General features: G+C 43.4%; 1 protein-coding gene across 2 annotated transcripts; it reads right to left on the reverse strand.

The window, feature by feature from the left end:
* Positions 1-16,545: 16,545 nt before the first annotated feature.
* On the reverse strand, positions 16,546-142,048 carry RMDN2 (regulator of microtubule dynamics 2). Of its 2 annotated transcripts, none has more exons than XM_044291670.1 (11): positions 141,946-142,048; positions 131,961-132,666; positions 105,076-105,274; positions 88,991-89,093; positions 86,555-86,615; positions 69,412-69,487; positions 65,969-66,046; positions 52,382-52,480; positions 25,636-25,689; positions 25,229-25,309; positions 16,546-17,073 (listed from the first exon to the last, which is right to left on the reverse strand). In XM_044291670.1, the coding sequence occupies exons 2-11, from the start codon at positions 132,404-132,406 to the stop codon at positions 17,020-17,022; spliced, it is 1,251 nt and encodes a 416-aa protein (XP_044147605.1). In that variant the 5' UTR covers positions 132,407-132,666; positions 141,946-142,048; the 3' UTR covers positions 16,546-17,019. The 2 variants fall into 2 exon arrangements, with proteins under 2 accessions (XP_044147605.1, XP_044147604.1); XM_044291669.1 differs by lacking the exon at positions 141,946-142,048 and adding an exon at positions 135,363-135,534.
* Positions 142,049-288,358: the final 146,310 nt, after the last annotated feature.

A 288,358-nucleotide genomic window follows, 5' to 3' on the forward strand; every position in this document is an offset into this window, starting at 1 on the left:
ATGCCACAGAAGGCTTTAGAATATATATATTATTTGCTGTTCAGCGGTGCAGTTATATGTTCTAAAGCCTTTTGTGGCGTGTATTAGTGGCAAAAATATATATATTATTTGCTGTTCAGCGGTGCAGTTATATTTTTTTGCCAGTAATAAACGCCAAAAAGGGCTTTAGAACATATAACTGCACCACCACTGAACGGCAAATAATATATATTTTTCTGCCACTAATACATGCCAAAAATTGCTGCAATTTTCTCACTTCACCACACACCAGATAATAAGCCCTTTTTTCCACACTAATAGAAGCCAAAAAATGCTTTAGAACACATAACTGCACCGCACAAGGGCAAAAAATACTGTAAGAGTTAGGTAGCGGGGTGGTCGATGAGCACGGTCTCTTGGGCACAGATTCCAGGCAACCTCAGTTTTCCATCAACTGTTCAGATTTATTGCCAGCGGGTGGTACATAAAATAAACATAAACAAACAAAATTCGATGCCTGTCCGGCTCTAACTATACAATGAGGAACTCCTGACTAACCTGGTGCCAGCCTAACACTGGACACCAAAAATAACCGTATTGTTTGTACCACCTGCTATACTCACAGAGACTCCAAGCAGTTCTGTCCCCAGGCAGAGAGAGAGACGTGTCTCCATTCCCAGCCTTATATCAGGCTATCACACCTGAGTAGTGATTACCTGACAGCCCAAAACCCGGACTGTCCGGAAGGAGTGGGGGCCCAGCCTCCTCTCCCCACTCCAGCAACACAGGCCCTAAAAAAACATAAAAAAAATAATAATTTACAAACCCGAATTGCAGAGAGGTCTGCGTAGACCTCTGCTGAACCTTTCCCTGGTTGCTTTTTAAATGACAGAAGTGAGGAACCTTGGGCACACATAGACCCCGTCGACTACTTCTCCAGACACTCTGTCACATATTCTTCCCCCCTGTTTCAGACCCAAGGCTGGAACACATCCGGACATTAGACAATGTATCTGCGACAAAGCATCTGCTTTTCCCATTTGGGTCCCTGGCCTGTGCTTTACCGTAAACCGGTACTCTTGTAGGGCTAAGAACCATCTTGTTACCCTCCTATTTTTTTCCTTATTCTCACAGATCCATTTTAAGGGAGCATGATCCGTGACCAATTCAAAGTGACAGCCCAGCAAATAATTGCATACTTTTGCTCATGGTCATTAAGTTTCCTGCTCAGATATAGTACAGGGTGTTCCTCCCCATACCGTAACCTGTGACAGTACTGCCCCCAGTCCCAACTCAGATGCATCAGTCTGTAGGACAAACCCTTTCTTAAAGCCTGGGGTTATCAGGACCGGCTGGGCGCACAGGAGGGTTTTTAGAGTCTGAAATGATTTTTCAGCCTCTGGTGACCACTTGACCATGACAGAGTCTTTTCCTTTTGTCAGGTCGGTTAACGGGGCTGCAAGGGACGCAAAATTAGGTATAAATCAACGGTAATAGCCTGTAATCCCCAAGAAAGCACGGACTTGTATCTTGTTTACTGGTTGATGCCATCTTTGTATCGCTTCAATTGTGTTTAACTGGGGCTTTAAAAATGAAAAATTAGTTTTGGGGGTGACAGAAGCCCTTTAAATGACAGAAGTGAGGAACCTTGGGCACACATAGACCCCGTCCACTACTTCTCCAGACACTCTGTCACAATACGTATAAATATTTCCTTATAATAAACCCTGTTAATGGCTGTATCAAACAGCACCCCAATAACAAGAACGGTTTGCTGGAATTACAGAGCTGTATAATGGCAATTTGGATCTGCAGTCAGTGCAGCAAGGTGTAATAGGATTGTTCCTATTACCCAGAATGTAAACTCCCCTACTGAACCCTGTTCTGCTTCAATACTGTGGAATGATTCCTCCCTATCCTTTTTCCAGAACTTCTTTACAGCAAAATAAAAGTTTTAAATACTTTTGTACTACTGTCCCTAGCGCCTGCTGACGTCTCTACCTGCACTAAGTACATTGGAAAATGGCTGAATCTAAGATGGCTGAGGCTATTTATACGGCTGTGACATCACAAAGCTGGCTGGCTGCTGATTGGCTGCATGCATGGCATTGTGGGTGATCCCTCGTTCGCAGTGGTCCTTGCTCGATGTCCTAACACATGAAGCAGCCATTTTAGCAAAAAATTGGATTAGTTACCACGAAGTGTGAGGAATTTTGGATTTGGTGCAAATTAAATTTTTCCTGAAATTCGGATCGAATTCCACTTCGTCAACATCAATTCCCTCATCTCTAAAAGTGATTTAAAAAAAACTAAAGTGATATATGTAACCCAAAATAAAAACTACAGCTGGTCCTGCATTACACAAGTCCTTATAAGACTGAAAAGTATGGCTATATCCCCAAACAGCTTTTTATGACCTTATATGGGGTCTTGCCATACACAGGAGAAATTGAGTAACATTTTTTCTGCTCCTTTAAACCTGATTAACCCCTGTAAAATTAAAAAACAAAAATGAGCTAAAACTAAATGTTATTTAAAAAAAATGACATTTTTAAATTTCACAGCCCAATTCTAATAAATTCTATGAAACATCCATGGGATCAAAATGCTCACTAAAACCATAGATGAATTTCTTGTGAGTTGTAGGTTTCATAATGGTGGAAGTTTCTTTCAGAAGTTTGTTATGTTCAGGCACCTGAAGGCTTAAATATGGTGCCTGAAAAACATCCAAAGAAAATTAAAGCTTCAAAATCCACAACGTGCTCCTTTATTTATGAGGCTGGTTCAATCAAGTAGCATGCTAGGACATCAGATGTGTAGAAAACTGGGGAATATTGAGTTTTATCCCTCTGTTGACACCTGCTGTGTTCCAAAAAAATTGAAACATTTTACCTCTATTTTGTGTTAATTCCTGTAGTATACCTACAATAAATTGTTAAAACTGAATGCTGTTTTGAATACATAGAAGATGCAGTATTTAAAATGGGGTGAATTATTGGTTTTATTTTTAATATATAGGCCCTTCAATGGCACCTCAGAACTGAATGGATCCCTAATAAAATAGGTTTTGGAAATTTTCTGTTTAAAAAATGATGGCAACATAAAGTGGACATATGGTAAATGTTAATTATTATGGTAAATATTATGTGTACTATGACCATCTTTAATTAAAAACAGAGAAATTTAAATTGAGAAAATTGCAAATGTTTTATAAATGTGTCAGTAAATATAGAATACCCCCCCAAAAAAAAAAAAATATATATATTGACCAAAATGTATCACTAATGTACATGGTATCATAACGCAATCTCAGAATCTCTTGGATACATAGAAGTTATTACCAAATAAAGCGACACATTAAAGAGTAACTAAACTTTTAAACAACTTTAAATGTTGCAAATGTCCTAAAAATAATTTTCTAATATACTTTATTAATGGATTTTGCCCTTTTGCTAAAGAAATAGGCAGCTGAACTTTAGATCTCCTAAGCTCTTTAGAATCAGTATATCTGTACACCGTTGACATGTCAGCGGTGTACGTGTATATGGATTCCACTGTACTGTGGAATGGCGCCATAATGAGCATAGTACGGATCGCTCTGGCCTGTGCCCCCTGCTCTTGGCTAAATCCTAGTACAACACTTACCGATGCGCTATAACTGAATTTAGCTCAGTTGAAAGCACTGCATAGCACATCCTTACAGTAGAGCATTCAGCTGAGCGAAGCGGGTTAAGGCAGGAGCCCGCTCCGCTCAGCTATATCCTGGCAAGTGCTGAGCCAGGATTTAGCCAAGATCTGGGGGCACAGGCCGGAGCAATCAGTACTGTGCCTGCTGCGGCCCCATTCCATCAGTACAGTGGAATCCGTATACAGGTACATCTCTGACATGTCAGCAGTGTACAAATGTATTGATTCTAAAGCGCTTAGGAGAGCAGAAGTTCAGCGGCCTTTCTTTAGCAAAAAAGCTAAATCCTTTAATAAAGTATATTAGAAAAATTATTTTTAGGATATTTGCAAGTGCTTAGTAGAGTCAAAGTCAGCTATTTCTTTTGGAAAAAGGCAAAATTCATGAATAAAAATATTTTTGTGACAAATTATTTAGCAATATTTAAAAAAAAAGTTGTATAAAAGTTTAGTTAGGCTACTTTCACACTAGCGTTGTTTAAATCCGGCGTTCAATTCCAACACCGGAACTGCCCGCCGGATCCAGAAAAACACGTGAAAACAGATTACATTTGAATCCTGATCAGGATTTTGATCACAATGAAAAAATGCATTGGTAAAAATGGATCCGCCATTTATAGACTTTATAGAATTTTTCGGGTTTAACATGCAAAAGCCGGATCCGGTTTGACTGAACACACGGCGCCGGATCCGGTGTTAATGCAAGTCAATGGGAAAAAGTTCAGTCAAAGCGTTCAGTCAAAGCGTTCAGGATTTTTGGCCGGAGGTAAAAATACAACCTGCTACGGTTTTCTGAAAAGCCTGATCAGTCAAAAATACTGAACTGAAGACATCCTGATGCATCCTGAACAGATTAGGGCTCTTTCACATCTGCGTTCTTTTCTTCCGGCATAGAGTTCCGTCGTCGGGGCTCTATGCCGGAAGAATCCTGATCAGTTTTATCCTAATGCATTCTGAATGGAGTGAAAGCCATTTAGGATGCATCAGGATGTCTTCAGTTCCGGAACGGAACGTTTTTTTGCCGGAGAAAATACCGCAGCATGCTGCACTTTTTGCTCCGGCCAAAAATCCTGAAGATTTGCCGCAATGCCGGATCCGGAATTAATGCCCATTGAAAGGCATTGATCCGGATCCGGCCTTAAGCTAAACGTCGTTACGGCGCATTGCCGGATCCGACGTTTAGCTTTTTCTGAATGGTTACCATGGCTGCCGGGACGCTAAAGTCCTGGCAGCCATGGTAAAGTGTAGCGGGGGAGCAGCATACTTACCGTCCGTGCGGCTCCCGGGGCGCTCCAGAGTGACGTCAGGGCGCCCCAAGCGCATGGATCACGTGATCGCATGGCACGTCATCCATGCGCATGGGGCGCTCTGACGTCATTGTGGAGCGCCCCGGGAGCCGCGCGGACTGTAAGTATACCGCTCCCCGCTCCTACTATGGCAACCAGGACTTTAATAGCGTCCTGGCTACCATAGTAACACTGAAAGCATTTTGAAGACGGATCCGTCTTCAAATGCTTTCAGTACACTTGCGTTTTTCCAGATCCGGCGTGTAATTCCGGCAAGTGGAGTACACGCCGGATCCGGACAACGCAAGTGTGAAAGAGGCCTTACTCTCCATTCAGAATGCATTAGGATAAAACTGATCAGTTCTTTTCCGGATTTGAGCCCTTAGGGGCGGAACTCAGTGCCGGAAAAGAAAAACACTAGTGTGAAAGTACCCTAACTTAAGGAGTTGTCTCATTAAGACTATGTTTAATTCATCCACAGGATAGGGGATAAGAGTCTGATCATGAGTCGGAGATACTAAACTACAAGTACTTGGCAATCTTTGACAGCCCTTTGCAGCATGCATGCCTGCCCTTCACTCCATTCAAACGGAAGAAATGTCAGACCCCGCCAGTAAGTTTTCTTAATGTGACATGTAAAACTTTAAGTTCTCTGTTCACTTGTTACTTCTACTCCTTTCTAGGATAGGTTTTCCAAGAGGTACAGACAGAGGGGAAACTGGAGAGATAAGCGGTGTATGTATCAGTAGGATCCAGTTTCCTCTCACAACATCCTGCATGAATTATCTGCATGAGACTTGTTGCCAATCAGTGTCCTCCTAGTCCGTGACTAAACCTTGTACTGTTAGCAGATTGCAGATAAGAAGTTAATAAACATATTGCTTTTGAAGTTGCCACTGCACCTCTTACACAATCTATTATGAGAACAGTACATTGTGCAAAGCACATGTGGAGAAGACACGCTATGATTAACACTAAGAAGACACGCTATGATTAACACTTTCAGCTCCAATGTAATTATACACAGTAATCTAGACTAATGATTACATCAATGTAGGTCTGCCACACTTTCCTTTTTATTAAAGAAAACTTATTACACATTTGAGCATATTATTCATATGAATGTTGAACCCATCAAGGTACGACCACCATTTAAAAATATTTAGATTGACATGGTCAGGCCCCCCATGAGCTCCATCCTATTCTGTTCCATGTCTGCTGTACTCCATCACTTACTCCATGTTTTGGTGGACTTCTGATGGAGGGTTTTATGATAAAGATCAACCAGTCCCATGTTTGCAAATTATTAGCTACTAAATGGAGCCCAGTCATTTAAAGGGGTTGTCCCACAAAAGATATTCTACATTTTTCAAACCAGTGCCTGGATCTGAATACTTTTGTAACTGTAATAAAATATTTAGTATTAGTATTTTTTTCAATAGTGCCACCAGCTGTTAGTTTTTTTTACTCATCTCTCTGTCCACCTTGCTGCTTGATCCTTGGTTGCCCCAGTCCCGATGGCGAGTTACATACCATGTCCTTAAGCATTAAAGGGGTGGTCCGGGTTCAAAGCTGAACCCGGACATACCCCCATTTTCACCTAGACAGCCCCCTGACATGAGCATTGCAGAATGTCATGCTCCGATGCTCTTCTTTGCCCATTGCCATGATTATTGTACATTGCTCTAATGAGTTTGTGTGCACATCAGGTATGTTCTCCCACACATTTTCTAGTTTATTCATGCATCTACTGCACACTAGTAGAACCATAGTTATACGTGGTAGTATATTTTTTGCTTTATATAGCTATGTACTGTACATGAACCATTTGTGTAGTCATGGCATTAAAAAAACAACATCATTTATTGAAAAAGTATGATATTTTATGGTAGCAGCCACTGACTCAGAAGTGACATTTCCATTTTTAAGTGACCCTAAAATGTATTTCTATAAAAACTTAAATCAATTTTGGCAGTGAAGGTGTTGAGGTCTGGGACTGGGTGTGACAGCATATATTCAGAATTGTAATGAAACGTCATAGACTCATACATATTTTACTACTGATATAATTAGGGCTCATGCACACATCAGTTTTTGTTAGGATTGGTCAGCCAGAATAACAAATCTCTGCGCAGGTCCTGTTCTTGTCTTTATTTGTGGATGTGAAAAATTGAATGAATATGGAAGGTATCTGCTTTTCTCGGCCTTATAATGATGGTCTCCAGGAGTGAGTAGTGTACATAGAAGAGAGGAGTCTGATATCAAAGTTCAGACTGATTTCCCCTCCATTATTGGATTTGTGATGCAGAGCAGAAAAACCCTTGCTCTTTTCACCATAAATGTACTTTCTACAACCCTCGGGCCAATTTTTCACAGCCTTTATTTGCTACAGTATATTTCCTCTATGGAGAATAGTCTGGGATAGGTACGTATCATCCAGTACCAAAGAGAACTAGAACAACCAGGACAGGGCCTTCCTCTCACCGGCCCCTAGCTGCTTCTTTGGTAGACTTTTATGAGCGCCATATTACCACTATATACAACTTGTGGATTGTACAGTCCGGATCAAAAGTTTAAGACCACTTGAAAAATTGCTCACGACCGCCGTACGCAGGATTGCGTCTTCTCGGCGGTCGTGCTCTTCTGGGTGGACGCGCCGGTGCGTCCTCTCGCGAGACGCGAGATTTCCGGGGAAGCCGGCCCGCGCATGCGCATCGCGGGCCGGCAAAATTCAAAGAACAAGTTCGTCATCAACCTGCCAGCCACGATCATTGGCTGGCAGGTTGATGATTTTCAAAAAAACGAATCAGCAGCCAGATAACCCATCATATTAGTAAATATGATCTGTTATATGGCTGCCTGCTCCTCTGCTCCTTCTTTTGGTCGGTTGGTTCCAGCAGAGGAGCAGAGGAGCACACATCACTGTGAGTACCCACCAACACCACACTTAGCCCCCAGATCACCTCCCAGCACCCAATTAACCCTTTGATCACCCCTTCTTGCCCCTGTCAATCACTAGTGAAAAGGAAAAAAGTGATCAGTGCAAACTGTCACTTTTTTTTTCACTGGTATTGACCGTTAGGTTTTAGGTATAGTTTAGGCCCCTTGGTTAGGTAGTTTAGCGATCAGTTAGCGCCCAGCCCACCGCACCGCAGTCCGTTATTCGCTGATTAGCGTATCGCTAATCAGCATTTGTACTTTTATAGTATCTGAAAGTGATCAAAACTAATGACGGTCAGATCTATAATTGTATTAGTGTCACTTTAGTTCGCCCTCCACCCAAAACGCAGTGTTTGCCCGATCAGGCCTGATCGGTCGCTCACACGTGCGTTCGCCCACGCCCACCCCACCGCAGTGACAACAAAAATTATTATTTTTTGATCACTGCACATTCACTTTACACGCACTGCGGCGATAAAAAAAATCAGTTTTGATATTTTTTATCAACCGCAGTGGCCTCCGGTACTTCGCTAGCCTCCCCTTTGTAAGACAGGCTTGCTTTTTTTTCTTGGGTAGTCTCAGGGAATACCTCTAAATTTAGTTGCCCAAATGTCTAACAGGGGATATTCTTCTGAAGAGGCCTACAGGCTTCTGACCCAGTCGGATGAGGAATGGGAACCCTCATCTGACGAATCTAGCGGGTCAGAATACAAACCTGTAGAAAGCAGTGGCTCTCTGACCCAAAGTTCGGACGAGGAGGCTGAGGTCCCTGATAGCACCAGGCGTACCCGGCCCCGTGTCTCTAGACCGCAGGTTGCGCAGGATCCGCTTCAAGAGCAGCAGAGTGGGGCTGGTGCTGTCGGATTACGTGGTGAGGCATACACCAGCAGCCCAGCCCTTCCTGGACCTAGTACCAGCACTGCCGTACAACCTGGTGAAGTGGCGAGCACCAGAAGGGCAGTTGAAGCTGGTACGGTGGCACGAGCAGTAGTGACCCCGTTGCAGCCACTGCAAAGACGTGCCCGTAGAGCCCCTAGAATCCCTGAGGTGCTGGCAAACCCTGATTGGCAGTCCCCAACTTCAGCCGCACCTGTAGTTTTCCCTTTCACTGCCCAGTCTGGAGTTCGGGTTGAGACAGCTCAGATCGGTTCGGCCCTGGGATTTTTTGAGCTGTTCTTGACTGCGGAGCTCTTGGACTTAGTCGTGGCCGAAACAAATCGGTATGCCACACAATTTATATCCGCCAACCCGGGAAGCTCTTATGCCCAGTCTTTCCGGTCGAAACCAGTCCAAGTTTCCGAAATTAAAACTTTTCTGGGCCTCCTCCTCAACATGGGTCTAACTAAAAAGCATGAATTGCGGTCATATTGGTCCACGAACCCAATTCATCACATGCCCATGTTCTCTGCTGCTATGTCCAGGACACGATTTGAGACCATCCTGCGTTTCCTGCACTTTACTGATAACAGCACCTCCCGTCCCAGAGGCCACCCTGCTTTTGACCGGCTCCACAAAATTCGGCCCCTCACAGACCATTTCAACCTGAAATTTGCAGATTTGTATACCCCTGAGCAAAACATCTGCGTAGACGAGTCCCTGATACATTTTACCGGGCGCCTTGACTTCAAACAATACATCCCAAGCAAGCGCGCCCGGTATGGGGTCAAATTGTATAAGCTCTGTGAAAGGGCCACAGGCTATACCCACAAATTTCGGATCTATGAGGGAAAAGATCAGACCATGGAGCCGGTCGGTTGCCCTGACTACCTGGGGAGCAGTGGGAAGACAGTTTGGGACTTGGTGTCACCCTTATTCGGCAAGGGGTACCATCTTTATGTGGACAATTTTTACACAAGTGTGGCCCTCTTTAGGCATTTGTTTCTAGAATGGATTGGCGCCTGTGGCACCGCGCGAACTAGTCGCGCGGGCTTCCCCCAACGGCTCGTTACCACCCGTCATGCAAGGGGGCAGAGGGCCGCACTGTGTAACGAAGAACTGCTCGCGGTGAAATGGAGAGACAAGCGTGACGTTTACATGCTCTCCTCCATTCACGCAGACACGACAATCCAAATGGAGCGAGCAACCCGTGTCATTGAAAAGCCCCTCTCAGTCCACGACTATAACCTTCACATGGGAGGGGTGGACTTCAATGACCAGATGTTGGCTCCGTATTTAGTGTCCCGCAGAACCAGACGCTGGTATAAGAAGGTGTCTGTATATTTAATTCAATTGGCTCTGTATAATAGTTTTGTTCTCTACAGTAAGGCTGGGAGAACTGGATCCTTCCTCAAATTTCAGGAAGAGATCATCGCGAACCTCCTGTATCCAGGAGGTTCCGTGGCCCCATCCACCAGTGTAGTTAGCCGTCTACACGAGCGACATTTCCCCAGTGTCGTTCCTGGTACCTCAAACCGACCGCCACCCCGAAAAAAATGTCGTGTCTGTAGCAGGAGTGGACTAAGGCGTGACACCCGCTATTTCTGTCCTGACTGTCCTGACCACCCTGCCCTATGCTTTGGAGAGTGTTTCCGGAAGTACCACTCACAGGTACATTATTAGCATAGGGATCATCTCACCAGGACAGGCACACAGGGCTATTATGGCCCATTCACTCACACAGCTGCTGCAAACGTCTCCTTTCACCTGGGACAAAGTGCATAACGCACTTCGCCACATCTTTGGGCGATTTGCGCTTTGCACATTGACCCATGGGGAAGGAGAGGTTTGTTCTATAAAGGTAAAAAAAAAAAACACCAGTAAGCAAAAAAGTTAATGTTTAGTTCAAAAAGTTAAAGTTTATGTATTCTATTCCAAAGTTAATAAAATTATTGCGTTGTGGCCTGTTTTTTTTTTTTTTACCTTCCAGGTGGACCAACCGATCTACTCCTCTGCAGTAACAGATACGTTTGCCGATGCATACGAGCTGAGGAGGAGGCGGCGTTCCTATGCTTTGGCAAACACTTTGTATATATAAAAAAAATTATAATCCCGGCAATGATTTATTCATCCACATTGATTGATGTGAATGGAGAAATCTGGTTTGCCAGGGCATACGAGCTAAGTGGGTATGGATGTTGGGCGGAGCTCCTATGTCCTGGCAGACGCCTTTCCCCTCTTTTTTTTTTGCCAGAGATTTTTTCATCCACATTGATCGATGCAAATGAAGAAATCTGTGCCGTTCATTTTTTTCTTTCAGCCCAAAGAAAAAAAAAATCTCATTACCTGTATGCTCAATATAAGGAGAATAGCAGAAACTCCTAATGCTGGCCATACATGTAATGATTGCGGAGACCCTCAAATGCCAGGGCAGTACAAACACCCCACAACTGACCCCATTTTGGAAAGAAGACACCCCAAGGTATTCGCTGAGGGGCATATTGAGTCCATGAAAGATTTAAATTTTTGTCCTAAGTTAGCAGAAAGTGAGACTTTGTGAGAAAAATAAAAAATAAAAAATCAATTTCCGCTAACTTATGCCAAAAAAATACATTTCTATGAACTCGCCATGCCCCTCATTGAATACCTTGGGGTGTCTTCTTTCCAAAGTGGGGTCACATGTGGGGTATTTATACTGCCCTGGCTTTTTAGGGGCCCTAAAGCATGAGAAGAAGTCTGGGATCCAAATGTCTAAAAATGCCCTCCTAAAAGGAATTTGGGCACTTTTGAAGCCTAGATGCACAAAAGTGTCACACATCTGGTATCGCCGTACTCAGGAGAAGCTGGGGAATGTGTTTTGGGGTGTCATTTTACATATACCCATGCTGGGTGAGATAAATATCTTGGTCAAATGCCAACTTTGTATAAAAAAAATGGAAAAGTTGTCTTTTGCCAAGATATTTCTCTCACCCAGCATGGTTATATGTGAAATGACACCCCAAAACACATTGCCCAACTTCTCCTGAGTACGGCGATACCAGATGTGTGACACTTTTTTGCAGCCAAGGTGGGCAAAGGGGCACATATTCCAAAGTGCACCTTTCGGATTTCGCTGGTATTCCGTGAGGGGCATGGCGAGTTCCTAGAATTTTTTATTTTTTGTCGCAAGTTAGTGGAATATGAGACTTTGTAAGAAAAAAAATAAAAAATAAAAAAATCATCATTTTCCGCTAACTTGTGAGAAAAAATAAAAAATTCTAGGAACTCGCCATGCCCCTCACGGAATACCTTGGGGTGTCTTCTTTCCAAAATGGGGTCACTTGTGGCGTAGTTATACTGCCCTGGCAATTTAGGGGCCCAAATGTGTGAGAAGTACTTTGCAATCAAAATGTGTAAAAAATGGCCTGCGAAATCCGAAAGGTGCTCTTTGGAATATGTGCCCCTTTGCCCACCTTGGCTGCAAAAAAGTGTCACACATCTGGTATCGCCGTACTCAGGAGAAGTTGGGGAATGTGTTTTGGGGTGTCATTTTACATATACTCATTTTACTCATGCTGGGTGAGAAAAATATCTTGGTCAAATGCCAACTTTGTATAAAAAAAATTTGCAGCCTAGGTGGGCAAAGGGACCCACATTCCAAAGTGCACCTTTCGGATTTCGCAGGCCATTTTTTACAGATTTTGATTGCAAAGTACTTCTCACACATATGGGCCCCTAAATTGCCAGGGCAGTATAACTACGCCACAAGTGACCCCATTTTGGAAAGAAGACACCCCAAAGTATTCTGTGAGGGGCATGGCGAGTTCCTAGAATTTTTAATTTTTTGTCGCAAGTTAGTGGAATATGAGACTTTGTAAGGAAAAAAAAAAATCATAATTTTCCGCTAACTTGTGACAAAAAATAAAAAGTTCTATGAACTCACTATGCCCATCAGCGAATACCTTAGGGTGTCTACTTTCCGAAATGGGGTCATTTGTGGGGGTTTTCTACTGTCTGGGCATTGTAGAACCTCAGGAAACATGACAGGTGCTCAGAAAGTCAGAGCTGCTTCAAAAAGCGGAAATTCACAATTTTGTACCATAGTGTGTAAACGCTATAACGTTTACCCAAACCATTTTTTTTTTTTTGCCCAAACATTTTTTTTTTTATCAAAGACATGTAGAACAATAAATATGGCGAAAAATTTATATATGGATGTCGTTTTTTTTGCAAAATTTGACAGCTGAAAGTGAAAAATGTCATTTTTTTGCAAAAAAATCGTTACATTTTGATTAATAACAAAAAAAGTAAAAATGTCAGCAGCAATAAAATACCACCAAATGAAAGCTCTATTAGTGAGAAGAAAAGGAGGTAAAATTCATTTGGGTGGTAAGTTGCATGACCGAGCGATAAACGGTGAAAGTAGTGTAGTGCAGAAGTGTAAAAAGTGGCCTGGTCATGAAGGGGGTTTCAGCTAGCGGGGTTGAAGTGGTTAAAGGGCTTCTGTCAGCCCACTAAACCGTTTTTTTTATTTTTTTTTGGTTAATATTAATCCCTACACTGCAAGCTCCCTGTACATATGCTAAATATTCATTTTTGTTCAGTAGATTTTGTTAAAAATCAAGTTTTATAATATGTAAATTACCTTGCTACCAGCAAGTAGGGCGGCTACTTGCTGGTAGCAGCCGCATCCTCCTCTCATCATGACGCCCCCTCCGCTGTTTGATTGACAGGGCCAGGGAACGGGATCGTTCTCCGCTGGCCCTGTTTGAATTAAAAATATCGCGCCTGCGCCGTACTTGTCTTTAATCGGCGCAGGCACACAGAGGCGGCTGACAGAAGTCCTTTAACAAGGTTCCAAGTAGAGCTTCAACTTGCAACAGGAAGAAATGGGAGTAAGACAAAACTTTTTTGAGCATTCAATTTAATGAAAACAATGAATAAACTGAAACAGGCTGTTTTTCAGCTGATCAAAAGTTTAGGACCACACCTCCCAAAAAAAAAAAAAAATATAAACCCCCCCAAAACAGAAATCCAACTTCCAAACATGAACTCAGTAATGAGTATCTCCGCCGTTATTGTTTATCTTTTCAAAAATTAGTTTCGGCATGCTTCATGCAAGCGTTTCCATGAAGTGTTTGGGAACATTTCTCCAAGTGGTGAAGACGGCCGCACGAAGGCCATCTACTGTCTGGAACTGTTGTTCATTTTTGTAAACTTCCCTTGCCATCCATCCCCAAAGGTTCTCAATTGGATTTAGATCAGGGGAACATGCAGGATGGTCCAAAAGAGTGATGTTATTCTCATGGAAGAAGTCCCTTGTCCTACGGGCATTGCGTACTGTAGCGTTGTCCTGTTGAAAAACCCAGTAGTTACCACACAGACGAGGGCCCTCAGTCATGAGGAATGCTCTCTGCAACATCTGGACATAGCCAACGGCCGTTTGACGCTCCTGCACTTCCTGAAGCTCCATTGTTCCACTGAATGAAAAAGCACCCCAGACCAGTATGGCGCTCCCTCCACTGTGGCGAGTAGAAAACATCTCAGGTGGGATCTGCTTGTCATGCCAGTAACGTTGGAAACCATCAGGACCATCAAGGTTACATTTTTTCTCATCAGAGAATAAAACTTTCTTCCACCTTTGAATGTCCCTTGTTTGGTGCCCTCTTGCAAAGTCCAAACGAGAAGTTCGGTGGCATTCAAGGAGACGAGGTCTTTGAAGACGTTTTTTGTTTTTAAAGCCCTTTAGTCTCAGATGCCGTCTGATGGTTATGGGGCTGCAGTCAGCACCAGTAAGGGCCGTAATTTGGGTCGAGGATCGTCCAGTGTCTTGATGGACAGCCAATTGGATCCTCCGGCTCAGTGGTAAAGACTTTTTTTGTGTCTTCCACTTTACTTTTTTGTTCCATAACCCTCAGGATCATTTAAGAAATTGCAAATGACTGTCTTACTGAGTCCCACCTCAGCAGCGATGGCGCGCTGTGAGAGACCCTGCTTATGCAGTTCAACAACCCGACCACGTTAAAAAAGGGAGTGTTTTTTTGCCTTTGCCATCACAATGTGTGACTACCTGACACAAAATGACAATGAATCCACATCTTTGCACTGATTTGGCCTTTTAAAGGCATGTGGTCCTAAAATTTGGATCAGCTGAAAAACAGCCTGTTTCAGTTTAATCGTTATTTTAAATTAATTGAATGCTCAAAAAATGTTTTGTCTCACTCTTATTTCTTCTTGTTGCATGTTGAAGCTCTACATGGAACCTTGTTAAGATCCAACAATGTAAAATAAGATTTTTTTCCATTTTTCAAGTGGTCTTAAACTTTTGATCAGGACTGTATGACGATGTCATACGACCCTGTGCCTAAGCCCATAGGGGAAGCAGAGGTCACGCTCTTATGACCATAAAATATACGGTACGACCATGGTATAAATCATAATATGGGACCATGTTTCATCATCATATTCCCCCCAAGGTGGCCAGCCATCTATAATTTCACGTACAGTAGGGGACTTTTTTTCAAAGACAAAAAAAAGTCCTGTCGACAGGATTTTGTTTCCGTCCTGCATAACGGAAACCAGGAGGATTAGTTATGCTTGCCTATAGACTTCTATTATGAAGGATTAAAACGTAATGCCTCTTAAAGGCTTCCGTTTTGATTTCCGTCTTATGGATTCTGTTATTTTTCGTTACAACCATGGTATGACAGAAAGCAATAATGGAATGCATAACAGTGATGTGAACCCAACCTAATATGTCTGGGGTCATTTTTGCCTGGTCACATAACCCTCCATCAGCGTTTCCTTTGTGGACAGCACAAAAAATTTCCTCAACAAGGTGACATGACTTATGAAATATAGCAAATGGCAGAGAATATCAACAAAATCTATATTGTCAAGTGCCATATAGTCATCTTCCAGACACATTGATCAAAAATGTCCAGAAAAAGGCCAACCGCTTCAAGTTGTCTAGGACCAAAAAATATATAAATCAGAGCTCTGCTGAAAAAATATGTGTACAAAAAATGTAGGCCAATGTTATCCGTGGAACATCACTTAAAGGTATACTCAAGGCAAAATATACAAGGTGTCGTGTCTAAAGGTGCCCATGAACAGCACAGTGAAGTTGTCTGAAACTGCGGGACAAGCAGACTTATGTGTTGGGGATAGGAACAGTTGGGCATGTTGAATTACAACATGTCCAATCCTTTGGTCTCATGGGAAATAAGCTGGCCCCAGAGGAATCTGAAAGTGGTTTACTCCTTATTGAAAACACATGTAAGCTTGGCGTGTAGGGGAGTTGAGAGGAATAGCTGTTGTTTGGCCAACAGCTATTGAAAGTCTATGGCCACTTAAATGCAAGGCTTGAGATGTTTTTGCAATCTTTGTGCCATTTACCACCCCGGGCCCTACACCATGCATAACACAGGGTATCAGATTGCCTGGAGTGTTCCTTTAATCTACACAAACCATTTCCATATGCTTAGCTGACATCACAGAAGGGGCTCATATACAGTAGTACCACATTTAACACAAAATACTTTTATTAGTTTTTTTTAACATAAGTATTGCTTATATGCTTTACCAGTATATTCAGATTTAAACGTACAATCTTAGAGGCAATAAAGTATGCATGCGGGTTTCATCATATTAATTAGTCGTAAAATCTGAATATCAGCTATTTAGAAAATCATTTTAAAGGCTATGTGCACCATTGCAAAAAAATGTACCTAAAATTGAAAAATTAAGCAACTTTCAAATAACCTTGGTTTAAAATTGTGCTTTTTGTGTCTACAGTTCTTCTGCAGATCTATGCATTTCCATAGAAACAGACTGTGGAGTCTGATCTGGCAGTCATATTGCAATCCATCACCTAGTTTTTTGCTAATCTACTAAAAATATTTTAGTAAGAAGTAAGGGGGATGAAAGAGCACAAAGACTACACAGGGCTGGTTTATATTCTCTTATCTTAGAAACACATAGTAGCAGAGTAGCAGTAGACAAAATGGACCATTTGTAAAGTTGCCAACGTTTCAGTTTGCATAAAAATAAAATGTACAAACTGTTGAGAGGGCGGACATAATCTTTAAATCCCAATAATTGAAATATCTACCTCTGAATCAGTTTTTGTGTAACAGGTCAGGGTAGTCTATAAATCATAATCTAAAAGTAAACAATGATTCTGGATAGTATAATAAAAAAATTATTATTTGCATGATATAGTGGAGGTTTATTTTATTCAAAGTGATAACTAGTTATTTGGAATTTGATCTTTTCACTGCATCAGGGACACAGTCAAGGCTTCCAATTCTTTCTGGGCATCCATATCCTAAAACAAATGAAAATCTGAGTTAATAAGTGTTAATATATTAAATGATATTAAAAATCTGTCTAAATTAACTGTAGTTAAACTAATGACACATAAAACAGTGTAAAAAGTAGGTTCTTCCCTGGTGATCTTACACCAAAGACCCTTTCACATGCTCCGATGTAGCATAAATAGCCCCTAGGTACAATGAGGGTGGGGCCTTTTGTTGCACCCCTGTATCCTATGCTGTGCCCCCCACAATTAAGACTGATAGGCCAGGCAGTCAAAACATATTCACACCTGACCCTGAAGTCTTGTGGGAGAGTGTTCGACACATGGGCTGTACGGGGTTAGAGACTGCCGGCGCTCCATCCTTGCACAGCGAATGCGTTGAGGGGTTTGGTGGGGGGGGGCACGGAATAGGAGACAGTAAGCGGAGCCTCTGGGTTCAACAGCACTGCCGTCGCTGCACCCAGGAGATAATTAACCTGAAATAAAACCGCTCATTTCTTGGGACTGATAGCAGCTATGAAGATGGGACCAAGGGCTAGACATCTGTGGGAAAGTCGATCTGCTGCATTAGATTTTTATTTTTTTACTCTTGTTGTCATTTACAGTTGTTCACATTCATATAATAGATGCAAACCCCTACGCTGAATCCCAGTCAAGGTCAGGCCAGTTCGTAAAACAAGGCAGTGTGGAATAAGCTCGAGAAAATTTATGTCTCATACGGAATGCATTAGGAGTTGTAATTTGATAACAACCCCAGAGCCACAACGCAGAAGTCAGATTCATTTTCATACCAAAAACCGTAAAAGACTAGTTATACTGTTTTTAAGCAAACTGCAGTTTTTCTACCATTAGGAATACCTCTGAACCTATTTGCTTCCATGCGTCCCCCTTGTTAGTGCTGCTAATTTGTGCTGGGATTTGGGATGGGTTTTGGACAGAATCAGTCCCTTTCCCCCTCTGGCAGCAGATAATATAGTCCTATGGTCATACTGCCAGGCTAGTGCAGAGACTCTGGTCTTTCCTAACTGCAGGGATGAAATCTCCTCCTCCTGCTCTGCAGTGAACAGAGGATCACTATGCAGAGAGATGGAGGTACACATTGCTATACACTTTGAACATCAGGTAGCGCCATACATTGTAAACGTCATAACTCTTCACTGGATACATTTTATTGACCCCTTACAGCCATAGCCAGTTTGCAGCAGCATTTTTTTCTGTCTATGTAGCTGGATAAGGGCTTTTTTGTTTGGAACGAGTTGTATCTTCCAATGAGATATATACAATGTATTGAAAACATTTTATTAACTCTTTCCGGGAGAGTGGGAAAAAAGCTGAAAGTCTGCAATACTTTGGATACAATAATGCAGTAACAAATATTTAGTAGAGTTATTTTTTTTTGACTTTACACTTTTTTAAATAAAATTCATAAAAATCATTTGTTTTTGTTTCTAAATATAGTAGGTGCCATAACTTTTTTATTTTTTCAACAGATCTGTGTGAGAGCTTGCTTTTTGAAGTATGAATTGCCATTTTCATTGGTACCATTTTGGTGTACATACTGTAAGACATTTTTATCACTTTTTATTCCATTTTTGGGAAGGTGAGATGAACAAAAACAGCCGCTTGTATAATACTCTCTACAATATTTCTGTATTGCAGTGCATTAGAACCATCAGTTTTACAATGACTGGAGGCTGTATTCTAGAACTCAAATGCTTCTGGACATGGCAGGTCTCCAATTTTCTATGCAGCTGCAGCCATGGCGTCAGGTTATTAGCCACAGCAATAAGGGTACTTTCACACTAGCGTTTTTGTTTTCCGGTATTGAGTTCCGTCAGAGGCGCTCAATACCGGAAAAAACTGATCAGTTTTATCCTAATGCATTCTGAATGGAGAGCATTCCGTTCAGTATGAATTAGGATGCGTCAGTTCAGTCCCTCTTAAGTTTTTTGGATGGAGAAAATACCGCAGCATGCTGCAGTTTTCTCTCCGGCCAAAAATACTGAACACTTGCCTAAATGTCGGTTCTGGCATTACTTGTCATTGAAGTGTATTAGTGCCAGATCCGGCAATAAGCGTTCCAGCAAAACGGATCTGGGTTTCCGGTCTGCGTATTCAAAAATGCAAAAAATATATATTAATACAGGATCTGTTCTTCCGGATGACACCGGAGAGACGGATCTGATATTTCAATGCATTTGTCAGATGGATCCGCATCCGGAACTGCCAGCTGGAATCTTCTGCCGCAAGTGTGAAAGTACCCTAAGTCCCATATACTTTAAGTGACCACTGCAGCCAATCAATGGCCTCACTGTTATATGGCAGGAGACGGCTGATGCAATGATTGACTGCGGCAATAATGTCCAGTATATGGACACATTCCCCGCTGAAATTATGTAAGTAAAGACTGACCGGAAGATCAGAAAGGTGCTCCTGGGGTTGAAGGGGCACAGAATGATAAGTATAGCTTTTTTTTAATTATTATTGTATGTAACAACCTCCCTGCTTTTTATTGTAAGCTGGACAACCCCTTTAATGTTTTTATGATCTATACAATAAATATATTTGGTGGGCCAGCTCTTTTAAAACAGGTAGAAACGTGTTGCAAACCTTTATGCCTGCAAGCCTGGATTTAAAATCTAAACATTTTATACGTGCCACGTGGAAAATCCTCCACCACCCCAGAAGATTTGGCAAAGAGTACTAGAGATCATCATTATCACCTTTTGGCTAAGTAATGATTCTTAGAGTCTATTTATGAAAATTAGAAATGAGTTATTTGCATGATAGAGCTACTTCAGCTGCACACAGATCTGTATGCTATAGAGATAGGTTACAACAAATCACCTATAGAACTGAAGTTAACTGCACAACATGCTGCGAGGATGACTACTGGTAGAGTCAAACCCACTGTCGAAATACGTTACTGGAAAGGAAAACCTCTTCTCACATGTCAAAATACTTTCTATGAGTTAATCAGTACAGTGTCAGTGTGAAAGAATTCCCCAAGCAACATGTGTGCACTTTGGTAGGCATTGTGTCTGCAGTCCTGACTTCAATGACAACTTTCTGTATGACAACTTTCGACAACTTTTTGAATCCAGAGGGAAAACAAACCAGGCTGGTGTAGTGAGCTGCATTTATATTTATATAAGGAGATGTATAACGCGAGTTTGACCGCGACACGTGGTTGCGTAAGTGTGTGACTTAAGATTAAGTGACTTTAGATTCAGGGACTTCAGTGGGGGACTGCAATTAGCCAGTTTCTTAGTACTACATTATATTGTATTTTTTGCTTTAATCCCCATTTGGTATGTGTTGCACAATTGACAACGCAGTCCAGTGCACATCTTACATGATGTATGCAGTCCTGGAACAGCCGTTCAAGGGTGTATATCTTTGTTCAAGATGTGAGCAAATTGCCCGTTTGGAATCGCAAATCGAGTCTCTAAATGGGCAAGTTGCAACACTAAGAGGCATTGACAATTTGCAAAAGAGTTTGCTTCTCACCGAGCAAGCACTCTTTGGGGTAGATGAGGGGGAGGGTGACAGAGAGGAGGCTGAGGAAAGTGAGGTAGCTAGCTGGGTAACAGTTAGAAAGCGGGGAAGAGGGAAGAGTGCCAGGGAGGCTAGCCTTGATCTAACACACCCCAACAAGTTTGCACGTTTGGCAGATGAGGGGGATGTCAGTCCAGGGATGGCACTGCTGCAGCAGGACACTTCCTCTGCCAGTCAGGGGAATGTCACCTCCAGTAAGCAGGGAACCAGGAGAGAAGGGCAGGCCAGACAGGTGCTGGTAGTGGGAGACTCAATTATTAGGGAAATCTGTCACAAAGACCGTGATCGCCGAACAGTGTGCTGTCTTCCTGGCGCTAGAGTTCGACACATCGCGGATCGGGTGACACATCCACAGATTACTGGGAGGGGCTGGAGAAGAGCCAGCGGTCATGGTCGATATCGGAACCAATGACAAAGTTAGGGGTAGGTGGAGAGTCCTTTCAGGGATTTAGGTCAAAAGCTTAGGGCAAGGACCTCAAAAAGTAGTATTTTCCGAAATACTACCTGTACCACGGGCCACACAAGAAAGGCAGCGGGAGATTAGGGAGATTAACAAGTGGCTCAAGAACTGGTGTAGGAAGGAGGGGTTTGGGTTCCTGGAGAAATGGGCCGACTTCTCTATTGGCTACAGGCTCTATCGTAGGGACGGGCTGCACCTCAATGGGGAAGGGGCAGCTGTGTTGGGGAAGAAGATTGCTAGAAGGTTGGAGGAGTGTTTAAACTAGGGACTGGGGGAGGGTAATTATGTTATAGGAGGGGAAGATAGTGCAGATAGAGCCCGGGGGCAAGGTAGTGGGACTGCGGGAGGAATGGAAGGAGGGACTAGAACAGTTCAGACGGAAAGGTGTAGGGTAAAAAAATATACATAAACCTCTCAAATGTATGTATACTAATGCCAGAAGCCTGACTAATAAAACTGGTGAACTGGAATTAGTGATGTGTGAGGAGGACTATGACATAGTGGGAATAACTGAGACATGGCTGGATGATAGCTATGACTGGGCAGTTAATGTACAGGGTTACAGTCTGTTTAGAAAGGATCGTCAAAACCGGAGAGGGGGAGGGGTCTGCCTTTATGTAAAGTCCTGTCTAAAGCCCACACTCCGAGAAGATATAAGTGAGGGACATGAACACGTGGAGTCACTGTGGGTAGTGATACATGGAGCTAAAAACAATAATAAATTACTAATAGGAGTTTACTATAAACCATCTAATATACCAGAGTCCACAGAAAATCTACTACTAAATGAGATAGACAAGGCGGCAGATCATAATGAGGTGGTTATTATGGGGGACTTCAACTACCCAGATATAGACTGGCAAACAAACTTGTATATCTCATAAAGGAAACAAGTTCTTGGCAATAACCAAAGATATTTACCTCTCCCAACTGGTTCAGGACCCGACTAGAGGGACGACCATACTGGACTTAGTATTAACCAATAGGCCTGACAGAACAGACGTGCAGGTTGGGGGACACCAGGGAAATAGTGACCATAAAGTAATAACCTTCCAATTATCATTCAAAAAAGCGTTTCTACAGGGAGGAACAAAAATACCAAACTTCAAAAAAGCTAAATTTAGCCAACTAAGAGAGGCCATAGGCCTAACTAAATGGGATAAAGTCCTCACAAATAAAAATACAGCCACAAAATGAGATATCTTTAAAAGCATCCTAAAATCTCATTGTGAGAGGTACATACCGTATGGGAATAAAAGGTTAAGGAACAAAAAGAAACCAATGTGGATAAACAGAACTGTAATGAAAGCAATAAATGACAAAAAGAAAGCATATACAACACTAAAACAGGAGGGTAGCACGGAAGCACTGAAAAACTATAAGGAAAAAAATAAAACATGTAAAAAACTAATAAAAGCGGCCAAACTAGAGACCGAGAGATTAATTGCCAAAGAGAGTAAAAGGAACCCTAAAATGTTCTTTAATTATATAAATGTTAAAAAGTATCAATCTGAAGGTGTTGGCCCTTTAAAGAGTAATGAGGGGGGAGTCGCAGAGAGCGATGAGGAGAAAGCAAAGCTGTTAAATATTTTTTTCTCCAATGTATTCAATTAGGAAAATAAAATGTCAGATGAAATGCTGAATGTTGAAATAAATTCCCCATTAAAAGTGTCCTGTCTGACCCAGGAAGAAGTACAACAGCGACTTAAAAATATTAAAATAGACAAATCGCCCTTGACCGGATGGCATACATCCCTGTATCCTAAGGGAATTAAGTAATGTCATAGCCAAACCCTTATTTCTGATATTTGCAGATTCTATACTGACAGGGAATGTCCCACAGGATTGGCGCATGGCAAATGTGGTGCCAATATTCAAAAAGGGTCCAAAAACAGAGCCTGGAAACTATAGGCCGGTAAGTTTAACATCTGTTGTGGGTAAACGGTTTGAGGGTTTTCTGAGAGATGCTATGTTAGAGCATCTTAACTGAAAAAAGCAAATAACGCCATATCAGCATGGCTTCGTGAGCGATCGGTCACGCCAAACTAATTTAATCAGTTTCTATGAGTAGGTAAGTTCTAGACTTGACAGCGGCGAATCAATGGATGTCGTGTATCTGGACTTCTCCAAAGCATTTGACACTGTACCACATAAAAGGTTAGTATATAAAATGAGAATGCTCGGACTGGGAGAAAACGTCTGTAAGTGGGTAAGTAACTGGCTCAATGATAGAAAACAGAGGGTGGTTATTAACGGTACACACTCAGATTGGGTCACTGTCACTAGTGGGGTACCTCAGGAGTCAGTATTGGGCCCTATTCTCTTCAATATATTTATTAATGATCTTGTAGAAGGCTTGTATAGTAAAATATCAATTTTCGCAGATGACACTAAACTGTGTAAAGTAATTAACACTGAAGAGGACAGTATACTACTACAGAGGGATCTGGATAGATTGCAGGCTTGGGCAGATAAGTGGCAGATGAGGTTTAACACTGACAAATGTAAAGTTATGCACATGGGAAGGAATAATGCAAGTCACCCATACATACTAAATGGTAAAACACTCGGTAACACTGACATGGAAAAGGATCTAGGAACTTTAATAAACAGCAAACTAAGCTGCAAAACCCAGTGTCAGGCAGCTACTGCCAAGGCCAATAAGATAATGGGTTGCATCAAAAGGGGCATAGATGTCCGTGATGAGAACATAGTCCTACCACTTTACAAATCATTAGTCAGACCACACATGGAGTACTGTGTACAGTACTGGGCTCAAGTGAACAACGCAGACACAGCAGAGCTGGAGAGGGTCCAGAGAAGGGCAACTAAAGTAATAACTGGAATGGGGCAACTACAGTACCCTGAAAGATTATCAAAATTAGGGTTATTCACTTTAGAAAAAAGACGACTGAGGGGAGATCTAATTACTATGTATAAATATATCAGGGGTCAGTACAGAGATCTATACCATCATCTGTTTATCCCCAGGACTGTGACTGTGATGAGGGGACATCCTCTGTGACTGGAGGAAAGAAGGTTTGTACACAAACATAGAAAAGGATTCTTTACGGTAAGAGTAGTGAGACTATGGAACTCTCTGCCTGAGGTGGTGGTGATGGTGAGTACAATAAAGGAATTCAATAGGGGCCTGGATGTATTTCTGGAGTGTAATAATATTACAGGCTATAGCTACTAGAGAGGGGTCGTTGATCCAGGGTGTTATTCTGATTGCCTGATTGGAGTCGGGAAGGAATTTTTTTATTCCCCTAAAGTGAGGAAAATTGGCTTCTACCTCACAGTTTTTTTTTGCCTTCCTCTGGATCAACTTGCAGGATGACAGGCCTAACTGGATGGACAAATGTCTTTTTTCGGCCTTATGTACTGTTACTATGTTTCTCCGAAAGAATGTGATATTTTAGTAATTTCAGTATTTGTGAATGATTCACTTCAAAATCCAAACAATACTGTGGCAAAGGGAACACCCAAGTACCTGCAGAACAATCATCTGGAGTTTAAATGGGTTTTCCAGGACTGTAAGGGTCCATTCCCACATCCGTGTGTGTTTTGCAGATCCACGGATCCGCAAAACATGGACACCAGCAAAGTGCGTTCTGCATTTTGCGGACCGCACATTGCCGGCACTAATAGAACATGTCATAGAAATGAATGGGTCCGCAATTCCGTTCCGCAAAATGCGGAACGGAATTGTGGATGTGTGAATGGAGCCTAATATTGATGGCCTATCCTTATAACAATCGGTAAGGGTCTGACCCCAGCTACTTTTATCAATCAGCTAGTTTTATCAAGCTCCTGGGGTCAAATTAAGGCTGTTCAGAGGGTGACCCTCTCTTGTTTTAGCATTACAAAACAGTTGTGTACAAAGCAAAGTTTTATTTAAAAAAATATATAATTACTTGGATTTGTCGCATTAACACCAATAATGCCATTTACGGTGTTGTTATCACTGCCGGGGATGTATGCAATAGGGTATGACTTTAAAGAAAATCTGTCGCCATATACAAAATGCATACATAAGTCTGAAATCTCACAAAGGTCAGCAAAAACCATAGCTCGTCGGCCAGTGATTCAATCAATTTAATATCGATTGAACTGCATTAGCACCCTATTACTTATAGTCCTCACCTCTCTAGTTACGGATGGCATTGCGGATGCTTCATCACAGTATTTCAGTGCAACAGCTTTTTGTCCTAGGTCCTTGTAGCACTGGGATGAAATATAAAGAACAGTAAAGTAAAAACAGTAAAGCAATACAATCCACATACCTTAATGAGGGACAGTAAACTGTACAGGGACACAAAAAGTCCCTACTAGCTGTATTACAGATAAAAGCTGCTATATGGTGCCTTTGCTTTTAATGGTGAATACATCAATAATAAGCATCGTCATGGGCCATGGCATGATTTTTTTCCTCATGCAGTTTGTATGAATCCATATAAAATCTGAATCACGCTAAAGCACTGTAAAGGCATACAGAGGGCTAAGGAAGCTCTGAAACACAGATCTAGAATGGCAGTGTGTACGACGCCTACCTTTGCCATATACATGTAGTTGTATTTGGAGTAGCCAGGCTGCATTTCTTCAGCCTATAATTAAAAGAAAATATTAAAAAGAAATCTAAAAGCAAACAAAGATACAATAAATACCGGGGCAAAAGAAATAAAAGGAGAGACATTATTAATTTTCTCTTTGTAATCAAAATTGAATACTCTTGCTCTTATAACAAGTTTAACACAATATGCAGTGTATTAGAGTTAATTGCCCATTTAAAACAGAAATCTACAATCATTCATAAAAAATAGGTTCTTTATTGATACTTCAAGGGTTTTTCCAGGATACAACTTTGATGGCTTTAGTCTACTTTCACACTCACGTTTTGGCTTTCCGTTTGTGAGATCCATTCGGGGCTCTCACAAGCGGTTCAGTTTTGCCCTAATGCATTCTGAATTGAAAAGGATCCGCTCAGAATGCATCAGTTCAGTCTCCTTTCCGCTTTGGAGACGCACACCAAAATGCTGCTTGCAGCGTTTTGGTGTCCGTCTGATGAAACTGAGCCAAACAGATCCATGACACAATCTGGCACAATAGAAAACGGATTCGTCCTCCATTGACTTTCAATGGTGTTCAAGACAGATACATCATGGCTATGTTAAAGATAATACAAACGGATCCGTTCTGGACGGGTGCAGACAGTTGTATTATGTAGAAACATAGAATGTGTCGGCAGATAAGACCCTTTTGGCCCATCTAGTCTGCCCAATATACTAAGTACTATGGATAGCCCCTGGCCCTATCTTATATGAAGGATGGCCTTATGCCTATCCCATGCATGCTTACACTCCTTCACAGTATTTGCAGCTACCACATCTGCAGGAAGGCTATTCCATGCATCCACTACTCTCTCAGTAAAGTAATACTTCCTGATATTACTTTTAAACCTTTGCCCCTCTAATTTAAAACTATGTCCTCTTGTAGCAGTTTTTCTTCTTTTAAATATTCTCTCCTCTTTTACCTTGTTGATTCCCTTTATGTATTTAAAAGTTTCTATCATTTCCCCTCTGTCTCGTCTTTCTTCCAAGCTATATATGTTAAGGTCCTTTAATCTTTCCTGGTAAGTTTTATCCTGCAATCCATGTACCAGTTTAGTAGCTCTTCTCTGAACTCTCTCCAAAGTATCAATATCCTTCTGGAGATATGGTCTCCAGTACTGAGCACAATACTCCAAATGAGGTCTCACTAGTGCTCTGTAGATCGGCATGAGCACCTCCCTCTTTCTACTGGTAATGCCTCTCCCTATACACCCAAGCATTCTGCTAGCATTTCCTGCTGCTCTATGACATTGTCTTAATTTCCCCACTATTAATGTCAGGCTTACTGGCCTATAGTTGCCCGATTCCTCCCTACTACCTGTCTTGTGAATGGGCACAACATGATTGGTGATTGGTTAAAGGGATTCTGTCACCAGGTTTGGGGATATAGAGATATGAACATGCACGGCTAGATCGCCGCTAGCATGTCCGCAATATATGTGTCCTATAGGGCTGTGTGGTTTTAATTTCTTTAAAAAAGGATTTTATAGATATGTAAATGGGTGTTAAATGTGTCCAAGGGGATGTACGTAACTTACTTGTGCCCAGCCACGCCCGCCTGTGAAGGAGCCCAGCATCGCCTATGTCTCCTTCTTTCATCAACGATAGATAGCCGTAATCTCGAGGTGCGCGAGCTCGCGCATGCACAGTGCCGGTATAGTGTTCCTTCCCTGTGCTGGCATCAGCCTCAGGGAAAGAACTGCGCATGCGCAATCTCGCGCATCGCAAGATTACGGCTATCTATCGTTGATGAAAGGAGGAGAGTGGAGACATAGGCGGTGCTGGGCTCCTTCACAGGCGGGCACGGCTAGGCACAAGTAAGTTACGTACATACCCTTGGACACATTTAACACTCATTTACATATCTATAAAATCCTTTTTTAAAGAAATTAAAACCACACAGCCCTATAGGACACATATATTGCGGACATGCTAGCGGCGATCTAGCCGTGCATGTTCATATCTCTATATCCCCAAACCTGGTGACAGAATCCCTTTAACCAATCACCAATCATGTTGTGCCCATTCACAAGACAGGTAGTAGGGAGGAATCGGGCAACTATAGGCCAGTAAGCCTGACATTAATAGTGGGGAAATTAATGGAAACCATACTTAAGGAGAGGATTGTGGAACATCTAGAATCCCATGGATTGAAAGATTAAAAACAGCATGGGTTTACTTCAGGGAGATCGTGTCAAACTAGGAAGGAACACTATACCGGCACTGTGCATGCGCGAGCTCGCGCATCGCGAGATTACGGCTATCTATCGTTGATGAAAGAAGGAGACATAGGCGATGCTGGGCTCCTTCACAGGCGGGCGTGGCTGGGCACAAGTAAGTTACGTACATCCCCTTGGACACATTTAACACCCATTTACATATCTATAAAATCCTTTTTTAAAGAAATTAAAACCACACAGCCCTATAGGACACATATATTGTGGACATGCTAGCGGCGATCTAGCCGTGCATGTCCGTATTTCTATAGCCCCAAACCTGGTGACAGAATCCCTTTAAATAAATCTGTTAATGGTTTTGCTAGTTCAACGTTGAGCTCTTTTAATAGCTTTGGGTGTATCCCATCAGGCCCCTGTGACTTATTTGTATTAATTTTATACAGCTGATCTAGAACCTCTTCCTCTGTAAAGACACATGCATCAAAAGATTGATTAGTCTTCTTTCCTAACGGAGGTCCTTTTCCTTCATTTTCCTTTGTAAAAACTGAACAGAAGTATTCATTGAGGCAGTCAGCTAGTTCTTTATCTTCTTCTATATACCTTCCTTTTGTTTTTAATTTGGTAATTCCTTGTTTTAGTTTCCTTTTTTCATTTATGTATCTGAAGAATGCCTTATCGCCTTTTTTCCCTGATTGAGCTAATTTCTCTTATAACTTGTTTGGCCTCTCTCTGCCTAATCTTATAAATTTGCCTTTCATCCTCGTTTTGTTTTTTCTTATAATTCCTAAATGCTATCTTTTTGTTTTTAATGATTTTGGCCACTTCTGCTGAGAACCACAGTGGTCTCTTCCTTTTTTTGCTTTTCCTGACAAGCCTAATGCAATTTTCTGTTGCCTTCAATAGTGCCACTTTTAAGTAGTCCCATTTCTCCTGGACTCCAATGAAACTGTTCCAATCTGATAGGGACTCGTATACCACTAATCTAATTTTAGAAAAGTCTGTTTTTCAAAAATCTAAAACTTTTGTTTTTGTGTGGTGTGACTCAGTCACTGTACTTATCGTAAACCACACTGACTGGTGATCACTAGATCCCAAGCTTTCCCCTACAGTAATATCATATACCAAATTCCCATTTGTGAATACTAAATCTAAAATGGCCTCCTTCCGGGTTGGCTCCTCAGCAACTTGCTGTAGAGATAATCCCAGTAGGGAATTTAGAATATCTGCACTCCTGGCAGAACTAGCTATTTTGGTTTTCCAGTTTACATCTGGAAGATTGAAGTCTCCCATAATGATAACTTCCCCCTTCAATGTCATTGTAGCTATTTCCTCAACTAGTAGATCATCTAATTCTTTGACTTGGCTAGGTGGTCTATATATCACACCTACACAAATTACCTTATGATTATCAAGCTGCAAGGTACCCCAAACTGACTCTAAATTGTTCTTGCTAACTTGTATCAAATTAGATTTTATGCTATCTTTCACATAAAGGGCCACCTCTTCCCCCTTCTTCCCTTCTCTGTCTTTCCTGTATAGAGAGAACTCTGGTATTGATATATCCCAGTCATTACTCCCTTTGAACCACGTCTCAGTAACAGCCACTACATCTATATTCTCAGATGCAATTATAGCCTCAAGATCTGAACGGATCCATCCAGGACGGATCCGCACTAAACGTGAGTGTGAAAGTAGCATTCGTTTTAGGATAGACCATCAAATGTGTGATCCGTGGGGATCCGTTCCCTAGAATGAAAACAAAGAAAAAAGGGGGCGATTTGCTTGCTGGAGTGCCTCTTCCCTGCAGTATGTGACGCAGCAGCACTCAGGGCATGCAATCATGTATGGTCCTTCCTCCAGCTCAATACCAATTACATAACCGGAGCAGAACAGCAGCATCTAAGACAAGAGAATGGACCCAGATAGTGCTGTGTGAGTTATTGCAGGTATGCTCTGCTAATTAGTCTGAGTACTGGAGATCAGATTAAAAAGTATCTAGTTAGAAATGAGCGAACAGATTTTCACATTTGGAAATTCAACCCAAATTTTCCAGAACACAGACTATTTGCAGAGGGTCAAAGGGAGTTGAGCGATAAAGGCTATAAACAAGTCTGTAGCCAGTTTTTCTTTACTGATTATTTCATTATTATTCATTTGAAAGTGCCATTACTTCCATGGCATTGCACATCTAAGAAGGGGTATACATACATAATAAAATAAAATAATAAAAAGTAAAATAAGCATGAAACATATTAACCGACTAGTACAGAGGGGTAGAGGACCCTGCCTGCAAGATTTTACAAGATTAGTTTGATTACATAGTCAGCTGCAAAATGCTATCCTGTTATAAATCAGTCAAAGGCCATCTTCTCCTATACGGAATTCATAGCTGATGGCGGACAGGAGAAAGAGCCAAATAATTGCATTCTGCAACTGCTATATGCTATTACACTAATAAGCTATAGAAGCCAAACAACGCAAAATATCATTCATTAAAAAATTACACAAAACATGTTAGATGAAAACACATCTAAACTAATAACACATTTTCTCTGTCACCGTTTATAGCCCTCATATGACAATTTACAGGTTTGACTGTTGAACCCACTATTTGTTCTTCAGAATAACTGAAGGGCAGTTTGGACTTAACTAGGGAAATGATAGATAGATTTAAATTATATTGTATTTAAATTCTGCCACATGACAATGATGTATTTATTTTTTAAAGATTCTGGATAACAAAAAATTAAGGAAATATTGTGACTCAATGGAGAAATGAAGACCAAAGTGTCATGACTATGAGGAACAATAATGTCTGCAATTAGAACATGTGATTTCGGACTCATTTAAAAAAATGACACAGTACTACACACAGTTTGGTAATCATTGTGATGTCTCTTACAAAATACACCCTTGTCAGGAGACAGAAACATATGACAATAATTCAGCTTAAAGCCAATATCTGCAATTTTTAACAAAATGTCATGAATAATCCACTTTATACCAATACTGTATGTTCTAGCACAAACTCACTCATTTAAAACATTACAAACATAATCTAGAGAGAACTCTGAGGCACTGCTGAGGAAGAAGATAGTAAATTATTCCTGCTCGATCCACTGATAAAATATTCTTAGTCACCAAGCAGGAATCCCTTGACTTTACTAATACTACATATGACTACCTCAATATTTTTTAAACTATATAATATATTATACATATAGACCTTAGAGCTAATGTATTTTCATCCTTCACCTACTTATTGGGGCTCCTTTCACTCTAACAGGTCCGATTTTGAATAACAAATAGCTTCTCATATTTCTCTTTTTTTTTTTTTTACTGCTGTTAAAGGAAACCTGTCACCGGGATTTTGTGTATAGAGATGAGGACATAGGTTGCTAGATGGCCGCTAGCACATCCGCAATACCCAGTCCCCATAGCTCTGTGTGCTTTAATTGTGTAAAAAAAAAAAACGATTTGATACATATGCAAATTAACCTGAGATGAGTCCTGTCCCTGACTCATCTCAGGGACAGGACTCATCTCAGGTTAATTTGCATATGTATCAAATCAGTTTCTTTACACAATAAAAGCACACAGAGCTATGGGGACTGGGTTTTGCGGATGTGCTAGCGACCATCTAGCAACCCATGTCCTCAGCTTTATACCCAAAATCTCGTTGACAGGTTCCCTTTAACCTGTTACGGACACATGACGTACCGGTACGGCATGAGGTCCCGTTACTTAAGGACACATGACGTACCGGTAAGTCATGTGTAGTTCCTGCGGTTTGAGACTTTTCCAGGATGCGGCGGCTGGCGGCAGTGCCATCGTGTCTCTGTGCGGCTGTAGGGGGGACCTGATGGCATGGAAGGCAGCACAATGCCTTCCTTAGGCATCGCGCTGCCTTCTGGTGACAAGCCTGTGAGATCCAGCCCCCTGGATCTCACAGGCCGGAAGCTGTATGAGTAATACACACAGTATTACTCATACAGGCAATGCATTCCAATACAGAAGTATTGGAATGCATCGTAAAGGGAATAAGACCCCCTAAAGTTGAAGTCCCAAAGTGGGACAAAAAATAAAGTGAAAAAAAAAGATTTTCCCCCAAAAATTTAAAGTTTCAAGTAAAAATAAACAAAAAACGTCATTTTCCCCCCAAAAATAAAAATTGACATATTAGGTATCGCCGTGTCCGTATAGACCGGCTCTATAAACATATCACATGACCTAACCCCTCAGATGTAAAAAATAAAAACTGTGCTAAATAAACAATTTTTTTCTCACCTTACATCACAAAAAGTACAACAGCAAGCGATAAAAATGGCGTATGCCCACCAAAATAGTACCAATCTAACCGTTGCCTTATCCCGCAAAAAATTTGCCCCTACCTAAGATAATCGCCCAAAAAATAAAAAAAAACTATAGCTCAGAATATGGAGACACTAAAACATGATTTTTTTTGTTTTAAAAATGAAATAATTGTGTAAAACTTACATAAATAAAAAAATTGTATACATATTAGGTATCGCTGCGTCCGTAATAACCTGCTCTATAAAAATATCACAGGACCTAACCCCTCAGGTGAACACTGTAAAAAACTAAATAAATAAAACGGTGTAAAAAAAAAAGCCATTTTTTGTCACCTTACATCACAAAAAGTGTAATAGCAAGCGATCAAAAAGTCATAAGCACCCCAAAATAGTGCCAATAAAACAGTGTCATCTCATCACTCAAAAAATTAGACCCTACCTAACATAATCACCCAAAAAACTGAACAAACTATGGCTCTCAGAATATGGAGACACTAAAACTTACGTACATAAATAAAAAAAATAGTATACATGTTAGGTATCGCCGCGTCCGTGATAACCTGTTCTATAAAAATACCACATGATCTAACCTGTCAGATAAACGTTGTACATAACTTAATTTTTATTTCACAAATTTTTTATTAGAAAATCATAGCATACATCATCTTCCACAATGTCAAATTACCGTACAGTACAGTATAATTTGCTCATCACATTACAAGTATGCAGGATAAAAGACACTGGATGTAAAGTTTTCATTTATATTAAAGAAAAAAAAAAAAAAACAAGGCCGTAAAAGAACGACCAACAAACAAACAATAATAAACACTGCGCCACAAGATAAATGTTGTAAATAACAAAAAATAAAAACGGTGCCAAACGGTGTATTTCTTGTTACCTTGCCTCACAAAAAGTGTAATATATAGCAACCAAAAATCATATGTACCCTAAACTAGTACCAACAAAACTGCCACCCTATCCCGTAGTTTCTAAAATGGGGTCTTTTTTTGGAGTTTCTACTCTAGGGGTGCATCAGGGAGGCTTAAAATGGGACATGTTGTCAAAAAAACAGTCCAGCAAAATCTGCCTTCAAAAAACCATATGGCATTCCTTTCCTTCTGCGCCCTGCTGTGTGCCCGTACAGTGGTGTATGACCACATATGGGGTGTTTCTGTAAACTACAGAATCAGAGCCATAAATATTGAATTTTGTTTGGCTGTTAACCCTTGCTTTGTAACTGGAAAAAAATTATAAAAATGGAAAATCTGCCAAAAAAGTGAAATTCTGAAATTGTATATCTATTTTCCATTAATTCTTGTGTAACACCTAAAGGGTAAACAAAGTTTGTAAAATCAGGTTTTGAATACCTTGAGGGGTGTAGTTTCTAGAATGGGGTCATTTTTGGGTGGTTTCTATTATGTAAGCCTCACAAAGTGACTTCAGACCTGAACTGGTCCTTAAAAAGTGGGTTTTTAAACATTTCTGAAAAATTTCAAGATTTGCTTCAAAACTTCTAAGCCTTATAACATCCACAAAAAATAAAATGTCATTCCCAAAATGATCGAAACATGGAGTAGACATATGGGGAATGTAAAGTATTAACTATTTTTGTAGGTATTACTGTGTATTATAGAAGTAGAGAAATTGAAACTTGGAAATTTGGATTTTTTTTTATAAATACAATTGATTTTTTTTTTACTCCATTTTACCAGTGTCATGAAGTACAATATGTGACGAAAAAACAATCTCAGAAAGGCCTGGATAAGTCAAAGCGACTTGACACCGGTCAAATTTGCAAAAAATTGCCTGGTTCTTAAGGTGAAAATGAGCCCGGTCCCTAAGGGGTTAAATAGACTCTTAAAGTGCCTCTACCCTGAACACCATTTTTTCCATGGATCAGTTTCAATTTTTTGTACAGGGCGTCAAATACCATGGATAGATAGAATTCTCACTGACTACAGTCACCACTGGGTGGGAGCTCATAAGCTTACTGCATACAAGTTGTACATTCACCTCAAGTCATGAACTTGCCTTATGCTGGTCACTGCCGTTCTGGCAATGCTGATGTAAGGGTTGGCCAACATGTGTGTTAGTTGTACAATCATATTACTAAATGATCTTTTTGGCATATTCAACTTCACTGTTACTCCCTTGCTATCTGGACTCTGTTATGTTGCCACACCCAGCAGTTGATGTGATGTAAGTATTTCCTCCAGCTCTCTGAGGATAGTTGTTGAGTTTACTGTCTGGTTCAGTGTTTGATAGCTTACCGTGGATATCCTGTTACTCTGACCTCAGCTTTGCTCTTGATGGATTAACCCTTGTTTAAGTGAGAGTTGGTAAATGACTTCTGGACTGTTCATTGAACTTGATTCTGTTTTGCCCTTTGTACCTGCTGTGCTTCTCTGGTTTTAAACCCAGCTAACTGACCACTCTTCTTTTGGGTCACCTGCTACACTGTCAGTCCACAAGTACTCTGAAGACAAACCAAGGTTGTGCCAAGTCAATCTTGCTTCATGGCAGGCTCTTGTGAATGCCTGTATATCCCCTTAGACCAGGCATGCTCAACCTGCGGCCCTCCAGCTGTTGCAAAACTACAACTCCCAGCATGCCCTAACAGCCTACAGCAGGGCATTGTGGGAGTTGTAGTTTTACAACAGCTGGAGGGCCGCAGGTTGAGCATGCCTGCCTTAGACTATACTATTCAGAGCGGTCAGCACAATGTTTGGCTATAGAACCCGTTACAGCTATGTAAAGGCTACTAAACTGCTGACAGGACTAGGTAAAGGCTGGAGAGTAGTACAAACCTACCTTTTGTAGAGCTTTTGCCATCACAAGTAATGTTAATATTAATTTTTATATTGCCAGGTTCTGGTCCTGCAAGTGCCCAGGGTGTATAGCTTCCCTGTGAAATGTTTTTGCACCGAGTTGATTCACTACCCTTCCCCCTCTGCTCTGAGTAACAGCTGAAACATCCAACCAGGAGTGCACCACAGTTGTCACCCAGAGGAGAGGGGATGAGATGTAAAGCAGCACGATGCAGAGTGAACTTTACTGTGAACCACCAACTCCAGTACACTTGCAGGAGCAGAATTTGGAAGACTTAAAGACATAATCAGACTACTCCTGATAATAAAAGCTCCAGAAAAGGCATGTTTGTATTTTTTTTCTTCACTTTCTAAAGTCCCCCTATGAGACTTGAACATTAGATCATCTGACAACAGATGCTTAAGAAAAGGTATCTTTGACTTTTTTTTTTTCTTTTTAACATTTTACCGTGTCCTGTATAGTTTAGAATGGTCACAACTTCTGACAGACTCCCTTTAAAGAGAACCGGTCACTACTCCTGACCTGTCTGTTTCTGTAAAAAAAAAATATATAATTCCCTTACGTCCTACCAGCAGCACAGATGGGGTTAACTGCCCCCTGTGGACTGGTAGGACCGGCGGAATTTTTAATGAGCCCAAGAACCAATAAACGATCTTCAGCTCCCTGAAAGGGAGGATATCACCCCCCAGCCCACCGTGTTTTTTTCTGTCCTTTGGACAGGTGGATTGGCGGATCGCTCTCCTTCTGGGAGCTGAAGAGAGTTAGGGGCTCTTTTTTCCATCTTATAGGAAATTGCCCTTTTTTTTATTTTTTTGCCCTTATCGCCTTTATTTTAGGCGTCATTACGGATACAGGTTACCGTCAGGGGAGGGGGGTTTTCTCCCCCTCTCTTTTTCCGCTTGTTGCGGCGTCTTACGGTGTCTCCTCCTCTCCTCGCCGACAGGTGTGCGGCACCATGGGCGCCGCCATCTTCCGGAAGTGACGCGCACTTAGTGCGCTACGTCACTTCCGGTTTGTTCGTCCGATGCGGTGAGCTTTAGTTTAAGGCTCACCGCTCGTTTCTTTCTCTCCTTATCAGAACCCTGAAGGTTCAGGATACCTGGGGAGTCCCATAGGGTTAATTTGAGCCTGGTATAGGCCCTATTACTTCTCTGGGCTGGTTTCGAGGCTTCCTCTTTTTAAGCGCCCAGAGCCTGTCATTCAGTGCTCTGGTTGCGTCGCTTTCACAAGCTAGCTCCAGAGTTCCCTTGTGCTTGATATATATTCTAGTATATCACTTGGCTTGTTTTTTTTTCACAGCTCTAATTTCTTCAGTGCTGGTGGGCGCCCATATGGTCTCGTTTTCACCTCCACTTGATGTTTGTAGGTGTTATGACCTGTTTGTTCTTTTTCTTACAGTTATGGCTTCCCCTAAGAATCCTGATCAGCGGAAGTCCGCGGCCAAAAGGAAACATTTGGCCTGTTATGAGTGTAACACTCCTCTAGAGGACAACTACCCTTACTCTAGGTGCGAGAGTTGCCGCACACAGTCATCCACGGAACCCACGATGCAGGAGATGTTTCAATGGACAAAGACCTATGTGGATGATTCCATTAAGGGAGTAGTGCGCCTGCTGAATGAGAGGCTACCAGGATCCTCTCAGACTCCCATGGAAGTGGCTGCACCGGTCGAGAGACCTACTCCCTGTTCGTTGGGGTCTTCTTCCGAGGAAGAAGAATTAACTTCTTGCTTTTTTCCTCCAGAGAAAACGCAGAAGTTGCTGAAGTCCATCAGGTCGGGGGACCAGGATGTTGACATGGGGAAGTCCTCCGATTCCGCCGGACGGACACAGCGTGTCTTTAGAGCGGATGAGACCCTCCTCTCTGTGATGCATACAGAGTGGAGAAAGCCTGAGAAAGGCCCAGTCCTTACCAGGAAGTTTAAGCTCATGTATCCGATGGCTAAACCCTTGGTGGAAACGTGGGGTTCCGTTCCCAAGGTGGACATGGCAATAGCCAAGTTGTCCAGGCGCACTCTGGTCCCTGCAGACGATGGGTCTAGCCTGCAGGACCCTCTAGACCGGAGGGCAGAGTGCACCATTAGAAGGGGTTACACGGCGGCTGCTGCCTCCGCATCAATATCAATTGCAGCCACTGAGGTAGCCTCCTTTTAACGCTCCAAGCTCAACCAGATCCAGACGGACGTGGACCAGAGCGTTTCTAGAGATGACATCTTGGCAGCCTTTAAGTCAGCCAATCTGGCTATGGATTTCTTGGTCGATTCTACCCAAATGCAGCTGAAGCTGGCCGCCATCACCATGGCTCTGGTTTCAGCTGCCCGCAGACCGCTTTGGCTGAAGACATGGATCGCGGACAACGTGTCCAAGTTCAATCTTTGCGGGCTCCCCTTCGAACCGGATAGGCTGTTCGGGTCCGAATTGGACAGAATCATGGAGGGACTCTCCGACAAAAAAGGGAAGAGTCTCCCCCAGCAGCCCTTTCGGGGTCGCCCCAGGCAGGATAAGAAGGACGGAGGCCGTTCAGGGCAGCAGGCTAGGCGCAGAGATTGGGGGCGGGCCGTCGCGTAGATTCTCGAGACGCTCCCGCAAACCCACCAGGGAGGCAAAACCCTTCTGACTATGGGCCTCTCCGAGGCTCTTGGATAAGCCCTGCTGCCCCAGCAGTATCTCCTCTAGATTTTCCCGTACCCCTCCCCCAAATTCCCGTGGGGGGCCGTCTCTCCCACTTCAAGGACGTTTGGGCCCAGCAAATTGCGGATCCCTGGGTTCAGGATATAATTTCTGCCGGTTACCGGGTAGATCTCATCTCCCCCCCTCCGGAGAGATTCATCACAACACGAAACTTCGGCCCTGTCAAACAAAGGATCCTAGAATCCTATATTCTGGACTATATCTCCAAGGGAGCCCTGGAGGAGGTGCCGGCAGGGGAGAGAGGCCTAGGGATTTATTCTCCAGTGTTCCTGGTTCCCAAGAAGACGGGAGATCTCCGGATGATCATCGACTTGAGATTCCTCAATCGATTTACAGTATAAGGAAAACCAGGTTTCGCATGGAAACCATAAGGTCAGTCAGCCATATCCTCAACTCTGGGGACGTCATGGCCACTCTGGACCTCATGGATGCGTATCTTCACATCCCGATCCATTCCACTTCCCGGAAGTTCCTCAGGATCGCGGTCCAGATTTTGGGGGTTCGCAGGCACTTTCAGTTCGCTGCGCTTCCCTTCGGAATCTCTTCTGCCCCCCTTATCTTCACCAAGGTGGTGGTGTCGGTGGTGGCAGCTTTGAGACTTCAAGGACTGACTATTATTCCCTATCTGGGCGATTGGCTTTTCATAGCCTCTTCAGTTCCGATCCTTACCCACCATCTTCAGATCGCAATCTCCTTTCTCTTCCGCCTAGGCTGGATCATCAACTGGCAGAAGTCGAATGTGAGCCCATCGACTTCAATCCATTATTTAGGATTCGTGGTCGACTCTGTGGAGATGTCCCTCCAGTTGACTCCAGAAAGGAGAGCGCGAATTCAGGACCTGGCAAGGGTCCTTTATGTCCCTCGTCGAGTCTCTATCCGGACTCTCATGAAGATTCTGGGGCTCATGTCAGCGGCTGCGGACGCAGTCCCTTGGGCACTATGGCACCTCCGTCCTCTTCAGTCGGAGGTCCTACGCTTATGGAACGGCAGCCCTGCGGGGCTAGATTCTCTGTGCTCCCTGTCCGGTCAAACCCGGAATTCCCTCAGATGGTGGTTCCATCTGCCAGCAGAGAAGTCTATAACCCAACCAACTTGGGTCATATTGACTACAGACGCGTCCCTTGTAGGCTGGGGCGCTCACCTGGACGGATCCCCAGTACAGGGATCTTGGTCTCCTCTGGAGCGGCATCTTTCTTCCAATCTTCGCGAGATGCGAGCTATCCGGCTAGCCCTCCTTCACTTCGCCCCTCAGATTCGGGGCAAGGCAGTGAAAGTCCAGTCAGACAATATGACTGCGGTTCTCTATATAAACAAGCAGGGAGGCACAAGATCATTGCCCCTTCTATCAGAGATCGGGGGAATTCTTCGGTGGGCAGAGATGAACCTTTCCCATCTATCTGCCACTCATATTCGAGGCTCCCTCAATATGATAGCGGACCGCTTAAGTCGAGGATTACCGACCATGGAGTGGTGTCTGCATCCGGAGATCTTCAGGCAGTTCGTTCACAGGTGGGGTATGCCAGAGGTGGATCTCATGGCAACCAAGTTCAACGCCAAGGTGCTGAGGTTCTGTTCCCTCTACAGGGAAGACAACCCCCTGGCGATAGATGCTCTGTCGATACCGTGGAGGTTCAGGCTGGCTTACATCTTCCCTCCGTTTTCCATGATACCGAGGGTATTGATGAAAATCCGTAAGGATCAGGCCTCGGTAATAGCCATCATACCGTTCTGGCCCAGGAGATCCTGGTTTACCCAGCTCATTCAGATGAGTCGGGGACAATACTGGAGACTCCCCCCGGAGCAGACCCTGGTGTCGTGGGACACTCATCTCTGCCCAGATCTGCACAGGTTCAACCTGACAGCCTGGAGGTTGATCAGTCCCTTCCCAACATAGAAGGGCTTGCCGAGTCGGTCCTGAGAACTTTGTCGCATTCCCGAGCAGAGTCTACGAAGAAGGCCTACTCCAGGATCATGAGAATCTTCATGTCATGGTGTGATTCCAAACGGGTGGCGTCTGCAGATCCGCCCCTTCCTGCGATATTACAATTTCTTCAAGATGGATTTGATAAAGGGTTTTTCTCCAGCTACCTTGAAGGTACAGATTTGTGCCATCTCGGCCTGTCTCAACAGGCCGCATTCTCGGGACCCACTCATTAAACGCTTCCTGAAGGGAGCTGAAAGACTAAAGCCTACTATACTGAAACCCATTCCCCAGTGGGATCTTTCAGTAGTGCTCAGGGGGCTAGCATCTCCCCCCTTCGAGCCTTTGGAGGAGGTCGATTTCAGATTTCTAACTTTAAAGATGGTTTTTCTTCTGGCTGTAGCTTCAGCCAAAAGGATTTCTGAATTGCAGGCGTTCTCTGCGATTCACCCCAATATTATCTTCCTACAGGACAGAGTACTCCTGAAGTTCTTACCCTACTTCAGGCCTAAGGTGCCTACCTTCCAAAATATCAACCAGGTAATCTCCTTACCAGTTTTGTTTTTAGCCTCCTCCTCTGATACTCCAGCAAGAGACCCGCTGGATATTTCAAGGTGCCTCCAGGTCTATGTGGATAGATCCAGAGAATTCAGGATAGATGATAATCTCCTTATCCTGTTTGCCGGTAAGTCTAAAGGCCATAAAGCGTCTAAAGCCACCATTAGTCGCTGGATCAAGGAGGCCATTAGGGAGGCCTTCGTCTCCCAATCCCTAGATCCTCCGGAGTTTGTGAGAGCCCATTCTACTAGGGCTGATTCCACCTCTGTTGCGGAAAGAAGACTTCTTCCCTTAGAGTTGATCTGGAGCTCGGAGTCAACCTTCATCTCCCATTATAGGATAGATGCTAGGATGGCAGAGTTTTCGGCCTTTGGGCAGACAGTTCTTAGTTCTGCCAGGCATGAGGACCCTCCCTAGGGGATTCTTCTTGCTATCTCCCCATCTGTGCTGCTGGTAGGACGTAAGGGAATCGTTAATTTCTAATGATAATTTGTTTTCCCTTAGTCCTAACAGCAGCACACAAATATCCCACCCTAAATACATTATGCTTGTTAAAAACACGGTGGGCTGGGGGGTGATCTCCTCCCTTTCAGGGAGCTGAAGATCGTTTATTGGTTCTTGGGCTCATTAAAAATTCCGCCGGTCCTACCAGTCCACAGGGGGCAGTTAACACCATCTGTGCTGCTGTTAGGACTAAGGGAAAACAAATTATCGTTAGAAATTAACGATTTAACATGAAATGATAATTCTGGAAAATGTATTCTTAGGACTCGATGTTTCCATGGTGATGCCAGTTGGCGGTGGGTCCCTGCAGAGTCTGACATTGTCCAATTAGTGCTGCCAGTGGCCGACTCTGCAGGAACATATGAGGCTTACTTAATAGAAACCACCCATTCTATAAACTACACCCCTCAAGGTATTAAAAACTGATTTTACAAACGTTGTTAATCCTTTAGGTGTTCCACAAGAATTAATGGGAGATGGAGATAAAATTTGAGAATTTAACTTTTTGGGGCAGATTTTCCATTTTAATCTTTTTTTTTCTGCTAACAAAGCAAAGTTTAACAGCCAAACAAAACTCAATATTTATTGCCCCGATTCTGTAGTTTACAGAAACATATGTGGTCGTAAATTGCTGTATGTCGAGACGGCAGGGCGCAAAAGGAAAGGAATGCCATATGGTTTTAGGAAGGCAGATTTTGATGGACTGGTTTTTTGACACCATGTCCCATTTAAAGTCCCCCTGATGCACCCCTAGAGTAGAAACTCAAAAAAAGTGACCCCATTTTGGAAACTACGGGATAAGGTGGCAGTTTTGTTGGTACTATTTTAGGGTATATATATATATATATATATATATATATATATACACACACACACAGTGGGATGCGAAAGTTTGGGCAACCTTGTTAATCATCATGATTTTCCTGTATAAATCGTTGGTTGTTACGATAAAAAATGTCAGTTAAATATATCATATAGGAGACACACACACAGTGATATTTGAGAAGTGAAATGAAGTTTATTGGATTTACAGAAAGTGTGCTATAATTGTTTAAACAAAATTAGGCAGGTGCATAAATTTGGGCACCACAAAAAATAAATGAAATCAATATTTAGTAGATCCTCCTTTTGCAGAAATTTCAGCCTCTAAACGCTTCCTGTAGGTTCCAATGAGAGTCTGGATTCTGGTTGAAGGTATTTTGGACCATTCCTCTTTACAAAACATCTTTAGTTCCTTCAGGTTTGATGGCTTCCGAGCATGGACAGCTCTCTTTAAGTCACACCACAGATTTTCAATTATATTCAGGTCTGGGGACTGAGATGGCCATTCCAGAACGTTGTACTTGTTCCTCTGCATAAATGCCATAGTGGATTTTGAGTAGTGTTTAGGGTCGTCGTCTTGTTGAAAGATCCAGCCCCGGCGCAGCTTCAGCTTTGTCACTGATTCCTGGACATTGGTCTCCAGAATCTGCTGATACTGAGTGGAATCCATGCGTCCCTCAACTTTGACAAGATTCCCAGTCCCTGCACTGGCCACACAGCCCCACAGCATGATGGAAACACCACCATATTTTACTGTAGGTAGCAGGTGTTTTTCTTGTAATGCTGTGTTCTTTTTCCTCCATGCATAACGCCCCTTGTTATGGCCAAATAACTCAATTTTAGTTTCATCAGTGCACATCACCTTATTCCAAAATGAAGCTGGCTTGTCCAAATGTGCTTTAGCCCACCTCAAGCGGCACTTTTTGTGCTGTGGGCGGAGAAAAGGCTTCCTCTGCATCACTCTCGCATACAGCATCTCCTTGTGTGAAGTGCGCCGAATGGTTGAACGATGCACAGTGACTCCATCTGCAGCAAGATGATGTTGTAGGTCTTTGGTGCTGGTCTGTGGGTTGACTCTGACTGTTCTCACCATTCGTCGCTTCTGTCTATCTGAGATTTTTCTTGGTCTGCCACTTCGAGCCTTAACTTGAACTGAGCCTGCGGTCTTCCATTTCCTCAATATGTTCCTAACTGTGGAAACAGACAGCTGAAATCTCTGAGACAGCTTTCTGTATCCTTCCCCTAAACCATGATGGTGAACAATCTTTGTCTTCAGGTCATTTGAGAGTTGTTTTGAGACCCCCATGTTGCTACTCTTCAGAGAAAATTAAAAGAGGAGGGATACTAACAATTGACCCCCTTAAATACTCTTTCTCATAATTGGATTCACCTGTGTATGTAGGTCAGGGGTCACTGAGCTTACCAAGCCAATTTGAGTTCCAATAATTAGTTCTAAAGGTTTTGGAATCAATAAAATGACAACAGTGCCCAAACTTATGCACCTGCCTAATTTTGTTTAAACAATTATAGCACACTTTCTGTAAATCCGATAAACTTCATTTCACTTCTCAAATATCACTGTGTGTGTCTCCTATATGATATATTTAACTGACATTTTTTATCGTAACAACCAACGATTTATACAGGAAAATCATGACAATTAACAAGGTTGCCCAAACTTTCGCATCCCACTGTATATATATATATATATATATGGAGATCCAATTTACGTTAACGGCATCGGTTGACCGGGTGCAGTATCTGGATACTCAGGTGTATATTGAGGAGGACCAGATACACATGGATTTAAATATTAAACCTACGGATAAGAACACATTGTTGCATTTTTCTAGTGGACATCCGAGAAGGATGGTTGATTCGCTTCCTTTCAGTCAAATGCTCAGAGTACGGAGAATAGTTGATAAAGATGAAAATATGAAGGTTGCATTGCGCAATATGGAACAATCATTCATTGATTACCCTAAAAGGCTAGTAAAAAAACATGCAGATAAAGCAGGAGGAATCCCTAGAGAAGATTTGTAGACCCCAAAAGTTAGACAGACTAGTGATAGACTGCCTTTTGTGTCTTCTTATAGTGAGTTGAGTCCAGATATAGAAAAGATAGTGAGGCGACACTGGGGATTGCTCAGTAGTGGCCATCCTAATATAGCTGCCTTCAAGCATCCGCCCATGATGGCTTATAAGAGAGCAGGGAATATCAGGGACAAGGTTGTGCACTCCAGATTGCCTGAAAAGGGTCAATTTAGACAGACATTTCTCAAGACAAAGCGTACAGGTTCTTTTCCGTGTCTGGGATGTGTGAACTGTAAACTGATGAGCAGGGGATCAGTGTTCTCACATCCAGACACGGAAGAGACCTTTAACATAAGACATTATCTCACCTGTGACTCGTCATGGGTGATATATGTATTGTGGTGCCCCTGCAAAAAGCTCTATGTGGGTGAAACCACATGTGATATGAAGACCAGGTTGAATAACCATAGACAATCTATTAGGAACAAGAGAAGGGACCTGCCTGTGTCAAAGCATTTTTTTGAAAAAAATCATAAAATGATCTAAGATTTATGATCTTGGATCATGTTAAACCTTTGGATAGAGGGGGGGATCGACTTAATATTTTAAAGAAAGCAGAGCTCAGATGGATTTTTCGACTGGATACTCTGAAGCCGAAAGGGTTAAATGTCGAATTCAGGGTAACAGGGGGAATGGTCAGTTAACATCTGTCCTTAAACAATCATGGTTTATTGTGTGTCTATAATGCTGTATGGGGTGAACCCTGTGGAAAGGTCTTGTGTTGATCTATATTATTATGTCATTAATTTTGTTACGAATTGAATTGTATAGTAGCATTGTTATCTATCCTTGCTGGGGTGGTAATTGCGGTTATAGTATGTGTTGCCATTAATATTGCCCTGCTGTAAGATGGCGGTAAGGAGAAGTGCAGTGACGCTGGCTGATGTGTTCACGAAGGTCCGGCACGTAATGTGTTGGCGCGTGAGTGACGCAGCATGCCAGAGGAGACGGCGCTTGAACTCCGCCTATCAGTGACGCATATAGCGTGTGTGCGGCCGAACAGCTGGTGAGTGATTGGCACATGCGCAGTAGCGAGGACGAGACGCGCAGAGGTACCGCGGACCTACACGTGAGAAGACGCCAGTCATATATTCAGCTATACCCCCAGCAAGGTATAGAAATTAGGATTTTTTAATGCACTGAACACTTTTGTATTGGTCACATTGTGATATGGATTATGGGGATGCAACACTGTTACAATCTGATGGCACATGTAACATCAGTCTGGTAGTCTGTCGACACGGATAATTGAGACAGATGAGTGAAGCGTTATTCGTCCACAAGAGGGGAGTGTACCATGTTTTTATTGGTTGATGAAGTGATTGGGAACAATTTTACTATGTACAGACGTGGACAAAATTGTTGGTACCCTTTGGTCAATGAAAGAAAAAGTCACAATGGTCACAGAAATAACTTTAATCTGACAAAAGTAATAATAAATTAAAATTCTATAAATGTTAACCAATGAAAGTCAGACATTGTTTTTCAACCATGCTTCAACAGAATTATGTAAAAAAATAAACTCATGAAACAGGCATGGACAAAAATGATGGTACCCCTAACTTAATATTTTGTTGCGCAACCTTTTGAGGCAATCACTGCAATCAAACGCTTCCTGTAACTGTCAATGAGACATCTGCACCTCTCAGCAGGTATTTTGGCCCACTCCTCATGAGCAAACTGCTCCAGTTGTGTCCGGTTTGAAGGGTGCCTTTTCCAGACTGCATGTTTCAGCTCCTTCCAAAGATGCTCAATAGGATTGAGGTCAGGGCTCATAGAAGGCCACTTTAGAATAGTCCAATTTTTTCCTCTTAGCCATTCTTGGGTGTTTTTAGCGGTGTGTTTTGGGTCATTGTCCTGTTGCAAGACCCATGACCTGCGACTGAGACCAAGCTTTCTGACACTGGCTAGTACATTTCTCTCTAGAATTCCTTGATAGTCTTGAGATTTCATTGTACCCTGCACAGATTCAAGACACCCTGTGCCAGACGCAGCAAAGCAGCCCCAGAACATAACAGAGCCTCCTCCATGTTTCACAGTAGGGACAGTGTTCTTTTCTTGATATGCTTCATTTTTTCGTCTGTGAACATACAGCTGATGTGCCTTGGCAAAAACTTCGATTTTTGTCTCATCTGTCCACAGGACATTCTCCCAGAAGCTTTGTGGCTTGTCAACATGTAGTTTGGCATATTCCAGTCTTGCTTTTTTATGATTCGTTTTCAACAATGGTGTCCTCCTTGGTCGTCTCCCATGTAGTCCACTTTGGCTCAAACAACGACGGATGGTGCGATCTGACACTGATGTTCCTTGAGCATGAAGTTCACCTTGAATCTCTTTAGAAGTCTTTCTAGGCTCTTTTGTTACCATTCGGATTATCCGTCTCTTAGATTTGTCATCAATTTTCCTCCTGCGGCCACGTCCAGGGAGGTTGGCTACAGTCCCATGGATCTTAAACTTATGAATAATATGTGCAACTGTACTCACAGGAACATCTAGTTGCTTGGAGATGGTCTTATAGCCTTTACCTTTAACATGCTTGTCTATAATTTTCTTTCTGATCTCTTGAGACAGCTCTTTCCTTTGCTTCCTCTGGTCCATGTCGAGTGTGGTACACACCATATCACCAAACAACACAGTGATTACCTGGAGCCATATATATAGGCCCAATGGCTGATTACAAGGTTGTAGACACCTGTGATGCTAATTAGTGGACACACCTTGAATTAACATGTCCCTTTGGTCACATTATGTTCTGTGTTTTCTAGGGGTACCATCATTTTTGTCCATGCCTGTTTCATGAGTTTATTTTTTTACATAATTCTGTTGAAGCATGGTTGAAAAACAATGTCTGACTTTCATTGGTTAACATTTATAGAATTTTAATTTATTATTACTTTTGTCAGATTAAAGTTATTTCTGTGACCATTGTGACTTTTTCTTTCATTGACCAAAGGGTACCAACAATTTTGTCCACGTCTGTATTTATACTGGCACTATTGCACTTTATGTTTCACCTGACTTGAGAAAGGTTCTGTGAGAGAACCGAAACGTTGTCTATTTTTTGACATGTGTGAATAAACTGCACATTTTTTACTTTAAGGAGTGCTGTGGATTTTCTTTATTATATATATATATATATATATATATATAGCAAACCAATAAAGTAGCAGCACACCACTAAGTGCACTGAGACTGAGTATACAGGTGAATGTGTGAACAGGGTCAAATACATGACGCCAATATTTACTGCAAACGCAGTGAAGAAGCTCTTAGCGCATATTATTGATCAAAAATATGTCGGGCCCACCTACCAGATGACACGGTAGCTTCTTATCAGGTGGGACCTACTCTAACATGGAGGGTCCAGCTCCATTTTCACTCTGATTTAAAAACAAGGGCTGGGGGATGGGCTGGGGGGTGTGCTGCTACTTTATTTGTTTGCTGTATTATTGCCGGGTAGCTTGCACCTGCGATTTGTCTCAGGAGGTGCTGTTCCGTTTTTTTGCTTATATGTATATTATAGAGGACTAGGCATCCTCTTTGGAACTTAGCACTCCCCGCCCATCCCCCAGCCCTTGGTGTTTTTAAATCAGAGTGAAAATGGAGCTGGACCCTCCATGTTAGAGTAGGTCCCACCTGATAAGAAGCTACCTTGTCGTCTGGTAGGTGGGCCCGACATATTTTTGATCAATAATATGCGCCAAGAGCTTCTTCACTGCATTTGCAGTAAATATTGGCGTCATGTATTTGACCCTGTTCACACATTCACCTGTTCACTCAGTCTGAGTGCACTTAGTGGTGTGCTGCTACTTTATTTATTTGCTGTATTATTGCCGGGTAGCTTGCACCTGCGATTTGTCTCAGGAGGTGCCGTTCCGTTTTTTTGCTTTTATATATATATATATATATATATATATATATATATATATATATATTACACTTTTTGTGAGGCAAGGTAACCAAAAAATAGCTGTTTTGGCACTGTTTTTTATTTTATTTACAATGTTCATCTAACAGCTTAGATCATGAGCTATTGTTATAGAGCAGGTTGTTACGGTCACAACAATACCAAATATGACAACTTTTTGGGGTTATTTGTTTCAGTTTTACATAATAAAGTCGATTTTTTTTTTTATGTCTCCATATTCTGAAAGCCATAGTTTATTTTTTTTTGGGCAACTGTCTTATGTAGGGGCTCATTTTTTCAGTATAGGATGACTGTTTGATTGGTACCATTTTGGGGGTGTGTATGACTATTTGATCGCTTGCTATTACACTTTTTGTGATGCAAGTTGACAAAATGGCTTTTTGACACCGTTTTTATAAAAAAATATTACGGTGTTAACCTGAGGGGTTAGGTCATGTAATATCATCTTTATAGAGCAGGTCGTTACGGATGTGGCAATACCCAATATGTATACTTTCTTTTATTTATTTAGGTTTCACACAATAACAGCATTTTTTAAACCCCAAAAAAATATTATGGTGTTCACCTGAGGGGTTAAATCATGTGATATTTTTATAGAGAAGGTTGTTACATGCGCAGCGATACCTAATATGTATACTTTTTTTTATTTAGGTTTTATACAGTAATATTTTTGAAACAAACAAAAAAAATCATGTTTTAGTATTTAGTGTCTCCATAGTCTGAGAGCCATAGTTTTTTTATTTTTTGGGTGATTCTCTTCGGTAGGGTAACATTTTTGCGTGATGAGATGACAGTTTGATTGGTACAATTTTGGGGTGCGTATGACTTTTTGATTACTTGCTATTACACTTAGCTTATTTGCCACTTTTTTTTTTTTGTTTGTTTTTTAACGGTGTTCATCTGAGGGGTTAGGTCATGTGGTATTCTTATAGAGCAGGTTGTTACGGACGTAGCGATATCTAATATGTATACTTTTTTATATTTAACAGAATAAAAGCATTTTTGAAACCAAAAAAATCATGTTTTAGTGTCTCCATAGTCTGAGAGCCATATATTATTTTTTGGGGGGGCGATTGTCCTATGTAGGGGCTCATTTTTTGCGGTACTCTTTTTGGGGGCATACGTCTTTTTGATCGCTTGGTGTTGCGATTTTAGTGATGTAAGGTGACAAAAATGGCTTTTTTACACAGTTTCTCTTATTATTTTTTGATGGTGTCTATCGGACGGGGTGGATCATGTGATATATTTATAGAGCTGGTCATTATGGACGCGGCGATACCTAATATGTGTGTTTTTTTAGAATTTTTTCAACTTTTTGATAAAATCAGGGGAAAGGAGCGTTTTTTTCTTTGTTGCACTTTTAGTGATGTAAGGTGACAAAAATTTTTTTTTGTTTTTTAGCACAGTTTTTATTTTCTTTTTTTGACGGTGTTCATCTGAGGGGTTAGGTAATGTGATATTTGAATAGAGCTGGTCAAGATAGACACAGCGATACCTAATATGTCTACCTATTTTTTACAAAATCCTTGTAACTTTATTTTGGGAAAAGGACGCTGTTTTTTTTTTTTTACTTTTTTCACTTTCTTTTTTGTCCCACTATGGGACTTCAACATTACAGGGTCTGATCACTGTTTCAATGCAGCACAATACATTTGTATTGTACTGCATTGACTAATACACTCATAGTTTACCTATGAGACTAAGCCTGGGAGCTGGGCTTCAGAGGCCTCTGTACATGCCGGGTCCTAAGGCCTTGCAATGGCTTGGGGCTGCCATGGCAACCAACGGGTCCCCCGATGGCTAAGGTGAGGGAGTGCAAGCCTTCAATATGCTGCAGTCAGCGCTGACCGCGGCATACGAGGGGTTAATCCACTGGCATCGGCAATATCACTGATGCTGGTGGACAGCCAGATCCGTGCTGCTGATCGCGGCACCATACGTGGGGGAAGAGAAGGACCGCAGGACGAGACTGCTCGTCCTGGGGGGCAAAGTACCAGCCTGGGCCCTAAAGGGGGAAAAGCAATATCAGTGTATTATTTTGGTTTTGTACAATGTTATAGCATAAGAAGTAAAGGAGTACCTTGCAAAAGTATGCAAACCCAAGAAGATTTGAGTGCTGAGATAATTTTGATCAAGGTGTCAGACCTTAAATAGCCTGTGTAAGACACTCTCCTGTTTCGCGGTCCACTGGGGCCCCCAGGAACTCTCGTGGGGCTCGGATTGCGGGGGACCCCATTGGAGTAGCGGGACAGGTCACGCATGTGCCTGCGGAATCTTCGGTTCCGACTCCTTTGCGGGCGGACGCGGTTCCAGCGTCCGTGCCAACGCGATCACGTATCCATGCTGGGCCGCTTGAGCATCCGCGTGCACGCTTGAAAGGAGGTTCGCAAAGGGTTACGCGGCCGATTGTACGCGCATCTTATTCGCTACGCCGGCTGCTGACAGGAAATATACTTGTACATGAACTCTAGTAGATTACAGGGCAGGCATGGGTTAAGTGATCATGACCAGCCAAGGCAGCACAAGTGTCAGGGATTAGGATAATCATATGGCCTATGAGGAATAGACACATGGCACTCTGTGATTGGTTAGCAGGTGTTGAGGTGATCTCCCTGGCTGGTCAGTGCCCACTGTTGTTTTGACAACCCAGGTGTATGTTGCTGTTTACATTCTTCCAGACTACCTGTGCATGACCTCTGACTTCCTCAATCCATCTCTAGAGACTGCCTGTGGGAAACTTCTATGCAGAACAGTTTGTCTCGTGTTGGACCTCGGATCGGACCCTGGAAATGTCTCCTCCCTAGGTACTACGTTACACGGACTATTTCTGTGCATATGAACTTTGGCCTGGTCTGACTGTCCCTTGTGAGTTTTCCTGCAAAAATTATCTGGATTGATTACCCGCATATGATTTCTGGTCTGGACTGTACTGCCGTCATTTAATAAATCCACCATTGTTTAAACTCTGTTTGGTTGTTTGGGGTTCTGCACCATTACAGCCTGTTAGAGTCAAGGCTTGTTCAGAATTCTTCTTAAGAAAGGTCATATGATGCAAATTTCAAAGGTTTATAAATACCAAGACTCCTTGAACCTTGTCCCAAAAAACAGCGGCCATGTGTTATTTTAAGCAGCTGCCTAAGGCCTCTTTCACACGAGTGTGACGGATTGGCTCCAGATGCGTTCAGTGAAAGTCTACTTTCAAACTCGCGTGTTGGCTTTCCGTTTGTGAGATCCGTTCAGGGCTCTCACAAGCGCTCCAAAACGGATCAGTTTGCATTCAAATGCATTCTGAATGGAAAAGGATCCGCTCAGAATGCATCAGTTTGCATTAGTTCAGTCTCAATTCCATTTTGGAGACAGACAACAAAACGGTACTTGCAGTCTGATGAAACTGAGCCAAACGGATCCATCCTGGCACACAATGTAAGTCGATGGGGACTCGCACCATTTTGCAAGCAAGTTTAGTCAGTTTTGTCTGCGATTGCGTTCAGTATTTTCCGCGCGGGTGCAATGCGTTTTAATGCATTTTTCACGCGCGTGATAAAAAACTGAAGGTTTACAAACAACATTTCTTAGCAACGTCAGTGCAAAACCTATTGCATACTCACTTGCTTGCGGATGCAATGCGTTTTTTCACTGAAGCCCTATTCACTTCTATGGGGTCAGGGCTGTGTGAAAAACACAGAATATAGAACATGCTGCGTTCTGTGTCCTCACCATAAAATTCTGCTTCAGCAAAAGAACATCCAAACAAGCCTGATGCATTTTGGATATAGAACTCTTTAACCACAATGGGAAAAGGTATGTTTGGAGAAAAAAGGAAAGAACACCTCTCCAACCATTAAGCACGGGGGTGGATCAATCATGCTTTGGGGTTGTGTTGCAGCCAATAGCACGGGAAACATTTTACAGGCAGAGGGAAGAATGGATTCAATAATATTCCAGCAGATTCTAGAAGCAAACATAACACTAACTGTAAAAAAAGATGAAGATGAAAAGAGGATGACTTCTACAAATGGATAATGATCCTAAACACACCTCAAAATCAACATTATACTACCTCAAAAGGCACAAGCTGAAGGTTTTACCAAGGTCCTCACAGTCCTCTGATCTGAACATCATTGAAAGTCTGAAGATAGACCTCAAAAGAGCAGTGAATGCCCAGGAATTTCACAGTACTGGAAGACTTTTGCAAGGAAGAATTAATGAAAATCCCTCAAACAATAATTGAAAGACTCTAGGCTGGCTACAAAAAGTGTTTACATGCTGTGTTACTTGCCAAAGGAGATGCTACTAGGTACTAACCATGTAGGGTGTCCAAACTTTTTCTTTGGGTTCTTTTTCTTTTTGAAAATGTAAAAGATTCAAATAAAAAATGTTTTGCTTAAAATCCAAGGGAATGTGTCATCTTTAACTGTATGCCTTTTGGAGATCATTTCATCTTAAACTTTCTTAACTGTTAACAGTAACAGTAATTTTGACTAGGGGTGCCCAAACCTATGCATGCCACTGTATGTGAATGGAAAAATAAGAAAGTTATGGCTCCGGGAAGGCAGGGAGTAAAAAAACAAACGGAAAATTACTCAGTCTTTAACAGGATAAACTTGAGAATACTGAATGGAAACCAACTTGTCAGAGTTTAGAGCGTGTTCTAGAGATGTACAAACATTAAGAAATGGTGTCACAATTTTCACATTGCTTTCTCAACATCCTGTTAATGTCTCATGTCACAGACACCAAATAAAGTGGTATGCCTTCTTCTAATACTTCTTTTAATGCTATCATTCATTTACAAGATATCACAAGTAAACTGATGCTATGATCCCATTTTTGTGGAAACTTTAAATATTTACCCTAAGAAAGTTCTGCAGTGCCTCTTGGACTGTCGAGGTGGGGGGATTTCCAAAAAGTGTGGCAGCAACTTTTCTCTCAATCCAGGACAACTGAGAAACCTGAAGAAACAGAAATCATTTATTAGGTCCAACCAAGACATTTCCTTCAGATCAGGCATTTTTCCTTAAGCAGCATTTCTAGAAATGTATAAAATCACATCTATTTGCTTTCTTTCTTTTTTTCTCTTCTTTACAAGGTAGGTCACATGAGTCATGTCTGCATGATTTTCCACTTGCTCTAGTCTTAGAAATCTTACAGAGTTCACAGGGGTTAAAATTCCATCTGATCTCCATTTTTGTCCGATTAGTCAGTGGGAGGGGTTTAGTCAGGGGTGGAGTTTAGCAGTCCTGTTCTTCTCTTGTATACAAAGCAGTGGAGAAAGGTCCCTTCTGCAGCTAGTTATCTTACAGCCAGATACAGGTATGCGAGAAGGAGGAGAAAAATTACAGATCCCCTGGGACTCATATGCAAGAATTATTTCTCATTTTTTCTCAGTCTTCAGAGAACCTTTTACCAAGAAGCCGCAGTGCAACCTGCATGCAGCATGGTGTAGAGCAAAGAAAGCCTTAGTAGCCAGATGGCCATCCTATCAATGACTGGTACCCTTCCCTGTATAAGGCCTCATGCACACGACCGTTGTTTTTGCATTTTTTGCGGCTCAGGTGCGGACCCTTTTACTTCAATGGGGCCGCAAATGCGGACAGCACTCTGCGTGCTGTCCACATCCGTTGCTCCGTTCCGTGGCCCCGCAAAAAAAAATATAGCATGTACTATTCTAGTCCGTTTTGCGGACAAGAATAGGCATTTCTAAAATGGGCCGTCCGTTCCATTCCGCAAATTGCGGAAGGCACACGAACGCCTTCCATTTTCTGCGGATCCGCGGTTTGCGTACCGCAAAAAAAATGGAACGGTCGTGTGCATGTAGCCTAAGTATATATACAAAGATAATTATCAATTAATGATGAGACCACTCATATAGCTACTGAGCTACCACAAAATGATATCAATCTGCTTGGCCTTTTGCACTATAACCTGCTGCCTGCAAAAACCACAGAATGTTCATGGTGATAGGTAAATAGTTTAGCATTAAGATGTTTATCTGACTACATTAGTTTATAAAACTTTCCAGTTAATATGATTTACTTATTCAAAGCCAAGTTAGCCAACATAAAACAACTCAAAGCCACCATCCAGTCTCATGTCTGAAAGTCATTCCGTTATCACCTGTACTACATTGCAAAATCAAAGAAAATATAAAAAGCATTGGGTAAAAAATAAAAATAAATCAACCTCTACACTGTAAATTAGTTGCTGTTGACTCAAATTGTTCGTGCAGATTTTTCGGATTGCAGAGAGGCTCAGTAGTTAGTACTGGTGCCCTGCAGCGCTGGAGTTCTAGGTTTGAATCCGACCAAGCGCAAAATCTGCATGGAGTTTGTGTGTTCTCCTTGTGTTTGCGTGGGTTTCGTCTCACACTCCAAAGATATATTATAGGGAACTTATATTGTGAGCCCCATTGGAGACAGCAAGTGATGATGGTGTTCTGTACAGGTGAGTAAAGTCAATAGCATTCTAAGAGTAAAGGGGAACTTCAGCTAAATAAAAAGGTTTTCAGCAGGGTACAAATGCCTATACTCATGTTGCTGATTTATTCTGACAGTGCTGGGTTTCCACTGTACTTTCTCATGTCCTGACATGGCAGGAAATGGCTATGAATGATGCTCAGGTGGGTCAATGCTGCTGCCACTGATTGACTAAATGACATACACAACATCCATTTCATGCTATGTCGGACACGCGCAGAAAGTGGCGTGCAGTGGGGATCCAGGCACCACTGGAACAGCAGCAGCAGGAGATCGAGGATATGCTTAATTATTGGCTTACAGTTGCATGAAAAAGTATGTGAACCCTTCGGAATGATATGGATTTTTGTACAAATTGGTCATAAAATGTGATCTGATCTTCATTTAAGTCAGAACAATAGACAATCACAGTCTGCTTAAACTAATAACACACAAAGAATTAAATGTTACCATGTTTTTATTGAACACACCATGTAAACATTCACAGTGCAGGTGGAGAAAGTATGTGAACCCTTGGATTTAATAACTGGTTAAACCTCCTTTGGCAGCAATAAATTCAACCAAACGTTTCCTGTAGTTGCAGATCAGACATGCACAATGGTCAGGAGTAATTCTTGACCATTCCTCTTTACAGAACTGTTTCAGTTCAGCAATATTCTTGGAAAGTCTGGTGTGAATCGCTTTCTTGAGTTCATGCCACAGCATCTCAATCGGGTTGAGGTCAGGACTCTGACTGGGCCACTCCAGAAGGCGTATTTTATAGTCTTGTGTACACACAGTCTTACCCTTAGGGCCTCGATGCGCTTAGCTGGCTGATTCAAGAAGAAGGCATGACACTTTGCCATGGGCCGCAAAGGCCTAGAGAATAAAGGCACCTATTCCAGAGACCAATTTCCTAGCACTTATCAAATGGAGAATCAAGAAAAAGGGAGGGAAGGTAGGGGGATCTCAAGGGTTCGAACGAGAAATAGAAAATGTGAAGAGAACAAAATTAAAAACGTGAGGAAAAAGTATCTTTAAAATAGAAGGGACATTACCAACCGTGAATTTATAGACTAGAATTTAGGAAAAACCCCAAAATTATATGAACCAAAAATAAGTGTTATATAGTAAGATCAAACACCTGTTTGAAAAGTAAGGTTTTCAGTGCACGTCTGAATGAGAGAAGACTGGGAATCATTTTCAGGGCCAGAGGTAGGTGGTTCCAAAATCTGGCCCCTTGAGCCGAAAAGGATCTACCTCCACGTCTGATCTTGTTAACTTGCAGGATGTTAAAATTCGCAGAGTTACTAGATCTCAATGTACCTGGTGAATTTACGTCGCAGGTACAGGGGCCCCACACCATGGAATACCCTATGCATGAAGCATCCAATGTTGAACATTACCCGTTGTTGGACGGCGAGACAGTGCAAGGCATTAAGAGAGGGAGTGATATGCTCTCGACGGGCAACACCCGTTAGTAGCCTTGCAGCGGCATTCTGCACAAGTTGAAGTCTATGCAAGTTCTTCTTAGGGAGTCCCATGTACAAGGCATTACAATAGTCCAACTGACTGCTGATCGCTGCTCCGACCAAGGAGTTCCTGAGAGGGGATTCAATGTATTTTAAGATCCTCCTCAGAAGTTTCAGCTGGTAGTAGCAGGTACTAACCACCTGATTTATCTGGGGAGCCAGGGTTAATCTGTTGATTTACTTCTATGCTTTGGGTCGTTGTCCTATTGCAACACCCATCTTCTGTTGAGCTTCAGTTGGTGGACAGATGGCCTTAAGTTCTCCTGCAAAATGTCTTGATAAACTTGGGAATTCATTTTTCCTTCGATGATAGCAATCCGTCCAGGCCCTGACGCAGCAAAGCAGCCCCAAACCATGATGCCCCCACCACCATACTTCACAGTTGGGGTGAGGTTTTGATGTTGGTGTGCTGTGCCTCTTTTTCTCCACACATAGTATTGTGTGTTTCTTCCAAACAACTCAACCTTGGTTTCATCTCTCCACAGAATATTTTGCCAGTACTGCTGTGGAACATCCAGGTGCTCTTGTGCAAACTATAAACGTGCAGAAATGTTTTTTTTTGGACAGCAGTGGCTTCCTCTGTATCCTCCCATGTAATCAATTTTTGTTCAGTGTTTTACGTATCGTAGATTCGCTAACAGGGATGTTAGCATATGCCAGAGACTTTTTTAAGTCTTTAGCTGACACTCTAGCTGAGTCATCTTCACCTCATTGAGCAGTCTGCGTTGTGCCCTTGCAGTCATATGTACAGGACGGCCACTCCTAGGGAGAGTAGCAGCAGTGCTGAACTTTCTCCATTTATAGACAATTTGTCTTACCGTGGACTGATGAACAGCAAGGCTTTTGGAGATGCTTTCATAACCCTTTCCAGCTTTATGCAAGTCAACAATTCTTAATCGTAGGTCTTCTGAGAGCTCTATTGTGCGAGGCATCATTTACATCAGGCAATGCTTCTTGTGAAAAGCAAACCCAGAACTGGTGTGTGTTTTTTATAGGGCAGGGCAGCTGTAACCAACACCTCCAATCTCATCTCATTGATTGGACTCCAGTTGGCTGACACCTCAATCCAATTATCTCTTGGAGATGTCATTAGTCTAGGGGGTTCACATACTTTTTCCACCTCCACTGTGAATGTTTACATGGTTTGTTCAATAAAAACATGGTAACATTTAATTCTTTGTGTGCTATTAGTTTAATCAGACTGTGACTGTCTATTGTTGTGACTTAGATGAAGATTAGATCACATTTTATGACCAATTTGTGCAGAAATCCATATCATTTCAAAGGGTTCACATACTTTTTCTTGCAACTGTATGTATTTGTACCATACTTTGTAACATACAGACCTACCTTATTTAGCTGGAATACACCTTTAAGCAGTCAACTAATTGTAAAGAAATTCTCACCAGCAGTCTTATTTTAATGATGCGCCATTAAAGGGAACCTGTCACATTGAACATGGTGTTTGAGCTGTAGTCAGCATGTTATAGAGAATGATGAGTTGAACAGATTGATATATAATTTTATAACTTAAAGGGGTTTTCCCATCTCAGACAACGGGGGGCATATCACTAGGATATTCCCCCATTGTCTGATAGGTGTGGGTCGGGACCCGCATCTATACTAAGAACGGAGCTATGGAGGGCGCACTGCGCATGTGCAGCTGCCCTCCAATCATTTCTATGGGGCTGGCTAAAATAGCTGACTATTTCCATTGGCCCCATAGAATGAATGAGAGCAGTGGCAGCGCAAGTACTGTGGGTAGAGGGCTTGGTGGTGGCCGGACCCAGGAAAACACGGGGTCCTCCGGCCACCACCCCACCCCCCGCTCTGTTCTTGGTGTAGGTGTGGGTCCCAGAGGTGGGACACGCACCTATCAGACAATGAGGGCATATCCTAGTGATTTGCCCCCATTGTCTCAGATGGGAATACCCCTTCAAATTCATACATTTACATTCTGGGATTTATATACTAGGGGGCGGTCTTATCAGTGATGAACTGCCTTCCCTATATGACTGTGTATACACAGGCAGCTGTCAATCACTGATAGGACCGCCTCCTTGACTTCAAAGCACAGAATGAGGTTTAACACTGATAAATGTAAAGTTATGCACATGGGAAGGAAAAATGCAAGTCACCAGTACATACTAAATGGTAAAACACTCAGTAACACTGACATGGAAAAGGGTCTAGGAATTTTAATAAACAGCAAACTAAGCTGCAAAAACCAGTGTCAGGCAGCTGCTGCCAAGGCCAATAAGATAATGGGTTGCATCAGAAGGGGCATAGATTCCCGTGATAAGAACATAGTCCTATCACTTTACAAATCGCTAGTCAGACCACACATGGAGTACTGTGTACAGTTCTGGGCTCCTGTAAACAAGGCAGACATAGCAGAGCTGGAGAAGGTCCAGAGGAGGGCATCTAAAGTAATAACTGGAATGGGGCAACTACAGTACCCTGAAAGATTATCAAAATTAGAGCTATTCACTTTAGAAAAAAGACGACTGAGGTGAGATCTATTTAATATGTATAAATATATCAGGGGTCAGTACAGAGATCTATCCCATCATCTATTTATCTCCAGGACTGTGACTGTGACGAGGGGACATCCTCTGTGTCTGGAGGAAAGAAGGTTTGTACATAAACATAGAAAAGGATTCTTTACGGTAAGAGCAGTGAGACTATGGAACTCTCTGCCTGAGGAGGTGGTGATGGTGAGTACAATAACGGAATTCAAGAGGGGCCTGGATGTATTTCTGGAGCGTAATAATATTACAGGCTATAGCTACTATAGAGGGGTCGTTGATCCAGGGAGTTATTCTGATTGCCTGATTGGAGTCGGGAAGGAATTGTTTATTCCCCTAAAGTGGGGAAAATTGGCTTCTACCTCACAGGGTTTTTTTTTTCTCTGGATCAACTTGCAGGATAAACAGGCCGAACTGGATGGACAGATGTCTTTTTTTGGCCTTATGTACTATGTTACTATGTAGAATGAGCAGAATTTGATTTTATAAATTACAGTACACTGTATATCAATCTGCTCAGCTCCTCCTGCTCTATAACATGCTGCAAGCAGCTCAAACACTATGTTCAATGTGACAGGTTCCCTTTAACCTTGAGTTGTCTACTGCATCATTGTCTGATACAGTGACCTTAGGATCTCTTTTTTTAACAATCTCTTAATCTTAAAAATGTTAATACAGATTTAATTTTCAAAATAGCCGGTAGTTATTACATTGCATTGTTGTGACAATTTTACAAGTGAAACTAACTCAATAAACCAGACTTGCATTAATTATTTCTGCTTATATTTGATATAGATCAGTTTCTTCAAGTCTGTTGTAGACATAATGTACCGATAACTCCCAATAAGAGAATAATGGTCCATTCACACGTCCGTAGTGTATGGGTGTATGGTGGATCTGAAAATTGCGGATCCGCAATATACCCGGCCATCACCCCCATAGAACTGACTATTCTTGTCCGAAATTGCGGACAAGAATAGGACATGTTCTATTTTTTCCGGAGCCGCAGGCCGGAAGATCAGTGGCGCGCTCTGGAAATGCGGATGCAGACAGCACACTGTGTGCTGTCAGCATCCATTCCTGCCCCATAGAAAATAATTGGGTCCGCAACCATTCCGCAATTCGCGGAACGGATACGGACCCATTCTGCGGACGTGTGAATGAACCCTAAAGGAAAGATGGGAAGGAGAAGGTGAAAGGGGAGAAAAAGTAGGTAGGGGCTAGCTTAAACTAATCGCAAGTTTTTATCCGATCATACGATACCATTGACTGTGGGGGATATTTATCATAGCAGTGCTTTACGAGGCACATGCCTTGTTAGAAATTATGCATGTCCCCGGCACATAAAAAGAAATCTACGGCAGCAGATTTTGGTCTTCATTTATGCCCGAAAACTGGTGTAAATAAATAAAAACCTTTTTGGAGACGTAGCGAGGGTAGCAGAGAAATGCTAGTTGTGACAAAATTTGTCAAAAGTGGCTTTTAAAAAGTTGCAAACATGGGGTTTGTGACTTTTTTATTCCAGAAAAGTGGCATAGGGGGGAATAATGAATTCCCCTTGTGTGTATTTAGCAGCATTAGTTTAGTAAAAAAAAAATATATATATATATTTCACCCAAGGGAGCCAACATGTGATTAGCGCCATATTCTAAGAGACTGTTAGCATAAAGGAACAAAAATCAATTACCAAAGTTATTCAACTAAGTCACACATGACTTCACGAATACCTAACTCCAGATCATCGGAGTCCATACATTTTAATACTGTACGGAGACAGATCTCCGTACAGTAATAATCTGGAATTTTGAATGAAGCAACTTCAGATGTAGCATCCGAAGCTCGCTTTGCTCATCACTAGTCGTGTGCATGAGGCCTGGATGAATAACACAGGAGAATATAAAAAACTTTACAATATATTTTATCAGAGAAGGATGCCTCCTGCTCTTTTCAGGCACCTTTCCTGCCCCCTTCTCTAACTGTTGATTCACTGCTGAGATCAGTCTTCAGTAAAGAAGGGCTGCCCACTTGTTGAAGGATCAGATTACAAAGAAGTCTATGGATAAGGGAGGGGGAAAAGGAGGAGAAGGTTGCTGCAGACAGGCCGCGAAAGAGACTGGCACAAGAACTGGTGCCTGCCAGTGGTTTCTAGCCACTAGCTCATAAAAAAAAATGAGTTATACATAATGCAAAAGGAAAACTGCTAAAGAATTACCAGATATAAGTCATACAACGGCCAGAAAAAGTTTTATTCCTTAGATGCCACCAAATGGTGGCTTACTCTGTAAAACTACCTGAAACAACAGTTAAACTATAACAATATTTTTATCCTACTGCAGACAGAGCATGAGAGGTAGGCTCCTGCTTCAGCAAGTTGCCTTACAACCAGACACAGTAAGTGAGGAGGAAGGGGACATCGCTGAGCTAATGGGATATGTAGAGAAGATCTCTTTATATATTTTCTCAGTTTTGATTGTTGAATGCGACAAAAAAAATGTACATAGGCAAAGCAAATGAGGAGATGGAAGAAAGGTGCAAAATCCAAAATAAAAAAATTGGATTTCCAGGTGAAGGTGCAAAATCTAACATAAAAAAATAAAAACTTCATCTTCAAGCCATTCAGGGACCATTTTACTCGTACATTGAATGCCTGTTGAGACATATAGGGGAAATGTATCATGATTAAATTTATATTGCTGGGGGAATCTGTGGGTAAATTCATAAGATTCAGTGGCATACTTAGAACAAAAGAACAAAAGAACAAAAGGGGGTCCCCTTGTCAAAGATCAAAATGGGCCCCTGATTTTATAGTGTAGGGTTTTGTGACTCAAGACAGAGGGCCTTTCTTGTTTGCCCCCCACCCCCATGCTACCTTTTGGACCAATCAGGGATAGTTCCTCATGGTTACCTTGATTACTTGGTTCCCATTCAAATGTCATGAAGTCTGCCAAAGTGGGAGCCACTCTATTGGTGGCTCTTCTCTCTAAATTAATAGATGGGAACTACAACTTCCATCATGTCTAAACAGCCTACAGCTATCAGGGCATGCTGGGAGTAGATTTGCAAAAGCTGAAGGGACACAAGTTTCACATCCCTGGCTTATGGCTGCAAACAGAATTATAAGCCACTTAATAAAATTCATAATACGATTAACCTTATTATTAGCTGACCAGCTCTGATGTGTTGTTCTGAGAAGCACTGTCCCCTTGTTTAGCACAGACAGCATAATGCTCCGGGCCTAAACATGGCTGCTGTTGGAGGGACATGTGTACTGACATGTCCATCAGCAGCCCCAATTAGAAAACACTGACACGGAAAACTAGCTGCTGATGGATTTGTCGGGCTAACATGCCCCTCCACCAGCAGTGATGTTTAGGACAGGAGCTCGGTGCAGTCAGTGAACAAGACAGTACTGAACAGGATGCTCCTCAGAATGCTGGTGCTGGTCCTCACAAGTTATTCTTTATTTTCGGTACAACATCTACATCATTAGAAAAGCACAAAACAAAAAGACCTCCACAGACTAGGAGAAAACTATACATGTTTTATAAGATTTATAACAGAATTATGATGTAACAAGAGGAGTTTCTCCAAAGACAGAGATCATCAGGCCGAGAAGTAGTACGTGTTAGAAACCACAAAGGTTCCAATTTCCATTTCAGTGAACAAAAGCATGGGCAGCAGTACACGATTAGAGTAATGCTTAGCAAACGACTGCAATTTTACAAACGAGTCAAAGACAGCAGTTTGTACTCAGGTTATACTAAATAATATCTTGGCGTCCCTCCTTTCAAAAAGTACATTTTCTTGACAAAACATTCATTTCTTCTGTCACCTTTGTGCAAATACAGCAACCTAAAACATTTGTATATTTTAGGTAGTGTAAACATAATAAATCATATATAGTGCTGCTTTAGAGAAAAGTAAGAAAAAAATGTGCTTCAAAGTAGATACAGAACTCAAAAATAGGAAACGCTGCTACAACCTGGAATATAGAAAAGATTATATCATCTAGACCTAAATCTTGCGTTTTTACATGAATAACACTAAATAAACAGGACAGAAATTCTCAGGATGAAGTTTGGGTGTAACTTTGATGTTTTAATGATTCCTGCCTAAGAAAATCTAGACATGATGGGGGGAGAGGGGGATTGAATTCTGGCTTTAAAAACGTTGCTGAATTTTTGGCATTGTTTCACCCCAGATTTATCACTGTTGCAAGTTGCAAAAACCATTCCAGTAGTGGGGTGATGTAAAAAAAAAAAAATGGAGTAGCCCCATGGGGGTCATATCCTAAAGTAATGTGTATAAGAAAAGACTTGAAAATTACAGTGAGGTGGGTGAAGGAGAGCCATTGCCAATACATCCTAAAGGCTGAATTACACTGCCCGGTGGAAGGGCATTGCGAGGGCTAAAGGATGAGAACACAGCCATCAGAACTCGTTAGCACTGGCCTGTTTACACAAGCTGATGTGGTCCTCCCTCATTCACTTCTATTCATCATTCTCTAGATGTACTGCCAATAATCAGCATCTTTCATCCTGATGAAAGATACCCATCACTCGATGGGCGATTGGCTGCTTGACTGTACTAGCCAATTCAATATCAGCCCAAGGGTTTGGGGACTTAACTTTTTCCAAAGCTTATGCAAGTATCCTGTCCTCTTGTGTCTGTCTTACTCCGACTCAAGCATACCCTATGGCTTTTGATTGGGTCGCTTCCCTAGAATTAGCAACCATGTCTCAGTCTCAGTCTATATCACTCCTTTCATTTTTCAGAGGCCAATGAGCAATCTAGACAAATGCTCCCAGTTTCCTTTGCACCAATTATGATCATACGTTTTCCAATGTGGTTCATCACATATAGCATGTTATGTCATTATAAGTTTTCTTATACACCAGCTGTTGTAAAATCTGCAGATCTGATCTAATCCTGTGCACTTCTAGGAAAAATATTTCTTTGCATGTGGTTTTACTCCATCACTAATACAGCTCTCAGCTAACCAACCACAAAACAAAGTACTTTCTGAGTACAGAATTACAGATGGCAAGTCTTAAGACTTTGACAGAAGTGTAATAATAATTAGATCATAGGTTTATAGCACGACACTTGAACATGGTATGACAGCAAGTCTCATTTTACTCTGCAGAGATACTAACAGCATAACAGTAAAATAGTGTTCAGAGTAAGGACCGTGTTAGCAGAATGAATCACAGTCAAAGAGGAAATCCAATAAGTTCAAGTACCATACGTGTGAGTCAACTATCTAGTAGGTGTCAGGGTGTGAGGCATCTTTTTCCTCTTCACATAAAATGCCGACATTTATTTTTGATACCTTGCATATGCACTTTGTAGGCTACAAATTGACTGTATTAGTCATGGCAAGACAACCTACTACACTAAATGTATTTACAACCTTAACTTAGAATCTGGGTGCATTACTAAGCCAGAAATGTTATATAAAAAAATAGAAAAATCTTTATTCACCCAGACAGGACATGTCCTGTCTGGGTGAATAAAGTTTTTTATTTATTTTATTATATGGAATGCTGCCCGTTTTTTGACTTATACATATATATATATATATATATATATATATATATATATATATACATACATACATACACACACACACATAACACACTTGCGTTGTTGTTTTCCTGTATTGAGATCCAGCAGAAAATCTCAATATTGGAAAAAAACATGTCCGTTTAGTTCTCATGCATTCTGAATGGAAAGAGATCTGTTCAGGATGCATCAGGATGTCTTCCGGTCCGGCAGCATTCAGTTTTGTGACCGGACGCAAATCCGCTGCAAGCTGTGTTTTTTTGTCGGGTCATAAAAATGGAGAAAAATTGTTACAGCACTGAAAACAACACAAGTCAATGGTGACAGATCCGTGGATTTAGAAGCCTAAAAAACCAGATCCGTCACTCAGTGACTTTCAATGTATTTAGTGACCGATCCGTTTTGATTTCACACAACCGCATCCTAACGGAACGGATGCATCCTGATGTGCAAAATCAAAACGGATTCATTTAATTCCGATATTGAGATCCCCCGCCGGATATCAATACCAAAACTAACAACGCAAGTGTAAAAGTAACCTAAGCAAAGCTAAATTCCTTGACGCATGCCTTTCATAGGTTATTAAATAATAAAGTCAGTAGCTCATATCTGCTAATCCTACAAATGGTGTAACCTTAGACAGTCCAGACCTGCATCACATTTATCACACTGACTCATGCCGATGTTATATTTGTTGCAGACACCTTTTTCTAGCTCTAGTTAGATTTTTTACGCCAGAATTGTGTCGTCATTAGGCCACTTTAGGCCACTCGTCATTAGGCCACTTTAGGCCATTCGTCATTAGGCGCTTTAGGCCACTCCCCCTTTCCCTTGAAGCTCCATACTTTCTAGTTAAGCCTGCTGCTTTGGAGCAAGTCAGCAAAAAAGCGTAGAAACACTAGCTGTGCCAAATTGCACCAAAATTGCAACTATTTGAGCCAATTTTTAGACAGATTCCTGATGAGTCACAGGAATGCTACAAAAATATTGTAGGGAAGTCATTTCACCACTCAAGTGAATTTTTGCCAGCAAGATATTGTTTGTCAAATACGCTAATTTATCATCTGCCAACTTGAGGCTGCAGTGTGTTGACCTTGCAGGGAGATAGTCTGATTACATGATGGCAAGTGTAGTTCCTTTAATGGCTTGCCTTGTGTGACCATTGATAACATTCAGCTTTATTCCATTGCTGCTACTTGATGAAGGGCTCGGCCTCCAGCAGATCTCCTATCATCTCCTGGTCTTCACCTGATTGTCCTATATAGAACTGGCTGGGGATTTAGATGGAATTAATCAGTTCCCCTGACGGAGTACAGTGCATGTCTATCTCTGGCAGTCCCATGGAGCGGCAACGCAAATACTTGACCACCACTCCATTCATACGGTTGCACAGAACCCAGATCTCATTACTGGTAGAGGTCCGAGTGGTTGGACCCCACTGATCATATAATTGTCTCCTATCCTGGCATAACTCCCTTTTAACATCTCAGCACAGAGACTACAGAATCTTCCTAACAGGGAAAACACTAGTAAGCCTCGTCAGAGAATTTCTGCTGGACTGAAGGGGACAGCTCTGAGTCTTGAGGAGGCCAACATCTTGATCAGTAGTAGCTTTTACTGTTGCTAATTACAATTTTGGGTCGGGATTTTGTCTAGATAGATAAGGCTCTCCCTGACATGGGGGCATTTGGAAGTATTCAACCTTCTACAGACCCAGTTTTTCACTTTTATGCCTATAATACTAAGTAGATATGTCAACTAAGCTACAAAAGTGGACAGGTATTGCTCCAGTGTTCCTGATCTGTCTGCCTCTAGCAAACTGCCCAGACAGATGGTAACACAGGCATTCTTAAAAGAAAAGCCGAGGTTCAGAATAGGAGCCACATCAGTATTCTGCAGCTGGAGTTTTCCCACTTTTGGATTGATTTTATGTTCACCTCTCATGAGGTCAGGCAATTTGGTTTTCTGGGAGAAAACTGCCAATTATAGGAGGGCGAGCGGAGAGAGAGAGAGCTTCTCTGGCAATGTGTGCCGTCTTCTCTGCAACACACTGCCAGTATGAAACTATGTTCTCAGCAGTGGTGTTACTTCAGCAAGTAAATGACAGACCGCTGATTTCAGCATGTCTGTAGCTACCTGACGCTGCCACTTTTTGCAAAGTAATGCCCTAAAATAGGTCATAGTACATCCAAACATGATATACAGCAACATAAATAGAAATATTGGAGATATCAGCCATTTTATTTGTACTGTATCAAGCAGAGTGTAGCAAACTTGTCCATTGGTCAACGTCACTGGAGCGTGACAAAGGTAGAAGCTGTATTGCTGGTTATTGCAGAAATGGAAGAAAGACTACTTACAGTATAGCACCATCTGCCTAAGAGGTAGTATTGAAGAGGGTCTTCTGGATGGAGTTCTATAGCTTTATCCAAATGCTCCTGAAATGTGAACATCATTTCATTGATTGAATTCATAAGTTATTACCATGTTTTACCAAAGGTGTTTTGAACATCTGAAGACTTTGGGTACGACCACTGACAAGTACATTTACAATGCGGATTTCTTTCAATGTGTTCATGACATTTTGTAAAATCTTATCCACTTTATTGGTAACGTAAAATGCTGCGGATTAGCCACACTCAAATCTCCAGTGTGGATGTACCCTTTAGCTCTAAATACATAACAATAACTGTTCTTTTACAGCACCACTGGTTTTCCCTGTTTGGGTGACATTTACTGGTAATCAGCACATTGGAGTAGATTTTGCCAAGTAAAAAAGCGATGCTAGTGATTTGCTAGCAACACTAAGCCCCCTTTCACACGGCCGAGTATACCGCGCGGATGCGATACATGAAAATCGCAGCATGCTCTATTTTGTGCGTTTTTCACGTAACGCAGGCCCCATAGAAATGAATGGGGTTGCATGAAAATCGCAAGCATCCGCAAGCAAGTGCGGATGCGGTGCAATTTTCACGCACGGTTGCTAGGAGACGATCGGGATGGAGATCCGATCATTATTATTTTCCCTTATAATATGGTTATAAGGGAAAATAATAGCATTCTGAATACAGAATGCATAGTACAATAGCGCTGAAGGGGTTAAAAAAAATAATAATTTAACTCACCTTAGTCCACTTAGCCGGCATCTCTTCTGTCTTCATCTTAGCTGTGTGGAGGAACAGGACCTGTGGTGACGTCACTCCGATCATCACATGATCCATCACCATGGTAAAAGATCATGTGATAGATCGAGTGACGTCACCACATGTCCTGTTCCTTCACACAGCTAAGATCAAGACAGAAGGAGATACCGGCTTCGCGATCAAGTGGGCTAAGGTGAGTAAAATTATTATTATTTTTTTTTTTTAACCCCTCCAGCGCATAAGGGAAAATAATACAATCTACAGAACATCAATCCCAAGCCCGAACTTCTGTAAAGAAGTTCGGGTTTGGGTACCAAACATGCGCGATTTTTCTCACGCGAGTGCAAAACGCATTAAATGTTTTGCACTCACGCGGAAAAATCGCGCATGTTCCCGCAACGCACCCGCACATTTTCCCACAACGTCCGTGTGAAAGAGGCCTAAGAGTTTGTCCACACAGGACAGGTTTTCTGTGGATTTTCCACAATAAATATGCCAGAATGAAAAATGCACTCTGAATGGTGAGGACTTCGTTCCAGAATTCAGAGTGTAAACACTACAGGTTTTCCGCAGATTTCACCATCTGCATTGCAACGGTTGAAATCAGCAGTGGAAATCCACAAAAATCAATTGACAAGTTACATGCAATTTCTGTGGATGAGATGTTCTAAAATCTCCACCATTTCCTGGTGCAGTAATACGTTGTGGAGAATCTGCAGTGTATCGCCATGGCCCTCAAAGGTGTTGTCCAATCAAGTGGGGGGGGGGGGGGGGCGTCGTCCCATGGTAGAGCATGGTATTGCCACTTCATCCAATCTCTATTGGAGTGCCATATATACATAAATTATATTATATATATATTATTTTTTTTTTTTTTTATTCAAAGCTTGATATCATGACTTTCTTCACCAAATTGCTATGAAAAGTGCACCATGCACCATAAGTGGACTTCCCCCACCCCTCCGAGCTGAAAGGTTTTGCATGTTTTCTGATTAATAGCTTCTCTTAGGATGAGCCCATCTTGCTTCTGGCTTCCCCCTTGGCTGCTACCCATTGTCCACCAGGAGCCAAAGTTTACGTCTGGCTCAATCCGCACCCAAAATGGTCCTAGTGACAAACAAATGCAGAAAAATAAATTAAATGTGTGTTGTGTAATGGCTTGGACATCTGTCTGGAATGATAAAAATTCCTTATATTGTGCCTAGCCGGCTTGTGAATAAGCAGAAGGGAGCGTGCTCAAATGTGAGAGAGTGAAGTGCGTGGAAGTTTACCGTCACTCCCTGGGATCCTACTCCCAGTGAGTCCAGGCAACTTAGGACACCACTCAATTCTGGACCTTGGGCTTGCATACAACCCAACCTCATGACTTTGCTCATGAGCTGCAACTAGGCCACGTGACATATATATATGGTGACGTCACATGGCCTAGGAAGAGTGCTGGCCCTTTTTTTTTATATCTGATCGTAGGGTCCCCTGCGTGACGGACCCATGCCGATCTGATATTGATGACCCATCCTGAGGCTAGGTAACCAATATTAATTAACAGATAACTCATTTAATCTTAGACAAAAGGCAGAGACGTAATATCCTGCATTTCCAGAGAAAGTGAACGGAGTGGCTGTGAGCATACTCATCTGCTACTCCATTCAAATGGGGGGCAATGAACTCACAGGGTTCATTGCCAGGGGGGAGCCTCAGAGGTTGGACCATAACCGATCAGACATTTATCACTTCGACTAGCACTGCACATTTATCACTTAATAGGTGATTATTCTGGGACAACCCTTTCAGGGCCAGATTTTGTGTTCGGGTGCAAAATATAGCATCATCAAAGCTGCCTATTTACACAGTACATGTGGTTTTCTTGCCATTAGTGGACTGGGCCACGTGTGCATGTTTATGGGAAGGTCAAGAAAGATGGCTGTTGGTCACCAACTACATGTATATTACGTTTATTGAAATCTCAACAGGTATTTACGACCTTGCAGATTTCTAATTAAACATACATGATGGTTGAAAAAAAATATCACTTATGTAATTTAAAGCTGCAAATAATACTTCACTATCAACTGTGTATCTTGACTGACAGCAATCTCTATGTACAGTCATACACAAAAGCCTGTCCATCACTGAGTGGGACCGCCCACTGGACTCCTGAACACAGAAAGAGTAGGGCTATGTAGGGATACAATTTACAGTGATTTTTTCCACAAAATTATAAATCAATCTACTCAGTTCTTCCTGCTCTGTAACATACGGCCTGCATTTTCCATGTGACAAGTTTGCTTTAAGGCCTCATGCAATTTGCAAAACGGAAGTCGGCAATATAAATGCCTATTCTTGTCCGCAAATCGCGGACAAGAATAGGACATGTTATATTGGGGCTGCGGAACGGAGCCACGGATGCGGACAGCACATGGAGTGCTGTCCGCATCTTTTGTGGCTCCATTGAAATGAATGGGTCCGCATCCGAGCCACCAAAACAGGGGCTCGGATGCGGACCCAAACAATGGCCGTGTGCACGAGGCCTTAATCATAAGTTGAAAAAAACTGATCTAATGGTTGAAGGGTGACCCTAAGCTTCAAATGCCTCCTCTCCTCCCGAAGGTGACTAAGCTTCACATATCTCCTCTCCAATCCACCATAGGTTTTTAACAAACCTTAAAGAGATAGCCGTTCTTGATTTTATTCTGGACATTGTCAAATTCAGACACGTATCCGCACATAACTGCATACCTAGAAAAACAGAATTGAAAATGGCATGATCAGTGATATATTAACTGATAATCGTCCATTCACAATAAATCATTTTTTTAGGTTTTTGAGGCTTAGTTTCTATGTTAGATACCTTAAAGATTTCTGATTCTTATTTTTTTAATCACATTTCAGTTTTTTTTTCTTTGATTCTATTATTAAGCTTACTTATCTATTAGAAACATGTAATTAGCCCAATAACTGGGATTTTGAAAATAAACCTCCAGTAAGTCTCCATCTGCAGGGATTTGTTCTGGGGTCAGGTTACTTTTAATTAATGCTCAGGAAAGTGCACTGTTGTGCTGGAGCCCCATAGCGACCATTCAGATGTCAGCTTTTAGAACCTTAATGAAGTCATTCTGTTTGAGCCTCCAGGAGTTATATTTCCTGACATTTTCCTCAAACAGAAGCCATCAACAAATGCTTAAACATGATTAAAATCAGAAATTTTGGTTAGGGTCCATTCACACATTCGTGTGTGTTTTGCGGATACACGGATCCGCAAAACACGGACACCGGCAATGTGCATTCCACATTTTGCAGACCGCACATTGCCGACACAAATAGAATATGCCTATTCTTGTCTGCAATTGCGGACAAGAATAGGGCATGTTCTATTTTTTTCGGGAACGGAAATGCGGACCCGGAAGTGAGGGTCCGAATTTCCGGATCGCCTGGCCCCATAGAAATGAATGGGTCCACAATTCCGTTCCGCTAAATGGATGTGTGGATGTGTGAATGGAGCCTTATCCTCACACACATTAGATTGCCAAGGAGACCGGTTTCACAAACCGTGTTTTGTTGACATGGCATTTTTACATGCATTTTTCTCCCCCAAAAACGAAAGTTATTTTAAAAAAGCTTTTGGATTGTGGTATTCTGGTGGCGTTTTTATTTTTTCTCTTAAATGCAGCATTCTCTAGTATGGCATTTTCCAATACAGGAATTGAAAAGGGCTAGAAATAAAGAGTTATAACTGTAAAAATGGGAAAAAAAAAACACCATAAAATACACATGCACTATGGAAAACGTGAAATTCATAGCATTTTTTTTTTACAAGTATTTACAAACACTAAAAAAAAAATGCGGGATAAGGAGCCCTTAGGCTACTTTCACACTTGCGTTTGATCGGATCCGTTCCGAACGGATCCGATCATATTAATGCAGACGGAGGCTCCGTTCAGTACGGATCCGTCTGCATTAATAACTTAGAAAAATTTCTAAGTGTGAAAGTAGCCTGAGCGGATCCGTTCAGACTTTCAATGTAAAGTAAATGGGGGACGGATTCGCTTGAAGATTGAGCCATATGGTGTCATCTTCAAGCGGATCCGTTCCCATTGACTTACATTGTAAGTCTGGACGGATCCGCAGGCCTCCGCATGGCCAGGCGGACAGCTGAACGCTGCAAGCAGCGTTCAGCTGTCCGCCTGGCCGTGCGGAGGCTGAACGCCGCCAGACTGATGCAGTCTGAGCGGATCCGCATCCATTCAGACTGCATCAGGGCTGGACGGAAGCGTTCTGCTCCGCTCGTGAGCTCCTTCAAACGGAGCTCACGAGCGGACAGCAGAACGCTAGTGTGAAAGTAGCCTAATTTTTAAACAAATATACTATAGTAAGTGCCGACGTAGTGGTCATGATTGGACCAGGTGCCTTATGGAGTCCAATGGCCCTATACAACAGAGGAAGATGCAAGTATTAGGCTAGGGCTGCACGTGACATATGTTGCACAACATTCATGTCGCATCAGTGTCGTGCAACATTTATTTAATGATAGTCTATAGTGTCAGACTGCACCATGCTGCGACTGCGACACGGCAGGTGCAAAAAATTCATCAAAGTTGGATTTTTGCGTGACTGTCACGTTGCAGTGTGATACCATAGGCTATCATTACAATAAATGTTGTGCTACATGAAACCAAAACCAGTGGTGAAGCCTACTTAGAGATCAGGTGTAATGATTTGATTTGCACCTATTTTGTGTTTTTGACCTGAATCTGGTTTTGGCAAAAAAAATAAAATAATGATCAGTTATTTGGTCAGTTATTTCGAAGTGTGAAATCAACCTAAATTAAAAGAAGTCTGCAAGTAGTTTTTACCAGGCAAAACTGCTGACAACACTAGGTAGGGGCCAGGGAGAGAATAACAAACCAACAGGAGTAGTATTAATATATATATATGTTTATTCTGCCAGATTCTACTCTCTCAAGTGCCCAGGAGGCGGTGCTTCACTATGAAGTGCCCTCTGCACTGAGCTGCTTCACGGTCTCTCCCATCTGCCTGGCTGCAGTGGTCTCCTGGTTGGACGCTAAAGCTGTCACTCAGAGTAGAGAGAAGGGGCTGTGAAGCAGTTTAATGCAGAAAACACTTCAGTTAAGCATCGCTCCTGAGCACTAGCAGGAGCAGTGCCTGGCAGAATAAAAGTTCATATTCTTACTACTCCTAATAATAAAAACTCAGCAAAAGGTATATATTTTTTTTCTTTCTTTGGCCCCTGCCTAGTGCTTTAAGCAGTTTTGCATGATCAAAATTGCTGACAGACTCCCTTTAATGCAAAACGCATACTTTGTTTGTTTTTGTACAAAATGCTATCTAGAAACCAGTGTTGTAAAACAGTGGTACAAATACCAGTGAGTAATCCTAGGTCATCGTTCTACATGAGAGTGACATTGGCATGTAAATCAATGCCTTGACCATTGACTTCAGTTACTTGAAAGACAGTGTCCTGAAAGGCACATTCCTCCTCCTAGACAGAGGCTGTCTGTTCCTGTGTCTATTCACCCTGCACCCTTTGAACAAAGTGGCTCACACATGCTGATTTACCCACTGGGAACCATGCACAGGTCATTCTCTCATATCACAAAACCAACCAAACACTTTTCAGATGTTCATGCTTCCTGGCAGCGCTGCCAATTCATACACCATGGCAAAAAAAAGAACTGCTGTAAATTCAGCATGCCAAATAAGAGCACTGAGCCAGCAGGGGATAAACTGTGCATAGGAAAGAAGACCAATCTCCCCCAAAACATCCAGGAACACAACTAATTATATGGCTGCAATTAATCTGCCAGTGAAAGGCAATCCCACAGTTCCTCGGAAAGTAAACACAGTAGTTGGCCTTGCGTGAGTCCTGGCGAGATTGTCAAACATTGTGGGGAAGGATGCAGACTGTGATCAAAGAACCCTGAAAGGAATCTGGCTAATCTTGCTGGTGCTCCTGTCAGCTGCAGCGGTAGCGTGCAAGAACTTCTCACAAGGAGGAGGGGGTGTAGTAGCAGAAGGGTCAATAGGGTTCATTCATTAAAGAGACAGCTCTTTAAACTACCAAGTGAAATAATACAAGGAAAAGAGTATCTATTTCCCATTCCAAATGCCTAAAGTTCCTGATTGTTTTGCAAAGGTTCCCTTTACCTTAATTTAGAATTTAAAGTAGAACTGTACTACACATATCATCTACCATCTTAGCTATATCATAGTTCATTGCATAAGTTTAATTTATAAAATAATTCCTTATATCCTTATAGTCTGCGATAATATGTTTAACGAATACTAACCTAGAACAGAGTGTAGTATATCGTGAAAGCAGATTTCTGAGAGCAGAACATTTTTAGCAGGGACTGTTAAAACAAGTAAAAGAAGAGAACTTACCTACCTGCTCCCCCTTTCGTTCCAGCGCCACCGCATCACTGCAGCCCGCCAGTTTTTCTTTCCGATGATGCAGTGGTGATGTCTCCAACTAACCCACATGACTCCACTGACAGGTAGTCAGGGACATCATGGTTGAGACTGACATTGCCACGTACCTCACGTGACTGCTGAGGCCAGGGACTAGCTGCAACAATCCCATGGGATAGTCAGGGACATCACTGCTGCTATGAGCAGAGCATGCATACTGTACACTTGGGAGGATCGGGAGAGATAGCTGACAGCAGACAGATGTGTAATGTGTATGACCATGTGTATGGAAATGGACTTTACAACTATGTTAGAGTAGCAGTTCTTTGGACATTAATATTCTTGCCATTAATGGGTTCAGGGCCATTTATTTGGTCCCTCTTTTTTAACTGAATCTGCGGTGGACACCCTTAAGATCCCTAGGTTGCTTGCAGACAATGTGGATTAAGTGGGGTGTAATACAGTACCAGCAAAGTGAGAGAGATTTGAAATATTTCATTTACGCTTTTCTTAGGTGCGGAAATTGAACTGAATTTTAAAATCCGCATCGTGTGCACGAGATTTTCAAATTCTCATAGAATACAATGTACGGTACATGACCTGCGGTGAGGATTTTCCATTTTGAACATAGTTGACATGACTTTTGCAGCAGTTTTTTTCTGTGACCAATGTAAAATTCATTATTTATTTACATTTTTTTACAAATACTAGGTTTGTAAAATAGTAACGTAGGGCTGTCGATAATTTCATCGATTAATCGGGAAAAACACCAAAATGACAAAAAAGGGGTTTATATAATTTTACTTGAAAAATTATGTTCAAAGGCCATATTAAAACAATATGTGGGTGGCACTGTTATGAGAAATCTGTGGATGGCACTGTTATGGGGGGGATCTGTGGATTGCACTGTTATGGGGGGGATCTGTGGATGGCACTGTTATGGGGGGATCTTTGGATGACACTGTTATGGGGAGGGGGACCTGTGGATGACCATGCTATGGGGGGATCTATGGATGACACTATATAGCATCTTATGCTACATGTCTCATCCACAGATCCCCTTCCCATAGCAGTGTCATCCACAGATCCCCTTCCCATAGCAGTGTCATCCACAGATCCCCTTCCCATAGCAGTGTCATCCACAGATCCCCTTCCCATAACAGTGTCATCCACAGATCCCCTTCCCATAGCAGTGTCATCCACAGATCCCCTTCCCATAGCAGTGTCATCCACAGATCCCCTTCCCATAGCAGTGTCAGCCACAGATCCCCTTCCCATAACAGTGTCATCCACAGATCCCCCTCCCCATAACAGTGCACAGAGCCCCCTCCCCATAACAGTGCCATCCACAGATCCCCCTCCCCATAACAGCCCCGGCCCCGCCGCTCACAGCAGTATTCCTTAATCGGCAGTAACTTTTACTTTAAATCACTGCATCTTTATTACCTTACAATGAAGCTCCAGTAACAGGCAGAGCGGGTGGCGTAACGTCACTTACTCACGTGACGCGCCTGCTCTGCCCACTTTATGATTGAAACAGGCGGAGCATGCGTGTCACATGAGTAAGTGACGTTACACCACCGCCCGCTCTACCTGTTACTGGAGCTTCATTGTAAGGTAATAAAGATGCGGGATGCGGTGATTTAAAGATCAAGCACCCGCAGGCATAGTGCCTGACCGCCGGCTCCCACCTGCATAGCAACGAATCATCTGATTATTCAATAACGGTATTTGTTGACAACGAATCCTGTTATCGAATATTATCGATAATGACGATTAATCGTTGCAGCCCCATAGTAAAGTAAGTATATTTTTTAATTCTAGCATTTAATTTAATTCTAGAATTACATTAAAATTCATTTTAGAGTTACAGGGGAGATCAGCCCCGTTTCAGTGACAGCTGCCTCTGTGCACCAGGATCCTGGCATCCACTGGGTCCAATAGAAGCAGTTCACGTGTATACAAATGAATCTATCTAATATCACAGATGTGTCAATTTTATATATTGTTTATATAGAGGTAAAACTTGAAAAATTAGAATATCGTGCAAAAGTTTTTTTATTTCAGTAATGCAACTTAAAATTTGAATATTGTGAAAAGGTTCAATATTCTAGGCTCAAAGTGTCACACTCTAGTCAGCTAATTAATCCATACCCCCTGAGCAAAGGGTACCTGGGATTGTGACTTTGGGGTTTTCATAAGCGGTAAGCCATAATCATCCAAATTATAACAAATAAAGGCTTGAAATATCTCGCTTTGCATGTAATGAGTCTCATATATTAGTTTACCCTTTTAAGTTGCATTACTGAAATAAATGAACTTTGCACAATATTCAAATTTTTTGAGTTTCACCTGTATATGATAATGCTATTAAACTAAGTACCAGGTAATAGTAGTAATAAAATAGTAATAAAGACTAAAAGCCTGATATTTGGACATAATCTAGGGAATCTCACAATGCCATATCTGTCTGTTGAATGAACACTCTCCATCTGATTCCCTAACCCGGCAGGAGCTAATCATATAAACTCAACATACCATAACTAAACGGATTGCAAAAAGAAAAGAAGAAAAAAAAGCGAACAGGATTATCCAACACCTCTTAGACTTTGTTTCTCTTTGCGTGACAAGGAGATAAAATGGGGCTAGTTAAAACTGGTTAAGGCCGAGGGGTTTAAAAGTAATTACAATGTGTGGTCTGAAGAGATTGTCATGTATTCCACCAACAAACACGCATGGTCACTTATCTGCTATTACAGAGAGCCGGCGCTCCTAATCCAGAGCACAAATCTAAGACCTGGAGTGTACACCAGACAAAGTGGCTAACTTCATAGATACAACTATAACTAAGCAAAGCTTGAACCAAAACTCCTGCTTCATCAGATTGCCAGGCTTCGGTAGATTTATGGAGAGTCCATAGAAATAATGTCCACATACATAACCATGCCATGACTAAGGTGCTGTCACACGCTGTCTGAAATGCAAGCTGTTTTTAATTAGTTTGCAGTAAAAAAACTATATATTTTTTTTATGGCGAGCTGGAGAAGAAACTCTTAATTGCAGTCATAGAAATAGTGGACTTTTTGGACAGTGTCTTGTTATGGGCTGCAAATGGGAAACTTATAGACATCAGATGCATCAGGTCAGGGGTAATGGAATGAAATACAAGTATATTCATAAAAGTTAGATTGATTGCATACACTTCTACAACAGAAAATCAGTTTCATCAATCTGGATGTTTTTTTTTTTGCGGCATGTGCATAGATTTTTGTAAATTCAGAAGTATGGAAGAGATGCAGAAATGTCTACAACATGTGAACATACAGTACCCCTAGAGTCTGTATGCCATGAAGCAGTTCCTGCAGACCATGTATAAAAAATAAATAAAAATCATTGTAAGGGTATATTCACACACCAAAGATCAATACATGTGAATAGTGCGTGAATATACCGTACTCTAATGGGATATGATGTGAAACACAGAAAGGTAGCACCAGGACTAACCCCCAAAAAGCAAAGAATTACATTTTTACATGAAGAATAATATAGAAATTTAAATGATCACCGTTAGCCAGAACTAGCACGAACAGTATATCATGGACATCCCTATTATTCTCTCATTCTCCTTCACCTGACTTATGCAGCGACAGAGCCCTCTGCTGGTCACTGCTCACCACACATCACCATTTCTAGCATCTGGTTAATAAAAATGCTCTTTCTATATCCGAGCTACAAATGGAATTTCAGGAAACTCGGGCAATACAAGAGCATAGGCTCTGCTACCGCTGCCAAAGCAGCGCAGATGCCAACTGTGCATGCCCTGCTACACTACCAGGTACCTCTGTCTTGGCCATAACGCTTTGCACATGTCCATAGAGATCTGTGCTCTTCCCTTTCTATACAGAACCTTTATGGATGAGACGTATGTAACAAACACCCTCCTCCCCCTAAATGTTGACAGAACATATATTAGAAATTTAGATTACACTAAGGTTTATAATATTGGTGTGCAATTGATCTGTCAATTCCATCCAAGGGGAGCGAGAGATCAAACCATCAGACAGCTCATTTGAAAATTTTCACTGAAGGGCATCAGGCTGCTTGCGTTGTATTGTAATGCAGGCTGCAGAAGCCATACAGAATTTTAAGCTGTATGGCTTCTGCAGCCTGTGTTACAATACAACGCAAGCAGCCTGATGCCATTCAGTGAAAATGTTACAAGTTTTGACCAAGTTCAACAATTGCTAAAAACAAAAATACTAATATTTTATGGTTAGAGGGGCTCTCCTGAAGCTAACAATTGATGACCTATTCCTAGGCTAGGTCATCATTATAAGATTATTGGCTGTCTGACACCCCCCACCCCGGCCAATTAGCTGTTCGGGACTAGTTCCAACATGAGAATTACACAACTCTGTCCATTGTGTAGTGGATGGAGCTGGTTACTGCAGGACTGCAATCACTTAAAGGGGTTGTCCAAGTTATTTTTATTGATGACCTATCCTCAAAATAAGTCATCAATATCAGAAAGGAGGTGGTCTGACACCCCTGCCGATTGGCTGTTTGAGGGAAAGGTGCTTGCCGGGCCAGACCTGCCTCCTCTTTATTGTTTACCTGCTCACTGTCGCATCCGAAAGCAGTGAGCAGGTGTAATTACACCTAAGCTGCCCCTGCTGGGTTAAGGCCTAACACTGCTGGCACCACCACTTCATGGACTGTCCAATTTGGATCTAATGGTAGTGCTGCTTAATATTACTAGTATTACGGCTTGGATATTACCAGAATTAAGGCTCTGTAGTATACACTTGTATAGGAACGTGGCTTCCTATTGAAATGAATTGGACGGCTTAGGTGTAACTACACCTGCACACCGCTACGGATGCAAGGCGAGCAGGTAAACAATGAGGAGGAGGTAGCGCTGGCACGGCACGCGCTTTTTCTTCAAACATCTGATAGGCGGGGATGCCGGGTGTCACTCCCCCCAGCCGATCTGATGTTGATTACCTATCCTGAGGATAGGCCATCAATAAAAATAACTTTGACAACCCCTTTAAGTGAATTATAGCAGTGTGTAGTAACCATGTCCAAAAAGGATGGAGCTGTGTAGTCCTGGTGCCAGATCTACTCCCACATAGGTAAAATCTACAGGGATGAGGTGTGTTGGACCCTAGTTGATCTGATATTGATGACCTACTAATTGTTACATTGTGGCAAACCCCTATAAAGAGATTGTGCCAAGTATGAAAATTATACACAGGATAGAGATAATTAACTGGCTGGTGGGGGGTATAGCTACTGAGACCCCCACTGATTCCGAGAAAGGGGGTCCCACGTTCCTATCCTGATGAAGCGGCAGGCCGAACATGTGCCATGTTGCTCAATTCATTTGCTATAGGACTGTGGAAATAGCTGAGTGCTGTACTTGGCCATCTACGGCAGTCCCATAAATTAACAATGGAGGGGTAGGGCGCACGTTCGTACTGTCGCTCCATCAGAATGGCAACATGGAATCCCTATTTTTGTGATCAGTGGTGTTCAGTTATCCCCTATCCACTTGCATATTAAGCCCGAACCCTTTAATGGATTTTCTTTTGGAACATGGTTTACAAATTTGGATGTTACATACTATTGCATGTGCAGTACAAGTGAAGATGGAAATATATCAGAACATTTAGTGAGTCATTCATTAAAATGTGGCAACTATAGCAAATATCAGATAAAGGAAATACAAGTAAACTTTCGATAGCTGTAATCGTGTATTTCCACTGTAAATTAAGAAAAGGGACCTGCTTTCCAAACTTTAAGAAAGAAGTCGATTTCCCATAGCTCACCCTAAACACGCTGCGCCGCCTTTGCAGACATTCCTCAGCCCTCAAAGAACACTGGCCCCCAGCCACTAGCTGTGGTTACATTATCAATCTTCTCTCACATTGCAGACCTCGGCCAAGTTTATTTATCCCTATGGAATGCCGGTAAAAACGGCAACGTGTACAAGGCATAACCTTTTCTCTACAAATGGGTCACTAATGTTTGAAAAGAAACATGTCTTCTAAAAGAAAGTGAATAGTTGCATGAAAGGCTCCAATGACGGCTGCACTTTCCAAGGAAAAATGTACATTTCACTGAAATTTAATACAGTGTAGCCATTGCAGCTGTACATGATAGACACAGAACATACAGTTCTAAGAGAAGTCATCTCTTCGCAAGCCAATAATGTACTTTGATGAGATATGATACGACCACAGAGTGCGAAGAAGAAACAATCTGAACTTTCAGAGAAGGATCTCTGGAGGACTGGGTTGTCTTTCTGCAGAAATTATTAAGTGTTCTTAAGTTATGTCAGCATGTAAGCAAACATGTCTGTGGTTCACTGACTTTTCTGACTTTTTGATTTTGGTATGAACCTTTATCGTTTGTTGCTCTCTATGGCATAAGCGTAAGCCCACAAGGGATGAAAATGCGGTAGATTTCTTAGGTGGCAGAAAATCAGCAATGCTTTACAGAAGCAGCAAAGAGGATGAGGTGTTAAGAAATCTCGTCCACACATTGCAGAAAATTTCCGTGCACAAAGTGATGTGCTGTGCAGATTTTTAAAACCCCAGAATGTCAATGTTGCATATTAGTCACCGATTTGTTGCAAAATCTGAACCTATCAGCAGCGGAAAATCTTTTGGTAAAAAAATTAATAAAAAAAAATAAGAAAATATACTCATCTTGCGGTGCTTCTGTGGGGATATTGGTAGGTGAGTAAGCTGTTTTTTTTTTATTTCTTAGCACAACAGAAATTTGCAGCAAACTTTTAACGATTTGGTTGCAGATTTACCTCTGTGAATGCCACAACTAGGGATGAGCGAATCGACTTTGGATGAAACATCCGAAGTTGATTTGCATAAAACTTTGTTTGAATACTGTACAGAGTGAGTGTTCCCTACAGTAGGGTCCATTCACACGTCCGTTTTTTCTTTCCTGATCTGTTCCGTTTTTTCAGGAACAGATCAGGACCAGATCTGGACCCATTCATTTTCAATGGGTCCTGGAAAAAATCGGACAGCACAATGTGTGCTGTCCGTTTCCGTTGTTCCGTTCCGCATGTCCGTTTAAATATAAAACATGTCCTATTCTTGTCCTGAAAAATCGGATCCTGGTACAATACAAAGTCAATGGATCCGCAAAAAACGGATGACATTCGGATGTCATTCCGTATGTCATCCGTTTTTTGCGGATTCCGTTCCTGGAAACACATAACAAATTATTATTATTATTTTTTTTTTTCAATTTTTTTTCAAAGAAATCCAAACAACTTTATTTGATTATTGAAATGTATACATGTTTCCGTTTTTTGCGGATCCGCAAAAAACGGATGACATACGGATGACATACAGAAACATTTTCAGGAACAACGGATCCGCAAAAAACGGACCGTTTTTCAGGATGAAAAAAAACAGGACGTGTGAATGGACCCTTAGAATGTATTGGCTCAGATGAGCTGAAGTTATTACTTTGCGAAGTCTCACAAGACTTTGGGTAATAACTTCATAAATTGATTTCTACTATAAAAATGTTTTTCCTGAACTCGTGTTGTGGTACCTTGGAACCAAACCGGAGTTCAGGAAAAGGTTTTTAACAGTAAAAATCAAATTATGAAGTTATTACCCAAAGTCTTGCGAGACTTCGCAAAGTAATAACTTTGGCATATAGGAGCCAATACATTACTGTATGGAGCTCCGTACAGTATTCAAACAAAGTTTTATGCAAATCGACTTTGGATGTTTCATCCAAAGTCAATTCGCTCATCCCTAGTCGCAATGTTCTCCTTGGCCAGTGACGTCATGCACAGCTCAGTCCTATTCAAGTGAATGGGGTGAGCTGCAATACCAAGCACTGTTGCTATATAATGTATGGCATTGTACATGGTAAGCTGTGAGGAGCAGGTAGCACTCACTAGAGCGCCGCAGCCTCCTCAAACAGCTGATCGGCGGGGGTCTCGGGAGTAAGACTCCTACTGATCAGATGTTGACGACTTATCCTGAAAATAGGGCATCAGTATCAAAATGTCAGACAACCCCTTTAACTGCATAACAACATGGGCTGAGTCTTCCATCAGCAATAAGCTGGACATATCAACACATGAAATAGCTGTTGGTTTGTTGAAATGATGGATATTCCACTCCCCCACTATGACTTCACCATACACATGCACCCTTGACTGGGCATGCATTTTGCAATGGGGCGAAGGGAATAAATTGCTGTCAGAAATCTCAGCAGCACCTCAGCTCTGGCAAGAATAAAGCATTGTGAAAATTAACGAGGGCCTTTCACCGGTCCTGACATTATCATAGAACGAGCTGGCTGTGTAGACCATACTGAAGGTATGTTATTGCGCTTACTAGTTTACATACCATTGGTACAGAGAGGAGGAGAAAACAGCTTTTCTCAGGGGGCGTCTCCTTCTCTCTGGCTGTGCGCTGGGCAATGTGTTATAGCCAGGGAGAAGGCTAGCTTTTTTTAGAAACAGTGCTGTCCCATCCTCCCTGTACCGTATGAATTTAAATACCAGGTGGGAAACCAAAATGGGGGCACAGCGGGTGAACGTAGCAGAGTCTTAGGAAACATAAGCGCAATAACATACCTTCAGTATGCCCTACACTGCGATCTAGTTATATGCTAATGTCAGGGCCGGTGGACGGTCCTCTTTAAAGTCTAATGTGTATGATCTTTCTTCCCCTAACACAGGAGCTCCCAATACATATCACATTATCAGCCAATCCCGCTGAAATCAGTGGATCGCGCTTTCATTTTTCTAATGTGTATACCCAATTTAAAGCAGTCTATACACCTAAAGCCTCTCAAAATCACTAACAAACAGAATAGTTACCTGGTGACCTCGGTTTAATCTTTTCAGCTGCAGAGCAGATCAACCAATTTTCAGGCTACTCTTTTATCATCCAAGATGGAGGCACAGAGTCTCAGACTGTGAGATGCATACAATGAATTTGAATTTATTAGTCCAAGACACTTCTGACTGCCCTTTGATTGGCCAGCCCTGTTAACATGAACAGTGCTGGCAAATCCAAGAGCAGGGCTGGACAAGCAGGAAGTGTCTTGTCTGCCAATGCACAGTATGCAGCAGTCAGTCGAAGAAGTGGTGTGGCCATCTTGGATGACATAAAGCTTGGAAATTGGTGGATCTGCAGATGAGAAGATGAAAAGGAGGTAACAGGTAAGTGTTCGGTTTGTTCCTTAGGTACTGTGATTTTTTTTGTTCTTCAACCAGAGGGTCCCTTTAAGGTAAATGTTGGTAGGAGCTGGCTGTCCAGTGACCTCTAACATTTGGGGAAACAAGGATTGGGCATATTGGATTTCAACATATCCAATCATTTGTTCCCATGGGAAATAGACCAGAGGTGTCTCCATCACTTTTCTGTAACAGAAATACCCACATTCAGCACCTTTCCTACCTATAGCTATTATGTCTAGCAACTGTGACGTCAGTTCCCAGATAGAATATCCTGATACAGGCCAGCAGACTGCAATTTTACTTTAATTATTGCTATTTCCCATGTTAATGTAAATCTCGCTAAGGGATTAACAGTCCCATGACGTATATATTTGTATCTTTTACTCATTGTGCTGTATACAATAGGCAATTATAACTAGAGTACATCAGACATTAAAGATTGTACCTTCTACATTTCCAGTATCTCATTCACTAATAACTATATGCTTGAGAAACCTTGAGGAGATCTATGCTAGTTATATTCCTCTGCAATTCAACTGGATATCTGGACGTGTATGATTATCTGTGGATTCCACCCACAACCAGTATATTGCATTATTTTAATCAAGCACAAGTCTATGAGTTCATTCCCAAAGTAATAAAGCGACTGTGAGAAGTTAACTTGGAAATCTATTAGCCTGACATCAACAGCATTTTATCGGCTCCAGAAAGTGATCTAGCAATCCGACATTCTGTCTATGCAATTTCTTTACTATGAAAACTATAAAACTTTCAGCTATACATAAAAAAAAAATCTGTCTTCTGCAAATCCTACAGCAGTCTGGAGTATAGACTTGAGGGTTTAGTTTACCCTAGTCTCCCATGTTCACAGATACGGTTCAGGTCCTCCTCTGACTTGAACTAGATTAGGAGGTTCCTTGGGAGTTGGGTTTCTTGAGGCCTTGCTCCCTAATCTATATTTTCACTGTGCCGCTATTTAGATCCGGTATTTGGAAATGAGGAGGATTACTTAATGTTTACTGATTCCGAGCCATTTTACACTGGTTGACGACTAAATGAACCAGCACTCATTTGTAAGCTCATTCCTGATCATTGTCCCATTTAAACAGAGCAGCTAGTTTTATTTTTGTATGATCATATCTTTTATGCGGTAAAGAAAAACTGATCACATCTGTGTAAACAGTAGATGTGCTACCGACGTAATGTACAGTGTATGAAAAGAGGGGGTACGACATAATGTATAGTGTATAAGGGGAGGGGGGTACAACATTGTATGGGGTGAGAAGTGGGGGGGGTACGACAATGTATGGGGTATGAGAAAAGGGGGTAGGAGGACAATGCACAGGGTATGAGAAGAAGGGGTAACACAATTTATATAAGTTTATTTGGATTTCTATAGGGAGATGTGCCCTTCGGGGACAGTCTGTCGAGTTCTGGCTGTCTATCAGCATCTCGACGGCCTCTCCCCGTCGGGCCCCTCTCCCCATCCACACATATATTTACATTCAAAATCAACATATACATATGACTAGGTCTAGACCAGCAAGAAGAAGATTGTCCTCAATCAACCATGCTCTATTAAATTTCTGTCAAATTTTATGATTTTTATATTGATATTTATATTGTTATATCTTTTAATACTTATGATGTTGAATATTTTTGTTAGCAATGTACCCCTATTATTATAAACCTATTATCGTTCTATATATTATATATTCTATTAACTGTTTTATGGTACTAGTAGCTTTAAGATTATTTATACAGATTGAAATCCATTACATATACCACTTTATGACCTCATAATTGGTTGAATATGTTCGAATTCCACTCCATGGTTTTGATTCAACTCAGACACCTTGATGATCCCTCCCCTATAAAAGGAAGGAGATTAGTAGTACTATTCACCACTGATGAAGGTGCAAGAGCGAACCGAAACGCGTTTGCTTTTACCCAGAATAGTACATGGACTTTGAACTAAAAAAGCCTTTTTTATAAAAGAAAAACTAAAGGTGAACATTTACCATATAGTTCGCTGACAAAATCGGTCAGCTGATCGGAGTAATAGACCGTCACTTCCGGTCATAGAAACGTCACTTCCTGTATTGCGGAGAACATCGTAGCGATCCAGGAAGCCGGAGCAGAAGAAGACGCCGAAGACACCGAAGACGCCGAGGACCACGTGCGCACCAACGCCATACGCCACATAGGATCGGACTACCTTAACAAAGATACCCTTCCTTCCATTTTAGGATTTCGCTTTAGGACCTTTATTATTGATACAACTTGATGTATTGAGAGGGATCATATTATCCTTGATATATTATACCACTGTATGGTGCAATTTTATTGATTTACTATATCATATTATCCCTGATATATTATACCATTGATAAATTGAATGGTGCAATTTTATTGATTTAATGATACACTGAAAGGTATAATTTTATAAACAATAAAGAAATAGGTTATACCCTATATGCAATCAGATTTTTCTATATACCCAGTCATTTGAGTGCCCTCCATCCCGTGAAATTTTATACTATATCCAACATTTTGGCAATTGGTACTGCCATATTGGAGAGAGCACCACTCCGTGTTGTGCTGTCAGTAGAGCCTCTGTAATCTTTTCACAATTTATAGTGTATGAAAGGAGGGGATACGACAATGTATGGGGTATGAGAAGAGGGGGGTGACAATGTATAGCCTATGAGAAGAAGGGGGTACGACATTGTATAGTGTATGAGAGAGGGGGGGTACGACAATCTATAGCGTATGGGAAAATGAGGGTACAATATAATGTATAGTGTATGAGAGGAGGGGGTACGACGTGATGTATCATGTATGAGAAGAGTGGGATGACAATGTATAGTGTATGAGAAGAAGGGAGTACGACATTGTCTAGTGTATGAGAGGAGGGGGGTACAACAATATATATATAGTCTAAGAGAGGAGAGGGGTATGAAAACGCACAGTGTATGAGAAGAAGGGGTACGACAATTTATAGTGTATGAGAGGAGGGGGTACGACATGCTGTATGGTGTATGAGAAGAGTAGGATGACAGAGATCCTCAGCTCAGGTGGGAGAATCTGCCCACAAGACAACTATTAGTCATGTACTCCACAAATCTGGCCTTTATGGAAGAGTGGCAGGAAGAAAGGCATTTTTAAAAGCAAGCCATAAGAAGCCCAGTTTGTAGTTCGCCACAAGCCATGTAGGAGACAGAGCAAACATGTGGAAGAAGGCTGCTTTGATCAGATAAGACCAAAGTTGAACTTTTTGAGCTAAATGCAAAACTCTGTGTAGCAGAAAACTAACATTGCATATCACCCTGAACACACAATCCCCACCGTGACGCATGGTGGTGGCAGTATCATGCTGCCAGGATGCTTTTCTTTACCAAGAACAGGGAAGCTGGTCAGTTTATGGGAAGATGGATGGAGCTAAAAACAGGGTAATACTGGAGGAAAACCTACTACAGGCTGCAAAAGACTTAAGACTGGGGCGGAGGTTCACCTTCCAGCAGGACAACAACCCTAAACATACAGCCAGAGCCACAATGAAATCGTTCAGATCAAAGCATATTCATGTGTTAGAATGGCCCAGTTAAAGTCCAGACCTAAATCCCATTGAGAATCTGTAGCAAGACTTGAAAATTGCTGTTCGCTGATGCCCTCCTCCCAATCAGACTGAGCTTGAGCTATTTTGCAATGAAGAATGGGGAAAGATTTCAGCCCCTACATGTGCAAAACTGGTAGAGACATACCCCAAAAGACTGTCAGCTGTAATTGCAGCGAAAGGTGGTCCTACAAAGTATTGTCTCGGGGGGATGGGGAACTGGGCTGAATACAAATGCACACCACATTTACCAGATACATTTCCATTTTCCTCTGTAGGTGTAACAATGCTTTGCAGGGAACCCATTAGACAAGTCCATTTCCTACAACAGTCAAGAGTTGTACATAGCGGAACCCTATTCACTCAAAACTCCATAAAAAAAAAAAAGAGAAAAGTGTATGTCTGAATCAGATGTAAAATCATTAAGAAATATAGTATATTGTTTGAAGAGGATACAATATGTACAGATGAGAAAAGCATTAGTATAAATTAGATACAACTGAAATTGCAACATTTCACCCACCATCTGTGACTGCCAGCATTCTTATCATCTAATTCAACAGCTTTCCCAGCAGCGGTTTTCCCTGTGAAAAATATAAGCATTAGAAACGTTAATGTTATAGTGACTGTAAATGACTTACTAGCAATTACTATTGGTTGGCAGCAGATGGCGCTGTACTTCTTCCTTGAATTCTGATGCAAGCCTTGATTGGTTTTTATCCAGGACCCGAATACAGGGAGGGGTGACTGAACAATTCATTTTCATTCCATCAATAAAAGGGAAGGTGCCCCCACAACATAGCCACTTGCTGAAACTTTTTAATCTGGGTATCTCCCTCAATCAGCACTGCTCCTGAGTAATCCGCCCCTACCCCCATTTCCGAAATATCGTGGACGGTAGTTATGGCGCCTGAAATTCAAATAAGCCATATACATCAAGGGTGGCAGTCCCCGGTACTCAGTGCTCAAGGTGGAGGGAACTTCAATGCCGTCTTATCAGGGTGGACAGCACCAAAGTATCCAGTGCGAGATATCCCAGTACCTTATCCTGCCACACCACGCTGTGTTGTCACAGCAGCCTGCGTTCACAGCACTGGGGAGCTGAGAGCCACACAACCGGCAGCAGAGTTTGGCTTTGATGTTGGGAGGTTGACAGAGGTGGGCAGATGAAAAATTTTAGCAAGTGACAGGCCATTGGCTTCTGTCATTTTATGGCCTAAACAAGCCTAAAAAACAAAGTGCAGGGACAGTTGTGTGGTTGGGGCGACTCCATGGAAAGTCAGGGGCTGCCATACTGGCGCTTGATCCCAACACACAATGCAAATTTTGTAGAAATTTTGTCAATACACTAATAGGGTCAATTTCGTAGGAAGCCAATTTGCCGGTTTGTCTGTTTTTGGAGTGTTGGAGGAAACCGTAGTACCCATAGGAAACTCACACAAACACAGGGAGAACATAAAAGCTCCATGCAGATGATGTCCCTGCTCGGATTTGAACTCCGTACTAACCCAGTGCTAACCACTTAGCCACCATGCTGCCCACGGTTTACAAAAACCCAACACACATTGAACAATGTTTTGAAGCTACAAAAAAATATACAGATTTATGCCCCCCACAAGGGATTTAGGAAAAAGTGCCCAATCCAGAGCATGCCCTCAAGGAAATAAACACTTGAAATAGATCACTCTATGTATAATGAATCTATAGAATATATCACTTTTTAAATTGAAATACTGAAATAAATTAACTTTTCAGTGATATTCTAATTTATTGAGGTGCACCTGTATTGTAATGTCATATTATGTATCTGCTGTATAATTAAGTAATGATAAGGTATGGTTGGCATAATGGAATGGAACTTACCATTCCATCCTTCCCCCTCTTGGTGGGAGTGGGCTGGTCCTACTTCTTGCCAGGAGGGGGAGCTCTAGAAAGTTCTAGGGAGAGTTAGCTGAGCAAGCCTGGAGTGAGGGAGCACATCTATCTGTTCCCCCTCCATGGGCCTTGGCACAGAAGTTACAACTCCTCTGTGAGGAACACTACTCCAGGGAGAGTGCAAGGTCCCAGGGTACCAGAAGAGCTGGAGGCACCAGTGTACAAAGACAGCAGAGAGATCAGCACTACAGCTATACACATTCCGCTGCAGGTGAGGTGATAAGTTAAGACACCCATGACCACAGTTCAGGACAAGCAAATTCAAAAGCCTGCAAATCAAAAGTGGACACCTATAGCCACAAGTGCTCACTTATTCCTGATAGCGAAGGGAACAGAATAGAGAGAAGGACTACTCTAGAGTGCTATTGTCTGTCATCTTGCCTGCCACTACCTCATCAACTGGAGATGGAGACATTGCACCTTACACAGAGGACAGTTGGATATACTGTAATTCATCCTTTGCACTCAGTAAAGAAAAACATGTGTTGTTCGACATCTGCCTGATCCTATCATATCATTTCACTGCACCAAACCCCAGGGAGCAAAGACCTGAGGGAGTACACCACGACTAAAGATCTCATTAGGGCCACTACCACTCCCATCCTCTTCACTGTCCGCTCAGGTGTTTGCTGCAGAAGCAATGGGGCATTGCACAACGTCGATTCAGGGGATGGGTGGGGTCTCTATGACTGTACCCCGACCAAGCTTATAAAATTACCAATAAGTCATAACCATCTTTCATGGGAAGAACCCTTTAAAACAGTTTTCCCATCATGACATTTACAGCATATCCAAAGGATATGGAATAAATATCCAATAGGTGCAGGTCCCACCTCTGGGACGTCCACTTATAACCAGAATGGGGTCTTGTCCCACTGCCGCAGTGAATTGGGAGTTGGCAACACATGTGGTCCTTTATTCCTTCCGTTCTGGAAATAGCAGAGCAAGCACATAAACATGCAAAATCTAAAAAGCGATAGAAGACTTAGATGTCAGACGCGCTGTTTTGGAAAGAGCCTCTTACCTTCAATTGCATAACTTTTCTTTTCTTCTGCATCGTTGGTGAGATAAAACATGTTGCTGTACGCCCGCGCCAGCCTCCAAAGGAATTCAACTTTATTTCCATACTAAAGAGAAACAAACAAAACTTCTTATAAAATGAACTGAAATGTCAGAGCCATTCAAAACTGGGGTAATCACAGTACACAAACTGAAGGCCAATTCATATAAGAAGGGGCAGTCAGTAAATACTATCACATCAGGAATTAACACATTTATTCAATTCTTTATTTGGAGAAAACTTAAAAATAAACAAAATAAAAGGTCATATCACACTGCCACCAATTCCATCTTTAAAGAAGCTGTTCAACCCGTTACAAGTGATAGCATATCCTCGGGTTAGGCCATCACTATATATTTGGCACACCCATGATCAACTATTGTACAGTAACTCCAGTGCCAGAAATACAAAGCTCCATCCATTGTGCAGTAGACGAAGATGGTTACTGTAACGTTGCTCCCATTCAGGGCAATGGGAACAGTGCTGCAGTAACCAGCAACAGCCACTTCACAATGGATGGAGGTGTGTATTTCCTGCGCAGGAGTTACTTTTGAACAGATGATTGGCAGAGGTGCAGGTGTCAGACCAACGCCACTTAGAGATGGTCTAAGCTCAGGAAAGGCCATATCTCTACTAAATTGGTTGGACTGTTCCTTTAATGGTCTTTTTAAATGGTCAGCCATTTATTGTAGTGGCCCGCATGTAATGCTACCTTGCAGAAAAAAAAATAAAAAAATGTATATACACACACATACATACATACACTCACACACACACAGTGCCTTGCAAAAGTATTCACCCCCTTGACTTTTTTTGTATTTTGGTGCTTCACAACCTGGAATTAACATGGATTGTTTGAGGATTTGCATCAATTTATACAACATGCCCACAACTTTGAAGTTTTTTTATTTATTTATTGTGAAGCAATAAACAAATAGGACAAAATACCAGAAATAGTCAATGTGCATAACTATTCACCCCCCCCCCCCCTCAATACTTTGTAGAACCACCTTTTGCGCAAATCACAGCTACAAGTCGCTTTGGATAAGTCTCTATGAGCTTGCCACATCTTACGACTGGGATTTGTGCCCATTCCTCATTGCAAAACTGCTCCAGCTCCTTCAAGTTGGATGGTTTGCGCTTGTGATCAGCAATCTTTAAGTCTGACCACAGATTTTCTGTTGGATTGAGATCTGGGCTGTGACTAGGCCATTCCAACACATTTATATGTTTCCCCTTAAACCAAACAAGTGTTGCTTTAGCAGTGTGTTTGGGGTCATTGTCCTGCTGGAAGATGAACCTCCGTCCTAGCCTCAAATCACGCACATAGAGTGGTACAGGTTTTGCTCAAGAATATCCCTGTATTTAGCACCATCTTTCCCTCAACTCTGACTAGTTTCCCAGTCCCGGCTGCTGAAAAACATCCCCACAGCATGATGCTGCCACCACCATGTTTAACTGTGGGGATGGTGTTCTTTGGATGATGTGATGTGTTGGGTTTGCACCAGACATAGCATTTTTTTTCTTTAGTGGCCGAAAAGTTGATTTTTTGTTTCATCAAAGCAGAGCACCTTCCTCTATACATTTTGAGAGTCTCCCACACTCCTTTTCGCAAACTCACAACGTGCCTTTTTGTTTTTAGCTGAAAGTAATGGCTTTCTTCTGGAAACTCTGCCATAAAGCCCAACTCTATGGAGCGTACGGCTTATTGTGGTCCTATGTACAGATACTCCAGTCTCTGCTGTGGAACTCTGCAGCACCTCCAGGGTCACCTTAGGTCTTTGTGCTTCCTCTCTGATTAATGCCCTATTTGCCCGGTCCGTGAGTTTTGGTGGGCGGCAGTCTCTAGGCAGGTTTGCTGTTGTGCAATGTTCTTTCCATTTCGTTATGATAGTTTTGATGGTGCTCCGAGGAATCATCAAAGATTTGGATTTTTTTTTTATAACCTAACCCTGACTTGTACTTGTCAACAACATTGTCCCTTGCTTGTTTGGAGATTTCCTTGGTCTTCATGGCAGTGTTTGGTTAGTTAGGCCTCTTGCTTAGGTGTTGCAACCTCTGGGGCCTTTCAAAAAAGGCGTGTATATGTAATAACAGATGATGTGACACTTAGATTGCACACAGGTGGACATCATTTCACAAATTACAGTCAGGTCCATAAATATTGGGACATCAACACAATTCTAACATTTTTGGCTTTATACACCACAATGGATTTGAAATTAAACGAACAAGATGTGCTTTAACTGCAGACTGTCAGCTTTAATTTGAGAGTATTTACATCCAAATCAGGTGAACAATGTAGGAATTAAAACAGTTTGCATATGTGCCTCCCACTTATTAAGGGACCAAAAGTAATGGGACAGAATAATAATCATAAATCAAACTTTCACATTTTAATACTTTGTTGCAAATCCTTTGCAGTCAATTACAGCCTGAAGTCTGGAACGCATAGACATCACCAGACGCTGGGTTTTATCCCTGGTGATGCTCTGCCAGGCCTCTACTGCAACTGTCTTCAGTTCCTGCTTGTTCTTGGGGCATTTTCCCTTCAGTTTTGTCTTCAGCAAGTGAAATGCATGCTCAATGGGATTCAGATCAGGTGATTGACTTGGCCATTGCATAGCATTCCACTTCTTTCCTTTAAAAAACAGTTTGGTTGTTTTTGCAGTATGTTTTGGGTCATTGTCCATCTGCACTGTGAAGTGCCGTCCAATAAGTTCTGAAGCATTTGGCTAAATATGAGCAGATAATATTGCCCGAAACACTTCAGAATTCATCCTGCTGCTTTTGTCAGCAGTCACATCATCAATAAATACAAGAGAACCAGTTCCGTTGGCAGCTATACATGCCCACGCCATGACACTACCATCACCATGCTTCACTGATGAGGTGGTATGCTTAGGATCATGAGCAGTTCCTTTCCTTCTCCATACTCTTCTCTTTCCATCACTCTGGTACAAGTTGATATTGGTCTCATCTGTCCATAGGATGTTGTTCCAGAACTGTGAAGGCTTTTTTGATGTTGTTTGGCAAACTCTAATCTGGCCTTCCTGTTTTTGAGGCTCACCACTGGTTTACATCTTGTGGTGAACCCTCTGTATTCACTCTGGTGAAGTCTTCTCTTGATTGTTGACTTTGACACACATACACCTACCTCCTGGAGAGTGTTCTTGATCTGGCCAACTGTTGTGAAGGGTGTTTTCTTCACTAGGGAAAGAATTCTTCGGTCATCCACCACAGTTGTTTTCCGTGGTCTTCAGGGTCTTTTGGTGTTGCTGAGCTCACCACGCCTAATGTTTTTGCCATCTCTCTGATGGGTTTGTTTTGTTTTTTCAGCCTAATGATGGCTTGCTTCACTGATAGTGACAGCTCTTTGGATCTCATCTTGAGAGTTGACGGCAACAGATTCCAAATGCAAATAGCACACTTGAAATGAACTCTGGACCTTTTATCTGCTCATTGTATTTGGGATAATGAGGGAATAAACACACACCTGGCCATGGAACTGCTGAAAAGCCAATTGTCCCATTACTTTTGGTCCCTTAACAAGTGGGAGGCACATATGCAAACTGTTGTAATTCCTACATAGTTCACCTGATTTGGATGTAAATACCCTCAAAAATTAAAGCTGACAGTCTGCAGTTAAAGCACATCTTGTTCGTTTCATTTAAAATACATTGTGGTGGTGTATAGAGCCATAAATTTTTGAATTGTGTTGATGTCCCAATATTTATGGACCTGACTGTATGTGACTTCTGAAGGTAATTAGTTGCACCAGAGCTTTTTATGGGCTGCCTAACAAAGGGGGTGAATACATACACACATGACAATTTTTAGTTTTCTATTTCTAAACAATAGTTTTATTTATACATTTTTCTCATTTCACTTCACCAACTTAGACGATTGTGTTCTGATCCATCACATAAAATTCAGAGTAACAAAACATTAAACTTAAGGCTGTAATGTACCAAAAGACGAAAAAAGTCAAGGGGGTGAATACTTTTACAAGGCACTGTATATATATTTTCCTTTTATGTTTGGCATGCACAGGTAGCAACAAACAATGTGCTCAATATGCTATGTTCTTTTTATTTTTTGGAAAAGGCTCTGTATGGTGTAAAATGATAAAACAAGTCATACTTCACAGATTTCCCACCACTCCTGTTCGGGTGCTTCACAGATTCTACAGTACGGATGTAGTAGAGTTAACACATATGCTTTATGAGACGCGTTATCTAAACAAAATGCGTTAAGCAAACACCTTCAATTGCTTTTCAATGGCTTTTGTTTCAAGATAACGCGATGAGTTAAGAAATTTGAATTAAGAGTTTGTGTGTTAACCCTGCTACATGTACCTCCTCTCTGCTCCCAAGTCCCTCTTGATGGGCAGGAAATGATCATTAAGCCAATCACTGGCTGCAGCAACAACCCACCTTAACCTGTGATTGCCTAATCGCTCATTTCCTGCATGTCCAGAGGTACATGGAAGCACGGGTGCACCTAGCCTTTCTGCTGCCTGAGACGAAAACTGAAACTGCCCCCCGCCCTCCCATCCCCATGCCAAATTCTCAACCTAACTTCTTCCTCCCTAACATTATATAGGGCTCTACAAAACATACAAGGTAATACAGCGGAACATACGTACGTCTTACATCCAGCGACGTCTCCTTTGATGTAGAATCGTGTAGACATTCTCTTTCCTCTTCTTCTTCTTTCAGACAAGACCGCCATGATGATTTCTTTCAGCAGCGTCTCGTCAGAGTTTGACATCATCCTCCCACCTTCTCAACACTCCATTCTGCCAGCCCCAATACTGTGCCAGCTATGCTCCCCAATATAATACTGCAGAAACAGCCCCCCTGAAAATACTAGTACCATGCAGATAGTGCCCCCTTTAACAATTATTGGCACACAAGCAAATAGTGTCCTTGACACTAATACTGTAAACATAATGTCTCCCAAAAATAATTGGGGTAAACTGATACTGTGCCAGGGTTCCCCCACAGTAACAGTGCTCCCAAAATTCCCACCAATAGTAATAATTCTCTGCCAGAGTGAACTTAATAGTAATAGTGGCCCCAACAGTACTAATGTCCCCACTGTGCCCCAGAAGTAATAATGCTCCAATAGTACCCATACTAGTAAATCATGTTTCCCATAGTCCTCCATCATTAATAAAGCTCACCAACAAATGCGTCCATAATCTATGCCACTACAAAAAAATGCCCTAGTTGTGTGCCAGTACACTACGTGCAGAATTATTAGGCAAATGAGTATTTTGACCACATCATCCTCTTTATGCATGTTGTCTTACTCCAAGCTGTATAGGCTCGAAAGCCTACTACCAATTAAGCATATTAGGTGATGTGCATCTCTGTAATGAGGAGGGGTGTGGTCTAATGACATCAACACCCTATATCAGGTGTGCATAATTATTAGGCAACTTCCTTTCCTTTGGCAAAATGGGTCAAAAGAAGTACTGGACAGGCTCAGAAAAGTCAAAAATAGTGAGATATCTTGCAGAGGGATGCAGCACTCTTAAAATTGCAAAGCTTCTGAAGCGTGATCATCGAACAATCAAGCGTTTCATTCAAAATAGTCAACAGGGTCGCAAGAAGCGTGTGGAAAAACCAAGGTGCAAAATAACTGCCCATGAACTGAGAAAAGTCAAGCGTGCAGCTGCCAAGATGCCACTTGCCACCAGTTTGGCCATATTTCAGAGCTGCAACATCACTGGAGTGCCCAAAAGCACAAGGTGTGCAATACTCAGAGACATGGCCAAGGTAAGAAAGGCTGAAAGACGACTACCACTGAACAAGACACACAAGCTGAAACGTCAAGACTGGGCCAAGAAATATCTCAAGACTGATTTTTCTAAGGTTTTATGGACTGATGAAATGAGAGTGAGTCTTGATGGGCCAGATGGCTGGATTGGTAAAGGGCAGAGAGCTCCAGTCCGACTCAGACGCCAGCAAGGTTGAGGTGGAGTACTGGTTTGGGCTGGTATCATCAAAGATGAGCTTGTGGGGCCTTTTTGGGTTGAGGATGGAGTCAAGCTCAACTCCCAGTCCTACTGCCAGTTTCTGGAAGACACCTTCTTTAAGCAGTGGTACAGGAAGAAGTCTGCAAGGTAAGAAAAACATGATTTTCATGCAGGACAATGCTCCATCACACGCGTCCAAGTACTCCACCACGTGGCTGGCAAGAAAGGGTATAAAAGAAGAAAATCTAATGACATGGCCTCCTTGTTCACCTGATCTGAACCCCATTGAGAACCTGTGGTCCATCATCAAATGTGAGATTTACAAGGAGGGAAACAGTACACCTCTCTGAACAGTGTCTGGGAGGCTGTGGTTGCTGCTGCACGCAATGTTGATGGTGAACAGATCAAAACACTGACAGAATCCATGGATGGCAGGCTTTTGAGTGTCCTTGCAAAGAAAGGTGGCTATATTGGTCACTGATTTGTTTTTGTTTTGTTTTTGAATGTCAGAAATGTATATTTGTGAATGTTGAGATGTTATATTGGTTTCACTGGTAAAAATAAATAATTGAAATGGGTATATATTTGTTTTTTGTTAAGTTGCCTAATAATTATGTACAGTAATAGTCACCTGCACACACAGATATCCCCCTAAAATAGCTAAAACTAAAAACAAACTAAAAACTACTTCCAAAAATATTCAGCTTTGATATTAATGAGTTTTTTGGGTTCATTGAGAACATGGTTGTTGTTCAATAATAAAATTAATCCTCAAAAATACAACTTGCCTAATAATTCTGCACTCCCTGTATACAAAATACTTCCGCTTAGAGCCCCAGTAGAGCAAATGTCCCCATAGTGCCCCCATGTGTGCCAATGTCCCGTATCGTGTACCAGTACAAAACAATACCCCTTTTAGTGCCCCAGTAGAGCCAATGTCCCCATAGTGCCCCCATGTGTGCCAGTACAAAAAATACATCCTCTTAGAGCCGCCATAATGTGTGGCGGTATAAAATACTGCTATATAGTGCCCCCAGTGGATAACCTCATCGTGCTCCCCCAAAATGTGTGCCAGTATAAAATCCCCCATAGTGCTCCTCTCACCCCTTCCCCATATTGGCAAAACAGCATGGTGTGCAATGAAAAAGAAGCAGGGACTGGTGAGGGACTGAGAAATAATGGTGAATGATGGTGAAAAGAGCCTTTTTTTTTTTATAAAGGCAACCCTTGGAAATTTTTCTGATGAGAGGTGGCGACAGAATTCACAGGGGTAGCAGGAAGGAGTAATAGTATGGGAGCAGCTACATGGCTGCTTACATAGAGTTCTATGGACAAACCTACAATTGCTATTACATCTCCTTAAAACACTCAAGTGTGGTTAAAGGGCTATTCAAATTTTAGAAAATAAACGTCATACTAGGCTATATAATTTGCCATAGGAACATTCATTGTTTATTTCTACTGAGAAAAAATATCTGTCCTGGTAATGTGATGAACACACTGTGTTAGTGAAGATGAGGAAAGTCACGGCACTCCAAAAGCTTGTTCAGTGTTCTTTAATTCACCAAAGGTTCAGCAGCAACGTTTCGACAACAGTCTTTATCAAGCTACAATGTAGCTTGATAAAGACTGTTGTCGAAACGTTGCTGCTGAACCTTTGGTGAATTAAAGAACACTGAACAAGCTTTTGGAGTGCCGTGACTTTCCTCATCTTCACTGGTAATTTTGGGGTCTCTGAGGCAGAGACCTGTCGTCACGAGCACCGCCGCAAAGCCCCTTGAATGCATTCAAGTAAGTGGTGCTGTCCTACCATCCATTTTTGTTTGGAACACACTGTGTTGCCAGCCATACACTAGAGATCACTGAAGGCCAAAAGTTCTGATTAGACCATTTTCTACCAACCATTTGCACTTTTTAGTGAGACAAACAAGCACGACAGATGCTCATGATGGCAGATATGTGTTGAAAAGTTAATCTGCTGTGTTGTGGAATGCTGTAGTTGAAATGTTGTTCATGCATTCCTTCAATAGAAGTCCTGACTAGGCCAATTTTCTCCAGCCACTAGTCAGGCGCACACCGGGGTTCCTCAAGGATACAGGGGACGTCCTGCGAGCCATGTTCAGTTTTAAATGGGACATTAATTTTAAATGGATTGCGGCAGACGTCATTGCTCTGTATCCTTCTATCCCCCATGGGGTTGCCCTGCTGGCCATGGAGTATCATCTCCATAGGCACACGGGATTTAGTTCCAGCTATATAGATTATGCCTGTGAAGTCACTGCTTATCTACTGACTCACAATTATTTTATGTTCGACGATGTGCATTACCTGCAGACCCGTGGAGTGTCAATGGGGGCCAAATTCTCGCCTTCATTGGCGAATTTGACCATGGCCTACTGGGAAGAGAAATACATTTACAGTCTGGATAATCCATTTGGGCCTGGATTGGTCTGGTACGGCAAATACATCGATGACCTGCTCATGGTTTGGGCGGGCGATGTGTCTGCCGTCCCGGACCTCCAGGCCTATCTCAATAACAATGATTACAACTTCCGTTTTACGTGTACTGTGAATGAATCCCATATTAATTTTCTTGACTTGATACTCCACGGTAGTCCAGGGGAGGTGGTGCACACACGAACTTATCGAAAAGATATAGCTGGGAACTCAATCCTGAATGCTAGAAGCCATCATCCCTTACACACCATCAGGGCAATTCCCGTGGGGGAGTATATTCGGACTGCAAGGAATTGTAGTTCACCAGAGTTACTAGTAGAGGAATTCAGCAGGGTAGATAAAAGGCTCAAAGCTAGAAACTATCCTGACTGGATGTTACAAAGAGGCCGAAGCATTGCACTATGTAAAAATAGATGGGAAATGCTTTTTGGAAAGGCGAAAAATTGTAAAGAATCCAACATATCTGTGGGGAGTGTGAGGGCACATGGAGACAGGGACCAGGACGACACCCCTACTTTATCTCTGACATATAGTAGAGAATTTAATAAAATCAGTTCTATAATTAAGCAATGCCTCCCCATCTTATATGATGATGAGATTCTGTATAATGCTCTAAAATCAGGCTGCAGAATTGTTCCTAGGAGGGCCACCACGTTGTCCTGCTCACTGTCTCCATCCCTCTTTACTTCCAACAGAAAGGGAGCCAACATTAAATCTAGCTGGCTGAATTACAGGGGTTTCTCCAGATGTAAAAGCTGCAACTATGTGATCCCTTTGCAGTCATTTGACAAGTCTGACCATTTCCTCAGTTTTCCTATCCAAAGTTACATTAATTGTAATACTGAGGGAGTGGTGTACATCATACGGTGCACTGACTGTGATCTGATGTATGTCGGGAGCACGATCCGTAAATTTAAGAACCGACTCCTGGAACATCTTAATTACATCCACAACCCGAATGCTCTGAATATCTCAAATGCAGCAAGACACTTTATACAAATGCATGCTCGCCAGGTTAAAACATTCAAAGCCTTTGCAATAGAGAGGGACTTTGCACCCAGGAGGGGGGGGGGGGGGGGGACCATCGCAAAAAACTTTGCCTACGAGAAGCCTTCTGGATTTTCAGACTCAACACCAGAGTTCCAAATGGTTTGAATCTGAAAAAAGAAATAATGTATGTATATCAGTGATTAAAGCAGATGCCAGGACCGGAATGACCATTGTTAATATTGCAGTAATACTCTGCCATTTAATATATGCAATCCCTCTAATATGCGGTACACTGGGAAGTGATGTGATCGCTCTGGTTCTGCTGTCTTTAAGTTTCTTGCTGAGTACATCTATTTATATATGTTTCCAGTGTTAATGCTCAGCGCTTTGTTCACACGGTGCGGTTATTTTGCTCTTCATGTATTAGTCTGGGAGGCTGGGATCGCGGTTCCCAGGGATGTAATCTAGGCGGAGGTCCCGCACGATGTTTAACACACCAGACATGCAATTAACTGATGCACTATCACCTACTATTTAAAATTAATTATCAATACTGATTCTTTTTATTTCTTGCATAAGTATTAACGAAATAAACTGTATACATATGTAATCTTCTGGATCTGCATCCCACGGCAGCGTATGGTGCCATATTGGTTTTGTTATTCATGTTTTTACAAGTTGTCATATGGAGTATGCTGTTCACACTGTGCGGTTTTTTGTCCTTTCCCTATATGGGTTTGGAACATGGGATTTGGCTCTATCAGGGTTAATTTAGAGTGAACACTCCCGCACAGTGTGTAACACATTTAATGTGTGATTAGCAGGTTGTAAGAAGGGTGTGACGCATAGTGGGACAACCAATGGAGTTGGTGCCCTATCCCTCAGAATTTTGGAGGGTTGGTCATCATACTCCTTTAAATTGGGGGGGTCACACTATGAAGCACCGTTACGACTAAGGGTCCAGTACCCGAAACGCGTCAACGTTTTGAATTCCGTGTACCAAGTGGCTGTGTCTGCTGTTTGTATGATTAATAAAAGAAGAAGCTTTTAAGAGGATTTCAAATGTTTCCAAGACCTTTCCTTCTAAATTACTTAGGCCAATATGACGACACAGGCTGATCATTGGTTCTGTCTATTTTAATTTATGGCACTGTCATCCAAGCTGAAAACCTTGACAGATCTATCATGATTGAGAAGTTGTTCAGAAAATGGCCACCTGAAATCCCTAACCGATAGCAGGATATAGATACATTTTCACTGGTGGCAGATCTATTGCAAAAATTCCCATGTACAATTCAATCTGAAAGTCTTCAGACCCTTTCACCATTTGTTATGGTGCAGTCTCGTGCTAAAATTAAAAAGTTCAAATTTTTTCATTAATTCTACACTCAAAACCCCATAATGACAAAGTGAGAACAGAATGTTCAAAATATTTGCTAATTTATTGAAAAATAAAAAATAAAATCTTGCACTGGCATAAGTATTCAGACCCCCTAATCATTACTTAGTTGAAGCACCTTTGGGAGCGATTACATGGGTATCATATATACCGTTAGGTTTGCAAACTTGGATTTGGGTATAGTCTTCCATTCTTCTCTGAAGACAGCCATTGTCACATCTCTCCAGAGATGTTCGATTGTGTTCAAGTCACTCAAAGACTTGAGGTGCCCCTAAGCCACTTCTGTGTTGTCTTTGCTGTGTACTTAGGGTCATTGTCTTGTTGGAAGGTGAACCTTTGGCCCAATCTGAGGTTCAGAGCACTCTGGATCAGGTTTTCATTGGGAATATATCTGACCAGTCTGCCTGTCTCAGCAGCTGAAAAACACCTCTACAGCAAGATGCTGCCACCACCATTCTTCCCTGTAGGGATGGTACTGGGCAGGAGATGAGTGGTGCCTGGTTTACTCCAGACATGAAACTTAGAAATGAGGCCAAAAGATTAATCTTGTTTTCATCAGACTAGAAATCTTGTTTCTCATGGTCTGACAGGCAGGCTTTTGTCTTTTACTGAGGGGCAACTTTGCAGTAAAGCCCAGATTGGTGAAGTGCTGCAATGATGGTTGAACTTCTGGAAGTTTCTTCCATCTGCACACAAGTTCTTTGGATTGCAGCCAGAGTGACCATTGGGTTGTTGGCCACCTCTCTTACCAAGACCTGCCCTTCTCCCCTCGATTACTTAGTTTGGCAGGGCAGCCAGCTCTAGAATGGGGCCTGCTTGCTCTTCCATACTTACGAAGTTTCAAGTATGGCAGAAATTGTTTTTGCACTCTTCTACAGATCTGTGTCTCCACACAATTCTGTCTCTGATCTCTACAAGCAGTTGCTTCCTTCTTATCACTCCAATATACACATGTGGACAAAATTGTTAGTACAATTCTGTTAAAGAAAGAAAGACCCGCAATGCTCACTGAAATAACTTTAAAATGACAGAATAATAAATAAAATAAATACTGAAAATCAGCTAATGAAAATCAGACATTGTTTTATAAATTGCTCTGTTGAACCACAATTCAAACGCAAACTAATGAAACTGTCTTGGACAAAAATGTTGGTACCTTTAAAAAAAATTCTGTAACTCTCAATGAGACTTCTGCACCTGTCCACATGTGTTTTGGCCCACTCCTCGTAAGCAAACTACTCCAGGTGTCTCGGGTTTAAAGGGTGCCTTCTCCAGACTGCACGTTTCAGCTTCTTCCACAGAATTTCAATAAGATTTAGATCAGGGCTCATATAAGGTCACTTTAGAATAGTCTAATGCTTTGCTCTTAGCCAAACTTGGATGTTTTTAGCTGTGTGTTTTGGGTCATTGTCCTGTTGGAGGACCCATGACCTGTTACTGAGCTTTGACACTGGGCAGCACATTTTGCCTCAGAATGCCTTGATAGTCTTGAGATTTCATTGTACCATGCACAGGTTCAAGACACCCTGTGCCAGATGCAGAAAACAGCCTCAAAACATAACCAGGCCTCCTCCATGTTTCACAGTAGGTACAATGTTCTTTTCTTTGTATTTTTCATTTTTGCATCTGTGAACATAGTGCTGATGTGACTTGCCAAAAAGCTCCAGTTTTATCTCACCTGTCCAAAGGACATTCTTCCACCAGAAGCTTTGTGGCTTGTCAATATGCTTTCTAGCAAATTCAAGGCTCGCTTTTTTATGATTCACTTTCAACAGTGGTTTCCTCCTTGTTCGTCTTCCAATAAATCCACTTTGGCTAAGACAGCAACAGATGGTGCGATCTGACACTGATGTACCTTGATCTTGGAGTTCACCCCTAATCTCTTTGGAAGTTGCTCTGGGCTCTTTGGTTAATATTTGTATTATCCGTCTCTTCAATTTGACATCGATTTTTCTCACGCGGCCACGTCTACGAAGATTGGCTACTGTCCCATAGACCTTAAACTTCTGAATAATATGTGCAACTGTAGTAACAGGATCATCAAGCTGTTTGGAGATGATCTTATAGACTTTACCTTTAACATGTTTGTCCAGGGCCAGATTAACGTAGGGGCTGATGGAGCTGCAGCTCCAGGCCCCTATCATAAAATAGGCCCATCCGCCAGCCAAAAGGCCGTCGGGAGCGGCCGGCGCTAAAAGTCCTCTGTTAGTTTGTACACAGCGCAGCATGCAGGAGGGATAACCGCGGGCGCACTGAGTTCATATCCGGCGAGCCGCGGCATTACAGGAACAGTACCAGCTGCCGATATACGTCACAGGATATCCGGCGGCAGGACGTCAGAGCAGCTGGTGCGGTTCCTGTAATGCCGGTCCGCCAGATATGAACTGAGTGCGCCCGCGGTTATCCCTCCTGCACCACAGATGTTTTGACCAGGCCAGCACACGGACGGTGACGGCCCACAGCGCTCGGCCACACGGAGACAGGCAGCAGCAGGAGCTTCTGGAGGCTGCAGGTATCAGATAAACTCATCTAGTTGGAAGGGAGGGCAATCATAGTGCTGTTATGATTTATGGACACAGCTCTCAGCATGCTTAGCCAGCCTTCTATCTGGCTTTGCATCTTGAGAGTCACAGTCCACAGGCTGTTTCTGAGCCTGTGGACTGTGACTCTCAAGAAGCACAGCCAGATAGAAGGCTGGCTAAGCATGCTGAGAGCTGTATCCATAAATCATAACAGCACTATGACAATTACTGACTGGCTAAGCATGCTAAGTGCTCAGTCTAAATAACATAACACATAAAGAAATTACTGTTTCTAGCTGCTAGTCCACAGCAGCTAGAAACAGTAATTTCTTTAAAGGGATTCTGTCACCAGGTTTCACCCCTCAGCTAAAAATATGCTCAGGGCGTCTTCACGATTCCTAATGTGGGCTTATAAATGTCATCTGTGGGCTTATTTAGCTAAAAAAAACAGCTTTTACTAACCTGTCAATCAAACAAATAAGGTGCCCAAGGGGATGTTAATGGATGCAAGGTGCCGTCTGCACCCGCCGCCGTTCGTGCCCAGTGCTGCCTTTCCGGACTTCTGCGCCGCCTCCTAATCCTCTGTGCCGCCTCTCGCCCTCCCTCCCTCCCCCCTCCTTCTGCTGTAAGATTTGGCGCACAGGGCTCTGCCTGATGCGCCGTGCGGACTTCTCCATTTGGCTTCTTACAGTGAAGTGCTCATGCTCCGGCACTTCGCTCAACCCCTGTATGCGCGAGATCTTACAGCAGGAGGAGGGGGGAGAGAGGGAGGGCGAGAGGCGGCACAGATGGTTAGGAGGCTGCGCAGAAGTCTGGTAAGGCGGCGCTGGGCACGAACGGCGGTGGGTGCAGACGGCACCTTGCATCCATTAACATCCCCTTGGGCACCTTATTTGTTTGACTGACAGGTTAGTAAAAGCTGTTTTTTAGCTAAATAAGCCCACAGATGACATTTATAAGCCCACATTAGGAATCGTGAAGACGCCCTGAACATCAGCATATTTTTAGCTGACAGGGGTGAAACCTGGTGACAGAATCCCTTTAATGTGTTATGTTATTTAGACACAGCTCTCAGCCTTCTATCTGACTGGCTAAGCATGCTGAGTGCTGTGTCCATAAATCATAACACAGCTCTATGAAAATTACTGTTTCTAGCTGCTGTTGTCCACAGCAGCTAGAAAACAGTAATCTTCATAGTCATGTTACATGATCACTATAGTGTCAGGAAAACAAAGCGGTTTTCCTGACACTATAGTGCCCTGAGGGTGCCCCCACCCTCAGGGTCCCCCTCCCGTGGTCTCCCTCCATGTTGCTAAGATAGACGTCAAATGAAGGGGTAGTTGCAGGAACAAAATACTTTAATGGTATCGATAAAATATATATGTAATTAAGACACTGAGTGCAGTTCCATAAAAAGGCCCAGCAAAATCCTCAGCACCAGGCCCATGATGCTCTTAATCCGGCCCTGTGTTTGTCTATAATTCTCTTTCTAATCTCCTGAGTCAACTCTCTCAAAGCTTTCTTTGGTCGAAGTTCAGTGTGGTACACACATGATACCAAACAGCACAGTCACTACTTTTCAGCCTTAAGGTCCCTTTCACACAAGCGAGTTTTCCACATGGGTGCAATGCGTGAAGTGAACACATAGCACCCGCACTGAATCCTATCCCATTCATTTCAATGGGTCTGTGTACATGAGCATTGTTTTTATGCATCATTTCTGCGCTGCGTGAGAATTGCAGTATGTTCTATATTCTCGCCCCGTAGAAGAGCAGAGCTTCATTAATCAGTGTTGACTGCATGGGTACTATTGTATTGTATATATATTGTAAGACTGTTGCTAAGGGGACACTTTACAGGATGTTTTCTAATTAAAACTACACATAATGGCATAAAGTATATTACAACAAAGACTACAATTGCTATCCCTACACAATATAAAAAAATCATTGAAATGACAGTTACACTTATATGCTGCCCGATGTAAGGGTGGAATTTTATAGATACAGGTCTGTACTGCTAGTAGCCAAAATGACACAAATAAATGCACTGCCATTTATCTACTATGACACCGGCGGGCACAGTTACCAGTCTGATGTATTCATGTGCAATGTTCCCACCGCCCTCTTTCTGCAGTGACTGACAGGCACCTGTTTAAATGTGCATACACAGCAGCCTGTCAACCACTGTCCTGCAAAGCAGGCGGGAGTGCTCTACTCATAAATACACTGGACCGATAACCATGTCCCCAGGGAATTCTCTAGGGGCTCAAACAAGTCAAATGGCACAAAATACTTTTTGCTTTAAAAGGTTTTTCTGAGATTTAAACACTGATGACTTATCCTCTGGATGGGTCATCAGTATCTGATTGATGGGGTCCGACACTCAGGACCCCTGCTGATCAGCTGTTTGAGAAGGCACCAGCGCTCCTGTGAGCACCAAGGCTTTCTCCGTGCTTGCCTAGCACAGCGCCATACATAAATAATATAGCGGCTGTGCTTGTTATCGCAGCTCAGCCCTATTCACTTCTATGGGGCTGAGCTGCACATAGGCCATGTTACCGATGAAGTGCCGTCACTCCCGGGTGTCGAACCCCACCAATCAGATACTGATGACATATCCAGAGGATAGGACATCAGTATTTAAACCTTGGAAAACCCCTTTAAGTCTACAGTTAGTGAGGTCGTTCAAATACCTTTTCCTGCTTGTTCAGCAACATCCTGAATCCGTCTTGCTTCTCTGACTCTGAGCCATTGTAGCTGCTATCTGCTTGCTGGAGAAGAGACTGTAGTTCAGCTTCTTCTTCAGTGATTTTAGCCTTCTCTGCTTTGATAATTCCCACTCTGTGCTCATCCTCTGATTCTACTTCAGTGTCAGTATGGGCAGTGATATACCTGTAAGAAGATCACAGTATGGTCTTTAAAGGAAATAGAAACTTATAATACAGAAGTCATAATCTCCTTTAAGTTAGTTTTCACATTTTTTTAATTTATTATTGCTAATGGTTACCATGAAGATAAGTGACAGCTGCACTACTGCATCTATAGTGTGACCACAACTGAGGGACACAAAACAGAAAGCAGACATCAAATAACCTATAAAAAGGATGTGATCTGGAGCAACAGGGAAAGAAAGCATAGTCTCTTCACGTGGAGGTGATGCATAATGGAAACGAAGTACAGTTGCAGGTACTGGTACATGAATTTGTATTTGTTACTACGAGGTTCATTTATTAAACTAGTTGCGCCGCAATCTGCGACTTCTCCCCGCTCACGCCAGGTCTAAAAAAAAGTGGGCGGGAAAGGGGATGAGACAGCAGGCCCATCTCATTTACCATTTCAAAGGTCTAATTGTAGGACAGCTAGAAAGCTGTCTTACATGTAGGGTTGTTTCGGGTATCAAACTTTCGATACCCAATCGATACTTTTAGGCCGGTATCGATACGATACCGGAATTTGTCTTTTATCGATACTAGGCCGTTCTACTGCACAGCCCAGTATCAGAGAATATGGATCGCGCTGCTCTCAGCATCTGCCATGTTCCCTCAGCAGCACAGGGAAGAAGGAAGCAGTCTCTCCCTCCCCCCTGTGCTGCTGCTGCCGCTGCCTCCAATGAAAGCGCAGGAGGGTGGAGGAGGGGAGGAGCTGTGGCCACTGCGCCACCAATGATAACTAACGTGTAATACATTACAAATGCATGCGGCTGCAGAAACACAGGGCGCTGCGATCCGCGGCAATTAACCCCTCAGGTGCCACACCTGAGGGGTCAACTGCTGTTGTTTGCAGCTCCCTGTCAGGGGTCGGGTACTGACAATGTGTTTCTGCCCTCCCCCCCCCCCTTTCCTCCTCAGTATTAAAATCATTTGTGGCAGTGGCCACAGAGTCCCCTCACCTCCTCTCATTGGTGGCAGTGGCAGCATATGATCGGAGCCTCAGAAGTGTAATTGCTGATCGGTTACCATGGCAGCCAGGACGCTACTGAAGCCCTGGCTGCCATGGTAATCTCCCTGCTGCTGTGTGTACTATGCACAGGGCAGCAGGGAGAGTGTGAGATCCTATACACCTTAATAGAGCTCTAGTAGGGTGAATAAGACGAGGGATTAAAAGATCCCAGGTTCTAGCCCCTAAGGGGGGGAAATAGTTCTTAAATAAACTGTAAGAAAAAAAACAAAAAACATACCAAAATATTAAGTATAACTCACCCCCTTTCCCAATTTTACATATTGAAAATATAAACAATAAATAAATAAAATATTTTATATCGCCATGTCCAAAAAGTCCAAACTATTAAAATATAAAAAAATATCTCCTATGCGGTGAATGCCGTAAAAGAAAAAAAATGTAAGAAAAACTGTGCGATTCGGCATTTTTTTTTTTTTGTCACCTTGTCCCCCCAAAAAATAGGATGGGACTGTTTGATTGTGGGCCAGACATTCCACAAAATGCGGAATGCATGTGGCTTTTTGGGGGGGTTTTATTTTTTTGCGTGGTATTGAATGGGTTCGAGTATCGCAATACTTTTTTACGGTATCGAAACCGAATCAAAATTTTGGTATCGAAACCTTACTTACATGTAGAAGCAGCGGAGGATAAAACGCCAATCTTAATCAATGTGCCCCCATGTCTTAAGATCTGGAGGAGTTGTACAGGGTTAGAAAAAAGGATTAGATGTTACAGAAACAGTATCACTCTTGTATGCTTGTCAGGGGTCCACAAATTGGACAGTATCCCACAGAGCTGAACTCTGATTTGGACATAAATAGCTTAGAAGATCGTTCAGGAGAGCTCAGAGAGGTACAGGAGTATAGCCAGCCTTATGTATTAATCACAGAATAGCTTTCTGCAGCTGTTATACACTGTAAAATATGGAAGCTGTAGAAGCCAAACAGTGAAAATGTTTTATTAAAAGGTTTTATTACAAAAACGACATAGTGTTTAGGATGTCTCATTATTCTGAATTTAAAAGTTGGCATGTACGCAAAGAACCTTGAGGTCTGTTCAATGTCTCTTTGGCAATAACTGAACATCCTATGCTTCCCACAATCATTATATGCAGAGATCAACCTGCATAATGCATACAGGTTGGACAGAAATACCCATGACCTGCACAACCTCCATCCTTACCATACATTCCCAATCTGCTTTGTTTTCAGTGTCACTTAATCATTTTAAAGGGCTCTTGTGAGTGTTTAACACTGATAATGTATACTCAGGATAGGTAATGGTCCAATTCCCAGAACCCCCAACAATCAGCTGTTTGAAGAGGCTGCAGTGCTCCAGTGAGCACCATGGTCTTCTTGCGGCTTACCAAGCACAGCGCCGTCCATTAGATAATGACTGTGCTTAGTATTGCAGCTTATTCCCGTTCACTTGAATGGGACTGAGATGCCCGTAAGCCATGTGACCAATTAACATGACGTCACTGGCCTAGGAAGAGGCCACCGAGCTCACCAGAGTGCTATGGCCTCTTTAAGCAGCTGATCATCTGGGGTGCTGGAAATCAGACCTCTAACGATCAGATACAGATGACCTATCCTGAAGGTAGGTCCTCAGTATTAAACACTTGGACAACTAATTTACTGTAACTGGGGTCGGCTTCAACATAGACTTTACAACTTCACTCATTTCTCCCTTTACACTTTGTATGTTTTACCACATTAAAGGGAACCTGTCACCTCCAACAAACATCCCAAGCTGGCAGCAGTACCTGAGAGTAGCCAGCAGCGTGTTTGTAACGATCATTTTATTCCTACAGCAGATGATGCAAAAGCTGTAAAAACGATCTTTAATCCCCTGCCGATGTGCTTCTCTAGTCAGGCTTGAAGTCACGGGGGCAGCGGCCTCCTTGCTTCAAGTCACGGTAACCGCGCCCCCTTCCCTGCCCCTTCTCTGTGACTGACAGCCGGCAGTTCAGCAAAGCCAGCCGCTGTCAATCACAACGAAGGGGCAGGGAAGGGGGCGCAGTTACCATGACTTGAAGTAAGGAGGCCGCTGCCCGCGTGACTTCAAGCATGTGTGAAGAAGCGCGCCGGACAGGGGATTAAAGAACGTTTTTACAGCTTCTGCTTCTATGCCTGCAGGGAGATGATCGTTACAAACACGCTGCTGGCTACTCTCAGGTACTGCTGCCGGCTTGGGATGCTTGTTGGAGGTGACAGGTTCCCTTTAAACATACAGTACTTGTCTTTACATTACAGCCCCATGATCAAACTATGACCCAGTAAGTATTGCATATTCATCTTGGTGCCAGAGGTGAAAGAATCCCTTCTTGATGCAATGTGTTACAGGCACTGGAAAAACTTTGCTACAAAAAACATTGATAAAACCTTTGCAGTAAACTTTGTTCTAAGAAGCACTTTAATTCTACAGGTCGATAAAACACAAGCCTTAAAGTATAACTGTCGTATTTTTTTTTATTTTTTGGGGGAGTATTGGATTGTCACCTTGGTGGCCCTATTTCAACTTTTCACTGTGTATTCAATTACCCCTTAATTCCACAGTTTTGTTCCCTGTACTGCCTACTTTTACCTCTGCTTAAAGGGAACCTGTCACCGGGATTTTGTGTATAGAGCAGAGGACATGGGTTGCTAGATGGCCGCTAGCACATCCGCAATACCCAGTCCCCATAGCTCTGTGTGCTTTTATTGTGTCAAAAAAACTATTTGATACATATGCAGATTAACCTAAGATGAGTCCTGTACGTGAGATGAGTCAGGGACAGGACTCATCTCAAGTTAATTTGCATATGTATCAAATTGTTTTTTTGACACAATAAAAGCACACAGAGCTATGGGGAATGTATATTGCGGATGTGCTAGCGGCCATCTAGCAACCCATGTCCTCAGCTCTATACACAAAATCCCGGTGACAGGTTCCCTTTAAAATCAGGTTGCTAGGCATGGTCCGTCTATGTGTTGAAGGACGGAGGACGCAAAAGCCGGCTGCGTGCAAGGTCAGATTACTGACAGCCAGGGACTGTAAGTAAATGATTAAAGCCAGGTCCTCCCCAGCAGCTGATAACAGTGCCTGGGCTGTGTGCACTTCTCCCTGTCCCTGCGCTTGGCAGACGCTCCCTCACTCAGCAAAGCTGGAGAATGCAGAGTTGAAGCAGCGCAGACCAGGGAAGGGAGATCTGCCATCTGCTCAGTGTATAAATGAAAGCAACATGTGGTAAGAGGAACCCTTTGTGCTGCAGGAGATTAACCCTTTAGGGGGAGGGCTCTGGTTACTGACACTTTTGGGGGGCTATTGTTACTGGCTAGTGAGGGCAGGTGGGATTAGCCTCAGAGTGAGGGCAGTGGCGGCCATCTTAACTGAATAGTGAGATTGCAGTTTTATGCAGACTGGTTGCTAAGGGCTGAATCTTATTAAATATGTGGTAAGTCCGTCTAATAGTAACTGATTCTGGAATATCATGTTATTAGTAACAATATATATGAAAATTGAAATTAGGGTCTAAATGTGACAGTTATCCTTTAAGGGAGTCTGTCAGCCAGAAAAATCGGTTGTAAACCAGGCCCCATGCCTAGTCGAGCTTGCTCACCATACTATAACAGTACCTTTAATGCTCTGATCCATTGCTGGATTGCTGAGAAACCTATTTTAACCCATATGTAAATGAGCTGTTATGTGCACCACACCTAATCATGTACCTGCGCTATTCATTACAAGTTTAGCGCATGCACAGAGGTATAACAGTTCAGGGCCAGACGAGATGTAGCTACAGTAACTGGCCTTGTCAATCATCCATGAAAGGGAGGAGCTGACAGAGCAAAGCTAGGGTGCACAGAGGGACTCAGGCTTTCTGAAACTGGACAGTCCCTTTAAGAGTCTGTGGCCAAAGAAATTCCTTCTAGATTACTAATTTCAATAGTTAAAGGGGTTGTGCAGTGGAGTACTTCTGCTAACCTACCCTTAGGATAGACCATCAATATCAGATCAGAAGTGTTCCGATTCCGGGCTGCCCTTGCCGATTAGCTTTTTAACCTCTTAAGGACATAGGGCGTACAGGTACGCCCTTGTGCCCTGGTACTTAAGGACACAGGGCGTACATGTACGCCCTGTGTATTTCTGATCACTGCCGTGCGGCTGGCAGTGATCGGAACCCGGCGCCTGCTCAAATCATTGAGCAGGCACCTAGGCTAAATGCGCCGGGGGGTCCCGTGACCCCCCCATGTCGGCGATCGCGGCAAACCGCAGGTCAATTCAGACCTGCGGTTTGCTGCGATTTCTGCAGTTTCTGATCCCCGCGGTCCCTGACCGCGGGGATCAGAAACTTTAGTATTCCTAAAATGCATCTGTATCCCTCCCCCCTGCACCCCTTAGTGATTTTTGCCGGGTGGGAGGTGCAGGGGGAGGGTTGCGGGCGGTGCGGGAGGCGGGCGGTGCTGCAGGCGGGATCGCGATCCCCCGCCCGCCTCCCATTGCGTAATCGTTGGCGTCTAGTGGGTATACCAGGGTGCCAGCACATTGCTGGCACCCTGGTATAAACGGCTGACATCGGTGATGCGATGTCAGGCGTTTAACCCTTTTCATACAGCGGTCCGTACGGACCGCTGTATGGAAAAGGTTAACAGCGCAGGGAGCTCCCTCCCTCTCCCATCGGGGGGCTGCTGTGCCTTTGCAGCCCCTCCGAATGGAGAGTGAGAGAGCTCCCAGGCAGCCCCCCAAGCCCCGTCCTTACCCTTCCCCGTCTGCGCAGTTCTGACCATAACTGAGCAGACGGGGAAGGTTCCCATGGCAACAGGACGCCTTCTCAGGCGTCCTGCTGTCCATGGTGCTGAACAGATCTGTGCTGAAAGGCATAGATCTGTTCAGACAAAGTGTAAAATACAGTACAGTACTATATATTGTACTGTACTGTATTATACAGACATCAGACCCACTGGATCTTCAAGAACCAAGTGGGTCTGGGTCAAAAAGAAAGTGAAAAAAAGTGAAAATAAAGTAAAAATCAAAAAACACATTTATCACTGATTAAAAAATAAATAAATGAAATTCCCTACACATGTTTGGTATCGCCGCGTCCGTAACGACCTGATCTATAAAACGGTCATGTTACTTTACCCAAACGGTGAACGCCATAAAAATAAAAAATTAAAAACTATGATGAAATTGAAATTTTGCCCACCTTACTTCCCCAAAAAGTTAATAAAAGTGATCAAAAAAGTTGTATGTACTCCAAAATTGTAACAATCAAACCGTCATCTCATCCCGCAAAAATCATACCCTACCCAAGATAATCGCCCCAAAACTGAAAAAACTATGGCTCTTAGACTATGGAAACACTAAAACATGATTTTTTTTGTTTCAAAAATGAAATCATTGTGTAAAACTTACATAAATAAAAAAAAGTATACATATTGGGTATCGCCGCGTCCGTATCGACCGGCTCTATAAAAATATCACATGACCTAACCCCTCAGATGACCACCGTAAAAAAAAAAAAAAAAACGGTGTAAAAAAAGCTATTTTTTTCATCTTACTTCACAAAAAGTGTAACAGCAAGCGATCAAAAAGTCATATGCACCCCAAAATAGTGCCAATAAAACCGTAATCTCATCCCGCAAAAAATGAGACCCTACTTGAGATAATCGCCCAAAAACTAAAAAAAACTATGGCTCTTAGACTATGGAGACACTAAAACTTTTTTTTGTTTTAAAAATTAATTCATTGTGTAAAACTTACATAAATAAAAAAAATTGTATACATATTAGGTATCGCCGCGTCCGTGACAACCTGCTCTATAAAATTACCACATGATCTAACCTGTCAGATGAATGTTGTAAATAACAAAAAAAAAACGGTGCCAAAAAAGCTATTTCTTGTTACCTTGCCGCACAAAAAGTGTAATATAGAGCAACCAAAAATCATATGTACCCTAAACTAGTACCAACAAAACTGCCACCTTATCCCGTAGTTTCTAAAATGGGGTCACTTTTTTGGAGTTTCTACTCTAGGGGTGCATCAGGGGGGCTTCAAATGGGACATGGTGTCAATAAAACCAGTCCAGCAAAATCTGCCTTTCAAAAACCGTATGGCATTCCTTTCCTTCTGCGCCCTGTCGTGTGCCCGTACAGCAGTTTACGACCACATATGGGGTGTTTCTGTAAACTACAGAATCAGGGCCATAAATAATGAGTTTTGTTTGGCTGTTAACCCTTGCTTTGTAACTGGAAAAAAAATATTAAAATGGAAAATCTGCCAAAAAAGTGAAATTTTGAAATTGTATCTCTATTTTCCATTAAATCTTGTGCAACACCTAAAGGGTTAACAAACTTTGTAAAATCAGTTTTGAATACCTTGAGGGGTGTAGTTTCTTAGATGGGGTCACTTTTTTGGAGTTTCTACTCTAGGGGTGCATCAGGGGGGCTTCAAATGGGACATGGTGTCAAAAAAACTGTCCAGCAAAACCTGCCTTCCAAAAACCATACGGCGCACCTTTCACTCTACGCCCCGCTGTGTGCCCGTACAGTAGTTTACGGCCACATATGGGGTGTTTCTGTAAACGGCAGAGTCAGGGCAATAAAGATACAGTCTTGTTTGGCTGTTAACCCTTGCTTTGTTAGTGGAAAAAATGGGTTAAAATGGAAAATTAGGCAAAAAAATGAAATTCTCAAATTTCATCCCCATTTGCCAATAACTCTTGTGCAACACCTAAAGGGTTAGTGAAGTTAGTAAAATCAGTTTTGAATACCTTGAGGGGTGTAGTTTCTTAGATGGGGTCACTTTTATGGAGTTTCTACTCTAGGGGTGCATCAGGGGGCTTCAAATGGGACATGGAGTCAAAAAAACAGTCCAGCAAAACCTGTCTTCCAAAAACCATATGGCGCACCTTTCACTCTACGCCCCGCTGTGTGGCCGTACAGTAGTTTACGGCCACATATGGGGTGTTTCTGTAAACGGCAGAGTCAGGGCAATAAAGATACAGTCTTGTTTGGCTGTTAACCCTTGCTTTGTTAGTGGAAAAAATGGGTTAAAATGGAAAATTAGCCAAAAAAATGAAATTCTCAAATTTCATCCCCATTTGCCAATAACTCTTGTGCAACACCTAAAGGGTTAACAAAGCTTGTAAAATCAGTTTTGAATACCTTGAGGGGTGTAGTTTATAGAATGGGGTCATTTTTGGGTGGTTTCTATTATGTAAGCCTCGCAAAGTGACTTCAGAGCTGTAGTGGTCCCTAAAAATTGGGTTTTTGTAAATTTCTGAAAAATTTCAAGATTTGCTTCTAAACTTCTAAGCCTTGTAACATCCCCAAAAAATAAAATATCATTCCCAAAATAATTCAAACATGAAGTAGACATATGGGGAATGTAAAGGCATCACAATTTTTAGGGGTATTACTATGTATTACAGAAGTAGAGAAACTGAAACTTTGAAATTTGCAAATTTTTCCAAATTGTTGTTAAATTAGGTATTTTTTGGTGCAAAAAAAAATTTTTTTTTAACTTCATTTTACCAGTGTCATGAAGTACAATATGTGACGAAAAAACAATCTCAGAACGGCCTGGATAAGTCAAAGAGTTTTAAAGTTATCAGCACTTATAGTGACACTGGTCAGATTTGCAAAAAATGGCCTGGTCCTAAGGTGTAAAAAGGCTGTGTCCTTAAGGGGTTAAAGGAGTTGTGGCGCTTGTGCGAACGCTTCTTCCTCTTCAAAGTTCGTCCGTGCATCATACAACTGCTCACTCCCAATCAACGGGGCAAGCAAGTGCGAGGAGCAAGTGTAATTACCCAGCACTGCCGCTACAAAGGAGACGAGCACGTGCGAATTTTGAAAAGGAAGCAGCACTCGCACATGTGCCGCAACCTGTTTAAAAACATCTGATCGTGGGGGTGCCAGAAGGTGGACCCCAGCCAATCTGATATTGATGACCTATCTAGAGGACATGTCATCAATAATATTCCACAGCAAAATCCCTTTAATCACTTAATATATGTTATGATTTTTCAAACTAAACCCCCTTACCATCAAAAAAAAACTGAGATAACTGGTCAGTTTTGGGTGGCTGGAGTCGGAGTATGAAAAATAAAAAAGTCTGAGTTTGGCTTAACAACTCCACAGTCCTACCTTGAACTGACCAAGCAGTATCAAATATTACATAGTTCAGCAATCAATATTATATGCAAATAAACAAGCACAATAATCCACCTAGCATTGAGACTTCCCACTAAGTAGCTGCATTTCCAGTGGACCAAGTTACACATCCATTGGCATGTTGTCGATGTCCAGACTAGAGTGACCACCACAATTTAATGCTATGCTAACTATACTTAGAACAGTCATTTTATTCTCAAACAATCCATTGCTAGATGAGCTCAATGCTGACATTACATAGAAAGTTGCATTGGCTTAAACCATTAAACCAGGGGTGCACAACCTTTTCTGGTCGGGGGCCACATTATCAGACTGAAGGAATCCCAAGGGCCGAAATTAAAAGTTAAAGGGGTACTACCAACTGAAATACTGTATTTATGGCGTATTGTACATACAGTATATACTATAAATATCTGGTTACACCTACAGGATTCCCATTTAATGGGAAAATACAAGAAAAATGCATGTGAGCAGCCACAAGACATAGACATACATGTCTGTCACCAGATGGTTGGGGGCCGCATAGAATGATATCAAGGGCCGCATGTGGCCCCCGGGCCGCAGGTTGTGCACCCCTGCATTAAACCATATATGCACAGAAGGGACCATCCAAGATAATCCAGATAAAGCCCCGACTTTTATAGTAAATTCATAGAAATGATTAACAATTCCGAATGAAACATGTTTCCGTCATGTGGACGTTAAATTCTTTGGAACTGTTGCATGTTTTAATTGTGAATTTAATAATTGAATATTTTAATAATTAATTCTGGGTTTTATTTGTCGCTTATAAATTGATCCAATGTTTGAACTCTTTCAGCTCCTCTTTGTACACAGCTTATATACTAGTGCATCTCAAATTAGAATATCATCAAAAATGTATGTAATTCAATTAAAAAATATGAAACTCATATTTATAGATTCATTACACACAGGAGCGATCTATGTATTTTAATGTTGATGATTATGGCTTAGAGATAATGAAAACCCAAAAGTCAGTATCTCAGAAAATTAATAGTGTAAGACCAATTAAAAAAATTATTTTTAAAACAGAAATGTTGGCCTACTGAGGAATCTGTACAGTATATGCACTCAATACTTGGTTGGGGCTTCTTTAGCAGGAATTACTGCATCAATGCGGCATGGCCTGGAGGCGATCAGCCTGTGGCACTGCTGAGGCGTTATGGAAATCCAAGTTGCTTTGATGGTGGCCTTCAGCTTGTCTGAATTGTTGGGTCTGGTGTCTCTCAACTTCCTCTTGACAATACCCCAAAGATTCTCTGTGGGGGTTTAAGTCAGGCGAGTTTGCTGCCAATCAAGCACAGTAATCCTGTGGTCATTAAACCAGGTATTGGTACTGTTGGCAGAGTTGGGAGGTGCCAAGTCCTGTCAGAAAATGAAGTCAGCATCTCCATAAAGCTTGACAGCAGAGGGAAGCATGAAGTGCTCTAAAATTTCCTGGTAGATGACTGTGCCAACTTTGGACTTGAAATAACACAGTGGACCAGGGTTGTCACGATACCAAAATTTTGATTCGATTTCGATACCATAAAAAAAAGTATTGCGATACTCAATACCATTCGAAAAAAATAGAACACCAAAAAAGCTGTGTGCATTCCGCATTTTATGGAACGTCTGGCCCATAATCGAACAGTCCGATCCTATTTTTTGGGGGGACAAGAGGGCAAAAAAAAAAAAAAAGGCAAATCGCACATTTTTTTTTTGTTTTTTTCTGTTACGGCGAGATTTTTTTTATATTTTAATAGTGGACTTTTGGGATTTTATATGTAAAATTGCGAAAGGGGTGATTTATACTTAATATTTGTTGTTTTTTTTTTACTTTTTATTTAATAACTATTTCCCCCCTTCAGGGACTAGAACATGGGATCTTTTAATCCCTTGTCCTATTCACCCTAATAGAGATCTATTAGGGTGAATAGGACTTCACCAACTCCCTGCTGCCCTCTACACACAGCAGCAGGGAGCTTACCATTGCAGCCAGGGCTTCAGTAGCGTCCTGGCTGCCATGGTAACCGATCGGAGCCCCAGGATTACACTGCTGGGGCTCCGATCGGAACTGCCACTGCACCACCAATGAAAAGGGCAGAGGGGACCCTGTGGCCACTGCCACCAATGATTATAATACTGGGGGGGGGGAAGCGCACTGCGCCACCAATGACTTAAATACTGGGATGTGGGGGGGGGGGGGGGGGCGCACTGCACCCCAATGTTTTTAATGGTGTGGGGTACCCAATGAATATCGTTAACGTTTAATACAGATATAGGAGGTGTCACCCGGCCTCTATGACAGGGAGATGCGATCAGCAGCAGTTAGCCCCTCAGGTGCCTCAGCTGATCGCAGCTCCCAGTCATAGAGGTCGGGTGCCGGCTATGTGATTCTGCCGTCGGCACCCGCCTCCTGTATCTGTATTAAACGTTAATTATCTTCATTGGTGGCTCAGTGGCCACAGCCCCGCCCCTCTTTCGCCCCTCTCTCCTCTCATTGGTGGCAGCAGTGGCACAGAGGGGAGGGAGGGGCTGCTTCCTTCTTCCCTGTGCTGCTGAGGGAACAAGGCGCGCGCTGAGAGCAGCACATACCATGTTCTGTGATACTTGGCTGCGCTACTGCAAAAGGGAAATCCCGGTATAGAATCAATACCGGTACAAAAGAATCGGTTGGGTATCGACAATTCAGTACCCGGCGCAACCCTACAGTGGACTAACACCAACAGATGACATGGCTCCACAAAGCATCACTGACTGTGGAAACTTCAAACTGGACCTCAATCAACTTGGATTGCGTGCCTCTCCACTCTTCTGATTTCCAAATGAAAAGCAAAATCTGAAAACAGGACTTTGGACCTCTGAGTTACAGTCCAGTCCCTTTTCTCCTTAGCCCAGGTAAGACGCTTCTGATGTTGTCTTTGGGTCAAGAGTGTTTTGACACAAGGAATGCTACAGTTGTAGCCCATGTTCTAGATACGTCTGTGTGTGGTGGCTCTTGAAGCACTGACTCCAGCCGTAGTCCAATCCTTGTGAATCTCCCCCAAATTCTTGAATGGCCTTTTCTTGACAATCCTTTCAAAGTTGTGGTTATCCCTGTTTGTGCACCTTTTTCTACCACACTACTTCCTTCCCCTCAACTTTCCATTAATATGCTTGTATACAGCAATCTGAACAGCCAGCTACTTCAGCAGTGACTTTTGTGGCTTACCCTCCTTGTGGAGGGTGTCAAAGACTGTCTTCTGGACAACTCAACAGTCTTCCTCACGATCGTGTAGCCTACTGAACTGAAGCTGATTTGGGGAACCAGCTGGGCAAATCGGAGTGGCAACTGATTTGTGGACAGACCAGATAAACCTCTTACACCTTACTCATGCTCTTTGCCTACTTAGTCCATGGATGCCCTTCCATCTGCCTCTCTTACCCCTCTCCTAGAGATGTTTTGCATCGGGTGGGACTGCCCAAGGGCCTGACAACTGCAGATAAGGTCCATCGTTTCAAGATTCATTATGTATCAGAAGCTTAAAGGGAACCCGTCACCGGGATTTTGGGTATAGAACTAAGGACATAGGTTGCTAGATGGCCACTAACACATCCGCAATATCCAGTCCCCATAGCTCTGTGTGCTTTTATTGTGTGAAAAAAACGATTTGATACATATGCAAATTAACATTAAAGAGTCATATCTTACTTGTGTGACCAGAGAAGAGTCATATTTTCAAGCTCTGACTCATCTTAGGTTAATATGCATATGTATCAAATCTGTTTTTATACACACACAGAGCTATGGGGACTGGATATTGCAGATGTGCTAGAGGCCATCTAGCAACCCATGTTCTCAGCTCTGTACCCAAAATCCAGGTGACAGGTTCCCTTTAACCACCTCCCGACCGCCTAACGCAGATATGCGTCCGGGAGGTGGTTGCTTTACTCCTCCTGGACGCATATACGCGTCATCTCGCGAGACGCGAGATTTCCTGTGAACAGGCGCGCACGCTCACAGGAACGGAAGGTAAGCGAGTGGATCTCCAGCCTGCCAGCGGCGATCGCTCGCTGGCAGGCTGGAGATCCGAATTTTTTAACCCCTAACAGGTATATTAGACGCTGTTTTCATAACAGCGTCTAATATACCTCCTACCTGGTCCTCTGGTGGTCCCTTTTGTTAGGATCGAACACCAGAGGACACAGGTAGGTCAGTAAAGTCGCACCAAACACTACACTACACTACACCCCCCCCCGTCACTTATTAACCCTTTATGAACCCCTGATCACCCATGATCACCCCATATAAACTCCCTGATCACCCCCCTGTCATTGATCACCCCCCTGTAAGGCTCCGTTCAGACGTCTGTATGATTTTTACGGATCCACGGATACATGGATCGGATCCGCGAAACGCATACGGACGTCTGAATGGAGCCTTACAGGGGGGTGATCAATGACAGGCGGGTGATCACCCATATACACTCCCTGATCACCCCCTGTCATTGATCACCCCCCTGTCATTGATCACCCCCCTGTCATTGATCACCCCCCTGTAAGGCTCCATTCAGACGTCCGCATGATTTTTACGGATCCATGGATACATGGATCGGATCCGCAAAACACATGCGGACGTCTGAATGGAGCCTTACAGGGGGGTGATCAATGACAGGCGGGTGATCACCCATATACACTCCCTGATCACCCCCCTGTCATTGATCACCCCCCTGTAAGGCTCCAGTCAGACGTCCGCATGTGTTTTGTGGATCCGATCCATGGATCCGTAAAAATCATGCGGACATCTGAATGGAGCCTTACAGGGGGGGTGATCAGTGACAGGGGGGTGATCACCCTGATCACCCCCTGTCATTGATCACCCCCCTGTAAGGCTCCATTCAGACGTCCGCATGTGTTTTGTGGATCCGATCCATGTATCCATGCATCCGTAAAAATCATGCAGACGTCTGAATGGAGCCTTACAGGGGGGGTGATCAGTGACAGGGGGGTGATCAGGGAGTCTATATGGGTGATCACCCCCCTGTCATTGATCACCCCCCTGTAAGGCTCCATTCAGACGTCCGCATGTGTTTTGTGGATCCGATCCATGGATCCGTAAAAATCATGCGGACGTCTGAATGGAGCCTTACAGGGGGGGGTGATCAGTGACAGGGGGGTGATCAGGGAGTCTATATGGGTGATCACCCCCCTGTCATTGATCACCCCCCTGTAAGGCTCCATTCAGACGTCCGCATGTGTTTTGCGGATCCGATCCATGGATCCGTAAAAATTATACGGACGTCTGAATGGAGCCTTACCAGGGGGGTGATCAATGACAGGGGGGTGATCAGGGAGTCTATATGGGTGATCGCCCCTGTCATTGATCACCCCCCTGTCATTGATCACCCCCCCTGTAAGGCTCCATTCAGACATTTTTTTGGCCCAAGTTAGCGGAAATTTTTTGTTTGTTTTTGTTTTTTCTTACTAAGTCTCATATTCCACTAACTTGTGTCAAAAAATAAAATTTCACATGAACTCACCATACCCCTCACGGAATCCAAATGCGTAAACATTTTTAGACATTTATATTCCAGACTTCTTCTCACGCTTTAGGGCCCCTAAAAAGCCAGGGCAGTATAAATACCCCACATGTGACCCCATTTCGGAAAGAAGACACCCCAAGGTATTCCGTGAGGGGCATATTGAGTCCATGAAAGATTGAAATTTTTGTCCTAAGTTAGCGGAAAGTGAGACTTTGTGAGAAAAAAACTAAAAAAATCAATATCCGCTAACTTATGCAAAAAAAAAAAAAAAATGTCTAGGAACTCGCCAGGCCCCTCATTGAATACCTTGGGGTGTCTTCTTTCCAAAGTGGTGTCACATGTGGGGTATTTATACTGCCCTGGCTTTTTAGGGGCACGAAAGTGTGAGAAGAAGTCTGGGATCCAAATGTCTAAAAATGCCCTCCTAAAAGGAATTTGGGCCCCTTTGCGCATCTAGGCTGCAAAAAAGTGTCACACATGTGGTATCGCCGTACTCAGGAGAAGTTGGGGAATGTGTTTTGGGGTGTCATGTTACATATACCCATGCTGGGTGAGAGAAATATCTTGGCAAAAGACAACTTTTCCAATTTTTTTATACAAAGTTGGCATTTGACCAAGATATTTTTCTCACCCAGCATGGGTATATGTAAAATGACACCCCAAAACACATTCCCCAACTTCTCCTGAGTACGGCGATACCAGATGTGTGACACTTTTTTGCAGCCAAGGTGGGCAAAGGGGCACATATTCCAAAGTGCACCTTTCGGATTTCACCGGTCATTTTTTACACATTTTGATTGCAAAGTTCTTCTCACACATTTGGGCCCCTAAATTGCCAGGGCAGTATAACTACCCCACAAGTGACCCCATTTTGGAAAGAAGACAACCCAAGGTATTCCGTGAGGGGAATGGCGAGTTCCTAGAATATTTTATTTTTTGTCGCAAGTTAGTGGAATATGAGACTTTGTAAGAAAAAAATAAAAATAAAAAATCATCATCATTTTCCGCTAACTTGTGACAAAAAATAAAAAGTTCTATGAACTCACTATGCCCATCAGCGAATACATTAGGGTGTCTACTTTCCGAAATGGGGTCATTTGTGGGGTTTTTCTACTGTTTGGGCATTGTAGAACCTCAGGAATCATGACAGGTGCTCAGAAAGTCAGAGCTGCTTCAAAAAGCGGAAATTCACATTTTTGTACCATAGTTTGTAAACGCTATAACTTTTACCCAAACCATTTTTTTTTGCCCAAACATTTTTTTTTTTTATCAAAGACATGTAGAACTATAAAGTTAGCGAAAAATTTATATATGGATGTCGTTTTTTTTGCAAAATTTTACAGCTGAAAGTGAAAAATGTCATTTTTTTGCAAAAAAATCGTTACATTTCGATTAATAACAAAAAAAGTAAAAATGTCAGCAGCAATAAAATACCACCCAATGAAAGCTCTATTAGTGAGAAGAAAAGGAGGTAAAATTCATTTGGGTGGTAAGTTGCATGACCGAGCGATAAACGGTGAAAGTAGTGTAGTGCCGAAGTGTAAAAAGTGCTCTGGTCATGAAGGGGGTTTCAGCTAGCGGGGCTGAAGTGGTTAAAGACCAGTGTTGTAGTATAATAGGGCATACCTTTTATTATTGTGGTTTGCATTTTCTTCTTGCTTTGTAACTTGTTCTTAAAGGAAACGTGCCACCAAAAAGTTTATCTGCCAGTTAAAACCAGAAACCATCTCTTTATTTTCTGATTACAGATTTTGTAGATATATTTCCTGAACATTATTATGGGGGCGCCCATCTTGCCTGAGCTGTTCTTAACAGCATTTAGAAAGCATTTAAAATTGCTTTATGGCGGCCCATGGGCCATAGCCACAATGGTCAGGAGGGGACCTAATTGACTTCTATGGAAGAGTTTTCTGGGTATGCTCTGTGACCTGGGCAGAGGTCATTGTTAAAGTCTATCTATTCTTTCCTTGTACAATCACCATTCAATTGTGAACGGTCGATCCTGTCTTATCTGCCATTCTAATTCTGCCTGTAATGATATCACTAGGGGTGAGTGAATGGTGTTCGGATTGCTGTATCCAAACCTGATTCTTCTAAAAACTTTGTTAAGAATATCAGCTCTGTCCTACTGTAAAATGTATTGCCTCCGCGGAGGTCTTTCTAAAGTGTCAGCAAATATTGCAAGACTTACTTTGTCTCACCTCTATTACGTCACTTTGTTTATCTGCATAAATTACTGCACCAAAATACTAAGCCAAACTCTGCTTCTTATGACACATTTCCTTTAAAAACTTTTATAAAAATTAAGTTGGTTACATAAACGGGTACACAGACACATGCCTCTCTGAGTGAAAGCTCCTGCTTTTCTCTTTATTAGAATTGTGATTAAATTTAAAGGGGTTTCCTACAAGTAAACGGGAGCCATCCTCATGTGTGACCACCAATCCAAGCCACCCTCATGTGTGACCACCAATCCATTCACTTCTATGGGACTGTCAGATATAAAGCTGGGAGCCATCTCCATCAGTCCCAAAGAAGTGAATGGAGTGGAGGGCACGCAAGCATACCACTGCTCCTTACCCACTGGGACCACTGGCAGCTCCGTTCTTGGGGATCCCAGTGGGGTGGACCCCTGTCGATTAGAAACTTCCTCTTCCCTTATTTTTGGTTCTTCGTTTGTCCTTTTTCTTCATCGATTTCCCTTCCACTTCTCTGTGCGTCTCACATTTCATCTTGATCTCTCTTTTTCTTAGGATTTTCTTTTTGACAATTACTCTTAGTTCAGGGTCACACTGGCCACCAAGATACCAGGGAATCCCCCTGTGGGCCATGAATCTAACACACTAATGGGCCTCAATGGTCCAAACACCATTAGGAGCTGAGTTTGGAGTAATCTATTTGTCACTAGTCATATATAATGTCTATTAAATCTTACGGGTGATATGCCCATGTGCATCATGATGGCATTCAATTAAGGCTCCATTCACACGTCCGCAATTTTGTTCCGCATTTTGCGGAACGGAATTGCGGACCCATTCATTTCTATGGGGCAGCACATTGCGGGCAAGAACAGGCATATTCCATTAGTGCCGGCAATGTGCGGTCCGCAAAATGCGGAACGCACATTGCCGCTGTCTGTGTTTTGCGGATCCGCGAAACATATTGCGGAAGTGTGAATGGAGCCTAATTGTGGACATGACATCTTCTGTGTAGGTGGCTGGGAACTCTCAGAACTGTCTCTACTGGTGGTCCCAAGGAACTCCAATTCAACCCAAGTCAGGAACTACATTGAGTAGAACTGGAACAATATAATGAGACATCCATGAGGTCACAGGCAAGCAATTTGGCTCGAGTACCATAATGTTACACAGGAAGGAAAATGCAGCACAGCCAGCAAAGAAGTCTGTTTGAAAAGCATGCCACAAGTGTGAATGTGCACAATGATGTCATCACTATCATTTGCCAGGGCAGGGAGCATGGAGGCTGAGGGGCAGCGGGATTTGCGGAGACGACTCATATCAGGCACCAGATGTGATACATGCAATCCCTCAGTGGTTACTGAAGTTATTTGGTTAAGTTCTCCTGCTGCCTTCTACTTGCTTTTAAACTCAAAACTTTCAATATATATACACACATACATACACACACCGTCAGGTCCATAAATATTGGGACATCGACACAATTCTAACATTTTTGGCCACCACAATGGATTTGAAATGAAACGAACAAGATGTGCCTTAACTGCAGACCGTCAGCTTTAATTTGAGGGTATTTACATCCAAATCAGGTGAACGGTGTAGGAATTACAACAGTTTGCATATGTGCCTCCTCTCCATGGGGATGGGCAGAATTTTTTTGAAATCTGGAAAACACTTTAAGCTGCATAACTTTCCATTACATATGATTTACATAAACTGTACTCCAGGACTAGACACAATGCTCTTATTTGTTTTATTTTATTCATTTATATAGCACTTCCATATTCCACAGCACCGTACAAAGAGTGCCATCATGCACATAATACACCTCCATGCAATGGTGATGACTGTAGGTGCCCTGATTGTCAGAAGACAGCTCCGGTAACCACACTGTAACCAGCCATGATCAGGGCAGATTTTGATCTACCGGAATTAAATGGCAAAGGTCCCTATTGATTGACAGCAAGCAGAGATCCTGAAGACCACAAGGAATACATACAGAAAAGTGAAAAAATGTAACATAGCAGGCACACCCAGATCTGGATACAATTCTCAGAGTCACAAATGTTAAAATAATAAGACGATCGGCAGAGCAACATATTTTAACTGATATACAGTATATTTAAGTACATTTCATGATTGAATGTAATATGAACTTAGTAGTAACTGATATATATGAAAGAGTTAGATATTCGGACTGCCTAACAACTAATTATTGATCTGCTACCAATATTGGATGAACCTCTTGGTATATCTACTATGAGTTACTATAAAGGATCACAGAACTTGTATCTACTGTATCGGCTTCATCTATATCATTTAATGTTTTTGTGTCGTTAAAAGATAAATCGACAGTATCCCCCATAACAGTGACCTCTACAGCACCCTGCCCCTTTAACAGTGAACTCCACAGTACCCCACCCCTTAAGGCCTCTTGCACACAAACGTATTTTCATTCCGTGTCCGTTCCGTTTCATTCTCAGTGTGCATTCCGTTTCGCTAAAAGACAGAACTTGTCCTATTCTTGTCCGCATTACGGACAAGGATAGTACTGTTCTATTAGGGGCCAGCTGTAAAATACGGAATGCACACGGATGTCATCTGTATTTTTTGTGGACTGCAAAATACATACGGTCGTGTGCAAGGGGCCTAACACTGCCGCCCCCCCCCCCCACAGTGCCCCACCACTTTAAAATGGGACCTCCACAGTAGGCCATCCCTTTAACTTTGACCTTCACAGCAGCCCGCCCCTTTAACAGCGAGTTTCACAGTACCCCACTCCCTTGACAGTGACCTCCTCAGGGGCTGCCCCCTTTACAGTGACCTCCTCAGGGGCTGCCCCCTTTACAGTGACCTAACAGTACCCTGCTGGCTTAACAGTGACCTCCACAGCAGTTGCCCCTTTAATAGTGGCCCCTGCCCACTTAACAGTAACATCCACAGTGAACGACTCTTTAACAGTGACCGCCACAGTGCCCTGCCCCTTTAATGCTAGGGCTAACAATTTTTATAATGATGGGCTATGGTGGAGACTAAGGACCTTCTATTGGCTGATAATGGACATGTGACCGTGTGTATGGCAGTTGGGCTATATATATATAGATAGATAGATAGATAGATAGATAAGAGAGAGAGAGAGAGAGAGAGAGAACACAGCGTATTTTATAATAGCAAGGGCCCTGCTGTGATATTAGTGTATTGTTTAGTAAATAATTTATTCTGAGGATTTTATCCAGATTTGGGTGTGCCTACTATGTTCCATTTTTTTTCTTTTGCATTCGTTAGACCTGGAACAAGTCTATTAGCAGTGCACCCCTATCAGCATATCACATATCAGCAATAAACGGCGAGCCACTGACTCTTTTTTTCCCCAAAATTCAAACGTGCTTTTTGATACGAGGCTGAGCTGGAAGTCCCTGGGTCACAGGTCAAGTCCCCAAGATAAGAATGCAGAATCAGTACATTTGTCGCCTCTAAATAAATAAGATCAGATAGTGAAGTGAAATGGAAGAGTGCTCCTCATGTGCCCGTTCTTCTGTACCGGGGCCCGCAGATGCCCTCCAACTCTATTCCTGTATGTAGACAGCTTCAGAGTACCTATGACGACAGAAACAGATCTGTAGACACACGCTTCAAAGCTAGTTTTTACTGTACACGTGGCACTAGGAGGGGTGAGGATGAGCTCCGCTCCTTGTGCGTTTTATAGAACATGACTGAATCCTCCTAATCTTTTTTGGTGTAGCCACTGGTACTCTGAAACTATACTCCAATCATGGCGCAAAAGAACAGGCTCACTTTCATTTCTGATCTTAGTGGGCTCTTTGAGGGAGAATGTTACACTGGTGGTCCCTTTTCTAAGGCACGGGGAGCCCGGGCCTATCCTCAGGATACTTTGTCAATATTAGATCGATGGGGTTTACCACCCTCCACCCCCACTGTCAGCTGCAGCACCAGACCTTACGCTATCCTTGTCCGTAATGTGGACAATAATAACATGTTCTATTTTTTTGCAGAACACCAGTATTAGGGAACAGAACGGGTTCTGCACAGGACCTTCATCTATTATCCAGAATGGAGAGCCTCTAAAAAGTGTGCCCTTTGTTCTGGACAGTCTTTTTTTTTTATCCAGACATCCCATTCATTTCACATGGCACTGTCTACTTGTCTCCTAGAATGTCAATGCTGATGCTTTCCCCCACAGATTACAGTTGATCATTGAGGGTCCCAGATTAACTCTCATCATCACTGAGGAACTCTCCCAACAAATGTGGGTTGTCCTAAGGGTATTCCCAACATTTATGGAATATACATTATAGGGGACATTCACAGGGCTTGATTTACCCTGTGCAGCCGGAGAATGCGCCTAATTTATGCCAAGGCCCAGGCCTCGTCATAGATTTTGCCCACCCACATGTGCCAGGCTAAAATCTGCAGGAGCCTCCTAGCTGTTATACAGGTCTTCATTTAGATCAGACAATTAGTGCGATTGAAGATAAATGTGCGGGGCTCGCTTGCCCCAGTCCCTCCTCATCGTTTTCGGAAAGTGGCGAGGACTGTGTAAAAACGACACTTGCAAAAAAGATTGTCGCAGTGGCGGTTCGAAAGACAGGGTTTGCGATTTTTTTTTTGTGCCAGAAAATGAGTGTGTGTGTGTGTGGGGAATGATAAATTACCCTCTATGTGACACCAACACTGGGACGTGTGCCTACCCGGTGAGGCAGGTGAAGAATGAACAGATTGGAGGCTGTGCACCTGCAAAGCTGTCTTCACTCACTTCTATGGGAATTAGGGCCCATTCACACGTCCGCAGTTCTGGGTCCGCATCAGTTCAGCAATTTTGCTGAATGGTTGTGGAGTCAATTTTTCAACAGTGCAGCCAAAGACAGCACACTGTGCATGTAGTTCTGTTCCACGGCCCCGCAAAAAAGATAGAGCATGTCATATTATTGCGGACAAGAATATGCATTTCTATCATAGGGCCAGCCATGTGCTGTCCGCAAAATGAGGAACACACACGGCCGGTATCCGCGTTTTGCGGATCCACAATTTGCCGACCACAAAACACTTACAGACGTGTTATTGGACCCTTACAGAAACAGTCATGTATGTGTGTTCTACTGTTTCCATGTCTCCCATAGATCTGAATGAAGAAATCCACAGCCATGCATGGCCACCTCTCCATGCACTCTGCACCCTGATTCAGTGGCAACCTCACCTGGAGGGACGGGGGACCCCTGTTCTTCAAATAGGTATGTACTGAGATATCTCCCTTTAAATAGTTCTGACTTTAGTTCTTGGTTTCTTGGAGAAAGTATGAATTAAAAACAGCTTAAAGCAGGCATCTTAAATCAAAGACTTCAGCAGAATAATGCTGGCAGGTAGAATAAGCTCTTTATGGCTAATCTCAGCTCAGGAAATAAGGAGATTACACGTGAGGCATTGTACACATAGCATATGTCTAGGGAACCACTGCATGTTCAGCTTCCATATATTGCTTTTTAATATTAGTAATAGGAGGCTAAGGCTACTTTCACACTGGCGTTTTGGCTTTCCAGTGCTCCAGACTAAAAAAAAAACCTAGTAGCCATTGGCTCCTGAACTGAAAAATTTAGGAGCCAAATCAAATTTTTAGTCGCCAAATCTAAACCGAATCAAAATTTTGGTATCGTGACAACGCTACGCCGATCAGATCGGCGTAGGGTTGTTTTGATACCAGAATTTTGATTCGCTTTCGTCACCATAAAAGAGTATTGTGATACTCAATACCGTGCAAAAAAAAAAAAAAGGCGCGTGCAGTTCGCATTTTATGAAACTTTCGGCCCATAATAGAACAGTCCTATCCTATTTTTTGGGGTGACAAGGTGACAAGAAAATGGCGAATGCTCACCGCATAGGAGATAATTTTTAATAATTTAATAGTTCGGACAGCGCTATGTAATATGTTTATTTATTTATTGTTTATATATTTTATATGTAAAATTGGGAAAGGGGGGATTTAAAACTTAATATTTTAGGGTATTTTCACACTAGCATTTTTCTTTTCCAGCATAGAGTTCTGTCCTAGGGGCTCTATACCAGAAAAGAACCGATCAGGTATATCACCATGCATTCTGAATGGAGAGCAATCCGTTCAGGATGCATCAGGATGTCTTCAGTTCAGTCTTTTTGACTGATCAGGCAAAAGATAAAACCGCAGCATGCTACGGTTTTATCTCCAACGAAAAAAAACTGAAGATTTGCCTGAATGCCGGATCCAGCATTTTTCCCCATAGGAATGTATTAGTGCCAGATCTGGCATTCAAAATACCGGAATGCACCCGCACTAAATCCGGACCCATTCACACATCACTTGTGCGTTGCATGAAAATCGCAGCATGCTCTATGTTGTGCGTTTTTCACGCAACGCAGGCCCCATAGAAGTTAATGGGGCTGCGTGAAAATTGCAAGCAAGTGCAGATGCGGTGTGATTTTCACGCATAGTTGCTAGGATGAAAGTCTATTCACTGTATTATTTTCCCTTATAACATGGTTATAAGGGAAAATAATAACATTCTTTATTACAGAATGCATAGTAGAAGGTCAATATAATAAACATTGGTGGCGCAATGCACCCCCCCCCAACACCCCAGTATAAGGCTACTTTCACACCTGCGTACGATCGGATCCGTTCTGAACGGATCCGCTCATATTAATGCAGACGGTGGCTCCGTTCAGAACGGATCTGTCTGCATTATAACTTAGAAACATTTTCTAAGTCTGAAAGTAGCCTGAGCGGATCCGTTCAGACTTTACATTGAAAGTCAATGGGGGACGGATCCGCTTGAAGATTGAGCCATATGGTGTCATCTTCAAGCGGATCCGTCCCCATCGTCTTACATTGTAAGTCGGAACGGATCCGCTCGCCTCCGCTCGCCTCACTGAGCGGAGCGGAAGCTGAGCGCTGGCAGGCGGATGCATTCTCAGTGGATCCGCCTCCACTGAGAATGCATTAGGGCCAGACGGCTGCGTTCAGGGCCACTCGTGAGCCCCTTCAAACGGAGCTCACGAGCGGACACCTGAACGCAGGTGTGAACGGAGCCTAATAAACATTGGTGGCACAGTGCGCCCCCCCAACACCCCAGTATAATAAACATTGGTGGCACAGTGCGCCCCCCCCCCAACACCCCAGTATAATAAACATTGGTGGCGCAGTGTGTCCCCCCTCAATATAATAAACATTGGTGGCGCAGTGGGCAGTGCCAATGAGGGTTAAAAAAAAATATATATATATATATATATATATATATATATATATATATATATATATATATATATATATATATATATATTAACTCACCTCCTCCAATTGATAGTCTCCTGTTCTTTCTTCAGGACCTGTCAAAGGACCTGTGGTGACATCACTGTGCTCATCACATGATCCATCACCATGGTAATGGACCATGTGATGAGCTCAGTGACGTCACCACAGGTCCTGAAGAAAGAACAGGAGACCGGCAGCTACGCGATCAACTGGAGGAGGCGAGTTCATTTTTTTAATTATTTTTTAACCCTCATTGGCACTTCCCACTGAGCCACCAATGTTTCTTATACTGGGGCGTTAGGGGGGGGGGGGGGGGGCCGCACTGTGCCACCAATGTTTCTTATACAAATACAGGAGGCGGGTGCTGGAATCAAATAGCCGGCACCCGACCTTTGTGACAGGGAGCTGCAATTAGCAGCAGTTATCCCCTCAGGTATCACACCTGAAGGGTTAACTCAACTGCAGCTGATCGCAGCTCCCTGTCACAAAGGTCGGGTGCTGGCTATTTGATTCCGGCACCCGCCTCCTGTATTTGTATTACAGGTCAGTTATCTTCATTGGTGGCGCAGTGGCCACAGCCCCTCCCCTCCTCTCTTCTGTTCTTATTGGCGGAGGCGGCGGCAGCAGCACAGGGGGGAGGGAGAGACTCCTTCTCCACTGCGCTGCTGAGAAGAACATCGGCGGCGGCAGGGCAGAAAACTATCATCTCCTGTGCCCCGTTGCTGTATTCAACGGCAGAGCTGCGGCGGCAAATGGCGACAAAACTAAAAAAGACTTGTCGCCATTTGTAAATTCTAAGTCGCATTGGTCCCATTTTGGTCGCCATCTGGAGCCCTGCTTTCCGTTTCTGAGATCCATTATGGGCTCTCACAAGCAGTCCAAAACAGATCAGTTTTGCCCTAATGCATTCTGAATGGAAAAGTATCCGCTCAGGATGCCTCAGTTTGCCTCCGTTCAGTCACTATTCCGCTCTTGAGGCGGACACCAAAATGCTGCCTGCTGCGTTTTTCTGTCCGCCATGTGGTGTAGAGCAAGACGGGTCCATACAATGTAAGTCAATAGGGACGGATCCGATTTCTCTGACACAATAGAAAACGGATCCGTCCCCCATTGACTTCCAATGGTATTCATGACAGATCCGCAAAAAACGCTAGTGTGAAAGTGAAAATATCATTATATTGTAGTAAGTAAAGCTATGTTTGGGCGATTACTTAGCAATGAGTTACAGTGCCAGGGGGTACACTGGCTGAGGCAGCATACAGATATCCACCCCCAGAACGGTCATTATGTCAGCTCCTGTGACATACCGTATTTCCATAATGAGCTATATGGTATTAAAGAGGTATGTAACAAATGTATGATGCCCTGGAACCTGCACCCATCTCCAAAATGTGTGTCTGCCAACCTGCAACCCACCTTGTTGGGGCAGCCTCAGGCCCCCGCATCCAGTATTTGGAATAAACTGTATATCCAGATTTTATGGTTCCCATACGAGTTAACCCGGACTGTTAAAATGTTCTAGATATTGTGCTGCACATAGTAACTGGCCAGCCCTGTTTTAATCTGTATATGCACATTGTATGGACAGGGCAGACTGGGAACCTAAAGCGGCCCTGGAAAAAATACTAAAAGTGGCCCCATTTTGTAGTCGGGTCCAAATTGATGGGAGGCAGGGCCAGCAATAGTATATTGTGACACATTATAACCACCCCGACAGAGCCAAATACCACAATTAATCACAAAATACTGCAGCCAGCAGCACAAAACACATACCCAAAAACTTCCACTGGCCGGCTGTAAAGAGGGCCCAGGCGGCCCCCTGGGCATCAGCCCACCAAAAAATTTCGCTGTAAGGTCTATGGCCAATCTGCCCCTGGTAACTGACCAGCACTGCTTTAATCTATATATCCAGATTGTATGGATTTTACAGTAACCACCAGCACTGCTCTAATCTGTATATCCAGATTGTATGGATCACATAGTGAGGCCTCATGCACATGACCGTATGTATTTTGCGGTCCGCAAAAAATATGGATGATGTCCGTGTGCATTCTGTATTTTGTGGAACAGAGCAGCTGGCCCCTGATAGAACAGTGCTATCCTTGTCCATAATGCAGACAATAATAGGACATGTTCTATTTTTTGGTGGAACGGAAATACGGACATACGGAAGCAGAATGCACACGGAGTAACTTCCTTTTTTTTTTTGGGCGGACCTATTGAAATGAATGGTTCCATATATGGTCCACAAAAGAAACGCATCGGACACAGAAAGAATATACGTTCGTGTGCATGAGCCCTAGCTGACCAGCACTGCTGTAATCTGTATATCCAGATTGAACGAACCTCATAGACCTGGCCAGTACTTCCATAATCTGTATACACTGATATGCCAGTATGAACAGTAGAAAAGGACATGTTGTTTGTGGTCATGTTTGATTTGGGGTCTTCCACACTTACCCTCCTTCACTTTCTGCTTCCTCAGAACTAGGGTATTCACCTGACGTCTTTGTGGTCTCGCTTTTCTTTCTTTTAAGGCTCCTGTGCTGGGGGCTGACTTTCCTCCCATCATTCTTGCCTCTTAGCTCATCCTTAATTTGCTCTTCTAATTTAGGAATGGTTTCTTTTAAAAATTTAACTTCCTCCTTGAGTTCCTCAACACTTTTCAACAGGCTCCCAAGTTTCTCCAGTATTTGCAGTTGACGACCCTGAAGAACCACGACAGCACCTTGGCCTTGGTTGTCCTGAACTTGGTTCTCCGTAGCAGATGACCAGTTCTCAGGCAAGCCGAGAAAGTAGCCATGTTTTCCATATCTTCTCCAGCACAGCAAGGCGATGCTAACTCCAGCAGCTCCTGTAAGGACTCCTAGAAGCAAGCTCCTGTTCTCCGAGTGAACGTTCCTCATATTAACACAGCACGAGCTGAACCAACACTGCTGATATTCTGTAATGACTGATCGGCAGGCAGCTGAGGATGACAAAGTTCAAATTGGAAGGCTACATTCTTCCTTTGCTAGATTATTTACCCAGATTTCTACGATAACGTTCTCCTGGTGAAGGCTGCCATCAAGAACGCAATGGTCGTAGAATGACCATGAGTCCCAGTTTTACTAAACACATCTCACTCTTCAAAGGTTCAAAGTCACCGTCAATGATTTCTGTAAGCCTGCCAAAGAGAAGAGTTGTTGAGTAACAAGGGAAAGATTATCAAGCAGACACAGAAGGCAATGACAAATATACAACATATGTATATCGTAAACCCGTTATTTGTGGAATATAGCGGAAAATGTCCTGTGGCTAATTACTAAGCATGGAGAATCTGATGCCATTCAGAAAGTTAGGTCACTATCAGGCGTCCAGGTTCTACACATTCACGAAAATGGGGGCTGCACTAAGTAACCAGCTCTGTCCACATGTCAATTTCTGGCACTGAAGCTATTCAGGAACAAGCTGGTCAGTGGGAATGTTTGGTATCTGACCTCTGCCCAACAAATACTGTCATTTTAATTTTTTTTCTAATCTAATGTGTAGGGGAAGTGATAAGGAATATTTTTATAATATTCTTTATTAGGTAAATTTGTACTATAAAAAAAAAAAAAAAAACACAACCTGGCTCTGAAGTGGTCCTTAGAATACATACATACATACTATATGGTAACACTGATTTAGAGAGCACTGCTAAGGCCACTTTCAGACAAGTGTGTTCACTGCGTGCTCCTTTGACTGGACCACGGAGCATTACAATGATTTATAATTCTGTGTGTCTCTGCCCAACCTCTACTGTAAGGCTGGGTTCACACCTGAGCGTTTTACAGCGCGTTCCTACGCGCTGTAAAACGCACAACAGGCAAGAACCAATGATTCCCTATGGGAATGGTTCTCACCTGGGCGTTTTACAGCGCGTACGATCGCACTGTAAAACGCCCGACGCTCAAACAAGTGCTTGAGCTTTTTTTGGGGTGTTTGTCGCGCGTTCCCGCACATAGAAATTCGGGAACGCGCGACAATGTGTGAACGCCAATCTCTGTATGCGCGATTGTAAACGCCCGTACAATCACGCATACAGAGCGCTCGTTTCCGAACGCTCAGGTCTGAACCCAGCGTAATGGTTTGTACTAACATAATGCCTTCAGTACAACTCATTACAGTTGAGGTCTGGCAGAGACGCACAGCATCATTAATGGCTCATGTACACAACCATATTCTTGGTGCACATCCAATCCGCATTTTTGGCGGATCGGATGCGGACCCATTCATTTTAATAGGGATGCAAAAGATGCAAAGATGCAGACAGCACACACATCCGTATATCCTTTCCATGGCCCCGAAAAAAGGATAGAACATGTCCTATTCTTTTCAGGTGTGTGTACAAGGATAGGACCCTTCTATTGAAGTGAACACGTGTTTTACGGATCCACGATTTACACACCACAAAACTCATACGGTCATGTGCACGAGCCCTTATTACATGCGGTACAGTAAAAAGAAGCAGCGTTCACTATGGGAACTCAAACTCCCACCCGCTCGTCTGAAACTGGCCTAAGGGACAACTTCAGAGCCAAACAAATTCAATAATAAAGTATATTACAAAAAACATTCCTCATCACTTCCACTATACATTAGAAAAAAAAAAAAAATTGTCATTATCTACTGGATAGGCAATAAATGTTAAGTTGGAGTGGGTCTGAATGACATAAACCCTGCCCATGGGCAGGAGGACCCAGTTCCCGCAAAAATGGATCTAGGATGAGTTTGAATAGAGCAGCAGTCAAGCATGTGTCCTGCCACCCTGTTCAGTGTCAGAGAAAGGTGGCCGGAATACCCTTTACTATAAAAACAAGGGATTGTATGTATTCTGTGAAACTGTTAGGTCCCTTTCACACGAGCGTGATTTCCGCGCGGGTGCCATGCGTGACGTGAACGCATAGCACCCGCACTGAATCCGGCACCATTTATTTCAATGGGGCTGTGTACATGAGCGTTTTTTTTCACGCATCACTTCTACAATGCTTTGAAATCGCAGCATGCTCTATATTCTGCGTTTGTAACACAGGACAGGCCCCATAGAAGTGAATGGGGCTGCGTGAAAAACTCATTGCATCCGCAAGCAAGTGCGGGTGTGATGCGTTTTTCACTGATGGTTGCTAAGAGACGTTGTTTGTAAACATTCAGTTTTTTTATCACGCGCGTGAAAAACGCATCAAAACGCATTGCACCCGCGCGGAAAAAACTGAACAACTAAACGCAATCGCAGACAAAACTGACTTATTTTAGTGCCAAAATCGCAGCATTTTCACTGAACGCACCCTGAACGCATCCGGATCAAATCCGTCACGCCCGTGTGAAACCAGCCTTAGCGAATACCATTTCCATACAGTCTAATAGGCCTTCACAGAGGCCGGGAGCCGTGCAATTCGACGGCAGTGGAAATGTCTATGCTTAAAGGGACCTAGTGCTCACAGTACATAATCTATAGTAACTTGAAGAGAACATGTCACCTCTCCTGATGTGTACAATTCTGGAGCATCTTTTCATACAACTCTATCTAGTGCCAGTCCTCTAGTATTACCCCTAGAAGTTTATAATTGTATTGCCAGGACACCTAGCTGGGTGTTAAAACTTGGGGGGGGTCCCTGCACAGTCTGCCACTAGCCGCACTGATCGGACAGATTCAGACTGTGGAGACCCAACTGGTAACGCCCATACAGACCTTCATTATGATAAAGTAACGGCACAACAGAATCATAAGAATAGATGCTCCAGAATTGATACTTCATATACATGTCAGGAGAGGAGGACAGGTCCTAAGTGTCCTTAATATATTCCATGAAGTGGTGGGAGACCAACCTGTTGGGTACTCACCGATCACACGAGGGACAGGTGCTCAGTTCTTTCCATAACCCCCATACAAGTCTAAAATACGATGCTTTGTATTACGGTCATTTTTGGGCATGTTGCTTGCTGTGCATCAGACTGTGTTCCTCACAAATTTGTTCTACTGTACTAGGTCAAAGTCCTAAAGGTGTGTACAGAATTACAGATACTGGTTTCTTAAGCGTATCTGTCAGCAGGTTTATGTATTTTAACACATGAGGCACCTCTAGGGCATGTTCACACGACTTAGGTCACGCTGGTAAAATACTGCTGGCTCATCAACCTAGACATTAAGCGCATTTAGGGTATATTCAAACAGCTCAGATGTCACGTAGATTCATTGCGTATTCCGGGATGAGATCCGCATCACATTGCAAAAAAAAAAAAAAAAAAGCTAGTCAGCACATCCTAGAGAATGAAACCAATGTGCTGGTGAAAATCCACGCCACCCTATTGCTTTCATGGGCGCAAAACTCAAGCCCATATTAAGAAAGGATATGCAAAAAAAAAAAACATGGCAGATGCTCACTCCACATGCGGATTAGCCACAGTAAATGGGGATATCCACGGCACGGCAAAATACTAATCCGTGTCACACATGCTGGTTTGTTTCAAGGGATTGCTCCCAGCTGCTCTGTTCCAGCTCCCTTGAGGTCCCTGTCCTGTAAACCTCTGGACGGACTGGGTCAAGTGCACACTAAAGCCAATGACTGGGGTCAGAGGTGATCTGTGCCCAAGCGGGTCAAGTGCTGCTCGGAAAACTTAACAGCAGACACCAGTCATTGGCTGCAGCGGCGCACATTATCCCAGAAGTTTAAAGGATGGGACCTAGAACGGAGAGGTGGGAGCAGAGGAAAAGGAGTTTGCAAGCTGGACAGCCACAATACGTTCTACCCTTTTATGATCCACACCCAATTTTGGCTTGAAAGCCTGCACTTGTGACAGCAACCTAAGGGTACGGCCATAGGGGCAGACTTTCCTCTGCAGATATACTATAGCTGCAGTTGTGTATTTTGCTGCGGATTTCACTCTGCATTACAAATGAGTGAAATTGGCAAACGGTAGCCACAGCATAAGCTGACATGCTGCATATTTCAAAAGGTCAACTAAGGCCTCATGGACACGACAGTCTCTGTATAGCCGTCCACACACCACGGACCTGCAAAATATGGACACCTTCCACGTGCAATGCACATTTTTCTCACTCCCATTACTAGAACTCACAATTCTTGTCTGCAATACAGACAAGAATAGGACATGTTGTATAATTTGGGGAACGGACACATGGATGCAGACAGCGCATGGATGACATCCCTGTCCTGTTTTTTTTGTCAACCCACAAAGATGAATGAGTCTGTGTGCAACTGCTAAAAATGAGAATGGACACGAATGCAAAATACGGATGTGTGCACAAGGCCTTATGGTGGGGCTTCTTTGGCATCATGTTGATGACATTCATTAAAATCTCATCCTCTTTGCTTGTACTGTAAATCCGCCGTGTATCCACCTCTTGTCAGTATGTCCAACAGATTCACTGCAGATTTGCTGGTCCTGAATCAGTGTTTTACAGTACCGGCAAATTGGATTTTAAAAGATTTGATCCACACGCTGCAAACAATATCATGTGGCTTATAAAACCACAGCATATCAACTTTAGGGCTCATGCACACGAACGTGTTTTTTTTTCGTCCGCATCCATTTTTTGCGGATTAGATGCAACTAGGCTTGAGCAAATGGAGATTCAGATCATAGATCCGAAGTCAATTTGCTAATAATCTTTGTTTGTAATGCTATTTCCGTACAGCATTTAACTGTATGGGCTCCGTGTAGCAAAACTTCATCTCAGCCAAAGTTGTGCGAGACTTTGGTGAATGGCTTCGGTATTCCTATCTGCGTATTTAAAAACGTTTTAAAATAGGAATCCAAAGTCGGGTTTGGTACCAAGGTACCAGCCAGTATCGAAGCAGACTTCGGATTCCTATTTCAAAATGTTTTTAAATACGCAATTCAGGGAGTGCAATTTGCGGCAAACCCCGTAGAATTTGTTACATGTAATTATAAAAGTATTCAGATTCAGGGGGTAGTTTGATAACTGCAGACTATTTTTTGTGGGGCCACCCCTTTAAAAATACTGGGTGTACAAACTAATCAAAGAAATGTAAGCAAAGACATCCCTCCCTACGGGACTGTAAAATGCCGACACCGCAGATCACTTTTACCTGATAGGTCAGGGAGACAAATTACAGTGCAAAGAACCTACCGTACTGGAATTATTAAACTGAAAGTACTACAAATCCATCATGCTCTGAGTGCAATCACTTACCTCACTATATTAATTTTACATGTAATACATAAGTACGGAAGAACTTGCACGGTATGGCAGCAGGCAATATACCAGGTCACGCCGTTATGCCTCACTTCCGTATACACGTGGACGGTCTCCAAGTATCATTCTGTCTCCATTCCTTTCTGTATAACCACTGTCGCAGCACTGCCCAGTGTGACAGCCGCACAGTCCTGGCAGTGACAATACCAGGGAAAGCAGGGTACGCTCACATGAACATACGCTGGATTCCAAAATCCTGTGTACGTGAATGGGGTTTTCACAACCCTGCTGAAACACATAGGAAAATTTGCACATGGATAGTAGTGTAGGTTGTGGAAATAAATGGTATGTCACTTATTTGGGGTGGAATAAAGTAAAGATTTGCCCCACCGTCATTAATACAAATACAGGAGGCGGGTGCCGGAATTAAATAGCCGGCATTCGACCTCTGACAGGGAGCTGTGATCAGCGGCAGTTGAGTTAACCCTTCAGGTGCGGTACCTGAGGGGTTAACTGCCGCTGATCGCAGCTCCCTGTCAGAGGTTGGGTGCCAGCTATTTGATTCCGGCACCCGCCTCCTGTATTTGTATTAACAGGACAGTTATCTTGATTGCTGGCGCGGTGCCCCCCCCCCCGTATAAGAAACGTTGGTGGCACAGTGCTCCCCCCCCCCCAGTATAAGAAACGTTGGTGGCACAGTGCGCCCCCCCAGTATAAGAAACGTTGGAGGCACAGTGCGCCCCCCCCCAGTATAAGAAACGTTGGTGGCACAGTGCGCCCCCCCCCCAGTATAAGAAACGTTGGTGGCACAGTGCGCCCCCCCCCCAGTATAAGAAACGTTGGTGGCACAGTGCGCCCCCCCCAGTATAAGAAACGTTGATGGCACAGTGCGCTCCCCCCCCAGTATAAGAAACGTTGGTGGCACAGTGGGAAGTGCCAATGAGGGTTAAAAAAATAAAAATAAAAATTAACTTACCTTCTCCAATTGATCGCATAGCTGCTGGTCTCCTGTTCTTTCTTCAGGACCTGTGGTGATGTCACTGAGCTCATCACATATTCCATTAACATAGTGATGGATCATGTGATGAGCACAGTGATGTCATCACAGGTCCTTTGACAGGTTCTGAAGAAAGAATAGGAGACGATCAATTGGTGGAGGTGAGTTAATTATTTTTTTTATTTTTTAACCCTCATTGGCACTGCCCACTGCGCCACCAATGTTTATTATATTGAGGGGGGGCAAACTGCGCCACCAATGTTTATTATAATGGCGTGTTGGGGGGGCGCACTGCGCCACCAATGTTTATTATATTGAGGGGGGGCAAACTGCGCCACCAATGTTTATTATACTGGCGTGTTGGGGGGGCGCACTGCGCCACCAATGTTTATTATATTGGGGGGGGCGCTCTGCGCCACCAATGTTTATTATACTGTGGTGTTAGGGGGGCGCACTGCGCCACCAATGTTTATTATATTGGGGGGGCGCTCTGCGCCACCAATGTTTATTATATTGAGGGGGGTGCACTGCGCCACCAATGTTTATTATACTGGCATGTTGGGGGGGCGCACTGCGCCACCAATGTTTATTATATTGGGGGGGGGGCGCTCTGCGCCACCAATGTTTATTATATTGAGGGGGGGCGCACTGTGCCACCAATGTTTATTGTATTGGGGGGGCGCACTGCGCCACCAATGTTTATTATACTGGGGTGTTTATTATACTGGGGTGTATATAACTTCTATGGGGCCTGCGTTGCGTGAAAAACGCACAACATAGAGCATGCTGCAATTTTCACGTAACGCACAAGTGATGAGTGAAAATCACCGCTCATGTGCACAGCCCCATAGAAGTGAATGGGTCCGGATTTAGTGCGGGTGCATTCCGGTATTTTGAATGCCGGATCTGGCACTAATACATTCCTATGGGGAAAAATGCCGGATCCGGCATTCAGGCAAATCTTCAGGTTTTTTTCGCCGGAGATAAAACCGTAGCATGCTGCGGTTTTATCTTTTGCCTGATCAGTCAAAAAGACTGAACTGAAGACATCCTGAACAGATTGCTCTCCATTCAGAATGCATGGGGATATAACTGATCGGTTCTTTTCTGGTATAGAGCCCCTAGGACGGAACAATGCCGGAAAAGAAAAAAGCTAGTGTGAAAGTACCCTAAAATATTAAGTTTAAATCCCCCCTTTCCCAATTTTACATATAAAATATATAAACAATAAATAAATAAACATATTAAATAGCGCTGTCCAAACTATTAAATTATAAAAAAAAAAAAAAATCTCCTATGCGGTGAGCATTTGCCATTTTTTAGTCACCTTGTCACGCCAAAAATAGGATAGGACTGTTCTATTATGGGCCGAATGTTTCATAAAATGCGAACTGCACGCAGCTTTTTTTGGTGTTGAAAGCAAATCAAACTTTTGTTATCAAAACAACCCTACGCCGACCTGATCGGCGTAGCGTTGTCACGATACCAAAATTTTGATTTGGTTTTGATTTGGCGACTAAAAATTTGATTTGGCTCCTAAATTTTTCAGTTCAGGAGCCAATGGCTACTAGGTATTTTTTTTTAGTCTGGAGCACTGGACCCATTGAATTGAATGGAGCCACGGAACGGGCAATAATAGGACATGATCTAACTTTCAACGGATTGGAAAAACGGAAATACGGAAAAGGAATGCATACGGACTACATTCAGTTTTCTTTTGCAGAACCATTAAAATGAATGGTTCCGTATACGGAATGCAAAAAACGGCTTGTAAACTGGAAAAAAAACAAACGGTTGCGTGCAGGAGGCCTTACGCAAAAGATAGAACATGTCCTATACTAGGACAGTATGCTGTTGAAGTAAAAAAATAAATAAAAAGATACCACATGGACGTCTCACGGATACCAACGGTATTTTGCATATCCGGGTTTTGCAAAACACATATAGTCAGGTGGAATGTGAGGCAATTCAACATTTAAATGGGTTTTCTGAGATTTTCTTACCGATGAGCTATCCTCAGGATAGGTCAACAATATCTGACTATTGGGGGTCCAAGTCCCGAGACCACCGACGATCACATGTTCGAGAGCTGTTAGTGGAAGGAGCTTGTTAATATAGTGCTGCCCTCATTGAAATCAATGGGAGCAGCGCTGCAGTGACAAGCTCTGCCCTCTACACAGCTGGTGGGTCTGTCGCTGATCTCCACTAACAAAGCCACACCTAAACAGCTGATTGGTGGGGATGTGGGGCGTCAGACCCCCGCTGATAAGCTAGTGCTGGCCTATAGTGAGGATAGACGGACAACCCCTTTAATTTTAGGTGAACTATAAAATACAATTACAATTCATTACAGTCAAAGTCGGGCAGGGACACACAGCATTATAAATCATTATAATGCTGTGAGGTCCCATTACAGGAGCAGAGTTCAGGCCAGGAAATCACAGTCCCACAAGGATTGTTTCCTGCAGGCAACTCGCTCGTATGAAACTGGCCTATGGCAGATGTCAGGTATAAGATGGATTGGCCATGTTGGATTTCCATATGCCCTGTGATTTGCTCCCATAGGATATAAGCTGCTGCCAGAGGAGATTATGGATAATAAAGGGTTACACCTCTCTCTCCTTTATTAAAAAAAATAAAAAAATAAAATAAAACAGGCAGCAGAGTCAGGAGAGATGGCGGGGAACTGAACATTTTATGAGGTACAGTAACTCCACAGGTGACGCAAAAGCGGAAAAGTCAGCTGCGGATTTTACCGCGTCTAGGTCTAAAACCATGACAAAAAACATTAAGTATATATGGGGTTTTTTTGGCCAAGGAAATGGATAGATTGCAAAAGTGAAATCCGCAGTAGAGATTTTAAATCTGCAGCGCACGTCAATTTAAATGACAGTTTCTTACACAGAAGATGGATGACACTTTGGTGGTTCTGTAGAACGCTGCAGACTAGTCACATGAAAATGGCAAATCCGAGTGAATATATATATATATACATATATATCTACAGTATCTAATATATAGATATACTAGGAGATTCTATATATCTACAATGTCTCCATATATACTGTATCTGGTAGTATATCCACATTACATCATTTCTCTGTGTACCTCAGCCTACCCATATCCCACCTCTGATATCTGCAGTATTCCTGTATATATACAGCACGTCTAGCTCTGTGGACAGGGGCACAGTTGCCACCCGCACACAGGTCGGAGGAGCCATACCGACAAGACAGCCCCGTACTCACCACTGTTACGTCCCACAGCTGTGCTGGTATTTGACACTTCTGTGTGTGCCAGCTGCCCGGTCTCGGTCGCTACAGTGGATACAAAATACTAGTTCCGGAAGATAAAAGGTCCCGCCCCCTCATTACACATTGTGGGCGGAGCCAGTGATGTGTATTGTAGAAGAGACTTTACAAGCATGTAAGACAGAGGAAGTGAGCAGGTTGTGCTGGAGAATAAGGGTTATAGGGATATTCCTGTATTACATGGCGGCCACCTCAGTCATAGTGTGTCTCATAGCAGAGGCGTTTTTTCTACACTGAGCCACACATACTCTGTCCTATCTATACCTGCCCAATCCTACCTAGTCCCCTTAGTGCCCTCGCACAGTACTTATGTCCCCTTAGTGCCCCCACATAGTAATGTCCCCTTAGTGACCTCACACAGTAGTTATGTCCCCTTAGCGCCCTCACACAGTAATGTCCCCTTAGTGCCCCCACACAGTAGTTAAGTCCCCTTAGTGCCCTCACACAGTAGTTATGTCCCTTTATTACCTCCACACAGTAGTTATGTCCCTTAATGCCATCACACAGTAGTTATGTCCCCTTAGCGCCCTCACACAGTAATGTCCCCTTAGTGCCCTCACACAGTAGTAATGTCCCTTAATGCCCTCACACAGTAGTTATGTCCTTTTAGTGCCCTCACACAGTAGTTATGACCCCTTAGTGTCCTCACATAGTAATTATGTCCCCTTAGTGCCCTCACACAGTAGTTATCTCCCCTTAGTGCCCCCACACAGTAGTTATTTCCCTTAATGCCCTCACACAGTAGTTATGTCCCTTTAGTGCCCCCAAGAAATAGTTATGTCCCCTTAGTGCCCTCACACAGTATTTATGTCCGTTTAGTGTCCACACACAGTAGTTATTTCCCTTTAGTGCCCCCACACAGTATTGTCCCCTTAGTGCCCCCACACAGTAGTTATGTCCCCTTAGTGCCCCACACAGTAGTTATGTCCCCTTAGTGCCCCCACACAGTAGTTATGTCCCCTTAGTGCCCCCACACAGTAGTAATGTCCCTTTAGTGCCCTCACACAGTAGTTATGTCCCTTTAGTGCCCTCACACAGTAGTTATGTCCCCTTAGTGCCCTCACACAGTAGTTACGTTCCTTTAGTGTCCTCACATAGTAGTTATGTCCCTTTAGTGTCCTCACACAGTAGTTATGTCCCCTTAGTGCCCCCACACAGTAGTTACGTCCCTTTAGTGTCCTTACACAGTAGTTATGTCCCCATAGTGCCCCCACACAGTAGTTATGTCCACTTAGAGCCCTCACACACTAGTTATGTCCCCATAGTGCCCCCACACAGTAGTTATGTGCCCTCACACAGTATTTATGTCCCTTTAGTGTCCTCACACAGTAGTTATTTCCCTTTAGTGCCCCCACACAGTAATGTCCCCTTAGTGCCCCCACACAGTAGTTATGTCCCCTTAGTGCCCCCACACAGTAGTAATGTCCCTTTAGTGCCCTCACACAGTAGTTATGTCCCCTTAGTGCCCTCACACAGTAGTTACGTTCCTTTAGTGTCCTCACATAGTAGTTATGTCCCTTTAGTGTCCTCACACAGTAGTTATGTCCCCTTAGTGCCCCCACACAGTAGTTACGTCCCTTTAGTGTCCTTACACAGTAGTTATGTCCCCATAGTGCCCCCACACAGTAGTTATGTCCACTTAGAGCCCTCACACAGTAGTTATGTTCCTTTAGTGTCCTCACACACTAGTTATGTCCCCATAGTGCCCCCACACAGTAGTTATGTCCCCTTAGTGCCCTCACACAGTATTTATGTCCCTTTAGTGTCCTCACACAGTAGTTATTTCCCTTTAGTGCCCCCACACAGTAATGTCCCCTTAGTGCCCCCACACAGTAGTTATGTCCCCTTAGTGCCCCCACACAGTAGTAATGTCCCTTTAGTGCCTCACACAGTAGTTATGTCCCCTTAGTGCCCTCACACAGTAGTTATGTTCCTTTAGTGTCCTCACATAGTAGTTATGTCCCTTTAGTGTCCTCACACACTAGTTATGTCCCCATAGTGCCCCCACACAGTAGTTATGTCCCCTTAGTGTCCTCACACAGTAGTTATGTCCCCTTAGTGCCCTCACACAGTAGTTATGTCCCCTTAGTGCCCTCACACAGTAGTTATATCCCTTTAGTGCCCCCACACAATAATGTCCCCTTAGTGCCCTCACACAGTAGTTATGTCCCCTTAGTGCCCTCACACAGTAGTTATGTCCCCTTAGTGCCCTCACACAGTAGTTATGTCCCTTTAGTGCCCTCACACAGTATTTATGTCCCTCTAGTGCCCTCACACAGTAGTTATGTCCCCTTAGTGCCCTCACACAGTAGTTATGTCCCTTTAGTGCCCTCACACAGTATTTATGTCCCTCTAGTGCCCTCACACAATAGTTATGTCCCCTTAGTGCCCCCACACAGTAGTTATCTCCCCTTAGTGCCCCCACACAGTAGTTATCTCCCCTTAGTGCCCCCACACAGTAGTTATGTCCCTTAATGCCCTCACACAGTAGTTATGTCCCCTTAGCGCCCTCACACAGTAATGTCCCCTTAGCGCCCTCACACAGTAATGTCCCCTTAGTGCCCTCACACAGTAGTAATGTCCCTTAATGCCCTCACACAGTAGTTATGTCCTTTTAGTGCCCTCACACAGTAGTTATGTCCCCTTAGTGTCCTCACATAGTAATTATGTCCCCTTAGTGCCCTCACACAGTAGTTATCTCCCCTTAGTGCCCCCACACAGTAGTTATTTCCCTTAATGCCCTCTCACAGTAGTTATGTCCCTTTAGTGCCCCCAAGAAATAGTTATGTCCCCTTAGTGTCCTCACACAGTAGTTATGTCCCTTTAGTACCCTCACACAGTAGTTATGTCCCCTTAGTGCCCCCACACAGTAGTTATCTCCCCTTAGTGCCCCCACACAGTAGTTATCTCCCCTTAGTGCCCCCACACAGTAGTTATGTCCCTTAATGCCCTCACACAGTAGTTATGTCCCTTTAGTGCCCTCACACAGTAGTTATGTCCCCTTAGTGCCCCCACACAGTAGTTACGTCCCTTTAGTGTCCTTACACAGTAGTTATGTCCCTATAGTGCCCCCACACAGTAGTTATGTCCACTTAGTGCCCTCACACAGTAGTTATGTCCCCTTAGTGTCCTCACACAGTAGTTATGTCCCCTTAGTGCCCTCACACAGTAGTTATGTCCCTTTAGTGCCCCCACACAATAATGTCCCTTTAGTGTCCTCACATAGTAGTTATGTCCCTCTAGTGCCCTCACACAGTAGTTATGTCCCCTTAGTGCCCCCACACAGTAATGTCCCCTTAGTGCCCTCACACAGTAGTTATGTCCCCTTAGTGCCCCCACACAGTAATGTCCCCTTAGTGCCCTCACACAGTAGTTATGTCCCTTTAGTGCCCTCACACAGTATTTATGTCCCTCTAGTGCCGTCACACAGTAGTTATGTCCCTTTAGTGCCCTCACACAGTAATGTCCCTTTAGTGCCCTCACACAGTAGTTATGTCCCCTTAGTGCCCCCACACAGTAGTTATCTCCCCTTAGTGCCCCCACACAGTAGTTATCTCCCCTTAGTGCCCCCACACAGTAGTTATGTCCCTTAATGCCCTCACACGGTAGTTATGTCCCTTTAGTGCCCTCACACAGTAGTTATGTCCCCTTAGTGCCCTCACACAGTAGTTATTTCCCCTTAGTGCCCTCACACAGTAGTTATGTTTCTTTAGTGCCACCATAAGTAGTTATGCCCCCTTGGTGCCCTCACACAGTAGTTATGCCCTCTTAGGGTCCACACACAGTAGAATGCCTCAGTCCTGCCCCACATAGGAGTTATGTCCACAGTAATTTTTACCTAGAGCCGATGCCCTGATAATCAGAGCACATCATGCTCTCCTACATAGCAGTAGTGATGCAGTGATATCATTGTGTCTGCTGAGCTTGGAAGGAGGACACACAGGTAGGTATGCACATGTATGCAGAGCTTTTAACATTTGAAAATCTTTTTGGCTTTAACAGGGCGTGACTTATTGGGGTGTGGCTTGTCATTGGGTATGGTTTGACAGAATAATCTTTGGGGGTCATCTGGTGTAGAAAAGCGCCATTTTAAGCAGTTAATTTATTTTGCTCTACTTTAATGACATTGATATTTTAATATGAGATTTTTCTAACCTGTGTTTTCACAAAACCCAAGAAGCATACCCAGTTTAGTGAGCAGCACCCCCATTTGCTCCATAAAATTTGTAAAACCTTCATAAAATCTACAGTCTGCTTTAACCCTTTTTTGTTTTTGTTTCTTTTCTCCTGGCCTTCCAAGAGCCATAACTTTTTTACTTTTCTATTCTCATAGTTGTATCAGGCCTTGTTTTCTGCTGGACAAGTTGTATGTTTTATTAATTTTTTGGGGGAGCAGCCATTCAGAATTTTTTTTTTCCTTACGGCTTTCACTGTTCAAGATACTTAATTTTATATTTTATTATTTTAAATATTTAAATTCTTTATTTTTAAAAGCTTTTTTAATTTATTTTTTACTTCATTTTTAGTCCCCTTAGGGGACTTCAACATGTCATCATTGGATTGCTTATGCCATGCACTGCTGGCATAAAAAAATGTGGGCTGAGTGTGGGTGGAAGGAGGTAGGCTGTGGAGAAATTTAATGTATGTTGTACCAAAAATCTACTCCAGCTCCTGGCACTAGATTGCAGTTCTGGCACCTGGGTGGCATGACGTGTCACAATTATTTAGAGGCACCTTTTAATAATTGCCAAATGAAGAGAATCGGCCAGATACTCGCTAACAAGCTTTCGCAGGAACGCTCATTAGCGATTATTTGCCGTTGTAAAGACGTAGCCAATTATTTGGGCGAGTGAGCGACACACTTGTTCATGGGGTAATATAGTTGTTTGTGCGGACAGCAAAATCATTGTTTGCTAACAGCAGATCGTGTAGTGTAAACATGCCTTGCTGCTGGCAAACAATGACTGTAATGCAGGGATGTCAAACTCGTGGCCCTCCAGCTGTTGCAAAACTACAACTCCCATCATGCCTGGGCATACTACAGCTATCAGGGAATGATGGGAGTTGTAGTTTTGCAACATCTGGAGGGCCATGAGTTTGACATCCATGCTCTAATGCCATCGCTCGTCCCCGACTCCCCATACTGTGGAGGAGATCGCTGCATGTAAATGCAGAGGTCTCCTTCACTAACGAGCAGGCGGTTGCCTGGATGGAACGCTTCCTTCACGACAAAACGCCTGCTAAATTGTTCAGTGTAAAGATTCCTTAAGACCGGTGTACACAACACTGGTCTTAAAGAAGTTTTCCGGAGTAACTGATCACCCGAATCCCCCACTGATCAGCTTTCTGAGAAGGCACTGTGCTCGCAGTAATGCCACCGCCTTCTCACAGATTTCCCTAGGTCATGTTATGTCACTTTCATCAGTCATATGGTCTAGGCATAGCTCAGCACCATTGAAGTTAATTGGGGTTGAGCTGTGATACCAAGCACAGCTGCTATACAATGTACGCCACTGTGCTTGGGAGCTGTGAGAAGGCTGTGGCACTACTGTGAGCACAGGTGCCTTCTCCTACAACTGATCGGTGGGGGTCCTGGGTGTCAGACCCCCACGATCAGATACTGATGACCTATCCAGAGAACAGATCATCACTATAAGGCCTCTTTCACACGGGCGAGATTTCCGTGCAGGTGCAATGCGTAAGGTGAGTGCATTGCACCTGCACTAAATCCGGACCCATTCATTTCTATGGGGCTGTGCACATGAGTGGTGATTTTCTTGCATCACTTGTGCGTTGTGTGAAAATCGTAGCATGCTCTATTTTGTTTGTTTTTCACGCAACGCAGGCCCCATTGAAGTGAATGAGGCTGCGTGAAAATCGCAAGCTTCCGCAAGCAAGTGCGGATGCAGTGCGATTTTCACGCATGGTTGCTAGGTGACGATCGGGATGGGGACCCGATCTTTATTATTTTCCCTTATAACATTGTTATAAGAGAAAATAATAGCATTCTCAATTAGGGTTGTTGCGGGTATCGAAATTTCGATACCCAATCAATACTTTTGTCCCGGTATCAATACGATACCGGGATTTCAATTTTTTTTATAATGGCCTGCACTTCTACGCAGTGTAGTATCTCTGAACATGAGCGTGCTGCTGTGAGCGCTCTCATGTTCCCTCAGCAGCACAGGGGAGAAGGAAGCAGTCTCTCCCTCCCCCCTGTGCCGCTGCTGCCGCTGCCACCAATTGGGAGAGAGGGGGCGGAGGAGGGGAGGGCGCACTGCGCCACCAATTACTACTATCAGAGCGATAGGGAGGAGACATCAGCTTCTCTTCTGGGCGTTCCTTTAGGAAAGTAGCTGATGTCTCCTCCCCATCACTTCGATAGTAGTAATTAGCATAAAGAGCAGGAGACTGTAACTGGGGCACAGCGGGCGAACGGAGACACAAAATTTATTTATTTTTTAAATGCTTGATTATGTAAAACTGAAACAAACAACTATATTTGGTATTGCCGCGTCCGTAACAACCTGCTCTATAAAAATGCCACATGATCTAACCTCACAGGCGTCCCATCAATCCAAAAACAAAGAAGACCGGCACTCGCTGTATTGGATGCAGCTTTTATCCTTTTATTCGCACATGGAGGAACAAAATTGACGGGTTTTGACTCAAACGTGAGTCTTTGTCAAGCACTGATGATGATCTAACCTGTCAGATGAACATTGTAAGTAACAAGAAATAAAACCGGTGCCAGAACAGCTATTGTTTGTTACCTTGCCTCACAAAAAGTGTAATATACTCTAGGGGTGCATCAGGGGGTCTTCAAATGTGACATGGCAACTTAAAATTAACCCAGTGAAATCTGGCCTCCAAAAACCATATGGAGTTCCTTTCCTTCTGCGTCCTGCCGTGTGCATGTACAGCAGTTTACGACCACATATGGGGTGTTTCTGTAAACTACAGAATCAGGGCAATAAATATTGAGTTTTGTTTGGCTGTTAACCCTTGCTTTGTTACTGGAAAAAATAGATTCAAATGGAAAATCTGCCCAATTCTGAAATTTCATCTACATTTTCCTTTAATTTTTGTGGAACCTGTTGAGGAAGGGTTGAGACGTATGCATATATATCCATGCATGCCTGCAAACACGTGCGTGCATGTATGGTATATATGCATACATTACCACCGCATCATGGGATGATGTGCGCAGATGTGCCCAACATCTGCGCACGTCTGCCCATGGTGATCCCCAGGGGCTCATAATGGCCCCTGTGGGATATACAGTTGCAAGAAAAAGTATGTGAACCGTTTGGAATTATATGGATTTCTGCACAAATTGGTCATAAAATGTGATCTGATCTTCATCTAAGTCACAACAATAGACAATCACAGTCTGCTTAAACTAATAACACACAAATAATTAAATGTTACCATGTTTTTGTTGAACACACTATGTAAACATTCACAGTGCACGTGGAAAAAGTATGTGAACCCCTAGACTAATGACATCTCCAAGAGCTAATTGGAGTGAGGTGTCAGCCAACTGGAGGCCAGTCAATGAGATGAGATAGGAGGTGTTGGTTACAGCTGCCCTGCCCTATAAAAAACACACACCAGTTCTGGGTTTGCTTTTCACAAGAAGCATTGTCTGATGTGATTGATGCCTCGCACAAAAGAGCTCTCAGAAGACCTACGATTAAGAATTGTTGACTTGCATAAAGCTGGAAAGGGTTGTAAAAGTATTTCCAAAAGCCTTGCTGTTTGTCAGTCCACGATAAGACAAATTGTCTATAAATGGAGAAAGTTCAGCACTGCTACTCTCCCTAGGAGTGGCCTTCCTGTAAAGATGACTGCAAGAGTACATCACAGACTGCTCAGTGAGGAGAAGAAGAATCCTAGAGTGTCAGCTAAAGACTTACAAAAGTCTCTGGCATATGCTAACATCCCTGTTAGCGAATCTACGATACATAAAACACTAAACAAGAATGGATTTCATGGGAGGATACCACAGAGGAAGCCACTGCTCTCCAAAAAAAACATTGCTGCACGTTTACAGTTTGCACAAGAGCACCTGGATGTTCCACAGCAGTACTGGCAAAATATTCTGTGGACAGATGAAACCAAAGTTGAGTTGTTTGGAAGAAACACACAACACTATGTGTGGAGAAAAAGAGCCACAGCACACCAACATCAAAACCTCATCCCAACTGTGAAGTATGGTGGTGGGGGCATCATGATTTGGGGCTGCTTTGCTGCGTCAGGGCCTGGACGGATTGCTATCATTGAAGGAAAAATGAATTCCCAAGTTTATCAAGACATTTTGCAGGAGAACTTAAGGCCATCTGTCCACCAGCTGAAGCTCAACAGAAGATGGGTGTTGCAACAGGACAACAACCCAAAGCATAGAAGTAAATCAACAACAGAATGGCTTAAACAGAAGAAAATACACTTTCTGGAGTGGCCCAGTCAGAGTCCTGACCTCAACCTGATTGAGATGCTGTTTACACCAGATATCCCAAGAATATTGCTGAACTGAAACAGTTCTGTAAAGAGGAATGGTCAAGAATTACTCCTGACCGTTGTGCACGTCTGATCTGCAACTACAGGAAACGTTTGGTTGAAGTTATTGCTGCCAAAGGAGGTTCAACCAGTTATTAAATCCAAGGGTTCACATACTTTTTCCACCTGCACTGTGAATGTTTACATGGTGTGTTCAATAAAAACATGGTAACATTTAATTCTTTGTGTGTTAGTTTAAGCAGACTGTGATTGTCTATTGTTGTGACTTAGATGAAGATCAGATCACATTTTATGACCAATTTGTGCAGCAATCCATATCATTCTAAAGGGTTCACATACTTTTTCTTGCAACTGTATGTGCTGTGCCCCCTTTGTAATGTAGGGGCTTGTGCCTCCTTATAATGTAGGGGCTCGTGCCTCCTTATCATATGTGCCCCCTTTAGATCCATGTCCCTAATATTAATGTATACATGTGTATGGATGTGCCCCAAGCATCCATACGCATGTATATTATATATATTCCCCCCTCCTACACCTGAAACCAGGTGCATCGGTGTGAATGTGCCCCAAGCATTCACACCAATGCAATCTGGCTAATTACATCAGAATGACTGGACAAGGGTCCGGTCATCCTGATGGATACAAAGAGCTCAGATTCAACAGAATCTGAGCCCTTTGTTGTAATTATCTTCAGCGCCGCTGGAGATAATTACGCATGATAGAAGAAGGGGAGAAGCCTCCCCTCCTCCCATTATGCGCATTCCAACAGTGCGATTACTATCGCACTGTCCGGAATGCTAGGTGCAGCAGGCGGGAGATCTAAGGCGTCTGACGCCTGTCTGCAGCGCTTCCCCGATGTGCTGGCCGGCGCAGTGACGTCATATCACTGCGCCGGCCCACGTGGATGATGGGGGCGCGCGCCCCCTGGTGGGCGGCGCAGGAGTGCGGGCCGCCGGGGTTAAATATCCATCGGCCCGGCACTCAAGTTAGTTAGGGTCTGGGCCCCCACATGGAGGAGAGCGCGTCCTGCGCTCAGAGCAGAGCGCCCGACCAGACCCCCAACTGCTAGGAGAGCGCATCCTGCACTCAGGAGAAGACCCCTACCGGACCCCTGCCGCCCCCCCCCCAGAGGAGAGCGCAATCAGCGCTCTGTACAGAGCGGCCCCCTGGCTGGCGAGGATCACCCTAGAAGAACGAGCAGAACCCTAAGTATCTCCCCCTATTAACCTCTATCCCACCAACGATTCCCCCTCACCTAACCCTTCTCCTACACCCCTGATCCCCTGGTTAACCCTTGTGACCCCCTACTGCTCCCTGACCCCATAAACCTTATAACCCCTTCCTTGCCATTACCCTACTGCAACAACCAATAACCCCTGGTTTCCCTGCTGTGTCCCTGATCCCTGCTGTACCCCTGGTTAACCCTTGAGATCCCTGACCCCCTACCATTTAACCCCCCTGGTTAACCCCTGCATCCCCTGGTTCTGTAGAGCATGCCTCTGCTCTGCAAACAATCCTTATAACCCTGTTTTTCATGGCCTGCAGGTATTAACCCCTGCAGAGCCATTGTTGTGTTTAACCCTCGTCGTACCCCATAGGGATAGTATAGAGCCAGGCGGGTGGGCTGTTATACTTGTATGTGTGAATTGTATAGATAGTTGATGGGTGGAATTGGGAACGTGTAGTGTAGTTTAGGATTGTATATTTAGTGTTGTGTTGTTAGTATATTGCGTGCGTAGTGTATTGTAAGCAATAAATACTGTGTTACTTGTAACTATCTGTGTAACGATAGTTCAGTAAGGCGCATGCAGCTAGCGTAGCGATTAGTGTAAAGCATAGCGAAAGTATTGTGTTAATTTATTATATAAAGGCATAAATAGGCGGAGTCATCACTAGACGGTTCCTCCTATTTAGGAATATTAATTATCGATATTCGCATAATATTGGTGAGTAATATTCCCCCTTTACAGAACCCCTGAAGGGTTACCAAAGTTTGTAAAATCAGTTTTGAATACCTTAAGGGGTGTATTTTCCAAAATGGAGTCTACTCTAGGAGTGCATCAGGGGTAGGGCTTCAGTAAATGATTATTTTAGAAATCAAGTATTCTATCGATTATTGTTCACAATTAATCGAGTAATCTAATAAGAAAAAATGAATTAATACACTGTTTTCCTTTATACAAACTCATCAGACCCCCTGCCATCAGTCCCCAACACCTTTTGTTCCTTCCTGTGCGATCAGCCCAAGTGCATCAGTTCCCCCCAGTGCCATCAGCTCCGTTCCCCCCGTGCCATCAGCTCCACTATTCCCCAGTGCCATTAGCTCCCCTCCATGCCATCAGCTCCGTTCCCCCTAGTGCCATCAGCTGCCGCCTCAGTGCTATCAGCTGCTCCCCAGTGCCACCAGCTACCACTGCAATGCCACCAGCTGCCGCCCCAGTGACATCAGCTGCAACCCCAGTGCCATCAGCTGCCCCCTCAGTGCTATCAGCTGCCCCCTCAGTGCTATCAAATGGATAAAAATGGAAAATCTGCCAAAAAAGTGAAATTCAGAAATGTAATCTACATTTTCCTTTAATTTTCGTGGAACACCTAAAGGGTTACCAAAGTTTGCAAAATCAGTTTTGAATACCTTGATCCCTTTTCCTGTTTATCCGAGGGTTTCCCAGCGATGATTCATTTCTTTCCTATGGAGAGAAAATAAAATGTTACACTCTTTAACTACAGTATAAAATTATACACCTTTTAAATATAATACAAACAATGATACAAGTAATGCAAATGGTTCAAAAAGAGAAAATAGGGCAATGTGATTTTTCCATTTTTGCATTTTCGTTTTACTCTTCCTGTATTTCCAAAGCCATAACTTTTTATTTTTCAGTTCACATAGCCATATGAAGGCTTATTTTTTGCAGGACAAGTTGTACTTTTTAATGCCACCATTTAATGTTGCATAGGATGTAATGGAAAGTGGGCAAAAAATTCCAAATGGGGTGGAAATGCAAAAAAATGCATATTTTTTTTACAGGCGTTCACTATTCGGTAAACATGAAAAAAATACATTTTCTGACCCCTATAACTTTGTAGATTTGTATGCGGAGCTGTGTTAGGGCTCATTTTCTGGATGAGCTGTACTTTTCATTGATACCATTCTGGGGTGTGTTCAACTTTTTGATCAGTTTTTATAAAATTTTCTTTTTTGGAGGAGAAACGACCCAAAAACTGTGAATCAGCAATTTTGACACTTTTTCTGTATGGGATAAGTATTTTTATATTTTGATAGTATAAGCATGTTCACACGTGTCAATACCCATTATGTGTATTTTGTTTAATTTTTTTATTTTCATTTTGGGTAAATTCTTATATATTTTTATTTTTAAAAACCTTTTTTTTTTTGCACATTATTATAGTTCCCACAGGGAACTATAACAAGCAATCATTGTATTGCTTCTCTCTTAGATTCCAATGCATTAGCATTGGAGTGGATGATTTTACTATGCAGCAGCCTCCTGTAATTCTGAATACACACTTCGGCTCCTCCAATCGCCACATATCAGGTTTGACCACGCCATCTTCCAGTCGCGGATATTATCTGTGGGTGCCTGCTGTATGGAACAACAGGCACCCGGTTGCTTTGGCACCTGCTCCGTTCCAGAGCGGGGGCCATCTTTAAAGACCCGACATGTGACATACTATTATGTCACATGTCGGGAAGGGGTTAATATATGGTAAACAAATGTGAAACAAGGATTGATAGGAAAGTCAATGATAAATTGTCACATAAAAAAATCATAAAATTTGGATGTGGTCCATGTACCGTCTGCACTTTTTTTGCGGACCCATTGACTTCAATGGGTCTGTGGTCCACATTTTGCGGACATATTTTATCTTTTTTGTGGAATGGACATACAGATGCAGAAAGCATCCGTATGTCCATCCGCAAACAAAGCATGCCCTATAATTAGCTGCAAAGTGCAGACCACAGATCAATCGAAGTCAACGGGTCCACAAAAAATGTGGATGCAACATGGACAGTATCCGTATTTTGTGGATCCGCAATTTGCGGGCTACAAAATACGGTTGTGTGATTTTGGGATTGGGAAATAACATTTAGGGCTCATGCACACAAACTTTTTTTGCGTTCAGTATACTGCCCGTTTTTTTAGTTCAGTATGCGTTACTTTTACTGAACCATTCATTTCAATGGGTCAGCAAAAAAAAATGAAGTGTCTCCGAGTGCATTCCATTTCCGTATTTTCTTTTTTTCATTTCCATTCAAAGATAGAGCATGTCCTATAATTGCCCGCAAATCACGTTCCATGGCTCCATTCAAGTCAATGGGTCTGCAAAAAAAACTGAACACATATGGAATGTACTCCGTATGTCTTCTGTATCCGTTCCGTTTTTGCGGAACAATTAGCCCAATTTTTTCTATGTAATTGCTGTATACTGTATATGCCATACGATAAAACGGAATGGAAAAAACGGAACGGAATTGGAAAAATAGATCCATTAAAAACGGCCCGCAAAACACTTAAAAAGCCATACGGTCGTTTGCATGAGCCCTTATTTCTCTGCAGGGGCTCAGAGCTGACTGTGTTGACCTTGGTTAAAGCCAGCATTTTATCTGTAAAATAATGGTACTTCCAGTTCCAGCTATGCTGACTAGTAACTCATATAATGAACCATGTCAGGGCGTGAAGGACATATTAATTTTTGCTTTAGATGTGGCCTTCAACCTTTAAGCTTGTCCTTCAAGGCAAATGTATTCAGTGCAGATGCTAACAGTTTTATGTAAGTTGTTCCATAGATGCAGACGGCTGATGAAAATGTATCTTACAAATACTAGCCTACTGGTTTCCAGTTAATAAATTACATTTACATCATATCAAAACATAATAAATAATTCTGTTTAGGCCCTCACTCAGTGGGACACATTTTCTAAAGCGTCTGTTTTTATGAGTAAAAAGACTGTTTACTACTGTCTTATTTTTTTCCAACAGTTTTTGTGCCTGCTTGGAGGCATTTATGCCTGTTACGCCTATTTAGAATTTTAGGCCAAATATTTATGTCCTTTTTATGTAGGTGCACCTTATTTGGCGCTCTTTCCAGTCTCTGTTTTGAGTAGTGAGTTTGACAATTTGCCTAGTTTCATGAAGATGTGCTACAAAATTCTGCTCACTTGCGCCACATTTTCATGCGCATATTATTTAGACCAGTTTAGTGAATTTGAATATGTATTACAAGAAAAGTCCCTCAGTATTGCCCTATGTACATTTAATGCCCACCAGTAGTGCCCTCTTTACATATAATTCCCCCAGTAGTGCCCTCCATATATAATGCCCACCATTAGTGCCCTCTTCACATATAATTCCTCCAGTAGTCCCCTCTTCATATATAATGCCCCCCAGTAGTGCCCTCTTTACATATAATGCCCCCCTCAGTAGTGGCCTCTTAACATAAAGTACCCACCAGTTGTGGCCTCTTTAAATATAGTGCTTCTCCATTAGTGGCCTCTTTAAACATAGTGCCCCCCAGTAGTGGTCTATTTAACTGTAGCCCCCTCAGTAGTCTCTCTTTACATATAGTGCCTCCCCAATAAACAATGCACCAACCCCTCCCCTGTAGTGCCTTCAGTAGTGTTCACAAAAAAAAAGAACAAAATACTCACCTACCTCTCTCTGTCTGCAGTGTAGGCCTCTTCCAGCCTGCTGTTCACCAAAAAAATAAAAAATACTCACCTCACTCCCCCTATCTGCAATGTAGTCCTCTTCCAGCCTGCTATCTCGGCTGCCTGTGTTACAGTACAGGCAGTTGTGAATGTTATTGTTACAGTATCTCCTGACAGAGTCTGTGGTGATGGCTTTCAGCCTGAGGCTAAACGGTGGGGCAGAGGAGCCAGTAGTTCCCATCCTCGCTGTTCAACTCCGGCGTTTCCCACAGACCAGTACCAGGTCCGCAGCCCTGTGGTTGGGGACCTCTGCTAAATGGAATGGAAGGGCACATGCTCCGCCTGCCGCTCCATCAGGACAGGAACATGGAATCCCCGTTCTTGAGATCGGTGGTGGTCTGACTGCTCGGACTCCTGTGGATAGAGATAACTTTCATACTTGGCACAACCCCTTTTAATACTAAAGAATCATCGCCTTTGACCTGTGCATGCATAGGACTACTGTGCAGTGAATATAGGATATTTGCATTTAGACCTACCAAAGAAGTCAGCAGAAACTGTGTATTGTAGGCCATAATTAGAGACCAAATTGTGTCCATGCTTTGGCCCTAAAACCAGCCTTAGCCCATGTCACACATCTTTTTTCTTTTTTTTTTTTGCATTCTGACCACTAATAGTACAACCACAACTTCAGGGTTTTTTAAGGAACTTTGAAGCCAAAACTAGAAGTGAATTAAAAAAGAGAAGTAGTGCGTGCCTTTAAAGGGCTTTCCAATACTGATGCCCTGCCCCTTGGGAGATTTTAAAGAAAAAGGTGCAAAGAAATACAAGTGTACCAACCAATCAGATTGAGCCTTTCATTTCCCAAAGGAGCTCTGAAAAATGAAAGGTGGAATCTTAATAGTTGCTATGGACAACTAAGGCTACTTTCACACTTGCGTTAAGAGCGGAGGTAACTTCTATATATCGAAGACGAAGAAGCCTACAAACAAGCTTGGGAAAAATTGAATGCAAGATATGGTCATCCTTTCTTAGTACAAAGAACCTTTAGAGAGAAACTGAATAACTGGCCTAAAATAGGTCCTAAAGAACACTTTAGACTCCAAAAGTATGGTGACTTCCTGCAAGCATGCAGCAATGCCTTCCCACATGTTCAAGGACTGGAAGTACTGAACGACTATCTAGAAAACCACAGGATGCTAACTAAGCTATCTGAAGATGTGGCTTCTAGATGGAATTGCTATGTGACTAAGCAGTTAGATCTGGGTAAAAACTTCATAAGTTTTAAAGAGTTCTCTACGTCAATGAGGAAGCACGGATTGCATGCAATCCAGTAACATCATCTTACATCTTAAAATCCTTAGAAGAAAAGCCTGCACGAGAGATAAGACATACAAGAGCAACTAGCTTTGCAACCAACGCAGCAGCTAAAGGTCCAGATACCTACAAGAGCAAGTCCAAAGTCACTACTGAGATCAGTATAGAGACAGAACCGACAAATCTTCAGACTACCTTCAAGTGTATGTTCTGTGGAGAGAACCACTCCATACATAAGTACCAACAATTGAAGAGAAAGGTCCCAAGAAGAAAATAATTTGTGCTGGATAATCAACTGTGTTTCGGATGCCTAAGAAAAGGCCATGTTACTAAGGAGTGTAAGAAAAAGGCCACATGCAGCGTTTGCAAAGGACACCATTCTACACCACTACATAAAGCACGTCCAAAGAAAGATAAATCCTCAATACCGAAAGATACTGAGGAAGGAAAGAAAGTATCAGTATTCTCTTGCAGAGTGAGGGAAGGAGAAAGCAATGGCCATCAATGGTTGTACCAGTGTGCATATTAAATCCTAAAACGAGAACAAGAAGGTATACGCCTATTCTCTACTGCCCAGAGTGATTTCACCTTCATTGATCAAGAAATCTGCAAGAAATTACAAGTGGCTACAGAACCAGTGAAGCTCAAACTCACCACAATGACAGGGAGAGACACATTAGTTAACAGTCAAAGGACTGAGAGTTAGAGGACTCCATTCAAACTGCACATTAGATCTACCTCCAGCTTATACAAAAGACGATATACCTCTAGATCGAGATCGCATAACTACCTGTGAAAAAGCCAATGAATGGGAGCACATATCTGTCATATCTCATGAAATGTCCCCGCTGAAGGAGTTTGGTGTTCGACTGTTGATAGGTTACAATTGTCCCAAAGCCTTGGTACCACGAAAGGTAATCACAGGAGGAAAGGGTGAACCCTGTGCTGTTCAAACTGATCTAGGATGGGGTGTTGTTGGAGGAAAACAGCAGATCACAAACTCAAGACAGGTGACAGGATTGTGTCATCGAATATCTTTCCAAGAGTTACCAACTTTGAATTGACTTTGCAGACATAAGTTCTAAAGAAAAGAGTGTATCTCAAGAATACATAACGTTTGTACACACTCTAGAAGAAAATATTCAGCAGAATCAACAAGGTCATCTTGAAATGCCCTTACCTTTTAGAGAATGACCTCGTCTCCCAAATAACAGAAATCTTGACCTAGCAAGATTGAAATGTTGGAAGAAAAATATTGGAAGAGATCCAAAATTCAAGCAGGATTATTTGAAATTCATGGAAGTCATCCTTGAAGAACAAGCGGTGTTATAATCACGGAGATTTTATTCAGTTTTATGCCTAGTGATCTTATACCTTTGTGAGTATAATAAAAGCTATTACCATTGGAAACATTGGTGGACCTTCACTATGTGCCTGCACTTTTATATCCACAGAAGGGGGGTTTTGTGACCGAGATTATCCTCCTGTGGAACCTCATTGTTTGGCATCATCTAAAAGCTGTCGTATTGTATCCTGATCAAGTCCTTTGAATCACAGCCAAGTGAGGCAGCGCAACACCTTCCTTTGAACTGTTTGTTGAATGTGAATAAGCCCACTTCACACGGTAGTCTGCGACACCAAAAAAAAAGAAAGACGAAAACACAGTGGTGAACTCTATCTTTTTTATTTTTCTGTTGTGTTTTTTGTTATTTTATTGAAGAATCCTTTAAGAAGGACATGAAGAGAAAGATAATAACAAACCTAAAGAAGAAGTGTGCTACATACCACATCAAGGTGTTTACCACTCAAATAAACCAGATAAGATTAGAGTAGTATTTGATTGCTCAGCAAAGTACAATGGTGTTGCATTGAATAATCATCTACTAAAAGGACCAGATCTTACAAACGCTCTGCCTGGAGTACTCTGTAGATTCAGAAAGTATCCCGTAGCGGTTATGTGTGATGTTGAAAAGATGTTCCACCAGTTTTATGTAAAAAATGAAGATAGAGACTTACTGAGGTTTTTATGGTGGGAGGATGAAGATACAGTTACAGAGCCAGCAGAATACAGAATGAAAGTACACTTGTTTGGAGCAGCATCATCTCCAGGTTGTGCCATTTATGGTATGAAGTACCTGGCTAATCAGAATGAAAAGGATTGCCCATCAGCAGCAAATTGTATGAAGAAAAACTTTTATGTAGATGATGGTCTTATAAGTCTAGAGTCCACAGAATCTGCAATCAAACTAGTGAAAGAAAGCCAAGAGTTATGCGCAAGAGGAAACCTGCGCCTTCTCAAATTAATCTCAAACAACAGAAAGGTACTGGAACCCATCAGTGACTCTGAACGTGCAGCAACAATGAAGAATGTAGATCTCAATTATGATCATCTTCCAGTTCAGAACGTACTTGGATTGAGATGGAATGTAGAGAACGACAAGTTCTTCTTTAAAGTATCTATTGAAAAGAAAGTTGCAACTAGACGAACCATTCTTTCCGCAGTGGCTTCTATATTTGATCCATTGGGATTCTTGGTCCCAGTAATCCTCAGAGCAAAAGAAATACTGAAAGAATTATACAGACAGAAGTTGGGATGGGACAAGCCCATGCCTAAAAATTTTAAGCCAAGGTGGGAGAGTTGGATAAGAGACTTGCAAAACTTGAGAGAAGTTCAAATACCCAGATGTTTTGTACCTCATGATATCAGAAAGTGCAAGAAAATAGAACTTAATCATTTTTCTAATGCCAGTAGTTATGGTTATGGTCAGTGCTCCTACATAAGAGTAATAGGAGAAGAAAAGATACACTGTGCCCTGGTTATGGGGAAGGCCAGAGTTGCTCCTAACAGTAATCAGACAATACCAAGACTTGAACTGACAGCAGCTGTAGTTTCAGCATCAGTAAGCAAGTTTCTGAGAGAAGAATTGGAATTGAAAATAGATGAATAATATTTTTAGACAGACTCACAAGTTGTCCTAGGATACATAAACAACAAAGCTCGAAGATTCCATATCTTTGTCGCCAACAGAGTTGAGAAAATTTGGGAAATAACAAATCCAGAACATTGGCATCACATTGACACAAAGCATAACCCAGCAGACCCTGCTTCAAGAGGCCTGAATGTAACTGAATTGAAAAATTCTAATAGGTTCACAGGTCCAGAGTTCCTTTGGGAAATGGAAATCACGCCTAGTAAAGGTTACACAGAATTGTGTGGGTGATCCAGAAGTAAAAGTTGTACAAACATTGAGCACTGCTGCCAAGTGTCAAGATGACATACTTGAAAGACTAGCCAGATGTTCAAAATGGAATACAGTCATAAACATAGTAGCTCAAATTCAAAGTTTGGCAAAGGGAATCAGAAAGAAAGAATCATTGAATGTAGAAGAAAAACTGAAAGCTGAAGAAGCTGAAAAGTCATAAGAGTCATTCAACAGAGATTCTACAGTGAAGAGTTGAAGAGACTTAGTCAAGAACCTAAAAGGCTTCCAAACAACTACCCATTGTACAAGTTTAATCTTGTGCTGCAGGATGGTATACTGAAGGTGGGAGGAAGACTGGAAAATGCATCATTATCTAGCAGAGTGAAGCTTCCAGCAATTCTACCCAAAAACTCTACCTTCACAAGATTGAGTATTGATCACTACCACAACATATCCTTGCATCAAGGAAAAAGCTTTACCCAAAACTGTTTAAGAGAAGGTGGTTACTGGATTGTGAAAGGAAGGAAAGTCATAGCAAAGTATATAAGTAAATGTGTAGTCTGCAGAAAGGCACGTCTACAGAAGAACAAAGAATGGCATATTTACTGGCAGATCGTGTAAACCCATCACCACCATTTCTTTATAGCGGAATGGATTGTTTTGACCCATTGATCACCAAACAGAACCGCTAGGAGTACAAGAGATATGGAATAATATTTACTTGTCTAAGCTCCAGAGCAATTCACCTGGAAATGTTAGAAGAGATGTCAACTGACGCATTTATCAACACCTTAAGATGTTTCATAGCTATTAGAGGTACCGTCAGAGAGCTTAGATCTGACCAAGGATCTAATTTTGTCGGAACAAAGAATGAATTGAAGAAAGCTATAAAAGAAATTGATAAAGATTTTCACATGAATGCTCCACATGCAAGCCATACAGGAGGAGTTTGGGAAAGACAAATCAGAACTTTAAGAAATATGTTAAGGCCAGTGTTTAAAAAAAATGCAAGAAGAATGGATGATGCTTCACTTAGGACCCTGTTCTAGTAAGTAATCTCTATTGTTAGCAGTCGTCCACTTACAGTTGATAACATCAACGATACAATAAGTTTGGACCCTTTAACTCCCAACCATCTACTTCACCTTAAGTCGGATTACATACAGCCACCGCCTGGAAAGTTCACCAAAGAGGATTTATATGCCAGAAGGAGATGGTGAAGAGTTCAATATCTATCAGAACAGTTTTGGAATAGATGGAGGAAAGAGTACTTAGCCAATCTGATGCTAAGAAGTAAATGGCAAACACCCAGAAGAAATGTCCAAGTTGGTGACATAGTCTTAGTAAAATAAGAAGATTTACCTATAAGTCAATGGAAATTGGCCAAACTTCTAGACGTTCAAAAGGATAAGGACAAACTAGTAAGAAGAGTGTTGTTACAAATAGGAGACTCAAAACTTGACAAAAAAGGAAAACGGTTCACTACTCCACTCAAGTTGGAACGTCCTATACAGAAGTTAGTTGTTCTACTTGAGAGTAATAAAATACACTTAGAAGTTAAGAACCTGAAAATTTATGTTCAAGTCCTACCACTAAGAACATGGAATTATAGGTAATTTTGGTGGGTGTGTAGCTGGCCAGCTAAGACATGTCCTAGGTTGCTAATATAGCTTATATATGTATAAAGCCAGACCTGCCAATAACCTAAATACAGTTCTTATGTTTAAGTGTTAAAGACAAAAGCAGAGTTATTTACTGTGACATCATGTTTTGGATGTCATATAACTGTTAAATTTTGTGTTCACAGAAGCAGAACAAGATAATATGCCTTTAAGATTCATTTTGTAATGTAAGGTAAGCTCAGTGACACAGCAGAAACAATGGAATGTATAGTGTTAATCTGTTGTTACTGGGCAGAAGTCTAGACCAATTACAGCCAGCTTCTCACACAGCAATAGTTTTCACCAATCACAGCCAGCCTCACACACAGCCTGCCTGTGAATTCCCCTAGCAGTAGCTGCTAGAATCATTATTCACCAGAGACAGGAGCTGAAGAGACATTCACTCCATTAAGAGCTGTGTTTTTATGGGAACAAGAGGCCAAAATAGGTATTTAGAACAGTTATCAAAAAGGCGTATGCCCCCCAAAATAGTACCAATCTAACCGTCACCTCATCCCACAAAAATTGAGCCCCTATCCAAGACAATCACCCAAAAAATAAAAATAAAGATTTCTCAGGCTACGGAGACACTAAAACATGATATTATTTTTTTTGTTTAAAAAATGCTTTTATAATTTTTTTTATAAAAATTAGATATATTAATTATCTTCCCATCCGTAACAACCGGCTCTATAAAAAATACAACATGACCTAACCTCTCTGGTGAACACCGTAAAAAAATAAAAAGGGTGTCAAAAAAGCCATTTTACCTTACATCACAAAAAGTGTAATAGCAAGCAATCAAAAAGTCATATGCAACCCAAAATAGTGCCAATGTCACGGATGGTGTTGCAGAAAACTAGAAGACACAAATGAAGATCCGACTGACTTGATCCAAAACTAAGGAACAAGAGGGTAAGCCCTGTAACAGCCCTTGCACTCTCCCTTACTGCTCCTCCTATGCAAAAATCTCTATGGTAGATAATTGCATACCCTCGTTCCTCGACTGTATGACACCTGAACACCCTATAATAGTGAGGGGACACGACCACCGGCTCCCTACACTAAATACGGAGGGAGTCAGGGTCACCTAGGATCAAGACCACAGGAAAACAGAAATAAAGGAACACACGTCTCTTATCCGCCACATGCTTATATCTCTCACTCATGCTCTTTAGATTATCCTGAATCTTTTGCCAAATAGATGACAAAGACGAGGAGAATCTCTCCTCATCAGGTAAACCAGAAGCCCCCTCTCCAGAGAATGTCCCAAACTGCGAATAAAACCCGTATGCACCAAAAAATGGTGACTTATCAGAGGACTCCTGACGATGGTTATTTAAAGCAAACTCAGCAAGGGAGAGAAAAGAACACCAATCCTCCTGAATCTCCGCCACAAAACAACGCAGATATGTCTCCAGATTCTGATTGACGCGCTCTGTCTGGCCATTCGACTGCGGGTGGAAAGCAGAAGAGAATGACAACCGAACCCCCCAGCGAGAACAGAAGGCCTTCCAGAATCTGGAAACAAACTGTGTGCCCCTATCAGAGACTATGTCTGAAGGGATACCATGCAGTTTGACAATCTGATCAATAAATGCCTGCGCCAGCGTTTTAGCATTGGGCAAGCCAGGAAAAGGAACAAAATGCGCCATTTTGCTAAAACTGTCCACCACCACCAGAATCACAGTCTTCCCCGAGGAACGAGGCAGGTCCGTGATGAAATCCATGGACAGATGTGTCCAAGGAGAGGACCCGATGACTGTGAATGAGGGACTTTGGCGCGAGCGCAGGTCTCCCAGACTGCCACAAAACCCTCAACCGACTTACGAAGAGCTGGCCACCAGAATCTCCGAGCGATAAGATCCACTGTGGCTCTACCCCCCGGGTGCCCAGCAAGGACAGTATCGTGGTACTCCTTAAAAACCTTGTGTCGCAAAGCGAGAGGCACAAACAACCTCCGAGGAGGACAAAGATCAGGAGCCTCTGCCTGGGCTGCCAGAACCTCTGCCTCCAATTCAGGATAAAGAGCAGACACAACCACCCCTTCAGCCAAAATGGGACCCGGTGTCATGGTCTTACCTCCTTGCTGTTCTCCTTCGTTTGACATGTGCTGGCGGCCATCTTGGTTTCTGGGTTTCTTTTAGACTCCCACGCTGCGGCTCCTCCTTCCCACTGGGAGGAGCTGGATGCCTAGCTCATATATATAGGAGGTCTGTGGCTTCAGTTCCCTGCTTGGTCCTCCTGTGCTCACATGCTTCTAAGACTGCTGCTGCTTCTGGTTCCTGATCCTGGCTTCGTCTGACTACCCTGCTGATTCCTGATCCTGGCTTCGTCTGACTACCCTGTTGGTTCCTGATCCTGGCTTCATCTGACTACCCTTCTGGTTCCTGATCTCTGGTTTCGCAAGACCCTTCTTCGGTTTAGCCATCCGTTTGGACTTTTGCCTTACAGCTTTATTTTCAATAAAGCCTTCTTATTTCCACTCATCTCTTGTTGTACGTCTGGTTCATGGTTCCATGACATTAGGACCAAGCCATGAATTCTGACGGTACAGGGCCATCCTCGCTACCTACGCTGGTTGCCAGACTTGATCAGCAGGATCACCTGTTGGGTCGGTTCGCTGTGGCGTTGCAAACCCTGCTTGAACGCACGGCTCATTTAGCTTCCGTTGCCGATGGGTCGGTTGTCGCTCCTGGGCCCGCTCCTACTGCCGCTCCGGTTGTTGCGCCAGAGTCTACCCCAACACCTGTTGCTGCGCCTGCGGTGTTTCGGGGTATGACCGATTCTGCCCCCCTTCCACAGCGCTTTGGGGGAGAGCCAACTCAGTGCCGAGGTTTCCTTAACCAGGTGGGCATTTACTTCGAGTTGCTGCCACATGCCTTTCCTACTGAGAGATCAAAGGTGGGCTTCTTGATCTCGCTGCTCTCGGACAAGGCCTTGGCCTGGGCCAGCCCTTTATGGGAGAACAACAATCCGGTGGTTGCCGAGTTTTCCGGTTTTGTTGCTTCTCTTCGGAAGGTATTCGATGTGCCGGCTCGTGCTGCCTCTGCTGCGAAGCTCCTTATGTCCATCAGACAGGGTTCACGATCCGTAGCTGAATACGCCATTGAGTTTCGTACCCTGGCAGCAGAGGTGGGCTGGAATAATGAGGCTTTGGTCGCTGCTTTCTCTCATGGTCTCTCGGATGCCTTGAAGGATGAGGTTGCAGCTAAGGACCTACCTGTGGAGCTCGAGTCTCTTATTTCTTTCCTGATTTTGATTGACACCAGACTCAGGGAGAGACCTTCCTTTCAGGAGAGCCTGCGGAGGCCTTCTAACAGATTGGCGCCTACGTTTGCTGTCCCACCCGTGCCTCCCTCTCCTCCCACGCCTCCTGGGGATGACTTGTCTGGGGGTGAACCCATGCAGCTGGGGTTTGCTCGCCTGTCCGAGGGGGAGAGGGTACTCCGGAGACGCGAGGGCCGATGCATGTACTGTGGTCTCGGTGGGCATTTTCGGTTGGCATGCCCGAACCGTCAGGGAAACGCTCGCACCTGAGATCCTGTCGGGGGCAGATCTTGGGTGGAGTCTCCTCGTCCCCGGTTTCCCGTGTTGACAAACCACTGATTACTGTTGTCCTCTCCTGGGTCGGGGGCTCGGTGACGACCCAGGCGTTGGTGGACTCTGGTGCTGGTGGTTTGTTCATTGATAGTGTGTTCGCTGCCGCCAATTCCATTCCTCTGCAGCCTCGAGGTTCCCCACTGGCTCTTGAGGCGATAGACGGCAGACCCCTTCTGCCGCCACACGTGACTCATGAGACCCTTCCAGTGGGGATGGCCATTGGTGCCGTTCACAGAGAGTCGGTCTGTCTCCAGGTTATTTCTTCTCCACACTACTCGGTGGTCTTGGGGTACCCCTGGCTCCAGAAGCATAATCCGACTTTCGATTGGAAATCGGCCGAGATCCTCTCGTGGTCACCGCAGTGTGGGGCTAGTTGCATCCATGGGCCTGTCAAGTTGCTGTGTACTTCCTCGGACTCTCTGTTGCCTCCTGAATACGAGGAGTACCGGGATGTATTCGATAAGGTGCGTGCGGTTGCCCTACCTCCGCATCGCCCATACGATTGTGCCATAGAGTTACAATCTGGTGCCGTTCCTCCTCGTGGCAAAGTCTATCCACTGTCGGTAGCGGAGAATGAGGCCATGGAGGAGTACGTGAGGGAGGCGCTTTCACGCGGACACATTCGCAAATCCTCGTCCCCGGCAGGGGCTGGATTTTTCTTTGTGAAAAAGAAGGGCGGTGAGTTGAGGCCTTGCATCGATTACAGGGGTCTCAATCGCATCACGATCAAGAACGCTTACCCGATACCCTTGATTTCCGAGCTGTTCGATCGCCTCAAAGGGGCCACGGTCTTTACCAAACTCGACCTGAGGGCGGCATATAACCTGGTAAGGATCAAGGCGGGCGATGAGTGGAAGACCGCGTTTAACACCAGGACCGGTCATTATGAATCCTTGGTTATGCCCTTTGGGTTGTGCAATGCGCCCGCAGTCTTCCAGGAATTCATCAACGATGTTTTCCGTGACCTGTTGCAGCAGTGTGTGGTGGTCTATTTGGATGACATCTTGGTATATTCTGAATCCATGGAGGCCCACATTCTGGATGTCAGACGAGTGTTGCAACGGTTACGAGAGAACAAGCTGTTCGGTAAGCTTGAGAAATGCGAATTTCACCGATCCCAGGTAACCTTCTTAGGTTACATCATTTCCGCTGAGGGGTTCTCCATGGATCCTGAGAAGGTTTCGGCTGTCTTACAGTGGCCCCAGCCCAGTGGTCTTCGTGCCCTGCAGCGCTTTTTGGGCTTCGCCAATTATTATCGGAAGTTCATCAGGGACTTTTCCATGCTAGCCAAGCCTCTCACGGATCTGACCAGGAAGGGCAGTAATCCCCAGGTCTGGCCGCCCGAGGCCATCCGAGCTTTTGAGGCTCTAAAGTCCGCCTTTGTGTCGGCTCCGATTCTGTCGCATCCCAACCCTGGGTTGCCGTTTCTCCTCGAGGTGGACGCGTCTGAGACGGGAGTAGGCGCCCTCCTGTCTCAGCGTAGAACACCAGAGGGTCCTCTGCTTCCTTGTGGGTTTTACTCCCGGAAACTGTCTTCCGCGGAGTGCAACTATCAGATTGGTGACAGGGAGTTATTGGCCATCGTGCAGGCCCTTAAAGAATGGAGGCACTTGCTCGAGGGCTCGGTGGTTCCGGTTCTCATCCTGACGGACCACAAGAATCTGACCTACCTCTCTGAGGCCAAGAGATTGACACCACGTCAGGCCAGATGGGCTCTGTTCTTGTCACGTTTTAATTACGTGGTCTCCTACCTACCCGGTTCCAAGAACATCAGAGCGGATGCCTTATCACGGCAGTACTCCGAGCTGTCCGGGGAGGAGTCGATTCCGACTTCGGTCATACCTCCGAATCAGATCCTGGCCGCCATTCGCACCAGCCTGACCTCTCCCCTGGGTGAACAGATTTTGGCGGCTCAATCTGGTGCTCCCTCTGGGAGACCCAACGGCAGGTGTTTTGTGCCTGAGGAGTTGCGCACTCGGTTGTTGCGAACCTACCATAACTCCAAGGCCGCGGGGCATCCTGGAAAGAATCAGCTGTCCTGGGCTGTTTCACGTCTGTTCTGGTGGCCTTCTCTACGTTCCGACATCGCCGCATATGTAGCGGCATGCTCCGTTTGTGCCCAGAGTAAGTCCCCTCGGCACCTTCCGTTGGGCCTTTTGCAACCCATAGCCACCGGGGAGCGTCCATGGTCACACCTGGGGATGGATTTCATTGTGGACCTCCCTGCATCCCGAGGCCATATGGTCATTCTCATGATAGTGGATCGGTTTTCCAAAATGTGCCACTGTGTACCTCTCAAGAAGTTACCCTCTGCACAAGAGTTGGCCTCGATTTTTGCCAGGGAGGTCTTCCGGTTGCACGGTTTGCCCAAGGAGATTGTGTCGGATCGGGGGAGTCAGTTTGTGTCCAGGTTCTGGCGCGCCTTTTGCTCCCAGTTGGGGATTCATCTCTCTTTCTCATCGGCCTACCACCCTCAGTCCAATGGGGCCGCAGAACGATCCAATCAGGCCTTGGAGCAATTCCTTCGTTGCTATGTCTCCGATCACCAAGACAATTGGGTTGACCTCCTGCCTTGGGCTGAGTTTGCCAGGAACACGGCGGTGAACTCTTCCTCTGGGACGTCTCCCTTCATGGCCAATTATGGGTTCCAACCTGCCGTGTTACCGGAGGTATTCTCTCCCCAGGATATTCCGGCTGTGCAGGATCACCTTTCCGTCCTACGTGCTTCTTGGGTACAGATCCAGAGGTCCCTTGAGGTCTCTGCGCAGCGCCAGAGACTCCAGGCTGATCGCAGACGAGCGCCCGCTCCTTCCTACCAGGTCGGAGACCGCGTATGGTTGTCCACCCGCAACCTCAACCTTCGAGTGCCCACTCCCAAGGTGGCGCCTCGCTTTGTTGGTCCCTTCCGAGTGCTTCGCAGGGTAAACCCGGTAGCCTATGCCCTTGCGCTTCCTTCTGGCATGCGGATCTCCAAAGTGTTTCATGTCTCCCTCTTGAAGCCACTGGTGTGTAATCGTTTCACTTCCTCGATTCCTCGGCCTCGTCCGGTCCAAGTGGGCAATCGTGAGGAGTATGAGGTGAGCAATATCCTGGACTCACGCCTGGTCCGCGGCCGGGTGCAGTTTTTGGTCCATTGGCGTGGTTATGGTCCAGAGGAGCGTTCCTGGGTTCCCTCCGCAGATGTCCAGGCTCCTGCCTTGCTCCGAGCCTTCCACGCACGCTTCCCTCAGAAACCGTTCCTTACTCCGTGGAGGAGGGGCCCTTGAGGGGGAGGGACTTTCATGGTCTTACCTCCTTGCTGTTCTCCTTCGTTTGACATGTGCTGGCGGCCATCTTGGTTTCTGGGTTTCTTGTAGCCTCCCACCCTGCGGCTCCTCCTTCCCACTGGGAGGAGCTGGATGCCTAGCTCATATATATAGGAGGTCTGTGGCTTCAGTTCCCTGCTTGGTCCTCCTGTGCTCACATGCTTCTAAGACTGCTGCTGCTTCTGGTTCCTGATCCTGGCTTCGTCTGACTACCCTGCTGATTCCTGATCCTGGCTTCGTCTGACTACCCTGTTGGTTCCTGATCCTGGCTTCATCTGACTACCCTTCTGGTTCCTGATCTCTGGTTTCGCAAGACCCTTCTTCGGTTTAGCCATCCGTTTGGACTTTTGCCTTACAGCTTTATTTTCAATAAAGCCTTCTTATTTCCACTCATCTCTTGTTGTACGTCTGGTTCATGGTTCCATGACACCCGGGTCTTCAAAGTTCCCCCCTCCCGGAAAACAACGTGACAAGGCATCCGCCTTCACATTCTTAACCCCAGGGCGGAACTTGACAACAAAATTAAACCTTGAAAAGAACAAAGACCATCTGGCCTGTCTCGGGTTCAGACGCTTGGCTGACTCCAAGTAGGCCAGATTCTTATGGTTGGTAAACACAGTAATAGGGTGTCTGGCTCCCTCTAGCCAATGGAGCCATTCCTCAAAAGCTAACTTGATGGCCAACAACTCCCTATCTCCCACATCATAATTTCTCTCTGCGGAGGAGAGTTTCTTCGAGAAAAAGGCGCATGGTCGCCATTTGGCTGGAGATGGACCCTGAGACAAGACCGCCCCCACACCCACCTCAGAAACGTCAACCTCAATTATGAAGGGTAGAGAGACATCAGGTTGTACCAAGATGGGAGCGGAAGCAAAACTCTCCTTGATCCCAGAAAAGGCATTACACGCCTCTACCGGCCAGACCCCCCTCCCTCCCCAGTTTTAAATTCATTGGAGGCCAGTGCGGCCCCGCCTCCCTCCCCAGTATTAAATTCATTGGTGGCCAGTGCGGACCCCCTTCCCTCCCTCCCTCCCCAGTATTAAATTCATTGGTGGCCAGTGCGCCCCCCCTCCCTCCTCTGTATTAAATTCATTGGTGGCCAGTGCGGCACCCCCCTCCCTCACTCCCCTGTATTAAATTCTTTGGTGGCCAGTGCGGCATCCCCTCTACCTCCCCTAATTAAAATCACCCCCCCCCCCCCATCATTGGTGGCAGCGGAGAGTTCCGATCGGGAGTCCCAGTTTAATCACTGGGGCTCCGATCGGTTACCATGGCCTCCCCACCCCCCCATCATTGGTGGCAGCGGAGAGTTCCGATCGGGAGTCCCAGTTTAATCGCTGGGGCTCCGATCGGTTACCATGGCAGCCAGGACGCTACTGCAGTTCTGGCTGCCATGGTTACTTAGCAATTTTAGAAGCATTATGCTTACCTGCGCTGTCTGTGGCCGGCAGGGCGCTCCTCCTACTGGTAAGTGACAGGTCTTTGCTATAAGCAATGTGCTCCACAGACCTTTCACATCACCATGGGAACGCCTCTGTTAGAATATACTGTCGGATCTGAGTTTTCACAATGTGAAAAACTCAGATCTGAAAAAGCTGTTATGCAGACAGATCAGTTCTGAACGGATGCAAGTGTTTGCATTATAGGTGCTGATCCCTCTGTGCAGATACCAGACGGATCCGCACCGAACGCAAGTGTGAACGTAGCCTAAGAAAGTTGCCCAAAAAAATAAATAAATGTATGGCTCTCAGATTATGGTGACACTAAAACATAATTTTTGCTTGTTTAATTTTTTTTATTATTGTGTAAAACTTAAATAAATAAAATAAATCATATATATTAGGTATTGCCACGTCCGTAAAAACCTGCTCTATAAAAATATCACATGACATAACCCCTCAGATGAACACCGTAAAAAAAAAAAAATGTAAAAAAAAAATTTTTTGGGTCACCTTACATTACAATAAGTGTAAAAAAAAAATTTGGGTCACCTTACATCACAAAAAGTGTAATAGCAAGTAATCAAAAAGTCATACGCACCCCAACATTGTACCAATCAAACCATCATCTCATGCTGCAAAAAAAAAGAGAGATCCTACCTAAAACAATCGCTTTAAAAAACTAAAAAAAAATAGGGCTCTCAGAATATGGAGACACTAAAACATGATTTTTTTAAATTATAAAATGCTGTTATTGTGTAAAACATAAATAAATAAAAAAATATACATATTAGGTATCACCGCGTCCATAAGAACCTGCTGTATAAAAATATAACATGAACTAACCCCTCAGCTGATTATCATAAAAAAATTATATATATATATATATTTGTGCTCGGAATTTAATATGAGCTGGATAGTGCCAGAGAAATAAGTTGGTTGTGGTGTGCCGAAACCAACGTCCGAGTGGGCCTGTAAATAAAAAAGGGCCCACCAAGGAGGATTGTATGCGCCAAGGGTGCTGGTGGGTGGGGACACTTGGACTGGACGGCAGAGGTGAGTAGGGGCTGGGCGTTTAAGTAGGGGACTAACTCCTCCCACAAATACAGGCCTAATGGCCTTATTACTTGTGCTCGGAATTTAATATGAGCTGGATAGTGCCAGAGAAATAAGTTGGTTATGGTGTGCCGAAACCAACGTCCGAGTGGGCCTGTAAATAAAAGAGGGCAAAGAGAAGTTCAAAAACCACACTTTATTGCATTTCTTTACATGACTAAATTTCTGAAGGCTAGGCGAAGTTCTCTTTCTGGTTGTGGAATGTACGCATTGTATATGGAGGACTTCCAGCGACCCAGTCTCTTTATGATGTGGACCGGGGTGTTAGTGCTAGAGGCTGATGAAGCGGCTCCTATGCGAAAGGAATGTCCGGAGAATGAAGTTGGGTTGTGACCCAATTTCCCCAGTAGGATTCTAATGTGTGTGGTGAACTTTGCTGTAGTGAGAGGGCGCCCTTGCAGTTGTAAGAGTGGAGAGTCTGATAAGTGCGTGCTATTCGTTGATCGTAAGAGGTCTAGTGTCTTAACTGGGCACCAAGCATTATCTGTTGGAAAGAGAGGAATGACAGTGGGGTGTGAGGACTGATTAGTTTTGGTAGATGGGATTGAGAGAATGTAATGGTCATCTGTTTTAGTGAGTTGTGAGGTTTTTAGGCTGTGGGTGGCTTGACAGACAACAGTAAATTCCCTAGGTCTTAAGAACCCATAAAAAGCCAAATAGATAGCTGATTTGATCACTAGGTTAGTGTTAGGATCAAAAGGGGATTCGTCGAGGAGGTTGCTAAGTGCTCTAAAGATAGGGCCATCTATAGGTAGTCTGGTGATGATAGGTGGAACCGATACTTTAGAGATCCCCTTTAAGATTTTCTTGATGGGGTATGATGACAGAAAGGGGGTATTGTTAGGGAAATTAGTTAGGCTGTGGTGCTGTACCCCCGTGAGGTATAATTTAATTGTGTTGTGGGAGAGTTTTAAGTGTAAGTGGCAAAAAGAGGCGAAAGCCACCATGGTTTGGGTCGAGAAATCACCTTGTAATCCGAATTCGGCTGTGAATTTGTTGAAAATGGTAAGTGCCCTATTGTAGGTGATAGTAGTGTTTGGTGATAGTGCCTGGTGCGTGAGAGTCCTAGCGTGGTGCATGAGTATGTTCAATCCAAGATTAGCTCGTGAAAATTCGGTGTTCTGGATGGTTGATGGTGGGCTGACGGGAGTGTCTGGAAAAACACCTGAAATTGAGATCGAGACAGAGCGTCAGCAGCCGTGTTGTGAATGCCCGGGATGTGAATGCAAATTAAGTGAAACTGGACGGTCGCTGCCAACCAGGTCAGCTTGCGAATCAGCCGCATGATGGTGAGAGAGGAAGAGCGACCTTTGTTAATGATGTCGCAAGCTGACGAGTTGTCGGAATAACATTTTACTGCTTTGCCGGACCAGAGGTGACCCCAAGTGTATGCGGCCGCCACAATAGGGTAAATCTCAAACACAGCTGAAGTTTCTCTAAACCCCGGCAAGGCATCCGTCTCTGCTGGCCAGTGACCCCTAAACCAGAGATTGCCAAATATGGCTGCAAAGCCCGTGTTGGCTGCAGCATCAGTGTAGATGCAGGGAGAGGAATTGGAGAGAGGGGGAATGAACATGGAGATGCCGTCCCATTGGGTCAAAAACCTCCCCCACATGAGTAGGTCAGCTTTGGCGTGTTGGTCCAACATGATAGGGCAGGCGTCTGGAACCCTGTGAAGTAGACAGAGGAGCCTGGACACAAAGGATCTACCCTGCGGAACGATGCGCATCGCGAAATTCAGGGACCCCAATAAGGACTGAAGTTCTTTCCTGGTGCAAGCATCCTTCTGCAGGAACATATCTATATCCCCTCTTAGGCGGACCAGTTTCTCAGGGGGAAGGCTGGCGCGGAAGGTACCAGAGTCCAGCTCTATCCCCAAGAAAGTGAGTTTGGTGGTGGGGCCAATGGTTTTAGCGGGGGACAAGGGTACCCCGAGGGTGGCGAAGAGAGCAGAGGTGCTGAGGATATCTGTGGGTGTGCGTGTGCTTGGTTCTATGATGAGGAAGTCATCCAAGTAGTGAATGACTGCGTGACATCTAATAATGTTCAGGAGCAACCAGCAAAGAGTTTCGGCGAAAATATCAAACAGTTTAGGGCTGCTTCTGGACCCGAAGATGAGACGCGTTGAAAAGTAGTATCTGTTTCGCCATTTAACACCGTGCAAGTGCCAAAGTGATGGGTGCGTGGGCAGTAATTTAAATGCGTTGGTAATGTCTGTTTTACTAAGCCAAGCGTTGCTACCAGATGAAATTATGGTTTGTATTGCGTCGTCTATTTTTGCGTATTGTAGTGAGAATTCGTATGCGGGAATGAGTGCGTTGATGCTAGGGACACAAGAGGAGTGCGGTGCTGATAAATCAATAATCATACGTTTTTTATTGGAATATTTGTGTACAGCTATGCCAATAGGGTTAGTGCGCCAGGAGGAGAATGGTGGGGAGATGAAGGGGCCGATCATGAAACCTTGAGTTACTTCTGTGGAGAGGAGAACGTCCGTGGCCTCCGGGTCTAGGCAGGCTGATAGGAGATTGGGGCATTCCAGTATCCCTGGGGGAATGGCCACGAGACCCGTGAGAAAGCCCTGGGTAAAACCTGTTATCAAATACTCCACCAGATGTTTACTCGGATGACTTTTTAAATAAAAAGCCAGGTTGTCGATATTAATGTCGGTTAGTCATTTGTTGGGGGACAACCTGGCCGGGCACATGGTCTTGGTGTGTGCCCTGAAACAGATGGAGCAGATGTGCAACAACCTACAAGCGCTGAAGCTGCAGGAACCTGCGTTGAAGTTGTTGCACACCTGCGCCTTCCCTAAAAAGGAGATGGGCCTCCCTAGTTTATCCCGCTGTCCGCCTTCCTGTTTAAGGTGGGGAGTGGAAGAGGATTGAGGGGTGGTGGTAGATGGGTCGGCCATGGAAGGGCACAAATCGGCCAGGTGGGTAGAGGAATTGCAAATGGAGCAGGACGGGGGCCTCAGACCAGCGAAATGGCGACAGAAGAGTTCTGTGTCCATTTGACACCAGTTGATTCTGACATTGAACTGCTTCAAATGTGTCGCCGCTTTCGCTGATATCGATTTATGGTAATCATAAAAAGATGAGCCCCCGTACTTGACGCCCAAATCCACAACTTTATGGAGATAGAGGTCCAGTTCCTCTCTCCTGTGGGGATACACGGAGCAGATGACATCACGGTATATTCCGAAGGCCAACACGAAATTAGGAATTGACAATTTCTTGTTGAGCCTTGGGTCTCTGGTTTTAAGGACCACCGAGATATCGCCAAAATTGTAAGCCCTGTTTTCCAGTACGTCCTGGGAGGCGATGAGTAAAGACACCAGACACACGTCCTTCCCATCAAGGATCTCCTTCCTAATGGAGTCTGGGACAGAGTGAGCTGGTGACACAAAAGGTGACGTGACAGGAGCAGGGGCTGGAGGGGGAAGCGCGGGGGCGGGTGCTGGTGCCGTGGGTACCGCCGGGACAAGGGCTGAAGGATCAGGAAGGTTACCTGGGGAGGCTATAGCACTTTCCACCTTGCTTAACCTGCTGTTTAAGGTCTGTAGGTTGGCCAGGATTGCCGCGAGGGTGTCCTGGGTGGCAATGCCGGCGCCGGAAGTTTGCCATTGAGAGCTACTGCCTGGCCTAGGCTCAGGGGCTTGTTTAGTTAATAGTCTGTATAATTCCGCCCGTAGCAGGAAAGGGGATGCCCCTGAGTCTAAGTTCGGCTGTGATTTTGGGTATGGTCCATGCTCTCAACGACGTGGGGGTGGAAAGGGCGAGAGATACTCCAGGGGAAACTGGTCTGACGGGAGTGGATATCATGTCCTCATCGGGTACCTCAATCATGGGAGACGCGTCTTGCGACATTCTAGAAAATGGATTAATGAGTTGGATTTAGTAGGGCTGTCTGAGAAAAATGAAATACATTCAAGGGGTTGGGGGGGGGGTTGCTCCTGTGAACTGGACTGTAAGGCTAATGCCGAAGCGAAAAATTTTAACTTAGACTGGTGACGGATGAGGCCCTGCTAATGCCAAGCGGCGGTGAGAGGCTCTAACTATGGTTTGGGCGAGGTGAACTACGTTGCCACAGATGTGGTGGCGGGATGTTGGCCTCTCGATGACTGTTAAAAAGGTTCAAAACGTGTGGCCGTGAGAGGTGAGGCCCTAGCTATGGCCCTATAGAAGAGCGAATGAGGCGACTAACTATGATTTGGGCGTTGGGCCGTACCTCCGTGTTGAGGTGGGAGTTGGTTGGTAAATGCCTCGGTGAGCTAGGTCTGAAGTCCAGACCCTGTGAGCCAGTTCATGTAACATCTATGGGATAATTGGCGAATTATTGTGAGATGGTAGAATACTAACCTTGATGGTGATAATACCCAGGGATTTGATCTTGGGTATATGGAAGACAGGCCCAGCGGTAGTTGATATCGCCGACGAAGCCTAGGGGGTTTGAGACAGATGTAAATCTGTGAGCGTGGCGTGTGAGCGCCTGGAGAACTACTGGGGGCATGAATGAGAGGTATGCGAGCGTGGTATATGACAATGGGGGCTGACTGCGGCCTTGAACATGACGGAACAAAACTATACCTGGATAAAGGAACGAGAACCAGGTTCTTGCGTTTTAACTTATGGAGAAGTTCAGTTTGTTAGATGGTTTTCATGAGGAAGAGACCTGGGGGTTTAAGACAGATGTAAATCTGAGCGAGCGTGATGTATGGGCGTACTATGTGAGGAAGTGAAGCGTTGGAGAGAAAAAGAAAAAAAAAAAGGATTATACCTGGATTAAGAACGAGAATCAGGGTTTGACACGTGAGGAAACCGAACCGGACGGTGCTATTTTGGAAAGAGAACCCCTTTATTTATTTATTTTTCCGCACAGTATGACCTGTCGAGAAAAGAAAGCTTATTTATGCAGGGCTGAGTGTACTTGTGCACGTAAGGCATGGAAACTATTGTGCGAATGATTATGCGTGGTGACTTCCAGGTAAGCGTGCAAGTGGCTACTGCTTTGGTGCCGGGGAAATGCATGATGTGGAAAAGACAGGGAAGAGAAGAAAAGGGGGGAGAAGAGAAAAAAAGAAAAAAAAAAAGAAAAGAGCACCTGAGAGTCACTAGGTGGCGCTGGTAGGCCAAACAGGATGCAATTTGAAAATGAGCCCGGAGTGAAAGAAAGTTTAAAGGAAGGTAGGACTGTGAAGCAGGACTGGCCTTCCCACGTGCTGCGGCCTAAGGAAAGTGTTATGACCCTCCCCACCCCAGACGTGCACTGACCAGCCCAGATGGCGACGTGGGGGGGGGGGGTGGGGGGGTGGACTGCGGGTGGTCCCCTGTAAATTGCCGGCATGTGCGCTCCGGTCCCTGATGAGCCTGCCGTGCGGTGTGGTGGGGACCGGAGTAGCACAACTTACGATTAGGCTGGAGCCAGACCGGACCGCCGAACACGCTGAGCCGCCCCAAACGTCGGACGCCCGGACCGGAAGTGACGCGGACCCGTGGAAGCGCAAACCGGAAGTGCTTGGACACTTGGACTGGACGGCAGAGGTGAGTAGGGGCTGGGCGTTTAAGTAGGGGACTAACTCCTCCCACAAATACAGGCCTAATGGCCTTATTACATATAAAAATGGTGTAAACAAAGTCATTTTTTGTCACCTTACATCACAAAAAGTGTAATAGCAATCGATCAAAAAGTCATACACACCCCAAAATAGTACCAATCAAACCGTCATCTCATCCCACAAAAAATAAGACCCTACCTAAGACAATCGTACATAAAAAAAACTAGTTTTCTCAGAATATGAAGACACTAAAACTTATTGTGTAAAACTAAAATAAATTAAAAACTATACATATTAGGTATTGCCACATCCACAATAACCTGCTATATAAAGATATCACATTAACTAACCCCTCAGGTGAACACTGTAAAAAATAAAAGATAAAGTGTGTCAAAAAAGCAATTTTTTGTCACCTTACATTACAAAAAGTGTAATACCAAGCGATCAAAAAGTCATACGCACCCTAAAATAGTACCAAAAAAATAGACCCTACATAAGACAGTCGCCCAATTAAAAAAATATATGGCTTTCAGAATATGGAGACTCTAAAAAAGTCATTTTTTTCAAATAAAACTGAAACAAACAACCCCAATTTTTTTTGTCATATTTGGTATTGTCGTGTCGTGTGCCAAAACTGCTATTTTTTGTTACCTTGCCTCACAAAAAGTCTAATATAGAGCAAACATAAATCATATGTACCCTAAAATAGTACTAACAAAACTGCCACATTATCCCGTAGTTTCCATAAGGGGGGTCTTCAAATGTGACATGCAGCTTAAAATGATACCAAGGAAATCTGCCTTCCAAAAACCATATGGCATTCCTTTCCTTCTGCGCAATGCTGTGTGCCCGTTCAGCAGTTTACGACCAGATATGGGGTGTTTCTGTAAACTACAGAATCAGGGCAATAAATATTACGTTTTTTGTTTTTTTTGGCTTTTAACACGTTCAGGACCTTGGATGAAAATACTGGTCCTAACTTGCAGGTACCAATTTCGTCCTGCAGTAAAACTGTCACTGTGAGTAAACACACAGTTGATAAAAACTGAGCTACTTGTAATTCTCCTTCTCTAGTGCTGAGGAGATCAAAGCTGTGGATTAACCTGCCCTTCCTTCCTCAGCTGCAGAGTTAACCCCTTCAGTACTCCTCACACAACTATAGCTCTTCCTTAGTGCTATGTTTGGGGAGCTGTGTGACCAGTGAATGTCATTTACAAAATGATCCAAACATGAAGTAGACATATGGGAAATGTAAAGTAAACTATTTTAGGAGATATTACTATCTGTTTAAAAAGCAGAGAAATAGAAATTTTGAAAATTATGGTAAATTTGGTATTTTTTATAAGTAAAAATGAAATATTTTGACTCAAATTTACCGCTGTCATGAAGTACAATGTGTGACGAAAAAACAATCTCAGAATGGCTTGGATAAGTAAAAGCATTCCAAAGTTATTACCATATAAAGTGACACATGTCAGATTTGGCTAAAATGGCCAGGTACTTAAGGGGTTAACCCTTGCTTTATTAGGGGGAAAAATGGATTAAAATGGGAAATCTGCCCAAAAAGTTAATTTCTGAAATTCCATCTCCATTTTCCTTTAATTCTTGTGTAACACCTAGAGGGTTAGCAATGTTTGTAAAATCAGTTTTGAATACCTGGAGGGGTGTAGTTTCCAATATGGGGTCACTTTTTGGTAGTTTCTACTCTAGGGGTGCATCAGGGGGTCTTCAAATGTGACATGGCAACTTAAAATTATCCTAGTGAATTCTGCCCTCCAAAAACCATATGGCGTTCCTTTCTTTCTGCACCCTGCCATGTGCCCTTACATCAGTTTACGGCCACATATGGAGTGTTTCTGTAAACTACAGAATCAGGTTAATAAATATTGAGTTTTGTATGGCTGTTAATCCTTGCTTTGTCAGCAGGAAAAAAAATGATTAAAATAGAAAATCTGCCCAAAAAGTGTAATTCAGAAATTTCATTTACATTTTCCTTTAATTCTTGTGGAACACCTAAACGGTTAACAACGTTTATAAAATCAGTTTTGAATACCTTGAGGGGTGTAGTTTCCAAAATGGGGGTCACTTTCTTGGAGTTTCTACTTTAGGGGTGCATTAGGGGGTCTTCAAATGTGACATGGAAACTTAAAATTATCCCAGTGAAATCTGCCTTCCAAAAACCATGTGGCGTTCTTTTTCTTCTGTGCCCTGCCGTGTGCCCGTACAGCAGTTTACGACCACATATGGGTTTTTGTAAACTACAGAATCAGGGCAATAAATATTGGGTATTGTTTGGCTGTTAACCCTTGCTATGTTAGTGGACTTCAGACCTTAACTGGTCCTTAAAAAGTGGGTTTTGGAAATTTTCAGAAAAATTTCACGATTTGCATCTAAACTTCTAAGCCTTCTAACATCCCCAAAAAATAAAATGGCATTCACAAAATTATCCATACATGAAAAAGACATATCGGGAATGTAAAGTTATAACTATTTTTAGAGTTATTACTATCTATTATAAAAGTAGAGAATTGAAATTTGGAAATTTGCTAATTTTTCAAAATTTTTGTTAAATTTGGTATTTTTTTATAAATAAAAATGGAATTTTTTCACTCAGTTTTACCACTGTCATGAAGAACAATATTTGACAAAAAAACATTTTCAGAATGGCCTGGATAAGTAAAAGCGTTTTAGAGTTATCGACACATAAAGTGACACATGTCTGACTTGCTAAAAATGGCCTGATCCGCAAGGTGAAAAATGGCTGGATCCTTAAGGTGTTAATGGGCATGCTTTGATAAACACAGCATGTGTCACGGGGCGCCAGTACGGCTTTGCTAGCTGGGAGGCTCCCTGCTCCTATGTCTTCCTTGAGCGCCAAGCTGATCACTCAATGCTCGATTTGTCTGTCTGTCGGTCATGTGACGCTAGCCACGTCACATGACCCTCAGACCCCACTATAAATACAGGCAGCCTGCTGGCCACAAGTTGCCTGTTAATTCTAGGTTCCTGGCTATTCGTTGGACTACTGATTACTCTCCTGATCTTGTTCCCTGACGATCCTCTGCCTGCTCCTCCTGTACTGCGCATCCCTCCTGGTATTGTGACCTCGGCTCCCACCTGACTACTCTTTGCGGACTCCTCTGGTACTTCTCTACTCTCCTGGTATTTGACTCTGGCTTCTCCTGACCATTTTTTGCTTAACCCTTTGTACTGCGTAGCTCTCTTGGTTCTGACCCGATCCGTTCACATTCCATTATTTGTGTCTTGTCTGTCTTCCCAGCACGTATCCTAAGTTAGGGACTGCCGTCTAGTTGTCCCCTGTCATTAGGACTTGCGAGGCAAATAGGCGGGGCCAGGTGTGAGGGTGGAGCGCAGTGGTTACTATCCTCCCCCCTATGTGTAGTGTACGTGACCGTCACAGCACGCCCATTATACATACAATATTCTTGGGGTGGGGGAATTTTTTAAGTCAGTTTTGCTTGAGTCTGCATTGGAGTACTTTGTGCCACATTTGTCAAATGTCACAGGTTTGATAAAATTGACTTGTCCTTAAACCTAACACTTCTGTCTAGAAAAAGCTACTCCAGTTTTCCTACTCCATCCTCTTCCTGGAGTGAGATTTAAAAAAAGTGGCAATGATAGATCTGGAGTGAAAATCCATTAACATAGCTAACCACACCCACTCTCAACCCATATTACAAAACTGGAGTGAGTGGTGGAAAAATGCAAAAAGCCACAAAATTTGCATGAGTGTACAAAATTTTGGCACAAGCAATTGCAAAAAGAGAGTTGCAAAAGCCCTATTGTGTGACTTTTTGATGCCAGAATTCTGGAGTGAAGGCAAAATCAGGGCCTTGGTGTTTTATGGCTTTTCCCTTCATTGACTTTAGTGCAGAGGCTAAGGGTATGGCCACATAGTCATGTTTTCTGATGCAGTTTTGGAAGCCAAAATCAGGAGTGAATTAAAAAAAGAGAAGTCATATCTGTCTTTTATACTTTTTATCTTTTTATGATTTACTCCTGAATTTGGCTTCCAAAACTGCATCAGTAAACCATGTCTTGCTCACATAACTGTCACTTTCTTTATACAATATATCAATGTAGACAATAACTATCAGCCTGGAGTTCAAAGAGGATTGGCTATACTGATACACAGCGATGGTCAGTTCGCAGTGTTCGCCAGCGAACACATGCGGGCTGCCATCTTTAGTAAGGTAGACTCACCCGTCCGGCGATGCACAGGTAAGCCCTTACCTGTGCCTGTGCCGGGAGCTGGTCTGAAATCAAATGCAGTCACCGGGAGCAGGCAGTTCCCAGAACAGCCGCCGGGGGCCTTCATCGGGCTGTTCTCAGAACTGCCTGCTCCCAGTGACTGCATTTGATTTCAGACCGGCTCCCAGCACAGGCACAGGTAAGGGCTTATCTGTGCATTGCCGGACGGATGAGTCTACCTTATTGAAGATGGCAGCCTACGTGTTCGCTGACGAACACTGTAAATTGACCATCACTGCTGATACATAGTCAAAGCCGCAGCTGTGGACAAGAGAGTTTTAGCCTCTTAGTGTAAATCAGAATGGGGGAAATTGTGCAGTCTGAACTATATTCAACAACAGTGTGCATGACCTGTCAATGAATCTACAGTCCTGAAAAAAATTTCTAACATTTTTAAGGAGGAAAGTTATTAATCATTTGCAGCCAGCCAAAAAGTATTGCAGGTGCTTTGTAAATATGGTGTTTGTTTCTATTTATGTAAAACTAGACACCACTTTAAATCCATGAATAGTTCAGGAGAGACACTATAGGATTTGACTTTGTTCGCTATATACAGTATATATATGTTTGTGGGAAAGGGGGCCACCTCCTCCTCATCCCAAAAAGGCAATAGGGTGCAAACACGCAGTCAAAACATGACACCATCACCTCAAAGGGCCCTAAGACCCTGCAATAGATGCATACAAAGCTACGGCGCAAGCCCCTTCAGAGTTGCTGATGCCCACTATTGGCACTCGTTTAACGACCTTTCAATCTTCATTGGATGTCATTGTCTCACAAATAAATGTTTATGGGTGAACATTACCAGAGGCTGAACAACATGACTTGGAGCAGGCAATACATGCTTGTCAGGAGTAGAATTGAATAATAAAATAGAGGACCTTGAAAACAGATTTTTGCGCAATAGTTTGCGTTTAATAGGAGTCCCTGAGTCAGTTTGGCGTTACTAGATCTCACCTCTCAATGGCTTCCGAAAGCCCTGAAGCTTGGCGATAAGATTTCTGTGGAAAGAGCTTACAGAATCGGGCAAGCTTCTAGCCTTTGCGGATGATATGTTGCTTTTCATATCCAATCCTAGACACGCTATGCTGGGCATCATGTCTACTATTGAGAAGTTTGGGATGTTCTCCGGTTTTAGGGTTAAAGGTGCTATCCAATTTTAAAAATGCTCTCCACAATGTGCGGGCCCCTCCTATAGATCATACTTGTCCCACTTCCCAGCAGGATCCCTGAGCCAGACCATCCATCTCCATTACTCTGCTACTTTCTAGGCCATGAACAAGGTCCGGGATGGACCGAAATGTTGGCCATCTCTGCAGTCGACACAATTGGATGGAATAAAATATTACATTTATTGGCAATCTACATCTGTATGCCGTGATCTCTTTTCTCTATGATTGTATTAGGTAATTACCCCATCACAGAGCACAGGTTCCGTAATTTAAAGTGGAGTCCCAACCAACCATTATTACTTGTATACTCATTGTGTGTTTGAGCAACCACTTATGTCTGAATCTACCCCAGACGCCATCCATCTCCTTTACTCTGTTACATTCTAGGACATGAGCAAGGTCCGGGATGGACCGAAACGTTGGCCATCTTTGCAGTTGACACAATTAGATGGAATAAAATATAACATTTATTGGCAATCTACATTGTGCCGTGATCTCTTTTCTCTATGATTGTATTGGGTAATTACCCCATCACAGAGCACTGGTTCTGAAATTTAAAGTGGAGTGCCAACCAACCATTATTACTTGTATACTCCTTATCCCTGCACGGCCGCCGCTGCATCTCCCTGTCATGCGGATCAAAACATCCAGCGACTGGGGGTGCAGCCAATAGCATGCCATGACGGTGACCAGCCCCCTTGCATCATTGGTGACTTTCTGGATTGGCTAAGTGCAGAAATGTTCCCTCATATAGCATTGGAGGCATTACTACATATTCCTAACTTTCCAGTATTGTGGTCCACTATACAAGCTTGGAGAAGGGTTAGGAAACTCTGTAACCTTGATAGTTATCACACCTCGTTCCAACCATTTTTTGTTTACCCGCATTTTTGGGGGGCAAACCTCCCAGGATATGTAATACTCTAGCCACTCGGGATGCTCCTTAGCACTAGACTTATTATATACTAATTTCTCAATTCTGCTTTATGAGGTAGCCACGCAAAAGTTCCTGGCATTCTCCAATAATGTTTTCCTTTTCTTGCAAGCACATAGTTTTGTTACTAGATGTCAAGAGGGGTAGACCAGGGAGTCGGTGGGAGAGTGTTTGAATGTCTTTCTTAAACAAACACAGTCATGCTCTACTTTGACTAGTAATATTTATTATTTTCTTAAACCATCATGGTCTTGGGATGTGGAACATAGGGGACCCTATAAATTGATTATGGATCTGCCTAATAAAGATGTTCAGGCTATTTTTATGCTACCTTGAAAATCCAAAAACATAACCAGGTTAGCAGTTATTCTGATATGGCTATGTTAATTTTCCATGGGGCTTATATTTCTCTATGCATACATCATAAGATAGGAGAATATTCTCCAGGAGAATATTTCTGTTGTTCTAAAATGTTGTTCTGCGAGGAGCCAGATTCAGATATTTTTCATCACTTCATCACTGGGGATTTTCTAGGGTTCAAGAACTATGAAGGAAAGTGGGGACTTATCTACACCCTAAGTATCATGTGAATGATCCAGATCCTTACTGGACTATTTTTAGTCTCCTTCCGGAGTCCCTAACTTAGAAGTGACAAAGCTATGATACATATTTGGGCAGCAACCGCCAGAAAGAGTATTTTGCATTATTGGCTCAACTCAGTTATACCCTCTCTTTCTTTGATCAAGAGCAAGATCTAATTTTTATTTGAAATGGACCGGATACACGCTCTTATGGATAAAGAAAAACAAATTAAGTGTATTTTTCGACATGTGGTCTTTGTTTATTGCACCAAGAGACACACCATTACAGCTGAAATCACACTTTCAACACACATCATGGTATTTATTGGAGGTTCTTCACAGTAGAATACCTATACCTAAATCACACTTTGAACACACATTATGGTATTTATTTGAGGTTCCAGTAGAATACCTATATCTGACCTGAATAATCCTAGATTTCCAGTTGGAGTAGTAGCTCATAGCGCACATACCTGGGGGGAGGCGAAGTTTGTTTGGGATATGTTGGTACTGTAAACTCAATTAAAAATAAAAAGTAGCTGGAGCTTCATAGCCACCCATTTATCAAACCTTTCCACCACTTCTCTAAGTAGAATAATCATAAAATCCAATGCCATCTTACAAATCATGGTCTCTTTCCTCATTGTGGGTGACAGAATCAAGAGGGGTCCATAAACTTTCAGTTGAGTCCCTCTCTCTCTCAAGGAGAGAGAGCACAGCATGTGAGCACTTCTCTTTCCTCGTTTTATGAAAACTCTGTGACCCTTAAAGGGGTATTTTGGTCATAAAAAGTTATCCCCTGTTCACATGATCGGGGATAACTTTCAGATTGGTGCTGGTTCTAATGCTAGGAACCCGACTGATCAAGAGAACGATGGTCCCCTACCCTGTGGAGCCCCTGAAATGGAAGGAGTGGCTGGTAGAAAATTTATGCTGCCACTCCGTTCATTTCTATGAGAGCACCAAAGATAGATGAGTACAGCACTAACTGATAACTTGTTATAACCAGAATACCCCTTTAAAGCCTATTGCAGGTTCACTAACAGGGGTATGACAGTATTAAAAAATATCACCTATTATGTTAAGTACACGTTACTGATTTCACTTCTGATCCAGTTGTAGCTTCCTTTTTTTAAATTATATTATTACTTTACATAACATTTCCATATTCTTCAGCCAGTGGCGTACATAGAGAAGGAAGGGCCCCATAGCAAGAATCAAACCAGGTACCCCAACCCAGGACAGAAGGGTTTCCACCTAAACCCCTTTTAATGACCCTTGGGCCATTTTTCCACTGCTTTATTTTCTAAATGTTGTTCCTTTAGAGGGTAGAGTCCTGACCAATTTTAACCCCCAGTAGAAGAGGAGATGATCCCAACTGGACCCCCTCTTGCCCTGGGCCCCATAGCAGTCGCATGGTCTGCCGCTATGGTAGTTACGCCCCTGTCTTCACCACTGTAAGAGATTGCCATCACTTACATCAGTCCCTTTCACTATTGGGGCTCACAGTCTTAATTCCAAATGAATTTATCTCTGTTTTTGGAGTGTGGGAAGAAACCAGAACACTAAATGGAAACCTATACAAAGAGAACATTAAAACTCCAGGCAGATGTTATCCCTTGTGCTGGATTCGAACCCAAGACCCCTGCACTGCAAGGCACCAGTGCCAACCACTGTTGTTTATTACTCACTACTGTATATGCCACCTTTAACTTTGCAGAGGTAAAGGATTTGTCTCTGTTCAGAAAATGGCATTTATCATGTAGAGAGAGTTAATACAAGACACTCATGTATTGTGATTGTCCATGTTGCCTCCTTTGCTAGCTTGATTAATTTTTCCATCACATTATACACTGCTTTTTTCTAGGGATTACGACCACCGCTGCAGCGCAGACAGGAGGTAGCCAGGACGGGAGCTGCTGCACGTGCATGTCTATGTGCGCTCCCACGATCTCGGCTACCAGATGCTAGCGATTTTAATGCATTTATTCGTCTTTGTAATGACCACAATCAATGATACACTTGGATATTTTAAGAAATACCCTGATGCAATCTTAAAACCACAGACACAATGCTTCTTTTATTACATCCTGCATATGAAAAATAATTTGTGTCTGGACTGGTTCTAATTGTAAACATCATCTACCCTTAAAATGTTTGTGTTTCAGAAAGGCTGCAAGATGCCTCAACACCATAGTCCACAAAATAGAAAAGACTCATTACTGCCCTTCCCTGGTCTGGTCCTCTGCTGCTCCGACTCTGCTGTGGTCCTCACTGAACTGCACTTCCTGTTGACATAGCTACAGACACTAGGAAAAGCCCACTCAGCCAATACGTGATCTAACAGTTGACTGGCTGAGCAGGCCTTTTCTATTGTTTCCAGCTGTGTAGAGCAGCAGAGACCTATGCATCATCAGAATGGCAATGGCGATTGATGGAGGTCAGTATTGACTCTTTGTTGATTGTAACATCTTCACACACACTTTACTAAAAGCTATGATAAATGTGAAGTGAAATGAATTTGGTAACGTTCTTTAATTGTTTGTTTTTTTACTTTTCTTTGCGTAATAGGCAACTGATTCCACTTTAGAATCAGTACTCTTGTACATGACAGCTGTAATGCATATCTACTTTACAGTATAATAGCTCAGTAGCACACTGGGACTTTTTTGCTTTTAATGCACTTGATCGTCTTTGTAATGACCACAATCAATTATGCACTTGGATATTTTAAGAAATACTCTGATGCAATCTTAAAACCGGGGAAACAATGCTTCTTTTTCTATAGCCTACATATGACAAAGAAATTACTGTCTGGACTGGTTCTAATTATAAACAGCTTTTAAGAAACCAAGAGAACTCATCTGTCCTTAAGATGCCTGTGTTTCGGTAAGTCTGCAGAATGCCTCAAGACTATAGCTGCTGTATGATTTCCCCCCCCCCCCCCTAGGTTTCTTATTCATGCTACTTTATTTTTATCTGCAGGTTACACATTATTAAATGCGAATTAACAAGACGACTTTGTCTCTTCTCTTTGTCTGTTCACTATTATTCATTCATGTAGGTATTAATCTGGCCTGGTGTCTTCTGGAGAAGTATTTTACCAAACAAGTACATTTCTCTGGACTATTAGTTATTTTTCAACATAAAGGGGGACATTTATCAAGATCAGTGTTTTACTTGATGGTTGTAATCTGTCCCCTGTTTGCTTTAGGTGCGCCAAAGCAGAAATCTACACCAACAAGGGAGCCTTTGTAGATCCCCACTATAATATAGGCCAGTTTTGCTGGCATAGATTATAATAACTCTGAGAGGCCATATCCATAACCATATCCAGCCCCTCACCACTTGCTACTTTGAAAAGTGGGGTGCAGTACCTAAACTCCCAAAAGGTGCAAATGATGTGCACCATAGTTTGCAACTTTTTGCATTATTTTTTATTATTTGCATATCATTGACATTTCTATTCAATCTATGATTTCCTAATTCTGTAGCTTTTGCTTCTTGGTGTAGCAATTTCAATGTTGAGGAGTGAGGAGGTATGAAACCTCCTAAATTATTTTTGCACACTTCTCATTGCAATAAGGGAAAGTGTATTTGCCATGTTAAGGATCTGTACCACATTGATTACAGACCGTAGGATCTTATAATCTCCCTACTAACCGGCATAATAATGTATAAAAGTGATTGCCAGCTACAAAAGGTAGCTAGATTCACATCTGCTGCAAAATTCTGTTTTTTTCTAGTCCAATATAGGCACTTTACAGATGCCATTTGTAGTACCCAGGTACAGTGGGTATCTGCAGATGGTTTGTTGTTAAAATGTAATTAAATGTTAGGTTATGCCATGTATTACTCCCAGCATAGTTCTGTATGGTAGTGATGGAGTTAACTATCTCTGGTTAAGCCCTTTGCAGGTGGTGGCTGGCTCCACTCCTAACGCTCTAGTGTTCTAAGAGAAGTAAAGGTCATATGTTCCCTCTCCTTGGGCTTCAGGATTCAGAGACTAACAGATCTCTGTGTTATTGCTACAGCAAAAGAGAAGGAACAAGGTCCAGAAATCTGCATAGGCGAGCCACAAGAGTCAGTCAGTAAGGTAACCGCCATTGAGGGCAATGCAGACTTTACTACCGTGGGGTGATTACAGCTAAAAAAACTACACACTTGAGGAATGACTTGGCCAGTCTTATCATTCAACTTGTACACCGCAATGCGCATTAGAGGTATAATTGCACAAGTGCAGTCGTCTGCCATAGATTCTACTGAGACAGAGACTTTAGCAAGATAGTGTACCAAGAGGGACATCATTTTCATCCTTGCCTGCAGCCATAGACTGCTATCTGGGAGAGAATTTCACTGTGTACAATTGAAACTGTGTTTTGCTTTAGTTGGATGTACTACAACTCCCATTTTACACTGCATTAAACAGAGATATGCTTCCCATATATTGGGTTATGGGGTGAAATTGTACACAACTCAAATTCTTTACAAATTTCCTAAATTATTCTAATTTCAGCGAATCCAAAACATTGTTGATTTGTCTTTCACAAATTACTCAGAATGGCAGCTACCATTTTACTGATCATAAGACAGATGCGTAACAAGGATCCATGGTGTCCCATAGCAAAACTGGAAATTTGACCCCACTTCACCATGACCACTTTTAAGCAAAGTCCAGAACATGATAAGTTTATGATTATGTTGGCTTCCAGATTGCACAAGGATAATGCATAAATTATTATCACAATAGTGGGCATAATAAGGGATGTTTATCAAGACTGGCATATCCATATTCCAGTTTTAATCTCCCTACAGTGGTGTAAAATGTGCCTAATTTATTAAGAGGCAGGTGCCTCTTAAATCAGGCACATCTCTGCCCCGCTGTCCGCCAGAAACTGAAATCTATGCCAGCTACAGACTGGTATAGACTTCAGCTATAACTGCCACCACTTTCTGGCAAAAGTTATAGTAAATGTGTCAGGCAGTGCAAAGCCCCAGAAGTACAGTGAAGACAGCATGGGAGCCACAGTGCTAGAAAAGAGCAGCAGGGAACAGGTAAGCATAGATCTTTTCGCAGGTACCACTGATGGGAGTAATATTTAAAAAATAGAATTGGGATATAATTGGTTCAAAACAAATGGTATGGAAGGGACCCTGTAGATCAGTCATAGAGAGGCCTTTTGGATATAAACCTTAAGTTATTTTGCAGCCCCAAGGGCTACATGTGGATTCTGAATTCAATTAATGTCTAATATAGTTTTGAAAACCTCCAGAACTGTCTTTGGTTTGGTTGGATGGAGGCATCTATAAGCACTTCTTGCTTTGAAGTCGAGATATAAATGTGTTATCTGAGCATGGTGATGATCTGACAGAGATCAGGTGTAAGGCAGTTGTATAGCAACAATGTTAGTAAACAGGAGAAGACACGACAATAGGAAATCCCTACTGCTTATGACACTTGCAGTATTCAAACATTGGCCAGTCGAAGACTTTACCAGGCTAGGAGCTCCATATTTCCTGTTCACAGATAAGATGCTATGTTAGCTGGAGAGCCAGAGTGCCGGTGACATGACACAGCTGAGGACCAGAAAGAAGTGGATAACTCACAAATACAGCTACTGCTAAGAAGATTACATTCGCTACAATTTACCTTATGTACCTTTCTAAAGTGCCATTGAATAACATATTTGTGAGCGCTTCTTTAAGGTTTGTAGTATGAATTAAGGTGGAGATTTATCATCTCCTTTGCGCCAGGAAAGTGGCTTTAAAGAGTCGTAAGCTGACTTTTTAAATGCAATAAAAATGTTTTTTTTAAAAGCTGTAAGTGCCTCTTTTTACTTCACCCTTGCCACTTTTCCAAAAGAAGAGAAAAGGGTGTGGCCAACAACCTGAACAAATTTATCTTCATTTACACTAGTTTTCTGGTGCAAATGAAGCCAGAAATCTACGGCATCTCTGAGCTATCTATCATATACAGGTCTTTCTAAAAAAATTAGCATATTGTGATAAAGTTCATTATTTTCTGTAATGTACTGATAAACATTAGACTTTCATATATTTTATATTCATTACACACCAACTGAAGTAGTTCAAGCCTTTTATTGTTTTAATATTGATGATTTTGGCATACAGCTCATGAAAACCCAAATTTCCTATCTAAAAAAATTAGCATATTTCATCCGACCAATAAAAGAAAAGTGTTTTTAATACAAAAAAAGTCAACCTTTAAATAATTATGTTCAGTTATGCACTCAATACTTGGTCGGGCATCCTTTTGCAGAAATCACTGCTTCAATGCGGCGTGGCATGGAGGCCATCAGCCTGTGGCACTGCTGAGGTGTTATGAAGGCCCAGGATGCTTCGATAGCGGCCTTAAGCTCATCCAGAGTGTTTGGTCTTGCGTCTCTCAACTTTCTCTTCCCAATATCCCACAGATTCTCTATGGGGTTCAGGTCAGAAGAGTTGGCAGGCCAATTGAGCACAGTAATACCATGGTCAGTAAACCATTTACCAGTTGTTTTCGCACTGTGAGCAGGTGCCAGGTCGTGCTGAAAAATGAAATCTTCATCTCCATAAAGCTTTTCAGCAGATGGAAGCATGAAGTGCTCCAAAATCTCCTAATAGCTAGCTGCATTGACCCTGCCCTTGATAAAACACAGTGGACCAACACCAGCTGCTGACATGGCACCCCAGACCATCACTGACTGTGGGTACTTGACACTGGACTTCAGGCATTTTGGCATTTCCCTCTCCCCAGTCTTCCTCCAGACTCTGGCACCTTGATTTCCGAATGCTTCTCTGTAGCCCAGGTCAGGCACTTCTGCCGCTGTTTCTGGTTCAAAAGTGGCTTGACCTGGGGAATGCGGCACCTGTAGCCCATTTCCTGCACACGCCTGTACACGGTGGCTCTGGATGTTTCTACTCCAGACTCAGTCCACTGCTTCCGCAGGTCCCCCAAGGTCTGGAATCGGTCCTTCTCCACAATCTTCCTCAGGGTCCGGTCACCTCTTCTCGTTGTGCAGCGTTTTCTGCCACACTTTTTCCTTCCCACAGACTTCCCACTGAGGTGCCTTGATACAGCACTCTGGAAACAGCCTATTCGTTCAGAAATTTCTTTGTGTCTTACCCTCTTGCTTGAGGGTGTCAATGATGGCCTTCTGGACAGCAGTCAGGTCGGCAGTCTTACCCATGATTGCGGTTTTGAGTAATGAACCAGGCTGGGAGTTTTTAAAAGCCTCAGGAATCTTTTGTAGGTGTTTAGAGTTAATTAGTTGATTCAGATGATTAGGTTAATAGCTTGTTTAGAGAACCTTTTCATGATATGCTAATTTTTTTAGATAGGAATTTGGGGTTTTCATGAGCTGTATGCCAAAATCATCAATATTAAAACAATAAAAGGCTTGAACTACTTCAGTTGGTGTGTAATGAATCTAAAATATATGAAAGTCTAATGTTTATCAGTACATTACAGAAAATAATGAACTTTATCACAATATGCTAATTTTTTGAGAAGGACCTGTATAGTACATATAGTGGTATTCCTGGAAGTCATACAGGATATAACATCTATGAGATTATTGTTTTGAACACCACCATCTATGATAGTGATTGCACAAAATACCAGAGATAAATACATTGCATTCTTCATTTTTTTCTTGCTTTAAAAACATGTAAAAGGAATGTTGGGAATTTATGTAGATGACTCTTTTTATACCACATACTTTCTGGTCTGCTGGCATAGGGGAATCATGGTGCTATAAATATAAATTATTTTGATTAAGTAACTGAATTTATTTTTATCTCTAAAAGTTCTCTATACCATTCTGGCATTCCATTACTATGATTATAAATATATTTTTAAGAAGAATAATTGCTTTTCTCTGTGGCTCCCATGGATTATGGCTTCCATAATGCAACAGTCATGTGATTTGTATTCAACTGCAAAGATCCATACTTAAATATATAATTCTGACCATGTTCCCCTTGTCTGCCAAACCTTGATGATAACTTTGCTAAAATATTGTACTGAAAATAAATTATAAGAGCTGTAATACAGGTTAAAAAAGCTTACTGTATTTTTCACCCTATAAGACGGTTTTTGAGGAGGAAAATGGGAAAAAAAATATTTTAAACCAAAATGTGTGCTTTTGGTGAATTTTGAACTAATAGTGGTCTGTGGATGACACTATTATTGGGGATCTGTGGATGACGCACTGTTATGGGGGATCTGTGGATGACACTGTTATAAAGGGATCTGTGGATGACACTGTTATGGGGGGGATCTGTGGGTGACACTGTTATGGGGGATCTGTGGATGACACTGTTATGGGGGGGTCTGTGGATGACACTGTTATGGGGGAAATCTGAGGATGACACTGTTATATTGGGGCCCGATGTAGCAGTAAGACAGCACTACTACTGTTTATCCAGTAGTTCCAATTTGTAGTGGTGCCTGCATTGTTGGAGCCCGGTCCAAAGGTTCCTGTAGTTGCCAACAATAAATAGTAGAGCCATGGCACTCCAATGGAAATTTTCCTGTACCTTTATTACACCTAAATCAGTAGCGACGTTTCAAACTAACGGTCTTTATCAAGCTTGATAAAGACCGTTAGGTCGAAATGTCGCTACTGATTTAGGTGTAATAAAGGTGCTGGAAAATTTCCATTGGAGTGCCGTGGCTCTACTATTTATTACTGTTATTGGGGGATCTGTGGATGACACTGCTATGGGGGAATCTGTGGATGACTATATATGCATCATCCACAGATCCCCCCATAACACTTTCCTTGTGTAAATAGCGACCCCCAATACAGGGGGTGGAGGCCGGCAACTTGTGTTGGAATCGCGGCGGGGCCCGGTGCAGTCACTGTTCTCTATTACACCGGGCCCCGCTCACAGCAGTATTTATTAAGTGAAGTCATGGATAAAGCTTTGTTAAGGTATAGCAATCCTCTGCAGCAATAGCACATGTAGTATTCACTATGAAACTCACGTAGCAGGCAGGGCAGCCGGCAGCGTAACGTCACTCACTTCGTCGTGTGCCTGCTCCGCCTGCTTCATTCATAAAGGGGGAGGAGCATGCGGGTGAGGAAGTGAGTGACCGGCCAGCCTGCCTGCTACGGGAGTTTCGAAGTGAGTACTATGTGCCCTACTGCTGCAGAGGATTGCTATACCATAACAAAGCTTTACCCATGACTTCACTTAATAAATACTGCTGTGAGCGGGGCCTGGTGTAATAGAGAACAGTGACTGCACCGGGCCCCGCTGTGATTCCAACACAAGTTGCTGGCCTCCAGCCCCTCCTCCCTCCACGCTGATACATCGCAGGCCGCTCTGTGCAGCATCGCGGCCAGCGATGTATCAGCGCAAAGTAAAAATGGCAGCATTCGCCCCAAAAGATGCACTGCCATTTATCCACTTTTGGGGGGAAACAGTGCATCTTATAGGGCGAAAATACGGTAATTGTTAACTAATCTAATAATAAGACAAGGGTACAGAGGTAAAACAGAGTCTGTCACCTCCAAAATCTTTTTCAAAGTAAGCATACTGTCATATAGGGTAGGTGCCCCGAAACATAACCGTGCAGACCTGGAGATCCCTTATAATTTTTAATGTGTCATATGGTACAAGCAATCTAATGATCTTGTGTTCAAGTCCCATAGGGGGGCTAAAATAAACTTAAAAAGTTTTAAAAAATATAAAGAATTCCAAAAAGTAATAAAATTTAAATACCCATTTTACATAGAAAATAGGTGTAAAAAAGATGGTCACATCTTTGGTGTAAAATGAGTTTTAAGCACATTAAAAGTCTCCCTCAAAAAATGAAAAGTTATTGGTGTTGAATATGGTGCAGAACATTTTTTCAAAGTTTTTATTTATTGAAAAGTTTTAATACATACCAAAAACTATACAAATTTAATATTGCTATAATTGTTCTGACCCACAGAATAAATAAAAAAATATCACAATGGCATTTCCACACCATTAAAAAATAATTCCAGCTTCTTAATACATCGTATAGAATATTAAATGATGCCAGTAGCCACAAAGTGCTAATACTGAGAAAGTTATGGCTCTTGGATGGCAAGATTGTAAGCTTGTAGATTGTAAGCTCTTGCAGGCAGGTTCCATCTCTGTACCAGTCTGTTATCAATTTCATATTTATCATATTTGTATTTTTTATATTATGTATGTGTAACCCCTCTTGATGTACAGCACCATAGAACTAATGGCACTTTAAATGAATATAATAATAAAAAGACAAGGAGTGAAAAACAAAAATGCAAAAACAGAAAATGGCTGCATTGGGAGGGGGTTAAGATTACATGTAAAGGGCCTATTACCCTAAAATTAAATGATACAATTATGTGAATTGTCATATTCTCTCATGATGATCAAAATTCTGTTCATACCATAGCTACCGTATACTTGTTTCTGGTAAAGCTGGCCAACAAGCCGTTACAACTTCCATAGGGGTTGTTAATAAACTTTTCTAGATTCCTAAAACGGGGCTTGACTAGACTTAAATACATCCCCTATTCACTAGATAGGGATAAGTGATTGGCAGTGGATCACTGGGTTCTTCACCAAGTGAATGGGGGTCCTGTGACCAATTTGCACTGCCGATCCATTCATTCTTCATAGGACAGCTGGTGATAGCCAAATACAGCACTCTGCTATCTCCTGCAGTCCCATAGAGATGAACCGAGCAGTACACATATTTGACCACTGGTCTATACATTCATACTGGAGGACTTACATCCTCATGATCAGTGGGGGTCCCAGCAGTCAGACCCCCACCGATCAGACACTTAATCTTGGCACAATCCCTTCTCCTGTTTTCTGTGTCGGAAAACAGGCGTCGTTCAACTATAGAACAAAAAAGAAGAATGGCGCACCATAGGGTAATAACGTAGAGATTAAAGATAAAAAGGTATCTCCACTGGGGAGGCTCACCTGATGGAGTTGTGCTACTTTAGGCACAACTCTAATGTGGACGTGTATCAAATTGCCATAAACTCCTCATAACGGATGGTGTGCAGCCCGGGATGGATGCTTCTGTTCAGGGATGCCTGGAGTCCCGCAGAAAGCCAGTGGTTCAGAAAATAGAAAAGATGTCCCACGGCGCACAAACCACCCAAAAGTTGGAGTGATAAGGTTAATAATTTATTAGAGCAAGTGGTACAACGCGTTTCGGGGTTTAACCCCTTCTTCAGGTACAATAGGCTTGCATACATACAGAAAGAATTGTATACATATAAATACAGTAAAAAACCGCCAAATTCGCACAGGGGGCGGGGTAGGGGCGGGTCAGTGGGCGGTCCTGGACAGGCTCTCAGGGTTTTGTGAACAAAAGAGTTAAAAAGCTTTAATATCTATCAAACTTGATTTTGATGCATGGGTTTATTGTCCCTATTCAAGGGCAGATCAGTATTAGTATTCCGATTCCTACATAGTTATTCCAATATAGAGGAATTTGTACGAGAATTAGGGGTGATGTAGGACCTTGTATAGTCATGTGATGTGGTCACATGACCGCTGTCAGGATAGGGTCGTGGGCGTTCCTGCAGCCCTGGTCATGCGGTGCAGGGCGGTCACATGACTGTACCATGTGACCGCCGTCTCAGAGAGATGGTGAGCTTGAGGGGGAGGCGGCCGCTGGGAGCGATGGGCGGTCGCATAGAGCTGCGGCCGGTCACATGCTCGGAGACATCACACTTCTGTCTCCTAGCAACCAGACGCTGCTGTTGTTTTGGAGAGGGGGAGTGTCAGAACGAGCAGACTGGTGAGCAGTGTGTTCGTATTGTGCAAACTTGGAGCGATCGGACCTAGATAAAAACCTGATTCTGGGCTAAAATAAGATAAAAAGACACAGATGAAAAGAGCAGATATAAATAAATATATAAAAGCCAATATAAAGCTAATGTCTGAATGGCAATTAGAACTAATGAACCTAGTATAGGGCTAATTTAGGGAATAAATTTTGGGTCTAAAGGTGCCTGCCCAAGGGTACAGATAAGATATAATAGATAAATAAATAAATAGATAAATGGCATTTAGGCACAATTGTATAAATAGCATTTACATCTTGTATTAGGCTGATTTGCAGATATAGATAGTCAGTGGTTATGAGAGTGAATCCCAATCGGAAAAAAATTGGATTTAGGGTAGATATATAATATTATGGTATTTGATGCATGTGAAATTCCTATTCATTTCTTGAGGATGGCGGAATGCATAGTAAAAAAGTAAGCTAAAAAATGGGGTTGCTACGTCACTGGAGTGGTTTATTGGATAGCAGATTTTTGATAACTAAAGGAGGGTCCTTGAAAGAATAAAGGAGGATCCTTGAAGGGACAAGGGATGTGTGACAAGGGATATGGTCGGGGTGAGGAGGGGGGGGGGTGAGAGGAGGGAGGGGGGAACAAAGGGGGACTTAACAAGGGGAGGGGGTTTAAATTGGGGCTGGGGTATTATTCATGAACTGGACGTGATAAGGTGGATTTTATAGGTTGATTTCAAAAGCCTCATTCAGGCCATATGGGTTGAGGCAATTTAATTTGTAGATCCAGAACATTTCGCTTTCCTTAGTGTCTGAATAATATTGTATCCGTTGGATCTGACTTGCTCGATCGGGGTAACCGTGAATCCCAAAAAAGAGCCTTGATGGTGGACGGTAGCATGTCTGGAGATACTGTGCTGAAGGAATTTTTTCTTCACATTGGATCTGTGTTTATTAAGGCGGTTGCGTAAAGTCTGTATGGTGCGCCCTACATAATGGAGATTACAGGGACACGTAATGAGGTAGATGATGTTGGATGATCCACAGTTTAATTCGTCCTTGATTTTAAAAAATTCATCGTTACGGCCCGTGAAAAAAGTGGTATTGTTCATTGATCTGCAGCAGAGACATCTTGGTTGGTTGCACTTATAGCTCCCCGGGGTCTTAATATCTGCTTGGCTGCCTAGTTCTTCACGTTTGTTCTTCAATTTACTGGGGGCTAGCATATTTTTTAATGTTTTTGCTCGTCTAAATACTAGAGACGGTTGTTTCGTTATTTCAGAGTTCAGGAAGGGATCTTTTCTTAGGATATACCAATGTCTAGACAGAATTTTACGGATGTCTATGTGGTTACTGTTATAGGTGGTTAGAAAATTGATATTGTGGTGTTTGGTATCTTTTAGTTTCTTGTTTCCTGCTAGACATTCGGCTTGTGTGAGTGTTTTTGCCTTATTAAAAGCTGTATCTATGATATCCGTCGGATAGCCTTTTTGTATGAATCTGGACCGGATTACGTTACTTTGTGTGGCGAAATCTTCGTCCCTAGAGCAATTCCGCCTAATTCGCTTAAATTGACTCTACGGAATATTCTTCTTCCACTTCTTGAAATGTTCACTTGAATAGTCCAAATAACTGTTACAATCCACTTCTTTAAAAAATGTTCGTGTGTTAACTGATCCATCATTTATATGAAGCTCTAGGTCAAGATATTCAGCTTTGGATTTGTCACTTGAGCCTGAGAAGGTGAGACCCCAATTGGTGGAATTTAGGTCCTTAATAAAATCATTAATTGTTAAAATGTCGCCTTCCCAGATTAAAATCAGATCGTCGATGTAACGACGATAAAAAATTATATTTTGTGTCCAATATTTTGATTTGTAGATAAAAGTGTCTTCAAAAGCCCCCATAAAAAGATTGGCGAAACTAGGCGCGAAACGCGTACCCATCGCGGTTCCTTTGGTCTGTAAATATAGATTCTCTTCAAACTTAAAAATATTATGGGTCAGGATAAAATCAATACTTCTTAGGATAAAATCATTTTGTTCAGCCGGTAATTGGTCGTCGGTATCTAAAAAACTTTTTGCACATTTGATACCCAATTTATGCTCGATATTCGAGTAGAGTGATGTAACGTCTAGGGTCAGCCAATGGTATGTTTCCTTCCATTTGATATTCCGTAAAAGTTGTATTAGGGTAGTAGAATCTCTCAGATAAGATGGTAATTGTACTACATGTTTCTGTAGAAAGATATCGACGTAGTGAGATAGATTGCACGTGAGTGATGAGATTCCTGAGATAATAGGACGGCCCGGGGGATTTGAGATACTCTTGTGGATTTTGGGTAAATGGTAAAAGGTAGCAATAACTGGGTTTGTGATGAGGATGTAACTATGTTCCTTTTTGCTCAGGATGTGGGATGCTGAGTTGATGAGAGCTTTGAATGATTGTTGGTGTTCCATAAGAGGGTTTTCGGTCAACTGTTGATAATATTCTGTGTCAGACAGGATCCGATTCGCTTCCTTGATATAGTCATTCCTATCCTGAAGGACAATGCCACCTCCTTTGTCCGCATTGCGGATAATTAAGTCCGGATTATCCTGGAGCTGTTTGATGGCCAGTTTCTCTTTGGCACTGAGATTATGTTTCTCAATTTGTAGTTTATCGACTGATCTGAAATCGTCTAAAACCAGATCATAAAAAGTTTCTATAAAATTCCCCTTGTGGTGTAGGGGGTAAAAATTAGACCGTGGTCTCAGGTCAGTATTGATGAAATTTTCCTGAGATGTGGATTCTACTTGCACTTCCATTGGGTCTGCCTCTTTTTTATTTTTCGCTATGATGTTAAAATGTCTCTTTAAGGTGAGGTTTCTGATGAAATTGTGTAGATCGAGGAAAAGATTAAATCCATCCGCTTTCGCAGATGGGCAGAATGAGAGGCCCTTTGATAGAACCTTTCTTTTTTCATGGTCCAATGGATGGCTAGAAAGGTTGAAGATCTTTATGTCCTTTTTCTGATTGCGTGCTGACATCAAAGTCTTCTTTTGGGTTTGGCCCCCCCTACTTCCTCTCCTACATTTTTTCTTTTTAAGTTTCTGGTTCCCAACGGACGGAAATAGTTGGTGATTGTAACCGTGGTTGGGCTTTTCAATATTGGGTAGGCTGAGATTGGTGTAAGTAGGGGGGGTAGGGATAAAAAAGAAGAGAGCTGGCCCTTTGGTATCTGTAGGGAAAGGTCAGAGAGGGCCGTGGCTCCAAGGTCTGGATCTAAAGCTGGACAGATTTGGCCTGTGGGTGGCGTGGTCAGTCCTATAGGGGCGGTACCTAATTGAGTAGGGGACTCGGTGTGTAATGTAAGTAGTGAATCCAATTCTACTGATGAGGACGGCGACGCTGAGGTGGTGGACAATCTTGTCAGCGGTTTGTGTGTGGAACTCTTGATGAAAGAGGTGGGTGGTAAATTCAGGGGTGCACAGTTGGAGAGCACTTCTTGGCTGAAAAGGTTAGGGGTTGGATTGGTGGTGTGGGGGGGTGGTGGGGGGGACCCTCCCCCATTGATCGTTGTGGAAGGGTGCGCAGTCCTAGGGGATAACTCTATTACTGTAGAGGGGGTGTCTACTGTTAAATTTGAGAACATGGTGTCACATGGAATGGGCGAGTGATGCAGATTGGATGCATGTTGACTAGACCGTTGGTGCTGTTTCCCTGGGTGGGCCTTAGATCTGGTGAGTTCTTGCTTCCTAGGGGGTGGGGCATGTCTGCTACTATGGACATATGTGCTTCTATGCTGGGATCTTTGATCACCCTGGTGGGCACCATTAAATGGTGTTCTAGTGTTGGGGGCCCTGCCCTTTTGGTAGGTAGGTCTCTGGTTATTATCTGGAGGTTCATTGTTGGTTGTATAGGGTTTTATCCAAAATTGGATATTATCTGTCTCGAAATCGGTTCTATCCCTTAGAAGTTTGCCTGCTTTTTTATTCAGAATGTCTTTTTCTATGGCCATAGTCCGTGTAGTGATTGTTCTCTCATATTTGGTGAAAGACCGGTGTGTTTTGTGTATATAATTTATTATTTATATGTATACAATTCTTTCTGTATGTATGCAAGCCTATTGTACCTGAAGAAGGGGTTAAACCCCGAAACGCGTTGTACCACTTGCTCTAATAAATTATTAACCTTATCACTCCAACTTTTGGGTGGTTTGTGCGCCGTGGGACATCTTTTCTATTTTCTCCTGTTTTCTGTCAGATTTGCTGCGCAGGACTCTAGAATAGCCAGGCGACAACACTGCTTTCCCAAACAGAGGTGAAACAGCTGAATACAATATATACCACCCTGAAAGATAAAGATTCAAACCTGTTATTTTTACATTAGTGGGAAATGAGCCTTGACTTATTGAATTGTTTATTAAAGGGGTTGTGCAGGATCCAAAAAAATGCCATTTAATTGTTTAAACCTCGTCCAGTCTCCTATAGAGCATAATAGTGTACCTGTCAACTTTCCCTTCAGTCTCCATGCTCCTGCTACATTCCATTCTATTTCCATTCCATGATCACATGGGTCTGACATCACAACCATTTGGAACCAGAGGAAATATAGGGGGTCATTTGCTATCAGAAATTTGCCTATATTAGGCATATTTCTGGCGCAGATTGCGGCACAAAGGTTATTTGTGACGCAATCTGTGACTTTTCTTCGCTCACGCCAAATCTAGAAAAGTGGGCAGGAAAGGGGACGGGCGGGTAGGCCCATCTCATTAATCACTTTCTACGCCTGTTTTAGGTGTAGAAAATGGTCTAAATGTGAGCCAACAAGGAAGCTGTCTTAAATTCAGGCCAGCGCCTTCTGTATGCCTTCGTCAGATCCACCGCTAGCTCAGGGGCTTATTAAGACTAGTGTCGGTCTTAATAAATGACCTCTATAGTCTCCACAGAGGGCGCAGTTACGTGACCACTCTGAGTTAGATAGAAATAGTAGTAAGTAAATTAGTAAGTTGCAAGGCCAAGGGAAAAATGTATACCAGGATAACTTGTTTAAGATACATAATTTATACTGTATTATTGCCAACAATCATATTACCAATCTCCATCACAGGACGCACGTGCACCTCTACATGACCAGTCTTTACTTTGACAACACATTTCCCTTTGTAACATCTATGAAAGAATTGCTGACACACACACTTGTCATGTAAGCTGGCCTGACCGTCAACTTTAAGTGTTATTCTTAAACATAGCATTTCCTTCGGCATGAATGGGTCATTGAGAGTTTAAGGAATTTCCTGTATTTTCTTCCAGCTTTCCACAGAAAAAGACAGAAGCAATAGGCAATATTATAGTGTTTCAAGTACTGTGATGATTGGTGTATCACAATACATTGCGCTAAGATTCACTGCTGCATTTGTGAGGGAATAACAGAATGGATTTATAGCAATCAGATATGTCCACATTTATACTAGGTGAGGTCAAAATGATGTCTAGTGAACGTATTTAAATAAGAAAATGTAAACCAGAACGGCAGTGCCCATCCCCTCTATGAGGACCTGGCTGATTAGCTGTCCATTCCGGCTCTGGAACCAGTGCAGTGTTATTTCCTATAGAGATTCTCTGGCCGGTCATTACAATAAGAGATGAGCAAATTATTCAAAAATTCGATTTGGCTGCTTTGCCAAATTTTGAAAAAAGAAGTGCATTTCTTTGTAAGTAGTGGGTTCAATGACAAGGATCTGCGAATGCACCGCTCCCGATCATTGTACCCCTCAGAAGCTGTGCTGATACATGATTGTGGCATCTGATATAAATAACAATGTAAAATAAAAAAAAACACCACAAAAAAAACATAGTTACCTGATCCTTTTGCTCACAATGGGCTGGCCACCACCATCTTTCTGGCTGGCGTGGTGACGTCATACATCACCACGCATGGAATTTGTGTGATATCTTCAAGCAAGATGGTGGTGCCCGGCTCGTTGCAAGCAAATGGATCAGGTAAGTATGTTTTTTTTTTTACACTATTTCAGGTTAAATCGATTCGCAACCATGAAGTGCAAGGAAATTCAGCTTCGGGGCGAATCAAATTTATCCTGAAATTTGCTCACAACACTAATTACGATCATTACACAAGACTTGAGTCGGGTTTGCTCTGGGGAACATATAAGTTGGGGATGGTCGCTTCCACACTTTTTACTTTCAGCTTTTGCTCAGGTTGTCATTTTAGGCTACTTTCACACTAGCGTTCGATCGGATCCGTTCTGAACGGATCCGATCATAATAATGCAGACGGAGGCTCCGTTCAGAACGGATCCGTCTGCATTATTTTAGCATATAACAGCTAAGTATGAAAATAGCCTTGTACGGATCCGTCCAGACTTTCAATGTAAAGTCAATGGGGGACGGATCCGCCTGAAGATTGAGCCATATTGTGGCATCTTCAAACGGATCCGTCCCCATTGACTTACATTGTAAGTCTGGACGGATCCGCACGCCTCCGCACGGCCAGGCGGACACCCGAACGCTGCAAGCAGCGTTCAGCTGCCCGCCTGTCCGTGCGGAGGCGAGCGGAGCGGAGGCTGAACGCCGCCAGACTGATGCAGTCTGAGCGGATCCGCTCCATTCAGACTGCATCAGGGCTGGACGGCTGCGTTCGGGTCCGCTCGTGAGCCCCTTCAAACGGAGCTCACGAGCGGACCGACGAACGCTAGTGTGAAAGTAGCCTTACTGGAAAGATTTAAAACCGCTTGAGACCTATCTCTTCATAGAAACCTACAAAGGCTGTCATTCTTAGGGCTGTTTCACACTTGCGTTTTGGCATTCTGGTTTTGAGATCTGGCAGAGGATCTCAAAACCGGGCCAAAACGATTCTGTTTTTTCCCTATTCATTTACAATGGGGACAAAATTGATCAGGATGTTCTGTATTATTGCGTTTTTTGACCGGACATAAAAGTTTGTGTCCGGTCTATGAAACCGAACAAACTAGATCCAGCAGCAAAATAAATGTAAGTCAATCATGCTGGATCTGTTTTTTTTTTTCCCGGATCCGAATAAAGCGGATCTGTCACCCATTGACTTACAATGATCTTAGTGCAGAATCCGGTTTGCTCCATTTCGATGTAACACAACCGCAACCTAACGGAATGGATGCATCCGGATGTGTTAACATCAAATGGAACGGTTTTGGTCAAGTTTTGAGATCCCCTGCTGGATCTCAAAACCGGAAACCAAAACGCAAGTGTGAAACAGGCCTTAGTTCACATGTGGATGCAGATTCCAGAATCCACAATGAAAAGCTGCAGCAAAGTAAACATTTGAGAACATACTGAAGATTTTAAAAGTTGCTGAGTATTTGCTGAGTATTTTGTTTGTTACTCCTTTTCGGCCTCAGTCATTTTCCACTTTTGAGTTTTCTTTTTTCACTCCTGGCTTTCCAAGAGCCATAACTTTTTGTTTTCTATTCACATAGCCATATCGGGGCTTACCTTTTGCAGGACAAGTAGTGCTCTCTAATAGTACCATTTAACACTCCATGCAATGATTGGGAGGCTATAAAAAATGGGTTGGATTGGCAAAAAATAGTTTTGTGGGTTTTGTTTTTAAAGTTTTCATTGTGCAGTAAAAATGCCCAAAAAATTTTGAAAAAAATGTTGAGGGATGCCTTAACAGTAACTTTACAGTGGCAGGCCTGGGAGCCTTTACGGTGCTCCCAGGTGTCCTACTAACTAAATGGCTTCCACAATCTTGACCCTGAGGGAACGGAACCAGAATGCATGCCGTTCCATTTCGTTGCGTTCTCATGCCATCATGGTATGCTGATCAAGACGGATCCGGCATGAAACACATTTTCTCGGACACAAAAGAAAACAGATCTGGCACCCATTGACTTACCATGGTTTTAGTGCCGGATCCGTCTTAGTCATTTTAGAGATAATACAACCAGACCCGTTGTATTATAATAATGGAAGCATTTTTGCTGATCCCTGACAGATACAGCAAAAACGCTGATGTGAAAGTAGCCTTACCTGTATAAGTGGCATGGACAAAGACTGCATTAGAAAACCACAGCGATTCACAGTAAAACACACCTGGTTTTGCTGTGCACTGATGGGCCAAGTGACATACTGCTGGTGAAGTTCGATTCAACTCCTACTCCCTCACAGGTCTCCATCTCTAGTGCTGGGAACTACTCACCACATTAGCCTCCAAGGAACATTTTGACTGTAGGCCACTTTACATGGCTGACACAGAGAGAAGGATAACTCTAACCCCCATAGACTGCAATTTAGGGAAGGATTTGCACTGTGATCTGCTTGAAACTGTACCTTGTTACAGTTGGATGTACTACTACAACTATTCTGCAATTTAGTAAAGACAGACTTAGGCCTAGGTTTTTTTTCCGTTTCCTTTACTTCTTTTGCGCTCTGTATACGGACCGTATACGGAACCATTCATTTCAATGGATCCGCAAAAAAAAAGGAAGGTACTCCGTATAACTTCCGTTTCCGTATTTCCATTTTTCTGTTCCGTTCAATGATAGGACATGTCCTATTATTGTCTGCATAACGGACAAGGATAGTACTGTTCTATCAGGGGCCAGCTGTTCTGTTCCACAAAAAACTGAATGCACGCGGACGTCATCCATTTGTTTTTGCGGACCGCAAAATACTAAAAAGCCATACGGTCATGTGCAAGAGTCCTTACTGATATCAACTGGCCTGGTTTCTGACTCCTTTACCATTAGCTAGCAACTTCAACCACCTTGCACCCTGACAAATACACCTACCATGACAGGCATCCTAACTACCAAGCAGGAGCCCCATTACCAGGGTACGCCCTGAGGGAGAAAATGGGGCAACCTCCATCGCTGCATATCCCTAGGGAAAGCCATACGGGAGATTACCACTGTGAACTGTGAATTCTACAACCATCCTCAGGACCACAATCATCCCTCCCATGCACTCCCAAGCAGGTTACTGCAGAAGGACCAAATTGAAAACAATAGGCCAACCTACTCTGGAGAAAACAGCCTTACATGAAACTTATATTTACTTTCTATTGCATTAACAGATTTCAATATCTGGGACCTAATGTGAATATTAACTGTTACCATAAAAACTACCACACTGAAGGTATGCTTGGGGTATGGCCGCAGGGTCAGGTTTCTGGATGCTGTTTATAAAGCCAAAGTCAGATGTGGACCATAAAAGGAGAAAAGTATTAATGTCAGAGACTAGTACATACTACTCTCTTATTTTAATCCACTCCTGGTTTTGGTTTTAAAAACGACAGCTAATCCTGGCATATCACATTGATACAGGGTACTTGTGCTATGTCAGCATTCAGTCAAACTGAGGGCATACAGGCAGCAATGTGTGCTCCTGCCCATACTCTGTTCACTGAGGGCCCCATTGATACAGTGCAAGGAATCCATACTCTATACAACGCTGAGAAGTCAGCAATGTGCATATATTTAAAACACAGCAGAAATCAGGACTTTGGGTGCCAATTTCTTTAGTAAAAGTGCAAAATATGTCAATAAAGTATATTAGAAATATGATTTTTAGGGCATTTGAGACATTTACAAATAAATAAAAAGTTGAATAAAACTTGACAGCCCTCTGTCACAAACTTACCTGTCCGAAGGGGCGGATTGGCATAGACCTTACAGTGAAATTTCCCAGTGAGCCGATGCTCAGGGGGTCGCTCAAGCTGTGAGAAACAGGTACTCTTGTACCCAGCCTGTGACCACACATACCCTCCTGAATTCAACTACTGTGGCCTGCATCTCACCTCCTAACCGCCTGGTTCTGACCCTTTTTTGTACAACTATCCCTTTGTGTTGTTTTTGTGTCTTGGTGTTTGTGTGTCTCTGCACCTTAGTAGTATAGGGACTGTTGACCAGTTGCGGTCTTGCTACCTATGGCTTGAACTGCAAGTTGCTAGGGAAAGTGGGCGGGTCAAGATCAGGGCTCACTGTCCATGTCTGTCCCTATCTACAAGCGTTACACCCTCCCATATATTCATTGACTGAAAACAGGTATTATATTCTTTTGATTATGCCAGGTATAGAAGCTTTGGTAAATGGTCGTTCTACACATTTGCTTCTCCTCACCCTTTAGATAATACATTTTCATACACATATTAGGGTCACCACTTCTCTTTCCCCCAAAAAAACCTACAAAGAGCCACTCTTTCTGGAGGGCCTAGCTCAATTTCAATGTTGTCATATAATGTTTAATTTCTAGCTTCCCACAGAAATAGCAGCGTATCACAATCTGCTTAGGTTGGGGCTACCCGTTGACTTTTTGCACTTTAGAACGATTTTTACTATGAAGTGACAGCTGCAGTGCATAAGATCGAAATAAGTCAATCTACGACTTTGAACTGTAGATTAATGGTTAGAAATCAATTAAAAGTCCTACAAAAAGTCTAGGTGTAGCAACAGCCTTAGGCCTCATGCACACGACCGTATGCATTTTGTGGTCCGCAAAAAACGATCCAGAAAAAAATACAGATGACGTCCGTGTGCATTTCGTTTTTGTGGAAAGGAACAGCTAGTAGCAGTAGCCCTTAATAGTACTATCCTTGCCCGTAATGTGGACAATAATAGGACTTGTTCTATTTTTTTGCGGAACGGAAATACGGACATACAGAAACGGAATACATACAGAGTACCTTCCGTTTTTTTCTGCATACGGTCCACAAAAGAAAAATAGAACGGACACGGAAAGAAAATACTTTCGTGTGCATGAGCATTTTATTGTTAGGAGACTTTTAACCTGGATGGTACTTCTGTATAGCCAGGAAATTTTGTGAACCTCTAATTTAGAGTGATCCCTATTGGTTCTAAATAGAAACAACTAACATATACTGGCAGTCATTTGATTTCCTTTCATATACTGTATATTAATTTGTTAAGGCTGGTATCACACTCACACATGGTAAAATATACCATCGGATTTGAGTTTTCTCGATCTCACTGAGATCGTGAAAACTCAGATTCGGTGGTATATTCTAACCCCCAGGCAAGCGTTGTTTGCCTCGTGATAGATACGCCACTGCTTGCACACTATAGCAGGCATTGCCAACCTGAGGCTCTCCAGCTGTTGCAAAACTACAACTCCCAGCATGCTTAGACTGCCTACAGCTATCAGCCTGCAGCAGGGCATGGTGGGAGTTGTAGTTTTACAACAGCTGGAGAGCCTCAGGTTGGCCATGCCTGCACTATAGGAAAAAACGTCAGCCTCTCTGGTGTCCATGGTAGCGCCCATAGGCCAGGGCCGTCTTTAATGTGGGGCAAAAGGGTCAGTTACCCCGGGCCCAGTTACTCCTGGGGGGCCCAAGGCAGCTGCCTCTTGAGCCCCACTAGCCACTGGTGATGCGGGGGGCGGCAGCAGGGAAATGAGCGCTTCCATTGTGGAATGGCGAGGACAGCGATACAGATGGAAGTGCTGAGGCAGGGGAGGGAGAGGCGTCTCCCTTCCCCGTTCCTTTGATAGGCTGCAGGCACATTAAAGCCATTTAGTAAAACCAAGCACTCTGCAACAGGGGAGTAGCTAAAATCTCATGGACCCTGGTGCAAGAGTTCAGCTTGGGCCCCCGTCCCTCAGTGCTTGTTGGCAAGGGGCAGGGTAGCACATATCCTTCCTGCTGCCAGAGGCAAACATTGAAAGGGCACCCCCTCATGCCAAATTCTTAACCTAACCCCTTCCCTCCAGCCAGAGGTGTAAATTGACCAGCATGCACTTTCTATAATGCAAGTGTCTTATGTGGCACAAGGGTCTTTGGGCCCCCTTTAGCTCCTGGGCCCGGTAGCGACTGCTACCTCTGCACCCCCTATAGCTACTCCCCTGCTCTGCAAAAATTAAATATGCAAACTAATGCTATATTCACTATATAAATGAATATGCAGTAGTTAGAAAATATGGGGGTCATTTAATATACTGAAGTATACATAAATTAGGCGTATTTCAGGCGCAGATGGCAGTGCAGCGGCTAGTTGCGCCGCTATCTGCGACTTCGCTTGGCTTAAGCCAGGTCTGAAATTGTGGGCTTGGCGTGGGCGGGGAAGAGGACGTCTCATTCACCATTTTCTATGCCTGTTTATGTATGCCTGTTTGAAGCGGAGCCAAACAGATCCGTCCTAGCACATAATGTAAGTCAATGGGGAAGGATCAGTTTTCTCTGGCACAATAGTAAATGGATCTGTCCCCAATTGACTTTCAATGGTGTTCAAGACGGATCCGTCATGGCTATCAAAGAAATAATACAACCGGATCCATTCATGACTGATACATGCAGTTTTATTATTGTAATGGAAGCGTTTTTTGCAGATCCATGACAGATCCCCAAAAAAATGCTAGTGTGAAAGTAGCCTAAGCATAGGCATAGAAAATGGTCTAAATGTAAAACAGATCGGAAACTGTCTTACATTTTGAACTGGCGCTGGATGAGTCGAAGTTATGGAGAGGCCGGCGCCTCTTCATAACCTTGGCGATCCAACGCCAGCTATGGGGCTTTATTAAGACCGGCGTCTAAAATGCCGGTCTTAATAAATGTACCCCTATATTTTGATCCAAAATCATTTGTGTCCATCCACCACAGCAACGTGACCTCATTTAGATAGGACCATACTCTTAAAGGGAACCTGTCACCGCGATTTTGTGTAATATGCAAATTAACCCGAGGTGAGTCATCTCAGGTTAATTTGCATATGTATCAAATCGTTTTTTTACACAATAAAAGCACACAGAGCTATGGGGACTGGGTATTGCAGATGTGCTAGCGGCCATCTAGCAACACATGTCCTCAGCTCTATACACAAAATCCCGGTGACAGGTTCCCTTTAATAATAATTTCTCGACTTGTGCCAACAGGCCACAAATAAATTCAGGTAGAGGAGGCCTCAACTATACACTGCGCTAATTAAAAAATGCCTGTGGGAAATAATGGTTTTGTTAGGACCAAGATGAGTGCAGCCATGACTCCAAATGCATAATGCAAAAACTAAAAGGGTTCTACAATGTTAAGATCCTGGGGACCAATGAAAAATCTGTGACAACACCCCTGTCCCACCTACCAGGTAATATTCATAATACTGGTGCCTTTTTATGTGACTGAGGGGGCATTGGTGGATATTGGTGAGGCTGATGAGTGCAGAATAGACCATCAATATCAAAGTTCCAGAAAACCCCTTAGTGAATGATATTTTTGTTTATATCAACAAAGCTCCCACTGCCATCTTGTGGGAACATTGAGCAGAGCCCAAGAGATGATCATGGTGGTTATATCTGTCATGGTGCGGGATCTAGTATGTGCTCTTGATGGATATATCCGTCATAGGTTAAGAAGTTAAAGGGGTTTTCTGGATTTTATTTCCTTAGAAATTGTATATAGGTTGTGTCTGCATTGCAGCTCATCCTCAACCACTTTGATGCAGATGCTGCAGGGGAATAATCAGCTATTTGCTGGGGGTGACTGGAACCAGGGCAATCAGCTTATTACCGCAGCAGCTACTTTTTAAAATAAAGATGAGATGTAATTTGATGTCCCTATGTATGTATTAAATATATCTCAGCTGTGAATATGTTGGCATCTAGCATAAAGCGCCGTACATTTGCTGCCTTTGAAAGGAGAGTTACTCAAATTTACCACTAGGGGTCAGTAACATGACACAGCTGGAAAGATGCAGCAAGCCCTCCACTGTAAGCACAGTACTGCTGTCTGTACAATGCTCTTCTTAATGACACTGTGATTTACCAGCTACTTGACATTAGATGTTCATTTAAACAACATATTTCTTACTAGAAGCCAAAAAAATACATATATATTATATTACAAGCCCTCTTCTAGTACAATATAAAATGACAGTTTATAGAGTCACTTTCGTGAAACTGATTAGAGAATACAAATGTTCAGCATTTTGGGGAATTTTTTGTATGTTTTATGTTTTCGGGAATTTTCACAGTGGTTTTATAGCATGGTAGTTTACCACAGCAGCCAGATGTGCAGCAGTGGTAGGAATTTATGCTCTCCCTTTACTCAATACATTAGTGCTTTCAATGGGAAAACAGGCAACAGTATGAACCATATGCGAATACAGCTAAAAACGGTGTTGTTAAAAGGAATCTCATCAGATTTGTACCTATGAAACTGCGTGACCTGTTGTATGTGCTCTTGGCAGCTGAAGGCATCTGTGTTGGTCCTATGTTCAATTGTTCATATGTGCCCGCATCACTGAGAGAAATTAAGTTTTAATATATGCAAATGAGCTTTTAGGAGCAACAGGGGTGTTGCCATTACACCTAGAGAAGGGGTTCACAACCTGCTGGGCAGAAACACAACTGTGGTTCTGCCCAGAAAACCACATGATGGAGCATTACAGTTCCTGCCCTCTAGCTGGAGCAGGACGGGTCCCCGGCTGAGGTGGAGTGTTAGGGGTGGTGTCGTGTAGAAGGCAGAAGCGTTTTTTTCCCCAGCTTCTGCCTTCTCCTCAGATAGGTACATAACGCTCAATGCACCATGCAGTTTGGACTCATCGATCACATGATCACCGGGCATCTTGGGGGCAGAGGAGCGCACAGCTGGAGGGTCAGTAGACCTTGATCGGCTCAGTCTTGTACAAAGCAACCACAGCAGGATAGTTTCCCCTGTAACTGGGGCTCCTTTGGATGCCCCAGTTATAGTGGAAATAGTGCAAGAAAAGTATTGTTGTCTGCTAAAGGTCTTTCAGTGACTTTCATGTGGAAGAATATATATAAAAAAAATAAGTAAAAAAAGGAAAATATAAAATACAATAAAAAGAAAAAAAAAGAAAAAGTTATTTTGGGGTATTTATGTGGTAAAAATATATTTAGAAAATAATATAAAATTATAAAAAAAAATGGAAAAATAAAATACAAATAAAAAAATAGAAAAAAAAAAGGGCAAAATAAAATAATGTTCACTGTCCACCCAATGGTCTTTTTATGACCTCTTGGGGGACATATTATGTGTCAAAAATATATTTACAAAAATAATAGAAAACTATAAAAAAAAAAATACAAATTAAGGCCTTTTTCACACTACCGTATGGCTATTTCAGTGTTTTGCGGTCCATTTTTCACGGATCCGTTGTTCCGTTTTTTTGTTTCCGTTCCGTTTTCAATAAATGGTTCAGAAAAAACTGAACGGATATGGAAGACATACGAATGCATTTCCGTATGTGTTCATTTTTTGGGGCGGACCCATTGACTTAAATGGAGCCACGGAACGTGATTTGCGGGCAATAATAGGACATGTTCTATCTTTCAACGGAACTGAAAAACGTAAGTACGGAAACGGAATGCATACGGAGTACATTCCGTCTTTTTTGCGGAACCATTGGAATGAATGGTTCCGTATACGGACCGCATACGGAACGCAAAAAACGGCCTGCAAAACGGAAACAAAAAACGGTAGTAAAAGAAAAGGAAAAAGTGCAAAATACAAGTGTGTTCACTGTCCCCCAATGGTCTTTTTATGACCTCTTGGGGGACATACGGTATTATGTGGCCAAAATGAATCAAAATTAGGTTAAAGATAAAAATAATAAAATTCATAAAAGAAAAAACACCGACACCAACCAAAACCATCGCCATTATCATCCCATTCATGTGAAACTACATGTTATATAACAAAATGACAGATACAAAATAGAGAACTAATTATAATAATTTATTTTGGTGTCAGTTTGCATATTTGAAGAATAAGGAGCTATAGTTTTTAAAAAAAACTAAAAAAAACTTTTTGTACAGTTTCCCCAAAATAAAACAAAAAAATAAATTATAAATCTCCGTGTAATGTAAAAAATTGTTGCAAAAATTGATTTGGTGGTCCAACAAATAAAATAATTACAACCGTTTGAACTGAATCACAAAAAAGGTCCCTTTCACACGGGCGAGTTTTCTGCGCGGGTGCAATGCGTCAGTTGAACGCATTGCACCCGCACTGAATCAGGACCCATTCATTTCTATGGGGCTGTTCACATGAGCGGTGATTTTCACTTTCCTATAAGTGAATGGGGCTGCGTGAAAATCGCAAGCATCCGCAAGCAAGTGCGGATACGGTGCGATTTTCACGCACGGTTGCTAGGAGACGATCGGGATGGAGACCCGATCATTATTATTTTCCCTTATAACATGGTTATAAGGGAAAATAATAGAATTCTGAATGCTGGAGGGGTTAAAAAATATATATAATTTAACTCACCTTAATCCACTTGATCGCGCAGCCTGGCATCTCTTCTGTCTTCTTATTTGCTGTGTGCAGGAAAAGGACCTGTGGTGACATCACTCTGGTCATCACATAGTCCGTCACATGATCTTTCACCATGGTGATGGATCATGTGATGACCGGAGTGACGTCACCACAGGTCCTTTTCCTGCACACAGCAAATAAGAAGACAGAAGAAGACATGGTGAGTTAAATGAAAAAAAATGTTTTAAGCCCTCCAGCGCTATTGTACAAGTGGAACCGAACCAGAGTTCGGGAAATGTTTTTTTACAGTATAAATCAATTTCTGAAGTTATTATGCAAAGTCTCACGAGAATTCGCGAAGTAATAACTTCAGCTCATCGCAGCCAATATATTCTAATACTGTACGGAGCTCTCGCTCCGTACAGTATTGAAATGAAGTTTTATGCAAATTGACTTCGGATGTTTCATCCAATGTCGATTCACTCATCCCTAGATGTGAAAATGCGGCCCTCAGACCAAAAAAGGTTGTTTACCCGTGACCTATAGGCTCTGCTTTCTGTGCAACTGCCGCACCCTTTCCACTTTGACAGGGCCACAGGCATGATGTTTACACTGCCTGGCCCTGTAAATCAAAGTGCAGAGGGCGCGGCAGTTGCAGAGAAAGCAGAGCCTCTAGTTGTGACAGCAACGCCCCCATTGCTCCTAGAGGCTCATTTGTATGCAACGCAGGTACATATGAACATGAGTCCAATACAGATGTCTTCAGCTGCCAAGGACACATGTAACAGGTCAGCCAGTTTCACAGGTACAAATCTGATTACAGATGTCCCTTAAGAACCCCACCACTATTACTGTCTTTCAGTACAGTCATTACAGTCAGAGATTAGGTCCATCTTTGCAACATTTCTTTTCACTGTTCCGCTGCCTTCAAAATCTAAATGAAGAAACATTTTAATAGGTCATAGATAGGGGGAAGTACTGTATATAAAGTACATATGTAAAGACAGTGTTCACACTTCATTTATTGCTTCTGTTCAAAGTATACCCGATGAGTATTCCCCGATTAGACCTCTGACAGAAGCCACTGGTGTTGGTATTAAAAGAAAAATGGTATCTCCCACGGTATGTGTGTGTATATATATATATATATATATTAGGGATTCCCTCTGGTAGGCAGGGTGAGCAGTCGCAGAACAGAGGCACCAACAACAGATCTTGATCAAACTGCAGTGTTTTATTCGTCGATAGGATCTCAACAGCGGAAGAAAACGCTTCAGTTTTGTCCCCATTCATTGTCAATGGGAACAAAACTGAACTGAACGAAACGGAGTGCACCAAAATGCATTCATTTCCACTTGGTTGCGCTCCCATTGAGGACACAATAACGCTGCAAGCAGCGTTTTTCTGTCTGCGATCCGTCCTGACACACAATGTAAATCAATGGGGACGGATCCCTTTTCTCTCACACAATAAAAAACTGATTTGTCCCCCATCGACTTTAAATGGTGTTCATAACAGATCCGTCATGGTTATAAAAGACATAATACAACCGGATCCGTTCATGACGGATGCATGCAGTTGTATTATGGTAACGGAAGCGTTTTTGCAGATGCATGACGGATCTGCAAAAAATGCTAGTGTGAAAGTAGCCTGAGTTGAAAGTCCTGGTGTTCATTCACACCATGCTGCAGTTTCTGTATAAAAAGTCCAAGACCAGGTGTGTGTTCACACTCTGCCAACAGGTCCACGCCAAAGGTTAAGTCCAGGATTGAGTCGACCTGTTTTCCCCAAACAGGTCGCAAGCATTCATCCAGGCATAGGCCTCTCTCCCCTGCTGCCAACCAGCTGGCTTTTAAGACAATTAGGTGTCGGCAAAGCCCAGACCGGCACCTAAGATCCAGTCCGGTGCTTGACCTTACCTGGCTGTCAATCAGTCCAGCAGCACATACCTACCCCTCCACACCAGACCTTTTAGTGTGTCACAATATATATATGTAGAAAGATGGACAGCACTTCGAAACGTCGCTGCTGTTATTTTGTTCCACATGGGTGAATACATTTTCTTATTTTTTATTACCTTGGAGTGCTGTCCATCTTTCTACTTATACATTGGGCTATTGGCTTATGCCCTAGGACATAGCACCTGCATTGTTTCTATAGTTTGTTTTAAGGTGTGCGATAGGCTGTTTGCACACATATCCCTTGTTGCTGTCATTGGTAAAAGGGACCATTTATCGGATTTGCAAAAAGAGATTATTATTAGGTTTCGGCCCAAGAGTGGCAGTATTTCTGAAACTGCACAGTTTGTGAACTGTTCATGTGCTGCTGTAATGAAAAGGGTATCATGATAGGATAAATGGCACCATTGAGTAAAAGCGATGTAGAAACTGTAGAGCACCACATGCCATCGATATGGGAGATGAACATTGCTATGAATGTGCGCGAGGACAGATGGACACGCTACAGTGGAGCAGCATACCACCAAAAGGAATGGGAGGCTACCAAACATGTGACTAAACCAACAGTTCGGTGAACCCTTCTATGCATGGGGCTCCGAAGCAGAGGGATAGTTACTGCAACTCTGCTAACAAAGTTACATCAGCAGAAAAGGATTCAATTTTCACGGGTGATGGCAGTATCGAAATTGGACCTCCACTGATTGGCAAAGGGTTGCCTTCTCAGTCACGTTTTCTGCTTCATCAAACGGATGGACGTTGGTGTGTCAAAAGAGAAACATCGCAGAACAAACACCCTGCAAGTATTGCTGGAAGAACACAAGCTGGCTCTATAGTCTGGGGAATGTGTAATTGAGCATCTGTGGGACCACTTCATGTCGTGTTCGCTCTGTGGATCCTCCCCCACAGGCCCTTCAGCAGCTGTAGGATGCACTGCAGTCGACATGGCTCCAGATACCTGTGACAACCTACCAGGACCTTATTGAGTCACTCCCAACCTGTCTAGCTGCTATCCATGCTGCAATGGAAAATGCAGCAGCTGTAGATAATATTAAACATTGAAAGTTGTCCGGATATATGAATCATCTAGGAAGGAGAGTTTTTATATGCCTCTTAGATGTGCCCAATTTGGCGTGCCTGCTGTAAAATTATAGAAATAGATAGTTCCTCCTCATCAGACACATGCTATCATATGTATGATGATGTGCATGCTTTCTTTCTTTATTAGTGTTGACACTACTTTAATTCCATGTGACTGACTGTCTCCTCGTTCTCCCATAAAACACCCAGAAACAAATTAAATAGCTGATTTACACGAGCGTAAATGACTAATAAATAGGTGACTGTTAACAAAGCATTCATTTCATACTCATTTCTTCATAATACATTCACCACACTTTAGTAAACTTTCTTTGCCCCAAGACAGTGTTAAGTTAAGTTCTTCCCATGCACCCTCAATAGCTATTCCTTCCAACTCCCCAATAAACATGCACACTCAACTCTGCTGAGAGTGCGTGTGCTTTTAATGGAGAGAGGTAAGTAAGCTACTGACCTCTGGCAGCCTATCTCCCCAGGGAACAAAGAATGATAGTATACAACTGTTGCTATAATGGTTAAAGGGGTTATCCAGTTCTAAAAATGCCACCCACAATGCCCGGTCCCATCCTATAGATCATTTTTACCTAGCTCCCCAACACCCACTTCATTCCAGATGCTAGGGAGGTTGGTCACTGCCACGGCCTGACATTGGCTGCTCCCCTTGTCACTGGATGTTTTAATCCACGTGACAGGGAGATGCATCGGTGGCTGTGCAGGGATCTGGAATGACGTGGGTGCCAGGGAGCGGGGTAAGGCTCCATTCACACGTCCGCAGAATGTGTCCGCATCCGTTCTGCAATTTTGTGGGTGTGGACCCATTAATTCTCTATGGGGATGGAATAGATCCGGACAGCACACAGTGTGCTGTCTGCATCCGCAATTGCGGAGCGCGTCCCTGATCTTCGGGTCCGCAGCTCCGCAAAAGATAGAACATGTCCTATTCTTGTCCGCAGCTTGTGGACAAGAATAGGCATTTCTATGGGGGTGCCGGGCTGGTGTGTTGCGAACCCGCATTTTGCGGGTCCGCAACACATCATGGACGTGTGAATGGAGCCTAAGTATGATCTATAGGAGGGGCCCAGGCATTGTGTTGGGGGGGATTTTTTAAAATTGGATAACCCCTTTAATTATTTATTTCCCACTGTTTATATAGCACCAGCATATTATGCAGTACCGCAGAGATTGTTATAAATATTTAAAAGTTTTATTTTCAAGCAGAGAGATGATTACGCTTCTATTTTTATAGCTTTCACACATTTGGTGAAACTAAATACTGAGCAACCCATTTACCACTCAAGTGATGGATGAAGGGAAACTGGTAAGATATCAATGCAACCAACCTAATTTTAGGGGATCTTCCTAGTGAAAGAGGTTTTCCAGGAGTACAGTACCGATGACCCATCTTCAGGATAGTCAATATTAGATCGGTGGGGGTCTGACTGCTGGTACCTCCGCCAATCAGCAGTTTGAAAGGGGCTCCTCACAGTATACCAAGCATAATGCAGTACATTGTACATTCATTGACAGAAAAAATAACACACCAAGAAGGAGTTTTTCAAAATCAAAAGAAACTTTATATGTGTGAATGTATTGATGATAGATGTAACTGATTACATTATGAGAGCAAACAGATAAATGTATTGGGGCATTCTGTACAACTGAAAGGAGGCTCTAGTACCCTGTTGGGCCACCTCTAGCCCTGATACAAGATGAGATACGGTTGGGCAAGGTGGCGTACAGGTTCCATATGATATCCTGCGGCACATTTGTTCACAGATTATGGGGCTGGGCCTGTAGATCCTTCACACTCGTGGGTTGCCGAAGCTGGTGTCTCAGCTGGTCCCACAAATGCTTGATTGGTAATAAATCTGGTAACTGGGCAGTCCAAGGAGGTGTTGAAATCTAGTGGAGACATTTCTGGGAAATTTTTGTGTGTAGGTGAGCGTTATCCTGCTGACAAATGTACATTGGAAGCCCTGCAATGAAATTGACATTTTTATCTGGGTGTGTAATTTTTTTGTCAATATTCGTTATGCTTGGTATTGCTGCCCAGGCCTATTCATTTGAATGGGAAGGAGCTGCACATTAGCCCTGAGAAGATAAGCTTGACATCTAGGGAAAAAACATTAAGTTAGTCAGCACATCCTAATGCACAGGTTCCCGTCACCATGGCTGAAAATACAAAATCAAACACAATGCAACAACACTGCATAATTGCCCTAGGAAGGGGCCGCAGCACTCAATGAAGCGCTGCAGCTTCTTTAAACATCTGATAAGTGGTGATCCCAGGTGTCGCCCCCCCCCCCCCCCCACTGATCTCATTTTGATGCCTTGTCCTTAGGATAGGTTATCAATATTATACTTCTGGAAAACTCCTTTAGTATTCAATTTAAATGAAAGCCACAAAATGCAAGTCATATAAGATAAACTGTGATTATTTCTCTTGCCTATATTGTGCTGGCATATTCTGAAGCACTTTATAGACATTATTATCACTCACTGTCCCCAGGGGGGCTCACAATCTAGATTCTTTATCAGAATGATTTTAGGAGGAAACCAAAACATAGGGAGAAATTACAAACTCCATGCAGGTGTTGCCCTTATTCAGGTTTAAACCCAGGAATAAAGATGAGCATATCAATTCTATTGGACCTGAATTTCTTTTAATATGAGAGGGAGTTTGTTTCCCAGAAATCAAAAGAAGTGTTACCTAGCCTACAATGCACTTCACATATACTAGGTGGTCTCCATAATGAGAAAGAGTATGCACCAGACAACTCATATATATTCCCCTGAAACCCAAGGAAGCATATTACTCTATTCTCTCTCTCTCCCTCCCTCCCTCCCTCTCTCATTTCAGCCCAGCCCACTATTACAGCCACATATTATGACAGTGCCTTGCTGAAATTAACCCTTTCACGACCAGGCCCAAAAAAGACCTGAATGTCCAGGCAACTTTTTGTGCACATGGTGGTTTAGTGACTGTAGCTTTTTTATTTGTTTGACTACGAAAATAATTTTAGCAATTTTTTTTTTTTTTACTTGATACTTAGGACTTTTTATTAGAATGTTTATTTTTTAGGTTTAATTTAGAGAAAAACTGCTAATTATTAAAAAGTATTTTTTTTATTACATCTTTTTATTTCTTATATATTAAAACTGACACAAAAAATGAATTATTGCAATAGGTTCCCTATTTTGTGACGATCATTTTCATGTATAACATGTATAGGTTTGATAGAACGGGGCTACTATGGTGACTGTTTCTGTTAGCGACTGCAGTTTTAATTTTTATTTTTTATTTTAATTTTATTTGTATTGTATTACATTTGTATATTCATTTATTTTTGGCGTCTAATATGTCTGCCAGGAGGTCAATAAAAGACCTCTGGAGGACACTGTCTTTTTTTTAACTTTTTTTTCACTGTTTCCACTGTAACTGGGGCATCCACAGGAGCTCCAGTTACAGGGGAAAATAGCCTGATCAGGGTCTCCTGCAGCTCTGCTCCTGCCACTGCTCCAGCCACCCCTGGCTAACAGAGGAAGCAGCTCTGCCGCTTCCTGCTCCCTTCACCATGCGCTCGTTCAGCGCTCTCCTGCCTGCACAGGAAAAGGCAGAAGCGGTAATAAACTGCTCCTGTCTTCTCCTCAGGGTCCCCACTGTGTCTAGATTGCCTGACGGGGCATGTGCAGATAGGACGTATAAACAAAGTGGGCAGTCAGGAAGGGCTTAACATGCTTTTTATAGATCATTGCTGGAAGTCGGGGGTATTAAACTGGTCATTGGCTGTTCTCATATTTCAAGAGCAATAGGAAAACACAATGTAGGGCTAAAGCTCTGTTCATGTTGTGTTCTAGACTCCATCAGAGGTGTACATTGTGAATATTTACAGTGTTTTAAAATCTGCCTTATGAACATAGCCTAAAGAAGTATTCCAGTATGACTATGGTTATTTAGATTACTTTCATTACAGTACGTGTCAAAGAAATCCAGCAGGCAGCTCCAGCAGAGAACAGCTGGTCAGAGTTCTCCAGGGCCTGATAGTGTTGCTATCCGCTGGACCTCATTGACTATAATGGGATTTTGTCTGGCCGAAGCCCAGCATATTACGGGGAACTGCAGGATCCTCACCGCATCTCATTATAGTCAATGGGGTCTGGTGGGTATGCGCCACTATTAGGCTATGTCGGATCCAAAGAACTGCAGCAGGCTGCAACAGCCTGCTGGAGTTCTTTGACACGTGTAAAACTAGACAGATAAGCTCATGTAGTTGATTATCTCATGTACATCTTCATGCATTTTTTTTCAATTTGAACCCCCCAGACCCGTTTTCACCATGCAAATAGATTGCTTTGATTAGTTTCCATCCTGCATTTTGCAATTCTTGTAGCTATTCAACCAAACCCATGATGCATTACTCCTTTCTCTGTCACAGCTCCAGCACAGCCCTGAACAGAACATAGGAGCAATAAAGGTAAAAGAAATACATCCCAAAATTACAGCTACTGTACCTTCAAAAATGGATATTTTAAAGGATGTTGATGCAAACCAGAAAATCCCTTTAAGCTGGCCATAGATAAGAGATAGATGTCATCTGAACACTCATTTTTCCAACAGCTATCTCTTCCAATCATCCCATAGATATGCATGCTCGACTTGGCTGAAAATGCATGCGTAGTGAATAGGGACAGGTGAGAAATCCCTGCCAGACACTGGCACCAGCTTATTTCTTGAGAACATAGGTATCGGGCAGTCAAAATCCAGTGGGTCTGATCTTTATATCCCCAGACATCAGCCGTCAGGGGAGGGCCGGGAGGCCAGCATCCAGAATGGATACAGAAAGTGTCTACATCCTTGTACTTTACAAACCACATATTTTCTAGTTCCGTAATTCATTTTCCAGAATAGCTCAATGACTCCATGCATATCATATGAATAATGAAGCAGGTTGGTGCATTCAGATACACTCACATTTACCACTTATAGCAAGTGATTCAATTCATTATATTTTAATAAAGTGAACTTGGTCTCTGAAGAGGCTTGTGGGAAAAATAAAATCTTTTTATTTAATTTATGAAAGCAGCATTTCAACTTTCAAAGTAAAAACAAGTTAATGAGCATCTTTACCACAAGACAGACATTTTAGAAGTATAGCCTGTAATTACAACGCTGCACCAAGACAGACTCCAGCTGCTCCCTGTTTCCACATGGTGTCAGCAATATGACAGCACTGTTTAAGAATGAATCTGTTTGCATATATAAGTGTTCAGCTCCTAAATATCAGACAGAAGCTGCCATTAATATGAGTAGTTAGAATAAATTCTATGGATTCCCCGCTGTTTACAGAAGACCGGGCATTTGGGGCAATACGGTGCACACATTCTAAACATTTCTGTGCTGTGGTTCTGCTTTTCCTGGTCTTCTGTTAACAATTTTCCTTAGACACTAACAAAAGGATCAAGCGATTTTATATCATTCTTGTGCTTAACTTACAAACTGCTTCCATGTGCATGCACTCCATTCAATTTATCCACATTTAAAGAGGAATCTACCAGAAGACGTTTGTAAGAAATGCATAAGATACTACTTTGTGGCTTAATTCAATGTCGAAATATGATTATTTGAATTTCTAAGCCTGAGTCTGCACTACTAAGAGATTCATGTCCCTTTCTGATATTTTGCAGTGTTATCATGGCAACTTATGGAAACCTTATATGGATTCAAATCACTAACCACAACAATACTGCATCTAATTTATTCTATAAAACAGTCTTTAGCTTTTGTGGTATTAAAGGGGTCCTATCTGGGACATGCAGTATATGGCATATCAATAGGATATGCCATAAATGTCTGACAAGTGCAGGTCCCATCCCTGATATGTGCTTCTGTCTCAGGAACAGAACCTGTTGTGAAGTAAGAGTACACCGCGTGCAGGGGCGGACTGACAACTCATGGGGCCCCCGGGCAATAGGAGATTATGGGGCCCCTGTGTCCCCGCCCACCCTCAAGCCACACCCACATTGCACCGTGCCGGCTTCAGGCTCATGTGGGCCCTTGGGCGATAAAGTCTCAGTGGGTCCCCCTATACAGTGATAATTCTCTGAGTACAGAAAATATAGTAGATGTCCCCTGCAGTCCTATGTAACACCACAGATGACACAGTGATGGCTATCTGAGTACAGAAATTGTAGTAGTGTTACCTGCAGTCCTATGTAAAACTACAGATAACACTAGTGCTGATAATGTGGTAGTTTTACCTACGTCCTTAGTGTGCCTCCCTATTAGTGTTGAGCGAACTTGTGTTTTAAGTTCGGCGTCTAAAGTTCGGGTTCAGGTTATCGAAGTATCCCGTTATGGATTCTAAATTCCGTTATGGTCCGTGGTAGCGGAATCCATAACGGGATACTTTGATAATCCTGGGGGGCAGATATACAGTGTAACTGTAGCCGTGATGTTGTCCTGTGACACCGGCAGGAGAACTCCTCAGATGGACCCGGTGAGAGAATCTGCCTGTCCCGCCCCCTCAATGAGGCTCTACTGGCCCCTGCAGGAGGATTCCTGTATTCTGGCAGGGCCACTTCATCCCTCTAAGGCAGGCATCCTCAAACTGCGGCCCTCCAGCTGTTGCAAAACTACAACTCCCAGCATGCCCGAACAGCCTACAGGTATCAGCCTACAGCAGGGCATTGTGGGAGTTGTAGTTTTACAACAGATGGAGGGCCACAGTTTGAGGATGCCTGCTCTAAGGGCTCATTCAGACGGCCATATGCTATCCGATGATCCATTTTTTTGCGGATTAGATGCTGACCCATTCACTTCTATGGGGTCCTTTTCTATTCCACGGCTCCGCAAAACAAATGAAACATGTCCTATATTGTCCGTGAAAATCAGGAAATGGCCCCATTGAAGTCTATGGGTCCCCAAAAATACTGAATGCTATCCGTTTTTTTTGCGGATCCGCAAAAAAACGGATAGCATTCAGTATTTTTGCGGACAGCATACGGCCGTTTGAATGAGCCCTAACGCTATGTATGTAGATCTGACATCATAACTGTTCTGCATCAGTCTTAACTACCTTGTCTCAAATCTCTCATTTTCTCTGCTTGCTGCCAGTGAACTTTCTGACATCAATTTCTCGCCCTTTTTCAACATCTGTGCCTGCTGTCAGTGACTAGACAAGTTTATACGCAGAGACTGGAAACCGGTACCAGCTTGATACTTCCCACAGCGGAGGGTTTGCTACAGTTGCACCCTGTCTTGACAACCCTCTGTGAGGTAAATGCAGCACAAATCTCTCTCCTGTCCAGAGAGTTTGTTACAATGTGTCAGTGCAGGTAAAATGAACCGTCAGCTGTGAAAAAGTGCAATGTTCAGGTTTTCAGCCCCTGGATGTAACCAGGAAAGCTCCCAATTACTGACAGCAAGTTAAGACCTTTCAAAATTATGAAGAATTGGGAAAGAATGACATACAGCATCACAGGTCCTTTACCTCCTCCAGTTGCACAGCCTGTGAGCCTGACTCCTCCCACACAGGATCACATGGTCTTGACATCATCACAGGTCCTTTACCTCCTCCAGCTTAACAGCCAGGAGACTGACTCCGCCCACGCAGGATCACGTGGTCGTGACATCATGAAAGGTCTTTTAGCTTCAAGGGAAATCTCACGAGGTAGGGTAGTATAACGCTACACCTCCTCCAACTCCAACTAGAAAAAGTTTCTAATGTATGGGCTCCTGGGAGGAATAGGTCACGTGACGAGGGGACGCGAAATAGGCAGTGAAAAATAGCTTTTTAGCACAGCTGCGGCGGGCCCCTATCCTGGCCGGGCCCTCGGACCATGTCCGAAGTGCCCGACCGGTCAGTCCGCCCCTGACCGCGTGGTGTCCTCTCCATTCGCCACCATAGGACTTAAAAAAACAGCTGAGCGAGTGCGATGTGGTCTTTTCAGAAGTCCCATAGCAGTGAATGTAGAGCAAGCCATGTATGAGTGGCCACCCCTCCATTCACCCCCTCATTGAATGTCTGGCAGTGGATGGAGAGGTGGACAAACATGCTCGGCTGCTCTCCATTCACTTTGGGAACCCGTTCGTGATATAGGAGAGGGCCACAGAGGTTGTACCTTCATCTATTGGGCATTTATAGCATATCCTATCAATATGAAAATATCAAACAATGAGTCTTTGTTTTGGCAACCTTACAGAGCACTGTATGATCCAGTAGGCCTTCTTTACACAGTCAATCTTTGTCAGGGATATAAAGCAAATGCTTTATGTAAAAGAAAGGCTCAAAGGAATAATTTCAAATGGAATTGATCCTAGAGATGTACATAAAAAACACCTCAAAAAGAGTTTGTCATTAATTTAATTATATTGTGCAATCAGTAAAACATGGTACAAGTGTCTATGCAAAAATATAAATTATTTATTATACAATAACTTAGAATACAATCAAAGCTTAATCAATATAAAACTCAATGGAATGCAATACCACGCAGTAATATGAAGTGCCCTAAATTTGCCACTAGATGGCTCTAACACAAATACCAGCGTTCCTTATTACCTCTCAAACATAAAATGTAATACAACCGTCTCGACCACACTTATGAGATATACTCTCAGTTGGCACAGTAAACTCAATAGTGATTAGGGTAGATACAAACCCTTGCTCTGCTCAAACTATGACCAATTGGGGTTGGGGCAGGGCTTAGGGGGTGCTGGTCGGCGCTGACTGATTCACGCGCATAACAAAATACAAGGTACATATAAAAATATGTAACACTATATAATGATGGGGTTAATGGCATTAGGTACATGCTGGAGTAACTTGCTGTTAATATGAGGCACATTGTTTTATCAATTTGGATCTGCATGTGCCTCACATTAATAGTAAGTAACTAGGGATGAGCGAACTCGAACTGTATAGTTCGGGTTCGTACCGAATTTTGGGGTGTCCGTGACACGGACCCGAACCCGGACATTTTCGTAAAAGTCCTGGTTCGGGTTCGGTGTTCGTCGCTTTCTTCGCGCTTTTGTGACGCTTTCTTGGCGCTTTTTGAAAGGCTGCAAAGCAGCCAATCAACAAGCGTCATACTACTTGCCCCAAGAGGCCATCACAGCCATGCCTACTATTGGCATGGCTGTGATTGGCCAGAGCACCATGTGACCCAGCCTCTATTTAAGCTGGAGTCACATAGCGCCGCCCGTCACTCTGCTCTGATTAGCGTAGGGAGAGGTTGCGGCTGCGACAGTAGGGCGAGATTAGGCAGATTAACTCCTCCAAAGGACTTGATTAACTGATCGATCTGCAGCTGTGGATCATTGAGCTGCTGATCCTCAATTGCTCACTGTCAGTCACATTTTTCTGGGGTGATCGGCGGCCATTTTGTGTCTTGTGGTGCGCCAGCACAAGCTGCGACCAAGTGCATTTAACCCTCAATGGTGTGGTTGTTTTTTGGCTAAAGCCTACATCAGGGTGAAGCTGTCACACCAAGTGCATTTAACCAGCAATAGTCTGTTTATTTTTTGGCCATATACTACATCAGGGGCAAGCTGCGCCCGTCACCAAGTGCATTTAACCCTCAATGGTGTGGTTGTTTTTTGGCTAAAGCCTACATCAGGGTGAAGCTGTCACACCAAGTGCATTTAACCAGCAATAGTCTGTTTATTTTTTGGCCATATACTACATCAGGGGCAAGCTGCGCCCGTCACCAAGTGCATTTAACCCTCAGTAGTGTGGTTGGTCAAGCTATCACACCAAGTGCATTTAACCAGCAATAGTCTGTTCATTTTTTGGCCATATACTAAATCAGGGGCAAGCTGCGCCCGTCACCAAGTGCATTTAACCAGCAATAGTCTGTTCATTTTTTGGCCATATACTACATCAGGGGCAAGCTGCGCCCATCACCAAGTGCATTTAACCAGCAATAGTGTGGTTATTTTTTGGCCATATCCCAGTCTAATTCTGTCACTAAATCCATACCGGTCACCCAGCGCCTAAATACTAGGCCTCAAATTTATATCCCGCTAAATCTCTCGTTACCGCTGTCCTGTTGTGGCTGGGAAAGTTATTTAGTGTCCGTCAAAGCACATTTTTTGTTCTGGGTTGAAATACAATTCCCAATTTAGCAATTTAAAAATTTAGTGGTTTCTGCTGTATCAGAGCTATTTGAAATCTATCCCTAAAAAGGTATATAATATTCAAGGTGCACATAGGGTCATTCAGAATAACTTCACACACCCGCTACTGTGCATTTCCAAGTCTAATTCTGTCACTAAACCCATACCTGTCACCCAGCGCCTAAATACTAGGCCTCAAATTTATATCCAGCTAAATCTGTCCTTAGTGCTGTAGCTGGGCGAGTTATTTAGTGTCCGTTCAAGCACATTTCTTGTTCTGGGTTGAAATACAATTCCCAATTTAGCAATTTCATAATTTAGTGGTTTCTGCTATATCAGAGCTATTTGAAATCTATCCCTAAAAGGGTATATAATATTCAAGGTGCACATTGGGTCATTCAGAATAACTTCACACACACCCGCTACTGTGTATTTCCAAGTCTAATTCTGTCACTAAACCCATACCTGTCACCCAGCGCCTAAATACTAGGCCTCAAATTTATATCCTGCTAAATCTGTCCTTAGTGCTGTAGCTGGGCGAGTTATTTAGTGTCCGTTCAAGCACATTTCTTGTTCTGGGTTGAAATACAATTCCCAATTTAGCAATTTCATAATTTAGTGGTTTCTGCTATATCAGAGCTATTTGAAATCTATCCCTAAAAGGGTATATAATATTCAAGGTGCACATTGGGTCATTCAGAATAACTTCACACACACCCGCTACTGTGTATTTCCAAGTCTAATTCTGTCACTAAATCCATACCGGTCACCCAGCGCCTAAATACTAGGCCTCAAATTTATATCCAGCTAAATCTGTCCTTAGTGCTGTAGCTGGGCGAGTTATTTAGTGTCCGTTCAAGCACATTTCTTGTTCTGGGTTGAAATACAATTCCCAATTTAGCAATTTCATAATTTAGTGGTTTCTGCTATATCAGAGCTATTTGAAATCTATCCCTAAAAGGGTATATAATATTCAAGGTGCACATTGGGTCATTCAGAATAACTTCACACACACCCGCTACTGTGTATTTCCAAGTCTAATTCTGTCACTAAACCCATACCTGTCACCCAGCGCCTAAATACTAGGCCTCAAATTCATATCCAGCTAAATCTGTCGTTAGTGCTGTAGCTGGGCGAGTTATTTAGTGTCCGTTCAAGCACATTTCTTGTTCTGGGTTGAAATACAATTCCCAATTTAGCAATTTCATAATTTAGTGGTTTCTGCTATATCAGAGCTATTTGAAATCTATCCCTAAAAGGGTAGATCATATTGAAGGTGCACATAGGGACATTCAGAATAACTTCACACACCCGCTACTGTGCATTTCCAAGTCTAATTCTGTCACTAAACCCATACCTGTCACCCAGCGCCTAAATACTAGGCCTCAAATTTATATCCAGCTAAATCTGTCCTTAGTGCTGTAGCTGGGCGAGTTATTTAGTGTCCGTTCAAGCACATTTCTTGTTCTGGGTTGAAATACAATTCCCAATTTAGCAATTTCATAATTTAGTGGTTTCTGCTATATCAGAGCTATTTGAAATCTATCCCTAAAAGGGTATATAATATTCAAGGTGCACATTGGGTCATTCAGAATAACTTCACACACACCCGCTACTGTGTATTTCCAAGTCTAATTCTGTCACTAAACCCATACCTGTCACCCAGCGCCTAAATACTAGGCCTCAAATTCATATCCAGCTAAATCTGTCGTTAGTGCTGTAGCTGGGCGAGTTATTTAGTGTCCGTTCAAGCACATTTCTTGTTCTGGGTTGAAATACAATTCCCAATTTAGCAATTTCATAATTTAGTGGTTTCTGCTATATCAGAGCTATTTGAAATCTATCCCTAAAAGGGTATATAATATTCAAGGTGCACATTGGGTCATTCAGAATAACTTCACACACACCCGCTACTGTGTATTTCCAAGTCTAATTCTGTCACTAAACCCATACCTGTCACCCAGCGCCTAAATACTAGGCCTCAAATTCATATCCAGCTAAATCTGTCGTTAGTGCTGTAGCTGGGCGAGTTATTTAGTGTCCGTTCAAGCACATTTCTTGTTCTGGGTTGAAATACAATTCCCAATTTAGCAATTTCATAATTTAGTGGTTTCTGCTATATCAGAGCTATTTGAAATCTATCCCTAAAAGGGTAGATCATATTGAAGGTGCACATAGGGACATTCAGAATAACTTCACACACCCGCTACTGTGCATTTCCAAGTCTAATTCTGTCACTAAACCCATACCTGTCACCCAGCGCCTAAATACTAGGCCTCAAATTTATATCCAGCTAAATCTGTCCTTAGTGCTGTAGCTGGGCGAGTTATTTAGTGTCCGTTCAAGCACATTTCTTGTTCTGGGTTGAAATACAATTCCCAATTTAGCAATTTCATAATTTAGTGGTTTCTGCTATATCAGAGCTATTTGAAATCTATCCCTAAAAGGGTATATAATATTCAAGGTGCACATTGGGTCATTCAGAATAACTTCACACACACCCGCTACTGTGTATTTCCAAGTCTAATTCTGTCACTAAACCCATACCTGTCACCCAGCGCCTAAATACTAGGCCTCAAATTCATATCCAGCTAAATCTGTCGTTAGTGCTGTAGCTGGGCGAGTTATTTAGTGTCCGTTCAAGCACATTTCTTGTTCTGGGTTGAAATACAATTCCCAATTTAGCAATTTCATAATTTAGTGGTTTCTGCTATATCAGAGCTATTTGAAATCTATCCCTAAAAGGGTATATAATATTCAAGGTGCACATTGGGTCATTCAGAATAACTTCACACACACCCGCTACTGTGTATTTCCAAGTCTAATTCTGTCACTAAATCCATACCGGTCACCCAGCGCCTAAATACTAGGCCTCAAATTTATATCCAGCTAAATCTGTCCTTAGTGCTGTAGCTGGGCGAGTTATTTAGTGTCCGTTCAAGCACATTTCTTGTTCTGGGTTGAAATACAATTCCCAATTTAGCAATTTCATAATTTAGTGGTTTCTGCTATATCAGAGCTATTTGAAATCTATCCCTAAAAGGGTATATAATATTCAAGGTGCACATTGGGTCATTCAGAATAACTTCACACACACCCGCTACTGTGTATTTCCAAGTCTAATTCTGTCACTAAACCCATACCTGTCACCCAGCGCCTAAATACTAGGCCTCAAATTCATATCCAGCTAAATCTGTCGTTAGTGCTGTAGCTGGGCGAGTTATTTAGTGTCCGTTCAAGCACATTTCTTGTTCTGGGTTGAAATACAATTCCCAATTTAGCAATTTCATAATTTAGTGGTTTCTGCTATATCAGAGCTATTTGAAATCTATCCCTAAAAGGGTATATAATATTCAAGGTGCACATTGGGTCATTCAGAATAACTTCACACACACCCGCTACTGTGTATTTCCAAGTCTAATTCTGTCACTAAACCCATACCTGTCACCCAGCGCCTAAATACTAGGCCTCAAATTCATATCCAGCTAAATCTGTCGTTAGTGCTGTAGCTGGGCGAGTTATTTAGTGTCCGTTCAAGCACATTTCTTGTTCTGGGTTGAAATACAATTCCCAATTTAGCAATTTCATAATTTAGTGGTTTCTGCTATATCAGAGCTATTTGAAATCTATCCCTAAAAGGGTAGATCATATTGAAGGTGCACATAGGGACATTCAGAATAACTTCACACACCCGCTACTGTGCATTTCCAAGTCTAATTCTGTCACTAAACCCATACCTGTCACCCAGCGCCTAAATACTAGGCCTCAAATTTATATCCAGCTAAATCTGTCCTTAGTGCTGTAGCTGGGCGAGTTATTTAGTGTCCGTTCAAGCACATTTCTTGTTCTGGGTTGAAATACAATTCCCAATTTAGCAATTTCATAATTTAGTGGTTTCTGCTATATCAGAGCTATTTGAAATCTATCCCTAAAAGGGTATATAATATTCAAGGTGCACATTGGGTCATTCAGAATAACTTCACACACACCCGCTACTGTGTATTTCCAAGTCTAATTCTGTCACTAAACCCATACCTGTCACCCAGCGCCTAAATACTAGGCCTCAAATTCATATCCAGCTAAATCTGTCGTTAGTGCTGTAGCTGGGCGAGTTATTTAGTGTCCGTTCAAGCACATTTCTTGTTCTGGGTTGAAATACAATTCCCAATTTAGCAATTTCATAATTTAGTGGTTTCTGCTATATCAGAGCTATTTGAAATCTATCCCTAAAAGGGTATATAATATTCAAGGTGCACATTGGGTCATTCAGAATAACTTCACACACACCCGCTACTGTGTATTTCCAAGTCTAATTCTGTCACTAAATCCATACCGGTCACCCAGCGCCTAAATACTAGGCCTCAAATTTATATCCAGCTAAATCTGTCCTTAGTGCTGTAGCTGGGCGAGTTATTTAGTGTCCGTTCAAGCACATTTCTTGTTCTGGGTTGAAATACAATTCCCAATTTAGCAATTTCATAATTTAGTGGTTTCTGCTATATCAGAGCTATTTGAAATCTATCCCTAAAAGGGTATATAATATTCAAGGTGCACATTGGGTCATTCAGAATAACTTCACACACACCCGCTACTGTGTATTTCCAAGTCTAATTCTGTCACTAAACCCATACCTGTCACCCAGCGCCTAAATACTAGGCCTCAAATTCATATCCAGCTAAATCTGTCGTTAGTGCTGTAGCTGGGCGAGTTATTTAGTGTCCGTTCAAGCACATTTCTTGTTCTGGGTTGAAATACAATTCCCAATTTAGCAATTTCATAATTTAGTGGTTTCTGCTATATCAGAGCTATTTGAAATCTATCCCTAAAAGGGTATATAATATTCAAGGTGCACATTGGGTCATTCAGAATAACTTCACACACACCCGCTACTGTGTATTTCCAAGTCTAATTCTGTCACTAAACCCATACCTGTCACCCAGCGCCTAAATACTAGGCCTCAAATTCATATCCAGCTAAATCTGTCGTTAGTGCTGTAGCTGGGCGAGTTATTTAGTGTCCGTTCAAGCACATTTCTTGTTCTGGGTTGAAATACAATTCCCAATTTAGCAATTTCATAATTTAGTGGTTTCTGCTATATCAGAGCTATTTGAAATCTATCCCTAAAAGGGTATATAATATTCAAGGTGCACATTGGGTCATTCAGAATAACTTCACACACACACGCTTCTGTGCATTTCCAAGTCTAATTCTGTCACTAAATCCATACCGGTCACCCAGCGCCTAAATACTAGGCCTCAAATTTATATCCCGCTGAATTTGAATACAATACATTGGGCCAAATAATATATTTGTTGTTGTGGTGAACCATAACAATGAGAAAAACATCTAGTAAGGGACGCGGACGTGGACATGGTCGTGGTGGTGTTAGTGGACCCTCTGGTGCTGGGAGAGGACGTGGCCGTTCTGCCACATCCACACGTCCTAGTGTACCAACTACCTCAGGTCCCAGTAGCCGCCAGAATTTACAGCGATATATGGTGGGGCCCAATGCCGTTCTAAGGATGGTAAGGCCTGAGCAGGTACAGGCATTAGTCAATTGGGTGGCCGACAGTGGATCCAGCACGTTCACATTATCTCCCACCCAGTCTTCTGCAGAAAGCGCACAGATGGCGCCTGAAAACCAACCCCATCAGTCTGTCACATCACCCCCATGCATACCAGGGAAACTGTCTCAGCCTCAAGTTATGCAGCAGTCTCTTATGCTGTTTGAAGACTCCGCTGGCAGGGTTTCCCAAGGGCATCCACCTAGCCCTTCCCCAGCGGTGAAAGACATAGAATGCACTGACGCACAACCACTTATGTTTCCTGATGATGAGGACATGGGAATACCACCTCAGCATGTCTCTGATGATGACGAAACACAGGTGCCAACTGCTGCGTCTTTCTGCAGTGTGCAGACTGAACAGGAGGTCAGGGATCAAGACTGGGTGGAAGACGATGCAGGGGACGATGAGGTCCTAGACCCCACATGGAATGAAGGTCGTGCCACTGACTTTTACAGTTCGGAGGAAGAAGCAGTGGTGAGACCGAGCCAACAGCGTAGCAAAAGAGGGAGCAGTGGGTAAAAGCAGAACACCCGCCGCCAAGAGACTCCGCCTGCTACTGACCGCCGCCATCTGGGACCGAGCACCCCAAAGGCAGCTTCAAGGAGTTCCCTGGCATGGCACTTCTTCAAACAATGTGCTGACGACAAGACCCGAGTGGTTTGCACGCTGTGCCATCAGAGCCTGAAGCGAGGCATTAACGTTCTGAACCTGAGCACAACCTGCATGACCAGGCACCTGCATGCAAAGCATGAACTGCAGTGGAGTAAACACCTTAAAACCAAGGAAGTCACTCAGGCTCCCCCTGCTACCTCTTCTGCTGCTGCCGCCTCGGCCTATTCTGCTGCTGCCGCCTCGGCCTCTTCCTCCGCCTCTGGAGGAACGTTGGCACCTGCCGCCCAGCAAACAGGGGATGTACCACCAACACCACCACCACCACCTCCGTCACCAAGCGTCTCAACCATGTCACACGCCAGCGTTCAGCTCTCCATCTCACAAACATTTGATAGAAAGCGTAAATTCCCACCTAGCCACCCTCGATCCCTGGCCCTGAATGCCAGCATTTCTAAACTACTGGCCTATGAAATGCTGTCATTTAGGCTGGTGGACACAGACAGCTTCAAACAGCTCATGTCGCTTGCTGTCCCACAGTATGTTGTTCCCAGCCGGCACTACTTCTCCAAGAGAGCCGTGCCTTCCCTGCACAACCAAGTATCCGATAAAATCAAGTGTGCACTGCGCAACGCCATCTGTGGCAAGGTCCACCTAACCACAGATACGTGGACCAGTAAGCACGGCCAGGGACGCTATATCTCCCTAACTGCACACTGGGTAAATGTAGTGGCAGCTGGGCCCCAGGCGGAGAGCTGTTTGGCGCACGTCCTTCCGCCGCCAAGGATCGCAGGGCAACATTCTTTGCCTCCTGTTGCCACCTCCTCCTTCTCGGCTTCCTCCTCCTCTTCTTCCACCTGCTCATCCAGTCAGCCACACACCTTCACCACCAACTTCAGCACAGCCCGGGGTAAACGTCAGCAGGCCATTCTGAAACTCATATGTTTGGGGGACAGGCCCCACACCGCACAGGAGTTGTGGCGGGGTATTGAACAACAGACCGACGAGTGGTTGCTGCCGGTGAGCCTCAAGCCCGGCCTGGTGGTGTGTGATAATGGGCGAAATCTCGTTGCAGCTCTGGGACTAGCCAATTTGACGCACATCCCTTGCTTGGCGCATGTGCTGAATTTGGTGGTGCAGAAGTTCAATCACAACTACCCCGACATGTCAGAGCTGCTGCATAAAGTGCGGGCCGTCTGTTCGCGCTTCCGGCGTTCACATCCTGCTGCTGCTCGCCTGTCTGCGCTACAGCGTAACTTCGGCCTTCCCGCTCACCGCCTCATATGCGACGTGCCCACCAGGTGGAACTCCACCTTGCACATGCTGGACAGACTGTGCGAGCAGCAGCAGGCCATAGTGGAGTTTCAGCTGCAGCACGCACGGGTCAGTCGCACTACAGAACAGCACCACTTCACCACCAATGACTGGGCCTCCATGCGAGACCTGTGTGCCCTGTTGCGCTGTTTCGAGTACTCCACCAACATGGCCAGTGGCGATGACACCGTTATCAGCGTTACAATACCACTTCTATGTCTCCTTGAGAAAACACTTAGGGCGATGATGGAAGAGGAGGTGGCCCAGGAGGAGGAGGAGGAGGAGGAAGAGGGGTCATTTTTAGCACTTTCAGGCCAGTCTCTTCGAAGTGACTCAGAGGGAGGTTTTTGGCAACAGCAGAGGCCAGGTACAAATGTGGCCAGCCAGGGCCCACTACTGGAGGACGAGGAGGACGAGGATGAGGAGGAGGTGGAGGAGGATGAGGATGAAGCATGGTCACAGCGGGGTGGCACCCAACGCAGCTCGGGTCCATCACTGGTGCGTGGCTGGGGGGAAAGGCAGGACGATGACGATACGCCTCCCACAGAGGACAGCTTGTCCTTAACCCTGGGCAGCCTGGCACACATGAGCGACTACATGCTGCAGTGCCTGCGCAACGACAGCAGAGTTGCCCACATTTTAACCTGTGCGGACTACTGGGTTGCCACCCTGCTGGATCCACGCTACAAAGACAATGTGCCCACCTTACTTCCTGCACTGGAGCGTGATAGGAAGATGCGCGAGTACAAGCGCACGTTGGTAGACGCGCTACTGAGAGCATTCCCAAATGTCACAGAGGAACAAGTGGAAGCCCAAGGCCAAGGCAGAGGAGGAGCAAGAGGTCGCCAAGGCAGCTGTGTCACGGCCAGCTCCTCTGAGGGCAGGGTTAGCATGGCAGAGATGTGGAAAACTTTTGTCAACACGCCACAGCTAACTGCACCACCACCTGATACGCAACGTGTTAGCAGGAGGCAACATTTCACTAACATGGTGGAACAGTACGTGTGCACACCCCTCCACGTACTGACTGATGGTTCGGCCCCATTCAACTTCTGGGTCTCTAAATTGTCCACGTGGCCAGAGCTAGCCTTTTATGCCTTGGAGGTGCTGGCCTGCCCGGCAGCCAGCGTTTTGTCTGAACGTGTATTCAGCACGGCAGGGGGCGTCATTACAGACAAACGCAGCCGCCTGTCTACAGCCAATGTGGACAAGCTGACGTTCATAAAAATGAACCAGGCATGGATCCCACAGGACCTGTCCGTCCCTTGTCCAGATTAGACATTAACTACCTCCCCATAACCATATATTATTGGACTCCAGGGCACTTCCTCATTCAATCCTATTTTTATTTTCATTTTACCATTATATTGCGAGGCTACCCAAAGTTGAATGAACCTCTCCTCTGCCTGTGTGCTAGGCCTAAATATATGCCAATGGACTGTTGCAGTGGTGGCTGACATGAAGCCTGATTCTCTGCTATGACATGCAGACTAATTCTCTGCTGACATGAAGCCAGATTGTCTGTTACGGGACCTCTCTCCTCTGCCTGGGTGCTGGGCCTAAATTTATGACAATGGACTGTTGCAGTGGTGGCTGACGTGAAGCCTGATTCTCTGCTATGACATGCAGACTGATTCTCTGCTGACATGAAGCCAGATTGTCTGTTACGGGACCTCTCTGCTCTGCCTGTGTGCTAGGCCTAAATATATGCCAATGGACTGTTGCAGTGGTGGGTGACGTGAAGCCTCATTCTCTGCTATGACATGCAGACTGATTCTCTGCTGTCATGAAGCCAGATTGTCTGTTACGGGACCTCTCTGCTCTGCCTGTGTGCTAGGCCTAAATATATGCCAATGGACTGTTGCAGTGGTGGGTGACGTGAAGCCTCATTCTCTGCTATGACATGCAGACTGATTCTCTGCTGACATGAAGCCAGATTGTCTGTTACGGGACCTCTCTCCTCTGCCTGTGTGCTAGGCCTAAATATATGCCAATGGACTGTTGCAGTGGTGGCTGACGTGAAGCCTCATTCTCTGCTATGACATGCAGACTGATTCTCTGCTGACATGAAGCCAGATCCTCTGTTACGGGACCTCTCTCCTCTGCCTGGGTGCTGGGCCTAAATTTATGACAATGGACTGTTGCAGTGGTGGCTGACGTGAAGCCTGATTCTCTGCTATGACATGCAGACTGATTCTCTGCTGTCATGAAGCCAGATTGTCTGTTACGGGACCTCTCTGCTCTGCCTGTGTGCTAGGCCTAAATATATGCCAATGGACTGTTGCAGTGGTGGGTGACGTGAAGCCTCATTCTCTGCTATGACATGCAGACTGATTCTCTGCTGACATGAAGCCAGATTGTCTGTTACGGGACCTCTCTCCTCTGCCTGTGTGCTAGGCCTAAATATATGCCAATGGACTGTTGCAGTGGTGGCTGACGTGAAGCCTCATTCTCTGCTATGACATGCAGACTAATTCTCTGCTGACATGAAGCCAGATTGTCTGTTACGGGACCTCTCTCCTCTGCCTGGGTGCTGGGCCTAAATTTATGACAATGGACTGTTGCAGTGGTGGCTGACGTGAAGCCTGATTCTCTGCTATGACATGCAGACTGATTCTCTGCTGACATGAAGCCAGACCCTCTGTTACGGGACCTCTCTCCTCTGCCTGGGTGCTGGGCCTAAATTTATGACAATGGACTGTTGCAGTGGTGGCTGACGTGAAGCCTGATTCTCTGCTATGACATGCAGACTGATTCTCTGCTGTCATGAAGCCAGATTGTCTGTTACGGGACCTCTCTGCTCTGCCTGTGTGCTAGGCCTAAATATATGCCAATGGACTGTTGCAGTGGTGGGTGACGTGAAGCCTCATTCTCTGCTATGACATGCAGACTGATTCTCTGCTGACATGAAGCCAGATTGTCTGTTACGGGACCTCTCTCCTCTGCCTGTGTGCTAGGCCTAAATATATGCCAATGGACTGTTGCAGTGGTGGCTGACGTGAAGCCTCATTCTCTGCTATGACATGCAGACTAATTCTCTGCTGACATGAAGCCAGATTGTCTGTTACGGGACCTCTCTCCTCTGCCTGGGTGCTGGGCCTAAATTTATGACAATGGACTGTTGCAGTGGTGGCTGACGTGAAGCCTGATTCTCTGCTATGACATGCAGACTGATTCTCTGCTGACATGAAGCCAGATCCTCTGTTACGGGACCTCTCTCCTCTGCCTGGGTGCTGGGCCTAAATTTATGACAATGGACTGTTGCAGTGGTGGCTGACGTGAAGCCTGATTCTCTGCTATGACATGCAGACTGATTCTCTGCTGACATGAAGCCAGATTCTCTGTTACGGGACCTCCCTCCTCTGCCTGGGTGCTGGGCCTAAATTTATGACAATGGACTGTTGCAGTGGTGGGTGACGTGAAGCCTCATTCTCTGCTATGACATGCAGACTGATTCTCTGCTGTCATGAAGCCAGATTGTCTGTTACGGGACCTCTCTGCTCTGCCTGTGTGCTAGGCCTAAATATATGCCAATGGACTGTTGCAGTGGTGGGTGACGTGAAGCCTCATTCTCTGCTATGACATGCAGACTGATTCTCTGCTGACATGAAGCCAGATTGTCTGTTACGGGACCTCTCTCCTCTGCCTGTGTGCTAGGCCTAAATATATGCCAATGGACTGTTGCAGTGGTGGCTGACGTGAAGCCTCATTCTCTGCTATGACATGCAGACTAATTCTCTGCTGACATGAAGCCAGATTGTCTGTTACGGGACCTCTCTCCTCTGCCTGGGTGCTGGGCCTAAATTTATGACAATGGACTGTTGCAGTGGTGGCTGACGTGAAGCCTGATTCTCTGCTATGACATGCAGACTGATTCTCTGCTGACATGAAGCCAGATCCTCTGTTACGGGACCTCTCTCCTCTGCCTGGGTGCTGGGCCTAAATTTATGACAATGGACTGTTGCAGTGGTGGGTGACGTGAAGCCTGATTCTCTGCTATGATATGAAGACTGATTCTCTGCTGACATGAAGCCAGATTGTCTGTTACGGGACCTCTCTCCTCTGCCTGGGTGCTGGGCCTAAATATATGCCAATGGACTGTTGCAGTGGTGGCTGACGTGAAGCCTCATTCTCTGCTATGACATGCAGACTGATTCTCTGCTGACATGAAGCCAGATTGTCTGTTACGGGACCTCTCTCCTCTGCCTGGGTGCTGGGTAGTGTTGAGCGCGAATATTCGAAAAGCAAATTTTTTTCGCGAATATCGCAACTTCGCGATTTCGCGAATATTTCGAATATAGTGCTATATATTCGTAAAAACGAATATTCGTTTTTTGTTTTTTTCCCCCCCCCCACAAAATTACAGTACACATATAATTGATTGTTTCCCAAAGGTCCAACAGCTCAGATCTTACTCACATTGCCTAGAAAGTGATTGAGGCGCGAATCTTCGTAAGGCGATTTTATTAGCGCACATGCGAATATCGGCACGTCCCAGAACAGAGGCAAAGGGCTTTGCATTCATACATTAGTGAATTGAGTTGCGAATCTTCGTAAGGCGATTTTATTAGCGCACATGCGAATATCTACACTTGTCCCAGAACAGAGGCAAAGGGCTTTGCATTCATACATTAGTGATTGAATTGAGCTGCGAATCTTCGTAAGGCGATTTTATTAACGCAAATGCAAATATCTACACTTGTCCCCAGAACAGAGAGGCAAAGGCCTGTGCATTCATATAGTATAGCACCATATTCGCGAATACGTAGAACTTCGTAAAATTCGATTTACGAATATTCGTATTTTTTATTTTACTTTCCACCTTACAGATTACATTGATCTGTACTCTGTCAACTACTGTCATCACCCCCCACTGTATCTCGATTGATTCCCAAAAGTCTCACATTCCCTAGAAAGTGATTGAGGTGCGAATCTTCGTAAGGCGATTTTATTAGCGCACATGCGAATATCTACACTTGTCCCAGAACAGAGGCAAAGGGCATTGCATTCATACATTAGTGATTGAATTGAGTTGCGAATCTTCGTAAGGCGATTTCATTAGCGCACATGTGAATTTTGCATAGCATATGTATTATGCGATGCGAAAATTCGAATTATCGCATATGCGAAATAATAACGAATTTGAATAATCGCGAATATTTTACGAATATTCTTTCGAATATTCACAAAATTTCGCGAATTCGAATATGGGACATGCCGCTCAACACTAGTGCTGGGCCTAAATTTATGACAATGGACTGTTGCAGTGGTGGGTGACGTGAAGCCTGATTCTCTGCTATGACATGCAGACTGATTCTCTGCTGACATGAAGCCAGATTCTCTGTTACGGGACCTCTCTCCTCTGCCTGTGTGTGTGCTGGGCCTAAATATATGCCAATGGACTGTTGCAGTGGTGGCTGACGTGAAGCCTCATTCTCTGCTATGACATGCAGACTGATTCTCTGCTGACATGAAGCCAGATTCTCTGTTACGGGACCTCTCTCCTCTGCCTGTGTGTGTGCTGGGCCTAAATATATGCCAATGGACTGTTGCAGTGGTGGCTGACGTGAAGCCTCATTCTCTGCTATGACATGCAGACTAATTCTCTGCTGACATGAAGACAGATTCTCTGTTACGGGACCTCCCTCCTCTGCCTGGGTGCTGGGCCTAAATATATGCCAATGGACTGTTGCAGTGGTGGCTGACGTGAAGCCTCATTCTCTGCTATGACATGCAGACTAATTCTCTGCTGACATGAAGACAGATTCTCTGTTACGGGACCTCTCTCCTCTGCCTGGGTGCCGGGGCCTAAATATCTGAGAATGGACTGTTCCAGTGGTGGGTGACGGGAAGCCAGATTCTCTGCTATGGAACCTCTCTCCAATTGATTTTGGTTAATTTTTATTTATTTAATTTTTATTTTAATTCATTTCCCTATCCACATTTGTTTGCAGGGGATTTACCTACATGTTGCTGCCTTTTGCAGCCCTCTAGCTCTTTCCTGGGCTGTTTTACAGCCTTTTTAGTGCCGAAAAGTTCGGGTCCCCATTGACTTCAATGGGGTTCGGGTTCGGGACGAAGTTCGGATCGGGTTCGGATCCCGAACCCGAACATTTCCGGGATGTTCGGCCGAACTTCTCGAACCCGAACATCCAGGTGTTCGCTCAACTCTATAAGTAACCTTATCATGTGTACCTCACATTAATGGTTAACACAATGTTTCCCATTATTTGATGAGGTGCTTGAGGGCAATTATTTTAATGTGAGGTACATGGGGGTACTAATTTAATAGTACCATGTACCTGAGATTAATTATAGGTGACCCCATCTTCTCAAATTATGGCTACTTGCAACATTACAGTTAATGATCACATTAACACCAAATCTTGCTGGCTGCTTGATACATGTTTTTTGCCTGCCTTTATTTTGAGGCAGGCTAAAAATCTTGCAGTGTGTGGGACGGGGTGTGGGCCGGGTACCTGCGCCGTCTGCTTTCCAGAGCACTAATGGCTGGGGACTGGAGAACACAAGACTCATGAGGAGGAGGATGCTGCCATTGCCATTCGCCAAGCACACTAGCTGAGACAGTGCAGCGATAAACCCTCCCCCGCCCCTCCTCCTACTTTAATATTAGACACACATTCAATGGTGGCAGTGATGCTGGCAGCGTCAGAGCCCGCTCATTTTATTGGGCTTTGCGGCGGGCGCGTCATGTGAAGGAGGGATTCCGTCCCTCCCTCCTTCTCCCTCCTTCTCCACTGACTCTGGCCACTCTGATGTGTGCATGCGTGTGTCGGGCGCACATGCGCCTGGCGTCTCTGCTCCTCTCTCCTCTGCAAACAATCTTCCAGGGCCCGGTCCTGGGCCGCGGCGCGGCGGTTGGGGACCGCTGGTCTAGAGAATATCCTTATCTCAGTCATAAGTCTATAAGGAGACAAGAATTACTTTTTTTAAAACTGGTACATCTATAGAGAAGAAACCTTATGAACAGTGTCCTTTCCATGAACCTATTTCGGCCAACTTTAAAAATGCATACAAAAATGGTGAATATATCACAATATGGCCTCTTATATATTATCAAATCCACTATAATTATGATATTTATATATAAATGTTATAGACCTATGAAAAGCACAACATCTTGTCATATAAATGGATCTGCACTGCTCCTACGTTATGGGGTGAGTATGAACAGGCACCAAGTCCTCCAGTGTTAAAATTAAAGGCTCCTTCTGCATCTCTTCTCAATGCTGCCGCTCACCACACACCATTGTTCATAACAGCCATACTATCCAGACTCCTCCTAAATACTGAAGGACGAACATCGGCCGGGACGGTTCGCAAACGCGATGGCTTAAACGCGATCAAGTATCACTTTAATAGCAGGCGAACCTGAAAAACCTTCAGCTCATATTTGCAGCCACCAAATACTTAGTAGAAGTGCATATAGTGCACACAACATAGTATGTCATAGACAGTGACATACTAGAGGGGGATCTATGACAAAAATTCCAACAAAAAATTTGTTATAATCAGGAGACATTTTTATGCGTCTTAAAAGGGAAATTCTCTTAAATGTGCCCTTTTGGAGCCTAGAAATTTTTTATTATAGGCCACGGGAGTACGGGCCTTAAAAATTAGGCATTCACCTGACATAAAAGAAATTCTGATTATGTACCTCGAGCCACATAATGCGGTCAATTGATAATGGACTACAGGCCCCAAACATTAGGCATTCACCGGACATAAAAGTAAGTATGTGGCTAGATTACACTGTCAATGGATATCAATTTTACTGCAGGTCAGTACAAATACAGGTCAAATACATATGTTTAAAAAAACGAAAAATATAAAATTGGATTAAAAACATGGCTAACGTAATTCCCCCTCTTGAAAAAACTCTAATGATAATAGTTGAAATTTGATAACACGTGGTAGTCACTGGTGTTGAATGCCTCCGCGGCTGCAACGATTATGCATTCAGCGTACAGAAAAGAACAAGTAAGGATTTGGCTGGAGGTAGATTACACAGTCATTGGATATCAATTTTACAGCAGGCCAGTGGACTACAGGCCCAAAAAATTATACATTCACCGTACAGAAAAGAACAAGTAAGTATGTGGCTAGAGGTAGATTACACGGTCAATAGATATCAATTTTACAGAAGGCCGGTGGACAACAGGCCCCAAAAATTATGCATTCAGTGTACATAAAATAACAAGTAAGTATGTAGATGGAGATAGATTACATGGTCACTAGATATCAGTGGAAAAAAAACAAGCTCCCCAGAACCTGTCCTGCTGCAGAGTTCGTACAGGTAGTCGCTAACTGCAAGTTTCTGCTGGACTTGCATATACAAGATGGAGCTCCATCGCGTCGAGCAGTCACAAATCAGACGGCTGACGGGCAGGCGGTGTCGCCGCTGAACGTCAGCAAGGCGAGCCATGGCCATGTAAGATCTTCTAAAATCGCCAGAGATTTTCCTGGCCTGACGCAAGATGTCCTGGACCCTGGGGTATTTGGCAACGAATCGCTGCACGACTAAGTTCAGGACATGTGCCATGCATGGCAAGTGTGTCATTTTGCCCTGTTTCAGCATGCTTAGCAGATTAGCACCGCTGTCGCACACCACTTTACCAACTGTCAAATTGAGCGGGGTTAGCCACTGATCGGCCTGTGACGACAAAGTTGAAAGAAGTGCAGGACCGGTGTGGCTCTTGGCTTCCAGGCACAACAGCTGCAGCACAGCATGGCAATGTCTCACCTGGCATGTCAAATAGGTTCTGGGGAGCTTGGGAGGCACAGCAGAAGAGGCAGTAGCAGTGGAAAAGGAGGAGTCAGCCTTGGAGGAGACAGAGGATGGAGTAGGAGGAGGAGAAGAAGAGGCAAGCCTGTATGCAATATGTGGTGCTAACACCAAATCCACACGGGTGCCACGGGTTGCATGCTTGATGGCTGTAAGAAGGTTCACCCAGTGGGCAGTAAAAGTTATGTACCTTCCCTGCCTGTGTTTGCTGGACCACGTGTCTGGTGTCAGATGTATCTTGGCACCGATACTGTGTGCCAGAGATACATTCTCTTGCCGCTGTATGTGGACATATAGCTCCGGGATGCCCTTCTGGGAGAAATTTTTCCTTCCGGGGACCTTCCATTGCAGTGTGCTAATGGCCACAAATCTTCTAAATGCCTCCAAGTCCACTTGTTTATATGGCAGTAGTTGGCGGGCTAGCAGTTAGGCAAGAGGGTTATCCGGCATCATCATCTTATTTCGATCGAACATTTGGGCCACGGAAGCCTGCCTTTTGCCAGATGAACGCGACAACGGCATGGTGGAAGGTGGAGTGGAGGAAAAATGGGAGTAGAGAGGAGAAGGAGAAGAGGCAGATGTGGAGCACCAGGAGTTTGGCTTTGTGGGTTCTGACAGTGTTGCTCCCATTGGGCTCGGTGATAGGAGACCAGGTGCCTTCTTAAAGCGATCATCCCTAGGTGGGTGTTGGGCTTACAGCGACTTATGCGTTGACAGCACAGGCTGCAGATGGAAACACTATTGCCAGCAGCGGACTTGTTAAAAAAAAAAAAAACACATTGTGGAGCCATGTGCAGGCGTCCTGGGAACGCCAGATGTGACTGTGCATGGTGGATGGCTCGTTCCAGATACATTTGCAGTCTGCTTTTTGCCTCCTGTGCACTGTAAGTTCTGCCTGCTTCTTCTCCTTCTCCTAACTATCTGCTGCTCCGTCTCTCCCTCTGAACTCCCCTCCTCTTTCTCTCTTGCAGACACCCACGTGACGTCCATCGACACGTCATCATCGTCACCTTCACCACCACTGACATTAGAGATCTCAGAGTGGGCAGCAACAGCGGGGACCACCCTCCTTAGTCTGATCTGGGTACTGTCGTCAGATTGCTGGGTGGCGACCGTTGATACCTCCTCTTCCTGATCAGATTCCAAAAATGGCTGCGCATTGGCAAGCTCTTGGAATGGATGGGAAAATAATTCATCTGACTCGAGCTGAGGGGATATGGTGGTGGTGGTGTCTTTGAGGGTGCACACAGCAGAGAGTGAAGAGGGTGCAGATAGAGAGGATGAGGAGGGTGCAGAAGTGGAAGGCTGAGTGAGCCACTGAACTAAGTCTGGTGCGTCCTAATCGCACGCACCTTCTGCAACTTCCCACTTAGGCTCCGGCCTGGCGCACCTGCCCCCCCCCCCCCCCCCCCCGGAATGGCCTGCCTCTTCCTCTGCCTGTGATTTTTAAAATGACCCTATGACAAAAGTTAATATGGAAGAGCAGTATTTGTGGAAGGAGGTATATCACACCCTTGCCTCAATTCGTTTTTTGGGGGGGCAACTGGTATATCACACCAGTAGAAATTATTTGTTCCAATAGCGTTTGTCACTCTGTGTAGCTGCGGTAACGCATGAAAACAGCAAACAAATGCTGCACTACCTAAATGCACTATATAAAATTTATATTATTGGTACATAACACCCCGGCTTCAATCAGTTTTATTGGGGGGCAACTGGTATATCACACCAGTAGAAATTATATGTTCCAATAGCGTTTGTCACTCTGTGTAGCTGCGGTAACACAGTAAAACTGCAAAAAAATGCACTACCTAAATGCACTATATAGAAAGTATATTATTGGTATACAAAACCCCTGCTTCAATCAGTTTTATTGGGGGCAACTGGTATATCACACCAGTAGAAATTATTTGTTCCAATAGCGTTTGTCACTCTGTGTAGCTGCAGTTAAGCAGCAAAACCGCAGACAAATGCTGCACTACCTAAATGCATTATATAGAAAGTATATTATTGGTATATCACACCCCTGCTTCAATCAGTTTTTATGGGGGGCAACTGGCATATCACAGCAGTAGAAATTATTTGTTCCAATAGCGTTTGTCACTCTGTGTAGCTGCAGTTAAGCAGCAAAACCGCAAACAAATGTTGCACTACCTAAATGCACTATATAGAAAGTATATTATTGGTATACAACACCCCTGCTTCAATCAGTTTTTTGGGGGGGCAACTGGTATTTCACACCAGTTTAAATTATTTGTTCCAATAGCGTTTGTCACTCTGAGTAGCTGCAGTATCGCAGCAGAACTGCACACAACTGCTGCACAATATAAATGCACTATAATATACTTTCTATGTTAGAAAGTATATTATAAGTATATTACACCCCTCAGTAAGTCACACCTATTAATAGCACACCTATACCAGTCCTTAAAAGGAATTTTGTGGCCCTATTAGCCAGCGTTTGGTGTCCCTAACAGTCTGTCCCTGCTCCACACAGCAACCTCTCCTTACACTGGAAAATTACTGAATGTAAAATTGCGGCCAGATCGGGTATATATATAAGGTAGGGGGTATGTCCATGTGCTGAAACGTCTCAATTGGCTGTCCTGTACCACCTGATGGATGTGTCATGGGTCAAAATTTTTCACAATATAAAAGAATATGGCGCCAGCAGACATCGTTATACAAACCGGATTCCAAAAAAGTTGGGACACTATACAAATTGTGAATAAAAACTGAATGCAATGATGTGGAGGTGCCAACTTCTAATATTTTATTCAGAATAGAACATAAATCACGGAACAAAAGTTTAAACTGAGAAAATGTACCATTTTAAGGGAAAAATATGTTGAATCAGAATTTCATGGTGTCAACAAATCCCCAAAAAGTTGGGACAAGGCCATTTTCACCACTATGTGGCATCTCCCCTTCTTCTTACAACACTCAACAGACGTCTGGGGACCGAGGAGACCAGTTTCTCAAGTTTAGAAATAGGAATGCTCTCCCATTCTTGTCTAATACAGGCCTCTAACTGTTCAATCATCTTGGGCCTTCTTTGTTGCACCTTCCTCTTTATGATGCGCCAAATGTTCTTTATAGGTGAAAGATCTGGACTGCATACTGGCCATTTCAGTACCCGGATCCTTCTCCTACGCAGGCATGATGTTGTGATTGATGCAGAATGTGGTCTGGCATTATCTTGTTGAAAAATGCAGGGTCTTCCCTGAAAGAGATGACGTCTGGATGGGAGCATATGTTGTTCTAGAACCTGAATATATTTTTCTGCATTGATGGTGCCTTTCCAGACATGCAAGCTGCCCATGCCACACGCACTCATGCAACCCCATACCATCAGAGATGCAGGCTTCTGAACTGAGCGTTGATAACAACTTGGGTTGTCCTTGTCCTCTTTGGTCCGGATGACATGGCATCCCAGATTTCCAAAAAGAACTTTGAATCATGACTCGTCTGACCACAGAACAGTCTTCCATTTTGCCACACTCCATTTTAAATGATCCCTGGCCCAGTGAAAACACCTGAGCTTGTGGATCTTGCTTAGAAATGGCTTCTTCTTTGCACTGTAGAGTTTCAGCTGGCAACGGCGGATGACACGGTGGATTGTGTTCACTGACAATGGTTTCTGGAAGTATTCCTGAGCCGATTGTGTGATTTCCTTTACAGTAGCATTCCTGTTTGTGGTGCAGTGTCGTTTAAGGGCCCGGAGATCACAGGCATCCAGTATGGTTTTACGGCCTTGACCCTTACGCACAGAGATTGTTCCAGATTCTCTGAATCTTCGGATGATGTTATGCACAGTTGATGATGATAGATGCAAAGTCTTTGCAATTTTTCGCTGGGTAACACCTTTCTCATATTGCTCCACTATCTTTCTGCGCAACATTGTGGGAATTGGTGATCCTCTACCCATCTTGACCAATTTGGTGTTAATTGGTCTTCCAGCTCTTCATTATGCTCAAATTTACTTTTTCCAGCCTCATATTGATACTTGTCCCAACTTTTTTGGGATTTGTTGACACTGTGAAAATTTGAATCAACTTATTTTTTTCTTTAAAATGATACATTTACTTGGATTAAACTTTTGATCTGTCATCTACGTTCTATTACAAATAAAATATTGACATTTGCCATCTCCACATCATTGCATTCAGTTTTTATTCACAATTTGTTTAGTGTCCCAACTTTTTGGGAATCTGGTTTGTACGTTCTCCTGTTCGGCAATCTGCGAACAAGCAAAGTTTGCCGTGCAAACTGCAAGGTCATCTCTACTCCTAAACTGTCATACAGGAAAAAAGGAAAGAAGTACTTGACAGAGAGGTACCACTGATGATGGTTAAGCCACACAAGTTTTATTTTACTTACAAGATGAAAAATATAATATGCCAATAACAAAAACACATCACATCGCAGAATCTTCCAACCTGGTTTTCACACCAGCTTCATCAGGGAGTTACATTACTACACTGAGGCCCATACATTTACAGGCCTGCCCTTTTTCTACCTCATTAGCTGATCAGGCATTGACAGACACATAAAAAACATTCTCACAATCACATATCCTCTTACTCAAAATAACTTTAAAAACTATGTATATATCATATTTTTGCCCTATAAGATGCATCTGCCCATAAAAGGTACCTAGGATTTAGAGGAGGAAAGTTGAAAAAAAAAAAAATTCATTAGACCTCAGTTCAGACCACCTATCAGGCCCCCAATGTTAATCAGACCTCAGCTTAGAGCCCCAATGAAACCTAAATTATTAATCAGACCCTTGATGTTGATAAGACCCCCAATCAGACCTGAGAGCAGACATCCAATGTTAATAAGACCCCAATTGGACCTCACATCAAACCCCCAATGTTTATAAGACCCCCAATCAGACCTCAGATTAGACCCCAATGTGAATAAGATCTCAGATCAGACCTCCAATGTTCACAAGATCCCCATTCAGATCTCAGATCAGACCCCCAATGTGAATATGATCCCCATTCAGACCACAACTCTGACCCCCATATTAATCAGACCCCAGAGTTGACAAAAAAAATAAAAAATTACTTACCTCTCCTGTTTCGGACGTCGCTGCTCCTGAGATCCACCACTATTCCTGGTCTTCCTGCCATGCTGTACTGATGCTATGCCACAATGTCACATAGCATAAGGTCACAGATTGCATCCTCACACTGTGCGCAGGTTACAGCACAGTATGCAGTCGAGAAAGACCAGAAAGCGGTGAGTACAGACCCTGCACGGGAGTGATGCATTCACCGCTCCATGGTCCTCCTGTGCTAATGAGTGCTTCCATAATGGAAGTACTCATTAGTATGTGCCCCATAAGATGTACTGACATTTTCCCCCCAAATGTGCAAGTGTGTGTGTGTGTGTGTGTGTGTGTGTGTGGGGGGGGGGGCAGAGAGATTTTGCTGATGAACTGGGATCAGCGCACTTGGGAAATAATGAGACGTCTGTCTGATTGTGCAATGTATCAGATTCTGAAGAGTGATCTGACGATACTTTTTTAAAAAGAATTACAGCAATTATTAGGGGATTGCTTGGAACAATGTATACTCAATAACAAGAGTATAATTATTTAAATATTAGATATCCAAGGATACCAGTAATATATCATTTACTGAAAAAACATAAAGATTTTACACATTTCCAAGTAATTATTTGGATTTTTGTATGACTCAAAAATAGTTTGGGTTTAATGATCCTTATTTATATTTACAGTTGATTGGCATAGCTCAGGACGAAATTCACCCCCAGTTTGGTCACTTTATATATGGCCTATTGGTTGAAGGAGTATATTGATCTTTTAATGCAGTCTGAGAAGGAGGAGTTGATTTTTTGAAGAAGTAGAAAATTGCCCAAATGTCATAAAAGTACAGATTTCTATTTTTGTACTTTTGTTCAGAGCTTTGACCTTGACCATGGCTGCCATATACGCACTTACCTTAATGTTTAATGAACACTAATCGACATGTAATAGGATTGAATTCCTATCAACATGACAACACGAACAAAACAAACACAAACAGGGAACATAGAGCAGATGCACACTAAATGACTTACTGACTTCAAAATTGTTCTTCTTAATGACTTCTAGGCATGCAGTTATGACATTTGCTAAGTCTGCTTTCTGGAAAAAAATAACTCTTAAAACCCTTAATATAAATTGCTTGTGTTCTACCATGCCCAGATAATGCTTTTCACTTAGTTTACATGTCACACAATTAAAATTACTGAAAGAGTGAAGGCTATGGAACACGGCTTTGCTGAACAGTCTGTAAAAAATGTTACATGTAAAAATGAATGTGATTGTTGTTTAGCAGTTTAGATTTACCCCAAATAAATTTGACTTGACAAGGCTGCTAACTAAATAAAACACTCATTATGACTCCTTAACCAAGTGGAAAGCCTCAATAAAATGGAAGCTTCAGCAGACTCATATTTCACAATGGTGCTGCGAAAGTAAGAGCCAAACCCTCCTATGTTAAAATATTTCCTACATTTTTTGTAACACGGAAACTAAAATAAAAATGTGAAAAACTTAAAATGAATGCCAAAGTAATGTATAGTACTGGAAGACTGGCACACTCAACATATGGGACCCTATGGGTTAATGCAAATCGCAAAATTTATTGTGCATATACATAAAAGTATAAAAGAATAAAAAGTAACTTATAAGAAGTTTGATATAAATGGTATCACTGGATTGCTATTTTACAAAATAAAATTTCACACAGTATTACATTTGTTATGGCATAGTGTCATGGGGTATATATTTCAACATCCTATGTCATACGTTGATCTTCATAATAATCTAGTGGTCATTACAACAGAAATATCGCTATTCGCAAGTCAGTTCCTATAAAGAGAAAAGGAGAATCTGCCTTGATTTTTGTCCTTTATAAAGAAAAACACGGCAGAGTGGTGTCCGCTGGGATAAAGTCAATATTCCAATTGTGGTTGCTTTCAAATGTAAATGTTTCTTTTTGCACAAACGTAACTTGAAAGTTAGCAATTTCAATATGCCTAGTAATCACCCACTACATTACAATCCTTTGAAAATGAATGCCATTGCAAATGAAATGTAATTTTTAAAATAAATATTTCCCTTTTGCCAAAACATGGGGTAGTAGAAATAATATATTTTTGCAATATAGAGTTAGTTAGAGAGAGAAATACCTTCATTTTTGATACTGACTTCTGTTGGTCCTCTACAGGACTGGATTATAACATTGGCAAAAGAAACAACTGCCCAAGAGCATCCAGCATCTACACTCGTCCTGTACTACCATGTATGGTTTGCTCGAAACTTACAGTATTTTTCACTCTATAAGACGTAGTTTTCCCTCCCAAAAGCCGGTGTGTCTTATGGGGCGAATACTAATGACTGTTTCCATTATGCAGGAGGCACGGGGAGTGGTGAGTGTAGCGCTGTTCTTCTTCCAGGCACCACACTGCACATGTCCTGACTGTGTACAGGCACACACTATGACCTTACCCTGTACGATGGTCTGGTTACAGTGAAGCGCTAGGCTGGCAGAAGACCAGGGGGCAGCACAGTCTAAAGCAGGAGAGTGAAGTTATTGTTTTTTCTTGTCTGATGGAGCTTGGGGGTCTGATCAGATGTCTGAGGAGGAATGATATGATGGGGGTAATGAGTTTCTGATATAGAGGTTTGATGAAGCTTGGGGTTCTGATGGGAGTCTGATCTGAGGTCTGAGGAGGAATGAGGTTCTGATTTAGAGGTGTGATGGAGCTTGGGGATCCGATCTGAGGTCTAAGGAGGAATGGGGGTCTGATCTAAGGTCTGAGGAGGAATTGTGGTCTGATGGGTGTCTGATGTGAGGGATGAGGAGGAATGGGGAATGATGGGGGGTCTGATCTGAGGAGGAATGGGGGTCTGATACAGAGATCTGATGGAGCTTGGGAGTCTGATCTGAAGTCTAATGGAGCTTGGGGGTCTGATCTGAAGTCTCATGAAAAATATTTTTTTCTTATTTTTGTCCTATATATTTGGCAAATAAAATACGGTAGATGCCTCATGTTTGGGCAACGTATGTTACTATTATATGGTCACTGTTTGGCATTGTTATTTGGCACTGTATGGTTGTATTATTCAAGCATAGTATGGCTGTATTATTTAGTAGCAATATGGTAGTATGGTAATTTGCTTGTTTTAAAAATCCTTGTCATAGAGCTTGTGACGTATACTGCACCTCACATCGAGCTCACGAGATACGGTATAGCCACTGGTTACCAAGACGTGACATTAAGCCCTCCTGGAGGAGCAGGTAAGGTAAGCTTAGTACAGTTTACACAGTTGCCTCCTGTCCACGCGGGCACAGAGAGGCAGAGGGTTAGAGACACTCGCTCACAACCCTGACAAGCTGAGAGAGCCTTTTCACTGCCCCAGTGAAACAGCGCTTCCTCAGCCCGGGTATACTGTCACCAGTTTCTCGTATGATGTAAGCCTGGTCCGCTAACGGGATTATATAGAGTGAGAAACCAACCCACGGTAGCGTACAACTATGCCGAAACACGGACATGGAGATTCATGATAGAGATACAGGATAGCACAAGATTAAATTATATATTTAAATCGCCTTAAGGGCTCACTAGACAGTACACAATATAACAGAATATATACAGTGGTCCGATGTGCAGAATACAGGTGGGAGGTTACAAACAAGGTTAAACAGAGCAAATAAGTCAGTTTATCAGATGGATGAGTCTTTTGGGTTGATGAATAATGGTTCCTGTAATACTTGGCTGTCGTCACATGGGATGCAGTGATGTCAGCAGTTTTAAAGGTCCCTCTAAACACGATGCTCAGCATGACTTTCCTGGTCCTCGCAGCCAAACGACCCACAAAACCCATTAGGGCCCATAGCTCCAGACCAGAAGGTCACATAGAGATGGTTCTAGGACCAACGGGTCCGCCTGGTTTCCGGCTAAAGGTAGAGTCCACACATGGTACCGTTATTAGGTTTCTGTCGGGAAATCTCTGTATCTCCCCTCCCTGGCATCCTACCACCCAACTACGAGCAGGAGCCTGTCCATCTTGGCCACAGGGTCGCAAATATATATCTGGTTTATGTCTGTGATGGATGAGCAATTCATAATTCCTTATTAATCGCTGGTTCCATGATGTCTGATAGTTGCTTTTGTAATAAAGAATGACTTAGACCTCCTGCAGGGAAGTTTTCCTGCAGGATCCGTGCTGTCTGAATGGAGGAGTGAAATGCAACCAAATGTGGCCTGCTAGGAGTTTTCTGATATCAGGCTGCTCTTTGAAGCAGGGCCCCCACTGTGGAGTTTGATTTCCTCTGCCACTCCTGGAGCAAATAGCAGGAATGAAATCATACCGTGTTGCAGTGTAGGCTGGCTACTTGTGTTGTGTGTTCTGGCTGCAGACTTCTGTGGGTGTGTCTAAACTGTTGCGTGTGACTTGTATACTCCTTGTGTTTGTTCATGTAAGGGTTTATATTTCCCTAGTCTGTGTGTCAGAATTTCAGGTGGTCAGATGTCTTAATCACTCTGCTATTTAGACCTGTGGGCTGTATGTCTGGGAGAGCAGTCTCTCTTCTGTCTCTAGGAACGCTAAGCGCAGGTTGTTTGTTATCCTGTTCAGAGTCTTTGACTTCGGCCCTGACTTGTGTGGTCAGCCTGATTGTTCATCAATGTCTGTCTTCATTATGTCTTTGGTTATTTTCTGTTCTGTCCATGAATGCCATGCTTCCTGAGTGTATTATGATCCTCATGGGTTCCGGTTTATGCCTTAATCCTGATTCTGTTGATCCTGATTCAGTGTCTTTGATCTGGTTTGCTTATGATCTTAATTCCATGTCTATTTTGAATGCTTAGGTTCCTGCTGTGTGAGAAGGTCCCTGAAGTTCTTACTGTGGGTACTTGGACTAGGTTCCTGCTCTTAGCCAGTTTAGGGACTGTTGACCAGCTGGGGGCTGTAATTTAAGACAGATTGGCGATTGGCCAAGTAGGTAGGTCAGATTGAGATTAGGTCTGCACTGTTCCCCACTCATATGTCTAGTTTGATTCCGTTTATGTTTATGTATTGTAACCTTTGTTGAATAAAGCATTCTTTTTTGGCCTAAAGTCTTGCCTGCAAATGCTGCTGATACGGTCAGTGGTTCTGCTTGACCCCTGAACATGACAATTTTATTATCTTTGTTAAATAGCAAGTTACAGTAACTGAAACTAATTAACTTACCTTTAAGAAATCCAAATACCAAATAAATATGCTTGTGTTCGGATCGGCTATCAGAAAGGTGTCCCTAACCTATCTAACCCTATCTTCAACAAGCAGTAGAATTGTGCCGTAACTGCTGCGGTAGGGCAGCCTAAAGGGGGCCACCCCTATATGAAGTGACTGTAAGATGGCGTGGGTGGGTGGGTGAAATCAGCTGACCCGTCGTCAGCCTAGGCCTACAGGAGCCTATAAATAGCCTAGTACCCACCCAGCCTGGCCTCACAGGTGCAAGTAAGTAGCCATGTAATCAGCCTCTCCTCTCACAAATACAGCAAAATACTAGTATTTTGCTTAACACTTGTGTTCGGATCGGCTATCAGAAAGGTGTCCCTAACCTATCTAACCCTATCTTCAACAAGCAGTAGAATTGTGCCGTAACTGCTGCGGTAGGGCAGCCTAAAGGGGCCAAAAAGCATGGACCTTATTTAGAGTAAATGTATACATACCATTACGATGCCCGCTTTGAACGCCGAAAACTCCGCCCGATGAAGGTGCGGAATATACCGTACATATCAGTGACTTCTATACACCTTACCTCTTTGTCACGTGCCGTTGTTTTAGGAGGTAGCTAAAGTTGATGTTTTAATAGAGCGGTCGGTAGTCAGAAACGATTTACCCCTATGTTGACGATCATATGAACATATTGCAAGAAGGTCTGAACCCGGGAGCTGCGGACTGAAATAACAATGGTGAATGTGATAGAAGACTTAATGAAGTCCAACCATTCGCTAAGGGCCCTGCTCGGACACCAACTATTGCTGGTAGCAAATACTACACCTATACTTATCCCCCAGGCCACTGCTTAAATTATTTCTTATTATTAATAAAGGACCCAAAAGCTTAGAGGATGGCATATGCCGCTTAACTCTGATAATGGATCGGGACGTAATCGCCTGTAGTCGTGACAGGACTTATTAACCTGTAGTCGTGACAGGATTTCGTAATCGCCTGAAGACGTGACAGGACTTATTAACTGCCAGGCGCGAGAGACCCTAATGGCGAGGCCAGGCGTCTGCGAGGGAAGAAATGTAACCTGAAGGAAAGCAGCTATGTTCATTAGGAGAACGGTATCAGAGCGGTGCACTGACTGCCCCCGAGAAAATACTGAGTAACCATGATGTAGCAATGAAAAGAAAAATGCGGCCTTAAGTGGAAGCCGAAGTGATGTATGAACAGGTGGGTGAACGCAGCTCTGGATGTGAGTAGTGCCTGAAACATGGTATGGGCCCAGCTGTGAGCATGAAGAGCGCTGTATAACGCAGCTGTGAATGCAATCTGAGCTAACAGGGTATCAATGTTATGCAACAGCAACGCATGAACGCAGCTCTAGTGGTGAACAGAGTATAAATTGTAAATGCAGACACATGGACATAGCTATGAAGGTAACGCCCTCACATAATGCTGCAGGCTTTTTTTTTTTTTTTTTGGGATGGTCACCACAGCACCACCAAAAAAGAAAAACAAAAAAAAAAACATAAACGTGTATGAACATGAACCTTGATGCAACGCCAATAAATCAACATATAATGCACCTATACCCCAGCACAGAACCGCTGACACATGCGTGCCCATAACATACAGTTTATAGATAAACCACTCTTACCTATAGGAGCATCAGAACTCAAATGCGGGCGCCTCGACTGATCTGCATGGATCCCCACATGCAGACCCCTGGTATACATACCCCAACTCCTTGCCTGTTTGGCATTAGCTACGGATGTGCCCCTGCATGTTAAAAACACACTTTTTTTTTTTTTTTTTTAATAGAGGAAACCTGCGACCATACCTACACCAGGCGCCTGCTAGGCCAACAACTATATGCAATGACCCCCAACAAGCCCCTAGACAGCCGAGCATTCCCTAGACCGTTAGCACCCCGCTCTGCTTTGAACCAGAGTACTGCGCATCGCATGCCGCCCTGTAGGCACCATGCCATCAAATGCAATACCACAGCATTTTTTATTATTTTTTTCCTTACCATTGATATAAAACACAGCGTGCATGACTTGAACCAACTAACAACCCTCATTCAACCGTTTAGCGCCCGACTCTGCTACATCTCAGAGCGCTACATGTCGCGGACCGCAGCGTTGGTCCCGTGCAAACCACTCCGATCCTACCGTGAATACCAGCGCCCTGCTAAGACATTCTGCCATCGCCCAGCCGTAAGGAGCCTCCACACCATGCTGCTGTATCCTAGAGCTGACTCACAGGTAGTGAAATCAGCTGACCCGTCGTCAGCCTAGGCCTACAGGAGCCTATAAATAGCCTAGTACCCAACCAGCCTGGCCTCACAGGTGCAAGTAAGTAGCCGTGTAATCAGCCTCTCCTCTCACAAATACAGCAAAATACTAGTATTTTGCTTAACACTTAACACTGTATAAAGGAAAACAAAACAAAGAAAGAAAATTAAGTATTTCTTAGTAGATGACTCTAACCTGCATTTTGCCTGAGAGCTTCCACATAATTGATTCAGCTATGATTCTGGAGAGCCTGACAGCATACTGGAGGAAACTGACTATGACCAAAGTCATGATGAATCACTCCCATTTCTATACTCTTACCATGACAAGAACATGATGTCTTTGTATTGTCACAGCACCAGGACAGAACATTGGCAATATGCACTATTTTAACTAATTATCCCTTGGGTGGTTCGTTTGAAATTCTAAAGCAGGAGAGAGAAAATTGCATGCTGTAGATAGCTCATTGGAGATTGAAGGGACACACATTGTCAGATGACATGCCGATGACATGCCGAATGTTGAAATAAATTCCCCATTAAAAGTGTCCTGTCTGACCCAGGAAGAAGTGCAACAGCGACTTAGAAAGATTAAAATAGACAAATCGCCAGGACTGGATGGCATACACCCCCGTATCCTAAGGGAATTAAGTAATGTCATAGCCAGACCCTTATTTCTGATATTTGCAGATTCTATATTGACAGGGAATGTCCCACAGGATTGGCGCATGGCAAATGTGGTGCCAATATTCAAAAAGGGTCCAAAAACAGAGCCTGGAAACTATAGGCCGGTAAGTTTGACATCTGTTGTGGGTAAACTGTTTGAAGGTTTTCTGAGAGATGCTATGTTAGAGCATCTTAACGGAAATAAGCAAATAACGCCATATCAGCATGGCTTTGTGAGGGATCGATCATGTCAAACAAATTTAATCAGTTTCTATGAGGAGGTAAGTTCTAGACTTGACAGCGGCGAATCAATGGATGTGGTGTATCTGGACTTCTCCAAGGCATTTGACACTGTACCACATAAAAGGTTAGTATATAAAATGAGAATGCTCGGACTGGGAGAAAACGTCTGTAAGTGGGTAAGTAACTGGCTCAGTGATAGAAAACAGAGGGTGGTTATTAATGGTAAATACTCAGATTGGGTCACTGTCACTAGTGGGGTACCTCAGGGATCAGTATTAGGCCCTATTCTCTTCAATATATTTATTAATGATCTTGTAGAAGGCTTGCATAGTAAAATATCAATTTTTGCAGATGACACTAAACTGTGTAAAGTAATTAACACTGAAGAGGACAGTATACTACTACAGAGGGATCTGGATAGACTGGAGGCTTGGGCAGAGAAGTGGCAGATGAGGTTTAACACTGACAAATGTAAAGTTATGCACATGGGAAGGAATAATGCAAGTCACCCGTACTTATTAAATGCTAAAACACTCGGTAACACTGACATGGAAAAAGATCTAGGAATTTTAATAAACAGCAAACTAAGCTGCAAAAACCAGTGTCAGGCAGCTGCTGCCAAGGCCAATAAGATAATGGGTTGCATCAAAAGGGGCATAGATGCCCGTGATGAGAACATAGTCCTACCACTTTACAAATCATTAGTCAGACCACACATGGAGTACTGTGTACAGTTCTGGGCTCCAGTGAACAAAGCAGACATAGCAGAGCTGGAGAGGGTCCAGAGGAGGGCAACTAAAGTAATAACTGGAATGGGGCAACTACAGTACCCTGAAAGATTATCAAAATTAGGGTTATTCACTTTAGAAAAAAGACGACTGAGAGGAGATCTAATTAATATGTATAAATATATCAGGGGTCAGTACAGAGATCTATCCCGTCATCTATTTATTCCCAGGACGGTGACTGTAACGAGGGGACATCCTCTGCGTCTGGAGGAAAGAAGGTTTGTACACAAACATAAAAGAGGATTCTTTACGGTAAGAGCAGTGAGACTATGGAACTCTCTGCCTGAGGAGGTGGTGATGGTGAGTACAATAAAGGAATTCAAAAGGGGCCTGGATGTATTTCTGGAGCGTAATAATATTACAGGCTATAGCTACTAGAGAGATATCGTTGATCCAGGGATTTATTCTGATTGCCTGATTGGAGTCGGGAAGGAATTTTTATTCCCCTAAAGTGAGGAAAATTGGCTTCTACCTCACAGGGGTTTTTTGCCTTCCTCTGGATCAACTTGCAGGATGACAGGCCGAACTGGATGGACAAATGTCTTTTTTCAGCCTTATGTACTATGTTACTATGTTACATTGTTTTCACACATTAGTAGCCTGTATGTAAATATTTTATATAATTGTTTTGTTTTTCCCCCAAAAAATTGGTAAATGGTTTTCTGGGTGTTTTCTGAAGTCACTCTATGCAATCAACTTCCTCCTTTGTTTGGACTTTTAGCACAGCATACACCCTGACTCTTTTCTCAGTCATTCCATTCAGTCCGACCAGAGAGGGAAGTGTGGCAGGGGTGAGTGGCTCAATCACACATTACACTGATAAGTGCAATGCTCTTCTGCAGTCATCTTAACAGATAACATGTTTACCTCGCAACAGCAGTAAAGTAAATAATGGGTTGCCTATCTATATAGGAGTTTTATGTCTCTGTGTTGAAAGTATTTTATATTTAATTTTAAATGGTAGTACCACCGAAATAAAAAAGAAAAAACAAAAATTCTCTAAAACATAGAGCTTGAGTAAATCTGAAAAAATGTCAAATACTGTAATTAATTCAGTCCAGTTAAAGGGTTTTTCTGAGATCAGCTGTTTTAGAGGGCATCGGAACGCCTGTGAGTGCCGTGGCCTTTTCTGTGCTTTTCCTAGGCCAGGCTTCTCCATATGTACACTCAAAGAGTGAAGGCGGTCAATCACTGAGTAGGACTGCACACTTGACTTATAAGCCCAGGATGAGCAAATGTTTAGGGTACCTGCACATGGAGCAGATTTACGTGCAGAAAATTTGCATAAAATCTGCACCAAAACAGCACAGAAAAATGCATATAAATATGCACTTTTGCAGTTTCGGTGTGTTTTTTGTGCAGTTTTCATATGATTTTTGGCGTGAATTTTCCCTTCAGTTTTTCTGTTTATGTAAACAATCCCATTGAAGTCTACGGAGAAAACCACTCTACAGAAGGTGCGGAATCGCACAAACAATTGACATTCTGCAGGTTTAAAAACATGCACAACAGGTCAATATAGGCACCTAGGGAAAAAAGCAAAGTGCACATAAGATTTGTCAAGTCTCATTTACTTTACTTTGTATTACGCTATAGTTTTTCCTCACAAAATCCGTGCTTTAATTTTAATCCTTTAATATTGATCTCAGATGCCATGATTAGCGAGGGGTTCAATTACAGGGGACGCAATCTCTTTTCCCTGTCATTGCACCAGCTACTTACAAAAAAAATTTCTTTGTCACAAAGCAAATTTTTTTGTTAAATTCAGCAATGCAGCCAAATCTAATTTTTACGAAGGGGGTAAAAATCTTGCTCACCTGAACTTTGAAGCTTGACATGCGTCAAGGTCTATTGAAAACGTTTGTAAATGGATAGTAATTGAGCTGTTAATTTATTTATTTTTTGTCTTCTTGTTCTTTATCCCTACCAGGGCTTATCCACATGTATTCTCCACAGATAGCACACAATTCTTTTTGTGTATTCTGAACTTTTCTTTCCATTAGTGGGTTGTCTGGCCAAAAAAGTCATAAAAAAGTCATACTCACCTCTACCAAACCCCCACCACTTCTGTTATGTTGCTCACTAGGTTCTTGCTGGTCTCTGCTTCTTGATACTTATAAACAAACAGGAAACGCTTGCTCAGCCAATCATTGGCTGCAGTCAGTTAAGAGGGCATTTCCTTTGTGTAGAGAGGCAACAGAAAGCCAGTTATTCAGCAAGCATAATATCGGGAGCCGTGGAGATGACGTATTTTGTTTATGCTACTCTGAGCCTTTTTTACATTTTGTATTATGACACCAGGATTATGTCTATAGAAACGTTCCCCGCCCCACATCCAAAAATGCCCACCTTTTTTGCACGGATTTTACTGCCCAGAAGTGCCATAATCCTGCGCATGCGCATGGACACATGCATTACCTGAGGCTGCTGCCAGCACAGGAAAAGATGACTGCGTGGGATTACAGTGCTTCTGGGTAGTGACGTTGGGGCTGGAAGGAGGGCATTATTAAATGTGAGGCAGTGCTGGGCTCCAGGAGAAGCGGCACGGCTGGGAAAGCTCCTTGGGCCCCTTAGGAAGGTAATTAGCATATGAATAAAATCTATGTTTTATATAAACTAAATCATTGATGGCAGTAACACAAGTGTATTTAAAACATGCTGAAGGAAACCTAACTGCACATATAAACGCCTCTATTGGCATAATCCTGGTGACAAAATCACTTTAAAAGAAAACGAATAATTGGTCCGACAGTCCCAAGGTAGGAAAACTCGCAAGAAATGCATAAAATAGTATAAAAAATAAATATGTGCCCTCCTACATTAGGAATTAGCTTGAGCACTGTGCCTTCTCCGTCCTCTGCTTGGCCTGATTTCACTAGACTTTTCTTTGTGAATGATGAGTGTAAATAGGAGGAATGTCTAGGAAACAAAGTGCAGGGCAGACATAACACTAAGGGGTCAACCTAGGATAAGAGTTCAAGAAAGAATGATTATGATATTGAATAATTTTTGGATTTTCTAAACATGCAGTAACTCAAACAGACCTATGTGACCTCATAAGAACCCTGAAAATCTCAAGTTATGACTTATCTATGATACACATCTAAGGCTACTTTCACACTTGCGCTTGATCGGATCCGTTCTGAACGGATCCGATCATATTAATGCAGACGGAGGCTCCGTTCAGTACGGATCCGTCTGCATTAATAACTTAGAAAAATTTCTAAGTTCGCAAGTAGCCTGAGCGGATCCGTTCAGACTTTCAATGTAAAGTCAATGGGGGACGGATCCGCTTGAAGATTGAGCCATATGGGCTCATCTTCAAGCGGATCCGTTCCCATTGACTTACATTGTAAGTCTGAATGGATCCGCACGCCTCCGCACGGCCAGGCGGACAGCTGAACGCTGCAGCGTTCAGGTGTCCGCCTGTCCGTGCGGAGGCGAGCGGAGTGGAGGCTGAACGCCGCCAGACTGATGCAGTCTGAGCGGATCCGCTCCATTCAGACTGCATCAGAGCTGGACGGAGGCGTTCGGGTCCACTCGTGAGCTCCTTCAAACGGAGCTCACGAGCGGACCGACAAACGCAAGTGTGAAAGTAGCCTAACAGGTAATGGTTTCTAAGGATGATTTATCATTAAGGCTGGATTCACATCATGTTTCAAGCCTCCATTTGACATACTGTATATTTTTTTTAAAAAGGATACAAAAACGCAGCACACCATGTTCCTGTATCCTGCTAAGTTTTTTTTTTTCAATGGAACTCTATAGTGAACAGATGCCACTGTACGGCATCAGTCTGATGCATCCGTTTCACATATACTTTTTTTCTATATGTTAAATGGATGAGAAAAACGTGATGTGAACCCAGCCTTATTTTTGCCAGAAAAGTCAACATATGTTTTATATGCATTAACGGACATTGTTTAGGAAATAATTTGCTTCGAAAAATAATGCAGCAGTTTGTTAACTGGGGTTTTCCAGTGGTTAAAATGTCTTAAAAAAATGGCATAATGGGTTAAAAAAAAACGTATTTAAATTACTTCTGCTCCTGTTCCAATGCTTACAGGCTCCTGCCGGTCTCTACTACCTGGACTCTCTCAACACTAATTCCCTGCCTGTCGAGAGGGACCAAGAAGTAGAGACCAGCAGGGACCTGGTAAGCACTAGAACGGAGTGGCAGTGATTTGAGATATTTGTTTTTAACCCATTCTGGAACTTTTCCAAAAACATTTCATCTGCCGAACAACCCCTTTTAATCTTTTATGGGGAAAGTATTCATAATTAAACTATATGGACGTAAGCATGACAAATTTGTAATAAAAATCACATATATTCTAGGTATGGATGCAAGAATAATACATAAATGGTTTGAAGAAACTTTTTACAAAGTGTTGTGTAAAACACAAAAAGCTAGACAATCCATTCACAATATAAAGAAAGAGAGAAAGATAGAGAGATAGATAGATAGATAGATAGATATGAGATAAATAGATAGATATTCATACTATACATATACATACTATGCATATACACTCACCTAAAGAATTATTAGGAACATCTGTTCTATTTATCATTAATGCGATTATCTAGTCAACCAATCACATGGCAGTTGCTTCAATGCATGTAGGGTTGTGGTCCTAGTCAAGACAATCTCCTGAACTCCAAACTGAATGTCAGAATGGGAAAGAAAGGTGGGCTACAACAGCAGAAGACCCCACCGGGTACCACTCATCTCCACTACAAATAGGAAAAAGAGGCTACAATTTGCACGAGCTCACCAAAATTGGACTGTTAAAGACTGGAAAAATGTTGCCTGGTCTGATGAGTCTCGATTTCTGTTGAGACATTCAAATGGCATAAATAGAATGAGAACATGCATCCATCATGCCTTGTTACCACTGTGCAGGCTGGTGGTGGTGGTGTAATGGTGTGGGGGATGTTTTCTGGGCACACTTTAGGCCCCTTAGTGCCAATTGGACATCGTTTAAATGCCACGGGCTACCTGAGCACTGTTTCTGACCATGTCCATCCCTTCATGACCACCATGTACCCATCCTCTGATGGCTACTTCCAGCAGGATAATGCATCATGTCACAAACCCCGAATCATTTCAAATTGGTTTCTTGAACATGACAATGAGTTCACTGTACTAAAATGGCCCCCACAGTCACCAGATCTCAACCCAATAGAGCATCTTTGGGATGTGGTGGAACGGGAGCTTCGTGCCCTGGCTGTGCAGGGCTGGTACTGCCTTTTTAGCAAAGAAATGACAGCTTAGGACTCTCCACCTCGGCTTGGCACAAGCCATCAGTTCTCTGAAAAGTGCAGAGTCCACCATTTGGAAAGGTAGGGACTGCAGCACCAGCAACTTTGGATGAGTGCACGCATACTGTTGTATCTTGGAAATCGCTTTGATGATCAATTGCTTATGAAATGACTAATGAGTAGAGTTGAGCGGACACCTGGATGTTCGGGTTCGACGGGTTCGGCCGAACTTCACAGAAAAGTTTGAGTTCGGGACCCGAACTTGACCTCGAACCTGAACCCCATTGAAGTCAATGGGGACCCGAACTTTTGAGCACTAAAATGGCTCTAAAAATGTCATGGAAAGGGCTAGATTGCTGCAAATGGCAGCAAAATGTGGTTAAGAGCATGGAAAGTGCTCTGCAAACAAATGTGGATAGGGGAATGACTTTAAAGGGAATCTGTCACCTATTTTGACCATATAAAACCGTTAACATACCAATGTGCAATAAAGTACCTTTTTACCTACATGGGTCTTCTTTCTTTTCATTCTTATTAAAAAGCAATTTTTCTGATATGCAAAGGTGCCCAGAGGGGTGTTATTACTCTGCTCTAGTGCCCAGTAACGCCCCCCTGCAGTGCCCAGCACGCCTCCTAAGAAATAAATGTCCTCCCACATACTTGCCAAACGGTGCAGAGGAGGAAGCAAGGGCCGATGCGTGCAGTGAATAAATAAAATGACGTAGTGGGGAGGGGGCGGCGCCGTTCGGCAAGTATGTGGGAGGACATTTATTTCTTAGGAGGCGAGCTGGGCTTGGAAGAAAGGCGGGCTGGGCACTGCAGGGGGGCGTTACTGGCACTAGAGCAGAGTAATAACGCCCCTCTGGGCACCTTGAGACTTCATTTGCATATCACAAAAATCGCTTTTTAATAAGAATGAAAAGTTGAATAAAAGAAAGAAGACACATGTAGGTAAGAAGGTACTTTATTGCACATTGGCATGTTAACGGTTTTATATGGTCAAAATAGGTGACAGATTCACTTTAAATATCATAAAATACATAAAAATAAAAAATAATAATCTTGATCTAGGAGGACAAGGTCCATGTGGAGTTGCAGGTTGAGGAGGCGGTGGATGTGGCGGTGTAGGTGGAAGCAGCGGTGGAGGAGGAGGTAGCCTACACTGTTTTTGGGTTTTACACCTCCAAGGCATAAAGGGCAAGCTCAGGCCATGTGCCCAATTTGGAGACCCAGAAGTTGAAGGGGGCAGACCCATCAGTCAGTATGTGTAGGCGTGTGCACACATACTGCCCCACCCTGTCGCACGTCCCCGTGATGTTCACGATCCAATTGGATATCTTCTCTATCAACTTTCGATGTTCTTTTCTGTGCCTACCATGTTGATCCTAGTGAATTTCAATCGAAAATGTAACAGGCAAATTTGCGAAATTTGTTTACCTGTCTACTAGGTATAGCAGTGGTATATCACAGCCATAAATTGGTGAATTTCACCCGAAAATGTAACAGACAAATTTGTGAAATTTGTTTACCTGTCTACTAGGTATAGCAGGGGTATATCACAGCCACAAATTGGTGAATTTCACCCGAAAATGTAACAGACAGATTAGTGATTATTTTTTTACCTGTCTTCTAGGTAGAGCAGGGGTATATCACACTCAAAAATTGGTGAATGTTACCCAAATATGTAACAGACAATTTAATGATTTTTTTTTACCTGTCTACTAGGTATAGCAGTGGTATATTACAGCCAAAAATTGGTGAATTTCACCTGAAAATGTAGCATACAAATGAGTGAAATGACATAAATTAAAATAAAAACTTGATTTATGAGGTGGAGGTCCATATGTAGTAGGAGTTTGATGTGGCGGTGGATGTAGCGGAGTAGATGGAAGCGGCGGTGGAGGAGGACAAGGTAGCCAACACAGTTTTTTGGTTTTAATTTAATTTAATTTTTTGTAATTAGGGTACACTCCAAAAGAGTGTGAAATATCCAAAATACAACAATGAACAATTGCGCTGTAGTATAACAATGGCTGGGAAAGGCCAGTATACATGTCTATTCTGCACAAGGTATGGACAAGTCCTGTGGGATCCATGCCTGGTTCATTTTAATGAATGTGAGCTTGTCCACATTGGCTGTGGACAGGCGGCTGCGCTTGTCTGTGATAACACCCCCTGCGGTGCTAAATACACGTTCAGAGAATACACTGGCTGCAGGGCAGGCCAGCACCTCAAAAGGCGTAAAGGGCAAGCTCAGGCCATGTGCCCAATATTAAGACCCAGAAGTTGAAAGGGGGGCAGACCCGTCATTCAGTACGTGTAGGCGTGTGCACACATACTGCTCTACCCTTTTGCTGAAATACTGTTCCTGCTATGACGTTCCATATCAGCTGGTGGTGCTGGTTGTTGTGGCATGCTGACAGGTTTTCCACATTTCGGTCATGCTAACCCTGCCTTCTGAGGTGCTGGTGGTGCTCCAGCTGCGTTGGCGACCTCCTCCTCTGCCTTCGCCTTGTGCTTCCACTGTGCCCCCGCTGTCAGGTGGGAATGCCACCAGCAGCGCGTCTACCAGAGTGCGCTTGTACTCGCGCATCTTACGACCACTCTCCAGTGACGGAATTAAGGACGGTACGTTGTCCTTGTAACGGGGATCCAGCAGCGTGGCCACCCAGTAATCAGCACAAGTTAGAATGTGGGCAACTTGGCGGTCGTTGCGGAGACACTGCAGCATGTAATCGCTCATGTGTGCCTGGCTGCCCAGAGGCAACGAAAAGCTGTCCTCTGTGGGAGGTGTATTATCTGTGCCCTCTGTATCCCCCCAGCCATTCACAGTGATGGCCATGAGCTGGTTTGGGTGCCACCCTGCTGTGAACATGGTTCCTCCTCTACCATCTCCACCTCCTCATCCTCTACCTCATCATCCTCCAGAACTGTGGCCTGGCTGGACAATTGTATACCTGGCGTTTGTGGGTGCAGGAACCCAACCTCGGAGCCACTTGTAAATGACTGGCCGACAACCCTATGAAATGATCCCTGTTCCTCCTCCTCCTCCTGTGCCACATCCTCTTCCATCATCGCCAGAAGCGTTTTTTCAAGGAGGCATACAAGTTGGATAGTAACGCTGAGAATGGCATCATCAGCACTGGCCATGTTGGTGGAGTACTCGAAACAGCGCAACAAGGAACACAGGTCTCTCATGGAGGCCCAGTCATTGGTAGGGAAGTGGTGCTGTTCCGCAGAGCGACTCACCTGTGCGTAATGCAGCTGAAACTCCACTATCACCTGCTGCTGCTCGCACATTCTGGCCAGAATGTGCAAGTTGGAGTCCCACCTTGTGGGCACATCGCATATAAGGCGGTGAGCAGGAAGGCCGAAGTTACACTGCAGCGCTGACAAGCGAGCAGCAGCAGGGTGAGAACGCCAAAAGCGCGCACAGACGGCACTTTATGCAGCAGCTCTGACATATCGCAGTAATTTTTAAGGAACCTCTGCACCGCCAAATTCAGCACATGCACTAGGCAAGGGATATGCGTCAAACCGGCTAGTCCCCGAGCTGCTACGAGATTTCACCCATTATCGCACACCACCAGGCCAGGCTTGAGGCTCACTGGCACCAACCACACTTCGGTCTGTTGTTCGAGGCCCGTCCACAGCTCCTGCATGGTGTGGGGTTTGTCCCCCAAACAGATAAGTTTGAAAACTGCCTGCTGTCGTTTACCCCTGGCTGTGCTGAAGTTGGTGGAGAAGGTTTTACGCTGACTGGTTGAGGAGCTTGTAGAGGATGAGGAAGCGGAGTAGGAGTAGAAAGCATCAGGAGGCAAACTGAAGCGCCCTGCAATCCTCGGTGTTGGAAGCAAATGCGCCAAACTGCTATCCGCCTCAGGCCTAGCCGCCACTCCATTTACCCAGTGTGCTGTTAAGGAGATATAACGTCCCTGACCGTGATTACTGGTCCACATATCCGTAGTTAGGTGGACCTTGCCACAGGTGGCGTTGAGCAGTGCACACCTGATTTTATTCCCCACTTGGTTGTGCAGGGAAGGGATGGCACGCCTGGAAAAGTAATGGCGGCTGGGCACGACGTACTGTTGGACAGCCACTGCCATAAGGCTTTTAAAACTCTCCGTCTCCACCAGACGGAATGACTGCATTTCAAAGGCCAGTAATTTAGAAATGATGGCATTCAGGGCCAAGGATCGCAGGTGGGTAGGGGGCTACTTCCTCTTCCGCTCCAGTGTTTGGGAGATGGAGAGCTGAACACTTCCGTGGGACATTGTGGAGATACTTAGTGACCCAGGTGGTGGTGTTGCTGGCAGATACTCTGTTTCCGGGGTGGCAGGTGGCACTGTCACTCCAGAGGTGGATGAAGAGGCTGAGACTGCAGCAGAAGAGGAAGAAGGAGGAGCCAGAGACCTTTCTTAGTTTTTGAGGTGTCTACTCCACTGCAGCTCGTGCTTTGTATAGACTTTTTTCTTCCCCCCCCCCCTTTGGATCAGCACTCCTCCCCATTTGGCTCAGGTGCTTTTAATTAGCAGAAGTCTGCAAAGGGTTTATAAATTCCTACCACCTCTCAGTTGGTGTTCCTGAGAGGCTGTGAACAGGTGAGCTCTTTGCACCTGTTCACATTATGCTGTGCTGGACGGTGGCTGTCACTGCTTTTGTGCTGTGCTGGTGGAGTGATGGGGCCCAGGGCCTAGGTGGCTTTGCTGCACAGTGAGGGCGCTGTGTGTCTGCTGGGTCCCATTGCCTGCTGGAGCGGTTTGAGGGCACGATAGTCGCCGCACAGTGCCGCGCCAAAGTTAGAGTAGGTCCCCACTTGAAGAGGCAACCTTGTTGTGGTAAGTGGGCCTATGCTCTTTGATCAAACTGTATACTAATGCCTCCTAATAGTGCAGTACACCAGTCCCTTAGGGTGAGAGAATGTGAGGTCATGGGGGTCAGTTAACAGACCGAGGGTTGCTCTTAGTACTCACAGTTTGTAGGATACCCTGGGCAGGCGTACAGCAGTGATGGAGTGGCTGGCACGTAGATCCTCTGGGGCACTCTCTGGATATAGGTGCCCTGGGTGTTGTAGGTTTAGCTTGCCAGCGGCAAGATCCCTTACGGTTCGTGATGCCAGTGCCGGTAACGATGGCACACCGATTGTTAGGAGGAATAATGGAGGTACACACGATTGTAGTGAACTAGAATTCCTCTTTACTGAACAGTTCAACTATGTACAATCTTCAGACAGTTCCATGTGAACAATATTTTGTACCAGGCAGGCTTGACATAAATGGCAGGCGAAATCCTAGCAAGATACTCAGAGGGAATAACACTCACAGATCAGGCTGTACTTTCTGCTGAATCCTGTCTGGCTTTCTCCAAGGCCCGTATGACCAATAGCTGGCTTTATCCTTGGGTAGGGAAACCATCCTCTGGTATAAATCCTCTTGCTGTAAATAAACTTCTGCCCTTCAGCTTTCTACTTGGCTGGATAAGATTGGCACTGCTCTGTACTTTGCAAGATGCAGGATATCTTCAGGAGGAAACTTCTTCTCCTGGATGCAAGCTAGAAACCTGGGCTATCTAGCTGCATGTTAGAAGCTGATCTTCAGCTACTATCTGGCTAAAGTCAACACTGGCTTCTAACCACACACTGCCTCTCCTCGGACTGGACCTGACTATGTATACTAGGGGGTTCCCTAGCTCCCTCTACAGCTTAGGAGGAGGAACTACACCCCTAACAGGCCTGGTTCACAGGAGATAACATAACAATATACATTATAATGCAATACAAAATACCATAACCATGTTCCACAAGAGGTGGGGAACAACGTGAGCCAATTGACCCTTGAGTAGTGCCCACATTTACGTAGTGGGACACTACAATAGTGCACAGCAATAGATTGATAATAGTGCTGTTTAGCCATGTTTTATCATGCTGAAATTTAAAACAGTTGCTATATCAAAAGCATAGTAATGAGGGTTGTGCGATTTAGATTCTCTCTCATATTGAATACATTGTATAGACTTTTTTTCTTTTTCCCCCCTCTGGATCAGCACTCCTCCCCATTCGGCTCAGGTGCTTTTAATTAGCAGAAGTCTGCAAAGGGTTTATAAATTCCTACCACCTCTCAGTTGGTGTTCCTGAGAGGCTGTGAACAGGTGAGCTCTTTGCACCTGTTCACATTATGCGGTGCTAGACGGTGGCTGACGCTGCTTTTGTGCTCTGCTGGTGGAGTGATGGGGCCCAGGGCCTAGGTGGCTTTGCTGCACAGTAAGGGCGCTGTGTGTCTGCTGGGTCCCATTGCCTGCTGGAGCGGTGTGAGGGCACGATAGTCGCCGCACAGTGCTGCACCAAAGTTAGAGTAGGTCCCCACTTGAAGAGGCAACCTTGTCGTGGTAAGTGGGCCTATGCTCTTTGATCAAACTGTATACTAATGCCTCCTAATAGTGCACAGCAATAGATTGATAATAGTGCTGTATAGCCATGTTTTATCATGCTGAAATTTATAACAGTTGTTATATCAAAAGCATAGTAATGAGGATGTGCGATTTAGATTCTCTCTCATATTGAACCCAGGTGGTGTTGTTGCTGGCAGATACTCTGTTTTTGGGGTAGCAGATGGCACTGTCACTCCAGAGGTGGATGAAGAGGCTGAGACTGCAGCAGAAGAAGAGCAGGAGGAGCCAGAGACATTTCTTGGATTTTGAGGTGTCTACTCCACTCCAGTGCTTTGCACTTAGATGCCTGGTCTTGCAGGTTGAGAACGTTTATGCCTCGCTTCAGGCTCTGATTGCACAGGGTGCAAACCACTCGTGTCTTGCCGTTAGCACATTGTCTGAAGAACTGCTACGCCAGGGAACTCCTTGGAGCTGGCTTTGGTGTGCTCGGTCCCTTGCTGCGGTGGGCAGTAGCAGTCGTACTGTCTAGGGGACGGCCGCTCTGCTTTTGCACCCTGCTCCCTCTTCTGCTGTGCTGGTGGCTCTGTGCGACCACCGCCTCTTCCTCCGAACTACACATGACCTGGATTCCATGTGGGGTCGAGGACCTCATCGTCCTCCACATCATCTTCCACCCAGTCTTCATCCCTGCCCTCCTTGTCGGTCTGCACACTTTGGAAAGCCCCAGCAGTTGGCACCTGTGTTTCGTCATCATCCCAGACGTGCTGCGGTGGTCCTCCCATGTACTCCTCTTGAAACATAAGTGGTTGGGCATTGGTGCACTCAATCTCTTCCTCTTCTGGGGCAGGGGTAGGTGGATGGCCCTGGGAAACCCTGCTAGCAGAGTCATTAAAAATCAGAAGAAACTGCTGCATGACTTGGGGCTCAGACAGCTTGTTTGATTTGCAAGGGGGTGAGGACTGATGGACATCGACTGCAGGTGCCAACTCTGATCTTTCAGCAGGAGACTGGATGGGAGACAAGATGCAGCAAATGCTGCAATATTATTTTTTTTGCCCAACATGGGTGTTTTTTTAATAACAGAATAGAACACCAGTATCTCATGTGTGTATCTCACACTGACAGATGCAGCAAAGGCTGCAAAATTAAGTACTTTGCCCAAAATGGGTGTTTTTTTGATAACAGAATAGAACAGCAGTATCTAATGCGTGTATCTCACACTGACAGATGCAGCAATGGCCGCAAATTTAGTTTTTTGCCCAAAATGGGTGTTTTTTTTATAACAGAATAGAACACCAGTATCTAATGCGTGTATCTCACACTGACAGATGTAGCATAGGGTGCAAAATTAGTTTTTTGCCTAAAATGGGTGTTTTTTTTTAATAACCTCCCCAGTGCTCCCCTCCCCCACTCTGCTTCCCTGTACTGGCACACTGCAGAGTCCTCCACTGCTGTTATGTAATCCATGTGCAGCAGTCAGGATAGAGGAATGGGGGAAGAGAGCCTGCTGAACTGCCTGCTGAGGAGAAGATGTCATCTCATCAATCTTGACTGTTTACCCTGGAGACCTGCTTAGAAGGTAAGTGTGTGCCAGTGTAATATGTGTGTGTCTACATATATGTACTTATGTAGTGTACTGTATTCTGTACATACATGTGTGTAATTGTCTAATGTACCTGTACATATTTGAATGAGTAAATGTTTATATGTGTGTCTAAGCAAAACCATTAACAGATTTATTTAACCAATCATTGGTAACAAGAGTCATCCCAGAAGATTGGAAATTAGCAAATGTTGTGCCCATTCACAAGAAAGGTAGTAGGGAGGTATCGGGCAACTATAGGCCAGTAAGTCTGACATCAATAGTGGGGAAATTAAATGGAAACCATACTTAAGGAGAGGATTGTGGAACATCTAAAATCCCATGGATTGAAAGATGAAAAAGAGCATGGGTTTACTTCAGGGAGATCATGTCAAACTAATCTTATAGATTTTTTTGATTGGGTGACTAAAATAATAGATGGCAGAGGTGCAGTAGACATCGCTTATCTAGACTTTAGTAAGGCTTTTGATACTGTCCCACATAAAAGGCTTATCAATAAATTACAGTCTTTGGGCTTGGACACCCATATTGTTGAATGGATTAGGCAGTGGCTGAGAGACAGACAACAGAGGGTTGTAGTCAATGGAGTATATTCAGACCATGGTCTTGTTACCAGTGGGGTACCTCAGGGATCTGTTCTGGGACCCATATTGTTTAATATCTTTATCAGCGAAAATGCAGAAGGCCTCGATGGTAAGGTGTTTCTTTTTGCTGATGACACAACAGGGTTGATATTCCTGGAGGGATACACCAAATGGAAAAGGATTTAGAAAAACTAGAGGAATGGTCAAAAATCTGGCAACTAAAATTTTATGTTGATAAGTGCAAGGTAATGCACCTGGGGTGTAAAAACCCAAGAGCAGAATATAAAATCAGTGATACAGTTCTAACCTCAGTATCTGAGGAAAAGGATTTAGGGGTCATTATTTCAGAAGACTTAAAGGTAGGCAGACTATGTCATAGAGCAGCAGGAAATGCTAGCAGAATGCTTGGGTGTATAGGGAAAGGCATTACCAGTAGAAAGCGGGATGTGCTCATGCCGCTCTACAGAGCATTAGTGAGACCTCATTTGGAGTATTGTGCTCAGTACTGGAGACCATATCTCCAGAAGGATATTGATACTTTGGAGAGAGTTCAGAGAAGAGCTACTAAACTAGTACATGGATTGCAGGATAAAACTTACCAGGAAAGATTAAAGAACCTTAACGTGTATAGTTTGGAAGAAAGACGAGACAGCGGGGATATGATAGAAACTTTTAAATACATAAAGGGAATCAACAAGGTAAAAGAGGAGAGAATATTTAAAAGAAGAAAAACTGCTACAAGAGGACATAGTTTTAAGTTAGAGGGGCAAAGGTTTAAAAGTAATATCAGGAAGTATTACTTTACTGAGAGAGTAGTGGATGCATGGAATAGCCTTCCTGCACAAGTGGTAGCTGCAAATACAGTGAAGGAGTTTAAGCATGCATGGGATAGGCATAAGGCCATCCTTCATATAAGATAGGGCCAAGGGCTAATCATAGTATTCAGCATATTGGGCAGACTAGATGGGCCAAATGGTTCTTATCTGCCGACACATTCTATGTTTCGATGTACTATATGTACAGTGTATATGATGTGAGTCTATATATGTGTGTATATATATATATATACATATATATATATATATATATATATATATATACACACACACACACACACACACACACAGATGTAGCAGAGTTAATACACACTTGATGAGTTTTCACATTTAGTTAATGCTTTATGAGTAGTGTTGAGCGAACTTGTGTTTCAAGTTCAGTGTATAAGGTTTGGGTTTTCTAAGAATCCCGTTCTGGATTCCGGTACAACGGACCACAATGGAATTCTATGACAGCATCCACCACGGAAGCCTATACGAGGCTTTCCATATTGCATTCCGTCTTAATAAAAGTATGTGCTAACCATGCTACGCCGTCATAGAATTCTATCATGGTCTGTGGTAGCAGTATCCATAACGGAATTCTTAGATAAACCGAACCCGAACCTTGTACGCCAAACTTGAAAATACAAGTTCACTCAATACTGGGTATGACTGTGACTGTTAAAGCGGTTGTCATATCCCCTTCTTCCCCCCACTCAGCCCCTCTGATATTTCATGCTCCAGTGCTCTCCCTTATTAGCGCAGGGCAAGGGCTTTTTCTGCAGATCCCGTGACATCACTGAATCTCCAGAAAAATTCTCCAGATTCAGCGCAGGGCAAGGGAAATGCTCCGATGCTCACATAGGCGTGCGCAGCCTATTGCATTAGGGTGTGCACCCTAAAGCACAAACACAGACGCAGCGCACGCACCTGTGTATGTATGTATATATATATATTATATACACATACACACTCATATATATACACAAATACACTCTGTATACATACAGACCTGCACTATCAATATAATGAAGGGAGAAGAAATCATTTTTAAACTTACCGTATTTTTCACCCTATAAGACGCTCTATTCGCCCTATAAGGTTTTAGAGAGGGACAATAAGAAAAAAAAAAATCATTACACCTCAGGTCAGACCACCAATCAGACCCCTAATGTCAATAAGACCCCAATAAGACCTCAGATCAGACCCCAATGTGAATGACCCCCAATCAGACCTCAGATAAGAGCCCCAGTGCCTCATATCAGCCCCCAGAAAAACACTTTCCTGCTCCGGACGCTGCCGCTCCTCACCGCTCGCGCTCGGTAATCCTCTTGTACAGTATGCTGTGTGGGCACGCACAGTGTGAGGTCACAGCGCGGCCTCACACTGTGCGCAGCCTTCACAGTGGAGCGCATGAGGACCAGGAAGAGGTGAGTATAGCGCTTCCTGGCCCTCTGGTACTAATAACTTGATTAGTATTCGCCCCATAAGACGCAGGGGCATTTTCCCCCCACTTTTGGGGGAAAAAATGCATCTTATGGGGCGAAAAAGTGCAGCACGGGGGTGACAGAACCAGTGTTTCCTCTAAGCCTTGGCAGCTGCTGAGCGGGATCGGCTCAGAACTGGGCACAGCGCCATCAAAGGTGGGCGATAGGAAAACCTAAGATAATTGTCACATCAAAGAGCATAAAAACCACTGCGCCATCCCGTACAATACAGTATAACCCCTGCACCATCCCGTACAATATACAATATAACCCCTGCACCATCCCGTACAATATACAGTATAGTCCTCTCTGTTATCACTGGACATTGCTCTCCATATATAAACCATACGGGGGAAAAAATCTCATTGATCCAGAGAACTTACATAGAAAAACTAATAACCAAGAGGCTAAACAAAACCCTGTTTCTGACCCTTATGTTAAAACATAACTTTCATTTGATTGCTCTAATACCTAAAGGAAATTTTATTTTTTTTTTAAAAGCTGCTGTTTCTCTAGATGACCTTATGTTGATAGTAGTGGTAATAGAGTCTCAAGGGTCTATAAGGCTGGGTTCACACTTGAGCGTTTTACAGCGCATTCAAACGCGCTGTAAAACGCTCAACACATGAAAACCAATGCTTCCCTATGGCCCTGGTTCACACTTGAGCGTTTTACAGCGCGTTCAAACGCGATGAAAAACGCCCTACGCTCAAAAAAGTTCTTGAGCTTCTTTGGGGCGTTTTGACGCGCGTTTGTGGCCATAGGACACTGCAGTCAATCACACAAACGCGCGTCAAACGCGCGTTTACTATTGCAAAAAACGCGCGTAAAAACACGCGACAAAAACGCGCATTAAACGCGCATATAAAATGCGCTCAAGTGTGAACCCAGCCTAAAAGCAGCTACACTATTTTTGCAAACCTTTGAGACTCTATTAACACTACTATCAACATAAGGTCATCTAAAGAAACAGTAGGTTTAAAAAAAAAAAAATCCTTTAGGTGTTAAAACATAACTTTCATTAGATTGCTCTAACATCTAAACGAAAAAAAAAAAAAAAGAATAAAAAAAAAATGCTTTTTCTCTAGATGACCTTATGTTGATAGTAGTGTTAATAGACTCTCAAAGGTCTGTAAAAATAGTGTAGCTGCTTTTATAGACCCCTGAGACTCTATTACCACTACTATAAGGTCATCTAGAGAAACAGCAGCTTTTTAAAATGATTTTTTCCCATTAGGTGTTAAAGCAATCAAATGAAAGTTATGTTTTAACATAAGGGTCAGAAGCAGGTTTCTTTTAGCCTCTGTCTTGGCTATTAGTTTTTCAATTCATAAAGCTCCACATGGAGCTCCCACCCAGCAGTAGATAGAAGCCTGCAGGACACTTCACCTTGTCACTTCACCTGGGCACATGGTGATGGCTCCATTCCTAATGCTGTCCCTGGCACTTCATCAGCAGCAGGGGTGGCGCGCTTCCTGTCTCCATAATAACTGAAAAGGAAGCTACTGCTGCTGTGTTCAGCTCCCGAGAGGAGGGGGTGTGAGAGGATCAGCCAATAGCAGGGCAGCCAGCTGATACTGGCCAATCAGCAGCCTCCTCCCTTATAACAGAGCTCTGTAATGTACAGAGCTCTGTTATTGGAGATTTCAGGCATCAGCTGTATTGCTCTGCTGCCTGCAGTGCCGCACATTGTAAACCTCAAGTCGGCTTGATTAGGGTGTGCCCAGGCACACCTGGCACACCCCGTGCGCACGCCTATGGATGCTCATGTCACAGAGGCTAAGTGAGGGAAGAAGGGGATGTGTCCCGGGTTCAGCTCTGAACCCGGACAAAATAAAGCCATCTGATAGCTGCACTTTGATGCTGTATTAGTCTTCATTCACATCGCTGGTGAACGGCAGAATCTAGCAATGCTGGATAAAGTCAACTCTGGCAGGATGTTCTCTGCCGGATACAGTCACCTGAGATATGATTGACGCCTTAGGCCGGGTTCAAATCACTGTTCAGTTTTCCGTTCTTCTGATCTGTCAGAAGAAAAGATAAATAAACAAAACACAGATCCTGTATTTTAGGCATCCGTTATGCTCAGTTACGCACATTTTGCATCCTCTTTAGCCATTTCTGTATGATATCAGTTTTTTTAATGTAAAAAAAAGTTCTACACAAAGTATTTTTTTCTAACCGTCTAAAATAACGTATCAGACGGAAATGGCTAAAATGGATGCAAAATGTGCATAAATGAGCATAACAGGATCTGTTTTATAGCTTTTTTTTTTCTTCTGACTGATCAGAAGAACGGAAAACTACCAGTAATGTGAACGCGGGATTGGACGGTAGTGCTATATAGTACATTATACCTACTAATGTCACCCCTCTGTGTACATGTTGTTTCATAAGCACCCCCCAGGTTATCAAAAACAGTAGTAATGTTTAATGTAGCACCAATGTACCTACAGTTCATGGGTGAGGGAGGAGAGGGCCTGGGGTAGAAGGTTGGAGGGACCAGAGATGGGTAGTCAGCAGGGCTTGGAAAGGACCATGGGGGCCCAATTCAAATTCCTGCTATGGGGCCCAATGAATTCTATGTACGCCCCTGGCAGCAAAGGCTGCAATATTATGTTTTTTTTTATAACAGAATAGAACACCAGTATCTAATGCATTATAAAAGAGATGACTGGGCACTCCTAAGATACTTGGATTGCTAATGTTTATAAATTTAGTAATTAAAATGGTAGATAAGATACAGTAAAATGCAATACAACGGTACACCTTTAAAAATAATTTCTGTATTATCAGCAGCAATCAAGACAGAATCTCCGCATATTGTAGTTGAAGTATGGCGGAGATCAGTCACTCATGAGTGATGGTGTGAGATGACAGTGACTGACCGCCTAGCCCCAAACACAATATTACAGATGAGGTGAGTATGGGATGTAGACGAGTCTTATATCGATGGCAGTGAACTACAATACAGAAATAATGTTACAGTGTTGGCAGTGACCAACTGGTAAGTAATGCAAGTTCGCTGACCCTGATAGATCAAAAGCTGTAATGACAAGATGCAGCAGAGTTCAAACTGATCGGGTACTTGTTCCCAATTTCAAGTCACGTAATACCACTATGGGTAAAGGATGTAATAGTCAAAAGCAATGTCCTGCTCTGTGACTGACCCAGCGGTGTCCCGCTCTTAGGTCAGAAATAAATCCGGCAGTAAATCAACTTTGCATAAAGGAACACTCTTACCGATGTTTGAGGATTCTCACAGCTGGGAGAAAACCTATGCCGTCTATCGGAACCTGCTCCCGGCTTTCTTGTTGCGGTTGGATGGATCCTACAATTGATGCTATGGGTCACCTGTTAGCAGCTTGATTGCTGTATGCGATCCCGCTTGTTCGGATCCCAGTGAAATATTCCAACCTTCCGGGCAGAAGTTCCAGACCAGCTACACTTGGCAAGTCGGTTCAGAGTTATTCCTAGATAAGATCGATGTGGTGCACTCACATAAACTTGTACTTGGGGGGGGGGGGGGGGGGGGTCAGTGTCCCCTTCCTCAGTGGTTATCCGACCTCCCCAAGAGCCCATCTTTTTATACTCCACAAAAGAGCTTTGCAAGACCCGGTTTGGATTCTGGTTCCGGAAGTCCTATGGAGACCATTATCCGGTCAGAAAACTTTGTCCTTATTGCTATAGTTTAGCGGTTTTGCTTATTTCGCTTATTTTAACCATTGTCGATGTATAGCCGCATATGTAGGTTACTGCCATCTTGCGCGCTTGTTCCACTAAAATCGCAAGTGACACCTTTGCGGTATTGTTACGATTCTCTTGCGTTTCTATTGTCAGTGAGAACTGCCCAGAAGACCACACATTATATATCAATATATTTTTATAAACAATATATTTTGTTTTTATAAAAACTTTAAAAAATGCAAAACTTTAAAAAACTTTTTGATTTGTATAATTCTTATACATAATTAAAACATCTTTTGATAAAAAATGGTAATCATAGTGTCTATAAAAACCATTACACCACAAAGTCTTGATTGCTGCTGATAATACGGAAATTATTTTTAAAGGTGTACCATTGTATTGCATTTTACTGTATCTTATCTACCATTTTAATTACTATAATAAACATTAGCAATCCAAGTATCTTAGGAGTGCCCAGTCATCTCTTTTATATTTCATTTCTCTTAAGCAGCGGGGTGACGCTGCAAGACTGAGAGCACCCTCTTTGGTGTATCAACCACCCTGTGCATCCAACTAACATACTATTACTAGTATCTAATGCATGTATCTCACACTGACAGATGCAGCAAAGGCTGCAAAATTAGTTTTTTGCCCAAAATGGGTGTTTTTTTAATAACAGAATAGAACACCAGTATCTAATGTGTATATCTCACACTTGTCACGGGGCGCCAAAAGCACACTCAGTCTCCCATCAGCCGCAGACCTGCTGCTTAGCTTCAGGAGCGAGGATCTGTGTTTGGCCTCGTTCCCAGGGCGGATTTGCTAGCTGGGAGGCTCCCTGCTCCTAGGTCTGCCTTTAGCGCCGAGCTGATCACTCGGTGCTCAACTTGTCTGTCTGTTGGTCATGTGACGCTGGCCACGTCACATGACCCTCAGACCCCAGTATAAATACAGGCAGCCTGCTGGCCACAGGTTGCCTGTTAATTCTAGGTTCCTGGCTATTTGTTGGACTACTGAATACTACCTGATCCTGTCCCCTGACGATCCTTTGCCTGCTCCTCCTGTACTGCGCATCTCTCCTGGTATCCTGACCCCGGCTTCCACCTGACAATTCTTTGCGGACTCCTGTTGTACTTCGTTTCTCTCCTGGTATTTGACCTCGGCTTTTCCTGACTATTCTCTGCTCATTCCTTAGTACTGCGTAGCTCTCCTGGTATTGAGCCGGTCCGTTCACATTCCGTTATTTGTCTTGTCTGTCTTCCCAGCACGTATCCTAAGTTAGGGACTGCTGTCTAGTTGTCCCCTGTCATTAGGACTTGAGAGGCAAGCAGGTAGGGCCAGGGGTGATGGTGGAGCGCAGCGGTCACTATTCTCCCCCCTGTGTGTAGTGTACGTGACCATCACAGATTAACAGGCCATAACCTTACCACTGTATCATGAATCCTCTGGTGACCCTGACTGACCATGTCTCTAACCTGACGCAGATGGTGCAGGAGCTAAAGGAGAAATTCTTTTGAGCTAGGACAAGGTACTTCCATCCTTCAGGCCTCCAGTCCGCATTTAGAGACCCAGATTAAGCTTCCGTTTGTGCCCCGTATCCTCTGGCCCTGAGAGTCAACGCGTGGGCATTGTCATTTCCCGGTTACAGGGTGATCCCCAGGACTGGGCATTTTCTTTACATGCTGACGCCAGTTTAACATCAGTGGAGGTTTTTTTTCAGGCCCTAGGTACCCTGTATGATGAACCAGAAAGGACACTGGTAGCCGAGACTGCTCTAAAGGTTCTGGTTCAGGGCGATTTACCTGCGGAGTATTGCACCCAATTCAGAAGGTGGTGTGTTCCCTCAGGATGGAATGAACCAGCACTTAAGAGTCAGTTCAGGTCAGGTCTGTCTGATAACTTAAAGGATCTTCTAGTGAGTTATCAGCTTCCAGAGAGTCTAGAGGAGATGATGACCCTTGTAGTCTGACTTGACCAACGCGTTATAGAGAGATGGCAGGAACGACAGTTCTCTCCTCAGGTGGTGGTCCAGCCTGAGGTCTATCCCAGAAACAATGCTGAGGTCTCTACTGAAGAACCCATGCAGGTCGGCATGACTCAAGGGAATCAGCGCCGCAGACGTGGAGTGTGTTTTTACAGCGGAGATCCTGACCATTGGATCAACCAGTGTCCTATAAAAGGCCCTCTCCGTTAAGTCTCCCAAGGCAAGGCAACCTGAAGACCAGGTACACCCTGATATTGCAAAATGTAAGCTTTTGGTACCTATAACAATATCTCTGGGGGTTAATAAATGGACGGGTAAGGCCTTTATTGACTCTGGTTCAGCAGCCAGCTTTATTGACTCTGGGTATTCCAATTTTTTCTCTTCCTACACCTATCCATGTCATGGCTATTTACGCCACTCCCCTGGTAGGTGGTATGGTGAGGTCATGTACCTGAGAGATTTCTTTAACCGTGGGGGTGTGCCACTGTGAGAAAGGTTCCCTCTTAGTCCTGGAGAACTTACCGGTCGAGGTGGTACTAGGGTTGCCTTGGCTACGATTACACAACCCCACTATTGATTGGTCCAGGGGGGAGTTGGTGAAATGGGGACCTAAGTGTGACTCGTGCTTGTCTGTGGTACAAGCTGGGGTCTCAGTAGAATCTGATATATTACCTACGGTCATTAGGGAATATTCTGATGTGTTCTCATCACCTACCCCGGAGGTTCTACCACCCCATAGACCTTATGATTGCGCCATAGAGTTAGTAGAAGGTGCCAGGTTTCCCAAGGGGCATATTTTTTATCTCTCTAAGCCCAAAAGCAAGGCCATGGAGGATTATAGTAAGGAAAGCCTCGGTAAGGGGCACATTAGACCTTCTGTCTCTCCTATGGGAGCGAGATTTTTCTTCATTAAGAAGAAGGATGGTGGTCTTAGGCCTTGTATCGATTACCGGAAATTGAATAAGATCACTATCCAGAATAGATGCTCTCTCCCATTGATTCCGGATTTATTTAACCAGGTTCTGGGGGCAACCTGGTTTTCTAAGATTGACCTGAAAGGGGCATATAATCTAATCCGAATCAAGGAGGGAGCGAATGGAAGATGGCGTACAATACTCCGGCAGGACACTTTGAATATCAGATTATGCCTTTTGGACTCAGCAATGCCCCAGCTATGTTCCAAAACTTTATGAATGATATTCTTCGAGAGTTTTTAGGTAAATTTGTCATTGTCTATCTTGACAACATTTTGATATTTTCTCCTGATTTCAAATCTCATGTGTCTCATGTTAGACAAGTATTAGAGGTGTTGAGGGAGAATCAATTGTCCGCTAAACAAGAGAAATGTGTCTTTGGTGTACAGGAGATACTGTTTCTAAGGCATGTCCTGACCCCTCACACCTTCAAGATGGATCCTAGTAATGTACTAGCTATTAAGGAATGGGTAAGGCTTTCATCCTTAAAGGCCTTACAACGGTTCTTAGGTTTTGGCACTTACTACTGTACATTTATTAAGAATTTTTCAGTAATTGCTAAACCTAAGAAAGGGGTGGATTTGGAGAACTGGTCTACTGAGGCCATTACTTCATTTGAAACACTAAAAAAGACATTCAGTAGCGCTCCCATTCTGATCCAGCCAGATCAGGAGAGACCTTTTATTGTGGAGGTGGATGAGTCTGAGGACGGTGTAGGAGCAGTCCTTTCACAAGGTCCTGCTAGTCTAATTAACCTGAGACCGTGTGTATTCTTTTCCAGAAAATTTTCTTCCACCGAGAGAAACTATGACATAGGAAATCAGGAGTTGCTGGCCATTAAGTGGGCATTTGAGGAGTAGAGGCATTTTCTGGAGGGGGCAAGGCATTGTGTAACTGTTGTCACTGTCCATAAGAACCTTATGTTTCTCGAATCTGCTAAGAGGTTGAATCCCCGTCAGGCTAGATGGGCACTGTTTTTTACTAGTTTTGAATTCTCCATTACTTTCAAGCCTGGAAGTAAAAACGTGAAGGCTGATGCATTATCTCGGAGCTTCCATGCTTTTCAGCCTACAGAGGCACCGCCTGAATCCATCCTACTAGCAAATATCTTCGTAGCAGCCTTAACCCAAGATATCTCGGCTCTCATTAAGGCTCAACAATATCTGGCACCGGCAACCAGATAAGTTGTTTGTCCCCATACAATTTTGTCTCCAGCTGTTGGGTGAGTGTCATGATTCTGCCTTTTGTGGACATCCTGGTTTTGAGGGCACTAGAGAGCTGGTTTCTAGGTCTTATTGGTGGCCCACTCTATTTATGGATGTCAAGTCCTACGTGTCAGCCTGTGAGGTTTGTGCCAGGTCTAAGACACCTAGGACTCGCCCTGCTGGTAACCTACGACCCCTACCCATTCCCAGTAGACCCTGGTCCCATATCTCGATGGTCTTTATTACTGAACTGCCGCCGGCGGAGGGCAAGACTGTGATTTGGGTAGTGGTCGATAGGTTTAGCAAGATGGTTCATTTACTTCCTCTGTCTAAACTCCTGAATGCCAAGACCCTGGCGTCTATTTTTGTGAAAGAAATTGTACAGTTACATGGTATTCCGGAAAATATTGTATCTGACAAGTTTGTGTCCAAATTTTGGAGTGCTTTCTGTCAAAGATGTCAGATTTTGTTGTCTTTTTCTTCCGCCTACCACCCTGAGAGTATGGGCAGACTAAACGCCTTAGTCAGTCTGTGGAACAATTCCTGAGGTCGTATGTTGCTGATGACCAGCAATTATGGGATAAATACCGTCTGTTGGCTGAATATGCGTTGAATAACCATGTTAATTCTTCTGCTGGGGTCTCCCCTTTCTTTTGTAACCATGGTGTTCATCCCCGTTTTCATTCTGGGTCGTCCGTCTCCTCCTCTAACCCTAAAGTGGATAAACTCTCCTCCGAACTGTGCACAGTTTGGGCCCGGGTTCAAACAAACTTAGAAAAGGCTCAAAGTTCTCAAAAACTCAAGGCCGATAGGAGACGTTCCAAGGGGGTGAACTTTCAGGTTGGGGATAAAGTATGGTTGTCCTCCAAGAATCTATCTCTCAAGGTAGCTTCTAGAAAATTTGCTCCTCGTTTTATTGAACTGTATAAGATCACGGTGGTGATTAATCCGGTATCGTTTAAGTTGGAGCTGCCCGAGTCGTTCCACATTCATAATGTATTTCATAAATCTCTACCTAAAAAGTATTTGGAACCTGTTGTACCGTTGAAAGCCTCGCCTCCGCCGGTTCTTGTTAGTGATGCTGTCGAGTATGTGGTGTCTAAGATAGTGGATGTCAGGAGAGTGTGTAATTCCTTAAAGTACCTGATTCACTGGAAAGGGTATGGACCCGAAGAGAGATCTTGGGTACCTGCCAGGGAGGTTCATGCTCCTAGACTTGTTCGAAAATTTCATTTAGAACACCCTGAAAGGCTATTGCCTGAAGTCTTGGGTCTGGTGGCCCCTCGTAAAAGGGGGTGTAATGTCACAGGGCGCCAAAGGCGCACTTTGTCTCCCATCAGCCGCAGACCTGCTGCTTAGCTTTGGGAGCAAGGATCTGTGTTTGACCTCGTTCCCAGGGCGGCTTTGCTAGCTGGGAGGCTCCCTGCTCCTAGGTCTGCCTTGAGCGCTGAGCTGATCACTCGGTGCTCGACTTGTCTGTCTGTTGGTCATGTGATGCTGGCCACGTCACATGACCCTCAGACCCCACTATAAATACAGGCAGCCTGCTGGCCACAGGTTGCCTGTTAATTCTAGGTTCCTGGCTATTTGTTGGACTACTGAATACTACCTGATCCTGTCCCCTGACGATCCTTTGCCTGCTCCTCCAGTACTGCGCATCTCTCCTGGTATCCTGACCCTGGCATCCACCTGACGATTCTTTGCGGACTCCTGTTGTACTTTGTTTCTCTCCTGGTACTTGACCTCGGATTTTCTGACTATTCTCTGCTCATTCCTTAGCACTGCGTAGCTCTCTAGGTATTGACCCGGTCCATTCACGTTCCTTTATTTGTCTTGTCTGTCTTCCCAGCACGTATCCTAAGTTAGGGACTGCCGTCTAGTTGTCCCCTGTCATTAGGACTTGCGAGGCAAGTAGGCAGGGCCAGGGGTGAGGGTGGAGCGCAGTGGTCACTATCCTCCCCCCTGTGTGTAGTGTACGTAACCGTCACAACCCTGACAAATGCAGCAAAGGCTGCAATATTAAGTACTTTTCCCAAAATGGTTGTTAGATTGATAACAGAATAGAACAGCAGTATCTAATGCGTGTATCTCACACTGACAGATGCAGCAAAAGCTGCAATATTAAGTACTTTGCCCAAAATGTTTTTTTTTTTTTTTTTTTTTTTTTAAATAACAGAATAGAACACCAGTATCTAATTTGTGTATCTCACACTGACAGATGCAGCATAGGCCCCTGATGTAGGGTATTGCCAAAAATGTGTGTTTCATTAAACTCAGAATATTATTGCAGTATTTCAAGCTTGTATGTCACACTGACAGGTGCAACATAGGCTGCAAAATTAAGTATTTTGCCCAAAATGTGTTTTATTTTATTTTTTTATAACAGAATAAAACACCAGTATCTAACGCGTGTATCTCACACTGACAGATGCAGCAAAGACTGCAGATTCAGTTTTTTGCCCAAAAGGAGTGTTTTTTTTTTTTTTTTTTAAACCTAGAAAATTATTGAAGTATTTCAAGCTTGTCTTTCACACTGACAAATGCTGCAAACCACCAGACGTAGGATATTGCCAAAAATTTTTGTTTTTTAAACCAAGATTATTATTGCAGTATTTCAAGCTTGGATTTGAATGTTACAAAAGCACATATGCAGTGCTGGTGCAACGAGCTTGCATAAAATGGCCGCTGCTGCCCACCTAACTAACAGACGGATAAAAGTTATTTTTCTGTGTCACTGGGCTCAGGGCAGGGTAAAAACATTGTTCACTGCACCAACAAAACTAAATCTAGGTAAATCGCTGAGTTAACAAGCACTTCTGATTAAAGATTCTCTCCCTCACAGCAGCAGCATCCTTTCCCTATACTACTAACAGCAGAGTGACGTGCAGCACTACGTGACTCCAGTTTATATAGAGGCTGGGTCACATGCTGCACTGGCCAATCACAGCCATGCCATTAGTAGGCATGGCTGTGATGGCTTCTAAGTTAAACGCTTGTTGATTGGCTGCTCTGCAGCCTTTCGAAAAGAGCCATAAAATAGCCGAATACCGAACCCGAACTTTTACTGAAAAATTCGGGTCCGGGTACCAAAAATCCTAAAGTTTGGTACGAACCCAAACTTTACAGTTCGGGTTCGCTCAACTCGACTGATGAGGAGTAGGAGCAGGAGCATCAGGACCAGCAGATGAGGGGAAGGACAGACAGCTCCCTTTGGCTGAGGTGGTGGAGCCTTGACTGCCTGAAATCGGGTGTGTGCCACTGGGTGATGCAGCGGTTGCTGCGGCAGCCTGGACCACCACATGAAAACCACGGTTCTTCCAGGCCTCTTTATGGTGACTCTGCATATATTGACTCAGGGCAGTGGTGCCAAAATTGGCACCCTGGCCACGCTTCACCTTCTGCCCACAGATTCTACAAATGGCCATGTTCACCTCCTCCGGCGGCTTAACAAAAAACTGCCAACCCCAACACTCCGCACTGACTGACTGCTACCGCTGCTGCTTCAGTGAACCCCTGCACCACTACTTTCCGGGAAGGTAGGCTCCTGCAAAGCGGGTGATATACTCTGGGCACGTTTGGCTCCCGACTTCCCACTGCTGCCTCCCGGCCATGCTAGCGACTTGCTGGCTCCGCCGCTGCCTCACAGGCAAGCTGCCACCCTCTTCTCCCGATGATGATTAAGCCCCTAATTCACCTGGCTCCCAAGTGCGATCAGCTACATATTCATCATCGAGTACTATCTGCACGTCACTGATGTCCTCTTCAATGATCTCTGGGTCAGGAGCCTATCAGCTCCCATGCCACTCTCCTCATCACTACTTGCCTGCCTACCGAAGGAAGCGGCGGATGTCTCCTCAACATATTGGCTGGCCAGTAGCTGCTGACTGTCCTGTAGTAGCTCGTCCTCGCTGTATTGTGGAGCTGGGCCCACAGCATATAATACATGGATGGCCAACCTTAGGCTCTCTAGCTGTTGCAAAACTACAACTCGCATCATACCCAGACAGTCTACAGCTATCAGCCTACAGCAGGGCATGGTGGAAGTTGTAGTTTTACAACAGCTGGAGAGCCTCAGGTTGGCCATGCCTTATATAATACTTCTTAGGCAGAGGAAACAGAAAAAAACAGAGGCAGGTTGAGGACAGGTGAGGGCACAGGGCCTGCTCCCGGGCCATGCCAACTTAGGGTTGTGTCTGACGAACCCACTGACTCTTGGCTGGGGGTGTCTGATGTCACTTGGGATGAAGTGGATGACCATTCAAGAACTGCTGGGTTGCTGGTCAAGACACGACTGCTAGATAACACTGGGAGCTCAGGCCTCTTGCTGTGACTCCTGCTGCCTTGCCCCCTTACTCTGCGGCAACCTGCGCCTTTGCCAGAAGCATTCAGGCCTCTGCCACTCCCCTGTGCAGGGCCTGGCACTTCTCTGTCTGACATTCTGTAAAAAGGAAATGGAAACACCCAAAAATTGTCAGTAATTTTCTCACTTCTCCCCACAACGGCTAATAAGCCCTTTTTTTCCCCACTAATACATGTCAAAAAGGGCTTTAGAACATATAACTGCACCACTGAACGGCAAATAGGCCCATATTTTTTTCTACTTTTTCACGCCGCAAAAGGCTTTAGAACATTTAACTGCACCGCTGAACGGCAAATATATATTTTTTTGCCGCTAATACACGCCAAAAAGGGCTTCAGAACATGTAACTCCACTGCTGAACGGCAAATATATATATTTTTTTCCACTAATACATGTCAAAAAGGGCTTTAGAATATATAACTGCACCGCTGAATGGCAAATATATATTTTTTTACACTAAAACACACCAAAAAGGGCTGTAATTTCCTCACTTCACCACACAACAGAAAATACCTTTTTTTGTTCCACTAATACACGCCAAAAAGGGCTTTAGAACATATAACAGCACAGCTGAACGGCAAATAGGCCCTTATTTTTTCCACTTATACACGCCACAAAAGGTTTTAGAACATGTAAGTACACTGCTGAACGGCAAATAATATATATATTTTTTGCCACTAATACACGCCAAAAAGGGATTTAGAACATATAACTGCACCGCTGAACGGCAAATGGGCCTTACTGTTTTCAGCTTATACACGCCACAAAAGGCTTTAGAACATATAACTGCACCGTTGAACGACAAATAATATATATATTTTTGTTGCCAAAAAGGGCTTTAGAACATATAACTAGAGATGGCATTGCGGTTCGCCCGGCGGTCGTTTCGCAGCAAACCTTGCTTGTTTGCGTTTCGCCGAACATGCAAACATATGGCGACATTCGCAGATGATATTTTTTTTTGCATAGCGCCGAACTTTTACCCATGACACATCCATCGGGTGGGACAGGAAAGCCAATTGAGACATTTCAGCACATGGACACACCCCTAACTCTACAACAGAACCCGATCTGACAGCTATTTTACATAAAGTGTTTTGCCAGTGTAGGGAGAGGTTTCATTTTGGAGCAGAGACAGTTAGGGACACCAAGCGCTAGCTAATAGGGCCACGAAAATCCTTTGAAGGACTGGTATAGGTGTGCTAGCGATAAGTGAGATATAGAGGGGTGTGATATACTTTCTAACATAGAAATTATATTAAAGTGTATTTGTACTGTGTAGCAGTTGTGTGCAGTTCTGCTGCGATACCGCAGCTAGATAGAGGGACAAACGCTATTGGAGTAACTAATTGCAATGGGTGTGATATACCTGTTGCTCCAAGAAAAACTGCTTGAGGATGGCGATATACCTTCTTCCACAAAATCCTGATTTAGGGGTGCTATATACCTGTTTCCGCCAAATACTGATTATGGGGTGCTGTATACCAGTTTCTGCCAAATACCGATTGAAGGGTACCATATACCTTCTTCCACAAAATACTGATTGAGGGGTGCTATTGCTATATACCTTCTTCCACAAAATACTGATTGTGGGGTGCCATATATCTGTTTCCGCGAAATACTGATTGAGGGGTGCCATATACCTGCTATCGCCAAATACTGATTGAGGGGTGCCATATAACTTCTTCAACTAAATACTGATTGAGGGGTGCTATTGCTATATACCTTCTTCCACCAAATACTGCTTGAGGGCTGCTTTACACCTGCTTCCACAAAATACTGATTGAGGGGTGCCATATGCCTGTTTCCGACAAATACTGATTGAGGGGTGCTATATACCAGTTTCCACCAAATACTAATTGAGGAGTACTATTTCTATATACCTTTTTCCAACAAATACTGATTGAGGGCTGAGATACACCTGCTTCCACAAAATACTGATTGAGGGGTGCCATATACCTGTTTCCGCCAAATACTGATTGAGGGATGCTATATACATATAAAATATGCAGATTGCGGTGGTAAGGACTTTTGCGTCACAGTCTGTGTCAGAAATACACCTAACATAGATGTATTTCTATATAATAAATGACCACCTAATTGTATTATTATTCGGGGGTAAGGCTAATGTCTTTATATTTTATAGATTCTAGTGTATTATACTGTGCCCTGTATTTCCCAGTAGAAAATGATCCTTGGGAAACAGTCCTCATCCCTGACCACCAGGACCAGGTAGCGCTCTGTCAGTACATGGCGGCCTCCCCTCTCCACCACGCTGCTCTGCTCTGGGTTCACATTCTATTTTTGCCATCCATTTAATGCATATCAAAATATGTATGCGTTAACAGATGCCTCAGACTGATGCCGTACAGTGGCGTCCGTTCACCATACAGTTCCATGGTAGAAACAAAAAAATTACCGTAATGTATGCATTTTTTAATGGACTCTGCAGGATACAAAAACTTGGAATGCTGCACATTTGTATACATCAAACCGATAGGAAATAAAACATTTCTAGGCTCCAGCAGGGCACATTATTGAGAGTTTCCCTTTAAGATGCATAAAAATGGCCTCTGATTAAAATACATATTTTTTGTGGGAATTTTTGCCAATGATTTCCCTCTGGTATGTCACTGTCCATGTTGTGAGACTATTTGTGCACTCATAGTTTGTATTTGGTTGCTGCAAATATGACCTGAAGGTTTTTCAGGTTCGCCTGCCATTACTGTGAATGGGGCCCGCCGCGAACGCGCGGTTCACGAACATTTGATCATCCTGAATCGTCCCGGCCGATGTTCGTCCATAACTGTTCCATAACTACATGTAACTGCACCGATGAACGGCAAATATATATTTTTTGGCAGTAATACGCGCCAAACATAGAAACATAGAATGTGTCGACATATAAGAACCATTTTGCCCAATATACTAAATACTATGGATAGCCCCTGGCCCTATCTTATATGAAGGATGGCCTTATGCAAAAAGGGCTGTCATTTTCTTACTTCACCACACAACGGCAAATACTTTTTTTGTGCCACTAATACACACAAAAAAGGGCTTTAGAACATATAACTGCACCACTGAACGGCAAATAATATATATATTTTGCCACTAATACATGCCAAAAAGGGCTTTAGAACATATAACTGCACCGCTGAATGGCAAATTGTCACGGCATTTGGTGTGTGCCATGATACTTTCGCCGCGCATGCTGGTTGCTTGTGCCAACTTGTTGATATGTATGTGTGTGCACTTTCCCTTTAAGGATGTTTCCTTTCCCTGCTTTGGTGTGCACGGGGTTAAGGAGTGTTTATTAGGTGACCTCAGGCTTCCTTATATGTTGGTGTGTTGGAGCATGTGGTCAGTTTGTTTTGTCAGTCTGTGTAGGAGCTCTGCTCCCTGGCTGAATGTCTGTCTGTGTGAGTCACCCTTATTTATTATATTGTTTCTCTTGCTTTGTCTGTGTGTCCCCTCCGGCGTGTTTCTGTTTTCCCTCTCCCACCTGGTGTATGTTGTTATGGTGCGGGCCTTGTTTGGAGGTTATTGTGTTGTAGTGTATCACCTCCAAAAGGGGGCTGCTTTCCCGGAGGGGTTTAAGCAAACATCTAGTCAGTGTGTTTCCGGTCCATCTCGTTAGCGGCAGGTAAGTTCTGGTAACCTAGGTTGTCTGTTGCCTTTTGTTACTTACCTGTTCATTCGGCTGTGAATCCTGTCTAGTTGGTGGCCAGCTGGGAGACGCCATGCATCCGTTGTGCTCTGCCCTATCTTCAGGCTTAGGGCATTGCAGGGATACCTAGGGTTCTAGGTTGGAGAGCATGAGCCCCCTTACCTTCTGCCTTCTGAGGCGGCTCATGTATTAGGAGTTTAGGGAGATCTCCAGGGTCGTGGTAGGAGGTGTCCTGTTCCCTGCTTTCCTGCGTTGCAGCAAACGCCGAGGTACGGTGGGGGGTTTTAC

Source organism: Bufo gargarizans, chromosome 4 (assembly GCF_014858855.1).
Source record: "Bufo gargarizans isolate SCDJY-AF-19 chromosome 4, ASM1485885v1, whole genome shotgun sequence".
In the NCBI taxonomy this organism is placed as follows: Eukaryota; Metazoa; Chordata; class Amphibia; order Anura; family Bufonidae; genus Bufo; species Bufo gargarizans.

Coding starts and splice junctions, on each gene's coding strand:
- RMDN2 (XM_044291670.1), bottom strand. CDS start 132,406: ATGAGGAACGTTCACTCGGAGAACAGGAGCTTGCTTCTAGGAGTCCTT. Junction 69,488..86,554: donor AATGCTGGCAGTCACAGATG/GTGGGTGAAATG, acceptor CTGTTTTTCTAG/GTATGCAGTTATGTGCGGAT. Junction 17,074..25,228: donor TGCCATCCGTAACTAGAGAG/GTGAGGACTATA, acceptor CATTTGTTTTAG/GATATGGATGCCCAGAAAGA.